General features: G+C 47.3%; 1 protein-coding gene across 5 annotated transcripts; it reads left to right on the top strand.

The window, feature by feature from the left end:
- The first annotated feature begins 127,211 nt into the window (after positions 1-127,211).
- On the top strand, positions 127,212-227,591 carry MVB12B (multivesicular body subunit 12B). Of its 5 annotated transcripts, none has more exons than XM_084650318.1 (10): positions 127,212-127,871; positions 140,918-141,040; positions 151,009-151,116; positions 154,097-154,193; positions 157,859-157,988; positions 158,297-158,419; positions 173,747-173,844; positions 210,305-210,360; positions 212,723-212,782; positions 221,683-227,591. In XM_084650318.1, the coding sequence occupies exons 2-10, from the start codon at positions 140,930-140,932 to the stop codon at positions 221,767-221,769; spliced, it is 870 nt and encodes a 289-aa protein (XP_084506444.1). In that variant the 5' UTR covers positions 127,212-127,871; positions 140,918-140,929; the 3' UTR covers positions 221,770-227,591. The 5 variants fall into 5 exon arrangements, with proteins under 5 accessions (XP_084506444.1, XP_084506445.1, XP_084506442.1 ...); XM_084650319.1 differs by lacking the exon at positions 127,212-127,871 and adding an exon at positions 128,003-128,092; XM_084650316.1 differs by lacking the exon at positions 127,212-127,871 and adding an exon at positions 128,146-128,279.
- The last annotated feature ends 60,767 nt before the right edge of the window (positions 227,592-288,358 follow it).

Genomic DNA, 288,358 nt, shown 5'->3' on the forward strand with positions numbered 1-288,358 from the left:
TAATCTTACCATGGGCAGGAGAGAGGTTCTGCTTTAGAAAAATCACCAGCTTCCCTCAGTCCAAGGCTGTTCACACAACATCCTCCTGGCCAGATTGGATTGTACCTCACTTCCGGCTGCTGGGAGCTTCACAACAGCTCCTGCTGACCTTTCAATGCACTCCAGCCGTTTTCCTTCAGTTTGACGTCACAGTTATTTCCAGCGCTACTCACTGTGATGTCACACGGACAAGAGGATGGGCAGACACACTACAAAGGCGCACACATTCTCTTTTCATGCAGATGTCACTAGTAATAAGGGGAACAAGGGGGAAATTCCTACAATCTCTGTCACAGACAAGGTGTCTTTTGATGTCGCTTCTCTAAAGACCCATGGGCAGTGATAAATGGACACCACACTTCTCAGATGTTTCTCTCTGGTTTAGCCCCTCAGACCTTAGATAGGTCTTAGCAATATTTTAAGGCACAAGCTTCTGCTCCCAAATAAACATACAGTTGCCCCGTTTCCATGTACACAGTGGGTGGCACGTGTCATTATGCAAGGTCCCGCTGGCAGAAAATGTATGGCTCTTAAAAAATTATACGAGGATCAAAAAAATCACCAAATCATTTATCAAGATCGCTGTAGTTTTTGACCACACAGTAAATGATTTATTTAATCTTAATATATTCCATAAAGAGTCCCCATATTTCCATAAATATGTCATATCTATCTAATACATAGTAATGAACCTGCTCCAAGGGTAAATAAATAAGATCTAAGATCAGCAATCCAATGTTTATCAAAGGGAGATACAGAGATATTGAGTCCTTTAAAGTACCATTCTTCACAGCAATCACAACCAAGTTAGGCAATTCATAACATGTTGGGTCAATTAGAATTCCCAGTAGGGGGTGTGTATGTGAGAGAGACACAGAGCACTGAGGATACAGCAGGTAGGCATGAGTGTTCATTGGTGAGGGCTGAATCTGATGTCAGTAGGTACGAGTGTGTGTGCACACATTGTATGAATCAGTGTGCGTTGAAGCGGACGTGGATGCGCACGAGTGTGTGCATGTACGTGTGTGTGAGTGTGTCAGTGTTGTGTTATGCAGCGTTTGTTACACAACTGTGAAGTAACATTCACACCACTGGACAGAGCATTTTACAAGCAGATCAGAACAGCATGGTACTTAGCATCACTGTGCCTGCAACCACAGCTACTGCTGCTGGGAGGGAAAAGCTGGCCGGTAAGGGAGTTGCCTGCAGGAGCCGCCATCCCTGGCGTGAGAATGGAGAATCAAGTGGTGCAGGGAGCAATGGCTGTGGATGGGAGCTGCTGGGTATGTGGGGGAGTGGCAAGAGTGTTTACCTGGGGAATGTCTCACTCATTGCTGATGTGGACACTTTGTGGCTGACCTACAGCTGGCATGTTCCTTGATTTCCTTGCAAGTCTATACAGTTCCATCTAAACTTTTGGGGGGCGGAAAATTGGGTTTCCAACTAAATGAAAGATTTTTCAGAAAGTGTCTGCTTTGCTTGAACATTTTTGAATTTTCATGAGAGAACTGAAACCCAACGGTTTTTGGGGGAGTTGACAAAGTCAAAATTTTCAGCTGAAACTCCCCAGCTATGCCTAGCACCCTCTGCAAATACTGCTTTGTGCATTGTGTATAGAGAGTTCACATTATTCTACTTCCACCTCCCTGTCATTGCTTCACTTGCGCACAATGCAGACGGTGCCTGTGACAGTTTGTAAAACTCCTCTGAAAAGTTAGCGGCGCATGCAGAGTACAGAACAAACTCGTCGGTAAATTAGGATCTATCTAGACAGGAAGATGCATGTGACTAATAGTCTTGCTGACACTGGAATGGCACATGTTTTATTTGTGAGCTCTTTCATCTGGAATGTGCAGCATGTTGTTCTTACTTTATATGCATTTTTGAGGGAATACAATGATAATTTTCACCTCCTGGAGACACACAACAGTTAGGAAAACATTTATAACAAGTCATTAGTGTGCTAAATGCCTAAAAATCGGAGTCCACCCTGCTTTCATCCATATTTTGACACACTGTGGGTCTGAAGTGTAGTAGATTCCATGTGCAAATCATTAAGAAAAATCGACATTTGCTGGCATGTGGGCATGAGTTGTAGCAGTGTGGAGAGTTAAGCAGAAATAAGATCCAGGCACAGGGGAATGCAGATTGTGCTGTATGTTCTGCCCACTTAGGAACCAGCCAGATAACACAGGCTAGAAACTGGATCTATTTTTAATGAAATACTTTTTGCAGCAATCCTCCAGCAGCCCCCAATGGTCACAGATAAGAGGACTGCCAGGTGAGAAATCTCCCCCCACCTTCTTTATTTCACAAACATGGATCATTTTTCAGTTTTTAAAAAGATAAGACTCCAATGAAGGGATTTGAACCCCAGTAGAGAAGCAGGGGCAGGGGGAAGAATGATCAGAAAGCAAGACCAAGGGCTAGGCTAAAAGTTGTGGTGGTTTGAGGAGCTGCTTGCCAATGTCTGCAGTGCAGCCTGGGCATAAACACACCACAGAAATGGAGAGCTTGGCCGCGGGAACAGGAAACTCTCCCCCGTTGCACTTCGTTAACGCCCTTGGGGGGTGCAAAGGAATGAACGTCTTCTCATTCTCCCTGCCGGGCACATGCAGCAACATCGGGGTTTAACATCCAGACATTCAAGTGACACTTTCAAAGACATCGTCCGACATTTTGGTACCTAAATAAGTGGCCTGATTCTCAGAGGGGCAGAGCATCCGCTGTGCTCTTGGAGTCACCAGGACGGCACACAGGAGCAAACCCAGGACCTGAGGAAGAGGGTGGCAAGGAAAGACCGAGGGAGACAGGACGGGGCCGGGGAGACCAAGTGTGGATAGTGAGTGAGGATGGGGAGGGTCAGGAGGCGCCCTGTGACCTGGAAAGGACTTTAGTGGGCAGGGAGGTGGGGGCTGTGCTCAGTCAGCTCTCTGCACATATGCACATGGCTAGCTGAACCCCCCTTGCCACACCTCCGACTGCGCCCCTGCTACTGTTATGTGCCATGGCTGCCCCCCAGGGCAGGAGCCGTGCCTTCCCACCTGTCCATAGAGCTCCCGCTGCATGTGGGGTGCTGCTGTGACAGCATCATCACCCGGGGCGTCTGGTACCATTTCCTGTCTTACCGAGGGAATTCGCCATTCAATGCAGGCGCCGTCCTTTGTGTCCCAGCTCCAGACAGGCCCTTCTCCTGGGGGCTGCCGCGGCTGCTGTGGGCTGTGCCAGGAGCTGTGGCTTGTTCTTCTCACACAGAAGGTGCTGTCAAGAGCATGGGCTCGAGTCCCTTTATCATCCTTTTCTCAAGCTCACTGTCCTGTTTCCCAGACAATTCTTCTCAGACGCCATGGTGCCTGCTTCCCCCCCTTTGGCTGCCTTGTCCTCCCCAGGCTCCCGGAACCTTTCAGCACTCACGCCGGGGAGAGGCTCCCCCGCCCCGCTGGCTTGGACGGCAGTCAATGCTTCAGAAAGTTGGGCTGGCACTGTTTTCTTTCAGCGCTGTTTCTCTTGGGAAGGGGGAAGACGATACTGTAGTTTACCAGCCACATCTGTCACAAGATGGTAAACAGACTTTGCCACCAGGCCAAAAACGTGGTTTTGCTGCTGGGCTGGGCTAGTTTATCCGCGGCGTTAGACTTGTTTGGAGCCTGCCAATCTTATTGTGTGCGCTCTCTTGGCATCGAGCAGGCTGCTGCTTCTCTGCTGCCAGCTGCACTGCACTCTCCAGTCGATCATGCATCTTTGTGACAGCTGAATCCCTGGACCAGCGCCTCGGCGCCCTTCTTGGCAGTCCCCCTCGGCAGGAGGAGGGCTTCTGAATCTCCGCTCACACGGTCGCTTGCTCTCAGAGGAGCCACATAAATATATTCTCCATGGAGTGCTTTTCCAAGGGGCCTACCCTATCCTGATCGCTATGGTGACACCAGCCAAGCACAGCCTGCAGTGCTTTGCCACCTCTGGCCAACAAAATCAACAGAGGAGTCAGCCCCAGACCAGGTTCTCCATGTGACCTCAACTTCCAGCCGGAGCAACTGCCTGGGCCAAGAGCATGATGCCTTCCCTCAATGGTCCTTGATTCCCCAGCTCCTCAGTCAACTTCCCACTCCAAGACCTTGTGCCCGCCCTGGTGTAGGACGCAGAGAGACCTTCCAGTGAAAGAGCTCTTGGGCCTGATTCACATCTTGCCCAGGGCACATTTACACCAGAGCATCACTCCTGATTCCCGGCTGGTGTGATGCCCATTCTAGGCATGTCATGTATGCACTTTTCACTGATGCTTACCTCTGGTTTTGTTACTCAATAGCAACCCAGTGCCATTCGCCACACAATCCTAACTGACTCTGGGGAAACTGGCCCCTGGGCTGAGGGCCAGGATGAAGTCTAGTCCCCACTCATGTCCCATGTCAGCCCTTAGGCCTTATGCTGGCCCTAGGCTCAGGGACCAATTTCACTTTATCTTCCCAGGCCTGCACTTCCCAACTTCCCTCAAGATGGTGCCTTGGCCTCAGTTCCTAACCCTAGATGTTAACAATCCAAACAAGGAAACTAAAAAGGACTCGGAGGTGCAGGTCACCCGCATTTGTTCCACAGAAGGGTGGATGTAATTCAAACTTCCATCGCTTGATCTTCCTTCGCCACCTCCTTGTCTCACCTCCATCCCATGAGGCCAAGCCAGAGGGCGAGTGTATCATCTGGGAAGGCTTCCAGATTTGTCCTTGAGGAAGTGAGAAGGCAGATCACTATGAACGTACTCTGGTGACAGCAAGGTCACAGGGGAGGACAGGAATTTGTCAGTTCATTGGACTCAAGAACTTTTCTTATCCCTGGAAGTTTTCGCTCTCCCTGTTCTGCTGCTGAGTCAGAAGTGCAGTAAGTAACCCTGGATGGTGATGGGTGGACAGGTGGGGGACACAGCTGGTTCTCAGTCAGCTGCTCTGAGCCACATCAGTCCTGGATGGTGCTCTCCATCAGAGCCCCTTGCACTGTGCTCTGCTCTTGAAAACCAGAGGGAATAAATGCACCTTCATCCTAACACTGTGCACCATCCGCAGCTGCTACCAGAGAAGTGCAGAGGGAAGGTGTCTTCGGGGGGTAGCTGTTTGTTCCCCCAGACACTTTCAACAGGCCTGATTTTCCTCTGACTTACATGAGGGTGACATCGAGAGGTCGAGGGGAGGAGAATCTGGCCTTATATATCATAGAATCATAGCAATGTAGGACTGGAAGGGACCTCAACTGGTCATCTAGGCCAGTCCCCTGTGCTGAGTCAGAACTAAGTAATAACTAGACCATCTCTGACAAGTGTTTGTCTAACCTGTTCTTACAAACCTCCAATGACAGAAATTCCACAGCCTCCCGAGATAATTTGTTCCAGTACTTAATGCCCTTAGAGTTAAGTTTTCCTAAAGTCTAAACTAAATTTCCATTGCTGCAATTCAAGGCCATTGCTTTTGGTCCTGTCCTCAGTGGATAAGGAGAACAATTTGTTCTCTTCTTTATAACAACCTTTTATGTGCTTGAAGACTGCTATCATATCCTGCCTCATTTTTTTCAATCTTTTCTCATAGGTCACATTTTCTAGACTTTTGATCATTTTTGTTGCTCTCCTCTGGACTTTCTCAGTTTGTCCACATCTTTCCTGAAACATGGGGCCAAGAACTGGACACAATACTCCAGCTGAGGTCTTACCAGTGCTGGATAGATTGGAAGAATTTCTACTTGTGATTTGCTTACAACACTTTTTCTGCTAATACATCCCAGAATGATGTTTGTCACAATGTTGACTCTCATTGAATATGCGATCCACTAGAACGCCCAGATCCTCTTCTGCAGAACTCTTTCCCAGGCCATCATTTCCAATTTGGTATTATTCCTTCCTAGGTGGAGTGCTTTCTGTGACACCCTGGTACCCCAATATTCACCACTGTCATGTAATGATATGTTTTGTACAAAGTATGCCTTGTGTGATATCATTCTAAAAGTCTTGTTCTGCTAGACATTAGTATTTCGTTGGATTGTACGTGCTGACTTCATATGTGAAGTTCTGAAGTGTGGCTCTGTGTGTGTTACTGGAACATGTGGTGAGGTTGCAAACACCCACACGCACACAAGCACCAGGGTCACCCCAGGAACTGTGTGCAATAGGAACCTCTCAGAGAGAGTGCTGCCCAATGGGAACTGTTTGACCCAGGTCACAGCAAAAGAGCTTTCCAGTAAGTGGGAAGAAGATATGAAAGGGAGAAATGACATCATGATGGTACCTCACTCTCCCTACAACAACACATCTGGAAACACCTGAGGGTCAAGGATTGAACTGTGGAAAGTGATGGTCCCAGGCTAGAGGGATTTTTAGCCTGTGTATGAAAACCTAGGAAATCTAAGGCAACTTGTGCCTTAAGAATCTGCCAGCCCGTTTATCACTCAGGGTGAGAATTTGCTAATTCATATCCTACCTATTCAGTGTGTTAAGCTCAGTTTGCGGTTTTGTTTATTTACTAAGGTAATCTGCTTTCATCTGTTTGCTATCCCTCATCACTTAAAATCTATTTTTGTAGATAATAAACTCATTTTGTTTTGTCTAAAACCAGTGTGTGTGTGAACTATAACTTGGGGAAGCAAGCTGTTGCATATCTCTCTCCGCATTGAGTGAGGGGGTGAATTTTATGAGTTTACGCTCTCCAGTTCCCTGTGCAGTGCAAGACGGTATAACTTTGGGTTTACACTCCAGAGGAGGGTGCATGCTTTAGCAACTGGGTGTGTCCCTATCTGTGTGCATGCTGGTGAAAAAGCAAGCTTGGAGAGCTTGGCAACTTACCACAGCACCACAGTGTGAAAGGGTTTCTGTCTGGAGACAGAGGGTCATGTTGTTGTTCAGTATTTGTTTAGCACTGACAGGACACAAAATAAAATAAAAGCAGCTCCCACCCAGAAGCGCTTGCAGTCTTACCCCCTCAGTCCTCTCTTCCCACAGTCTGTCCCATGTATGGGACGATCTGAAGCATCCTGGGTTTTCTTTCCCCTATTGTGATTTAAGGGATGCTGCCCTCTCTTTGTCAGCAAACAGCTCAGATGCCAGATAAGCTGCCTCCTGCTGGCATTGTCATGCTGAATCCCTCAATGGACAGTCAGAACCAGCAGAAAATGTGTCCATGCTGACAACAAGGTGGCTGCATGAGGATGGCTGCTGCCTTTCTGATCAGACACCTATCAGCATCTGCAGGCACTGGTCGTTGTTCCAGACGCCTCTCATGCCAACTGAGCAGAGAGCTCCAGGGAGTACAGCCATTAGCCACCTGCATCCAGGTTTGGATTCTCCTGGATTGCACAGAATGGCAAAGTGTCATAGACTTTGTCTGCTGTGTGACAATACTTCCAGCGGCACAGGAATTGTCTGGAGCTACAAGCACAGGCCTCAGCAGGTGTGGGGTGGGGTGTCCCAGGCAGGTGAGGTATATTCCTAACTCCCCACTCAGCCCATGGTCCTGCTGACACGCACCCGTCTTTCTGTTATTTACTATCCATGGAATTATTCGCAGCACCTCGATGCCTGAGCCTAGGTCAGGGCCCCGGTGTGCTAGGGCTGCACGGACACACCGGGTGGATTACGTGCAAAGGAGTGCACACACCAGGTGGATTACGTGCAAAGGAGTGCACACACCGGGTGGATTACATGCAAAGGAGTGCACGCACCGGGTGGATTACGTGCAAAGGAGTGCACGCACCGGGTGGATTACGTGCAAAGGAGTGCACGCGCTGACCTGTTTGGGATTCATTAGGAACAAAGTCATTAATGCTGGGGATGGAGGGCACACTTTGAACTCAAGAAATAACACCCATTATTACTGGAGAGAAATAACTGATCCTGCTTGGAGTACTGGGCAGTGGAGTGTGCGAGACAAAACCTTGCCTTCCCCAGCCCCAAATCCTTCACATTCTCTCTCTCCTCCATCCCTTCTTTTGTTTTGCCCCCTGTAATTATTATTTCCCTAATGATAAGCTCTGCCCGACTCTGGGTGTGCTCTCTCTCCCAGCTTTCTGCCAATGAAAAGGTGGTGAATGGCACTGATGCCAAAACAAAGGGGAGTAACAACCAGCAGGAGGACAAACGGGATCTGTGCAGGTGCTTTTTGCAAGGGAATGGTCTGAATGGGGCTGAGGAAAATGAGCAGACTCATTTTAGACAGTTGGCTACACTAGCGTGAACCCCTTATTGCCCCTCCTGGGCCATTGCTAAGGGTCGATATGCAGCATCGGCGGGGGAGAAGAGACCCTAAGAGCTGTTTGGGACACAGGGCTGAGGAGTTGTGCCTGGCCCTGCTTTGTTTCCCTTTTGTTTGCTGGCTAATCCAAGTGACAGCATACCTGTTTGTAGCTGGAGGGATGTTCATTAGTGGGGTGGGAATTATTGATCTGAGTAATTGTTATTTAACAAAATCCTTCAGCCTGGGGAGCTCATTTCCAGAGTGCTAAGAGATCCGATTTGCTCTTCTCCTCCTTCGTTTGATGGGAACGGGACATGATTTGAAGCCTGAGGAAGTTGGACTGGCTGGCACACACAGGTGGCCCTCTTTTAATACAAGACAGTGGTTTAAATTTTGCGACTCTAGTTAGAATCAGCAAGAAACTGTAATGAAGGGAAGAGAAGGCTCAAAGATGGGTTTGGCTTCTGTGTGGTGCCTTGGCTAGTGCCCATCCTGCTCTCACACCCTGTTAGCCCTGCCTGTGCCCCACTCTCTTGGACGTGCCCATGAGTTTAAGTCAGGCTGTCAGACCAGAGGAGGTAAAGTGCCACCCTGTCTCAGCACCTGTCAGTGGGGGTGCTAGCGTGTGGCTCTTTGGAGACCCCAGGGCAGGGGTCTTGCAGTCCCCCAAACTGCAGTTCAACCACCAACCAAAGCAAAGCCCAGCCAGCAGGGAAATACTAATGGACACCCACTTCACAGTTACTGCAGCTGTGAACCGACCCAAGCTCCTTCTCTCTTCCAGTACCAGGGGGTGCTGCTCGTCATAACAAACCCTGGGCCTCCAGGTCCCAAATGAGTCCAGTAGCTACCGACTCTGTGCTGTGGTAGCCTGGTGAGTGTGGGGGTGGGAGGCTGCATCCTCTGCCCCCTGGCAATGGATCACATGGCTCCTGGGGCTGGGCAGAGCTATATGGTGCCAATGCCCACTGCAGGCTGCGCTCCTGCTTCAGGATTGCTAACATGAACTCTGTGTACCATCGCACCAGTTCTGTCGTGCAGCATAAGAGCCCAATCTGGTCCGCGAGTCCCCTCTGCTCTGCAGACACAGCTCGAACTGGCTAACGTAAGCCATAGGAAGGAAGACTGAATGTACCCCACATGAGGAGAGTCTGTGTCTTTGTCTCCCCTCAAATGGCTGCTCAGTAAAAGAGGATAAAAGTCTAGTAGAACTGTAAGTTAATGTAATTGTCCTTCTTGCTCAAATTGTAGCAACTTGTGCCTTTGGCACTAAAGGCTATGGGTTCAATCCTGCTGATGGCTCGATGGCTCAAACAAGGGTAATTCCAAAAGAGGTGCACCATCTCCAGTAGACTTGAGGCACTTGGGATAAGCTTCCCCAGTGGGGAATGACATCACCCACACTAAGAGAATATGAGTCCTTGCTCCCCTCTAGTGGCTGGTCTACATTACAGGATAAGAGTCTACTAGTGCTACCTGCTAGACGAATGATTCCTTTCACACAAACAGTAGTCAAGCATTCTAAGAATCAGGGATAATTGTTCTCAACACCTGGCCCTCTCCTCTGCGCTGACTGCTTCACTGACAGGCACGGTGCCCTACTTTCAGGCCATAGGGAAGTGCAGCCACATAGTGGAAGTTATGTCACGTAACAGGCTCTCATTGGGCCACCACGGCCACATCCATGAAAGCTAATGAAAGGTGGTTGATCCAAATTGCATTTCCTCTTGCAGTGTGGAGGGCGATGGCACATTAAAGCCTATAATATTCCACTGTTGCTCTTTTGCATGATTTTTTAATTAAAAAACTATGGAGTAAACAAACATCCTGCTCGGGAGTAGCCCTGCAGAGACCCATCACCAGCCACATTTTTATCCTTGCACTTTCTCAAGAAAGTTTATTTCTTAACTCAAAAGAAAAAAACCAGTCAGCATTGGATAAAAGTTTGAAGTGAAAGGCAGCTGGCAACCTGCTCCAGCCCATGAAATGATATTAACATTTTATTATTCTAAGGTGAGCTTTTTAAAACGGAATTTTAAATGTTACCCTGCTGTTCCAGAACACAAAAACCTTTAATTTTATGCAAATGAACAGTGAGGAGCTGAGCGCTTAATGTAAACGAACACTTTCTTTGTAGGAGAGGTTGGAAGAGAAAAAAAATTCCCAGGGATTCTTTAATTGCTGTCTGAAATTATGTAAATCCCACCGCTAGGCAGAACGCAATTATCCCGTGCCCCTCTCTGCCAGCATTGCTAATGTCTAACAAAATATCTGTGGGTGACATTTAGTCGAGGTAATGCAAATGAGAATTAATTTTTTTCCAAGACAAAGGGCAGCTAAAAGATCACCTCATTCATACACAGTAAAAGGATGGGGGGGCGGAGGGAGAGACAAAACCAGAAGTCTCTGACAGAGGAGTGGTAGCTGCAGAGAATAAAATGAGAATGGGGAGAAAAGTTGGGGCTGTGGCAGGCCAAAGAAGGCGAGGAGAGGAGCAAGGTGCAGGGGCTTTTCTTTTCTTTTTTTTTTTTTTCAAGGTGTAAAAATCAGCAAATATTTTCTGGTTTTGTTTTCGGGGCTGTATTTTTTGTTTGTTTTGTTGTTGTTGTTTTAATTCACTGTTATTTTGACATGAGGATCAGGGTAGAAAATCAAACTGAAACCCTCTAATGGCTTTGCCCATTATTGTCTGGGGACCATTTATAATTTATCACCTAGTTGTGCTGATAACTATCAATAATTCTATTAAATATTCAGAGTACGTCTTTTGCAAACACAATTAGTGAAAAGGACTCGTTAGTGCAGGAGCATGAAAAGGTGTGCAGGGGGAACCTGGCGCTTTGCTCTGTGACTTTCTTTGCTCCTGTGAGAGAAGGATTTTGACTTGACTTGAGGTTACTTCCACGAGAATTTATGGTCCCCCTGACATTTAAAAGGGAGGGGACTGTTCTATTTTTGAAATGTACATCAAGGTCACATGGGAATTTCTCTGTGTCTTTTGTTTTGGTTCTTAAATCCAAAATCTTAAATTTGTTTATGAACTGCTTCCACCTTTGCATCTCACAGATGTGAAAGGTCCGTACCTTTAAAAGAGAAACCAAAGCCCCAGTGGGAGCTGGGGCAGCGTGGGGGCAGGTGACTGTGAAGAACGATGAAGTCCGTAGGTGCTCAGACGTCTCCAGATGAGGGAAGAGGAGATGAGGAGGAAGCACTGGCAAACTTTCCTTTGAAATGCCCTCTCTGTAGGGAAGCTTTCGGGAGCATCTTTGCTGGAGGAGCTGGACAGAGCTTCATCATCTGCTTGGGATTTCAGCTGAGAAGATCCGAATTAAAGAGTGGTGATCAGGAAATTGTTTCTTTCTCTTCCCAACCTTTCTTAAAAATTACAGCGAAGCAGAACTCTCTCCCCACACTGAGCGAATGGTGTGATCTGTGCTGCATGGACCCCCCACCCCACCTCGGGGAGTGGCTCAGGGATCTGGCTCCCACAGTGCCCTGTGGCTGGGGAATCTCCACGAGGCTGCTCTGGGGAGATGGGGAGGGATTCATCCTTGGGCCAGTTTCAAAGTAACATGCACACTGCTTGTGGAGGCTGCGCGCTCCTCTTCGGCAGGGAGAGTGCAGCAGCCGACTGCTATTTCAGGAGTATGTAATTTATAGATATTCCCAATTCGTTCCCATTGTCATTTCCTACCATGTTGTCACCCCATCAGCCTTCCTTCTTCTAACGAGTTGCAAGAGGGCGGAAGGCCTCTCTGAGAGCTGGGGCTGGGCAGCAGAGGATGAATGGCCTGGGTCAAAGCAAAAGAACTGGTACCTACTGCTCAGTGCTTGCTTTGAGTGATGCATGATGCAAAGGGGTTTTCTTTGGTGACAATGCTATTGGTTTGAAACACAGCCCTTGCAGACATGTGATCCCCTTGAAGCAAGGCGGTCCTTTCCAACCCTCCCTGGACAGCACCAGGGCAGTCAGGTAGCAGAGCCCCATCCCAGATCTTAGGAGGGACCATGATGAGGGAACTCTCTGGCAGGGGACATTTTCAGTCATGTTTGTGCCCTGATGCGTCATAGCATGTTGAAGCTGCAATCCCCTCTTGGCCTCAGCTGCAGCCTCTCCAGGTCCAGCTTGGGCAAGCTGACCAGGGTGGGGGATGAAGCAGTGCTCGGGACAATGGGGGATGCTTACCTGCCGTTAACCTTGCTCTGTGGGCAGACAGAGACCCCATTAGTCTCCAAGGCACCTTTCGTCAGCCCTGAAAAGATTTGCTAAAACTGACATACAGCGAGGGCAACAAATCCAGCTGGTGAGATGGGGAAAAGCTGGGGAAAGCTCCTCTGTGGCCTGGGGGTTGGTTTTATGGTTGGACTCCTCAGCCATTCCTGGCTCAATGAACCCCAACATTGGTTTATTTGCAGTGGAGCGTCTGTTGTGCTTGGAGATAGTCTCCTGGGTGCTAATTCTGCCCAACATTTCTGCAAAACTCTCCCTGAACTATAACTTTAGTGGATGTTTCAGAGTAGTGACTTTTATGGCTCATCTCTCTTCTTTTCCTCTGTACCGTTAGCCCTCCTGGGAAGTGGTTTTACTTGTACGACATCCTGACCACCCGGAATCCATGGGGGTACCGCACCTGCGTTGGGAATTGCTGTGTGAACTCCCAGCAACAAAGTCAAACTTTATTCCTGTGCTCTGACACCAGGAAGTCTGTGAACCAGTTGCTCATCTCTCCACCAATGGGGTAGTGCTAGAAGGAGAGAAAGCAACCAACAGCATCGAAGGAATCCAAAGAGAACCCCTGCAGCTTACAATGCATGCACCTTCTGAGTGGTAGATCTAGACTTAGAACTACTGGATAGTGCCACCTAGCTACCCTGCACAAAGGTTTTACCCAATGTAAAGTGGCTATAGGACTTCTTCCAAGCATGCAGCAGCACTGGGTGCATAGCCATGGAAACCCTGTATCGCCATTCCCCTTCAGAATGCCGTAGAAGAGAGACCCATTCCATAACAGAGTTATCAGATGGAGCTAGCTGCATGGAACGTAGACCAAAGGATTCTGGATAAAACATACCATGTACTGCACAACAAAACCAAGAAAGCCTGGAAGTGGATTTGACTGCTGGCTCCTCACTGAAACGGGATCCCATTCACCAGACATCTTCCCACTGGCGCAGGCTGTGTCCCACTAAAGGAAACATGGTGCTCTCTATTATTAACTACAGTTGCCCTGTGGAGCTACCAGTGACTGGAGCAACATGGGGTCGTCTAGCCAGGGATCCTGTCAACAGGGAGGTAGAATGCAGCCTGCCTGGTGTAACTGGAATAAATTCCCACATCAGCCATCCAGCAGCATGAAGGATTCTCTGGTTTAGATTGCAAGAGGGTTCCCAGTTGCAATCACTCTAAATGAGTTTCCATTTAAAGGCTTGTTTCATTATGTGAAAAAGCAGAGTGCTATTATTGTTGTTATTTATTCACGCTCAATACTAATAAATAATAACAAAACGAATAATGTGTCCCCACAGATGACATTGCTGTTCCGAGGGTGTGTTGCTAAGAAAGCATTGTGGGTGCCACTCTGTAAATTCTGGGAGAATTATCTCGCACTCCATCTCGTACAGTGATTGTCCGTGGTTCCTGTTTTACCCGAGATACAGCGCTGGGCTTTCGGCTCCCTGGCTGTCAGCGTGTGCGGGACAAGCAGCTGGACTGGATGTAAACGTTGTTTAGGCATGTAATAAGTGGGAATAAATGTCTTGTCCGCTATTGTTTATATTAAACCCCCAATTCTCCCAGCTGCATACAGTGTGCTCACCAGCCAGCCCGCCCACCTGGACCCGCAGGATAGCAGACACTTTCCCTAACCTGGAAGGACCAGGTTGGGCTGTTACCACTATTGCTATTACAGCAGCAGGCAGAGGCCTTGTCCAGCACTGGGCCCTGGTCTGCTGGACATGGCACAAATCCTTGGACAGAGACAGGTCTTGTCCCCAAAGAGCTACAATCTACAGGCCAGGCTCTGCAGACCTGTATGCCCTGGCTTAACCTGAAGCACAAGTATAGTCTCAGTGGGACTTCCAATGTGCTTAAAGTGAAGTCTGTGACTAAATCTTTGCAGTAGTGGAGCCTAAGACACTGACCCTGCAAACACTTCCACACATGAGGGTCTTTACACACACACACACAGTGGCAATTCACACGCATAAAATTGATTGCAAGCATCTGTGGGACCGGGGACCGATACAGGATTGTTGCAGTCACTCCAGCCTCCCAAGCATTTCCTCTAGGGTTCTGGGCACCTCTGGGCTTGAGCCTCATCGTCACCTTTAGCAAATTCCATTTTTATTATTATTTTATTGGAAAGAATCAGTAAGAACATCATCAGCCAGTAATTGTACAAGTGGTGAGCATCACCACAGGTCAGCTCGGGAACAGGAAATAGCACAGAAGAACATTTTGGATAGGCCAGATACTGTGCATACCCAGCACAGCTGAGCTGGCGTGGAAAGAGAGGCATGCTGCACACTGGCTACAAAGGGTGTCTTTTCTCAGCCATTCTGTCTCCAGAGATGGGCAGTAGCAAACCAGAGGATCCACAACACCAACAGCTTGTCTACACCGACAAATTGCACAAGACCAGTTGACATCTGTTTAGTTAAGCTGGGGTAAATTCGGTGTGTGGATTCTCTCTAATTGGTTTAAAACTGCTTCTAACTGAGTAGCCTGGAAATGTATGGGCCCAAGCTGAACCTCTGGGAGCCAGGTTTAAGTCGACTGAAGGGGTGACCCACAAAGCTGCTCTGGTTTCATAGAATCATAGAATCATAGAATATCAGGGTTGGAAGGGACCTCAGTAGGTCATCTAGTCCAACCCCCTGCTCAAAAGCAGGACCCATCCCCAATTAAATCATCCCAGCCAGGGCTTTGTCAAGCCTGACCTTAAAAACTTCTAAGGAAGGAGATTCCACCACCTCCCTAGGTAACGCATTCCAGTGTTCCACCACCCTCCTAGTGAAAAAGTTTTTCCTAATATCCAACCTAAACCTCCCCCACTGCAACTTGAGACCATTACTCCTTGTCCTGTCCTCTTCCACCACTGAGAATAGTCTAGAACCATCCTCTCTGGAACCACCTCTCAGGTAGTTGAAAGCAGCTATAAAATCCCCCCTCATTCTTCTCTTCCGCAGACTAAACAATCCCAGTTCCCTCAGCCTCTCCTCATAAGTCATGTGTTCCAGACCCCTAATCATTTTTGTTGCCCTTCGCTGGACTCTTTCCAATTTATCCACATCCTTCTTGTAGTGTGGGGCCCAAAACTGGACACAGTACTCCAGATGAGGCCTCACCAATGTCGAATAGAGGGGGATGATCACGTCCCTCAATCTGCTTGCTATGCCCCTACTTATACATCCCAAAATGCCATTGGCCTTCTTGGCAACAAGGGCACACTGCTGACTCATATCCAGCTTCTCGTCCACTGTCACCCCTAGGTCCTTTTCCGCAGAACTGCTGCCTAGTCATTCGGTCCCTAGTCTGTAGCTGTGCATTGGGTTCTTCCGTCCTAAGCGCAGGACCCTGCATTTAGCCTTATTGAACCTCATCAGATTTCTTTTGGCCCAATCCTCCAATTTGTCTAGGTCCCTCTGTATCCTATCCCTGCCCTCCAGCGTATCTACCACTCCTCCCAGTTTAGTATCATCCGCAAATTTGCTGAGAGTGCAATCCACACCATCCTCCAGATCATTTATGAAGATATTGAACAAAACCGGCCCCAGGACCGACTCCTGGGGCACTCCACTTGACACCGGCTGCCAACTAGACATGGAGCCATTGATCACTACCCGTTGAGCCCGACAATCTAGCCAACTTTCTACCCACCTTATAGTGCATTCATCCAGCCCATACTTCTTTAACTTGCTGACAAGAATACTGTGGGAGACCGTGTCAAAAGCTTTGCTAAAGTCAAGATACAATACATCCACTGCTTTCCCTTCATCCACAGAACAGTAATCTCATCATAGAAGACGATTAGATTAGTCAGGCATGACCTTCCCTTGGTGAATCCATGCTGACTGTTCCTGATCACTTTCCTCTCATGTAAGTGCTTCAGGATTGATTCTTTGAGGACCTGCTCCATGATTTTTCCGGGGACTGAGGTGAGGCTCACTGGCCTGTAGTTCCCAGGATCCTCCTTCTTCCCTTTTTTAAAGATTGGCACTACATTAGCCTTTTTCCAGTCATCCGGGACTTCCCCCGTTTGCCACGAGTTTTCAAAGATAATGGCCAATGGCTCTGCAATCACAGCCGCCAGTTCCTTCAGCACTCTCGGATGCAACTCGTCCGGCCCCATGGACTTGTGCACGTCCAGCTTTTCTAAATAGTCCCTAACCACCTCTTTCTCCACAGAGGCTGGCCATCTACTCCCCATGTTGTGATGCCCAGCGCAGCAGTCTGGGAGCTGACCTTGTTCGTGAAGACAGAGCAGAGCAGGTCTAGGGCGTGTTTCTCTAGTCATTTGTTTCCCCGTCATTTGCTTCATAATATTTACAGTTATCCCATTGCCTAACTGACCAAATGTCTAACCCACCCCGCCCTTTGCTAATTTCCACCTGCTGCCCTGAGGCTCTTCCATGAAATGGTGGGAGAGGGTGAAATAAACTTCACATTACGAACTGGCACTGCAATCCCCTCTGTCTGTCCTGGTCTAACATTTTTAAGTTGGATGATATCGGCTTTCATTAAATCGCTCTTTTCACTTCAGATCTTCCATTGCCAGCGTGAGTGGACAAGGCCTCTTAAATTCAGGATTAGAAAGTCCTGCCAAAGCTGTCCAGTGGAAAGCAGCATTTCAGAAATATTTTTTGCTCTGCAGCGTTCACTTTATTAAGGGCTAAATTATGTTAGTTTCTCTAAAACATCATCTGCACAGGACATGAAGCGACAGCCGGTAGAAATAAGCCCACAGTAAAAAGCCCAACAGGGGAGAGACACAATGGCGTTTGAAGTAGGTAGCTTGCTGCTGGGGCCTTTCCTTTCCTGCTTCCCAGTGCAACTGCATGTGCCTGAAGTTAGTCAGGTCAATTGCTATTTGTCAGAGGGAGCTGTGTCCACGGCCCCAGGCAAAGTGCTGATCACAGCACAGCACCCTCTGAACTGACCCAGGCATTTAGCCTTTTCTGAGAAATATTTACAGAAAGGTCAGCAAATGCTTTGTGACAAGATGCTAGCACGTCCCTAACCTACTCAGTTCCCGCTCTGTCCCTTGCATCGTAGTCTAGGCACAGTGCAAACAAGAACTGGAGGTCCTGCATGCTTGGTTTCTAACCAACTTGTTAACATTGCAAAACCAGCCCATGACTGATGTGCTCATATACAGATATTGGGACGTGTTTCTGTAAGTTAAAAAACTGTGTCGACTTCAGGCATCTGTAGCCATTTTTTAAATAAAAGCAAAGGCGATGAAGGCTTGGATTCACAAGGGGACGTAGCACCCTTCCCAAAAGGGAGGAGGAGGAGGAGGCAGGAGCTGGGACCCAGGTCTCTCCCCCTGCCCCCCCACAGGGGAGTGCCTAATCCCCAGGCTATAGAATCTTTCTCACTGTCTGGCCCAGGGAACAGCTTCAAGAGGAGAGCTGGAGAGCGAGCCACCACAAATAGCCTAGTTCCCAGAGACCTGAGGGTAAGTCCCTGGTGCAGAGCAGGGAATCAGACCTGGTTCCCCACAAACCCAGGGGAGTTTCCAAACCGCTGGCCTATTAGAAGGGGGGCACTGGCATTACCACCATCTCCTGCTCCTAGTTTTGTGAATGGTGCCTAAGTCCCCTTGTGAATCTAGCCCAAAAAACTGAAATGTCCAAATACAACTTTTCAACATTTCCAAATGTTCTTCTTTGACTGAAACAGTTCAACAAAATTGACACAAATTTATTAAATGTTTCAGTCGATCCAAATCTGCATTTTTCTGTGAAAAAGAGTTTTTGCCAAAAAATTTCACCCAGCTCTGGTTATGAGCACTCATTAGTGAATTTGGCTGTGGAATCCTCTGTCCAGGTCTCATTCTGAACTTTAAAAGAGAGGTTAACAAATTAGAAAGGGTTCAGAAAAGAGGAAGAATGATTTGAGGTCTGGAAAACCTGGGGAGCGTGAAAAACTAAAGAAACTCAATCTGTTGAATTCACCCAAGAGAAAGTTAGAGGTAACTTGATTACAGTCATAAGTACCTATAGGGAGAGATGATTTCTGACAGTAAAGGGCTCTGAAAACTAGCAGACAAAGGTATAACAGGCTCCAACAGCTGGAAACTGAAGCTAGACAAATTCAGACCAGAAATAAGATGCACGTTTTTAACAGTTAGGGTAATTAAATATTTTAACAGCTTACCAAGGGTTGTGGGGATTCTTCATCATTGGCAATTTTTAAATCAAAAGTGGATGTTTTCTTACAGGATCTGCTCTAGTCAGTTAACAGGAATTATTTCAGGGTAGTTCTCTGGCCTATGTTATACGGGAGGTCAGATCAGATGATCACAGTAGTTCCTTGTGGCCTTAGAATCTATTAATCTGTTACAGATGCTGCATCAATTAAATTCTCTAAATCAAGATTGGGTGTCGCTAAAAGATACCATCTTGCTCAGGGGTTCTCAGGACAAATTATTTGGTGGCCTCGGAGGGTGGGAGGCAGGGGAGGCAGCGGGGGGCCAGAGCCTGAAGCCCCGCGGCTAGGGCAGAGCCCGAAGCCCTGTGGCCAGAGCCTGCCGGCGTGCCACCCCAGGGTTGAAGCCCAAAGCCAGAGCCCCACCGCCCCTGGGAAGGTGGGGAACTCACCGGCTGCCTGTTCCTCCAGCATGGTGCCCCAGGTGTCTCCAGAGGGGGGCAGAGTCCAACCCCTGATGGCAGCCCCAGCAACCACCACAAAGGCTGTGCCCCCAGGAGCACCAGGGAGGGGGAGGGGCTGCTGTCCCCCCCCCGGCCCTGCCGCAGTCACAACCCAGGTGACTGTGGCCATAAGAAAACCCCCGTTGGCTGCATTTGAGAAACGCTGGGTAGCTCAACCAGACATTATGGGCTTGATGCAGGAATCATTTTGTGAAACTATGGCCTGTGTTATACAGGTCAGACAAACAGATCTTTCTGGTCTTAACATCTCTGACTCTCTTGCCTGACAGCAGCATCCAGTCCTGGGCCTCTCTAGCTATAAGAATGCAACTTAACCTGACACACACAACACACAAAGCCAAACACGCTCAACTGTGCCTCATTCTTGTGAGGTGCGTTTGTGGTGCGGACTCAGAAGTGGCCAGCAAACCTGTCTTTTAGTGACTGAAGTTGGACTGTTGAGCTCAGGTCCCTGTTGAGCTCAGTAGAATGACTAATGTATTAAGCCACTGCATCACCAGCAACCTTCCCCCATGTGCCCCACTCAGCATGTCCTTCCACTGGGGCAACCCTGACCCGTGCTTTACTAATCCTATGACCTATCAATCTATCTATCTAATCGATTGTGCCTATCACCATAGTATGTAGGAACACAGTAGTTAATTCATGGACCAAGGACTAAGCCATGCCCTGGGTTGGTGCAGAGAGGGGTCCAAGGTCAGGAAACTCTCCATGCAAGCAACTGGGTGAGCTCATCTCTCCATGAAAGCACTAAGCAAGAGGTCTAGCTGACTCACCAGCGGGTGCACATTGGCCCATGGACAGCTTTAGCCTCCTACCTGAGCAGCAGCTAGCAGAGGCCTAGACGTGTAAATGTCTAAGAGCAGCAATAGGGGTAAGTCATTTCAAATAGCTTTAGAAGCTAAATTATTTGGAAGAAGTCTTGCGAGGGACAACTGGTCCCCCCCCCGAAGAGGAGACAGACTCTGCTGCTGTCCCTGAGCCCCTCCTGCTTTGCAGTGGCCAGGAGTTCGAAGCGGATCAGAATAAAAACCAGCAGGTAGGAAGGTAATTCCTGCCTCTTCCTGATAAGCCACTAACCCCATTAATAGAGAGTTGGCATGGAGAAAGCTCTGTTGGGAAACTCCGCCCCTCTATACATACAGCAGATTAAAAATGGCTCAATCACTCTGCAGCCACGGAGTGCACTACATGACATTACTCTTCTGAGATCAAAGAGTGCAGGCATTTCATCTGCAAGCAGCACAAATACTTTAAAAATCTCTGATTACTATAGGGTTTTTTTAAAATGTTGTATTGGTAGCTGAGTTCTGCTCCTGCTCCAAAGGATTAGAGGGATAATTCTATTACAATTTAGTAACAAGATTAAAAGAGCCAGTTATCCATTTATGGAGGCCTATGGAAACAAACCATGGCATTCTAAAGGTCTCAGGATCTGGGTAGGTGTATGACTTACATTATATGTCCACCCAAATCAGGTTAAAGCATAGGCAGAACATACAAGGGGTGAAAAGGTCTCAAATGCCACCTGGCCTTAAATCATTCTGGAAAAATGGTTGGGAATAACAGGCAGGAAAGAAGTGAAGAGCGGTCAGCAAAAGCCAGAAGGAACGGAGTGTAGGAGAGGGAAATGAAGTGGTACGAAGAGATACAGAGATAAAATGGTTCAGAGAAACCCCACAGGAAAGAGGCAGTAATACCTCAGAATATCAGCAGTGGAGAAATGTCTGGGGAGAGAACGGGTGCAAAGGCCCGTAGGCCAGATACTGCGTCAGTGACATCAGCCGGAGCTTTGCCACTGGATGAATGACTCAATTGGCTGTCAGGTCAGTGCTTTGCAAGGGAGGGAGAGGAGCTGGCATGCTGCAAAGCACTCTCCCCTATTTCTGCAGCAGCTCAGCATTTCAAGCACACACTGGGTTTAGGGTGGAGATTTACAGGAGCTCTGGGGCTGCCCTGGTGCTTAGCTCACAGTTCTAATCCATGTGGTGGGCTCCTCCACCTGAGCATGCCAGCAATGGAGATCACACCCCGACCCTGCCACTAAACAGGGAGACCCTGTGCACTGGGACTTGGTACCATCACTGGCTGGGAGGTTCCTGGGTTACTTGGTGTCCACTCAGCAGCTTTTTGGACCTCCCAACCCCTGTTTGCACATCTGCACCTACCTGACTGTCTAGCCACTTTTGTACCGGAGCATTCTGGGTAATCTGGGCGGCTATCCCCTCCTGCCTCAGCAGGGCAGAGTGCCTGGAGGGCGCATGCATGGAGTGAGGGTGACCACATAGCAAGTGTGAAAAATTGGGATCGGGGCGGGGGGTAATAGGTGCCTGTACAAGAAAAAGTCTCAAATATCGGGACTGTCCCTATAAAATTGGGACATCTGGTCACCCTACATGGGCAGGGCTCTCTCAGATGTCATACCACACAGGGAGGCTGGCTAGACAAACACATTAAAGCCTTTCCAGTCTGCACTACAAAAACCCCAATGTGTTGCATGGGTGTCAGAAAGACACTCACATGCCTTGCTGGGCCTGACCCGGGGTGCAGCTCCATTAGCTTCTGCCATTACAGCTAAATGTGAATTATGCTGAGAGCTGGCAAAATCAGGCTAGACCCTCGGCTGATGTAAATCAGCGTAGCTTCATAGATCAGAATGCTGCTGCATGGATTTGGCACACCAGCTGAGGGTCCAGTCCATCGTCCTTAGAATCAAGCCTGGCAGTAACTGCTTACAAACACTACAAAAAGTGATCGTATTTCTCACCCAACTGTGCTAGCAGACACTTCCCACCCTCTCTGCTTTGCGAAGAGCTGTCCTGGCAGGGGAAAGCACCAGTTGGATTCAAGGCTGGGGCCCAGGTTAACACCATGATTTTGGTATCAAGAGCTCTTTCTACTGCCTGCAGCTGAAAGAAGAGTTTGTGACAAACAATTTGTTTGATGCATTTTGTCTCTTTCTATCTACAAGCACATTGCAAAGTACATTGTTCCCAGCTATTTGTGAATTTTGGCCCTGAATAATCTTGAGCCTGGAAGCCAAGGAAGCTTGTGGCAAAGACTCAGCCTTCATTACTGGGGTGGTTAGTTACACAGAACTCTTGGTGTGTTCGTGTTTCCTGGTAATTTATGTAACTAGCAAACAACAGCACGGATCTCTAATCGTATATTTGAGTATCATCTTTTCACTGACGATTAGTTATGCGGTTCAGGGAATAGTCAAGCATTTGAGCTTAAAATGTGCCTCTCACGAGTATTCACATTAGTAAATCTCATTGCTAGAACGTAGAGAGGAAGTGAATGTGAAAGGAGGTGCAAACACAAGCAAGGGGTTTATTTAACTATTCTAATGAATATGTGTGGAGAAATATTTGCAGTATCAGCCTAGCTCCGCTCCTCACATTGTCTGAAACCTCCCTGGCAAAAAATAAAATACACTGCAAGTTACAGACACAAAGCCAGGCTGCAGACATTCGGAGTTGGAAACCAGCAATGCCTGGCATTGTTGTGTGCATCCTCTATGCTGATTAACTGATTAATTGATATTTAATTGATTGCCCTGTCAGTGTAGGACTTTAGCATGTGCTGATTGTTTCACTGACTATGACTACAATGTCTGAAGAACAATTAGTATAAATCCATAGAAACCGTAAAACAAAAGACCCGGAAACCTGAATTGGTGGTACCAGTGAATTGAGTGTATGCAGCAATCGAAGGGAAATGCTTGTGTTATGGGTGTAGTGGTGATACAATCATTCACCATCAAGAATAGTCTTTCCTCTTGCTTTTTAAAAATAATTATTTAGAAAAAATGGTGAGTTTAGCAGATTATCGGAGATAAAATCACTCCTTCGGATTGCACCAGCACTTACTGCAGCCCGCTTGCTTCTTTAAAAGATCCAAAATGCTGAGCAACATTTGCATAATTTTTATACTTTTCTGATTGTTACTTAAAAGTGACACTAATTTTTAAACACTGTTGTAATTAGCATAGTTACTGCTAAACCTGGCCCCTACCAGCAATGGAACACTGTAAGCATCAGGCAGTATTAATGGCAATTCAGGTCTTTCTAAAAGTGTGCAGAGCCATTTTCTAAACTCACTGCAAGAAGCTACTTTGGGGGCGGGGGTGATAAAATGTTCAGGACCAAGGTCTGATGCAGGGATCACCACCTGCCTAGGCTACTGGTGTTCCCTTAATCCCTGCCTTGAAAAGGGATACCAGACTCCTAGTCCATGTGTTTACTGGATGTGCTCAGCTTCCCGAGGAATGGGTTTTTATATGTATATTACTTGTTGTGCTGTTTGTCATCAGCTTCTTTAAAGGCTTTAAAGAATCCAGAGTTACAGCCTGTAGCAATCTGCCCTTTTCTCCTCAAACAAACCCTTTATAGGCTTGTTCTTGTTAAACGTATGGGTTAACCTGTTGGGTGAAACGTTAGGAAAAATTATATCAAAAATGTAGAAAGCTTTTCACAGCCTGAACCAAGGTCTGTGGCTAATGTTGGCTGCTGAGATATGACGCTGACAAACCCTTTCTTCACAGAGACCAAAGCTCCTAAATAACAATAACCAGTCCTGGGGGGACCTTTGTGACAAGGACTTTGAGGTTTCAGATCCCGTAGGTTCCATCTCACCTGGTGGTGTCATTTTGAAGGAGCAGGTGATGCTGTTTTGTTAAAAAAAACACAAAGGAGATTCTGAGGATGTCATGGAGAATGTAAATTTTTAATAGATAAATAAATAGTTACCATGGCAAAACCTTGGAGTTCACCATGAGCAACAAAGCTAAAGAAAGGATCTAGATGAAGTATGAAGAATTTTATAAGACCAATAGATTTTCAGAAGAGTCACCAGAGCATTATAACAACGTTGTCTTGGTGCATTAGTTTAATGTCCACTTGAATCACTGACCTTAGGGTCTGAAAAGTACTAAATCTAGAAACGGATGATTTTTCCCATACAATGTGACACGGGGTCTGTGGTTGCTTCTAAATGCAATTTTACGTTCACTTATGGAAATGCATTGTTCCTTGGCTACTTTGAAGAAGAAACCAGTGTGTGGTCCCTTGAAAGGGGTTCGACCCCGATTATTTTAAAGCCACTGCGCACCAAAGCAGTGACATTAGCTGGCAGCACTGCAGAGCTGTACCAGTGTGTGGTCCCTTGAAAGGGGTTCAACCCCGATTATTTTAAAGCCACTGCGCACCAAAGCAGTGACAGTAGCTGGCAGCACTGCAGAGCTGTACCAGTGTGTGGTCCCTTGAAAGGGGTTCGACCTCGATTATTTTAAAGCCACTGCGCACCAAAGCAGTGACAGTAGCTGGCAGCACTGCAGAGCTGTACCAGTGTATGGTCCCTTGAAAGGGGTTCGACCCCGATTATTGTAAAGCCACTGCGCACCAAAGCAGTGACATTAGCTGGCAGCACTGCAGAGCTGTACCAGTGTGTGGTCCCTTGAAAGGGGTTCGACCCCGATTATTGTAAAGCCACTGCGCACCAAAGCAGTGACAGTAGCTGGCAGCACTGCAGAGCTGTACCAATGCTACCCCCTTGTGACCAGACCCTGCTGTGACTCTGCTAAGGCTTCGAAGGTTTTCTCTTTCACAGCGAGGACAGCTGCACCTGTGCAGGGAACCGCTCCCCTTGGGGGTGCAGGGACGTCTGGAAAACCAGAAATATTGGAGAGCGATGCCTGTTAGCATTTCTTAGGCTTTGCAGTGCAGTGACAAATAGGTTCATTCTGAATAACAATCTCAGCTATGTCCCTTTGGAGTGAGCAACGATTTCGATATTTGTGCTTCCTCCTCTAACAGAGCAAAAGGGAAAGCCGAGAGAGGTTCAGTTTCTGCACCTTTAATTCCACAGAACTGTCATTTTTTTAAAGGGAAAGGATGCAGTGCAGATGAAAGCAGGAACGGACATGAGTTCCGGATACCAGAGCCCCCTGCCTGTCTGACTTCCTGGATGCAGGCTTGGTGGCTAAGCCCCCAGGCACAGTGCAAAACCTCCGTGTCCAATCAGGAGTTCCCATGGCAGGAAGCATGGGATGCTGTTGAATCAGGTTGTAATGGCTTCCTTTGCAGAGGGCCCCTGGGCAGCGGGAAGCCTTATAAATCTTTTTGAAAGCATCATGTAGGAGTTCATCTGATTTCACACTGCACATATGGGCCCAGGGTGGAGCCTTGGTAAATGTGAATCCTGGGCTAGCCCTGCCATTTAGCACCAATCTTACATCTCTCTGTGTTGCTCACTCGTTGTGTCTTGTTAATGAAAAGCATGGAGATAATTTCAATTAAAGATAATTACAGATTTAAACTTAACATTAAATTCTCCACTAAAACAAAATTACATGAAATATCAGTGTGCAGCCCTGAGCTGAAGAATTATGGAAAGTGAGCAAATCCTTCCCTCCTATATTTCCCTCTGGCATGACACTTTCTGGCTATGTTACTGATGCCCCACAATCTAAATCCAATCATTTCCCATGCTCTAAATTCCAGAGCCAATTCCTAGTGTACCCAGCTGCTCCTGACGTACGGGGGTGAGGCCCCGCAATCACTGAGATAAACCCGTTGCTGGGCTGAGAAACATAGACAAAACTTAAAGGCCACTCGCTCGATGGTGTTTACCTTCTGTGGCTAGTCCCACTGCACAGGGCTGTGGCAGATTATTACAGCTGGGCCTGCTTGCCCACCACACAGCTTCCGCCAGTCTCTGGCATTCAGGGGAGGGGCAACGGGAGATGCTGTGGCTTAGTGAGTTATGCCACAGGTCTGGCGGTCAGGTCTGCGGGGGAGACCTGACTGGGAATTTGGGGACTAACTGGTTTTCTAGTGGAACATGCTGATTTGCTTAAACCAAAACATTTCATGGGAAAGGGTCAAATTCAATGAAACTTTCCTCGGGAAGATTTCTTGCGTCAGGGTGGAATTGGTGGTCAGAGAGACCCACCTTGAAACTGAGAGAGACCCTGAGCCCAGAATAGCCACCTACCGCAGATGGGGAGATGCAGGGACTTAACCCTGGTCTCCCATATCCGGGTGAATGCCCTAACCACAGGGCTCTTGGCTATTCTGGGCTTCAGGTCTCTCTCTTTCTCTCAGTTTCAACCCAATGTGGAATAAGAAAAATTTTGAACTCTTGAAACTGTTCACAGAATAAGAAACCATTTCACACACCCCTCTACTGCTTGGTTCAGCTGCCAGTTCTGCTACTGACCCATTATGGGAAATGGGCAAGTCACTTTCCCTGTATGTGCCACACTTTCCACATGGAGCCAATATTATGGACCGAACGCCCACCCCCAGTGTTGTATCAGTCAGTATTTGAAAAGTGTTCTGAGATACTTGACTGACAGGGGATAGAGATTTTCACAAGTCAATTCCTCCGTTTCAATGCAAATATCTTGCTTTGAATGGCTTGGGTTTTTTTCTAGCTTTAGAACAATTAAAATAGATGGTGGAGGTGAATTGAATTTGCACTGTCTTAAAGCCAGGGTAATTAGCAGCTGGATTTTAAAGTAACATTTTGAAATTACTTTGGCATTAATGTACATTGGAGCCTTTTGCAATATCCAAAGCAGGAGATGAATTCTGCCAGCCGCTAGAGGAAGGAACATCTCTGCTGAACCATTTGAACACTGACTTCTGTGTGTTTGTACAGATAGTCTCACAAACAGAGAGAGAGAGAGAGAGAGTGTAGGGCACCAAAGAGTGTACACTTAAATTTACCCTGGCATAGTGCATACAGGACAGAACAGGATCCATGCATCTGCCTATAGAGTGCAGAGCTGGTCACCAGTATGCACTGTGTGTGTACAGATACTGTACACATATACATATCAAAATGGCTAGTTCCTCCTACGAAAGCCATCTTTCCTCCTCTCTGAACTGTTGAGAGAAGAACGTAGACTGAGCTTTCTCACTGGTACCACCAGCACACAGAGACGGGAGGCTGTGTGACCCTCTAAAATAGCATTGGGATTACTTCTGCACCTGACGAGGACTGGTAGCAGAGGATCACATGTTCTTCCGATTCTTTGAGCCAAATAAAATAAAACAGTCTGTGCCCAGCCTATGTAGCAGACTGTGTTCAGTGGGAGAGAGGGTGTGTGTAGAGGAAACCACATACAGGTTCCAGAGAAAAACACGTCACACCCAGATCCCGTGTGCTAGGCAGCAAGTCTGGCCCCTATCCTGCAGTGATGTCCCTGGACTCTGCAGCTCCCCACGGTAGCAAACTGGAGACTCTGAGGCAGCAGCAGAGACATTAAAAAATTGAGGTTTTTATTTAAAAAAATATGAAAATAAATCACTATTGATAGTAAACTGTTTATTTGCTGCTGTTCCTATTTATTTATTTATTACAGTGGCTCTGAGTGGCCATAGTCAAGGATCAGAGCCCCATGGCACAAACTGCGTGAAAAGACATTCCCTGCCTTCACAGCTGCGTTTTTCATTCTTCAACAGCTGGCATATTTGTATTGCGGTTCCAGCCCTTTGTCACACTACCTGTATAGGGGAGCTAGTGCCTAGGGCAAAAGGATGGGGGGTTAATGGCTTTCCACACCTGGCAATGTTTTGGAGGCAGTTTGGGAAATGAGGGATACACACGTCAACTGAGCTAAAATGAATCAGCAGTGAAATGGTTAATACTGTCTGCAATTATGCTGTCGTCATTAAGTTTCAGAGCAAACACCTCAGTGAGGTGAGGGGACAGTTTGCTGCTCTCTCAGGGCTAGTTCTGAGGCTGTTTGCAGATTCAGGAAGACATCACTGTGTCTGATTGCACTAGGCTCCCTCTGAGAAGGTTTAGTTTGAAGCCAGAAGGGTTGGAAAGTTTTTTTAAATGAAAGCTGAGACTGCAGATCAGGATTCAGGATCCAAGGGGTGGATTCGGCAGCCGAGGACTAACAGAACGCACGATCTCTGGGTATAACACACAGCACTGGCCTGCAGCACCCAGGCCTACCTGCTCATTCCAACACAGAGAGTTTGTTCTCGTCTGGTAAATGATGGCAGTTATCAAGCCCTGACAAGTGGCATTAAAATTTATTAGCCAGCATAAACTTTTATTTAAGGGATGGCTAGAGATTTAGGAGGCTCTGTGAGTCCTTACCTAGGCTTTCTGTGTCACTTTTAATAACCACCTGAGACAACTACTCTGTGAAACCAGCCTGGCCTGTTAAAACCAGCACTCAGTGCGGATGCGGGAGTGGTGTCCCTAAGGACGCGTTCTCCTGGGAAGCAAGGGACCGTCGCTGATGTGCAGATGGAATTATTGCCCCTATGCACAGACCAGACCACCTGCGACCCACTCAGGGTTCAGTCCTCATGCTGTCCCGCGGCACAGGGGTGAGTAAATGCCACGTGCTGTTCACACAGCAGTCTCTTTTAGGCTTCTTTTCCTTGGGGCCACTTGCCTCCTTGGCCCTTTGCAGAAGGAGGGTCAGGACTCTGCCCAGGAATCCTGCAGTCTATATGTTAAAGGCCCCCGCAACCCCTCAACTAGAAGCCAATGCAATGCAAATCCTTCTGACAATGCACTCCCTGCTTTCGGAGAGGGAGGTGGAGGAAACTCCTTAGGAACACGACCTGCTAATCAGGTTGGCAATCGTGAAATACAGTATATGACATGAATAGTGGAGTTTAAATCCTGGACTCACTAATGGTTACTCCCCACTAAATCCCCCCTTGTGTTGTTTAACTTTTAAACCCAAGGCATATTCCAACTCAAAGAGGCTCTGTGTCACGCTGAGTCCAGCTCAAAGAGCCTGGAATTAACATCTTGTCAGGGCTCAGCAGCGCCTGCCGCACTTCCCTTATTAATATTTATGATGGGGAGAGAAAGTTGCATAAATCTTAGTTGATACTTAATTAAACCCCACTTCTTTTGATTTCTCCTCTTTCAGCTTCACTTAGTAGGGACTGTACAACTATTAGATGCTCATCCCGCAAAGAATAGGGCGGCACATGCAGTCACACACAGAGGACTAAATAGGATTTAATGTCTATGGCCACCTCTGCTTATCTCGTCTGAATGTTCCCCTGTTAAATCCGCTTGCTGTTGTCATTGGGGGCTTGCTTGGATGTAGGCTGGGGCTTAAGATTATAAAGGCCTGAGAGGCTAATACGATCCATGGCTAAAAAGCACCAACGAAACTTCATCCTTTTTCTTTTGTTTTTATCTACGTTTCATGTCTGATCTTTAGAGTGATTCATAAGAAAACAGTTAACACGCTGCTGACATATCTTTGATACAATGATCATATACAGGAAACAGCTTGACCCCTGAAGGTTCTCTCATATGGCAGGATTGACACTTCACATTGACTTTGCTTCAGGCTTATCAACAAATCTAAGCCAATTTTATTAAAGAGATGTGTGTGGGACATGCCAGTTAGAGACAACTTTATTTACAGGCAGCTCCAAAGGAAAGGACATGTTTGTTTGGGTTTCTTTGTGTTCAGGTTTTGGTTTTGTTTGCTGGCTAATTAAAGTTTAACAAACGTTTACTTCCATTACGCCTGGTTAAAACGTTAAACCCAAAACATCCCCCCGCCATTCATTCCGTTAGGGAGCAGAGGGGCCCTGGTAGATCCCCGTTTAAGGATAACGAGGTCTGTCAATGAATAAGTGGTGGTTCATGTGCAATGTAAAATGTAGCAGTTGTGGTTTCTTGCAGCAGTATTAGGGTAGTAAATCACTTTGGAGTTAGTGTAGAGGTAATTACTCCCGCTCACCCGCCCCCATGACGATTCAATCAGCCCTGATTTGCTGGAGTCAAACATTTGGAAAATCTTTCCTGCATGAGAATTATAAAGCAGAGAGCTCATGGTGATTACAAATAACAAACCAGTGGGATTCAGTGCACTGGCCATCGAATGATTCTCTGTCAGAATGCATGGGGGAGAGGAGAGAGAGATATAACATCCTGTGTCCCTGGCTAGCAGAGCCAGACAGACCTGGGAAGGACAGGCATTTTGAGGGGGATGAGAAAACAGAAATACTAATTCCGGGATATTATTCTTTTAGGGCTGGAGTCTGGTCCCCTCCCTCAAGTTGAATGGCCCCTTGCTCCATGAATAGTCCCATGAAGCTGCTTAGGGAGTAGCGTGCAATCCATCCTGACAAAGGCGCTGAGCCTCTGGCCTGATGGAATCTGTGTGCTATTTGAATTGGTCTGTGAGTCTGAGATGGACAGGGCATCTGCAGAGTGGGCTGGGATCTGTATGACAGGCTGGGAAAGTAGAAATTAAAGTTTCTTGCAGCATCAACAATTCGCATGTCAAGAAGTTTTCAGGGGCCTTCGTGTTTCTAGCACGCTTCCCTTTATGCAGGGATCTCTCCTCTCGACATGCTGGCTTTGTGCACAAGGCCCATTTGGAAGAATAGAAAGATACCAGGGTTCCCGCAGGTATATGGAGTGGTAAATATGGAGCTGTTAATGGTCAACAAGATGCAGAGGGCTGCAGGATTGCCTCCGAAGCCGGCTTTACACTATCCCGTCTGCCCCAGACACGTTTACATTGTCTTATGTCTGTAAATCCACAAAGGCCCTGCCCAGTACTAAAGGCCTAATCTTGCTATTTCATGTTCACTTTACTATAGACACAGCTCAGATGTTAGCAGAGCAACTGCACTTAGGGGCTGGCTGCTCTGGGATATTTATTATTATTTATTTGTATCATGTTGGCACCTCCAGTTCCCAATGGGGGCCCCACTGAGTGGGGCACTGAACAAACACCGTGTGAGAGTGTCCCGTCCCAGAGAGCTCACAGGCAGACAAAGGGTGGGCTATGAATCAGGGGAGAGAACTTACCTAAAGCTGCACAGCAAGTCAGTGATAGACCCCAGGCCAGTGTCCCAGCCTCCAGAAGATGCAGATCCTGTTAGATCCGATAACACAAAACATGGTATGAAAAAGGGCTTCTATGAGCCCATTGGTTATCATTCAGAAACGTATAAATAAAACACCCATTTAATGGACACACCAAAATTTCAGGGGAAAAAAATCATTTTGCACACAATGAATTCCCCATGGAAATGGATTCATTTCTTTATCTGCCCTGTATGAGGCTGCCAAGTGTGGACCCGCTTTGCCAACCACATTCTTAACTTGAAGCCAGTGGGACTTAAGCCCATGTTCAGCTACTTTGCTGAAGTGCGGCCTATCTGTGGAAACGCAGCATATGCAAAACAGAGCTCATATTCCAGCCTGCACTTCTTGAGCAAAATAGGGTCTTTATTAAATGTCAATCAAGAGCAGCAGGATTATATCAGCTGTCCCGGCCTCCATTCACTAGAGGGCAGGACAAACTGAGAAATGCTGGAGTTGGACTAACACACTCCATCCAGTGGAGGGCAGTAGTACATTTAACACACAAGCTTGTACTTTGCACAAAGAGCTGACTTCATTCCGTAATTGAGTAGATTAATGTATAATTATATGCTAGTTAGTGTTTGGTATTTATTACACCATATAAAACTCAGCACATAAATGCCACTACAATCAGACCTGGGCAATATTTTAGAAATATAATTGGGGACCAAAGAGATTTTATTTTAAATATATCTTGCATAGGAACACAGCCACCTAAGAATAACCCCGTGCGGCAGCCTCCCTTTTCTCTCAACTTCCAATGGCTTTTGGTGCCAGCAATTCTAGCTGTTATTTCTGGAATTACAGCTAGTCCTGCATGAAAAAAACATATGTTCACACCATTAAGGTGATCTCACCTCCACATTTAAGCTCTTCTCCCCAGAATACAAAAGTGTTTCACAGAAGCGGAAACTAAATGTGCAGTGAAAACCCTTCCTTTCAACAGGAGTTTTGAGTCATCCTGTAGAATGATGTAATTCTAAATTTTCTATTAAATTCTGTAAGATGGCCAAAAAATCCTGTTGAAAGGTTATTATTTTATGGGATATTCTGTAGGACTTTTATGCGAGTGCTATTTGTTCCGAGGATGGAATTGGTCTATCATGGAAATGGGCTTTTATAGGTACCTTGCTAGCCAGATGAAATAAGCACTCCATGTTTTATTGGTAGAAATGGAGAAACTTTTTTCCTGCCACCAAATTTTGAATTCTCCAAAAAAAAATCTCAATTTCAAACCCCCAAAACAGTTGACAGGGAAAAGGGATGGCTTGGCACAACACTAGTTACATCAGCCAGAGAATGTCTCAAGTGGTATTGCAGTGCCTGACACGCTAAATGACAGAAGATGCTTCAGATCAGAGCTGGATACAGTAGCTTGGCATGACATGGCCTTGTCTTGGTCCTGGGAGAGGGTTTCATAGGCATGACAGGGCCCTGTCTTGGTCGTGGGAGAGGGTTTCATAGGCACGAGCAGGGCCCTGTCTTGGTCCTGGGAGAGGGTTTCATAGGCACGAGCAGGGGGGTTTATTTTGGGGTCAAAACATGGACTAGGTTTGGCCAAATACTACAGAAATGCAAGTTCCCTGCTCGTGCCTATGAAACCCTCTCCCAGGACCAAGACAGGGCCATGCCATGCCTATGAAACCCTCTCCCAGGACCAAGACAGGGCCATGCCATGCCAAGCTACTGTATCCAGCACTGATCTGAAGCATGGGGTGTTGCAGGAGCAGCCTGAAGCGGATAGTGCTGTGAGTGTTGCTGGAGCAGGAACCCACCCATCCTGGGTCAGACAAAGAAGGGCGAGTACACGAACAGCTCTATTCCAGTTGTCTGCAGTCACAAAGTTCTAGCACGGAGCTCCATCAGCTCAGGGGTTGGGAAAGGATCATGAGCATGAGCCACACAACCACCTCTTACAGTGAGTTTCTTCTGGCAAGCCACCTCTGTTTCAGTTAGATCTCTGCGAACCTGGCAGACACATCCTACTGTTGGTGCATGCAAGAAGTGGGTCAGATAATCTACCATTTGAAGACCAGGTAGAGTTCAAATGCACACATGTGCACGCACACATAGAAGCAGGGAGAGGGGTTTATACTCCAGCATCTCAGAGAAGTTAAACTCCACTTTAACGATGAGACTGGCATAATTCGTGGTCACTTGCTGTGTCCTGCCTGGAAAGGCCTGTTAGCAGAAGGCTTCAGAAGTGGGGGTGGAAGTTTAAGCTGCCAGCCTTCTAACGCTGCTCCACGGTGGGGCTGGGGGGCTGGACCCCTGCCCCACAGGGCAGACAGTGCATGTGATAATGCGAGAACACACTGGACCCAGGCTGGTTCGTAAAAGCCAGGAACGTGAGGGGAATGGTTTGGAGGAGGAAGGGGACCTGGACACACCCAAGGCAGAAAGGCCCAAAGGCCAAACCAGCCAGCTGAATGTGCCATTGCTTCATGGACCCTTTCCTGTCCTCACCCACGCTCAGAACATCACACCTGCTGAGTAGCTGTCAGCAGCATCGCTCCTCAGGCCGGCCGTTCCCATCGCGCTCTGAGCCGCCAGAGCCAGCTCACCAGTTAGTTGTCAAGTGGGGCAGGGAAAGTTAAAGAGCAAGGACAACATGAGGGTAAAGGAGGAAAGCAGCTAAAAATAACTCCAAGGGGCGAGCGGAGTCTTCACGCCTCACAGCGACTAGCGCTGCTTTGGGGAAAAGGGACAACAGAGACTGAGCTGGATTTTAAACTCAGTGAGCTCCAGCTGAGCTCTCTGTACCCCACCCCCAGCAGCCTGTGGGGTGACCTGACCTCCTCCTTTGTGTCCATCAGAACCTCTTCACCAGCTGCCAGAGCACCAGTGCCCCCTTCTGCTTTCACATCACTGCAGGAGCCTGGCTCCTGGCCCCATCTCATAGAGCACACTGCGCCAGGACTGCCCCCAGCAACTCCAGTGCTGGGAAATTCTGTCTGGGCCTGTAGCAATGCAAGGAGAACGCATCCCCTGTTTGCAGTCTGGAGAAAGGTCCTGCCTGTGGGTGACCGGCTAGGGGATTCCAGGCACCTGTCTGATCACCATAGTGCACTCCCAGTACTGGGGATTGCTTGATCTCAATGGCACTCAGCATCGCACTTTGCAGAATGGGCCTGAACTGTAGCAGTGGGGTGTCCTTGCTGCAGGTTCCTGCCATTGATCTTCAAGTCTCATGTCCGAGAAGACTCTGCATTTGCCTATTATGGATCCATCCTTTCCAAATGAGAAGGAAAATCCTCAATATGTGGTTCTAAAAAACCCAGCCAAACAAGCCCTCCTCAGACGGGCCACGTGGAGACTCCTGCTTTTTCTAAACCAGGTTAGTGGGTTTATAGTTTTGGTTTGGTTTTGATTGTTTTTTTTAAATTGCAATTACTTTGTGTGGACTATCTTCAGCATCAAGAAAGGGCCAGAAGTAGGGTCCCAGAGGATCAGAATCAGGGCAGAAAGCAGCCAGCAGAAAGCAACTGCTCTGAGACATTGGCTGGTAATTATGTCTCTTTTTACTCATGCAAATTTTATCAATATTATTTATATATTCAAAGCCATGTATAAATAATATATACATTTATGCTAAGGTAATTGCCTCAACTAGATTATTTGTCCCAGTTTTTATTGTCTATCCAGATGCTGAATATTAAAAGTATGTTTTCTCATGTGTTTTAGTAGTTTAGAGCTAGCTCTGACTCCCCTGGGAAACAAGCACTTTCGCATCTGTGTTTTCAGATGTGGGGAGGGGACAGACAGACAGACCGAGGGAGAGCACAGACGCAGAGCATGGGACCTGGCTGGGAAGATCTCTGGCCTTTCATCTCCTTGGCGCCCCGTCCCAGCAGGAAAAGAGGAAGGCAGGACAATGCTGGTGGGAGCTGGGTACGAGTTCACTTGAAGGGGGTTGTGTCAGGGTGGCTGCTTGGCAGCACTTCTGCCTCTGAGCAGCAGAAGTTCAATTCACACCACAGGACTGGGGCTCAGACTTAGAGCTGGCCCTGCAATGCACCTGCTGGGTGGGGCAGGCAGGGGAAGGAGCCCATCACTGGGAAGAGCACAAGGTTGTCCTGGCCAAACATTCCCTCAGCCACAGCCGCTGTGCAGTTGGCTGTGTGCCAGCCGGCTGTCTCCTCCCTCCCTCTCGAGGGTGTATTTCTGCCAGGCTGTTGTGTGTAGAGCTTGTGGTGTGCTCCGGTGTGCACCAGAGAACGGTTCTCAACGGGGAAGGAGACAGGCCTGGAGCCTCAACAAGTTCAGTCTCAGGAAAACAGTCCCAGAGGCTGAGGGCTGGGTGGGAGCGGTGCTGTTATATGTGACCAGGTTCACCTACCTGGTCACATGCTGCTGCTGCTGCTGGTCTCAGCCTCCGGGCGTTATTCCCTTGGTTTGTTACATTCCCATTTCATCTGCAATTAAAGCAAAGGCTGCCATGCCAGGGATGTTACAATAAGCAGGAATCACTCCTTTATTACCCAGCTGTGGTGCCTACTGCTCCTCTTCTCTACGTATTTTTGGTAGTTAAAATGCCTCAATTTTTGGAAGAGAAATGGACTGTCAGTGGGGAAGCAGCGTGAATGTGCACAAACAAGGGGACTGCTCACATTGCTTCGTTACTGCTTCACAGGAGCTGTCCGCAACTCGCATCCCCCAGCTGCCCGACCGCTCAGGGCACTCACCTGCCAGAATGATAGGAGAATGGTACCTCTGTGCCACACAGCACACAGACAAGGGGAGTCCCAGCCCAGGCGGCTGTGCGCTCTCCAGCCCCTCCTTGCAGGGGCCACGTGACACAAGGAGCTGTGCGGGACTGTTCCCAGCTTCTGTCCTTTGTTTCCTCCTGGGGCTCTGTCCAAAGGGGGAGTAGCTTTGGTTCTTTCCCCTCTTGATCCAGATGGGTTTTGGAAGGGGGTTTGGAGGGCCGTGACTTTCCCGTCAATCCTAGTCGATGTCATTCTGGACACAGATTTTGAGGGGCAAATTAGAAATGTCTAATATGAGGTACCGTTGTTTTCTACAACAAATGCTGGCTAGGGGCCCAGCCTTTATCCTGCGGGTGACGGCCTTTACCATCCAGCTGAGCTGCTGTGTCTGAGCCTGGTCACCGGGCCAGGGGTCCGTCGCTGCTGTCAACGTGGTGTGGGGCCAGCCAAGGCCTGGGTGTCACATCAGTCCCATGTGAGCCCTGGCAGCAGGCATCACTGGGGGGGCCAGCAGACCCAGAGGGCAGGCCACAGCTCAACAGTCCCCAAAGTCTTGAGGTGGCCTTGCTGACCAATCTGGGGTCCTGGTGGCTGAGTTATAGTCCGTCATCCCTGCTCTTCCCCTGGTCAGGCATACGGGGGGGGAAGGGTACAAGGACCTAGGCCCTCCTTCTCCACCGGGTCCCAGCCCAGGGCCAGAGGGGAAAGGGCGAGATGTGTCTGTCGCCTCTTGCTGATACCCCAGACCAGCCTCCCCAGGCCATTTCCTACCTCCCCTGTTCTTTGTTCAGTTCAGGCCTGGTCCCAGCGCAGGGCTGTTCAGAGAGTCTCAGATTGGCCCCGCTCTCTTCTTAGAGTCCTATTGTTCCCCCTTGTCAGAGGAGGGAAGTGAAAAAATGTGAGGCCCCTGCCTGCCCAGTCGGGCCTTCTTCCCAGGCCAGGGCCTGCCCCTGTGCATGTCCCAGGAGCTACAAACCGGCGTCTTTTCTACAGACAACATCTCCTTCGTGCTCCTTCCACCGGACTGCCAAAATCCCCTTTCAAGCAGCTCCTTCATTTAAAGCGTGCTCTGCGGTTGCTGCTGAGGGGTGCAGCCTTCTTGGCCCACCCTGCTCCATCACTCCCTCAACCTCAGAGTGGGGTCTGTAAACCCCAGCACAGCCCCATGTAGGGGACTTAGGCGCTGCCTAGCCCTGGGCTGGCCCTCTGCACAGGGATGAGTTTTGCCCCCGGTGCTATAGCTACCTGCACTGCTGCTGACCATGACAGCTGCTCAGTGTTGTCTATGCCAGAATGCTACAACCCAGAGCCATCGGTCTGAACGGCCGCTCGAGGATGCCGGTTAGAATTCTTCAGGGTGCAGACAAGAGCCGTGGTCCAAAAAGAACATCCTTTCCTAGGGCACTAAAACCAGCCCCTGCCACTGGCCCTGCATTCCAAGGGACTTTTCAGACTCCCTCCCTGTGATCAGTCACATTCTACCCCCCCACCTCTTTACTTTACCAAAATTTGACATCACAATGAAAACAGATTAGGGGAACTGACAGGCCTGCAAAGGTGACAGCTACAAAGAAATATGGAGCAATCACATTGTCAGAATGCCTATTAGGAACCTAAAAACCCTCAGCTCTCCTGCACAAGCTAACCTGATTTATTGTATAGCACAGTTCACGAACTCATCAGTGGTTTTGCATGGAGAAGAGATGGATTTTCCTTCAGACATTTACATGAAGCAGAAGACTGTCCTGCAAGTGATCGTTTGGTTTTACAAAAGAAGAGGTTCCTGCTAGGATGGGATGAGAATGGACGAGAACCCTGAACCAAAACTGGCTGCTTGCGGTTTGAAAAGGTTCCATGAATTTATAATGTCACCTTTCTCAGCAATTACCAGTTGCAGCTCAGACCAAAGGAGAAGCGCGGTAGAGAAAGGCTCTTCTTGGGGTCCTGGCAACTTGGCTAAAATTAGAAAGTGCTGGATCTCTCCAAAGAAAGCCAAATCTTCTGAGCTTTCTTGACTGATTTCCAGAGCAAAGCATTTTCTTAGCCTGCATTTGTACAGCACAATTTATGCCTGATTGGTTGAGGCCTCAAAGTGCTACAGTAATCTGAATGCAAAAAATATTCATTTGAGAGTCTTTGGCTAAGCATAAGACCTTGTGGATGGTGATCCAAATCTCAGAGCCTTTAAATGTTCTTCCAGCTTTGTTGCCCATGATAGCAAGCAGCGGCTGTTCCTGAAGTCTTGTCTTGTGTGCTGTAAACATGAGGGGTTTAAAAGTGGAAAGTGTGAAGCTGGCCAGGCTTTCTGATGAGCCTGTACTCCTGTTAAACATGTAAATACTTCCATCTCCTGAATGGGATTAAGTGTCAGATGCACTGGGAACAGCTGTGGTTTATGTAGATTTTAAAGGTGAACTTTCATGCTCAGTGAAATTTTAGGAACAGCTGATTTACACATTAATCCATTTCTCTGTATGTGTGCGCGTCTGTGGCAGTTTCTCTTCTTTAATGGCTTGTGACTGAAGATGAACCCTGTAGACAAGAGGTTCCCCGTGCATAACCCACCACCTCTTTCCGCTTCTTCAGATGAGATCAGAATACTCTGTGGCATCACAGCAGAGTCAGCTACGACCTCCTAGCCCCACCCAGCGCAGGAGAGACAATTAGAAGGGATAGACAATGGCACGTAAATATCATAGTGCTGCTGATTCCCCAGAACTCTGAGAATCATTCGGTCTAGCCACACACCCCTGGACACACCCCAGCACCAGCTCTTTTATCTTTGATCCGCAACACTGGGGAGGGGGTACCTGGAAACAGATTCCTACCTGCATCTCCATTCCCCACTTGAGGCAGCAGCCCAGTGCATTGCCAGCTGGGCATTTGGACCAAAGTCTGCTGGTGAATGCAGCATGAGGGGGCAGAAAGGGATAGGACCAGTGACTGAGATCACACAAAGGGAATGTTTTACAGACTGCCCAGCCCCGTGGGCTGTACGCTCGCTATAGACTCTATGGACTGCCCAGCCCCTGGGCTGTACGCTCGCTATAGACTCTCTGGACTGCCTAGCTCCTGGGCTGTACGCTCGCTATAGACTCTATGGACTGCCCAGCCCCTGGGCTGTACGCTCGCTATAGACTCTATGGACTGCCCAGCCCCTGGGCTGTACGCTCACTATAGACTCTATGGACTGCCCAGCCCGTGGGCTGTACGCTCGCTATAGACTCTCTGGACTGTCCTGCCCCTGGGCTGTACGCTCGCTATAGACTCTCTGGACTGCCCAGGCCCCATGCACACTATAGGCTTCACTCATTTGGACATTTACTTGAATTTTGAAGGGCCTGACCCCGTCTCTAATTCTTCCTCCTCAGGGTGCTGGCAGAGTCATGGCCATGGGATTTGGAACCTTTGCCTGCTTGAGTCTATCCAGAACCCCCACAGCCCAGGTGGAGGTGACCTCTCCCCAATCTCCTGCTATCCAGTCATTGTGTGTGATCTGGGGGGGCATTGCAGTGCTCCAGGTTCCCCCATCCTGCAGGATCTCTTTCCATTTCTTCACATGCACTTCCTTATTTCCATTCCCCAGCCTGGTGAGGGGTGCACTGCAGTCCTGCACTGATGAGGCCCTGAGCAGGGGAGACAGAGAGAAGAGAGACCCTCTTGGAGCTCACAAAGCAATAGGAGACTAGCGAAAGCCCAGGTCATTGAGCATGGCTTATTGGGAGCTAGAAGATCCAGATAACCAGAAGGAGCCATAAGGCTGAGGTAGTTGGCTGTTCAGTATGTGTTGTCCACACACATTGGGCTCAACTCTCCACAGCCTGGCCCCTTGGGTCATCATTTACTCCTGGGCAGAGTGGTTGTGAATGCATCCCTGCCCTGATAGTGTTGCAAGCTAGAACCCAAGTGGCCAGGCGGTGGAGAACCCAGTGCAGGGGTGGCTGCTGACCCGTGTTGCTTCCCTAGGAGTTCCGCTGAAGGAGACATGCTCCATCACCGACCTGCCAATTGCCGCAGGGTCTGTACCACTGCCCCTGGCTGGAACAGGGAAATAACCCCACATTTGAAGCCAAGCTAGCTCCTTTCCGGGGCTGGCTCGTGGGCTGATGGGGAGGCAGAGACTCAATGGACCAGATCCTCAGCAGGTGTAAATTGACTCCAAAGAGCAATGCTGATCCACACCAGCTGGAGATGGAGCTACTCAGATTTACACCAGATGTTGACCTAACTCCTTGATTTCAATAGCACTATGACCCATTCACACCAGCAAGGGATCCAGTCTTCAGTGTTTCCATTTAAATCAGAGCATCGAATGGAAGTCCCCAAGCACTTTCCAATGCCAGCTCTTGTGAAGAGGCTCTCTCATCCCTTTAAACACTCAAACTTTACATGGATCTGAACAGAATGAAAAAGAATAACTGAGCTCTGAGGGGTGGTGATTGTATTTCTTTCACTTGAGAGAGAGACCTTTATAACTCTCTTGGGAGGAAAAAAAACAATAATGGGCCTTCATGGATGAAGTACTCTAAATATAATGTATATTTTTAAAATACCAGTTCTACAGTTATTGAAACAAATTATTGTTAAATGCATTTACAGCATAATAACTGCTAATTTGCTGATAAAAAAGCATCCAGCGTTAAAACCCCATCCATTATTTTGTCGTTAGCATTTATTAGCGGCTCGGAGGTATTTTCAGACAGAAGGCATTGTTTTGTATGTAGCACACGGGCCCTGCCACCGGTCCCCATGCTCCCCTCTCCTAGGGGTTAGATGGCTGGCATTGGTTTGGGTGCAGAACTAAAGCCTTTTAAAGCTTCCTGTTTAAAAGTGGAGAATTGATTTTCCTTTCACTAGTGGGCAGTTTTGGGGGGTTGGTTTAGTGACCCAAACCGTGCGTGCAATGAACACGCTCAGTGTGCGTGAGCGGCACAGACCCTCAGCGCAGACTCCGCAACCCAAGCGGGCTGAGCAGCGAGCACGCCCCACGGAGGCAGCAGGGTGTACAGGACGTCTCTTCCTCCAGCCCTGCCAGGCTCCGGGCAGGCTGCGTTGGGCGCTGGGGCACACGGGCATGCTGGAGAAATGGACCCCCGTAGCAGCCCCCAGCTGCAGCGGGGTTCTTGTATGCCCGGCAGGCTGCAGTGCGATGGAGCGCACAGGGGCAGCAGATGCAGTGGCCAAGAGCTCAGTGGTGTGCATGGTACAGAAACACGGACAGCCAGGGGCAGAAACCTAGAGCCCGGGATGGCTCTGGCAGCGAACAGAGACTGCTGCAGGAATGCGCTGCCCTTGCACTGGCCGGGTAGCATGCAGTGTTGTGTCTTTGCATCCTGTGGCAGTGAGCCCAGCTGGGACCAGGGCAGTCTGCTCTGCTGAGCTATTCCACATGGGGGCAGCAATGCATCCCCTCCCCAAAGGAAAAACCTGCCCTCAGCACAGCAGCTCTGGCAAGGGCACTAAGGCAGAGGTGTGCCCGGGCCCCTGGGACTGGCCTCCTCTGCCTGCCCAGAAGCGGGTCGTTCCGATCAGATCCATGTGGGGGTGGGGGGCAGCTTGCGCTGCGTCTGTTCTGTGGAAATACAGGGCAGCTCAGGCGCTGGGGGCTGCCTGTCCAGCATCTTTCACCAGCGATGACGTGACACCTACACAGAATCCAGGGATGAAACAGTTACTATTTATAATGTGCTCTGCAGTAGCAGCTGAGAGCCCCAGGCAGGGCCCAGGCCCTCACTGTGCCAGGTGCTGTACAAACACAGGCCACACAGATAATCCCTGTCCCCTGGAGCTTACAATCCAAGTTATAAAATGAAACATGAAAAATGCCACAAAGGTGCAACTTTTGCACAAAGTGTCTGATGTGCAGAGCTGACGGGAAGGGCTGCTTCTTGCAAGCTACAAGTCTCAACGAGTTTCCTGTAATTCCTTCCACACATTAAAAAGCAGCCTAGCGAGCAGTCTGTGAAGAGAAGCCAGTCTAGGTGTGTGTGGAGGTTAATTCATTCGGACAGTGCATTGAGCCCCGTGGGAGTTAGCATCTACAGCCTGAAGCTAAATATTTGACTTAGAAATGTCCTGAAAGGTCCCTGCAAACCCAAGGAGCTGGTGTTTGCAGAGTATGCATTTCCCTGGCCTGGGCTGGATGTGGCAGAGCCTATTCTTCAGGTCCTGTAACTGTGTAAACGGGGGCAGCCCAGCCCTCCGGGAGGAAATCACCAGACACCAATGGCAGATAGTTGGAGGGTTTTTTTTTACTAGATACACTGTTGTCATAGCAACAATATTCCTATGCTAGCTTAGCCAGACAAAAGGAGTTTATCATCATCATGAATCTTCCTACATTAACCCCTTCCATGGCTAATTAGCCTGGACATTGGTGCTTGGTTTGAAACACGGGCCCACTCCCTAAAGACAGGGTTAGTGACATACTGGCTGGAAACCACTCCTCAGTGAACCATGTCCTCCTGGCCCAAGCATGGCTGCTGCCGGCTTTGAGCCATCCCAGCTGTGGAGCCTGGAAGGGCAGACCTGGGCCCGGAGGTATTCCATGTCCCCCGTCTCCGCAGGCCACAGACCCTGCGGGAGCCCAGGACTCAGAATCAAAGGCCAATAAGAGCTTTGCCACAATCAATTTGGTTCGTTTGCTTGTCCTGAAAGTGACTAGCTTATAGTCAGGCCGAAGGAGCATCTCTGGGCAAATTTTGTTCCCAGTCAAACTACGTAGATTAAACATGCTGCTAACTCTGCCCCCTACATGCCCATCAGTGCTAACACCACAGTGGGGAGCATGGGAGCAGCCAAGGACACCCTACAGACTCGGCAGCCATCCTGCGTAAGGAGGAGGTCCTATCCCAGCCAAGGATCCCCCAGCTGACATTCAGGAAATTACTGGCCCCGCATCTCCTTACGGTACTGGCAGCAGCTGGTAATGAAGAGAATTGTTCTGCATCAGCTGGTGCAATTCTCCTGCAGAGCAGGGTGTGGTCTGTAACCAGTGCACAGGCGGATACCTCTGTACAAAGCCAGGCAGACTAGCAGTCAGGCATGGCCCTGCCCAGCCCATAGAGGCACACGGAAAGAGCAGGCTGGAATGCAGAGCTCTGCTACGCAGCCCCCGGGCCGGCCGTCGCGTAGGAGGAGCACCAAGGAGCAGAGCGTGGAGCTAAGCACCTCTCTGGGATGCTAAAAATCTCAGTCAAGCCCATGCTCCCAGATGTGTACATTCTGTGCCACTGCCCTGCTCCTTTCTCCTGTGCACTCCTGGGAGCACGGGGAGCTTGAGAGTCCCTCCCACTCAGTGCTGAGGGCGAAGGTGAGTTTAACCTTGCATGTGCTTCGGTGGAGCCTCTGCTCCCACTTCACCAGCGTGCAATAGCCTTGCACTCCTGCCTTCACACCACGCGGGGACTGGCAGGGTGGTGGTAGGAGTCTCTAATCCAGTAGAGGGGCAGACAATGCTAGAATCTGGGCAGGGACCCTTGTGACTGGCCCCTGCCCAGAGGCCCAGAGTGTCCGTTATGGCAAGAGATCCACTAATTTGTGTGGAAAAGAAATTTGGCCCCATGACTCCATGCCATGAAAACAGGCCATGGGACTGCTGAAGCAAATCTTATGATTCTTTAACTTCCTGCTAAAAAGCTGGGTAAAGAGAACTGGTTCTGCCTTCCTGGCTGTGGGCGGCATTCGGAGAAGATGCAGATGCATGTTCTTAGGCCGTAGGCAAATGATGCCAAAGAATCAGGAACATGAACGCTCAGCAAGTGGGTGAATGCTGGGCAGAGGCTGTACAGCTTGCTGTGACTTTTCTGGGGCGGCTGGCATCTTCTGATTGCACACAAACACAATGCTACAATGAAGCCCGGAACTGATTTGTAGAACGACAACATGGTGGAAAACCTTTCCGTCAGATTTCAGTTCCATTCGTTTTCAGAAGGACTCAGTAATACACAGCATCAATGAGGGTGAAGTGAACATGTCTCTCACGTCCCGTCTGTCACTGATTCATGATTAAGAGAGGACATTCTCTCCATCTACAATACTGTTCACATGCTGTGCTGTGACAACGGGCTTTCTGAAGGGCTGGAGTTGGCTATTAAATCCATATCCTGTGGAAAAGTGAATAGGATCTTCTTTTGCACCTTCTTAATGAAATATTAATGCTAGCAAATCCCCAAGACCTTATTGGATAGTATCCTATATCCTAATAATCCAACGTATTTGTTCGCGTAAAAGTTAGTGTCAAAACTTCCACTCATCCATTTAATTATAAGGCAAGAAGAACACAGGCAAAGTATGAACTGTGCTTCACTAGGTGAACACAGCTGGAGCTGGACAGGGACTGTTCTCTCTAGCCGCCGGAGAGAAGCAGAGTGATGCCAGGAGGCACAGGCTGATGGAGTGAGCGGGCAGCACACAGCAAACCTTAGTCACTACACTGGGACTCCGAGCAAAGGCTGCGTGTTTCCATGTGCTGCCAATGCCAAAAGGGCAGGGGAAACCCTTTGGGGCGAACAAAGTGTTTTATTTCAATTTCAAACATTTTTAACTGTTTTGAAAATTTTGTAAAATAAACTTGAAGGAACTGTTCACATGAAAAGTCATTTCGAGACACTTTGACCTTGGGGGATTTTTTGTGCGTGTGGGGCACAAACCGGTCAACGCAACAGGGATAGCTGCACTGCCATCGCCGGTGGGCAGGCACTGAGCTATCGGTGCTGGGATAGCTGGGCTGTGAATGCCGGCGGGTAGCGCTGTCCCGCCCTGTGCCTGTGCATCAGGCCAATACAGAACAACTAAAAAGTCACAAGAACAAGTGAGTGGAGGGTCAGGCCTGGGCTCCTGTCACTGCAGCATTTGGCTTTGACCGAATGGGTCCCTCAGTGAAAAGTGCGGCGAGAGCCTCTGCAGGGCCCCAGAGCCAGGCCACATGGTGCCTCTGTGTGTCCCAGTCTCATCCCACGCTGGATGCTATTAGATACAGTTGCTTGAGCTCAGCCCCATGCACAGTTAGAGATCCCTTCTGCTGTGGCTGCAATTCCACTGATGCCATCACAGATAATTGATAACCTCCCAGATTGAAGGCCTTAGACAAATCAATTCCGATAGCTACTGTATATTGATTAATTTCTGTAGCTATAAAAATAGCATTGATTACCTGAAAAAGAGCGGGGGTAATGCGCAGAACAGACAGAAACCCTGCCTGACAATTGATCAATATGGTGCATTGAGGAACCTCCCTCATGAGTGTAATTGGACCAAGCAGAATTTGGGCCAGAGCAAAGCACCAAGAAATAACTTTGCTAAGAACAGCCCATTGGGAAGCCAGCAGGAGCGTCCTCATTTTCCCCAAGCTCAGGTTATAGCTACATTCGTAGTCGGTACATCCTTAATTTTTATTCTTGGTTGTAAGGAAAGTGGCTCCAGGGGACCCATGGCTGTTTGGCCAGGACTGCAGCTTCCTTGTGCATGCTGAGTGTGAGGGGCCAGGGCAGGAGACTGGGGGACAGAGCAGGGGTGAGAGACAGGAGAGGTAGCAAACTGAAGAAAATAAAAATGTTTGTTGTGTCACAGCCAAGGCCTTAGGAGGTATCTTGCCCCCGCACGGGACTGCGTCATGGTTCCAGCATTGACAATACTGGCAGTCTGCACAGGAGTTGCTTAAAGCTGGAATGTCATATTGTGAGTGAGGTGCATGAGCAGAGCTGGGGGGCTCAGGGCTGGGAGAGCAGGGGATGCTCAGGGCAGGACTGAAGTGCATCGGCTGAGCTGGGGGGGCTCAGGGCTGGCAGAGCAGGGGATCAGGGGATGCTCAGGGCAGGACTGAACTCAGTGAGGAAACTTGAACTTCCTGCACTCAGTTTCTTGAGCATCAAACTCCTCCAGGATTTCCGAACCCTGCAAGACAGCTCCTCCTGGTGATCCTGTGATAGGCGGGGGTCATTGCTGTTTCACCCTGACGGCCTCAGAAAGTCTCACAGTCCAAGGGTCCCTCTGAGCAGTTCCAGAGAAGGGCAGAGCCGCCCCGGAGAACTGTCTGGTCACTGATAACAAAGGAGAGGAGCCACGGCCGAGCGGTGCGCAGCCATTGAATGAGAACTGCCTCCTCGGTCAGTGTCTCAGGGCAGAGGCTGCACAAAGCCTGGCCATGCTCTCGACACATGGGGAGCCACAGGATGCAGCAGGTTGGCAGGAACAGGAGTGGATGGATACAAAATGTTTTGCTTTTCTCCCCAGACCATGCAACTGTGCTCCCCTCTCTGCTGGGCAGGTGCACTGGGAGCCAGGGACCCTGCCCTGGCACTTCTCCTCCTTGTCCCTCACCCCCCTTGGCACTGCCAGCAGCGTGCCATGGCAGAGTCAGTCCTGCACAAGCACAGGACTGCCCCGTAGCCAGGGGAGGGGAGCGTGCAGCTGGATGCTTGTTCCTGGGATGCAAACTGCACTTCAGCCTGTCTCTTCAGAGAGGCCCTCTGGGCTCCTGAGGTTGTGGGGTCAGAGCACAAGGCTTGAGACATCAGTGCGGAGGGCGGAGGGCACAGGGTCAGAGCACAAGGCTTGAGACTCAACCCTGTGCTCACAGGCCACATCTGCTCACATTCGTGCTGGAGAACAGCCAGCATGTGCTGCACTGGCTGCTGGGGACCATGCAAGGGTTTGACAGGCTCTGCCCTGGGAGTCCCCTTTTCAGGGAGGCATGAACCCCGTTCCTTCTGAAGGGTCAGCACAGATGCTCACCTGAAAGCAGTCTGACCCTCCATCCTTGCGAGGTTAATAACCAGTATCCATGGGAGACTGCCAATGTTTCTTGCTTAAAACTGGCCAGGTCAGAAATACTCTGAGGTACTTATCTGTGGTATTTGGGTTCTTCTGCTTCCAGTCCCAGATTGCTCTAGGAATTGCCAGCTGAACATCGGCAATGCACTGGGATTTCCCTCTCGGTTCTGAGCCCCCCGAACGGTTCGTTTCTCATCACGGTGTGGAAGAAGGGTCAGCTCTAGTCTCATTTGATCTAAACCAACTTGTGCAGCTGCTCCTCAGAATTTAGGTGGGAAATCATGCCGAAAGCATCTAGCTCCCACCGTGCAACCACATTACAGCTGAAGCGAACAGACCTCTCGCCTGTGGCTTCAGTTTTGCTCTCGCAAAGGGGGCTGCACCTATTTATGTCTGGACAGAAGGGGCCCTCAGCATGCGTGCAGGTTATGGAATATTTATGTCAACTGGTCCAAATCCTCCTCTGGGGTAAAGCAGCCGAGCTCCATGGAGTGCTGCGATGATCCCGCTGCGAATCTGAGCCCAATGTGGACAGCAGCTGCTCTGGGAAAAGCCTGCCTTGGGAACTGTGCCAATCCGCCCATTTTGGACAAATGCGTTATGTGCAGGGTTCTTCTATAAAGCAGGGCCCACAACTCTCCCTGCCTTGTACTAGGGCAGGGTAATTAGTAAGACACACCGTACGATTACAAAATGCATTGAAATACCTAAAATCCCCCCTCCAGACTAAAGTAAATCAGACATGACTTTGACAAGGTGAAACGAAAGAGATGAAACCAATCCATTCTGCATGGAGAATCGATCTCCCCCCGAGGCCATCCAGCCTCAGCAGTCATGGAATGTCAGGCTGCTTGATCTACATTTCTATATGCATCACTCTAGATTAGATGCTGGAGAAGCCCACCATGTGCTGGGCAATCTCCTGTGCTGGCACCTGCTGAAATTGACCGGTTTTAAAAACAACGTAGTCATTATACTTAGGGTAAGGTGACTTCCTGGGAGCCTGACATGCTTCACAGCTTGATCTGCCTTGGGTCCTCATCAGAAAAGGCCACAAGTTAAGTTGGGGACAAGCTCAGGTGCCCCAAGAAATTCCTAGAATTGAATTACAAAATAGAGCCCTCAAAAGTAATAACAGAACTATATCTTTGCCTGGAACAGAGCTCCTTGTCTGCAAGGGGCTGTGTGACTGTTAACTCTCTACCCACCCAACACCCCGGCCAGGTAGGGGATGAATCCTCAGCAGCATTTCACAGACAGGAAACTGAGGAAGAGAACTCATTACAGAAAGCCAGCCACCTTTGATGGTGTGTCAAGCAAATAGCTTTTTTTCAGGTGGAAATGTGGGTGGAGGGTTAGATAACTCCACACTTAAAGCTGCCCAAACCCATCCAGGGGACCTGCTCTGCATCTTCTTCTGCTTCAGTAACCCCAGGTGTTTGGAAAAAGATAGCGGCAAATTATTGTTACTCAGTTTTTAAGAACAGCACAGCCTTGCCAAGACAGCACATACATTACCAGCCAGGTTCCTGGCATCACACTCCACCAGCAAGATGAAGAAACAGGAGACCATTCAAGAAAGACCAAAATAAACCCTGGCCAGGTCTTGTTCCATTGTAGATGAGACCTCGTGAGAGGCGGGGAGGGGGGCCAGTTAAGAGTGCTTATTTCCAAGCCAGTTTGGCTCTAAAGCTGTATGAAGTGCTCAACTCAAGACGCAAAGAAGTCAGAGCCAACCTGGGTGCAAGTATCTGCCAAGCAGCCTGCTTCACTCGAGATTTGTTCCCATCTGCGCACAGCCTGTGGAAGGTCCTTGAGATTTTCCCCTGAATGTTGCAAACTTTTCTGGTGGGTGTCCATGGTGTATTTGCGGAGCAAGCCTGGTTTGGAGGGATCAGTTTCACATGTGACAAGCCACATGGTAGAAGTCACAGGTATTTCTCATGCATCTCTGATTGGGGGAGTCTATCCTATGTGAAGTGGCTGGAGAAGACATTTGCACCTGGTTTCTGAGAGGCTGCTTTGGAGATGAGTTCTCTGTGCCAGCAGGAAAGATTCAAAACAAAACATTTTCCCCTTGCCCATGTGCCTGGCTCTGGGAGCAAGTCGGGCCCTACTGCCCATGATTCCCCAGGTTTTGCACACTGCCTTATTTTTGTTTGGACTGACCATCATATCCCAGATTTAGTAGAAAAATCATCATGTCCCTGACTCCAGAGCGCTTTCAGGCACCATCATCACAGTGCTGCACAGTGTGTGGTGTGTGTTATTCCTGGACGGGGCTCCGCACACAGTATGCTCCTTCCATGGCCACCAAGACAGGCGAAGTGTCATCACCACATCAGCTGAGAGTGCTCGCCAACACATACATACCTGTTTTCTATAGTTTAGCTGAAGAACAGTTGTCTTTGGTTGCTTCTTTATACGTACCGGTCACTTTTTGCGGAGAGGATGCCCACACACTCCATGATTGACACTAGCCTCATCCTCTGAAACATTGCTTCAAAAAGGCCCTCTTAGATGCTGATGCTGCCTAGTTGTTCTGTTACATCAGGGAAACATCTCAGCCTCTCATGGGGCCTTGACTGGGCCCCTCTCGCTAATGGCTCACAGCTGAGTTTAGCACACCTACTACGTGTGGGTACAGAGCTGTGGTGAGCAGATCAGCAGCATAGAGCACCTGGCAGGGGGAATTTCCTCCCCACTCACATTTATACAGTTGGCTTCATGCATTCTAGCCCTGCCCAGAGAGGATGCATTACCCAGCTCTCCTCACTTTCCTCTGGCACCTCTTCTAATATGGAATTTCTCCAACTGCTTTTGACAAGGCACTTTGCATCACCCTAGTTATGGCAGTGCACCCCTCTTCTTTGTCATTTCTGGGGTCAGAGAGAGTCTGCAGTTTAAAAACATTTAGGTTGAAAATTAGGAGAAGAAGGAAAAGCTAAATAGAGACTCACCCTGGAAAAGCCTTAAATACTTTGTAAGTTTTATCCAGTGAAATCACCTGACCCAAAGACCCTGAATGTAAATAATCTGGATTATCATAGAATCATAGAATATCAGGGTTGGAAGGGACCTCAGGAGGTCATCTATTCCAACCCCCTGCTCAAAGCAGGACCAATCCCCAACTAAATCATCCCAGCCTGACCTTAAAAACTTCTAGGGAAGGAGATTCCACCACCTCCCTAGGTAACGCATTCCAGTGTTTCACCACCCTCCTGGTGAAAAAGTTTTTCCTAATATCCAACCTAAATCTCCCCCACTGCAACTTGAGACCATTACTCCTTGTTCTATCATCTGCTACCACTGAGAACAGTCTAGAGCCATCCTCTTTGGAACACTCTTTCAGGTAGTTGAAAGCAGCTATCAAATCCCCCCTCATTCTTCTCTTCCGCAGACTAAACAATCCCAGTTCACTCAGCCTCTCCTCATAACTCATGTGTTCCAGTCCCCAAATCATTTTTGTTGCCCTCTGCTGGACTCTTTCCAATTTTTCCACATCCTTCATGTAGTGTGGGGCCCAAAACTGGACACAGTATCGAATAGAGGGGAACGATCACATCCCTCGATCTGCTGGCAATGCCCCTACTTATACATCCCAAAATGCCATTGGCCTTCTTGGCAACAAGGGCACACTGTTGACTCATATCCAGGTTCTCGTCCACTGTAACCCCTAGGTCCTTTTCTGCAGAACTGCTGCCGAGCCATTCAGTCCCTAGTCTGTAGCGATGCATTGGATTCTTCCGTCCTAAGTGCAGGACTCTGCACTTGTCCTTGTTGAACCTCATCAGATTTCTTTTGGCCCAATCCTCCAATTTGTCTAGGTCCCGCTGTATCCTATCCCTACCCTCCAGTGTATCTACCTCTCCTCCCAGTTTAGTGTCATCTGCAAACTTGCTGAGGGTGCAATCCACACCATCCTCCAGATCATTTATGAAGATATTGAACAAAACCGGCCCCAGGACCGACCCCTGGGGCACTCCACTTGATACCGACTGCCAACTAGACATGGAGCCATTGATCACTACCCGTTGAGCCCGACAATCTAGCCAGTTTTCTATCCACCTTATAGTCCATTCATTCAGCCCGTACTTCTTTAACTTGCTGGCAAGAATACTGTGGGAGACCGATTATAGCCCCTTGGACTGTTCTCAGCCAATCAGAGTCCAGGGACAATGGACATTTATGGACACACAACCCGTATGCTAGATTTCAGTAAAGGTTCAGTATGCAAATCAATGTACAAATCCCTGTACTCTGATTTGTAGACCTCAGGACTCCCCCCTCTAAGGACTAAACAATATTTTTAATCCAATTATATTTCAGAAACTATTTAATTATTAGACATTTCAGTATAATTGTAATTTGAGGATGCTTCCAAGCAGTGTAATAAATAGAGATGATCGTTTAATTCACAACAAATAATTTAAACAGCGACTTTTGCCTCTTTCTCGACTTGTGGATTATCTGCAGTCATAGCAGGATTCACTCCAGTCTGTATGCTAGTCACAAACATTTGACAGATTTTGGTGTGAATTTTTTTTAACCCACACACATTTCTTTTCTCTGCAACAATTTGCTATTCAAGCTGTGTTGCTTATTTTGATTGGTCATAAAAGTCACCTGGCAATGCTGTTCCCTGATTGGGCGAGGGTGCAAACATTCCTGGCACCAGTACACATGCAAGCAAATTTAAAATTCAGTCTTCCCAAATATTCATGCGTGTGACTTGGACATTCACGTTCAGACCAGTGGCATGTCTGTCAGACAAGCGAGCTGAGGGCACGGTGAGCACATTCACCGAGAAGATTGGGCAGAGTCACAGAATCTGTTTTACAATATCCACCCTGCTCTGCAATACTGACCCTGGCCTGGTCTCTCTTAACCTCCCCCACCCTCTGTGCTCCAGCCTCCTGCCCCGTGCACCCCCTCTCACACACAGCCCTGAGCTGACTGCCGTGCTTGGAACTGCTTTCCAGAATGTATTCATTAACCCCCCACCATCTTCCTCATCAAGACGTGATTTCTAATGCAGTGGCTACAAGAAAGGAGTGTCTGCCCTTAAAGCACAGAGAGGGATTTGAACTGCCCGAGGGATGTCTGCATCACATACGGATCTGCCAAATGGAGTCCCTGCAGCCATAGCTGCCTGCACCTTTCTGAGGTATCTCATAGGCTCGCTGGTTGGCCAAGTCCTTATGTAGATTGTAAACTCTTTGGGCAGCCCCCACCTTCTGTGGGCATAAGGGGAGGCACCTGCAGGTCAGTGAATGCTATAAAATAAGAGGAAAACAATAACCTAAGCTCATGTGCCCCTCAGCCTCCCATCTCAGAGTCACTTTAGTTACTAGCAGCATCACAAGACCCAGTCTCGAGTTACCAGCCAGCCAGTCCTTGTCTGGGGAAGGAAAGGCTTGCCAGTACTAAAGGCCAGGCACCGGCTGGGCCTGGCACAGATTGCTCTACAGGTGTCATTGAGGACAGGTTGGGAAGTCACTGCAGTCAACACCTGAACATTGTTTCCTTCATTGTTCAAAATAGCTATTTCTGTGACCTAATTGCTGCATCTGAGGACGGTGCGCCATGTGGGACCCAAATTCTAAAGGCTAGGGAGCAGCAAATTAACTTACTCCCAGACAGCTCTGCCAGTGCCCCTTCAGGCCCCCTGTTCTGCCAGGCCAGGCCAGGCCAGGCCAGGCCACTCGTCCCTGCGTTCTGCGCCGTCTGGAGACGGAGCATTCCAGTGGCTAGAATATAGGCCAGGCTCCACAAATCCTAGAGAGCTAATCCTGGTGCTGGGCGTGACTCACTGTGAAGCTTGGGCACGTCCGTTCCTGTTACCGTGCCTCGGACAACACCTCACAGGGCTGCTCTGTGCAAACGTGAGTGAATGCAGATCCAATGCCCTGGTGAGGAACCGCACGAGCCCGTGCTAACCGTTACTGCTCTGGCATTCCAGGCGTGGGGCCATGCACAGCTCGGCCTTTCTCTGAAACTGGCATCCCCCCAGCTGCCCCAGGGCTGGGCCACTCCTGAGCCCAGTGTGCGCATCACTTAGGATTTTATGATATGAACCAAAACTCACTGGGGCTCTGAGCTAATGCATTGCCATTGCCCCACCACCAGAAACAAACCCGTCTCCCAAAGGGAAAATCTCATGCAACGAACCTCCCTGTGCCAGCACTTGGGAACGAAAGTGATGGTGCCGTGCTGGTCGTGGGGGGCTTAGGCTGAATGCACAGAAGCCGGGTGGCTTCATATTTCCACCAGGGAGACCAAAGTCTACATGCGATTGCATGTTCCAGGGACACTGGATGTTGGTGGGGGTGGCATCAAGGGTTGTAGGTCATTACTCCAGTGCTGGATTTGGCCCACTGTCTGTCTAAGCATCCTGTCCACTTACAGGCTGCCCCAGGCATGATGATCAGGGGACGCTGATGATGCAGATAAAAAGCTGCTGGCTCCAGTTTCTCAGTGACTCCTCAGGCAATGGCCCAAGCAGTGTTCTGCAGATTCCTGCATGCCAGCCCGGGGAGCCTGACTTGCCAAGCCCCAGAACAGGCGGAGAGGGTCACTGCTCCATAGTAGCCATTGTGGTAACAAACGCTGCTTGGGGAGTTAGTGACATGACCCCGCATTGCTAGAGCCTGCTGCCTAGGCCTTATTACAGAGGCTGGACGCTGTCAAAGCCAGCTAGGTGTCATTACAGCTGGTGGCCGTTGTGCAGCTGTACAGCTCTTTGAACGTATCAGGGAAGCAGTTTATTCTCCAGCTCACCAGCCAGTCGGTTTTTCTAAGGTACCTGCTCTACAGTGCCTCCGTGCACAATATAGCAGTAGGGACATATTACCAACCACGTGACCAGGATGGTGATAGTGACTCCTAAGTGCTCGGGGAAATTAGAGAGGCTATTAAAATAAAAAACTCAATAATAATGGGGGATTTCCACTGTTCCCGCATTGACTGGGTCCATGTCACCTCAGGACGGGCTGCAGAGATAAAGTTTCTTGACACTTTAAATGACGGCTTCTTGGAGCAGCTAGTCCTGGAACCCACAAGAGGAGAGGCAATTCTTGGTTTAGTCCTAAGTGGAGCCCAGGATCTGGTCCAACAGGTGAATATAGCTGGACCACTTGGTAATAGTGATCATAATATAACTAAATTTAGCATCCCTGTGGCAGGGAAAACACCACAGCGGCCCAACACGGTAACATTTAATTTCAGAAAGAGGAACCTCACAAAAATGAAGAGCTTAGTTAAACAGAAATCAAAAGGTACAGCGCCAAAAGGAAAATTCCTGCAAGCTTCATGGAAACTTTTTAAAGACACCATAATAGAGGCTCAACTTAAATGTATCTCCCAAATTAAAAAACATAGTAAGAGAACCAAAAAAGTGCCACCATGGCTAAACAACAAAGTAAAAGAAGCAGTGAGAGGCAAAAAGGCATCCTTTAAAAAGTGGAAGTTAAATCCTAGCGAGGAAAATAGAAAGGAGCAAAAACTCTGGCAAATGAAGTATAAAAAATATACTTAGGAAGGCCAAAAAAAATTTGAAGAACAGCTAGCCAAAGACTCAAAAAGTAATAGCAAAAAAATTTTTCAGTACATCAGAAGCAGGAAGCCTGCTAAACATCCAGTGAGGCCACTGGACGATCAAGATGCTAAAGGAGCCCTCAAGGACGATAAGGCCTTTGAGGAGAAACTAAATGAATTCTTTGCATTGGTCTTCATGGCTGAGGATGTGAGGGAGATTCCCAAACCTGAGCCCTTCTTTTTAGGTGACAAATCTGAGGAACTGTCCCATAGTGAGGTGTCATTAGAGGAGTTTCTGGAACAAATTGATAAACGAAACAATAATAAGTCACCAGGCCCAGATGGTATTCACCCAAGGGTTCTGAAGGAACTCAAATGTGAAATTGCAGAACTACTAACTGTAATCTGTAACCTATCATTTAAATCAGCTTCTGTACCAAATGACTGGAGGATAGCTCATGTGATGCCAATTTTTTAAAAGAGTTCCAGAGGTGACCCCAGCAATTACAGGCCAGTAAGCCTGACATCAGTACTGGGCACACTGGTTGAAACAAAAGTAAAGAATAAAATTATCAGACACATAGATGAACATAATTTGTTGGGGAAGAATCAACATGGTTTTTGTAGAGGAAAATCATGCCTCACCAATCTACTAGAATTCTTTGAGGGGGTTGTAGCCAGACAGCCAGCCCCCGCCCCTCAGACCAGCATTGCTGGAAACACAGGAGGAAGCAGGAACAGGGCACTTAACATATATTCCAGCACAGCCTTTGAAGCTGTGAAAGCACAGGTGTGCTGCTACAATGTGCCTCTGGGAACAGATACAACGATTAAACTCACAGCAGGCAGAGGCCCTGTGACAGACATGGCTCTTAGCCCCTACTAAATAGCGTGATGCACACACACCAACATCCTAGTTGGGAAAATATTTACCCTGATAAAAGAAATGTCCAGTCGTCGACACTTATTGTTTCTCTCCTTTGCAAGTGTAAACTACTCTTGCGAAAGCTGGCGTCACCCCGACAGACCAGCCTCAATTTGGCATAAGAAAGGAGAAAGAGAATAAAGGAGTACAGAGGTATAAGTAGGGGACCTACAGCACCATGATTTTTGAGTGCTTTTCACTATCTATCTGCTGGTCAGATAAGTGACAGCCTCCCAAGGCTTCTGCAGCTAAGAGGGTCCCTACGCCTTGTCCCTTATTCGTCTTTCCGTGGAATTGAGTGACCGATCCTGGCTTGGCACCGCTGGAATCGAGAGATGCAAGGAGGGTAAGAAGCACCCACACCTGATCTCCTATCTTTAGTGTACACATATTTTGAAATAGAGCTCTATACTTTGTTTTCTTTCTTTGGGATTGTGGCTTCAGTTTTGTAACTTGTTTGTGTGTGTAACATCTCTACATTTAAATAAGTAGGCACTAGCAATTTTGTAACCACATGATTAGAATCTAGCTTAATAAATTTTTGGTAACCATTTATGCATAAGCCTGACTTGTTTTCTCTGGTTTACTGTAAAGCAGCCAACACAATTAAAGAACCTCAGCCGTTTTGGCTCTAAAGCCTGGCCATTAGGTGAGAGTACTAAGAGCCTAGCGTTGAGTTGTGCCGCCTCCACGGGGCAAACTCTTGGGGCACCTGTCAGTCAATCCTGGCTGCCCGCTGCGAAGGAGCTCTGAGCTCTAGCAGTTAAAGTCACGGGTGTGGAGAGGCTCTTAGTGCTGCCATTGGGGCACCTGTCAGTCAGTATTGACTGCCCGCTGCGAAGGAGCTCTGAGCTCTAGCAGTTAAAGTCACGGGTGGTTAGGACCTTGGGGCATCCGTCAGCCTAGCCCGGGCTGCCCGCCGCGAAGGGACAGTGCGTCCTAGCGGTTAAAGTCACGGATGGTATAAACGGGCATAGCTGGCACCTCACCAAACATCCTTGGCCGTCGGCTAACAGAAATTGGCGTCACGAACAGGATTGTGATATAGGCTGCACTACAGTAACACAATGAAACCAGTCATGATAAACACCACAGAATTCCCTGAGCTAGAGAAAAGTTTGACCCAAGAGGGATGGGGAAACCCTCTGTGGAGCAAAGAACTGCTGGAGAAATATTGGGGAAAACCAGCAGAGATCTGGCAGCATTTCTGTAACTGGAGAACTGCCTGCAAGATGAAGAAAGGGAAAGGAAAAGGTGCTTGTATATGGCTGCTTACTAACGTTTGGCAAGCTGCCTGTAAGGATTATAATGGTCTGGCAATAGAATTTAATAGGCTGCAACAGGAAAGGGACACACTGCGCAAGGAATGCCAGAATTTAGATACCAGAGTAAGAACACTGAATAGGGATATGGAACATCTTCAGAAAAGATTACTTCCCTTAATTGAGAAAGAAGGGATAGAACGAAGGGAAAAGCTGGAGACTAAAACACGCAGTATCAACCGGGCTAAAGTTGAGACTGCTCTCTGGCTAGACCCTGAGGAATGGGATGGAGACATTTGGGATTCAGCAAATGAGTCCCCCTCCTCTGAGGAGGAAGGTCCCTCTGTAAAATTAAGACCAGCTATCACACATCACAAATCAGAAGAACATGAGGAAAATTTGAGTGGGGCAGAGCTGGATGAAGAAGGGGATGACAATTATCCATCCACCTCTTCAAAAACAAAGAAGGGAGGTAAAAAGGGAAAAGGGAGTAAAGCTCCAACACACTTTACCAAAATTACCACCCGCCAATATACTCCCATGGAGTTAAAAACAATCCAGGGAGATTTTGCTAAAAAGCCTGAGGAAGGTATAATAGAGTGGCTGGTCCGCCTCTGGGACACTGGGGGTGGATATATACGCCTGACAGCCCAAGAAACTGAGCGCCTTAACTTAGGTGCAGGAATATTCCTGGAACATTCAGAGGGGAACACCCCTAAAACACTTTGGTCTCTGGCTTGTCGATGGGCAAGAGGTATTTACCCAGCAGACCGAGATGAACCCACAGTAATGCACTGGACCAACATAGATGAGGTAAAAACAGCTCTATTAACTGTGGCTGTCATTAGCATGCTTGGCCAAAACCCTCAAGAGTTAGCCTATGAAAGCCCATGGGAGGGTCAGGTAGATGTAGATGATCTCAGACCCCTGCTTAAGGGAGTTCCGAGTAACCACAGGGCTATGGCACTGTCCCTTAGATCAGAAGCTGCAGCACATAACAGTACCTTTCGGGCACTGCTAAACCTTCTGGTGTCATACTTTAGAGAATTCGGAGACATCAGAGCACTGACAGGCAAAGCTAAGATGCGTTCCCTTCAGGGAAACAAGGGGGCACCATCTAAAGGACATAAAAACAAGCGAGAGCCAACCCAGGAGGAAAAGGAGCTTAGAGCCAAGTTGTGGAGACAATGTCTGGCTTTAGGTTATCCCAGAGATGTGATAAATGGACTGCCCACAGAGCGGCTAAAATTATTCACCACCTTTAGAAGAGCTGACTGGGAGACAACTAATGCTACTCCCAGTGCACCTCTGCAGCTCTCTCCTCTTTCCCCACCTGCAGACACCCGGTATACTCCATTGCTGCAGCAACTGCAAGAGTTACCAGAGCAGGGAAACTAGCTTGCGGGGGCCAATCTCCTCTCCTAATAAACCAGCTTAAATCCAAAGAGGAGAAAACAACAGCAAAAGACCCCCGGATACATGTAACTGTAAATGACAAACACATTATTCCTTTCTTAATGGACACAGGGGCTCAAAGGTCCATGATTAAGCGAGAAAGTTTTCAGGGCTCGCCACCTACTGGCGGAAAGCAGGTACTTGTTACAGGGGTAAATGGCAGTACCATAACTTACCCATTAGTTAAGATAAAACTGGATATCCCCTTGCAACCCCACCATCAGCCCCGAAAATATGAGGTGATTTTGGGCAATGCCAACATACTGGGCATGGACGTTTTAAGAGGAAAGAAGGGAAGGATTAATGGGGAAAGATGGGCTTTTGGAGTCAGTTCTGTTCCTCATGCCACCCACCTGGAAGAGGAAAGCCCTCCCCACTATTCTGTAAACTTACTTAGCAGCGCGCCTGCTCTCCCGCCCTCAACAGTAACAAACATAAAGCAGTATAATGTCCCAGCTGAGGCCATAAGCCCTGTTACTGACCTGATCAAAGATTTGGAACAGCGAGGAATTTTAATTCGTACCCACTCTCGCTTTAATTCTCCTGTGTGGCCCATCAAGAAACCAAATGGCAAATGGAGACTCACTATAGACTATAGGAAGCTAAACAGTAACACTGGACCATTAACTGCAGCAGTCCCTAGCATAACAGATATTGTAAACACCATACAAACCTGGGATAAACCCTGGCTAGCAGTATTGGATGTAAAGGACATGTTCTTCATGGTCCCTTTGCAACCAGCTGACCAGGAAAGATTTGCTTTTACTTGGAAAGGTGTACAATACACTTTTACCCGAATGCCACAAGGGTTTAAACACTCACCCACTATTTGCCATGGGGCACTGGCAAAGGTCCTAGATGACCTTATACTGCCACACAATGTACAAACTGTGCAATACATTGATGACATCTTAATAGGTGGGAAAACCTCAGAAGAGGTACAGGAGGCTATGAATCAAATCAAAGGAGCACTAGAAGCCCTTAATTTAGAGTTACCAGCTGAGAAATGCCAAGGTCCCTCCCAAGAGATAAAATTCTTAGGTACTGTATGGATGGGAGGTAGGAGGTCTGTGCCTAATGACACTGTGCAAGAGCTAAATCAGGCACCCTCCCCTGAAAGTAAAGATCAATTGAGACAGATTTTGGGAACCCTGGGGTTTTGGAGAAAACATGTACCTGGCTTTGCCATTATCGCCAGACCATTGTACAATTTGTTAAAGAAAAGTGCTGCCTGGGAATGGGCTCCTGCCCATGAGGAAGCCCTCAGACAACTGATAGGGGAGATACACACCTATCAGGCTCTGGGTCCCATACATCCTGAAGCCCCATTCCATTTGTACCTAACTGTGGGAGCCACTGGAATGTCTTATGCTCTCTGGCAAGAAAGTGACACTGCTCCCAGACGACCAATTCAGTTTGGTTCCAAGTCATGGCAAGGGTCACAGGCTAACTACACGCCTTATGAGAAGGTGCTTCTGGCAGCTTACACAGCCTTGAGAGAAACTGAGGAATTAACTCAGGATAAGGACATCACAATTCACACTCCTCTTCCAATCATTAAACCTATATTGGAAGGGAAAGAGTTACCACCTGGTGTAGCACAAAAGATGACTATCCAAAGATGGGCACTTTACATACACCACAGGGTAGGGAGTGCAGACACTGCACAAAACCCCACTATGATTCAGGAATCCCTATGGAAAGTAGGAATGCCTGATGAATACCGCCTACCACCACAGCAGTCTCCCATTAAGGATGCTGCCCCATTTGATCCTTCTAAGCCTGAGGGAGTATGGTTCACTGATGGCAGTGCCAGGCTGGTAAAAGGAAAATGGAAGGGAAAAGCTGCAGCAGTGCCTGCAGACACCTCTGCAGCACCCCTAACTGCTGAAATTGATGGGTCAGCACAACTTGCAGAATTAGCTGCAATTAAACTGGCCTGTGAAGCAGGAGCCACCGCAGTATATACGGACTCCTATGCGGTATGGGCAGGTGCCACTCAGTGGATCACTAACTGGAAAAATAACCACTGGGAAATAGGAGGTAAACCAGTCTGGGGACTGGAATACTGGAAGTGGTTATATCAGCATGCCCTGCAACAACCCCTGTCTATAGGACATGTCTCAGCTCATCAGAGGAATAATACCCCAGCTGCACAGTTAAACAATTTAGCCGATGCAGCTGCCCAGCTCTTTACCACACAAGTAGAATGGGAACGCTTATATTCATGGTTACATGATAATTTAGGACACACAGGAAGTGATGAGTTAGTGCGGCAAGCACATATCAGGGGGTGGCCTATCACCCACAGACAGGCTAGAGACCTGGTACAAGCCTGCACTATTTGTGCTGAGACTAGAAAACATATAGCAGAAGGACAAAGGTTTGCCAGGCTAAGAGATGGAAAAACACTATGGGCAACCTGGCAGGTCGACTATGTCGGACCACTGCCCACTACAAGGCAGAGGTGGAAATACATCTTGACTGGAGTAGAAATTGTTTCAGGGATTGGTTTTGCATATCCAACCCGATTGGCAACGGGGTTGTCCACAGTTATGGGACTAAACCGCTTAACAGCAATTGTCCCAATGCCTCAAGAAATCCAATCAGATAATGGTTCGCATTTTAAGAATAAACTTGTAAGGGAATGGACCCTTAACCATGGAGTCCAATGGACCTTCCACCTTCCATATCGACCTCAATCTAATGGCATGGTCGAGCGCTGGAATGGGTTGCTAAAGAATCATTTGAAGCCTACTGATGGCACATGGGGAGACAGACTGGACGAAGTGGTGCAGAGATTAAACAACAGACAGACTCCTACAGGAAGTCCAATCAGCAGGGGATTCTTCCCTACAGGGAAAGCTATCTCCCCTGCCAGAACACCACTGCACAGTTCCAAGTATGCTCCCGGAGATACTGTTGTGATTAAACACCCAGCCCTGGGAACCTTTACCTGCGTTTTGCATGCCTATAAAGAGAAAGGTGTATGGAGTGCCTTAAATGCTGATAAAAGGCTAATAACCATTACAGAGGCTTGGATCGCATCCAAGACCGGCTGACCATGTGATTTATTGCAGGAATGGTCCCATGGTTCCGAGCAACCTGCCAGCTAACCTGTCAGCAAAATGGACCATGCAGCAGACCTGTTTGATCACTAGAGACTACTATGGACTGTTGATATATTTGCCATTACTTATAATAGCAGGTGTAATTTTTGCTTTTGGTTTTAAAATAAGTTTTTTAGCTAGAACACGACCCACCAGAGATATGTTCCTGCAAGCCCTCATGATCCTTCTGTTGGCTCCAGTCACCTTGGCAATACCAGAACATCCTCTTCGGGGAGCAATCCAAACCATCGCCTCAGCTGCTGGTGCTACAAATTGCTGGATGTGCACCTTGCTAGATTCAACCAATGGACTGGGACTTGAATTTGTACCACTCAGCCTAAATGATTGGTGGAACAAAAGCGACATCTTTCAGTGGGGACCAGCATGGTACACCAACAACCCTCGCAATGACTCGGGGGAGGTGGGACAATGGCATCGCACTGTTTGGGGACAGCCTGTGGAATATGTAACGGGATCATCTAAAGAAGTATACCCTATTTGTTTTGAAACTCAGGGTGACATACAAATGGGTAGTCTAAATAAGCAGCAATGTGCCCATACAATTGTATTTGATCAGAAAAGTGGGGGTTGGACTACCTACCCACCCATGAGCGACAAAAGAACTTTAAAATGTTGGAAAGGTCCCATCAATGGCACACTTGAACATAGACCCCTTTTTAGTATATATAATGCCACAATTGTTCCCCTGAATATGAGTAGATACCCTGAAAGCAGAGATTGGTATGACCAATCACTGTTCTTTATTCCCAGTTCCGGACACATTTATAACCCATTGCTAATCAAATCTATTAACTCCTTATTAGATCAGTGTAATGAAAATGGACTTTTTCGCTCAGATCAAATTTTAGAAGATTTGTTAATAGTTTTGCTCTGTACTAACATTAAGATGGGATATTGTGTTCCATATCACCAACCCATACCTAAACCTGAGGGGGGCAGGTGGCACAGAGGACCTTATTCACCTATTCTTAGTAAAGAACCTGGCTTGTTCTTTATTTGTGGGGACAAGGCGTATAAATATCTCCCTGTAGGTTGGACTGGAAGGTGTTCACTGGGACATGCAGTACCCGAGGGACTAACAGTACACCCTCATGTTAATGCCCCCAGAATAACAAATCTGGGAAGTTTTATACACCGGTCCAAACGAAAGTTCACCTACAACCCCCTGATTGAACGGCCCTCTGGTTTTCACCGATTTACACGTGCACTTATACCTTGGTTAGGTATAACTGAGCTCGAGATGGCAATAGCAAATGTTTCTGGACAATTGGAAATTGCTCTGAATCATACTGCTGATGCATTAGGGCTTTTAAATGAACAACTTCAGTCTGTGGCCCGATATGCTCTGCAGAACAGAATAGCACTGGACGCTACACTAGCCCAGCAAGGAGGAGTGTGTGCTGTCATCAACCAATCTTGTTGTTTTTATGTAAATCATTCAGGGCAAATAGAGCAAGATGTGGTTGCTATTAAAGGTGCAGTTAAAATTTTACATGCAGTGGCTGAGAATGGACAAACCTCATGGATGCAATGGTTAGCTCAACACTTGGGATTCTCCCTCTCCCCGTTTTTACATTCGGTTGTGAATACTGTTTTAACCATTTTAATTATTGTAATTGTTTTTTGTGTAACTTTATGTATTATGAAGCGTTTGATTCAAACTGCTCTGTCCTCCACGCAAATCAGATACCTAGAGCTAAAAAGGGATCCTAACCAATTCCGCGAACCCTCATCCTCTAATTTGGTTGTTGGGTATTTCTAGATTTCCCCAAGGAGGGCAAGAGGTGCTGGCATCACCGCCACCTTGCAATCTGGGATGTAGTGTGGTGCATCAGGGGGTGGAATGTAGCCAGACAGCCAGCCCCCGCCCCTCAGACCAGCATTGCTGGAAACACAGGAGGAAGCAGGAACAGGGCACTTAACATATATTCCAGCACAGCCTTTGAAGCTGTGAAAGCACAGGTGTGCTGCTACAATGTGCCTCTGGGAACAGATACAACGATTAAACTCACAGCAGGCAGAGGCCCTGTGACAGACATGGCTCTTAGCCCCTACTAAATAGCGTGATGCACACACACCAACATCCTAGTTGGGAAAATATTTACCCTGATAAAAGAAATGTCCAGTCGTCGACACTTATTGTTTCTCTCCTTTGCAAGTGTAAACTACTCTTGCGAAAGCTGGCGTCACCCCGACAGACCAGCCTCAATTTGGCATAAGAAAGGAGAAAGAGAATAAAGGAGTACAGAGGTATAAGTAGGGGACCTACAGCACCATGATTTTTGAGTGCTTTTCACTATCTATCTGCTGGTCAGATAAGTGACAGCCTCCCAAGGCTTCTGCAGCTAAGAGGGTCCCTACGCCTTGTCCCTTATTCGTCTTTCCGTGGAATTGAGTGACCGATCCTGGCTTGGCACCGCTGGAATCGAGAGATGCAAGGAGGGTAAGAAGCACCCACACCTGATCTCCTATCTTTAGTGTACACATATTTTGAAATAGAGCTCTATACTTTGTTTTCTTTCTTTGGGATTGTGGCTTCAGTTTTGTAACTTGTTTGTGTGTGTAACATCTCTACATTTAAATAAGTAGGCACTAGCAATTTTGTAACCACATGATTAGAATCTAGCTTAATAAATTTTTGGTAACCATTTATGCATAAGCCTGACTTGTTTTCTCTGGTTTACTGTAAAGCAGCCAACACAATTAAAGAACCTCAGCCGTTTTGGCTCTAAAGCCTGGCCATTAGGTGAGAGTACTAAGAGCCTAGCGTTGAGTTGTGCCGCCTCCACGGGGCAAACTCTTGGGGCACCTGTCAGTCAATCCTGGCTGCCCGCTGCGAAGGAGCTCTGAGCTCTAGCAGTTAAAGTCACGGGTGTGGAGAGGCTCTTAGTGCTGCCATTGGGGCACCTGTCAGTCAGTATTGACTGCCCGCTGCGAAGGAGCTCTGAGCTCTAGCAGTTAAAGTCACGGGTGGTTAGGACCTTGGGGCATCCGTCAGCCTAGCCCGGGCTGCCCGCCGCGAAGGGACAGTGCGTCCTAGCGGTTAAAGTCACGGATGGTATAAACGGGCATAGCTGGCACCTCACCAAACATCCTTGGCCGTCGGCTAACAGGGGTCAACAAGCATGTGGACAAGGGGGATGCAGTGGATATAGCATACTTAGATTTTCAGAAAGCCTTTGACAGGATCCCTCACCAAAGGCTCTTAAGCAAAGTAAGCTGTCATGGGATAAGAGGGAAGATCCTCTCACGGATTGGTAACTGGTTAAAAGATAGGAAACAAAGGGTAGGAATAAATGGTCAGTTTTCAGAATGGAGAGAGGTAAATAGTGGTGTCCTCTAGGGGTCTGTACTGGGACGAGTGCTATTTAACATATTCATAAATGATCTGGAAAAAGGGGTAAACAGTGAGGTGGCAAAATTTGCAGATGATACAAAACTACTCAAGATAGTTAAGTCCCAGGCAGACTGCGAAGAGCTACAAAAGGATCTCTCAAAACTGGGTGACTGGGCAACAAAATGGCAGATGAAATTCAATGTTGATAAATGCAAAGTCATGCACATTGGAAAACATCATCCCAACTGTACATATAAAATGATGGGGTCTAAATTAGCTGTTACCACTCAAGAAAGACATCTTGGAGTCATTGTGGATAGTTCTCTGAAAACATCCACTCCATGTGCAGCAGCAGTCAAAAAAGTGAACAGAACGTTGGGAATCGTTTAGAAAAGGATGGATAATAAGACCGAAAATATCCTGTTGCCTCTATATAAATCCATGGTATGCCCACACCTTGAATACTGCATGCAGATGTGGTTACCCCATCTCAAAAAAGATATATTGGAATTGGAAAAGGTTCAGAAAAGGGCAACAAAAATTATTAGGGGGATGGAATGGCTTCCGTATGAGGAGAGATTAAAGAGGCTAGGACTTTTCAGCTTGGAAAAGAGGCAACTAAGGGGGGATATGATAGAGGTCTAAAAAATCATGACTGGTGTGGAGAAAGTAGATAAGGAAGTGTTATTTACTCCTCATAACATAAGAACTAGGGGTCACCAAATGAAATTAACAGACAGCAGGTTTAAAACAAACAAAAGGAAGTATTTCTTCACACAATGCACAGTCAACCTGTGGAACTCTTTGCCAGAGGATGTTGTGAAGGCCAAGACTATAACAGGGCTCCAAAAAGAACTAGGTAAGTTCATGGAGGCTAGGTCCATCAATGGCTGTTAGCCAGGATGGGCAGGGAGGGTGTCCCTAGGCTCTGTTTGCCAGAAGCTGGGAATGGGTGACAGGGGATGGATCACTGGGCGATTCCTGTTCTGTCCATTCCCTCTGGGGCACCTGGCACTGGCCACTGTCAGCAGACAGGACACTGGGCTGGATGGACCTTTGGTCTGACCCAGTCTGGCTGTTCTTATGTTCCCAGTAACTCCTCACACTGAACTGACTGCACTGCAGCCAGATGTACAAGCTACCAGGCCTAGATCTGTGCACGCAAAGACTTGCATAGGCCCAGGGCTGGCACTACCCTTTTTGTGGGGGAAGGGAAAATGAAAACGCCGAGGGAGGAGTGCCGCCCTGAGAACGGCTGCCGGGCCGCCGAGGGAGGCGTGCCGTCCCGAGAATGGCCGCAGTGCCCCCCCTTCTGATCTGCCGACCCAGGCACCAGCTTCTTGATCTGGTGCCTAGAGCCAGCCCTGCACAGGCCACTTTCCCATGAAGTATTGGGTGGGCCAGGCGGTCTCCGTCTGATGCATCTTTCTTACTGCTCATTGGAAAGGGAGCCCAGCAGTGTCACAGCATTATCCACCTCTGGGGTAAAGACTGGAGTGAAATTGCACAACACATTGTGTCTGAGTCTCATCCTGGCTGGATCCTTCTTGGAAGAAAACTTCCTTCCCACATAGCTCTTAGGGAGACAGAGTAGCTGCCCCAATCAGCAAGGGAGTGACTATAAAATGGAATTTGCAGCATGAGGGAGAAAGGCAGATTTAGAGTATTCTGAGACCTAGAAGGCAGGGGGAGTGGACCCATCAAAAGCAGAAGACTCATAACCTCAGGATTACTTAGTTAGAGCAAAACTAAAGTGCTGTTAAATGTTACTGTTGAAGTAACCAGAGATCCAATCCTGACTCTCTGCATTGGTTCTCCCAAAACATTTGCCTCTTGAGGGGTGCCTGGGGGGAAGTGCTGGGCCACCCCCAGGAAGTGACCCTACATTGTGTTTCCCATCGGACAGCTGTTCTGCGCCCTGGTGCAGCGGGGGAAGCTCACACTGCTGCAGGCCACACTGTACCTGCTCTGGAGCGAAACAAAAGATGTCATGCTCCGAGCTGTTGACATGCACCTTTCACCAGCACGGGAAGAATTAGAACAGGAAAAAAACCAGGTGCACTGTGCTTGTCAGCAGAGCACAGAATGCGGCATGTGTTCAGAGCTGTGTCAGGTGGAATCGAAGCAGCCCTGAGACAGAGCGAGCATAAACATATTCACATAACAACTGAGATTTGGACAAGTGGACAAACGCTCAAGTACATGAATGTCACAGCTCACTGGGTCTGGCTCCAAACCCCATCTGCATCAGACGCTGGCAGTGAGTCTGGAACACAAACTGTGCTCTGTATCTCAGGCCTGAAGAAATAGCTGGCAGCAGCCCATGTCAGAGCTGATCTGTGGCTCCCCTCCCAAAGGGCTGGGTGGAGGTGTTCTCGGTGCCAGCAGCTGCTGGGGACCCCCAAGGAGAAGCAGTCCCTGCCACAGCCAGCTGGGTCTGTGTAGGGTCAGTTTTCTCTTACAGAAGGAGCTGCTGGTCTGTGTCTGAGGGGGGATGGTCTAGGGCAAAGGGGCTGCCCACTAAAGGGGAGACTTGGGTGGCCAAGACTTTCCAAACTGACTTGTGAATTTGGAGGCCCAACCTGAGACCCTGAGAAGGGGCCGATTCCCAGACAGTGCTGAGCGCAACCTCAGAGAATCAGGCCCCTGCCAGGGGTCACGAGCTGGACACCAACCTCGCTTTGGGAAATCTTGGCCAGGACCTTTCACTCCCCAGGTCAGCGTGGGCAGGGAGCTGTGAGGGGAGCACACCTGGCCCCTGGGCTGGGGGCCTCTCACCTCAGTCAGCACCAGAGCCTGCGTCCTCCCAGGGGGTCAAAAAGCAGCACGCACAGGCGTAGCCCAAAGCGGGATGAGCAGGGGCAGCGGGAGGGGAATGAGCTGCTGTCAATGCTCAGCATAGGCTGGGGTTGTGTCCCCAGAGGGGCAGCTCCTGCTGGGCCCTTCCCATGGGCTGGCAGGGGAAACACGGCGCAGAGGGGCCTCTGTGTCACTCACCCAGGCCAACGGGCACCAGCGAACATGCTCCTCTCACACCCAACCAGTGAGGGCTGGTGGAAAAACTGCCTCCAATTCTGCAGCCCTAGGAGGAGGCCACACGTGTGGGCAGGGAAAAGCTGGTTTCAGTCAAATGATCCCCCTCACTAGTCTTCTGGAAACCAAAAGATAAGCCGGTGAAGGGGCCAGCTGCTCCTGTGGAGGGGAAGGGGGGTTTCTGTCGCAAATTTGTCAGCGACAGAAGGAATCTCACCTCAGGAGCTCTTCAAGGTGTGGCTCAGTTTACAGAAGAGCTTTCTCAACCCCTACTAGGCACAGTTGGGGACTGGCCTTAAAACCCCCACAAACGCTTATACAAGAGCCTCAGGCTATGTCCTGCCCCACCCAGATGTGGTACGCAGCGTTTGGCAGGGGGTGTGGTAAGGGGCAGGAGTTCCTCCCCAGCTGCAGAAAGGCAGAAGCACCCTCCTCTTGCAGCTCGGAGGCTGCCATTCCCCTTCCCACAGGGAGCCTTCCTCCCCCTTTCCCTCCTGCCAGACCTGGCCTATGTGACTCCCCGCTCTCATGGTGAGTCAGGCTCATATGGGTAGAATGAACCTACCGAAGGCCCAGGACCAGTCTGTAAGCGTCCAGGCGGTGGAGGCAGTTGCTGCTGGCTGGACTATCACACACGCATTGGACGCTTCATGCACGGAACTCCTACACGTGCGAGGCATGAATGTGCTTTCCTCACACACTTTTTAAAATGAGGGCTTCAGCAGCTGAGCTGCAAAGGTGGGAGCAAATCTGGCTTCCAGCCCTGTAGACTATGAACCCTGAGTGAACAGCTGAAAAACTGCAGACACATGGGCATCTTAAATCAAAACTGCTGACATCTACCTCGTTTGCTAACCTATCACAGAACCGTCAGGCTGGAAGTGGACCTCAAGACATCACCAAGTCCAGCTCCCTGTGCTGTGGCAGGACCCGATAAACCTAGATGGTCTCTGACAATCTAGACAGTCCCTAGACGGTCCCAGCCTGTTCTTAAAAACCTCCAACAAGGGGGATTCCACAACTGCCCTTGGAAGCCTGTTCTAAAGCTGAACTACCCCTAGAGTAAGAGAGTTTTACCTAATATCGAACCTAATCTCCCTTGCTGCATATTAAGCCCATTACTTCTTGTCCTACCTTCAGTGGACATGGAAAACAGCTGATCACAGTCCTTTGTAACAGTCTTTAACATAACTGAAGACTGTCATCAAGCCCCCCTCACTTTTCTGAAGACTAAAAAGGCCCAGTTTTTTAACCTTTCCTCACAGGTCAGGTTTTCTCAACCTTTGTTCGTGTTTGTTGCTGTCCTCTGGACTCTCTCCAGTTTGTCCCCAGCTTTCCTACAGTGTGGTGCCCAGAACTGGACACTGTACTCCACGTGAGGCCTCACAAGTGCTATGCCGAGTGGGACAATTTCCTCCTGTGCCTTACATATGATACTCCTGTTAATACACCCCAGAGTAATATCAGCCTTTTTCACATCTGCATCACATGGTTACTCATATTCAGTGTGTGATCCACTCTAACCCCCAGACCATTTTCAGAAGGAATACCTAGTAATGCCCGGTATTGCCCATTTGGTAGCTGTGCATTTGATTTTTCCTTCCTAAGTGAAGTACTTTGCACTTGTCTTTACTGAATTTCATTTTGTTGAATTCAGACCAATTCTCTAATTTATGGGAAGGTCCTCTTGAATTCTGATCCTTTCCTCCAAAGTGCTAGCAACCCCTCTTAGCTTGGTGTCATCCGTAAACTCTTCACTCCACTATCCATGTCATTAATGAAAATATTGCGTAGTAATGGACCCAGAACTGATGCCTGAGGGACCCTACCAGCTATGCCCTCCCAGTCTGACAGCGAGCCATTGATAACTACTCTTTGAGTGTGGTCTGTCAACCAGTTGTGCACCGACCTTATAGTCATTCCATCTAGGCCACATTTCCCTAGTTTGCTTATGAGAATGTGCTATGGGATTGTATCAAAAGCCTTCTTAAAATCAAGATATGTCACATCTAAAGCTCCCCCCATCCACTAGGCCAGTAACCCTCTCCATAAAGGAAATTCGGTTGGTTTGGCATGATTTGTTCTTGACAAATCCATGCTGGCTATTCCTTGTAACCCTATTATCCTCCAGGTGCTTGTGAATTGATTGTTGAATCATTTGTTCCAGTATCTTCCCAGGTATCAAAGTTAAGCTGACTGTCCGATAACTCCCTCTTTGTTTCACTTTATAAAGATAGGTACTATATTTGCCCTTCTCTGGTCTTCTGGGCCCTCACCCAACCTCCAGGAGTTCTCAAAGATAATTTCTAACAATTCTGAGGTAGCTTCAGCTAGTTCCTTAAGTACCCTAGGGTGAATTTCATCAGACTCTGCAGACTTGAATACATCTGATGTATCTAAATATTCTTTAACCTGTTCTTTCCCTGTTTTTGGCTTGTGTTCCTTCTCCCTAGTTAATATTAATTGTGTGGAGTAACTGGTCACCATTAACCTTTTTAATGTAAACTGAAGAAAAGTGGGCATTATACACCTCAGCTTTCTTGATGTCTTTCTTGATGTCATCAGTTATTAGCTCTGTTTCCCTGATAAGTGGTGGACCTATACACTCCTTTGTCTTTCTCTTGCTTCGGATGTATTTAAAGAATCTTTTTATTGTCTTTTTTGTGCTTTGCTATGTGTAACTCATTTTGTGCCTTAGCCATTCTGATTTTGTCCCTACATGCTTGTGCTGTTCTTTTGTTCTCCTCCTTAGCAATGTTTCCATGTTTCCGAGACCATGACCCAAGGTCCCCCTGCACCAGCAGATGGCACCAGGAACAGCCCGCAGCTGTGCTGAGCCCTGGTAGATAAGAGAGCTGCTATTAACAGCCCCAAAGGACAGATGGAATTCTGTGTGCTGGTCCTGACAGGGGAGTATAGGGGAGAATAACGATCAGATATGTTCTTGTGAGATGTGGATATTCACACCTTGATTTATGGCTGGATCTGCTTAGGGATTTCAAAGAATGTTAACATTTTGCTAAAAGCATCACAGGGCAAGAGCTCTGTGAAAGCTCAAAACTGGTCTCTCTCACTAACAGAAGTTGGTCGAATGAAAGATATTACCTCCCCCACCTTGTCACACTTTAAAGAAGACATTGTCAGGTTAGGGTCAAGACATACAGTGTGGGGCTACACATTATCCAGTGGCCATATTAATATTTTACAAAACTCTTAACCATTTTCAAAAACATATCTCTGGGAAAATATTTTTGTTGGCTTTTAAACATTTCTCCTGCTGTGTCTGCAACCCAAATGCTTCAGCATTTTGCTAGTGCCCGAGAAGCAATAAATGAAACTCACTAGAAGCCAACAATGTGACTTGTCTAATGTCTATTGTCATAAAGTGCCAAAATTAAACAAACGGCTTTAATAGTGTTGTAGGTATTAAAAATTATTTTTGCTTGAACAGTTTCAAGAGTTATCAGCAACACACAGCTAAAGACACCCGAGTTTCTAAATGATTTGATTTTTAACCTGATACTGTCCCTTTAAGTTGTCTGTCTTCCTGCCGTTATTCCAAATGAACTGCATGCAGAAGAACAAATTTGAAAATGGGGAGTGTCTGTGAACATGGTCATTGTTTATGCAAAATAAACGGCTGCTGCTAATGTCTGACATTATGATACATCTTAACTCAATCGTCTTTCAGTGACATTCCATTTCCCATATAAATTCTTCTCACCGACATTAAACGATGAGATGCCAGCAGCACCTCGAATGAGTCCAATTTCCTAAACACTGTTTTACTGACAACAAACCAGTTGCAAAATTTCACATATGTAGTCACAGATTAAATAATACTTAACATTATTATGCTTGAAAGCTTTGTTTCCAAGTAGCAAAGAGATGCTCCATATTATTCTTTATTTGTAAATAGTTCTTGTTATATCATATATTCATCTGGAAAATAATTGCAAACAGCCATGGAAATAGCGGATTTCTCTGTTAAAATGATAGCCAGAGCCCCGGCCGCTGACATATAGTAACATGATTCACTTGGACAGTTACTGACTGCACATCCAATTCATTTCTTCTCTAGAGCACCAAGTTATTATCTGAAATGCACAAGGTGTCTGGGGGTAACATATGATCAGCCAGGGACGCTTTTGACGGCTTGAAGAGCAATCAATAAAAATTGTCTTCAGCAGTTTTGTAGAGTATGGAAGTTGGTGGTGAAATGAAGTGATGGAGATTAAGTAGTGGAAGTCAATGCCCTGGTGCTATGAACCCTGTTTTTTAATTAAAGATCCAAAGCGGCCTTTTATTTGAATAGGATATTTTTTCCACCAAATCCTGTAGTAATGGAAAACTTCCCTTTACTCTGTGAGTGTGCGTGTGTGTGTGTGTTGTGTGTGCACGCACGCACCATATGATGTAACTGCTACCTTCTCTGTCTCTCCAGAGCGTTTTGTGCACCCGCAGCCAGTGGGGAATTTACATTATCTGGTGGCACAGACGTTCCTGCAGCTCTGGAGCAGCCTTATCTCCAGTTTACATTTGGCTTTTAGGATGATGCTTTGCTATTGTGGACAGTCTTGGTTGCTCACTCTTCGGAAACGTGATTTGAGAACAATCTTGAAAACAATATCCCCCCAATTAAAGGCTCTGCTACCAAATGCATTAGCTATCTGTGCCCCTTAGTCACTGATATTACTCCTTCCACTACAAAAAAGGCCTTGCAAGCTACTGGTCCTACTTAAGAATCATTTACTTTGGGTCCCTTATTTATGGATCTGGATCTGCTCCCACTCGGATTAATGGGAGTTTTGTACTTAACATCAATGGTGCAGGATTGGGCTCTCTATTCACCTCTCAAAATTGCATTTGTTTTCTGGTGAGGCCCATGGTGCAATGTCTGCTGGCTCCTTGTGTAAACAATTGTTTGTTTACTTGGCATGGCAGCAGGAATCTGCCTCAGTGGAAGGGCTGTGGAGGGGTAAATGGAGACTCCTGCCCCCTGCCATAAAGCCAGAAACAATCCGGATGTGCCTGTTTCCTTTGAAATCCATTTAGTATTTTAACAGGTCTTAGTCAAAGAGAATTGCCTATTTTTAATGCACTCTGTTAATTTTCTTCCATTAAACATAGAACAAAACTACAGGGCTTTCACAGTGACAGACTAATAAACACCTAAGGACTTATTTACAAAGAAATAGCTATCTTTGCTAAATAGGTTCTATGGAAAAACAGCAATGCTCCCTGCTGGGGTTTATACTGGACCTTGTGTATGTGCAGAGCAGCCTCTGCTCCTTGCTACTTGTGTATCAGTTAGGGAAGTACAAAAAAGGCTTTGAGAATGGTCCTGATGCCCCAAGGTCAGATGATTACATGCTTTAAAGCAATAGCTTTCCTCCTGTGGCTGGAGGGTCTGAGCCCAGGTTTAGTATTTGGATGGCTACAGACTGCATCTATCAGGTTAGCATAATGAAGCTGTATTTCTCAAATGGCAATGCCTGGCAGTCTCCACAAGACCTGTTACTGGACAGGATCCCATCACTCCAAGGCGCAAACTGGCATCACCCGAAACAGGCTGACGGGTCCCCAGCCCAGTGTTCAGGGCAATGTAAGCGCCTGCTAGCTCCAGCACTTGCAGTTATCAGGGGTAGGGACCAACCCCAAAACACCATCTGTCTTTGACTCCTTTGGCCGTGGCTGTCAGGGACAAACAGCCAATTCCAGCCTACTGGTGCCTATTGTCCATTTCCAGGGGCACTTAACAATAAATTATCTTGTCACTGTCACTGTGAACGAGAATCCAGGGCGCACGCCTGAGACAGGCCGGCAGGCTCTCTCGTCTCTGCAGTGACTGCGTATACCCAGCATTTGGGCTCTGCCTAGTGGCCAAATCGTTCTGTGCTCTAGAGGCGACCTCAGCCTGGATCGTGCTGCACTGCACCGATGCTGTGTTGTTCTCCCCAGGCTGTTTACCAGGCCCACGTCCACCACATGATTTCAGGGAATTCACGGTCTTATTTGCATCTCTGAGGAACCGTGTCGCTGGGCCCTGACTTTGCCCCAACACAGAGGTTTGTGGATAATGTGAAAAGTAAAAACTAAAGAGGAGAAAAAATAAATTATGTTTTAAGTCCAGATAGCTCAGCAGCTGACTGAGGCAAACACGGGGGTTTGTTGACAGCTTAATTCAGGGCATGCCATGGGAGGGAACAAAGTCTCCCGTCCTCGAAAGGGAGATGTCGGTGCTCAGAGTCAGACTGGCTCGATTTTCAGGTCGGGCAGGGGGAGATGGCTCAGATAAAATGCCGCTGACCTGAGCCTTGGCTAAAACTCATCCTAGAGTTAGTTGGAAATAGGGCTTCACTTTTGTGAAAATTCTTGCGAAAATGTCCGCCTTTTTTTTCACCAAAATTTCAAATTTGGAAAATTTTCAGCCAAATTTTCATCTTCTTTATGTAGAAATTCAAAAATTTGATGAAAATGTCACCAGGAAATAGAATTTAGGAAAATCGCACCCTGAGCAAGCACTCGGAGCTCTTCTGCATCCTGAGCAAGTCAGTGGATTGGTCCCCACCATGTTCCTGCATTTCCCAGTGTGTGCCAGAAGAGAAGTAACCCAATGCACAGAAGCACGCTCCTCTCACCGGGTGGGATTTGCCTCAACGTGGCCAGAACAGGCAGAGCCACATGATTTCCAGCCCCAGTTATAGTCCAAAAAGGCCGGGGTAAACTTGGGATTGGAGCAGCCAATCTGTTGGCTACTTATTGAGTCAATGGAGCCTCTGACTATTTTGAGGCTGTCTCCTCCGTCTCTGCAATAATGTGCCCATAAATTCACTCAGCGGGACAAAGCAGCAAGCCCGCCACAGACCCACCAGCCTCACAGAAACAACCAGACAAAGTGGACAAGGCGGAGCTTTCACCGCCCTAGCCAGGAGCACAAGTGTGAAATATCACCTGGGCCACTTGCCCTAAGCAGCATCACACACCCAGCTCCAGGGCAGTGACTGAAAGTCACCTGGGCCACTGCAGCCAGAATAGGTGACACCACAGAAAGAGACAAGAAAGCAGAAAAGAGGAAGGCCTGGGAAATAACTGGTAGGAATCTTTCACCCAGTAAATGATGCCGCCTTGATTTGATCAGGAGAGGCGGCTGCTTGCAAGCTTTCTGGGTTCACATACACAGCAACAATGCAGGTGAGGCACGGGTCTGGGGTGGTGGAATGAGACCTTGGAGCTGCTCCCTACCGGTCGAAGCATGTGCCTGACTCCTTAGGACTCCTCTTCAGAGTGAATCACAAGGCTCTGGCAAGCAGGCGGCTTTTCAGTGCAACATTAACCTCACATTTCACATGCTTACTGTGATCCACAAGTACAGTTTGACTGCACAGGCTTGAACTCTACCACTTGGTTTAATAAGAAATGTATAAAAATCGTAAAAATGGAAACTCATGGATATTATTTGTCAAGTGTGTGCCTAGCATCTCCCTGTTATTTCACATATCGTTCTAGTGGGAACATAAGTAAAACACATTAGCAGTAATTTAAAGTTGCTATGTGCAGTGATTATTTATATCCTTACATAAAACCGTAGTCTCTCTGTGCAGCACACCAGCCTTGATAAACTGTGTATGTTAAATCACAATCTCCGAATATGTGGACAGAATCTCCAGGCGAATATTGTATGTTTTTTAATATATAGAGAGAGATAGATCCACTCTTTGTAAGTGACTTGTTTGCTTCAAGTGTATCGCTAAATCACACTATACATATAAATAATATATAAGGGAGACTCATATTCTTAATATTATTCTCATGTCTTATTAAACTAATATTTCAAAAAACTTTTATTTTTCCTGTAGTTGCAGGTCAACGCTAAAGTTAAAAAAAGAAATTACAAACCAGCCCTGACACCTCACAGAAGAATGTGAGAGTTCCCTATAAAGCACTGGCATGAATGATTATTCTAATTGCCTGAAGATGCCTTCTGAGAGATGGAATAATTAAGCGGTGAGGTGATTGAGACCTTTGGCACCTTTGTCTGTGTCGCCCCTCCCCCCAATCCACAAGGAGGAAAAGGGCCATTTTCTGAAAGTGTATTTTATTTTTCACTTCATCACCAGGAACAGTTTATTTGATTTCTTGCCAGGAAAATCTTTCACTGCATCCGGGTGATTTCTTACAGCCCTTTGTGCACAGTTTTCCATGGGAGAGGGAGAGCCAGAGTCAGCTCCTCAGCCTCCGCTGAGGCTTAAAGTTGTGGGCAAAGAAAAAGTAACTAATGGAAAGGTGAAGGGCCTGCTAATGTGTTTAGGAAAGCATGCGTGTACTGTCACCAGACTCTGTGTGTGCGTACACGCAACTGTCAGTCAGACTCACCATTTTCAAAATGAAAAATTTTTATTTTGAAATTTAAGCTAATTTATGGTTTAAAAAAGAATTAAAATGGTCAAAATCAAAATGAAATGTTTCAAAATTATTTACACTAAATGTTGCAATTGATCAAAATCAATTTTTTTTCAGATTTTTGGTTTGGAACAAGTTTGAGATTTTGACTTTTTGTTTGGGATGGGAACATTTTTGTCAGCTGGAAAAGCTGTTTCCTGGCCATCTCCAGTCATGACGTCATCAAGGAGACTCTGAAACAGTAATGATCTAGAGCAAAGCTTTCAAATATGGGGCTCGAAAGCCAGGCACCTAACCCCATACTTAGGTAATGAAATAAGTGGCCTGATTTTCCAAGGTGCTGAGCACCTGTAGCTCCCACTGGATTGATATTAGGGGTCTCAATCTGGGGTTAGGTGCGCAACATTAAGTTCCTATGACTAAAAAGGCAAGAAGAGTAAATTGGAAACTGCCTAATGCCACCAGACTAGGACATTTTCCATCATTTTCCAGGGGGAAGTGTCCCAAGCCCTTTCCAGGTGCTGAGGAGACCTCATGGCCATGCAGGGGGGAAACACTGCCCGTAGCATTTGGATTGGCAAAGCTTTGGCCCTCCTGCAGGTGATGCTTGGAGTCAGTAAGCCACAGTGCTCGCCAGCAGGCAAAACCTGAGGCTTGTGCTCACTGCGCTGTCCTAGTCATTCCACTTCCCCAGCTCTAGGGAGTGGGAGCCTTCTCCCTGCAGCTCTCGCAGCCAGGCTGGGATAACATGGGTCATGTAGCAAGACCGAGACAAGAAGAGACAGGACACCGCACTCACGAGTACCATTGCCAGGGGAGCTCAGGGCCTCGTTTTCCTGGACAGCCCCGGGAAGGAATAAGACAGAGCCTCTTGCGTGTGCTCTCCCTCCAGCGTTTTGGTCATGTTTGGACTAAGGTGCAAGCTGTTATTCGCATACCCCAGTGACGGGCGGTCTCTGCTCAGCGGGCAGATTGTTGGAAATACCAGCTCGGAGGCTCATCAGCGAGCTGTGTGGGCAGTGCTATGGATGGAGGGCTCCATTTTGAGACTGGATTAGCAAGGGGTACAGCCAGTCAAGGATGAGCTAAGTGGCCGGGCTAAGAGGGGAGGGGAGGGCAGGGCTAGCAGACGTCCTGCAGACAGTGCAGCGCTGCAGGGACCATGTGGGGAGGGACACGAGCTGTGGAATACCAGGGCGAGCGCCGCACGCAGACCCAAGTGCATATGTAGGGCTCTGGGAGTCAGGACTGGAAGAGCAGGTGCTGTTGTGGCCAGGTGGAGGCGCTGCCTCTGGAGGTATTTCAGCTCTGGATTGATGTGTGCTGGCAGAGCTGTGTGGGAAAAGCATCCCTGCACCTGCTGACACTGCTGGCTCCTCTAGCCAAGGCCAGACATGGTACTATCAGATGCAATACACTTCACAGATACGCAGAGAAATAACAAGTACCAAAGGGGCTGCTGTCATTACTAGAGAGCATTCTGGTCCGGGGGCAATTGGGCATAGCTGTGCCAGCCAAACGGGACCACAAACAAAAACATCTGCAGGATGCAGAAAGTAACTTCTTGGCTAGCACCGTCACCTGGGGACCAGCCTACCGGTGATCAGCTGCATCCTACTCAGAAGAAGCCGCACACTTCACTCAGGAGAGAATGCAAGAGGCATCCAGAGGAACAGGTGTAATTCTGCCAGTCAAACCCGGGGTAAACACAATGCATCAACATTTACTGAGAATTAAAATCCCAAACATCTGCTGGAGCAGTAAGTGGCTCAGTGGCTAATGTAGCCAACAGGGGACCCCACAGCTTCTCAGCTCTGTCTGCCATGCTAAGGTGTGCCCTGGCTGTCAGTGCGTCAGCTCTAGAGGACACTCTTGATCTTCAAGTGATGCTCTCAGGCCCAGTGTTGAAGTTTTGAGTAAAAAAGGTGTCACAAACTTGAGCGTTAACATGTTTCCTTTGTTTTATTTTTACCTGATGTGAAAGCAGGTTTTTTTCTTTCAACTTTTCTCTGCACTTTCTGCAACTCAGAAATTGTGGGCTGGTGCTACTGTACACGATCCAGAAAGTGAAAGTTCCCCCAAAAAGATTATAGGCAAAAGTGACCGGTCTGTTCTCATCCTACAAGATCCTCAATGACTGAACATCACTTAACTCACTTCACTTGTGTATGAGTTTCAGACTCTGATATTATTTGTTAGTAACACAGGTAAGGATGGTATTTTTTTAAAATATCGGATTTTTGATCCAGTAGTGTCCCTGTTATAGAAACTTTGCAGGAGATTTGTTTTTCTGTGTATGTTCCATATAGTGGAGCTACAGCAATCGGGTGAATAAGATGGTGTTTGATGAAACTTCAGTATCATTTCGCTGTTGCATTTTTGCATGTCTTTTTCTAATATTGTATCGGAAAGCAGACGTGGGGGAAGGGGGCACAGTCCGCTTAAATATTGTCTCCTTTGCAGAAACAGGATGGGGTTACGGTTATGGCACTGTCCTAGGATGCAAGAGACATGAGTCCAGTTCCTGGCTTTGCCACAGACTCCCTCTCTGACCCTAAACCAGTCCCGTAATTTCTCCGCTCCTCCTCTTTACACTGGGGCTGATGACCTTTTCTGTGGCCACCTTGTCTGGTTAGATTGTAAGCAGACCTGGTTAGAAATGTGCTGGTGCAACATTTTTCCATCAGAAAATGCCAGTTTATCAAAGCAAAATATTTTGCAGAAATGTGTCACCTTTGACAAAAAATTGCTTAGAAAATTGAAAAAATACATTTCAATAAGGTCCAAGTGTCCTGCTTTGACCTTTTCACAATGCAACATTCCAATTTTCCATTTCAAAATGACAGCTTATTGCAATTATGTTACATTTTATATTATAAAATAAAAAGTTAAAATTGGAATGAAATGTTTTGGTTTTATTGAAACAAAACGTGTTGATTGACCTGAGACGATTTTTTCCCAGAATTTTATTTCATGGGAAATTTGAAATGTGTTGGGTTTGTTTGGTTGGGAACTGCAGAAATTTCAAAATCTCAAAACTCCCCGCAAAAGAAGAAATCCAGGTTCCACACAGCCCTTCAGGGCAGGTCTGCTTTTATTCTGCATTTGCTCAGTGCTGAGCACAATGGGCCCCAATTTCAGCTGGGCCCTATATCTCCCTCTGTAAAACAAGTAATAAAAATCATACTATTGTTGTGGCATTCCCCTGAGTTGTAATTCATTAAGAGAGAATACAAGCTTCACACTGCCCTGTAATAGCAGATGAGGAGGTAGGAGTTTCCAGAAGACTCAGATGCAAATCGAGGGTAGTGCTCGGAGCTGAGCTGTCTGCAGCTTGTCAGACTGATGCTGTCATTTGCATAACCTTTTAAAATGGGGTTTGTTTACTACTGTCCCCCTTGCTATAATTGCAGGGTGTAAGATGCCTTCTCCAGAAATGAACACATTAACTGCTGTGCATTCCTGACACAACAGTGCGGCCCTGGGTAAGTGTCTAGCTCAGGAGTGATCACGCTGCACAGAGAAAGCTGCACAAGAAAAGAAAATATGTGGTATAGATGTATACTGTAGATGTATGTGTAGTTATAGTGATTCAGAGATGTAACATCTTCAATTACTGGCATTGCCATTATCAGATAATACCTGAAATCACTTCATTAGACACTAATATCCTAACTTTTGTGAATTATTCAAGTGATCTGACCCAACAAAGTGGGCATTATTGTGAGATAATTGCCTGCACCTGGCAGTTCAGTTTCTTGCGGCAAAGATAAGGGTGTCTAATGTACCGACAAGGTCAATTATTCGATAATCCTTATTCCTGAGGCTCTTTCTGCTGTTAGTGATTGTTCCAATTAAAAATCTGTAACAATTAGGGGGATCTTCAAGCTTCTCAATTAAATGTAAAAAGTTTTTATACTTAATGGGGCAAACATGAATCTGACTTCCTGGGACTGATGATGGCATTAACCCCTTCAGTGCTGCCCTGCTGTGTATGGTCAGTGGGACAGATTGCATATAGCCCATCTGGGTTAGCGGGCCCACATCCATAGTGCCCTGAACGTGGTGGCACCCCATTAACAAAAAATGACACCCATTTTGCACAGCCCATCAACTTCTAAATTCACAAGGCAAAATCCACTCCTGTGGGTTGATTTTGATAGCTTTGCTCCCAAGGAATCATTCCAGACTGTTAACTCTTTGACTGCAGCGATCGCTACACTCATGCCCTAACACTCTGTAATATCTATATCTGTCTGTCTGTCTGTATTATCTATGTAGTGCAAATCACCCCAGGACCGATGAACCACAAATTCCTGGCTCTGCGGATGTATGGGACAAAAAGCCCATCCTGTATCTACAAAGACCAATACGCATTTGATAATAAACTTTTGTACTCCACTTGGGGTTCCTGGGCCTCGTAATGGAGTGGCCACCTCTCCCAGCAGTGACGCGGTCAGGGACACCAGGTAATAGGAGGGCAGTGGCAGAGCTAAATCATTAGCAAACACAAAAATCTCACCTGTTGGCTTTAGTACTAATTTATTGTTCATAACAAGATCATCAGTGTTTCAAATACAAATGAAAGACTTAACTGGGGACTCACTATTAAAGCAGGAGTGAAACCTGCTAATTGCTAGTATTCATCAGTTGCATTGCAACAGCACCCAGGACCCCAATCATACCCTATTGTGCTGGGTACTGTACAAACAGGTCTGGCTTTCAACTCCTCATGGCTGGTGTCACAGCTGAGGTCACCTTTTAGCAAGGAGACCTTGTGATGCTGTTGGGCTGATAGAGGTTGGGGTGCAAGGAACATGAAATCTCCCACATGGAGAAAAAGAGACTCATGGGAAGCTTCACATGGGAAAAGAGCCACATCCGATGAAGTGAGCTGTAGCTCACGAAAGCTCATGCTCAAATATATTGGTTAGTCTCTAAGGTGCCACAATTCCTCCTTTTCTTTTTAAGGAGGAAGGAAGAAGATCTGGGTCTGTGGGGCACAGAGAGGCAGGAAGTCTGGGAGCCTTTATCCAAGAGGGCTAGGAGCAAAGAGAAGGGTTAATTCCTTGGAGCAGAGAGAGGCCATGTGCGAGTGTGTGTGAGAGAGAGAGATGGGGGTGTCTCCCTGTATCTCTGTGTGGCATTGCAGCAATTCCATTGAGATGTCAGAAATGAGAGCAGTTTCCATACAAATGGCTCTTTTAGATGATGACAGCACGGTCCCTTGGTTGGCATCTGTGTGGACTGAAGGTCTGTTCTCCTGGTGTTCTGTGAGGTGTCCCACCCAGAAATCTCTGTGCGTGGCGAGCTGAGGACACAGCCTGAGGCCTGTGCTTCCTCAAGTCTTCTTTTGCAGAGCAAGGTGCAAACAGTTCATGTAAAGAGAGAGCTCTGGGCCGGATGCTCAGTGGGTGTAAATCAGCATCACTCCACTGGCATCAAGCGAGGGCCTGGCCCTCTGTACCTGTGCTGAGGCGACAAGCTCATCTGCTCGGCATCCCCCATGCAGACACCACAGCGGATGCAGCTCTCTGAGGATCTTGCTTGTTTTCTCCATTCTCTAATACAATAGTCTATTTTTAATGTCTCCCCAGATCTAGCAGAGAGGAACTGCAGCTTTAAAGCTCTTAATACCTTCTCTTTGTGGGGCTTTGGTTGCTGCTGTGATAGCAAGGAGTGCTGGATTCCTAGGGTGCTGGCTCTCTCTCCTGTTAGCACAGGGCTGCTGTCGGAGCAGTGACAGGAGAACAATACTGTATGTAAATAACTTCCAAGTGGAGTTCCTCATTATTAATGCAGACAGTTCTGAAGGCGAAAGCAAACAGCATTTGGCAGCAAGAACTTTTAATGAGAATGCCATTAAGGAATTCAGTCTGCAAGCCACAAAGAGCTTCCTCGCACACTCGCCTGGCTTCTCTGCCTCTCGGTTTCTTTCCTGTCCACTAAACGTAAAAATGTCATTTGTTTTTATAACCTCAGAATCCGGGCTCTCACTCTCTCCTTTTATTAACCAATTTATTAGCAGGACAAGAGCAGCCGGCTGGAGTTGGAGGGCAGTGGCTTATGACCCTTTTTTTGCAATCGCCCTAATTATTTATTGCTATCAGACAGCAGCGTTTCTATAAATTAAACCCTCTCTTAGCAAAGCTGCCCCATGGGTTTAAATCAATCAAGTGAATCTCACATAATACACAATTATTAATAATCAATCGTTTGAGATCATGCTGCATAATATTTCCTCTTAGTCCAGAATGGGCTTAAACAGCAGGGCACAAGTGAGACTGTACATTCTGGCCCCATCACAAGAAAGCCAGGGATCCTGCATTGTTGGTATGTACAGAAATTGAGGGATGTTGCTACTGGGAGCTGAGAAAGCACAAGTTGTTGTGGACTTAGAAATGTTGGTGAGACCCTCAGACTGAGTTAAATTCTTCAGAGGAGAGCCGGGCAGGAAATGGAATTTCAGTTCCATGGAAAATTCTGACATTTCAAAATGCATTCCCCATCATAACAAAATGTCAACATTTGCCCCAGAATGGAAATTCCAACCACAATTCTGATTTGAAAACATTTTCTTTTGATAATTTTGGAACATTACAATATAATAAGAAATCTTAAATATAGATGATATAAAATATAATATGTATAAATACAACATATTAAAATAAATATTTAACATTTTAATATAGCATAAAAGTTTAAACAAAATGGATCAAAATGATAAAGTCAAAACAAAATATTTTTACCTTATTGAAATGAAACATTTTACATTGAAACATAACAAGAGAGTCAAAACAATGTATTTCTACTTTCTCCTGGTGACATTTTCATGGAAATCTTCACCTTTCTGTGAAATGTTTCTATTCTGATGAACTTGTTGTGTCAAAAACCTTCCAGCCAGCTCTATTTAAGGCATTGTGTGTACATTTGTGCAGGCCAACAAACATAGCTCCACCGAAGTCACTGCAGATGTACCGATTTCCATGAGCTGGGACTGGCCTATGATGTTATTTAATCAGAGTTGTTATTTGCCATGTACACAGAGTGATTTTTATCTGCAGTGATTTTCTATTGGAAATGTGACACAGGCAGGCAGGATTCAGTGCAGGGGGAGAGGGGGGAGTTCCTGTAGGTGACATTAGAGGACATAGAGAACTAGGGAAGTCCTATGCAAATTCAAGGAAGGAATCCCTTTTTCACAATCATAAAAGGAAAACCCTGTTCTAAGGTGCTCCCCCCACCCTTCTCTCAGCTGGGAACAGAAATGTGTGTGTGTTCTTCCCTTTCCTCCTTTGCTTCACTCAGATTTTATTCCTTATGTAATAAAACATTAATGGCCTTTCGGAATCGTTATCGGTTGGGGTGCAGCTCAGCCGCTGGTGATACAGAACCGTTCATCTGTGCAGGTATGAGCCACTTAAATCTGCAATCCTGTCTCAGTGTTGCTATTTGCCACTGATTGTGCTGTCCCTGGGTTAGGGCATGGATGGTTTTCGACTCCCAGATATTACACTCTGCAAGGATTGCTTTCTGTCTCTCCATTCAAAGGCCTGCCATGCTTGTTCCTGCTAGCATCCTCTCTTGCACTCACCCAGTTTATTATTTAGAAAGGTTTAAATGCAAAGTACTTTCAATCAATAATGCAAATTAGCTCTGGACCATGAAGAGTTGTTAGTGCAGGTGGAAACGTGCGTGTTCCCACCTTGGCAGGATGGTTCTATGATTCTATGATTTTGCACCACATGCTACTTCTTTACCTTTCCGGTGGTGCCTGTACAGAAAATCTCCATCCCTTCAAAAAACCTACCAGGACATAATGTTTTCACAGGACTAATGAAAGTGAGCTAATGTTTAATTATTATCAATCACCATCATAGCACCAGGGGCCCAAGTCATGGATCAGGATCCCACCAGGCCAGGTGCTGTACAAAGAGCAGTCATCTGTTTTCTTTGCACTTGTCCTGGGGCAGGGGTCTCCCTACAGCTGATCCAAATTGTCTGAATTACAATTTAGTTTGTTCAGAAATGTTCTTTATTTCTCAAGCAAACTTTTCCTTGATTTTTTTCACTTTTTATCTACATCTTTTGAGCTATTTTAATGGAATGTTCTATTGCCCATTTTCACTCCTCATTTTTTGCTTTAAATTTTTCAAATCAGATTTTTTTAAAAAAATATTAAAATGTTTTTTAAATCCTACTCTGGGACTAAGCTGATAAAATGATTCATTACAAGAACATTTTTATTTCGAAAGCAGAAAATGAGAAATAAAAAATGATAAAAACAACCATTTTGATTACAGATGTATTTAAAAATTTTCACACAAAAATGCAGCAAAAATGAGTGTGAAATGTTGGGTGTTTTCCACCATTAGTTTTCCTTTCTGACTGGCTCTGATTCTTCCCCCGGCCCAGCTAGGTCCCCCTTTGCAAAGCCAGGAGCTGGGAGCAGAAAAGCAGCTCTGGGCACTGATAAAAATGTGAAATGACCAAGTCTTTGTGAAAGGCACAAGAGTTTTATGAAAACGCTGGGGCTGACCTGGCCTATTGCTGTGGACCAAGGACACCGCAGTGCTCTGGAAGTGTCTCTGGCTCTAGAAGCCAGGGCAGAATCCAGGCCAGAGTATTCCAGGGCAATTCCATCCCTCAGCCAGTGCCACCGCGCTATGGCGCCCAGAGGCCTTGAGTAAGGGCTAGGACAGCAGCACCCAGTGGATCTGCTCCAGTCCCATTGTGATTGCCGTGTGTCCTGTGGTCAGATTCCCATGCTGAATTACGGGTTTCCTGAAGCAGCTCCCTAGTACCACCCAGCCGTAAGTGCAGGGCCTGCTCCTTGACCATGTCTCTCTCCAGCTTATCTCTGGTGCACGTCATGGATGCAAGCTGAGCTACCCAAACTGCCACTGAGACACTGGCCTGACACCGTGAAATGCAAAGGCCAATAGAAATTAGACCTGATTAGTCACTGGAGCAAAGGAGACGATCCTCCTCCAGGGGGGAGCTCGGTGTCAGGAGCCCTGTCATTGCCAGGCAATTTGCACTGAGCAGTCACCAGGCCACCAGACTTGGGATCAGTGTAGCTGCTCCCAGTTCAACTTCAAAGTAGATCTGGTTCCTTGTTCTTTCCCAAAAGCCTCCGAGTACAGAAACTCCCCTGGAACCTCCTCCCTGGGACTCCTTCTCCAACCCAAATTTTGCATCCTGGGCCTTCGCTCCCCACCTGCCCAGCACAAAGCCCTAAGGAGGGACCCAGCGGATGCAGGCCGTCCGTGGAGAGTGGAAGCTGATGTGGAACCTTTTCTTGAACCGGAGTAAAGTCTTCTGTAACCTCCCTTTCCAGAGTCACCAGTTCTGATGGTCCTCATTCCCAACCATAGCCAGGAGACAACACTCGGGTTTGTGCAGAACAGATAAACTTGGCCCTGAAGTGTGTGATGTATCCTGCAACAAGGGGCAGTGTCCAGGGTGGCCACCCCCTTTAAGTGAAGCTGGTGCAATGCCCTGTGCTAGAACAGGTGCTCGCAGTTTGGCTAGCTAATGGGGGGCACCTGGGGCTACAAAGAGCCAGGCCCTCAGTCAGGACACCTCAGTGAGGAGCTAGAGCTGGGTCTGCTTCCCTGGGAAGGAAGCAGTAGGTACCTGCTGGGAAAGGGGTGAGACGGCCCTCGGTGCTGCTGATGCTCAGTTCAAAGAGCACAGCGAACGCTGCAGGAGGCCCTGAAGCAGGAAGGACCGTGAGGGGCCCCGGGGAGAGTCCTGGGGAGCTGCAGGCCAGGGGGGCTGAGGAACTGTTTGTGTGTTTGCCGACTGGGGGTAAATAAAAACTGCCTTGAAAGAGATTCGGTGTGGCCATGAGTCCTGTGTGGCTGGCCCAGCCAGCCCCCGAGAGGCAGAGGAGGAGTCCAGGCTGTAATGACCGCTGGGCGCTGGCCCCAGACCGTGCCGTGCGAGGCCCACTTGCCATCGGGCACACAGCGTCGTCCCAGCTGAAGCTCACCAACTCCGTCCCCGCTGGCCTCTGAGCTGCGCACCCAGCACGGCCGAGCTGGCCAAGCAGCCGCCTCCCTCCTCAGCCTGGGGCTGATGTCAGACGCGGCTCCCGAGCGCTGCCCTGCGAGCCCAGCGCAGTCCTCTCTGGCCCAGCCGGCAGGAGCCGCGCTGAGCCAGGAGTCTCCCCCACACCGCAGAAGGGGCCGGGTTAAAGTGGCCTCAGCTGGAAATAATGTTTTACAAACGCACAGTCGCAACCTGGGCCTGATCCTGCTGCAGCCAACATCCCCTGCAGTCAGCGTACGAAACAGTGAGCACATGACTTACCAGTATCTTTAGTTTCCCTTCAGAGTATGCACAGGCCTTCCAGAGTCCCTGGGGAAGCTGACACCACTGCTGGGGCCTGAGAACTGGAGAAGAAACCCTCCCTCTGCGGGGCCCTGGGAGGAAGGAACGCTTGCTTTTGACTGTGAGTTCCTCCTGCTCTGATCACCTAAGGCCAGGAAACAGCGTGGCATGCCTCTGGAGGGCCACAAGCCCTGGGGCTAGCCAACCCTGGTCCCTGACAAGGCACGCCTGGCTTGGAACAAGAATGGCTGGGGAGCTTACTTGCTTCTGCAGGAAAGATCCTACTACCAGGGGGTTGGAAGCCAGAGCCAGAAACCTGAGGCTGCCACCGGGCAGGGCCTCTCAAAGCAGGAAAGGGTGAACTGGAGACGGCTGGCAGTGAGCAGGCTCCAGCCGAAAGAGCCGTGATGTCGGATTTCCCTACACTGACTGTGGCGAGGGAAAGCCCGGGGGCATCCCGAGCAAAGGTAAAACCCAGGGACTGGGGTTTGGGACTTTGAGTTCTGTTATGGAGCTTTGTTTAAGTGAATGAACAGGGGTTCCTGAGAAGGGGGGGGGGAATGGACAGGAAAAGCCTGTGTGGAGTTTAAGAAACATCTTGATGGGGAAAGTGAGGCAGGCTGTCTGCAAAGTGACACCAGGCCACAAGGGGGCACCAGGAGGCAGCTGACCTCACTACACCCATCCTGCCGACTACTGTATGAAGTGACAATTAACAGCAATTGTATGATGGGCCTTAACGGAAAGAAGAAACCATCCTCAGTCCATTCATCGCTCTGCAACTCAGCTTCCATTTTGTGAGATGCCACCCCTCTACAAATGGCATCATTTACATTTCAGTCCCTCGCTTTTCTTACTGACTTTGGCAGCTGTTTAACATGTAAATGTGAGATCTTTGTCAGCTGGTTACAGGTGGAAAGTTAGAGACTCTTGCCTAAAAAACACTCCGAACCCAAGTATCCAAAACCAGTGACCGTTGCTGAAGAATCAGCATCTAGTGAAGCAGCTGAGAGAAAGAGCAAAGTACTGGTGACTGGGCTGAGTGAATAATAGGGTTTTTTGGTGCCAGCTGAAAACAAATTGTTTCAGGCTGACCCAACATGGTCTGTTTCAGTTAGTGAAGTTCTGGGGTGTTTTTATACTGTTTGTGTTCGTTTGCTTGTTTAAATAGATCTAGGTAAATTTCAGAATGAAACATCATTTCCAGATGACAAGTCAAAATGTTTCCTTTTGAAAAGTCCAAATAAACCATATTTATTTAAAAACAAACATTTTCAGCTAAAACTATTTGCCAAATGCAACCCAAATCCATAAATAATCTAAGTCAAACTGAAACTGCATTTCTGGTGAACAAACTATTTGTCTAAAAAATTCTGCCCAGCTCTCCGAGTGCCCGGGCCTGCCAGGTTACTTAACACATGTGTCCATTAAGATATTAGGGGTTTCTGGGTTCTGTGGATGATTCCTCTCAGGGTAACTCCCATTACCATGGGTGAGTCAAGAGGAGAATTGCCCCTTGAGAGGGGTGGGGTGTCTGATTTTCTGAGACCTAGACCCTTGTCACTTCCCCAGGCCAGGGTCAGGATCCCCTGGCCCGGTGTTTGGCCTTGTTTGCACATTCGGTAAAAGAGACGGAGTCAGATGATATCACAGGGCCTAGACTGAGAGAGGGCTGGTTTGGAGGAGGGAAGAATCTGCTCCCTCTCTCCGAGCATGGGGGTGACTGGGGTTTTCTGCACGGTGTTGGCCCACGCAGGATTGAGGCTAGAGCTGAGCAAACAGCAAAAGCCAGATTAATTCAATTCTCCACTAGAAAACATCAGCAAAATGTGTCACTTGAATGACCCCCCGTATGCGCTGCCTAGCCCATTACTGCCCAGCTCACCACCTATGGGCAGAGCGGGAGACTCACATTATCACAGATAACCTTTGGGACCCCTTGCTGCCTTGTGGCTCCATGACTGAGCTCAGGGTCCTGTATGTCTCCCCAGTGATGGGGGCGCCCCAGTTCCGCAAGATACTGACGCTCTTTCGGCCTGGGCTTAGTCCCATTGATTTGGGCAGCAGTGCCCCGTGCTGAAGATCCTGGCGCTGGCTCAGGGACGAGTCACTTTCCTGGGCCAGAGTTTGCCCATCAGCCAAATGGGATGGCAGTGCCCGTCTGGGGGCAGCGTGGCTGGGTTTGTAAACCTGTATGTAGCCGCAGGATGGTGACTAGGTGTGTGTGTGAGCCGGGCAGGGGACGCCGGCACACGCCGTGCTGGCCTTGGCCCGGAGCCTCAGGGATGGGTGGGAAGAGAAACAAATTGCAGGGAAATGTGACTGCTGCTGGCAGGGTTTGTTTGCATCGCTACTGAACAGCACTGAACCTGCTAGCCTCTGCATGGGCCTTCGCTGGCTTCGAGAGCACCACCATGTGGTGAACACGCGATCTGATTTCATAAGCTACCCTACAGCCTGTGCAATAGGAAGCCTTGTGCTCAAAAGAGAAAAGGGGCCAGGGTTATTGTGATGTTATCCACCATCTGATTACCGCTTCCTGCTCAAGAGTCTGCAACAGCCCAGCTGGATACAGGGCTGGCTGCAGCTGTGTGACCTCACTGAGGTCCGGGCGAGTTTTGCCGCTGTTAAGAGTTCTGCGTCAGCCCCTCTGTGCTCATCAGCGAAGATGCCCAGAACCAAACCTTGACATTGTGAAGTACCTGGTGGCGCTTTCTGACGGCAGCATCGCTTGTGGCAATCCACCATCATGACCCTCTTTGTCACAACCACAGCAGATCGTCTCCCCTTCCACCGCGGAGAATGGCCAAGGTGTTCCAAAGTGACAAGGCCCTAGCTTCAGACACCTTTACAGGGGCTTGATTCTCAGACATTGCTGCCCTCCCCACTCTGAAACACAGCCCTCCCACGGTGTCTCTCGCTCTGTCGCCAGCCGAGGGGCTCAAAGATCCTGAGTCAGGCCCAAGAACCATGAAATCTAGCTTAGAAATCTCGAGATTCTTAAGAGCGGAGAACTGTTGGGTACTTCCTCTTTGATTTCTGGTCTCTAGGCCGTCAGTGGGCCCTGGATTCACGTGGTCCTGGGGGCCTAGACATGGTTTGCTTTGGGATTTTTTTTTAATCAGTGCTGCGATTCTCTTAACCAATTGACCCAGGAGCCCGGGGTCACTAAACAAAACACTAAATATCCCCAGACTTGGGATAAAATCATGAGCTAAAACCCTGAAAGTTGAGGCCACCCAAAACAGAGGCACTGCAAGCCATTAGTCACTTGCCCGCTGAGAAGTAAGGCCACTGCATTTATTTCCACATGGGCCACATGGACCTCTGGGAACTCTCTGCCTGATGTCCGCCAGGCTCCTGTAGTGACTGAGATGAGTTTTATTTCAGGCAGCTTTTCTCTTTGTTGTTTTGCAGCAGAAGATGGGAGGGCTCTGGGTTTGAACACTTCAAACCATTGAGCTAAGGTAATGGGCCATTTGTCCCTGTGAATACAAAGGTGCCATTCCCCGTGGTCAGTAGGGGCTGGTGCCAGGAGCTCACTGCGGAAATCCCACAGCAGCAGGTTGCTGAAGAATAACAGTTTGAAGCACTGCATGATTTCCGCCCCCCACCGCCCCGACTCCAGAAATGATTTGCAGAGTCTGTTCAAGGATGTCTTCAAAAGTCACAAATATTACCATAAATATTATACAAAACCTAGAAAAGGAGCCTCTAAAGCCGTGTTGCAAGCGTTGTTCTCTTTAGCATGATGGGCTCCCAGATTTCTGCTTGGGAACAGCTCTGTATTCAAAGAGCAGTCATAAAAAAACAACTTTTTCTTGTTAAAAATAATTACATCTTGTCAAGGATGATGGCACCTGCAAAATATCTGTTAATCAAAATGGTATGATACTTAAAGTGCAGAGCGGGAAGCTGTGGTGGGTGGCGTTTTTTGCAAACCCCTTTAGAAGTGGAACAAACCGTTGCACAGCAGTTTGTGTCCCTCCTCTGGAGGGGGTGGATGTTTCACTAACCCATCTTCCCTTTCCCAGCTCTTCTGTCCTCAGCCAACCCTGCCCATAGTAACGGAACCTTCCCGACCGCTCTCTTCGTGCCTCGGGAACCCCTTTGTCTGCGACATTTCATGGCCTTGGCTGTACTGCCACAAAAACTGCCTGTTGCCAAAACTAGATGTCAGCAGTGGGTGCCCTTGGAGCAGCGCTTCGTGCAGATTGGAGGCAAGTGTAAACCAAGACCAAGTGTGTCCAGCACCCTTCCAACAAGGTGGTTAAACACCCGTCTCTGCCTACTGTAGCTAGTGCCCCAGTAACCAAACGGGTGTCTCCTGCAGCCTAGCACAGCATCAGGGCAGGCTCCGGACATGAGAGAACCCCGATGTGGCACTCAGTCCTTCCCCTTCCACCGCCGCTGCGCAGGACCAGCTGCTGGAAGGCCGGCACTTGGGACACAGCTGGGCGCAGCACTCAGGGAGTCTGAGTGGGTGTCGCACCCTGAACCCCAGTGGCATCTCGCAGCCAGGCGCTCGGAGGAGGAGCTGAAGGATTCGGTCTGGGATCTGAGTATGAGCAAATAAAATGCCAAAGGGAAGTGGGCAGCTGCTGGGCTCATGTGCACCCAGTGAGAGCAAATGTCTGATGCCCTGAGTGGGCAGCAGCTGATTATCAGGGATGCAGCCCAGGCTGTCCTTGCAATGGAACAATGAGCCATGGCATGCCCAGGGTGCACCTTGGCACCTCTCCTCTCAGGTCCTATCTACACTTGCACAGCTGTGCCACTCCGCTGCTGGGTGCCAATCTGAGGAGAAGCCAGCAATGCCACTGAACGACTGCCAGAGCCCGGCTGTGCCCCTTTCTCCTGCACACTCAACTCTTGAATAGCTGGGGCTGAGAGAGTCTACTCACTAGAAAATAATAAAGTGGTCTAATGAGGCTGGCAGAGAACTTGCACCACCTGGGCTTTTCCTCAGCTGGGGGTGGGGTCAGCAGGGCTCTGGCTCTGACGCTCTGCTGGTTAGCAAGAACCGCAGGGTACCCGCTCATCTAGTGAGCTCTTCTGGCCACGGAGGTCTCTCTCTGGGAACCCTGAGACCTGCTGGCTAGGGGAAGCACAGGATGCAAGGCTGGTTTTCGGGTGCAGGTGCATGTCACTGCCGCTGAGCTCTCCCTCAGGACAGGCCCCAGGGCCAGGTATTTGACTCCTGGCAGGGCGTGAGGGGGCCTGTGGGAGGGGGCAGAGAGTCCCACATTGGCACCAACACAGTGAGGTCAGTAGCAGCATGGCAGGGCTGGTCGCACATGTACCATGCTGAATCCCTCCCAAAACCAGAGTCAGGCCAGGGTTCCCCACAGCAGGGAGGGCTGCCCTGGGTGCTTGCAGCCTCTGTGTGCTCACAAGGAGGCCAAATCCTGCAGGCCTCCATCCAGCAGGCTCCCCTGACACCATACGGCATGCCTGGGAGCTTTACGTGGCGAAGGTCGCACAGCTTGGCCCTGCCTATGTCGAAGGTGAGCTCTGCAGAGCAGGAGCCGAGCCCACATTTCTTGGACACTGTCAGTAAGAACGGCCACGCTCGGTCAGACCAATGGTCCATCTAGCCCAGTAGCCTGTCTTCCGACAATGCCAGGTGCCCCAGAGGGAATGAATCGAGCAGGGCAATTTATCGAGTGATCAACCCCTGTCATCCAGTCCCAGCTTCTGGCAGTTGGAGGTTTAGGGACACCCGGAGCATGGGGTTGTGTCCCTGGCCATCTTGGCTTGTAGCCATTGAAGGACCTGTCCTCCACGAACGTATCTAGCTCTTTTCTGAACCCCATTATACTTTTGGCCTTCACAACATCCCTGGGCAACGAGTTCCACAGTTTGACTGTATTGTGTGAGGAAGCATTTCCTTATGGTTGCTTTTAAACCTGCTGCCTATTAATTTCATCAGGTGACCTCTAATGGTTTTGTTATTGGAAGGAGTGAACTACACTTCCCTATTCACTTTCTTCACAGCATTCGTGATATTATGGACCTCTATCATGTCCCCCACTTAGTTGTCTTTTCTTAAAATGAACAGCCCCAGCTTTTTAATCTCTCCTCATATGGAAGCTGCTCTATACCCTTAATCATTTTTGTTGCCCATCTCCATACTTTTTCCAATTCTAATATATCTTTTTTGAGATGCATGCAGTATTCAAGGTGTGGGCATACCATGGCTTTATATAGAGGCAGTATGATATTTTCTGTCTTATTATCTATTCCTTTCCTAATGGTTCCTAATATTCCGTTCGCTTTTTTGACGGCTGCTGCACATTTAGTGGATGTTTTCAGAGAACTATCCACAGTGACTCCAAGATCTCTTTCTTGACTGGTAACAGCTAATTTAGACCCCATCATTTTATATCTCTAGTTAGTCTTATTTTTTTCAAGGTGCATTACTTTTCACTTATCAACATGAATTTCCTCTGCCATTTTGTTCCCTAGTCACCCAGTTTTGCAAGATCCCTTTGTAACTCTTTGCAGTCAGCTTTGGACTTAACTATCTTGAGTAATTAATTTTGTATCACCTGCAAATTTTGCTGCCTTACTGTTTACCCCCTTTTCCAGATAATTTATGAATATGTTGAATAGCACAGGTCCCAGTTCAGATCTCTGGGGGACATTGCTATTTAACTTTTTCCATTTTGAAAAACTGACCGTTTATTCCTATCCTTTGTTTCCCATCTTTTAACCAGTTACTGATCCATGAAAGAAACTTGCCTATTATCCCATCATTGTTTACTTTGCTTTAAGAGCCTTTAGTGTGGGACCTCGTCAAAAGCTTTCCGAAAGTCTGAGTACACTGTCAACTGGATCGCCCTTGTCCACCTGCTTGTTGACCCCCTCAAAGAATTCTAATAGATTGGTGAGGTGTGATTTCCTTTACAAAAGCCATGTTGACTCTTTCCCAATATATTGTGTTCATCTATGTGTCTGATAATTCTGTTCTTTACTAGAGTTTCAACCAGCTTGCCTGGTACTGAAATTAGGTTTACCAGCCTAACTACTGCCAGGATCACCTCTGGAGCCTTTTAAAGAATCAGTGTTACGTTAGCTATCCTCCGGTCACCTGATCCAGAGGCTGATTTAAGAGACAGGTTACATAGCACAGTTAGTGGTTCTGCAAGTTCATATCTGAGTTCCTTCAGAATCTTGGGCGAATCCCATCTGGTCCTGCTGACTTTTTATCAATTTGGTCAAAAACCTCCTCTATTGACACCTCAATCTGGGACAGTTCCTCCAATTTGTCACTAAAAAGAACAGCTCAGGTGTGGGGATCTCCTGCACATCCTCTGCCATGAAGACTGATGCAAAGAATTTGTTTAGCTTCTCTGCAATGGCCGTGTCTCCCATGAGTGCTCCTTTAGCACCTCAATAGTCCAGTGGCCCCACCGACTGTTTGGCTGGCTTCCTGCTTGTGATGTCCTTAATTTTTGTTTGCTTTTAGTTTTTCTGTCTTTGCATCTAGTTCCTCTTCAAATTACTTTTTGGCCTCCAAATTGTACTTTTACCCTTGACTTGCCAGAGCGTATGCTCCTTTCTAGGGTTTACATCAAGGTTTCCATGGGGACAAGCTGCTCTCTGAGAGGTGGGGTGGGTTAGGAGAACCCATCAACCCTGCAACATAGCGGTAGCTCCTGTCCGCTTAGTGCCACCACAGAGATCTGAGATCCTTGCTCCTGCTGCGGATGGAGCCATGTCTGGGCTGAGCTCCATGGAGTGAGTGAGCTGACTGTGACTGTTGGGTTTGGATGGTTTGGGCCCATGAGCAGGATGACCTTACTTGACAAAGGAGGTGCTTGTGGGAAGCTCTTGAGTGTAGCGCTGCCCTTGTACCCAGCACAGGTACAGAGCATGGGCCAGGGCACTGCCGTTCCCAGCACAGCCGGCCATTTCTCTCACGCCTCCCCTTCCAGACCTTCACTAACTCGCAGCAGCTGTCTCCCCTGCTCTGCTGCTGGTGCCCAGGGGGACGGGAGGATGCTCTCCATGCACTGGGAGGAGGGCTGGACACTGTGGTGGCTAGGCTCAGGCTGATGGCTCCCCCTGCTCAGGAGGTGCACACTAGCCCAAGGCACCACTAAGCCCTGCTGAGTTGACTTGCATGGCCTGGTGCAGGCCCTTTTCCTGGAAGGCCCAAAGCCAGGCTTGTAGTGTTCCAGCTGCCAGGCATGTCGGGGTCACCACAGCTGGTTTGGTGGCACAGCCCCTGCTGATGTGCAATTGGGCCTTGACACTCACTGCTGGCCTGGGCTCTTTACTTGCAGGGCTCCATTAGCTGCCTGTTCAGATGGCAGACGCTTCCGACCATCAGAGTGGGTTAAATCTCAGTGAAAGTGGTGGGTGTCACAGCGGCCTTTCATTACTGTTATGTGTAAGAAACAATTAAGCTCTTTCATGGAACTAGATATCTGAAATAATAGCAGCCTCCACCAAAACACATGCACCCGTGAGACATGTGAGGCCAGAGTAGTTTGGCTGGGTATTTTTTCTTGAGGGTCTGAATGTTTGTCTTTTTGAGAGAAGCAGGAGAAACAGCAGAGAAGCTGAGAGAGAAGCAACAGAAGGGCACGGTAACAGTCAGAGCAAGTACTGGGAACGTGGCCCTGAGAAAATCCTAGACAGAGAGTTGTTGGGCTAAGTGCTGGTTGGAAAGGGGCTTGGAACTGTGAGCCAGGAAACTGTCTCCTGCTGTTTGATTCCTGGTGTGTGTAGGGAAATGGAACTTTGTTTATTCTTTGTAAATAACTAGGATTGCATCAATGAAATACCTGATGTCATCATGAACTTCTTCTCCTGATGGAAACAACTTCCTAGACCCCAAATGTTGGCTAACCCCACAAGTCCAGCAGAGGTAAGAAACACAACTAACAGTCATGGCTAATAGAGAGTGAAGTGTTCATTGCCTGTTTGTTTTATTTGACCTGTAAGTCCAGAGCTGGAAATACATCACCACCAAGGCAACCTCATTGCTGCCAAGTTAACAGCCAGCCTCAGCATCTCCCAGCTCTTTGGTGTAAGCCACGTAGATCCCGCATTCCCCCCCTTGGTGTTTGTCTCATAAAAAGGCAAATAAGCCCCAACTAGGAGGATGTGGGGCAATAGTCCTTTAGCTCAAGGGACAAGGCCTGTGTTTTGGGAAGTAAAAGTTCCTCATGTTCCTCACAGTTCCTCATGTGAGCGCTTAGCTAACCATCTGGTGCTGGTCCAGGTGTGGCCAGAGAGCCTGGCAGCGTCACTTTGAAATGTACGTTTGCATACGGATCTCTGCACGCCAGTCAAGAAGAACAAGGTGAGTGAGAAATAAGCTACTTGGGTTTGAGCTGTGGGAGCTGGGGAACTTCAAGGTGGATCCAAGAGTTAACACAGAGCACTTGCTACACTCTATGGTAAGCTCTTGATAGAGCTACTATGCAAGGCTGCTCCTGGCTCCTGCTGCAGTCTCTGAGACATACATGAGTGACAGCAAACAACCAGCTCCATAGCAAGAGGCAAAGCGGGCTTTGACAAATACTCACTAGAAAATAATAAAGTGGCAAAATAATTCTGCATTGGACACACTTACCAGAGCATAAAGAGTCTGAAAAGGAGACAACATCTTGTATCATCGATCTTCCTTAAATACCCAAGCTGTGACAAAGTGGAAAGCAAAATTATGATGAATGATCGGACATATTTACTCTGTACCTGTGCTCTTTAACTAGGCCTGGTGAAATGGGTGCTAATGAAAAGCAGAACACCTACCAAAAAGAGGCGATTTCATTGAAAACAAGTCTTTATTACAAATTGGCACTTCGTTTTCATAAAGTGCATAATGAAGGTGCATATTGTGACATAAATTAAAACAGGCAACTGATGGGTCAGCACTGAAAAACATTCCAAAAGACAAATCACCAGTGAGCCCTCGACAATGGCTGTATCTCATTTACAATCTTTCGAGTACATTTTCAGAGTGTGAGGGAACGCGGCTAGGTTTTGTTCATAAACGGCATGCCATCATTTATTTTACTGCCTCATTTGAATATGATGAATACTGTAGTCCTTTATTTGTTCACAACAACCAAATAATTGTAGATCCGTGGGTTTCTGGGCAATTAATCACATTTTTTCCCTCCAACATCCACTATAAACATGACATTGAACAATAAAGTACATTAACCTTTGCTTTGCTCAAAAACTTTGCTTATTTAAACACTGCCAGGTTATTGGTTCCCATTTGGCTTCAAGTTCCTTCCACACATGGCAACCAGCCATTCCTGTCACTGGACAACCTGGGTTAGTCTCTCGTCAGCCCCTTCTGCCCAGCTGGGACGTTTCCTGCACTTGGAAGTTCTGAGTGGCCTTTGTCTGTTTCTAGAACCCTGCTACAGTGAGCTGCAGGTCACCTCTTAAAAGAGCCTGCCAAGCAGATGCTGCACGGGAACAAAGGGTCAAAGCAGTGTAGAACAGTGCTACTCAAAGTGGTGGTCCACAGACCGGTGCCAGTTTGCGAGCCATCGGCTGCCGGTCTGTGCGCACGTTGGGGGAAAAAATGGCCAGTCCCCCACATCAAATGGCTTGAGAAGCACTGGTGTAGAAAGTAGCTGCTTTCCCGAAAGAGCTTCTTGTGTCTGAGTCTTTCCCACCCTGCCCCTCGTGGGGGCCCAAGTCCAGCAATCCTATTAATGCCAACTCCTCAGGGTTCAAAGTGGGGATCAGCTGACGGGGGTCTCCCCTTTTCCACCCAAACTGCTACCCCCTTTTCAGGTACCTCCAGCCCCTGCTGCTCCAGAGACGGCATCCCCAATGCCACTGCTCCCACCCTGGGGCCCGCAGCAGGGTGAGAGTTCTGCCTTGCCTTGGATCCTCAGGAGATGAATACTCTTCAGACGCCATGTCCTCTTGCCTGTGTCCCTGAAGGGCCTGCCCCAGCAGCCCCTTGGGCTTGAGTGAGCAAAGCCTTTGTCTCTGGCAGGAAGTCAGGTCTCTGCAGCAGACAGCGCTGCACTAAATGCAGTCACATTCTCGGAGGTCTTTAGGGCAGGGATTGCCTCTTTCTGATGTGTTTGCCGCAGCGCCTAGCGCAGTGGGGCTGAGGCCTCTCTGTGCTACTACAATGCAAACAGTAAACAATAATGATCATTCTGGTGCCGAGATTTTATCTCTGACCTATTCCACAGAAAGACATTGGGGGGGGGGGGGTTCAGGATGTTGGAAAGGCAGCAGGAAAGGTGATTTAGCAAATCTTTATCCTCCCAGGCTGTAAGGGAGAGCTCAAGTGACCAGCACAGATGCCCTGTCCCGCAGGCGCCTGCTGTGTGGCCCTTCCCTGGGATGTAATGTTGTTGCCTATTTTGACTCAAGTGGTTAGCCAATATTCAGTCTTGCAAGTTGGTTCTGTTAGGAGGAGAAATTGAAGATGGGGGCAGATACTTCTTTGATGCAATGCTGATTATTTACAAAGTATGTGCAAAGTCTTGTTTCCCTGAACACAGGAGGAATCAAACATCACAAGGAAGTTTCTTTGCTCACAGTTCCAAGGCTCTTTCCCGCCAGCACTTTGTCCAAAGCTCCCTCTTAGCTTCCTCTCAAGGCCACTTTGCCAGTCCTTCCCTTGCTGTCCACTTGGCTCTTTTGGCTGCTTCTGACTAGTCTCTCGGTGCTCCTGGATGCTTTCACTCACAGACATGCAACCTCCACCAAACAATACCCAGGGTAAACCCTTTGCCCACATAGTTCAGGTCCTGACCAGCCTTGCACCCAGCCTGGATATTAGGAAAAACTTTTTCACTAGGAGGGTGGTGAAACACTGGAATGCGTTACCTAGGGAGGTGGTGGAATCTCCTTCCTTAGATATTTTTAAGGTCTGGTTTGACAAAGCCCCGGCTGGGATGATTTAGTTGGGGATTGGTCCTGCTTTGAGCAGGGGGTTGGACTAGATGACCTCCTGAGGTCCCTTCCAACCCTGATAGTCTATGATTCTATGATTCGGGCGGAGGCTCCTATTGTTTCAGCTACCTTCCTCCAAAAACTAGCTTAATTGCTTCTTACTTTTATCCTGAATGAATGGCGGCTGTCACACCAACTGGCCTCAGGCAGGTTTCACCCAGCCACCATCATAACAATATGATCCCGTTACTTGTATGGCTCACACAGTAGCTGTCTTAGACCATGGCCATGCCCTCCAGGCAAAGATCGCATGCAGGAACTGAGGCCTGGGGAGGGCAGGTTGGGTTTGATGTTGGTTGGTGAAGAGATACAGATAGAAAAGGTCCCCATGGGCCCTGTGACAGGTTGCCTCCCTTTAAGATGCCACCTGATGTGCTGGGATATCGCTGAGCCCGCCTGTTCTGCCAGCCAGGGCCCCCTTTTTACCTATCTTGCTGAGCCAGGCTATTAAGCCTCCTCCAGCATACACACAGGCAGGGCCACACCCAACTGCCGAACGACACAGACACTGAGATCAGCTCTGGGAAGCCTCAGAGGTATCCCAGCACATCAGGTGGCATCTCGAAGGGGGGCAACCCGTCACAGGCCCCACCCGTTTCAGAAGTGTTTCTTTGCTGCAGGGGGAAGGAGCAGTGCTTACCTCCAGCCCCCTCTCCGCTTGTGCAAAGCTCTGCGTGCCGAACGAGGAACGGGGCCAGCTTCACTTCTCCTGGCTCACATCTTGTGGGAGGATCCTTATCCCACTCAGCTCGGAGAGCCAGTAACCCGGTGGCGGGCATGCCACCCTCCTCATTCCGGCCTTGTCCCTGGCGTTGGACTGCCCCCCGGAGCTAGGCTCCTGGGGGAGCTGTGGTGATCTGCTCAGGCTGTGCCTGGCCGGGAACGGGCACGAACGGAGAGTCTGGCACGCCGGGGAGGTGAGCTTGGGGGCGAGCAGCCCTGCTGCACTGCCCCAGCAGGGTGCGGTCAGGGCGGTGATATCCGTGAGGAGCGTGCGACCCACGGGTGTGGTGCTGCGACTTGACCCCAGTCGCCTGGCCTGGTCAGGGTTACACAGACCAGTGCCCTTCTCACTGACGCCTGTGGTCGTAGGTCCAATATTAGTAAGTGGCGCTCTACAATAGCAGCTTACAGTTAGAGACTCAAAGGAGCAGACCCTTCCCATCCCCACAGGCTGTCTCGGCACGGCTGGACTCCTCGGCGACTTCCCCGAAATGGCAACAGGGTGCTCAGGCTCCGGAGGGCGAGGGCCAGGCTGGGGGCTGCACTGATTGAATGAAGTCTAGTTCTAAGCTGGTTTTTCCCCCCCAGTCTGGGTGCAGAGCAGGTCTCAGTCTTTTTCAGACAAAGGCCTTTGGCCCAGGGTCTGGCTCCTAGGGGTCACTGGAAGTTTGCCTGAGGGAGGCTGGATGAAATACATGGATTTGTCCTATAGCCAATAGCTCTGAGAGCTCATCTGGGCCCACAGGACTGATTTCTACACAGCATAGGCTGCAGCTTTGTCCTGTCTAGTTTTAACAGCCCAAGCAACGGAGCTGCCCCAGGCCCTGGCAGTGCCCCAGCCTGACCGAATGTCTCGCTGTCATGGAGCTTGTCAGCCTCCCTTTACCACTCTCAGTTTCATCCCTTTGTTCCCGGTGGTCCCCTTTGCACCACCCTCTCCCTCTGCCGCCAGGACCCCTGCAGCATTTGCCCCCTTCCTGCTCATGTGGCTGAGACCGACATGGCTCTTCCAGGCTCTCCTCAGAACTCGCTCTCCATCCCACTCCGTCTGTTGCTGGTCTCTGAGTCCCCCAGTCTGGGGAGTGTGGAACCCAGCACGGGATGCAGGATGCCCGAGTTTGCCTCCCCAGGTCGAGTTGTGAGGGTCTATTACTTCCCCACTTTGTAACGTCCATTCCAGTACAAAAATCACCTCAGCCTCTTTTGCAGCGATCGCATTGCAAACTCGGGTCTAGTGTGCTGTTGCCAGGCCCCCCAGCGGTGTCAGCACGGCTGCTCTCCGGGTCTGTTTCCTACTGACTAGCTGCACCTGAGTGTTCTCCGGCCCATGCGCGACCTGCGTGGACCCAGGAGCCTCACCTTGAGCCAGGATCCTCAGCAGCTTCGGTGGAGGGAGGTTGGCAGGCAGCAGGACTGGTGGCCCCTAGCCTGCAGGATGGAGCCCAGCAGCAGGAATGCTACAGCTCCCCACCTGCCCCAGGGCAAGTCCTGCAGAATGCAGCAGGAAATGAGAATGTTTCTGCAGGGTTTCCTGGCCCACTCTATAGAGACTGTACCCTCTCTCTCTGCAATATTATGGGTGAGATCCTCAGCAGCCCCCATTGTGACTGGTGAGGGGCAGGAAGGAACTGATTGCAGTTCCCTATCTCAGGGCCCGTGCTCGGCCAGTCCCAGCCCTGCTGTACTTCACAGCACTCTGACGTCACAGCCTCTCCCCCGCTTTGGGCACCGGTTGTCACGATCTCCCCTTGGATTTCGCCATGCGTGTTTCATGCTATACCACACTGGCAGAAAGCCACGCTAGCATGAACACACACACATGGAGAGAGAGCCAACTCCCTGGAGAGATTTACCTGCCACCTGATGTTTTCTGAATGGCACCCAATAAATTATCTACACTCGCAGCTTATACGTCCTGCAATAACTGACAATGAGCTGATTCCACTGAATTCCAAAATGACAGAGCTTCTGCCTCCTTCTGGTGGTGGGGACGTGGCTGGCCTGAGGAAAGTCAACCTTCCATGCCCCCTGGAGCAGGCATTCCGAGATCGAAGGGAATCCCCCTGCACTGCCGCAGCCAGGGCGCTGACTCCATGGGCCAGATGTCACCATGCTGGCAGGCTGAGACAGGGGCTTAGAGCCCAGGCTGGCTCTCTGGCACCTCAGCTCGCTGCAGCATGCCTTGTGCTAAGGCTGGCGTGTGTTCGTATAAGGCCAAGTGTAGGGAGACCGTGTTTTCAATCTCACCTAAGAAACTCACTTCCCAGAGTGGCGGTGGGGTGGTGAGGAGTGGTCAAGTGGAACCCGTGCTCAGCCCCCAGCCGCTAGGGAGCTAACTGTGACCTCTCTATCGTTTATAAACCGATGCGTGGATGTCAATTAGGGCCTAATTACCAACTTGCCATTGCTGCAAATGGCTGCAAGTAGCGGAGCATCTCTCTGGGCTTTGGGTGGTCCCTGGCAGCTGCCCCCCCGACAGCGAAGAGAACATGCCAGTTCCCAAGCGTGAGGCAGGTGGAATGTAGGCTGCCTGGGAACCTGGCAGAGCTGCGATCAAAGGCACCAAACTGGGAACATGTTTTTCTTCTGTGTTGCTGGTTTTTTAACATTTTGAAAAATCCTGTTTGTGTTTTTTTATCCCCCACAGGGGATACAGACTGTCTGGAAGAAAATGCGAGTGCAGTCACCGTTAAGCCATGAAAAGCCGGGGCTGGACTGCTCTCTAACACTGCTGTGAGGTTACTATTTATCTAGCCCAACTGAAGTTGGCACTCACATCTGGCGCCTGGTACTTAGTGCAATTATTTATGATTTCCACGAAGATTTAAAAGCTCATCGCCGGCCTTGTAATGCAGTAACTGATTGCACTGCTAATGTAATTAAGAAAAGATTATGATGTCCACGTGGCACACCAGATGGTGGCATCCATAGCAATCGGCACACACAACTGGCAGACAACTGCACAAGGGCAGCAAGGCACAGGCAGCTGGAGTGCTTCATTTTCTACCATTCACTTGGAAAGGAGCAAAGGCTTCACACCACCCATCATATGGGGGAAGAACAAGTCCTCACCAGAGAGTTTTGGCTTCCTCCTTACATTCTCTTACTAGCCCACACCCCCATGCTCACACAAAACACACCTACATTCCATAACACAACCAGTCAGACATACAAACAAGTACACAACCCCATTCACATGTACCACTAACGACACCCCCTAAATACAAACACACCCTATTTGCTGCACACTCCCCAAACACAAGCACATACACACCCTAAATAACACCCTGTCCGTTTACGCATATACGCATGCATATAACCCTAAACACGCCTACATTTGCACACACACACTCCCTCCAAACACCGGAGTTGAGCGTGCCGTCCGTTAGGAATCATTTCCAATTTGCATGTAGCCCCACGTTTGGTCAGTGCCCCATTTGCAACCCACTCAGGGTTTCTGATTGGTAAGTTGGGTGACTAATGCCCAGATGGGGGCTGTTTGCAAACTGCTCAGGGTTGTTGCTTGCTATTCATGATTTATTGTGTGTCGTTGGCCACCTACGTCCCATGGTTCTGTATCTGCTCCCTGTTCGGACAAAGGAAGCTGTTTGGACAGGAGAATGATGAGTAGCGAATAGTGAATTGTCCCTGAGGAACGCAGTGAGGCGCTGGACTTCTTCACGTTCATGCTTCTTGTCTCCAGTCCCACTCTCCTCCTCTGAACAGCACGGCCTGGCTGCTACTGTTCGTGTGCTGGATTCCCCACAGCCTCCTGCAGCACTACCCATGGCTTCCCCTGAGGCATTCCTCTCCCTGTACACGTGCACTCAGGCTTCTGCTTTGTCGAGCAATATGAATAAGAGCGGGCGTGCGGGAGGTTCCACGTATAACTCCAGAGATGTCCTGGGGCCACGTTCTCCCCTGCAGCAGACCATCAGTTCCCTTTGCTATCAGCTTGTAGCCTGCATGGGGAGAACGGGTCCTGGGGGCTTTGCAAAGGCCAGGGTGCCAGCTCCCTTTGGCAAAAGAGTCACGTTGCACTTGCTAGCCTCTGGGCACGCAGGGGTCGTGGCCTTCTGACTCCATCTCTTTCCTTCACCATGGGGACAACAGAACGCTGCCCTCCCATCCCTTCACGCCCACTTTGCTGTGGCAAGATGGCCATGATGAAGCAGGGGGAAGCAGCTGCAGCAGCTTCTGGCAAAGTTCATTCAAGCTTGTGGGCTGCTTCAACGAGCACCCGGCCGCAGCAGCCTCCTGCGGGCAGAAGTCAGGGTCCTCCAGCGGGCCTCTTGGGCACAACACCCCTGTGTGCTGAGCAGGGCTCCAAGGCAAGGACACTAGCCTGCATCTTCAGGGCTCTTGGCCCGTCATTTTGGCCATTGTGACCCTGGGACATTGGATGCTTTGGTGGCCACAGTGGCACAGGAGTGACGCTTGGAGCCCCTGTTTGAGATATCGCCCCTTAGCAGTCTGGAGCTGGAACAGCCCACATGCTGCGGCTCTGGGGACCTGCCAGACGGGGCCCTGGGAAGGGCTGACTGGATAGATGGCCCAGCCCCGTAGTGATGGGCCATATCAACTTCCAGTCATTTCTGTGGGAGCGGGACTGCTTGGCAAGGGGCTCTCCAGCCTCGCTCCACTGTCTACTGCAGTCGGTTGGGACTCGGCCAGAACCCCCCCCCCCCCCCCGGCCCTGTCCCCTGGGCGGGGGTGGGGGACACGACTTCTCAGCACCTGCAGTGTTCGCATGTCAGGAACACCACGCCCGGGACTGTGTCTGCCGCTCGCATTCCTGTGCAAAGCTAGCAACCACCAGCCTGAAACTGTGAGTCTTCATAATCCAGACCCCACCCCTAGTGCAGATGCAATCACTCCTGCTCTCTTTAGCTCCCGGGACTAGCTAACTATCTCCTCTTCTGCACTAGTCTGCATATACTCTACATACGTGCTAAACCAGGACCTCAAGACACTGTTCTATAACTGTTGATCTGCCATCCCTTAATTGCCAGGAGTTGATAGGTGACTGCTACCGAATTCTCCCTTCGGACGATTGCGGGAGTCTGTTTCGTTTTGCAGTTTCTGCTGCCTTCTTTTGTAAGTGTTCTTGCCAGAGGCACCATGGTGTAGGAGACGCTAACATTTCCCTTCAGAAGCTTTGGGCAGATTTCTGAAGTGGAACGAACCCTCGAGCGAGGGGTTGGGGGTGGGGGTGCGCGCAGCACTGGACCATGGGAGGAGTGCGTTGAGTCACTACTGCGGATCGCCTCTCCCAGGAGGCCTGGAACACACCGGCTCTTTTCCCATGGAGAAAGTGGTCTTTCCCTTTCAGTATTAACGAGTCTGTTTGTGGGTCTGAGCCTGATCTCAGCATTACTAACAAACAGCAGATGGCCCCTACAGAGCCTCCTATCGCCAGCCTCAAAGTGCTTGCCACACAATAGATCAGGCAGCCCCACAGGACCCCAGGCAATGGCTCCACTTCACAGGTGAGGAAACTGAGGCACGAGGAGGTTAACTGACTTGCTGGCAGTTACACCGAGTCCCGTGGCAGAGCCAGGAACAGAACCCAGATCTCCTGACTCATAGCCCTCCCAGATTTCAGAGCCAGCCTTTTGATTTAGGCCCATCTCTGATTTATACCTGCCCATCATCATGGTCTCTGGGCACAACAGCTGTCACAGACCATACCTCCCCCTCCCCCACCGGTTGATGATAAGTAACTCAGGCTCTGTCTCTGGCCCAGTCAGTGTCTCTTGCATACCCAGTGGGGACTGGATTCCTAAGCAGGTGCCCTCCCCCGGTACCTTTCCTCGCTCTCCCTTCCCTGGGTTCCTCTTATGATGGTGCTGTCTGCTGCTGGTATCAAGGGGCCAGCTCCAAACGGGTCTCCTGGGTTGCCCTGACAGTATAGCTCCCTAGACACATTGAGGTGGCTTTAATCTTCTATTACTCATTATTAGTTTTGTTTTCATGTTCCAGCAACAAACCCTACAGAGCCAAAATTGCCACAGTGCTTCCAAGTAGCAATTCATGAATTGGGCATTGCACTGGCAGATGACTAAGTGCAGACAGGCCTTTATCAGCACCAGCCAGGATTCGAGTATGGGGTCTCATGTTTCTTGAGACGAGCTCTTACCCTATAAAGGGCTTGCCGGCACGAATCGTGGCACAGGAAGGGACACTAAAACAGGTCCGATGAAGTGAGCTGTAGCTCACGAAAGCTCATGCTCAAATAAATTGGTTAGTCTCTAAGGTGCCACAAGTCCTCCTTTTCTTTTTGTAAAACAGGTGCAGTGCTCATAGACCACTGGAGTTCCTGCTTCAAGCTGGAAGGGCATTCCACTAAGTCTTTTTCTCCTGCTCTATGAAGGCTGCAATGAAAAGAGGTTAGAGCATTAAGCTGGTGTCACAGTATGGAAGCCGCAGATTTTCGTGGCTGTCACAGGGCGAGGATCGTTGGAGTTGTTTCTCTTGGTGCCTGATGTGCAGAATGTTGGTGGGAACTGCAGCAAGCAGTCAGATATCACCAAACCTGTGACAGACCAAATTACAATTCCAGCACCACCCGTGTCGATCCAGAGTAAACCCATTGTTCTCAATGGAATTGCTTCAGATTTATACTGCTGCAAAAGACCTGACTTTAGTTACGTGTTTCCAGGGGATGAGGCTTTCATCATAAGGACTCTGTGAACATCAAAGGGGAATCAGAAGGTGGTAGCTAGATCAGACAGATTGAGAGTTGTTCATACAATTAGCTGGCAGGCATCAGATTATGGGATTCAGTGAAAGCCATGGTCACATCAGAGTTGGTGATTCTTGGGGAAGGATGGGAATCATGTTCCTGACGTAATTGCTTCTCCTTATATCTTTTAGGGTGAAGGATGTGCCCGAGGATTGCATGGAAATAGACAGTTCTTTTAGTGCTTTCGGTAACCAGGGGCTGACTTGTCTCACTCCATGATCTTTTTGGCAGCTTAGATATTCTGGAGAGCAGATCCTGCTGTCCCTGCATGAGGTAGCCCCTGACTGATGAGTTCCCCACATATGTATCTTCTCCTCAGTGCTCCTAAACGGATCTGGGGTTTTATTGCTATAGGAAGAAAGTTCTGCCTTGTCCTTTAGAAACCTTGCATTTGCCAGGGACCTTTCCAAAGGTGAATGCAACCAGGCACCGTTCCAGGCACATACGGTCAGGTCACCCAGGAACCCCTCCCCTGGGACTTTGCTCCAGGATACTGATGTCTGTGTGACGGTTATGTGCACTATTCAGGATTAATGCTTATTTACTTGTACAGCCTTCTGTTATGTAACGCTGCAGCCTGGGCAGTTTATGGATTAGTATGAATCTGATCTCTATTACCATAGCGCCTAGGAGCCGTAGGCCTGGTCTACACTACAAAGTTATGCTGGCATAGCTCTGTCGGGTAGGAGTGTGACAAAATCGCACTCAGCCGACAGTGCTAGGCCAGTAACCCTGCAGTGCAGACACAGCTGTGGCCAGTGTAGCTCACGTCATTCGGGGTGGTGGTGGTACTGTGTGGGCTGAAACACTCCCTCTGTCGGCATACGCTGTGTCGACACTGGGGGGCCATGCTCACATTGGCTCTGAAGTGTAGAAACAACTGCAGCATGGCCCAAGACGCCATTGTGCTAGGCACTGTACAAACACAGAGATGAGTCCTTGTCAAGTGGATGGGAGCTGAGCTCAGATTAGGCCCATGTTGAGGTTCAGTCTGTTGCGACAGATACAAGTTTGTAAGCGGTCAGGATGAACTCCACACTGACATCTGGTGGTGAGGTGTGGCAAGTTGTGGAAAAGAACTTCAGAGGCTGATCTCATTTGCATAGGCACACCCACCCCGCCTAGCATGAGGCTATAGCTGCCCAAATAGTCACTTTGGCTGCTGTGGGATCCCCAGTTTCTCTGTTATTGGGGCAGGAAGAATAAATTGTTATTTATCCTGATTATGTGAATCAAGGACAGTGGAACTGTACTTGGCCTTTTGTTATGCTGGGGGGACTCACCATCAACTATATAAGATATATTGTGGAGCAGTTCGTGGGACAGTTGGAGTGGCTATTGGAGCAGAGCAGTTTGCGGGGATGACTGGAGCAGCTCATGGGGGAGGCTGGCAGAGCGGAGCAATTTGTGGGATGGCTGGTGGAGCAGAGCGGGGCCCCATGGAGAGGTGGGGCAATCGCTTTGGACCATGCAAGGTGCCCCTTAAACCCCCCCCCCCATCTCCACCCAGTTTGGGAGGTAAAACTCTGCAGATAAACTTTCAAACTCTGGTGCTACACTGACCAGGGACAGAGACTTTTGGGTTTTTGGGACTTTTGGGTTGCTGGATTCAAGAACCAAAGGAAAAGAACATGCCCCAATTTGCTTGGGGTGGGTTTTTTGCTCATGGGTTGTGTTATGAATCCTGTTGGTGATGTTTCCCCAACATAATGCCACGTTGTTTCTCTCTGTTATTAAAAGGCTTTTGCTACACTCAGACTCTGTGTTTGCGAGAGGGGAAGTATTGCCTCTTAGAGGCGCCCAGCGGGGGTGGTATATATTTGTCCCAGGTCACTGGGTGGGGGCTCGAGCCGGTTTTGCATTGTGTTAGTGGAATGGAACCCCTAGATACTGAACCCGGCCCTGGTTGCTGCCAACTCTGACAGGCAGAAGGGCGACACAAGTATTTGCCCTTCATAGCAGTAACGTGTGCAAGCTGCCTGGGTAACCTGAAGACAGTTCAGCCCTGTGTGTCCTTCTCCTGCTATTGTCTGTGGATTGAATAAAGTGGCTGTGACTAATACCTGCTCAGTGGTGGATCTGACACCGGTAAATACGTAGGGCTGTGACCTCGCTGACGATTCCATGCTGCCTGTATTTACGAGATGAATATTTCAGCAAATTTGACATTTCGGAGGCTCCTGTCTTTCAGGTTTAGTGACGCTGAGTATCTAGGTCAGAAGGGCTGCAGGTTCACCAGCAGCATCCTGTCAATAATTTAATGCTCTAAGTGCAGAACAGCATTAGACGCATGCACTCAGTCACTGCAGGGTTGGGTGGCTCATTGAGCTGACACAGTTCTGAGGCAACAGAAAACCAGTTTTTGATCTCTTGCTGGCAGCCTCTAACTGAAAAGCACAAAGCAGGCGGCATCCCTGCAGCAGTGATTCTGCTAACGTCACCGTAGCATGAATGCTGTTGGGCTGTCACTCTGAAAATGAAGAAAAGAAATACATAGGAACAGGGTAAGGCATTTCTCTCTTATTTGCTGCCCCAATGCCTTTTGCATCCTAAAGTGGATCTCACAGCTTGGCAAGCAAGGCCAGGGCATCTAGTCAAGTTGTGCTATTTATTGTTTAAAAGGGCCACTGCTTATGTTTCTTATCAACTCCTCTGGAAAATGTGTATTCATGCACTAGACCATAACAGTGCAAGGGGCACCATTAATGCTCACAATGGCCCAAACTTCAGTCTCCCACCCACTACCTAAGTACACGCTTGCCACCGCAGGAGCGGTCAGCGTGATGAAGTAAATAACGTGCAGATAAATCATTGTCTCAGCATCCATCAAGCTGGTGTCAGGAGTAGGATTTAGATTGCCTGAACCTACCCAGAATCTGAATAATCCTGAGCACAGGGAAAATGTGAATCTGGCTTTGAACTTTGTGGCTAATGACTATGCCTATTCTCAGATAAAAACTACATTAAGATGAAGCTCAGGGGAGTGCACAGAGCAGCAGCATGAGGCTGGAGACATCACAGGGATGTTACTGTTAGCCCCAAAAGAAGTGTTCCAAACAAACATGAGCAAGTCTGGAAACGCCTGGCTCATGCACCCAGCTCCGCCCCACAATCACACCAGGCAATAACTGTACAGTTATGATTAATGTATACCGCAGGTTGTAGACCCAGATTAGATTTAACTGATTTTTAAAGACACATTTAGATTTTTTTCATCCCTCCCCTGCCTCATCATGACATGACCGGGTAAAGTTAACGTTTTCTTAACATAGTTTTTATCTGGAAATGTCCTTTTTTTAAAATACAAAAAAAGCCCCCGTGGCTTCAGTCCCATGGAGAACAAGCGTGAGAGATGGCAGCCATTTTGAAAGAGGTCAGTTCTTCATGGAATTCTCAGTTTGATAACATTATTTGTCAGCCCTGACGAAGGAGAAATGTTCAGTTATGAAAAATAACTACAAAAATTGCCTTTGATCCTAGAAGAATTCTTCAGATGTACCCAGTGCATGAGATGTCAGAGAGTTGGAACTACATTATCCTGGTACTAAGATTACTTGGGACAAAAAGGTCGCCAGAGAGCCAGTGCTACATTTCTTAAATGACCCTCTGTAAAATGACTTTTAACTCATAAACTAATTAATCAATTCGCTTATAAAGTCTCAGAAATTCTGTATTCAGAGTAAGTGCTGTGAATCTGGGGGGCACATTTCACATAAAATGAAGCTGTTGAATCTCTGCTTTGAGTGCAAATCTCAACTCCGCTTTAACCGTGACACCACACTGCTGCTTCCACAATAACTTCCAACTGGAATCCAGATTTTCCAGGCCCTCCCGGCCCCAGCTTTCCCTTGAGCAATTTCCTCTGGAGTCTCTCGCGTGCTCACTCTGAAGTTTGCCCTTCTCTGAGATCTCAGAGTGCTTAGCACCATGACTGGCAATTTGCCCAAGGCCGCAGAAGGATCAGAACACAGGCTGTCCTGGCACCAGCCTTGTTACAATGACAATTTAGCATCAGCTTTGGGACCCTTTTCATTTCTGAGGTTTGCTCCACAAGCCAAACTGTTTGAAAGAAGAAGCTGAACAGAAGGCTGTTCCACTTCGGGAAGCCTGTTCCCACCTCAGCCCCAGGCTCTAGGTACAGAACTGCTCAGAAAACTAAACATTTCGTCAACATTTTTCTTCTGCTGCTTTGTTGTTGATGTTTCACCAAACACTTCCCCTGAAATTTTGAACTGTGGAGGTTTTTGGCTAACTCGAGTTTAACCCCAGGGCCCTGAGGCCATGGCATGTGTGCGAAGAAAGGAATCTCTTCTTTCAGACCTGCGCAGCACCCTCCCTTCAAGGCCTGTAACCCTAGCGCCCCAGTTTTATGCTTTTTCTCCACAAAAGAAAAACCCTTAGAGTGACAGTTCTTCCTCTGTCACCAGTGAGGACACTTGCAAGTTGTTTCAGAGGAACAGCAGTGTCAGCATGGCAGCAAGACCATCTGAACAAAATCAATCACCCCTCCCCCTAGCTCCGCTCACCCTCCGCTATCACTGCCTTTGCCTCCATTGACTAGAGAGGGTGAAATTCACCCCTGTGAAGAGGGAGCCTGATCCAAAGCCAACTTTGATTTACTGCAAAGGACTTTGGATCAGGCCCAGGGCTAGCAACAGACCTATGTGCTCGTTCAGTCGCATTTCAGTCCTACGGGGAATGGCACATAGACCGTCCACAGGCCCCTACCCAGGGGTGAATTTCACCCAGAGAGAGAGAGAGCAACACACAAACAGCTGCTGTTATCATGCCTAATTATAATAATAAATCCAGTGATTAACGGGGTGGGTGGGCGGGGAGACATTCTGCTGTTGGCTTTGTAAAAGAAAAAAAAGAGGGATTCAATGAGCAGGCCCCTTCTTGCTAAAATATGGGTGAGCTTCTTAGTCCTCTTGTGAAACGCTTGTGCTCTTATAAAATATTTACATAAAAAATACACCACTTTCCATACAAACGCTGCAGTTGGGCTAAGCACCCTCACAGCCAGAAAGGGGCTATGAGGGCTATTTCCTCTTGAATGTCAGCTCATTACTGCGTTGTCAAGGCGCACTCCAAACACCGAAAGGAACATGTGCTTTTGCAATGCGTCAAAACTCTGTTTGGTCATCAGAGAAGGTGATTTCAGCAGCAAGAGAATGGTCCTGCCTCAGCTGTGTCTGCTCTGCCAGGGTATCTTTGAGGGATGCTCATGATTGCATTTATGGAACAAAAAAGTTAAAACACGGAGCAATTAACTCAAAGCCAGAAAGCAAGTGAAATGGAATGGTTTCTCTTTAGTGTGGCTGGATGATCTGTAAATTCTCCCATCACAAGAAACCCACTTTCTTATACTTCCCATGAATGCAGAAATCATTCCAAGGGAACTGGCTTCTACATTTCATTTTGGTTTTATCTTCTTTCTTGTAAGAATTGGTGAGTGTGTTTTCCTGAAAGAACTGTGTGTCGGTAGGGTTCTAAGTGCTGGTAAAGTTGGAAGGGCATGAAAGCATGTTCTGAGTATGCAGCTGCTCTCTCTTGTGAGCCGTTGCAATCTAGATGTTCATAGTATCCGTTATAATTATATTACAGTAAAGGCCAGAAGCCCAGCTCAGAATCAGGTCCCTATTATTCTAAGCACTCATAAAACAGGAGCATGTCTCTCCCAGTGCTGGCCCATCATCAAAGACATTCGGATTCCAATTTTCTGGTCTCCCAGAGCTATTTTAGATTGTCCAGTTATTACCGACTCTGACATCCTTATCTGCACTGAGTCCTGTCCGAAGACTGACAAGCTCGCTGGGGTGCTAATGGGCACAAGCTGCAGCAGCCATGGCACAAGCTGCAGCTTCTAATACTGCCAGCTGGCCTGGGAATTAGAGCCGTGTGGGCGATGGATTTCTCCAAGGAGGGGCTGGGACTGTCTGTGTGACCTAGCACTGCTGTGCGTGGGCACGTTGCAGCCGGGAGGTGGAGGCATTGGTTTGGAGCTGGAACTTGGGCATAAAGTCTCTGGCACTGTTTTAAACAAGCTGTTGAGGATTTTATTAGCACGAAGGTGCATGCAAGGTGCTGACTGGGGGCCTGGTGTGGGCAGGGAAGGGTGTGCTCCAAGATCGTCCAGTCCCAGCATCACAGGATTAACTGAATCAATCGGGGATTTTACAGCAGGTTTATGCTTGGATACCTTGGCAAATCTGTTCCCCTGGATCCTTCTTCCCACTGGGCCCCTTGGCCATTTCTTTACATAGGAACACATCTGAGCTCATTCCCTTTAAAATTATTTGTCTTGGTCCCTTTCCTACTGTCCACCTTACCTCTCCCATAGCTGTTCCTAGTTACTGGCTTCCTGTCAGGGTGCTCCTCGGGTTGGTATCCCTGGATGTGAACTCCCTGGTGTTTCGCTTTGCTAAACAGCATTTACTGCAGAGACTCCTGTGCCAGGCAAAGGTATTTGTGTTTATAGCTCTGTTCATGATGCTGATGTGGCTATTGCCTGCGTGGATTTTCACAGACACAAAGGGAGAGCCAGTAAAACCCTCCAAGCAGTCAGAAATGTGCAGGGTTAGTCCAGCTGATGCATTCACGACTGAATATCAAACAAACACAGGTCTCCCTGGAGCGGGGAGAGACACGGGCCTGGCAGTCTCCAGCAGAGAGCAGTGTGCGGCAGGAAGGTGGTCGTGTGTGCTTTAGGGTCTGGCCCAGCCCTGTTCTCAGAGCGGTGAAACTGCCTTGGGGACTTGCTCTCCTAGGTGGAGATAAAGCAGAGCAGCACAAATCCCACTGGCTCTGGGTGTGAGAAGGCCTCACACACGGGACTGTATGAGTACAGCCTGCAGGGTCTAGCAGGCACATGCAGATGACGACACGTGTATTTCTCGGGTGCTGGAGCCTGGGTGAATGGAATTGGTGAGTTACTAGTTGCAGACGAGGCTGCATGTTGCACCTCACTGCAGTGCTGCTGCCAGAGGGAGACGGCCAGTCCAGCCTCTAATCGATTACTAATGGGGCCATTAGCCATGAGTAACTGCTGCAACAAGTTTCTAATATTTAAAAGGAGAAACCAATTTATGCTCAGATAAATTTATTATGGCCTTTCTCTAAACGAGAGAATTTGTGCAGACATTTATTTGTACACAGATACAGCTTGTTATAATTCCAGCTCATTTATAAATCAAGCTCTAGTGGGGAGATAATAGTGACTATTCCGTGAAGTGTCAGTCTCCCCTAACACAGGATCAGACCAGATGACTCTGCAGAGAGTGTGATGGAGTGAGAGGGGTGCAGCCAGCTAGTGGGTGGCGAGGACTTGTCTATCATGAACCAGGTGGGGGAACCAGGAACCCCAAGTGCTTGGTAGTGACTATGGGAGCCTGGAGGACATGCCTCGTTTCTGCTGCAGGGATCAGTTTCAGCATGTTAGCACCAGTTCATCTGTGCCAGGCCACCATCCTCCCTGTCTACAGTGGAAACTATGGGGCCAGGTTAGAATCCCTCAGTGTCTTGCATGGGGCCAGATTTATCAGGGCAGCCAAGGGGAAGAGTCCCTGATTTGTGAACTCTAATTCCTATCTGTTGACATCCCAAAGCAAACTCAGGCAGTGTGGGACTTGCTGTAGGGCTGTGAATCTTAGCAGTCAGCAGATGCTCTGGGGAGGAAACTGTGGTCCTGCTCACTTGACCTGAGTTGCATGGAACCTAGAACAAAGCAGCTCATGCATTCTCCCTGGTGCAGTGAGCACTATCGGCTAGACTGAAGGCCCAGGTTACTACTGGTCACTTTCTAGGGAGCACCAAAGAGAAAGAAACCAGCATGGAGATTTCCCAGTGGATTTCCCTGGAAAGTCTAGTCTGGCTCAGAGAATTTTTCCTTATTTCAAGAAAATGACTGACAAGATCCACTATGGCAGCAGAGCCAGGCAAAGAGCTTATAACAAATTCCAGAGCTGAGGAATTTCATCCAAGAATGTCCCTGAGCAGAACACGGTTCTCCCCAGTGTAGTCTTCAGTCACAAGCAAAGGTTTCCGTCATACTGTGGTTTGAAATCTGAAAAGCTGTCTGCGTTGCTGTGATTGGTCATCTAAATCACATGGCATTGTTTCTGTTCCCTGACTGGATGAGCATAACGCTGATAATTTATTTCTAATGTGGATGCTTGCAGAAAGAGGAAGGATGGTCTGATGCTTAAGGCCCTGAGCTAGGACGCAAGAGCTCTGAGTCCACTTCCATGCTGGTAAAACTACTGCGGACTCCATGTGTGACCCTGGGCAAGTCCCCTCTCTCTCTGGGCCCCCCTGCCCAGCCGTACAATGGGAATGATAAAACTCCTTTGTTTGGCCGGTCTATTTGGGCTGTAAATTCTCGGGGGCAGGAATTGCCTCTTACTCTGTAAGGGCAGCACCAGACACAATGGTGCCTAATCATGGTTCGGGCCACAAGGAACTACCACAGATTAGAATGAATAAATAGAGAGACCAGGTGGGGGAGGTGATATCTTTTATTGGACCAGCTTCTGCTGGTGAGCGAGAGCATCTTTCGAGGTACACAGAGCTCTTCTGCAGGTCTGGGAAAGGTACTCTGAGTGTCACCACGAAATACGAGGTGGGACAGATTGTTTAATATAAGCATACTGTAAGACACCATTCAAGGTGGCGTGGCCTGTGTGATGGGGTGTGCCAGTCCTACACTGGACCAGGAGGGGTTAACCCCATACTCTGGTCTGAGGAAGCCACGCCCCCTGGCCCTGATGGGCATTCTCCAACTGGAGCACCAGTATAAAAGGGAGCAGGACAGCTCAGTCTGAGCTGATTGCCGAGGAGGGAGGCTGCAGGTTGCAGGTTGCAGGCTGCATCCTGGGAGCTGCTAAAGCCGCTGACTGTGGAAGCCTGAGGCGCCAAGACCCAGGTGGATACCCAGGCTCCTGCGGATGCCCGAGGGAGGTAGAAGTCACCGGGAGCCACCCACACCGAGGAGCCTGGAGACCCAAAGATGCCCAGAGCACAGCTTCGAGAGATCTGGTAGGAAGTAGCCTATGGGGGACTAGTTTCAGAGTAGTGGCCGTGTTAGTCTGTATCTGCAAAAAGAACAGGAGGACCTGTGGCACCTTAGACACTAACAAATTTATTAGAGCATAAGCTTTTGTGGGCTACAGCCCACTTCATCGGATGCATAGAATGGAATATATAGTAAGATATATATTTTAAGGTCAGGCTTGACAAAGCCTGGCTGGGATGATTTAGTTGGGGACTGGTCCTGCTTTGAGCAGGGGGTTGGACTAGATGACCTCCTGAGGTCCCTTCCAACCCTGATAGTCTATGATTCCCCAGATGGGTTCCAGTGTGGTGTAATAGGAACAGCTAGGGGTGTGCACTCAGAGGAGGGTTTATTTCTGTATTAAAGCAGGTTCTCTCAGGATATTTGGGTGGCCTGTTCAATGATGTGATCTACTTCTCTGGGAGAGTGTCCTTGTTTGATTAAGGCAGTTTTTAGTGTGCTAAGGTGTGTATCCCTTTCTCCTCGGAGCATATTCTATGGTGTGTGAGTGTCTGACTGTAGATAACAGAGATCTCTGTGTGTGTTTGGGGTGGTTCCTGGATCTATGAAGATAGGTGCGGTAAACCGTGGGTTTCTTGTCTATAGTTGTCTGTAGGATTTCATTGCTGAAGCTGATCATGGGGTCCAGGAAGTTGATGCTGGTACAGAAGTATTCTAGAGGGAGTTTGATGGACAGGTGGTGATGGTTGAAGTTGTGGTGGAAATCCATGAGGGAATTTAGGTAGAAGATGAAAATAACACTGATGTATCTCAAGCATATCATTGGTTTTGTCCCATGTCTTGTACAAAGTGTTGTTGAATGTAAAACTGTTATGGGTGAGGATGAAATGGATGAACTTGGCGATGTGTTTGGGGTGGATATCAGAGTGTTGTCCATTGTCTTGAGGCAGGCAGCTTTTCTTTTTACAAAGAGAAGCTAGTCCAATAAAAGAGATTACCTCACCCACCTTGTCTGTCTGATATCCTGGGACCAACAGGGCTACAACAACACTTCAAATAATTAATAAATAATACTGCAATAGCAAGTATCAAACTCACTGCACAATAACAAAGAAAATGTAGGAACTTGGCTACACTTGAAAACTTACCAGAATAGCTATAGAGCAGAAGCCTGCATCAAAAATAAATTTACTGGACTAGACCAGGGAGTCATTAGAAGACAAGTTTCAGAGTAGCAGCTGTGTTAGTCTGTATTCGCAAAAAGAAAAGGAGGACTTGTGGCACCTTAGAGACTAACACATTTATTTGAGCATAAGCTTTCGTGAGCTACAGCTCACTTCATCGGATGCAAGCGAGCTGTAGCTCACGAAAGATTAGAAGACAAGTAAAGCTCTCTGTCTCCCTACCGTGAGAATGTGCATGCTCTCAGGAGTGATGGTGAGAGAGAAGAGGGCCCTAAACTCCTGGTCGGAGGCTGCTGCCAGAGCAGGGACAGTTCCAGGGATCACTTGCTTTTGTACCCAGACTGTTTCACTGCAGTAAGAAGGGATGGGACATGGTCCCAGCCCTGCTCCCACTGGAGTCATTGGGAGGTTTGCCATTGATTTCAATGGAAGAGGCCCAGACCCTGAGGCTTGACACCTGAGTCACCAAAGCACTTAGGCACATGCTTAGAGTTAAGCATGTTCTTTTCTGACTCATGGGATAATGGAGAATCATTTTCCAGTAAGCATCATAAACTGTTTTGTTCTCACGGCTTCTGTGGCAGCTGCTGTAGGTGTCCCCAGGTTTACCCAGCACTGTGGGCAGGAGCCACACACTGATCACAGGAGGCAGAGAGGCATGACAACTACTCTGGGTGATGCACCTAGTTCATGGGGCATCTTCTCTACCTGACAGGGCGGGAAACTGAACAGAAAATAAATCCAAGAAAGAGGCAAGTTATTTCCACGAACGGCACTATTCATTCTCTGCGCTCATCCCTCGAGCCATCTCCCCACACTGTCCCACACTAGCAAGCTGGACAAAATGTTCTTTCTGCTTTTCTCTGTCCGGATTAGGTTCCGAGGCCAAAACATTTCTCTGCACACAATGCTGCATCTTGCCGTGATCCCCTAACTGTGACGGCCCTTCGATTAGGCCATATGTCTCACAGACCCGCGTTTAACATGTCCCAGTCCTTGAGAAGGGACACCATGCTGAAAGATGCAGCCCCAGGCATAGCATTTGCAACTGTCAGGAGATATATGAACAGTTCGTAAATGTGTTTTACAGACAGCTGTTAGGATGTGCTGAGCAGTATCTGTCAGGGAAAACTAGTTACCGCCAGGCCACTGCGGAATTGTGATCCGTAATACGTAATGATTATGATCTAACGCTTCCATTTTTCTCCTTGTGTTTTCCCCGGACCTAGTCTTCCGTTTGTTCACAGTTCAGTATATTCTGCTCTAAAAAAAAGTTCACATATTGCTCATGGTTGAAAGCAATTATCAGCTAGAATAAGTGGCATATTTACACACCTCTCACCTTATTTACTCCCACCCTCTGCTGCCTGACGAAGGCCCCGCTGCGGCCTGACATGACCTCTAACACTCTTCCACACTGCTAAAGGAAGTTCCATATTTTTAAGGTGAAATACGACAGGCCCAGTCTACTCCACTTATAGAGTCTCCAGTAAATGGATAGGGTGAAAACTGTGTCAACCCAGATCACTATCATGACACTTAATCCTGATTGAATGTACCTCTTGCAGTAATCTTGCAAGTATCTGGATCTCTTTAGAGCCAGCCTGACTTCACTCCCTCAGGGAGCCTCGTTAGCATCGCCTCCTGTAACAAGGGAGAATGCTTCCCTGAAATCTTCATACTCCTTGGAACCTCTTTTGGAGGCTATCACTGGGGCCCTGAGTGCACTGTTTGCAACTGTCAGGAAATTTATGAACAATTCATAAATGTGTTTTACAGACAGCTGTTAGGATGTGCTGAGCAGTATCTGTCAGGGAAAACTAGTTACAGGTTATAGCCAGACCACTTAAATATTATGATCCATAATATATAAATAGTGGGCCGTGTGCTGCCCCGCTGTCTTCGTGTTTTAAATGAAGGCCTGTGCCTTGCAAACCTCCAAGTAGTGCAATAGCAGGGACGCTGCTCTGCACATCGCTCGTCCCAGCCCAGGATCTCGCCGCACGCTGGCCACGGCCATGGCGACACTCGCCAGGGTACAGAGGTGCAGCTGCACCATTGTGAGCTCCCTAGTGGAGCCGCTCTACACCCGTGGGAGAGAGCTCTCCTGTCGATTTAACGAATCCACCTTCAATGAGCCATGGCAACTATGCCAGGGGAGAAGCTCTCCCACCCACATAGCGCTGTCCACCCCGGCCCTTAGGGCAGTGCAACTCACGTCACTCAGGGAGTGGCTTGTTCCCAGCCCTGCGCGACATAAGATATACTGCCGTATAGCTGTAGTGTAGACATAGTCGAAGTAACACACTAATTAAACTTCCTGGCCTCCCGCTGAGTAGATGTTAGACCTATGTTACAAATGGGGAAACTGAGGTTTGGGGTGTGGAAGAGATTTGCAATTACAGTACTTGATGGCTGTGCTGAGAATGAAACACAGGAGCCCAAGCTATCAGCCATGTATTCTAACCACTAGACCACACAGTAAGAAACAACGTTAAATTGACTGAAACCCAGGGTGCCAAGATGCCACTTCACTCACTGCTTACCAGCAGAGGGCTCTTGGAAAAGTGTGGTGAGAATTGCGCTGTGCACGGTAACTAGGCGCGAGCTAGGCGCGAGAGGTGAGGTGAGAATGCAGAGGCAGACTTCACTTCGTTTCTTTTAACAGGTTTCTTTAAATCTGGTTTAAGTCCAACTCTTGATTCCTGTTATTAGAGGAAAATGCCAAGGCAACCCCCACACTCACTGTTGCTCTGACACCCATCCATTAGCTAGGAGTTTTCGCAGAAAGAGCTCAGGGCCAGATTCTCAGCTGGTTTAAATCATCATAGCTCCTTGGACTTCAGTGTAGCTATGCCGCTTTAACCTAGCTGAGGGCTGGCCTAGCTGTGAAGCACAAAAAGTTATAGCAAGCCAAAAACTAACCATCAGTGCTGTTTTTCAACAATAAGCCATTGTCTTAGCTGAAAGTTACAAATGGCTTCTGAAACAAGAACAAAAAACTAAGCTCAAAATAAAACTGAGCAGACAGCAAAATCAGTTTGCATCCAGAATGCAGAGGAATCTGGTCCGTGGTTGGATGACTGTCAACCAGAAGTAAATTCCAATACATCTCTCAACAGAGGGAACCCTTGAAATGTAGCTGCTCCCCTGCTGTGTATTGCTCTAATCAGGAGCATTGTAATGCTCCCTCTTCCCTCTGACTCCCTTAGTCACCCACCTCCCAAAGTAATTGCTGTGGGAATCCCAGGGGAGAGCAGGTGTCTGCTGGAGACGTGGAGTTTCTTGGGCTGTGGTGCAACGTCTATGAATATTCTTTTAAAATTAAATCTCTCTGACTCTATCATCTGCTTTTTACAGGAAAAAACCCCATTAGTTTACATATGATGGGGAATACGTTATTAGATTCAACCTTCTAAGAGGGCAATGTAGTGTCCTAGGTTACTGGAAGCTCTGAACATCGATGCAGTAAGATTCAGTATTAAAGTAATTGTCAGGTTTGCTAGACACATAACGGTAAACACTGAATGGACATCTACAAGCACCCGCTAAACTTCCCAAGGCCCCTCTCACTGTGCAACAGGCACTCGTTACATTTGGAGATAGATTCAGTGGGTGAGATCTCGTCCTTGGTTGTCCCAGAGTGCTGGTCAGGAATCTAGAGGAGATCTTTCCTGGATGTTACAAGTAACACATCTAATTCAACAGCATTTCTAAAATGGTTTCCATCACAATAGCATCTAGGCGCTGATACATGATAGCGAACCACAGTGAAATTCCAATAACTTCTGCACTTCCCTTGTTCTACCCATTGGCTTCTGTCTTCCCGTAAGGAATAATTGAGGGAAATGTGTGTATATGTCATTAACAAACACCATTTTCACTGTTAGCAGTGCCCAGTCAGAGTTTCTGCAGTGGATGCAAAGGGACCATTTCATCTGTCTTTCAGAAGCACAGTTTAAAGTAGAAACATACAAGGAAAATGGTAGTTTGAAAGGAGACACTTTGCTATGCAAAGCTACATAAGAGTAGGCTAAGCAGGTGCTGAAGTCAGTTGAAACAGAGGACAGCACCTGAAGCTCACCCTGCAGCAGTTCCTGCCTGAAACCAAACACTAAGTGCTTCTTTTTTGTTTTGTTTTGGTGCCAAACACAAAGGCAGACTTGGAAACCTGAGAAATGCTGCAGCGTCTCACCACACGAATGAAATTGGCTTGGGAGGCAAATGAGTTCCTGCACACCAAAAAAGAGTAACGCAAACAGTGTCCTGGCATTACATCTCTGAGCGAATGCATGACTCTGTCTTCTGTCACAGCTTGCTTTTTACAGTATTTCCCCCTGTCATAAATATAAAGGGAAGGGTAAACCCCTTTGAAATCCCTCCTGGCCAGGGGAAAGCTCCTCTCACCTGTAAAGGGTTAAGAAGCTAAAGGTAACCTCGCTGGCACCTGACCAAAATGACCAATGAGGAGACAAGATACTTTCAAAAGCTGGGAGGAGGGAGAGAAACAAAGGGTCTGTGTCTGTCTGTAAAAAGAAAAGGAGGACTTGTGGCACCTTAGAGACTAACCAATTTATTAGAGCATAAGCTTTCGTGAGCTACAGCTCACTTCCTCAGATGCATATCGTGGAAACTGTAGTCGTCTTGGCCAGGGACAGAACAGGAATGGAGTCTTAGAACTTTTAGTAAGTAATCTAGCTAGGTATGTGTTAGATTATGATTTCTTTAAATGGCTGAGAAAAGAATTGTGCTGAATAGAATAACTATTTCTGTCTGTGTATCTTTTTTGTAACTTAAGGTTTTGCCTAGAGGGGTTCTCTATGTTTTTGAATCTAATTATCCTGTAAGATATCTACCATCCTGATTTTACAGGGGGGATTTCTTTATTTCTATTTACTTCTATTTTTTATTAAAAGTCTTCTTGTAAAACACTGAATGCTTTTTCATTGTTCTCAGATCCAAGGGTTTGGGTCTGTGGTCACCTATGCAAATTGGTGAGGCTTTTTATCCAACATTTCCCAGGAAAGGGGGGGTGCAAGTGTTGGGAGGATTGTTCATTGTTCTTAAGATCCAAGGGTCTGGGTCTGTAGTCACCTAGGCAAATTGGTGAGGCTTTTTACCAAACCTTGTCCAGGAAGTGGGGTGCAAGGTTTTGGGAAGTATTTTGGGGGGAAGGACGCGTCCAAACAGCTCTTCCCCAGTAACCAGTATTAGTTTGGTGGTGGTAGCGGCCAGTCCAAGGATAACGGGGGTAATATTTTGTACCTTGGGGAAGTTTTGACCTAAGCTGGTAAAGATAAGCTTAGGAGGTTTTTCATGCAGGTCCCCACATCTGTACCCTAGAGTTCAGAGTGGGGGAGGAACCGTGACACCCCCACAAACTGGGATCATTTGTGAAGCTGAATCTCAGCATTTTCACCTGCTGTGGCCAGATGAGTGCTGCGTCCCACTAGGAGTCACAAAGACTCCATGTACCTGGAGCAGCTGCCAGCAAACTGCCCCTCCCCCTGGCCGGTACAGCATCTACCTACTCTGGTATTTATCAAATGGGCCAGAGGTACCAATGACCTCATCCCGAGCAGCGTAGTGAGTCCCGCGCTGAGGTTCAGCCCAGCTCTGTTTATAATAAATAGACTAATCGTATTTCATCCATTCTCTGCTGAAACTATAGGAACCCACAATGTTCGCAGGTCTTGCTCTGGGGGCTCTCCCAGGGGTTTCCTGAGAACAGACAGACCAACGTTTTATTTTTAGAAGCTGCCTGAAATGTAAACGTGGCGGCTCATTGTCACCGGGGGAGCGTTTCCTGTCTTGGATGTTACTCCACCCTGCCAGCTATTTCGCCTCTTTGTGGAGCTGCTCCCTGGGCGGTGGCCCACGCGGCATGTGCTGTCAAAACCATGCTACTGTGAACTCCTGTTCTGCATGCCAGGGCACTGGCCCATCCACTCTTCCTGCGAGGAACAGGGGTAACCTGCCAAGGAGAGCCAGGGGCTGGTGCACGGAGCTGCCATGGCAAGATCAGGGGAAGGACCTGTATACAGTTTACAGCCCTCGCCCTGCCCTGGGAGGACTGGGAGAGCCTCTCTGGGGATCTATGCCATGCACTCCACCTTCCTGTGGATTCTCAAGCATGTGTGTTTGTGAACAGGGAAGCCATGTGTCCAACACACAGTGCCTGCCCCACAGCATAGGGCCCATGTCATCTGTACCCATAGCTGTGTGGATTCTCCAAGCTCCCCACCGCACGTTTCCTACCCAGCAATGGCTACAAGACTCGTCTCCAGAGACTGACCTTCCTTCCTCCCTTTTCAGAGGGGTCTCACTAGCAGCACTGACGCCAGCTGTAAGGGCCCAGGTATAACCTGTTCTTTCCTGTATTTCTCCTGGGGCGAACCCCAGTACCATGATTTTAACATAAAACCCTCCCTTTGCCCAGGAGGCTGCAGGCTGGATAGCCCCTGCAGAGACAGGATCATTCTCCTCTTTGAGCGCAATCAAAGAGGGGATTCTGCTGGATTCATTGGCTTGTAAAAATGTGGTGACAGGTTGAGACTATTTATATATTTTAGAATGTTTCACTCTTTGTCAGTAACCAAACCCTATTGTATTTGCACAGCATGTCTGTGGGTGGCCTGCCCTGGCTGCAGACTCCGGTTGGCACAGCCCACTCTCCCCAAAGGGCCAACCCACGGGTCATTTTATTTATCACCTCCCTTGTTCTGCCGTGCCCTGAGAGTGCTCACCTCATCCTGAAGCACGGCTGCTGCCTTTTCATGTCTGGGTGTGTTTTACGAGTTCAAATGATGAAAATAGCACACGCGCCACTGCAGAATGTGCTGTGCAGTCCAAGGAGCGGGAGCTGTAGGGCCAGTGACTGACTTGCCCCTTTCTCAGAAACAGCAGCCTGGACACCCAAGTAGTACATTCATTGCTTTGGAGAATTCTTCTGGAAGTTTAAAATCTCGGTGCCCTTCAAATCAGGTGGAGAGGAAACCAGTCTCACTCAGCCACAAATCAAGGCCAACAAGGAACAGAAATTCTCTAAGCCAACGTGTTTTTGTGAAAAACTTCCAGAAGATAAGACACTGGTAATCTGCACACAAGTTTGATAAAATCCAGTTGATTGCAGCATTGGTGTGTTGCACAAATGTGGTTTGAGTAAAAGGAAATAAGTAAACGTACTTAGAAAAGGGATTATGTAAAAGTACAATGGCAACATAATATATATACCTGCATACACTTACACACATGAGTAACTTTAAGCTCAAGCAGTCTCACTGAACTCCATGGGACTGCTCATTTGACTAAAATTACTAAAATGTGCAAGTGTTTGCAGATTAAGGGCCTGGGATTATGCAGTATGAAAGGGCACTATAGCTCCTTCTCCATAACCCTAATAATCTGCAACAGATTAAAGGTCTCCAGCCCTGCAAGTGTTCTTGGGTCATCATTGAAACCACCCGGAGCAGCTCAGGGCTCCAAATGCCGCAGCAGGAACAGTTGCTCTTCTTGGACTTGCAATATTCTCTTTAGGCAATGGCTACACGACAGAGTTTACCGTTTCCGTGAGTATAATGCCAGAGAGGAAGTAACTAAGCTGTTCTTGTGTAGCACTACAGGCTCATGACCACCACCTACTCCCCATGGAAAACTGTTATTGCAGGTCATGTAGAAACATGCACCCGAGTACATCTTGGAAGATTTTCTGGATACTAAGCAGCAATTAGACTCCTCCTCTGGAATCAATTGATTTCACACTGCTAGGGTGGGCAGGGAGGGTCTTATTGAAACGCTGCGTTTTTTAATATTATTACACTAAAGACTCTCTCAGTATCAGCATTTCCTTAGGGAAGCATTAACACACTGTAATGTGTACCAACTTCTCCAGTTCAGGAAATCTTTCTGTATTTGTAATAGGGCATTTGGGGCATATATTATGTATGGAGCATATATTCCTCATTTCCACCAGGCATCATCTCTCTCTCTCTAAATTACTCTCCAAACCAAAAAACGCATTCTACTCCTCGCCACTCAAAATAATCATCTTTAATCTTTAGATACAGCAGCCAGTACCAGCCATTAGTGATGCACTCAGAGGAAACAAAAAAGGCATTGGTTGGACAAAGAGAATATAAGAACATAAGAATGGCCATATTGGGTCAGACCAAAGGTCCATTTAGCCCAGTATCCTGTCTTCTGACAGTGGATTTACTTAATGGCTGTTCTCATTTAAGTCATGTTTCAGGAACTTGTACAAAAATACATAGTGAGCCTATTGTAGTAACAAAGTTGTTTGAGTCCTAGACACTGGAAGAAAAGGTCCTACTAACATACTGAGTAAATATAAAGCCTCTGCCTTCACAACATCAAATAACAATAACAATTAGAAATTTATCTAGCCAGTAAGATTTAAGAGTCTTGTTGAGAGGGTAGTGTGCCGTGGCTGGAATGCATACAAGGAAGATTGTTGCTGTATCTGTTTGGAATAATGATATCAGAGAAGAGAAGATGCAGTACTTGAAGAGAGAGAGAACTAGAGAAAGAACACAAGAATGGCCACACTGGGTCAGACCAAAGGTCCATCTAGCCCAGTATCCTGTCTACCGACAGTGGCCAATGCCAGATGCCCCAGAGGGAATAACCAGAACAGGTAATCATCAAGTGATCCATCCCGTTGCCCATTCCCAGCTTCTGGCAAACAGGCTAGGGACACCATCCCTCCCCATCCTGGTTAATAGCCATTGATGGACCTATCCTCCATGAATTTATCTAGTTCTTTTTGGAACCCTGTTATAATCTTGGCCTTCACAACATCCTCTGGCAAAGAGTTCCACAGGTCGACTGTGCTTTCTGTGGAAAAATACTTCCTTTTGTTTGTTTTAAACCTGCTGCCTATTAATTTCATTTGATGACCCCTAGTTCTTATGTTATGAGAAGGAGTAAACTACACTTCCTTATTTACTTTCTCCACACCAGTCATGATTGTATAGACCTCCATCATATATCCCCTTAGTCGTCTCTTTTCCAAGATGAAAAGTCCGTCTTATTTATCTCTCATCATATGGCAGCTGTTCCATACCCCTAATAATTTTTTTGCAATTTTCTGTACCTTTTTCCAATTCCAATATATCTTTTTTGAGATGGGGCGACCAGATCTGCACGCAGTATTCAAGATGTGGGCTTACCATGGATTTATATAGAGGTAATATGATACTTTGTCTTATTTTCTATCCCTTTCTTAATGATTCCCAACATTCTGGTCACTTTTTTTGATGGCCGCTGCACATTGAGTGGATGTTTTCAGAGATCTATCCACAGTGACTCCAAGATCTCTTTCTTGAGTGGGAACAGCTTATTTAGACCCCATCGTTTTATATGTATAGTTGGTATTATGTTTTCCAGTGTGCATTACTTTGCATTTATCAACATTGAATTCATCTGTCATTTTGTTCTCCAGTTTTGTGAGATCCCTTTGTAGCTCTTTGCAGTCTGCCTGGGACTTAACTATCTTGAGTAGTTTTGTATCATCTGCCAATTTTGCAACCTCACTGTTTACCTATTTTTCCAGATAATTTATGAATATGCTGAGTAGAACTGATTGCAGTACAGCCCCTTGGGGCATACTATTTACCTCTCTTCATTCTGAAAACTGACCATTTATTCCTACCCTTTGTTTCCTATCTTTTAACCAGTTACTGGTCCTTGAAAAGACCTTCCCCCTAATCTCATGACAGCTTACGTTGCTTAAGAGCCTTTGGTGAGGGACCTTATCAAAGGCTTTCTGAAAATCTAAGTACTCTGTATCCACTGGATTACTCTTGTCCACATGTTTGTTGACCCCCCTGAAAAATTCTAGGAGATTGGTGAGGCATGATCTCCCTTTACAAAAACCATGTTGACTCTTCCCCAACAAATCATGTTCATATATGTGTCTGATAATTCTGTTCTTTACTATAGTTTCAACCAGTTTGCCTGGTACTGAAGTCAGGCTTACAGGCCTGTAATTGCAGGGATCACCTCTAGAGTCCTTTTTTAAAAATTGGCGTCACATTAGCTCTTCTCCAGTCATCTAGTACAGAAGCTGATTTAAATGATAGGTTGCATACCACAGTTAGTAATTCTGCAATTTCACATTTGAGTTCCTTCAGAACTCTTGGGTGAATACCATCTGGTCTTGGTGACTTATTACAGTTTAGTTTATCAATTTGTTCCAAAACCTCCTCTAGTGACACCTCAATCTGGGACAGTTCCTCAGATTTGTCACTTAAAAAGAATGGCTCAGCCGTGGGAATCTTCCTCACATCCTCAGCCGTGAAGAATGTTACAAAGAATTCATTTAGCTTCTCCGCAATGGCCTTCTCGTCCTTGAGTGCTCCGTTAGCATCTCAATCGTCCAGTAACCCCACAGGTTGTTTAGCGGGCTTCCTGCTTCTGATGTACTTAAAACAATTTTTGCTATTACTTTTTGAATCTTTTGCTAACTGTTCTTCAAATTCTTTTTTGGTCTTCCTAAGTATATTTTTTACACTTCATTTGCCAGAGTTTGTGCTCCTTTCTATTTTCCTCACTAGGATTTAACTTCCACTTTTTAAAGGATGCCTTTTTGCCTCTCCCTGCTTCTTTTACTTTGTTTTGCCATGGTGGCACTTTTTTGGTTCTCGTACTATGTTTTTTAATTTGGGGTATATATTTGAGTCTCTATTTTGGTATCTTTAAAAAGTTTCCATGCAGCTTGCAAGAATTTCACTTTTGGCACTGTACTTTTTAATTTCTGTTTAACTAACTTCCTCATTTTTGTGTAGTTCCCCTTTCTAAAATTAAATGCTACATGGTGGGCTGCTGTGGTGTTTCTGCCCCTTCCCCCCACAGGGCTATTAAATTTAATTATATTATGGTCACTATTACCAAGTGGTTCCACTATAATCACCTCTTGGACCAGATCCCGTGACCCATACAAACGTTTTCAAAAATACCTTGGCATTATCATTGTTCAGACACTGCCATCTGTTGAGCTTTGTCTCTGGTGAACAACCACAAAGGTAATAACACTGGTAGCACAAAGGACTGGTCCCAACGCAACAGAGCGGTGGCCCGTGGTAATAAGAAGACCATGAACATTAGTTGCTCTTGCAGTATATTGTGTTTATACTGTTCACAGGAACATAATCATAATTGTCATTTCTATAGCAGCTTTCATCCAAGGATCTCAAATACTTTACACAGACTAATGAATTAAACCTCACAGGACCTCTGCAAGGTGATCTTATCTTCGCTATGTTAAAGACAGAGAACTGACCTAGACATGATCAGACACAGAAGCGGGAACAGAACCCACGAACTCTCCTGACTCCCAGCACAGCTGGAGCAGGTCAGTTATCAACCTCAGCAACCCTAAACTACATTTTGGGCTATAAAGAGCTGTTGATTGGCTGAGCTGTATGCCTGTCTGTAACAGAAACCAATCCGTTGCAAAAGTGAGGGCAGAGAAACCTATCAGCGAAAAGGAGAGGGTTATTTAGCTATTCACAAGGCAGGTTAGATATACAGAGAGGTTACAGAACTGTAATGAAAAAGAGTAATTCAAAAAGGATTTTAGAAAAGGGAACTAGCTTTCTAGGTGAGAAAAGATCAGACTATAAAGGGCCACCTGGCAGGGTGAGTTAGAGCAGACACATTATGAGCAAAATAAATCAGACGGGGGAAATCAGGATTATTTGATCATTAGCCATGTAATTAAGACTAGACTGATCAGATACAGGGGCCCAGCCGGTCACAACAGGGAAGCAGCACAATGTAATGAGCTACCTGCTCAGCCAGCCAGCGTTTCTTGGCCTTGTAAGGGGAGAGAGTATGGACAGACCTGGATGGTGGCTTCCCACTGAGGGCATCTTGCTCTTAAAATTGAGGGGGGCCAAGCCTGCCTGGATGGGCCTGTAGCTTTCTGTAGCCCCCGTACCAAGTACGGTAGTGGAACAGAAGTATCTTGTGGGCAGATTTCCATTAAGGTGGGGTCAACCGGACTGCTCCCTTCCGCACAGTTAGGCAGGAGACCTTCGCAGCATGTTGGCCTTAGAAGATGCTGCGCTTTGGATTTGCTGCACAGCTTCCTTCCAGTCTACTCTCCTGCTTCTACCAGCAGTAAACAAGCCACGCTTCAGAGAAGGGCACTTTAGCTTTCTTGCACTGAGGCGCTGTTTGAAGGATATGGGTTGTTTAGGGTCATTCAGAAAATACGTCTCTGGTAATAGCTAGCGCTATTAAAGCAGGGCTGATTGCCAGACCGATTCCCGGCTCCCCATTCAGGGGGCCGCGCCAGCAGGCTAGCCTCGGGTAAGTCGCCGTGTGGCCGGGGCCGGGGGGCCGGGCCGGGCCGGGCACAGGCCGAGCGCCGCGCCTGGAGCGGGGGCCGGGGCGCCGAGACCCGGCGGGGCGGGCGCGGGGCGGGCTCCGGCGGGCGGGGGCTCTGCGCAGCGCGGCGGCTCCGAGCCGGTGTCCGCCGGCCGCAGCTCCCGCCGGGGGGGTCCGGGCGCCGGGGGCCGCGCTCCCGCCGGGTAAGGCACCGCCGCCGCGCTGCGCTCCGGCCCGCCGCTCTCCGCCGCCCCGCTGGGCCCCGCAGGCCGCCGCCTCCCGCCGGGCCGGGCCGGGCCGGGCCGCGCCGCGCCGCGCCGGGCGATGAGCAGCTGCTTCTGCCTGCGACGGGGCAGACGCGACCGGCCGCCGCCCGCCGCCCGGGCTACAGTTAAGTGTCCCCGGCCCGCGGCCCCCGCCCCGCTCTCCGCCGGCCTCGCCCGGCCGGGGTCGCGCCGAGCTGCCCGGGGAGGGTGCGGGCGTGTCGGGGCGTCTGCTGGGCAGGGCGCGGGGCCGCTTTGTCTCGGGGGCGGCGCCCCAGGGCGGGTTTCCTGGGGGCTGGCCGCCCCCGGCCTTCCCCGGCCCGGGCAGCCTCCGCCCGGGGGCGCCGGGGCCGGGAGCCGCTCGTGTCCTCTCCCCGGCGGCGAGCTGCTGGGCTAGGGTGGGTCTGAGTCCCGGGGAGGCTGGCGGTAGCAGCCGGGCTTTGTCCTCTCCCTTCAGCCAGAACACACCCCCTGCCCCCGAAAGCGGCAACACACATTCGTCTGCTCTGGCAAACAATGGAGTGAGGAAAAGCTCCCAGGCAAGGCACGGAAGCCTCACAGGGGGCTAATCAACAACAAATGCTTCCCAGGGCGCCTTCCAGCTTTGATGTGCACCCCTGCCTTTGTGTGCACTCAGTTACAGCCACAATTGGCTGCCTAGCCTGCCTGTGCCTCTCTGACCATGATTTCCCAGTTTGCCCCTGTCCTGGCCACCATTTTTCTGGCTGCGGATTGAGAAGAAGCCCATCCACCCCCTCATTGCTCCCCTGCAAGCTGTTGGTGACCGAAGTCAGGAACTTGCAGTCCCTGGAGCCTCGCGGCACAATCCTGGATTCTGCCAACGCTTATGCATGTGCTTAATTAGATATGTGAGTTGTCCCAGGGTCTTATTTCTGGCCTTCCGAGGGACCACGCGCGCCAAGGGAGACCAACAGCGAGTTCACTGGGCTCGCCAAAGTCATGGTGAATTTCTCAGTTTGGACTGGGTGCTCTTCGGTGCTGGCGACCGGGTTCGTCGTCGCTGGGTGTGTGTTAGCATTGTGTTCTGGAGGAGACCCTCTCCGTGCAGCACCCACCGCCTGTGTAGATAAACTAAGTGATTTGATCTGCTGGGTCAGTTGCAATAGTAGCTCCAATAATCTGCAAGATGATCTAGAGCCCTGGCGACCTTGGCCTGCTGATTTGTCCGTGGGAAGTTAGTGGACTTTGTGGTGAAAGAGCAGCATGTGAGGTGAAGTGTTTTGCTACAGGTGCTCACACCTTAGTATTTCTTGATTTCCCCCTCCCCAGTTCTCAGGGGTCTCTCCCCAGCCGAGCTGATAACGTGCATTTCCTTGTCCTGGAACATGGGCTGGGCAATGGCGACCGACCGGCAGCTTTCTTTATTCACCTCCAACTTACACAAGTCCCAGTGATGTATTTCTGCTCTGGTGTTTGGGAAGGTTCACCCAGCTTCACTCAACCTTATCATGTGTTAGGCTCTGTCTAGACTGGGATTTAAAGATGTGGGATTAGGTCAGGCCAGCGAACATGATCTAATTTACACTTTCTGAAAGGCTAAGTCTGTCCTTCCGTTGAACCTGTAAAGCTCTGTCGATCAGGGGTGCGATTTCTTTTTATTAATACAGCTATGCTTGTATAAGCCTTAGCATGGATGTAGTTACGCCAGTATAACTGTTCTTACACTCCTATAGCTAATGCCAATTCCCTGACCCCCTATAAGCACCGTTATACCAGTATAACCATGTCCACACTTGGGGCAGCTTTGCGTGTTCAGCTATACTGGCCTAACAATACCCGCAAAACCCTCTAAATGTAGACAAGGCAAATTGTACTTCAGCAGGTACCAAGGTAGTCAAGGTAAAGCTTAGATTCCCCAGTAGGTTTCAACTCAACCAAGTTAGCATGTGCTAAGCAGTGGCTCTCAACCAGAGGCATGCATACCTGGTGCAGGGGTCTTCCAGGGGGTACATCCACTCATCTAGATATTTGCCTAGTTTTACAAAAGACTACATAAAAAGCACTAGCGAAGTCAGTACAAGCTAAAATTCCATACAATGATTTGTTCATATTGCTCTATATACTGTACACTGACATATAAGTACAATATTTATATTCAAATTGATTTATAATTATATGGTAAAAACGTGTAACAGTGCGGCAGTGACACTTTTGTATTTTAATATCTGATTTTGTAAGCAAGTAGTTTTTAAGTGAGGTGAAACTTGCGGGGTACACAGGACAAATCAGAGCCCTGAAAAGGGTACGGTAGTCTGGAGAGGTTGAGAGCCACTGTGCTAAAGTTTGGCCTTGTCTTGACTGGAGTGATAGTGTGTGTTAGATTGAGAGAGCTAACATCATCTAACAATGCATCTTTAAATCCTAGCCAAGACTGGGCCTTACCCGTCAACTTTCCTCTGGGTACAGTAGGATGTTTAAAGCTTAAAATCTGATGTAGTTCATGGGGTCATGGCACTGAACATAATGTGTCAGTTCTGGTCTCATTATGCATAGCTGTCTCCAACACCAAATCTAAGGCTTTAGCCCAGTTCCCGTGACGCAAAGGCGCTTGTCTACACACACCCTGGAACCAAAATGACTCAGAAGGAACTAGCTCGGATGGAATCCAAACCTTAGGTTACTTCAGTGCAAGTCGTCCCTGTGTGGACACTTTATTTGGATTGAGTGTCCTATTTCAATTTCCTTTGGCAATTTTTTTTTTTAATGATTTAAGAGAAATTGAAATAGGGCACTGGTAATCCACAAGTGTCCACAAATGGACTTGCACTGACATAACTGCAGTGTAAGTTACAACCAATTTAATTATTTCAGTTCCTGTTCCTGGTTAGACCAGCCCAGGTTCCCATCTGTGCTGCAGACGGTAACTGCTCTGTGCAGGTAGCAGCTGTACTGAAAGCGGGGCCCTCCCTTAGCTTCAGTGTAGAGAGGACCTAACGCAAAACGATAGGTCGCTTCATGGATGACGTTTGAAACTGAAGTTGTGACTACCTGTGACCATCAAAGCTTCCACGGCATTGGAACCCAGTATCCTGGCCAAAATCTGACTGTCTGCCTAAAATTCTCCCCTGTCGTAAAACTGGCTGTGAGCTATTGAGCAGCTGCTACATCACGCCCCAAGTGTGGCTGCGTTCTGGAGGTGGGTGAAGGGATCGTGACTGTGTGTCAGTTTGTAGTGCTTTGCAATCCGCTTTGTGCTGAGAGTTGCTGTGTAAATGTAAGAGTGCTATTAATAGCTACAGCTTTTTAGAATGAACTTGCAAACAATCTTCCAATGGTATTTGAGTTAAGGCTACAGTAATGTCTCTCTCCATAGACTTTGTAGCTTTATTTCTCCTTTGGTACAGGAAGTCAGTAAGAGGTTTTAATTTTTCAGTTTAATCTTTGCTGAATGTCATTCTGCCTTTGTGGTAACAAGTTAGCATCAGAAGTGCAGCGCATGTGGTTGAAGGAGGAAACGATAAAATTGTCCTCCCTGCCATTCAGCTTTAGAGCTGTGCTGGTTTCTCATGACGTGTTGTGTATCTACCAAGTAGATGATCAGATCTGCTCCATTCTCACACAATTTGTTCTTTAAGTTGTTTGTTTTTGAATTTGTAAAACTTTGTTTTCTAGTTTACCTTAGTGTTCCATATTTTAAACTAACAGAAATTCACCATTAGAGTATGCAAGTCTGTTTGTCCTGTGCTCTAGTGTCCCTGTGCCTGTGGTCAGGGCGTATTAATGAAATAGCTTTATTGTCCATTTCAAGTATTATACGTTTAGCGTAAACCAATACAAATGAAGATGACGTACGATGAAAATAAGGTGGGAGAGAAAGGTAGGGAAGGAGAAAGGGAAAGAGTGTGTTTATAAAGATATAAACACAAGGGATTAAGATACCAGTCAGAAAGGGAGCTCTGTATATCTGTTGATCTGTGACCTAAGGGAAGTTAGGAAAGGCTGTGAAATGAAGTCTTACGGGAGAAGCTAGGATAAAAAGAACTAGACTCGGCTTTGACCTGGTTGGACAATGTAACTTGTTTCAATAATGAGCACTGTTAGCAACCCCCTCAAGGATCTTGGTTTTTTCAAGAAACTCAGAAAACTCTTTTGAAGGAATCTAAGGTACTGGAACATGTTACCTGAGAGCACGCTGCTTCTTCCAGTTGAGAGGAATATTTTTGTAGGCAGATAAAGGCTCTCAGTTAAAGTCCACAGGTCCCATGAATAGAGTTAGTGTCTCCTGGATTGTGTGCTCCTCAGCCCAGGTGATCAGCAGTGTTCTCTCCAAAGATGGACCCAGAGCTAAAAACCCCTAAATATTGTGTGTGCGTTTGTAGAAAGGGGTCAAAAGATCCTCTGACTCGGGATCCTATTTCAGTTTGGGTGACCTTTGCCACTGAATGCTTGTTTGATATTCATCCTTTTGAAATATTCTGTCCTGATACATCTTCTGCTATTGGCCCCCAGCCTCCCTCTCTTCACTGTTATGTTGACCACTTTTAAGGCTGAAGATATCTCTAGAATGGGACATACCAGGATCAAGCTGTGGGCTACTTTGTCCATTTTCTTTTAAAAGGCCAGCAGTCTATTGGCTCAGAGCCCAGTGCCGCAGGAAGTCCGGCCCAGCTGATTAATGTCGTGTCCACAGGTAAAACCTCTGACATCTTGACCCTTTCCTGGTTTGCAGTTGGGAAGTCCCAAGGTTGATCTCTGCTGCGTGGCCCATAGAGCACTGCCAGGTCAGCTATCTGCAGCAGGATGGAGTTGAAATGCTGGTTAGAGTCCTCTAGCCGTGACAAAGGGTAGCATGGGGGGAATGATGAGGTTTTCAGAGGTTATTGCGAGTCTCTCCTAAAGGATCAGGCTCTTCCTCTTCCACCCCCCTGCAGCTTTGGGGAGCTCTCAGAATGTGGGGCACTGTTTGGGTCACTGCTGCCCCTTAGGGTTACTGGAGAACTCACCACAAGGCAGTGGTAGGAGCATGTTTCCAGTGAAGGGATGGTCAGGCTGACTCTGAGTTGAACCCTGTGGGGAGAGAGCTCCCACTAACCAACCAGCAAGAAGCAGTTGGGCTCCTTAGTATAGTGATGGATCAGGATGGCAGTGCTTGCATTTCCTGGGTGAATGTAGGTGTTTGCCCGTGCTGCATCTGCTCCGCAGTGTGGGAGCCTGACTCCTCTGTGCCATGATGACCACAAGGAAAATTAAGAGTTGGCTTATTTATAACAATGCGTGACCCTGCTCAGGGTGAGCTGCTGATGCAAATAGAGAAACCCTCCCTCCCTAGCGTGTGATGTGGAGATCTCAGGGAAGAACTTGTCTACTTCTCCCCAACCATCTGTGTGCCTCCCTCCACGCTCTCCTTTGTATGTGGAATATCTTCTCCTCCTCCAAATCCTTCCTCAAGACCTATCTCTGCTGTGATGCCGACAAGAGACTGGCCAGCAAATAATAGCCAGCTTGAAGGCCAGTCGGGGATGGTCATTCTGGACTTATTTAATCATAAAATCAGCACTATGAACAATGTCTGTCGAAAGCATATTCTCCCAGCCTTGGCCCGTTGCTTGTCGACCTAGATTTTGAGCTTTCCAAGCAGGGACGAGTCCTCCTGTGCAGTGGGTCGTGCCTAGAGTGCTGGTGCTACCGGACTGCGAGGGATGGCAAGTGAGCTCTTTGGCCGGCAAATTCCCTCTCCCCTCCTTCCCTAGTGAGCAGTGCCCACAGCAGCGATTTGAATCTGCCCTCCTAGAGCTCGGCATCTTCGGTCTCCCAGCCAACGTGGACTGGGTGTGCACAGGGCGTTTGGACTGACCTAAAGGAAGAATGTTTTCCCATTAGCTGGAAGCAATCTCTGAATTGATTTGATCTCTTCCCAAAGCGACTCTGCTCAGGATGGAGTTGGGGGGGTGGGGGCTATCCATACGGAATTATACAAACACTGAGGGTATCAAATGGGATTATAAAATGCAGCCTCCCGATCAGCTGGTTTGAGTTCTCAGCTGCAGTGTGTCTAGCCAGGACTACAGGTCAGCCTTGCACTGTTTAAAGAGAAACTCACTGTAATAACAAGCTGTCTAATAGAAATGTTTGCGTAATCCTCCATCTTTATTCAATCCACTCTTTTATTGTTAAGGAAAAAATCACGAGTTCAGACACATGAAGGTAAAGCAAGCAAACTTCATTAATGCCCCCCAGGGAGGAATGAAGTGTAACCAATCGTGTTTGCCCAGCCAGGGTCTCCTCTGTGACCTGTTTAAAGTTCACAAAAATATTTATCTGCATTCCCAGTGGACATCCTCCCCATCCATACCCATTCCAGGCACATCCCAGGACCATCCCCAAGATGAGAAATTGCCCTAAATAGGCAACCCACAGCCCAACAGAGCTGTCTGAATAATCCTAGTTCTTCTGTGACATGGCGCTGTAGCTATGCGCCCCTGGTAGCAGAGTACAGGACTGCAGCTAAGTCTGACCGCAGCACACGTGCTGGGAAGGGAAAGGCTCCTGCTCCATGCTCGTAGGATGTGAGCCGTGGTTTGGCAGCAGAGCTGTAGGAGCTGAGCTAGGCGCAGTGTGTGACAGCTGAACCCCGCCCCGGGGCACTAGCCGTCTGAGGGCGCAGCCCAAGGCCTCGGTGGGGTGAGGTCTGCAGAGCTGGAATGCTTCCCAGAGCAGCTGGATCTTCAGGAGGCTTGGGATGGAGGGAAGGCTGGAAGTGTAGTGCATACTGATTGGCAGCCCGTGGTGGGTCTGTGGGTGCTGTGAAAGACATCACAAAGGCAAGGGAGCTTCTAAGATCACTCCCTTCCCTGAGGTGATCCCCTCAGCCTCATGTGAAGCCAACACATCCCTCTGGTTGTACAGCACCTTGCACAATGGAGCCCTGTTTGCGGCCAAATGCACATCTAGTCCCAGTTGGCTCAAGGAGCCAGGGCCCGAGTCTATGCAGTCCTGCTCCCAGGGGAGCAGGATTGGGCCCTTATCGTTATGCACAGGTCTAGCCCAGTCTGGCTATGCTTCCCCTGGATAATTGTTGGAGCCTGTTTGTCAGGTTACAGTGCCGTGTCCGCATTGGCTGCGTCACGGGGGAACCTGGCTAGAAGGGAATGTGTCGAGCTGGCCACACTGTGCTGCTCCACCAGGAATAGGAGTCAAGCTCTGGCCTTCCTTTGACTGTGTGCGTACATCTCCCACGCCCCCTAAGACAGTGTCACATCTGTGACTCAGCCCTGCAGCCTCCATCTCCTGCCATCTCAAAGGAGAAAGGCTTGTTTCTTTAGCTCTTAACCTCTGCTGTTACCCGTACAAAAAGGCTTTGTGTGAGCAGTGACAAAGTAAGGATTGATGCTGTTTCCTGCCCCCTGCCCACCATGCTGTGAGTCAGACACCCACAAAACAGCTTTGTGCTTTTGCTACACGGCACCTCGTTGACAAAGGCACCTTTCCCCCTTAAATTGAGGGCAGATTCGTGTCAGCCTTAATGGAATGAGAAGTGCATTTGTATTGAGCTACACCCCAGGGTACATACAGAAGCTCTTGCCTGTGTCTGTAGCTCCCTCCAGACACTGAGCACGGATCTGTGACTTGTTCTAAGGGTTGCAGACACCCACTGGGCTGGCACTTACAAGTCAGACAACGGGCTGCTAAATTCTAGGGTGACCGGTCTTGAAGGAAAACCCAGTTCACGGATGCTCTGGCAAGTGTCTGTTCAGTGCAGCATGGTCCGTACCAGTGTGGCCGCAGCACTTCCCAGTGGAGAGAAGGCCAGAGAAATACTGGTATTTAGAATCCCTGGGCATCTTTCCCACTGTGCAAAGTTCCCCAGGCATCTGGATGATTCCCCAGAATTATTTCCCCTGCAGAGTCCTCTGAGCTGCGCACCGTTCCACAGTGGTAGAGGAGGGGCAGGGACCTTTGCTGCTGCTGTTGTTTCTCTTGGGAGACACTTGGATTCTCTGACAGGGCCAGTCCGAGCAGTCAGGCAGCAGCCTCGCCGTTGAGCCAGCGTGCTCCCAGGCAGAGGGTGCTGGACGGGACTTTCATGAAGCCCATTCCTGGGGCTATCAAGGGGGCTCCTAACTGATGGTGAGCACCCAGCCTGTGCTGTCCAAGAGTGGGTGAGTTCAAAGCCCTGTTCTCTGCTCCTCAGTCGCTGCAATGCTTTCCCCTCTGCCGGGGACCCGGCTCCTGTGGCCAGCCAGCAGAGGCAGATGCCTAGAACTGCCCCTTCCCAGCGAGGGGTGGAGCTGCAGGCCAGGTTCTTAGCAGAATGACATTGGGAGAGTTGGTGCCCGGATCCCATGACGTCCAATCCCATTTGGGTGAGTTGAGCTTTCATTGGATTCCGAGACCAGCTACACAGCGCAGGGGCTTACTAGCTTTGACTAGTCAGGTTTGGGCTGTGGGACTGCAGCCATTCGCCTTTATGCTGAGCTCTCTGTACCCTCCTTTACCCTGCTCCCACTGCTGAGCTTTGTGCCTGGCAAGCATCCTGCAATACCAAAACCACACAGCAGCATTACCTGTGCCTTTGAGGAAATGGTCCCTCCTTTACATGTGTCGGAAGCTGGAACTTCATGTTTTCTCTTAAACCGTGATCTCCTCAGGGTCCGGCAGCTGCTGGCAGTGTCCATAGCAAAATAACTCTATGTGGGGAGACTTGAGGGCTACTAATAAGCAGAAGTGTATTTTTGATCCTGGGTGCAATAAAGCAACAAGTATTTTCAGCCAGTGACTGAGAGTGAAAACTAGGGAGACTACACAAATTGTTCATGAGGCACACCAGAAAAAGTTCAGCTCCACCAGAAACCATGGTTACAAGGAGCCCTGGTAATTCTGGAATTGCATGGGAAATTTGCTTCTCCTTAGATGCTCGCAGCTCACGAGGGGCTTATTTTCAATTTAAAAAAAAAAAAATTCTGTTCATGGTTTTCACTAACTCTCATAGACTACAGCAGTCTTCCGTCTGCGCAGCTGCTTCTCACTAAACCTTTAGTTCCATGGGAACCCAAAACTGCGGTTCAGGGATAAACAGTGTCCGGGGCCAGCATCACCCTGTAATTCTTGAGATTAAAGAGCTACAGGCAGCTTGAGCTACATTTCTGTGTGAGCCAGTTAGTCAATGCTGAGGAACTTTGCTAGACACAGAAAGAAAGAAAGAAAGCCGTCTGGGATGGGGGGAAGTGGTGACCCTTCCGTGCCCTGCTCTAAAAGGGGCACTGAGACGGGCTGAGTGAAACGAGCCAGTGTAACTCAGAAGTGTGGAGAGTTCTGATGACAAACTGCATTCTGCATCTCCTGACTTCTGTGCATTTAAAATCTCAAGCTAAACGTTGTGCAAGCTTGGGGGGAGGCGAGGGGATGCAGTGGTGATGTGGCTGAACTCTTTAGTTCAGGGGTAGAGCTGGCTGGAGACTGGCGAACGTTTTCAGAAAGGTTCACAGAAATTTTCTGGGTTTTTAACACCCCTCCCCCCACCCAATTTGTCAGGTTTTGGTTTTTCGTTGAAAAGCGAGAAAGTTTCAAAAGAAATGACGTTTTTATGCAAAACTGTCCATTTTGGGAAAGGTTTCAGAGTAACAGCCGTGTTAGTCTGTATTCGCAAAAAGAAAAGGAGGACTTGTGGCACCTTAGAGACTAACCAATTTATTTGAGCATGAGCTTTCGTGAGCTACAGCTCACTTCATCGGATGCATGCCGTGGAAACTGCAGAAGACATGATATACACAGAGACCATGAAACAATACCTCCTCCCACCCCACTCTCCTGCTGGTAATAGCTTATCTAAAGTGATCATCAACCAGCAGGAGAGTGAGTTTGTGGGGGAGGGGGGGTGGAGGGTGAGAAAACCTGGATTTGTGCTGGAAATGGCCCACCTGATGATCACTTTAGATAAGCTATTACCAGCAGGAGAGTGGGGTGGGAGGAGGTATTGGTTCATGGTCTCTGTGTATATAAAGTCTGCTGCAGTTTCCACGGCATGCATCCGATGAAGCGAGCTGTAGCTCACGAAAGCTCATGCTCAAATCAATGGGTTAGTCTCTAAGGTGCCACAAGTCCTCCTGTTCTTTTTGGGAACGTCCATCTGTGGTTAAATCGCGCATGCTGCCCCTGTGCAGTGTGACCGGGCAGGCTTTCCCCAGCTCTGTAGTGCAGTGTTCCATAACACACCAGCTCCCCTCCTTGGGGCCAGCTGTCCCTCGGAGGCGGGATGGGACTGTGGCATGGTTTGCAGCCCCGTGACTCCTGGGTTGGTGTGTGAGAGAGGCTGGGAGGTTCTGAGGAGGAGAAGCTGCTTCAGGCAAATCACATGCACGGACAGGTAGCTGGTTTGTTAGCTGCCTAGAGGAAATGGCTTGGGCCAAGATTTTCAAAAGCTGTGATTTTTTTGGACACCCATTGTGAGTCGCCACAAAGGGATGGGCGTCCATTTTCAAAGGGCGATTGCTCAGCGCTTTCTGGAAATGAGGCCTCCCCAAATCACCAGTCACTTATGAAAATCGTGGCCTTGCTGGTTTGTGGGTTTCAGAGAAAAGGTATTGTACGCTCCGTTCTTGTGAGTCTTCCAGCGGAGGACCGCCTGTCGTGATGTCCGATCCCTTATGGGGCAGCTGCTTAGGGGGCAGATGGGATAGTGTTTTCCACAAATGGAAGGAAGGAAAGACTTTTTCATCCCAGCATTCTAGCATGTCGAGTCCTGGCACTAGTCCTGAAGGCTAAGCCTGGGTTCGCCTACTGCCAGTCAGTGCTGCCACTGTGGTACCTGCCTCTGTTGTCGCATTTGGATGCAGCAATAGCTGGTGAAACGGAAACACTTAAGCAGAATAGACACCCTTCCCCTTTGCTTAGATCGTAGTCGCCATTCCGAAATCTGCTGAGGCTCTCTTTTCCTGTCGTGAACTAGGGAATATCTTTATTTCTTTGAAGGACAGTGTGGATTCACCTAAGGGACGTTAACATCAATATTTGTTACATAGCAAAAGAAATTGATGGGCATCAGTAGGTCACAAAGCTATTGCGAGCAACCTGGAGGTGTGTTTATCAGTAAACGTATCTACACATCTCTATGAAGATTTACGTATTCTGTATTTTAATTCACATTATGCTGCGTCAGCACTGCACAGCATAATGCCTTCAGTTATGAATTGTCAATTGCAAAGCATTTTGGGAGGTTGCAGTGTTTTGAACCCCAAGCAACAGCATTGGGTTTGGGTTGGTTGTTGTATATAACTAAACATGAGAACATCTTTGCTGGAAGGTGCCGGTTGTGGGTGGGCTGCAGTCTCTCCATTCTCAGGGCTGCCTTCATTCTCCTACGCTGACTGTGTGAAGCTGAGGAGTCTGTATGCGAAATAGAAGGGGAAAACGCCAGGGTTCAAAATGCAAATTCCTGTCTCCAGATTGCTAGAAGCTTGAGTTGTCTAGAGAATGAAGGGAGCTGCATCTCCGTTTCTTTGCATTTTCAAGAAACTAGAAGCAGAACTCTTCCTGACACCAATTTGGAGGCAGTTGCTTCATTGACATCGTAGACAGATGCTGACCATTGGGGTTTTGGCGGCTGGGGGTGCTACAGATATGCTGACTCGCCATGTAGCACGGTTCTGTCAGACACCAGAGTCACCTTTTATTGCCTGCACCATGACCCGGCAGTAGGAAGCGTGCACACCAGCACTCACCTCTGCCTGTTTGAGAAGCAATATGTAACCAGCCCTGAAGAGGCTGGGGTTTAATTGCTGCGAAAAAGCAACTGAATGAGGTAGCTTTTTGCACGGCTTGTCTGGCCAGCTTCCCAGCAGCAACGCTCGTTTACACAGTGCTGCCTTTTCATCGCTTGGCATCGGGGTGGCTTCCTGGCGCATTCCTACCTGGAAGCAAGAGAGGACTTGCCTCAACCGGCTTTCTTGGCAGGATGCCACAGGCAATGGCACCGTTCCCCCAGCCTTGCCTGGACTCCGCCCCGGCTAGAATTCTGTCCCAGCCCTCTCACCTACTCCTGGGACCCGCGCGCTCCGGGTGACCTGTCCGCTGACTGCTCCCTCGGCCCCGCTCCCCTGCTATGCTTGGCACACCCCGCCCCTCGAAGTCACTCCAAACCCAGCTACGCTGTGTGCGTGCGAAAGTCTCCAGGCCATGGGCCTGTTTGCGCCTCCCTGGTGTCTCAGCTGTGTGGGACAGGCATGTCGTTCTGTGTCCCAGCTGCTGTACAGTGCCAGGTACGTAGTGAACCAGGTGCCATGTAAACCAGGTCTCTAACCTGCTCTCGCTAAGCCCTGAAGGGAGGCAGGCTCACAGTGCAATCCTCTGCTTGTCTGCTACTGAGCTGCAAGGGGGAACCTTGGAACAGAGTCATTCAAAGTAGCTTCCTTCCCTCCAGGAATGGCAGAGCCACCTGAGCCCGGTTGAATCACAGGGGTCAGTTTGCCTTTCATTGGGTGATGGGCTAAGGTTTACTTACGGGCACTCGATGGGGACCAGCCCAGGCTAAACGTCCTGGAAACAATCAAGTTAATCTCAGAAGAGGCTGTTGGCCTGAATTCCTGACTTATCAGAGAGGGCACAAATGTAAGTTCTTATCAAAAGCAAATGCCTCTTTAAAAATCCTTGAAAGCTTGAGCACTTTAAAATGCTGAAGGTGCATGTGGCCATAGCAGGAGCTGCTCCAGCACGCAGAGAGCCCCTGCGGGCGGGCTATGCATGTGCTAGGTTTTCTGTCTAAGGGGCTGTGCTGCTGCGTAGCCCTCTGACTCTGCCTCCCTGTTTCAGGCACAGTCCATAATGCCTGAAGTCCGAGACCTTTCCGATGCCTTGCCAGACGTGCCAATGGATCCTATCACAGGAGTTGGAGTGGTTGCATCTCGGAACCGGGCACCGACAGGTTACGACGTAGTAAGTAGAGCTGATGATGCCTTGGGAATATTGTTAGTTTGTCCTTTGCTTTGCAGAGAGCAGTATCTCCTCCAGAGAATGGGCCGGCTGTTTGTGTGCTCACCTTGAAGAACGTGTTCGGGGGTTCTTTTTTTTTTTACCAGCCGCCCTCCTCCAGGTCTTGGCTTTGGAAGTATTTTAGCAATACTTTCCATGTGCAGTCATGTTAGTGCATCTCCTCCCCGCCACTGGCATGTCATGCGAAGCGCAAGACTTCTGTAATTATCTGGAGGAAGGCTTTCCAGAAACAGCTGGCCAATGTGGCATGCAAATTTAATAATCCTAGTAACACCCATCTTGAAGGGTTCCAAAGCACGGTACAGATTAAATCTATGTATAAATGAATCCCGTATCAGCTGTTTAACGTCACACCTCAACACAGTGCAACACTTCAGGCTGGAAAGCAAAGAATTCTACATCCAGCTGAAATTGCAGGGAGAACTTAGCCAGCAGAATGGAACCCTGCAAAGTGGACTTTGGTAGGAAGCTGGGCAGCTGGGAGAGGTACTTGGGTACTGCAGTGTTGAGGCCATAGAAGTATCTGCATGGCTAGACAGATGTGGGTACTTAGCAGCTGCTTAGCCCTTAGGTCGATTGGTCAAATTGCTCTGGAACCAGAACAAGAATTTTTCCTAAGGCTAATGACCCAAACCAGTGAAAGATTCAAATGTATTAAACTTCTGTATAGCTATAAATTGCAAACATAGCTACCCCATCAGGGCAGACCAATCCATCTGTTCCCCTCCTCCTGCTCTTTCCACAGTACAGCACAATGACCAATTAGCAGGGGCCAGTTACCTGCCTGGCACCACTTGCTCCTTTTAAAGCACTGGGTTGGGGGTGAATAAAATGTAAAAGGGAAGGGAAAGGCTCAGGCAAAGTTGTTTTCCCAGAGCCAAGTGAATCCTCCTCTGAGGCAGCCCTGTGAGCGTTCTCCTCCTGTTCCAGTGTTATTTACACCAGAGTACAATAACTGGGTACCAACGAGCATCACAGCACACTGGCTGCATCTGACAGGTTACCTGGCTTGGAACAGTGGATGTAACTGATGAGCCAAAGAAATGGTAAAACGCAAGGAGACAGAGTGCGTCTGCAGTAGAGGCGTCCAGGAGGTCGTGGGGAATATTTGGTCTGTATTTGTTTGCGTGCAGCCCCTCACCATGGCTTTGAGTGGCATCTCCCTCAGTGTCTGGCTGAGCTGATGGATGGTCTAGGCAGGGCCTCGCAACTTCTGCTGCTTGGTGCATAATGTATCTTGCTCCCGCTCTGTGGCAGCATCCCCTCTCTGAACCAGAGGCAAATACCCTTTCAGCCCACCCAGCAGGAGCCCTTGTGTGCCCATCCCGATAGGAGGTGAGTGAGTTATCTGCACCACCTCCCTGAGCTCTCAGGATATCCGAATTAAATATCACCTGGAGCAAGGCTAGCTGTGGGGAGGTGGAGGGGCTGGAGTGGGGCAGTTGTGGGTTCTTGGAGGTATTTGAGCCTGAGGGATTGTCACCTGCATGAGGAGTGTAATGTGCTGTGTGATTAGCCATGTGCTGCATGATTAGCCGTGTGCTGCATTCCCTGTGACTTACTGCTCAGGTTGGGCACTTATCCAGATAGTGTCTCAGTGGCTTAACGGGCCTGTCGGACACTAATGCAGAGTAGAGTAAAGGAGCTAAAAACTCCTTCCTGTGGGTTCTCCAGGTGCTGTGGGGTTGTGATTGTGTTTATGGCTGTGGGTTGCTCTCCTTTGGGGCATAGGCATGAAGCTGTCGCTCCTCGAGTTTTGTCCCTTCTCTTATGTTTAGCTGTTCTCTGACCCCAGCCCCAGACAGTGGGGAAGCAGGGCGGGCCTCCTGTCTCTGTCCCTCCTGTGTTCCCTTCCAGCCTGAGGTGTGGCAGATGAGCAATCAGACTCTGTCCACAGCTCCCAGTGAGCCCAGAGACCATGGGAAAGGGGATCCTAGGAGCTGCTGTGTCTGCATCCTCCCAGGTGGGGATCAGGCCGCCCTGCCTCTCCCTGTCTGCGCACCGTCACTTTCACAGCCGTGCTGCTCATGGCCAACGTGGAGCAGCAGAAAGTCCGGAGAAACCCCCTCAAGCCAAAGCCACGGGGCAGCGCTCCAACAAGTTTGGTGGGATGCCATCTGTGGCAAGAAGCCCCCTTGTCTGGCAAAGTGCCATTAACCCCGAAAGATGCTTGGCCCCTACAGCGATGGGGAATGATGGCGTTAAGTCTACAGGCCAAAATCTACCCCTGGCTGCCTGCGCTCGCCTCCCCCAGGCATCTGTGTGTGATGCTCCTGCCCGCTGTGTCTCACGCACGTTTTTGAAGCATTGACCAATGCCGAGACATGTCTTTGCATGCCTGGAATGAGAATCCCTGGTGGATTTTCAGTGGTGCTGAGCGCTGCAGCTCCTGAGGGCAGCTTTGGGTCCACTCTAGGGTTGCCAACCCTCCTGGTTTCGCCAGGAGTCTCCCGGAATCGGGCTCTATCTCCTGGAGGCTACTGATGCCAAACCAGGAGATTTTAGGCCGCTAAAAGTCAGGCGGCAGAGCAGGGCTCAGGCAGCTCCCTACCTGCCCTGGCCCTGCATTGCTCCCAGAAGCAGCCAGCACGTCCCTGCAGCCCCTGGGGGGTAGAAGGGGCAGGAGGTCTCCATGCGCTGCCCCCGCCCCGACTCCGCAGCTCCCATTGGGCAGGAACTGCAGCCAATGGGAGTTGCCAGGGCGGTGCTTGCGGGCATGGGCAGCACATGGAGCCCACTGCCCTCCCACAGGGGTCGCAGGGACGTGCCTGCTGCTTCCAGGAGTGGCGTGGGGGCAGAGAGCCTGCCTTAGCCCTGCTGCACCGTCGCTTGGGAGCTGCCCAAGGTAAGCGCCTCCCAGCCGGAGCCTCCAACCTGCACCCAACCCTCTGCCCCAGCCCTGAGCCCCCTCCAAGAGCCTGCACCCCCTCCAGCACCCAAACTCCCTCCGAGCCCATACCGCTCACCCCATCTGCACCCTAACCCCCTGCGCCAGGCTTAGCCCAGAGCCCACTCCCACACTCCGAACCCCTCGGCCCCAGCCTAGAGCCCGCACCCCAACCTCCTGCCCCAGCCCGGTGAGAGTGAGTGAGTGTGGGGGAGAGCTAGTGACGGAGGGAGGGGGGATGGAGTGAGCGGGGCGGGGCCTCGGAGAAGGGGTGGGGCGGGGGGGGTTGTGTGATTAGACAGCCTAGTCCACACTGTTCTTTTGATGTGTGTGATCTGCTAGGCAACCCTGAGAGCCTGGCTGGATCAGGCCTGCCGAAGTCAAGCAGAGGTCAGGCAAGTTGTGACTGGCACCCAGATGTCAAAATGCAGACCTGGGAGCACAGTCCCCACTCCCCATCTCTGGGCCGATCTAGTGGTAGAAGTTTGGTACAGTGCCAGTCACCACTGTGTTTGGTGCCAAATAGTCTCTTCCATTGTACGCTTTTCCTTGTGACGTGTTTGAGTTTGTGCTTGGAGACTACGGCTCTGTGTCCTGCCTGCAGGGAGCCAGCTCCTCCCTCTGCCCTGTGTTGGGGCGAACACCCTTTGGTGCTCCCCTGGCGAGAGGCAGTTCCCATGGCAAAGCAGCATTGGCTCGGGCTCTCTCTGATCTCACTGCAGTGCTGGAAGGTCCATGAGGAGGGAGCCCTGCACATGATGTATGAAGTTTCCTGTTTACATTAGTCTATTTCTTCCTGCCACGGGTTTCCTGACAAGCGAATGCATGCTCACGTTCTTTCGGGCTTGAAAGAGGCTGTGAAAGGCTAATCTGGTGCTCCAGCATTAGAGATTAATTGCTGGCAGCAGTGCCTGGGCGTTTCCGTTCAGCATTTCAGTCAGTGGCATGTTAACCCCAGCTGCCTCACTCTGCACAGCACCTTATCTGGGGATCTGCATATCGCATTAACTAAGGGCTTGTCCACACGCACGTTGATGTAGACGCTGCCTACGCCAACGGGAAGGGCTCTCTGCTGGAAATCCACCTCCCCGAGCGGCGGTACTAGGTGGATGGAAGAGTTCTCCTGTCGCCGGCCCTAGCACTGTCTACATGGGGACTTAGGTCAGCTTAACTACCTGCTCAGGGGGGTGGATTTCTCACTGACCTAATTGTCTAGGATAGCCCAGCCCTAATTAAGCTTCCCACATGCCCTGTGACTGTGTGAGCATGAGACCGATCGTGGCCCAGACCGGTGAAGTCTCTGTTCCAGGCCACACAACGCTCCAGAAAACCCAGGAGAGCTTTTTCGTTGACTTCAGTGGGCCTTGGATCGGACTCCTGGTAAGTGGCTGAGCCAGGAATAGATCCCACAGGAGTCCTGCCCCCTCCGCTCGCCAGGAGACGACACGGCCACCCACTAGCGAACACGTGCACTGGGGGAGGCGGTTGCTAGGAAGGGGCCTGCCCCTGCTCTGCTTTGGAATGAGCTTCCCAGTGTTGGTGAGTGGGTTTGTGGGTGCGAAGGGCTGCGCTGGGAGAGTGGAGAGAGGGGGGAAGGCGAGGGTGGCAGCGTGACCAGGCCTGGCTTGTGCAAGGGAGCTGAGGCGATGATCTGAGAGCTCAGGCGCTCCCCTGGGACAGGAATGAACGAGACTCTCCTGGCACATACCCTGGGTCTTGGCCTGCAGCTGGTTTCAAGCACTAACACCCTGTCAGAGGTGAGCTGCTCCCAAATGCACAAAATCTCCATCTGTCGCCTACAGCCAATCACTCTCCTTGCCCTGCTGCGGGCATCATGCTGGGCGCTAGGAGGCCCTGCGTTTCTCACATGCGTGCTGGGCATTGCCATACACGGTAGCGAAGTGTTCAGGTAGGTCTACAGTGCCATTAAACACCCCGACTGGCCCAGCCCAGCTAACTCGGCTTGAGAGGATCGGGCCGTGGGGCTAGAAACGAGCATATGCATCAGGGCTTGGGCAGAAGCCCCGGCTCTGGGAGCCCCCAAGAGGGAGCATCTGTCATGTGAGTGTGACTCAAGGCAGGATGTGGGGCACATTGACCAGAAAAAACAGCGCTGGGGTCCTCTCCTTTTAGTGCTTCCCCCCGCCCCTTTTTCACCAGACATGTGGGATGCTCCTTCATGGCTCAGCTTGGGCTGGGACACGCAGAGAGGGGTGCTCTCTGCGTGGCCAGTGAGTGACTGCAGGGGGGAAGAGCTTTTGCTTGATTTTGGCAAGAAAATGAAAGAAATGGGATTTCCTGGGAAGCTGCTGGGAGGTTTAATGTGTGTGTTTTGAGAACTGCTCCTGCTCAGCTGATGGGGGTGGAGGGGTGGTCTCAGAGAGGTATGGGCAGACCAGGCAACTTCTTAAACTTCATCCCCCAAGTTTGTTCCTGAATGCAGAACCGCAACAGGCCGTTTTCCATCTCCGCTATCGCATGTCTCTCAAGCTGAGTATTGCACAGTCAGCGACTGCAGTACATTCCTCTGTACCATTGACTCTGACAGATTATTTTCCTTGGAATTTAGTTTCCTGACCCCTTTTGATTACACTCTTTATCTGCATAAGACATAAACGTGTTACAGACATTCCTTCATGGGATAGACTTACAGCAGTGTTAACCCTCTAAACTCCTTTAGACATCTGAGAGGAAGAAACAAACTAATTTTCCCTCTTCAGATCTACTCTCGAGGGATACTTAAAAGCTGTTAAAATCGGCCTACACCGAAGCTCCTTGGTGTATTTGTTGCCCCCAGGGACCCAGGTGTTTACAGATTTTAGCATTATCTATGCAGCTCATAGATATTTTTAAAGGCCTGGGAATGAACGCCCCAAAGCAAGCTAAATGTTATGCCTAAAAATTCAATTAAAATCAAACACAACAAATTCCTCTTCCTCCTCCAAAATGAGAACTAGTGAAAAATAGAGGTGTTGTCTAGGCTTGTGCTAGCAGCAAATGTTTCCTGTGTCTGTCCTTCGCACTGAAATCGCTCCATGGTGGTTGCACCTGCGATGGCCCCTGCCCAGCTGTCCTCACTGGGGACTTCTCCTGCCTGGACAGAGAAATGTGCAGCTGTTGATTCTGGCTCTGTCGTTCAGATTTCCCTCAGGCACGCTCTCTGTTTCAATCTCATGCATTTTAAAAGAACATGATTCCCCCAGAGGTTCCCTTTTCCCTGTGGGTCTGTGGAAGGAAACTCTAGCCACCTGCTTGTCTTGAATCCTCCTACAATTGCAGAGCCTGAGAGCCCAGGAAAATGACTTGGCTTTAATTCTAGTGAATTCAAAATAGCAAAAGAGACTAAAAATTCTTTCTCAAAGTGCAGAGTTTAACCTCAGGGATGGTTGTTGGATGAAGCAAATCTAAAGAGAAGGCTTTGGGGTTTGATCCTGGAGGGCATTTTCCATGGGGGAATGGGAGGACGTCTTACATTTTCTTTGTCTTTGCATTCATTCCTTTGTCTTTTCTTTTTGTTCTGTCCTGCTCATTGCGTCCCAAGAGCGCAGGAGGGAAATCCTGCCTTCTCTCCTGCTCCCTTTCAAACCTTCCACACCTCCTGTCTCTACAGCTTCTGCAGAATAAGGCCCCCTAATGTCGTCTGCCTCTCCCTTTCTGCTCCACTTCTTTTCTGGTCTCCTCTCTCCCTTTTCCTGTCCCAAGTGGTGGGCAGTTTGGGAGCTGCCTAGCTGTGAGACCCAGCATGACCGCTGGCCAAGATCTCCTGAAATCTATGGCATGACGGGCTCTGGCAGCTGCAGCCGAGTTCAGTTAGGGGATGTCTGCACCTTGGAGACTATACCGGCGTAGCAACGTCAGCATAGCCCCATAGTGTAGATGCAGTCTACACTGCCAAAGCTTGTCGGCTGGTGAAGCGATACCCGCTCACTGAACAGAGCTGTGTCAGGGGAAGCCTTCTTCCATGGACGTAGCTGTGTCTGCGCTGGTGGTTATGTGAGCTTGGGACAGCGGTTAGGAGTGCGGATTTAACTTTCCAGGGTAGATCAGGCCTTAGCGCCGCTGTGATCCTGGGGTGCTGCTGCTCGCACAGAGAGAGCCACCGTGAACGGGCACTGGTGCCTCCAGGAAAGCGCTTGTGCACAGGAGCTAAGCAAGTTCTGCAGCTGATAGCCTGGTCTTAAAGAAAGACACAAGATACGCCGGTTGTCTGGAGAGAGGCATGAGGCAGTAGGTCAGAAGGCACAAACTTAGTTTGTCAGGAGCCCACTCGACCATGATGCTAGGAATTGACCCCTTCTCCGTGTGAGCTTGTGCTACCAAACCGGAGCGCACGCCTCCCGTGGCCTCTCAGGGCTGCTGCGTAGGCCCTGCAGCGTTCTTCACAGAGACCTGTTCCTTACGCAGGGAGCAGACCGGGAGTGCAACAGGCCACACCCGGCAGCCTCAGAGTCACGGCCAGGTGACCCTTGGGAGGTACTCTCTTTCTGTGGGATACTCCAGGAGGCAACCACATACCTGTCATCTGGAATAAATAACAATATGCCAGTGATTTTATTCCTTCACATAGAGAGGAGGCAGGAGAAAGTTGGCCCTGAATTCTTAGCACAGTTCACGCTGAGCCAGTAAGCAGTGCTTAGGTTTCAATGTCATATCAGTTGTGTGGTAACCTTCACTAACGGTTCTATGAAATACAACTTCCAGAATTATTCTGCAATAGCTGCTTATTTGGCTGCTGTCCTGACACTGCTGCTTTATCCAGGCGCGAGTGAATCTTAACTCTGACCAGCCACATCACAGCGAAATGACCTGCAGATGGCAGGGTTGGTGTGCTGCACTGTGTGGATTTTTTAAGAACAAGAAAAAAACGATGCGATGCTCAGTGGCTTAGAAAGTGTTGATCTGAAGCATGGAATGAATGGGAAAGCGTCAGTCAGACGCTGCCTGCAGCAGAGCCTCACGGGAATCCTGCCTTCTGGGAAGTGGCAACTTTTTCACGTGTCCTGAAGCCCCTGGGTGCATTCAGCCTGTGTGGTGCTCACCTGCGCCGATATCCCCAAGCTCTGTCGTTATGCTTCGCAAACGCCTTGCACATCAGAGTGAGCTATTTATGTGGACTGATCACGGTTCTGCTTGCAGGACGCAACTGGCCGTATCCATCTGATGATCCTAAGGACATGAGAGTGGCCAGACTGGGTCAGACCAATGGTCCATCGAGCCCAGTGTCCTGTCTGCCAACAGGGGCCAGGGCCAGGTGCCCCAGAGGGAATGAACAGAACAGGGCAGTTTGTCAAATGATCCATCCCCTGTTGTCCAGTCCCAGCTTGTGGCAATCAGGTGATTAGGGACACCCAAGTTCAAGAGAGTGCCTTTGACACAGTGCTCCCCAGTAAATACCTGGGCTGCTCCCATAGCGCTTCGTTCTGTTACCAGGCCTGTTGCTGATCGTCCTATCAGGATCTGATTATTGCTTCTGTCTTTTCTCCTGAACCGCTCCTCAGGGTGGTCCATACACGTGTTCTCTGAAGAGCAGGGGTGAAAGTAACATTTAACACTTACTGGTACGGGGGCCGGGCTGGGGGTCAGCGTCCCCCAGCCAGCCCATCCGCACTGCCTGGCCTGTGCCGCCCAGGGCTCGGCTGTAATTTAAAGGGACTGGGGTTCTGGCCACTGCTGCGGTAGCCGGAGCCCTGGGCCCTTTTAAATCACAGCCCTGGGGCAGCTGCTCCTTTTGCCCCCAACCTCCCCCACCATCATTGGCCCAGGGAGGGCAAAGGACAAGGACGTGAAAGTGCTGCCATGGCTGCGCTTTTAGCAGGGTCCTTTGCTACGGCAGTGTTTTAACGTCAGCTGAGTAAGGGCTGGGACCGGACCAGCCCAGCCCACTTTCACCCGCGCTGAAATGGTGGCTCTCCGTGCCTGGTTGCAGAGAGAGCCTGGACTCTTCTCTTATGTAGTAAGAGGTTGGGCTTCTGCTGTGAACAGAAATTAAATTGTGAAGATGTTTGTGTCTTTCACTATTAGAAACTTTAATTCTTTCAGAGATTCTGTGTTCAGATGCATTGAGATGGGATAGGATAGGATGGGTCGAATCCTGTGCTGATTTACACCCTGCGTTCTGTATTGTGTTGGGGGGGAGTGAGCCAGTGAAGTCTGGCCTGCTGCGTTACAACAGTTCTTGCCCTAACAGGCCTGGGACCATGGAGTAGACGCTGGATTAGAGGGGGTTGAGAGCAACTCTGAGCTGCTGGTCACCGTGGAGACAGGAGACCTATTCCATGCATGAGCTTCAGAGACACTGGTGCCACCTCTGCGTACACAGCCTTCCCTGCAGCTAAAGTGAAGGCCCTTTGAAGGGAAAGGGGGAATTTCACTCTCAGACAGGCCCAGCTAAGTCTGTGGTTAACTCTTCTGAGCGTGTGAACCAAGTGCAGCGATTCTGGTACAATTGCAGTGAGTCTTTCTGTTGGAGAAAGGTGACTGTGACCCTTGTGAACTATCACAGCTTGCAGTGCTCCTTGGAACTGATGTTCAGGGCACAAGGTGCTTTCTGAACTTGATAAAAAACATTCCACAACGGTTCACTGCTTCCACCCAGCCCCACTTGCTGGGCGTGTGAGCGTACCATTCAGGCAGGCTCCGGCCCAACTACTGGAGCTGGGGCACCTTTTGGAGGGCAATTTCCTGCATCCCTGAAATGTAGCATTCTTTCCATGTTTGCAGATGCTGTGCCCCTTGTGATGGAATGGTACTGAGTGCTGTAATGTGCTGACTTTCCAAAGCTGCCGTTTCCTTATTAGAATAGTTTTTGTCAGGGATTCTTTAATCAGCTGACTTGCTCGAGACACTATTCTTAGAAGTTGGGGCTTTTTTATCCCTCCACTTTACTTTGTGAAATGAACTAATGAGATGCTGAGAGAATTCGGGCCAGCATTAATGAGAATAGGTACGAGGAAGATGTACTGCACATACATTAACTGTATCTTGGCTCACATGTCCTGTCTCTCCCTCTGTCTCATCTTTCCAGGTTGCACAAACAGCAGATGGCTTGGATGCTGACCTCTGGAAAGATGGCTTATTTAAATCCAAGGTCACAAGATACCTGTGCTTCACAAGATCGTTTTCGAAAGAAAATGTAAGTCCATTTGCCGAGTGACTGAACAATTTGCGACTCTGCTTGGTGCGTTCTTGTTCCTAAACTGATTCAGTTTGGGGAGCCAGGATAATTCAAGCAGGTTTTTCAGCAAGTCCAGGTGCGTCTGTAGCCAAGCTACACTGATGGGATCTTTGCTGTGCGCTCGTTCTCTTAATCAGCTGTTTGTTCATGGGGAAAGCAGCTCTCTGAAAGATTAGCACTCACCCAGGGTTTTCAGTAGCTGTGTGTGTCTGCTCTAGAATCACATTTTCCAGCGTGGATAGTCAGACTTTGTTCACTGTGTGCAGGCAGCAGCTGTCTGGTGTGCCTCTCCACCGGGCAACTAAATCCAGCCAGTCTTTGTGGTTTGTGGTCTAGACTGTCACTTGGGTAAGGAGTGGTTAGTCTGGGAAAGCCCAGGATCTGATGCCTTTACTGGCTGTTTATATTTGTCAGTTGAATATAATCCTAAAAACTTTATATTTTCTGGAGGAAAAATATTAGATTTTGCTTTCCAAGTGCAGTGAGAGCACTCTATATAGGGGGTACTTCTGCTGCTCTCTGTGTTTTGAATGTCAATATTGATTCAGTTTTCAGTGTTTTTGCTGATAACAGAGAGAGAGAAAGGCAGCCCCCAGTAGCACAGTGGGATCCTGGTCCGTAACTTAGACTCTGAGGTGCTATCAAATAAATAATAATAATAATAATTAATAATAGGAGGCTGATCATGGATCTTGACTTGAAAGTCAAAGGATCCACCAATCTCCAGCCCCCGGCCTCGCTGTCAGCTCTCCAGTGTAACCGTAACCACACTGTTTTGACATGAATGACACTGGTTTCGTTGGGTGCAGTGTTGTAGCCATGTCGGTCCCAGGATATTAGAGGCACAAGGTGAGGGAGGTAGTATCTTTTGTTGGACCAACTTCTGTTGGGGAGAGGAAACAAACTTTCAAGCTCAAAATCTTGCCTCTTTCACCAACCTAAGTTGGTCTAATAGAAGATATAACCTCACCCACCTTGTCCCTGGTTTAGTTAACAGAACTAACCTAGTTAAGTCTCTGAGTTTCACTGTAGGGCTAATTTGTGATGATGTTTATTGGGAGCATCATTCTCAACTGTGTAACGAAATCTTTGAGAGAATTTCTCATTTCCCAACATGGTGACGTTTTCCATGTCTTGGTGTTTAAATGTTGGGGACAGTCGGTTCTTTAACTCTTCTACCTGAGTAAATTGTTTGCTGCACTCTTATATACACTCCATTGGATCAGCACTGACTCCAGCCATTTCAATAGCTGATAAACTTAGGCAGAAGGAAAAAACCACACTATCTGGTGTTGATGTGGCAGAAGAATCATCAGTTTTACAGACGTTGAATGTTAGTGTAAAACAGACAGACAGTAGGAATAATACAACATGAAAGATGCATTAACAAAGACCGTTTTATCCACCAGTCACTGTGCCTAGACAAAATATTAACTGACACATTCGGATTATAGAAAATCAGCACTGCTCACTTTCAGCATCACCACTGTGTAGTATTTAGATTGCAGGGTATTGCTATGGACCTGTTAAGTTTAAAACAACCTGTTCAGAAGGTATGAAGCCCCTAAACAACCTGCTCTTATTTCAAAGCCTCCCAGTTCATACACACACAGTGATCAGAAAGCAGTGGTTTGTCTGAAATATTTTGCTTGCCCAGATAAAAACTGTGTGTGGCAGTTTTCAGGAAGTAATGGTAAAATACACTGATGGGGTCTCATAGCTTAGAATGACATTTTAATTGCTTTTTGCATTTCTGTTCATAAAAGCCATGTGGCAACGAAAGAGTGTTTGTTTTCCTTCCACGTGTGAATCCAGAATATTGGCAGAACATTGGCTTTAATGGGAACTGCAAAGGAAATGAAGTCTCTAAACAATTGTGGAGGCTGTCATGCTAAATTGTTTTTTAGCTCTTCAGTCCTTGATTAATAGGACAAGGCACTGGTTCAGAATTCATATGGATTCCAAATGAAATTTATCATTCCAAATGGCGCGATCTTTTGGAGTTAGCACCATATGTGTTCAATATTAATTAGCAGAAGCATGTAATAACTTTGGCTGTGTCTACATTAGATGTCTTTCCTTAGCATTTCCCACCGTTGCGACCATATAAACATCCTGTGACTTTTGCAGCTGGACCGTGCATAGGGTTTGTAGGCTTACAGTTCACTGGGCGATGGTGATTCTCCTTTAGCTCACTGGGTAGGGACCAGGGATTTTTCAGGAGAATAGTGTGGTCTCTGTTTCCAGGGTACTAAGGGATTACAGTGATGGGTGTGACAGAAGATCCTGAATAAACAAAGGTGCCTGTAACCTCCTAGCTGATGACCCTGCTGTGTTCATACTGTGGGCTGTGTTCATACTGTGCTGTAGGCCATCAGGAGTAAAGCTACAATTTTGGCACAGGCTTTTTTCGTAAATTTAATGACCGAGAGGTTCGGGAAAACGTTGATAAGTCCCAGAAATGGAGGGCGGGGTTGGAGAGCAAGCCCACGCTGCACTCACCGCGCAGTGGGTGGCTCCTGTCCTGCAGGGCTGAGCCCGGCTCCCCACTCTAGGCCCTGTGACGTGGTGCCTGGAGTTACAGCACCACTCAGCTTTGGCCCAGCCTCACCTCCGCCAATCGAGACAGGTGAACGGGCCAAACCTGAGTGGTGCTGTGACCCCGTGTGTTAGGTGGCAACACGACCCAGTTTGGGGACTTAATCGCATGTGTTTGGCAGCCATTTTTCCAAGATTCAGATTCACGGTTTCTATCACCTCTCTGACAAAACCACAGCCTTAGGTCTGAGTTGTTAGCCTGGTACCTGCTACTCGTTCGTCAGTCGCCCTGTCTGCTAAAACACTCTGCTTAACAGGGAGCTTCCAGTCAAATCGGTAAGACAAGAAGAACCTGAATTATTAAGAGTGACAGTCACCTGTTTTTCTCCTCTCTCTAAAGAGCCATTTAGGCAATGTCCTGGTCGATATGAAACTGATTGATATCAAGGACACGCTTCCTGTGGGCTTCATCCCCATCCAGGAGACAGTCGATACACGTAAGTGTGTGTGCTCACAATGCCAGGATTTGTGAGCAGTGGGCTCCATGTTCACGCGTGCCCCATGCACCGCCCCAGCAAGGGCAGGCAGCATTGCTGTGTCCGCATTTTTCTGGATGGTGCCAGATGAGGAATAAATGGTGTTTTGTTGCCGTGTGAGATTGAGCTTGGGCCCGAGCTGTGCTGTGCAGAAATGTGCTGGGGGCTTTTCAGTGCAGCTGCCTTGACTGCCCACAGGAGCGTTGCACCTTCCAGCGGGGGTGGATCTTGCACGGGCAGGTGAGGCCCAAAAGGCATCTTGTGTCTGGCCAAAGGCGGTGTGGTAATGTTGATCATGAGCTGGGTGCTCAGCAGGCTCCCAGCCTTTCTGCCCCACATCTTCATCTGTTGACCCCAGCGAAGCTGGGATAGAGGATTTCACCTGGGGCAGAGCACCAGGACCCTGCTGCAAACTGTCCTGGTGGCAGGTCAATGCGATGGGGTCAGGTGACCTATCTGGCAAGATAGAGCTGCTTTTAAAGACCTGGCAGAACCTCTCTTTTGGTTACCTGTTAAACAAGCTCAGCTGCTGGGAAAAGGTGAGTCTCTTCTCACACCTTCTTGTTGACTGTCTGTAATGGGCCACACTCTTACCACTTCAAAAGTTATTTCTCCTCCCTTGGTATCCTGCTGTTAATGGATTTATCTCATTAGACTGACATAACACTTGGTAAAGCAACCCACATCCCTTCATGTATTTATACCTGCTCCTGTATCTTTTACTTCATGCATCTGATGAAGTGGGTTCTAGCCCACGAAAGCTTATGCCCCTGTACATTTGTTAGTCTCTAAGGTGCCACAAAGACTCCTCCCCCCCCCACTTCTGAGCAGTGCTGTAAAGGAACCTTTTGTGATGAGTCAAACTTAAACAGCAAAAGCTGGATTAGTCACTTAAAAAGAGCTCCTTGAATTATTCCCTGGCATGTGTCCTGGTGCATGCAGCTGTGTAATAGTCCTTATCTTGCTCGCTTTCATTAACTATTCCTAATGTGTTAGATCTCCTAGATACACAAGGGATGACACCAGGTATCTAAATGGCTGAAGGGCCACTGCCCCACCTCTCTTATCAGCCCCTCATTCCCCCTGGGGTTTTGAAGGGGAGGGTTCTCTGGGAGCAGTTGCTAAGTGTGGTATTGAGCTTTGTGTGTGGTGCTTATACTGTACACATATGACTTGATAGCACTCAGATATGAGCAAATTAGTGCCCATGCACTGGGTAGCTGGGATCCACATAAGCCTCTCTCATCAGTGCCAAGATGTATTGGAAGGAGAATACCCAGAAAATCCTCCCTTCATTCCTGCAAGGGAAAAACAGCTTTCCAGATAAACTACGTAATCTGGGGGAGAAAAATCCACTCAGCCCCAAGCCCTCTGCACCAATTAAGCCCGACTCTTGCACCCCCTGCGTGCTACAAAAGGGGTCTGAGCCCCAGCTCTGCAAACCACTCTCAGGCCAGTGGCTGGAGCTTGTGGGAAGGGGCTGCAGTCACTCTGCCAGTGCACATACTTGCAGGTCCTTTTTGCAGAGCCCGTAATGAAATCCAGACCAGTTTGTAAATTGAAAGGGAGGGGCTCAATGTGAGGGGCTTCACAGTGAATAATTAACCTGGATCTCCAGCACATGGGGATGGTTGTTCAGTCACTGCCAGCCTGTGGTTGACTTATAGGTGTGACCAAGAAAGAAAAGATTCTGTAACCCATTACTGACTTCCCAGTGCCACTGCCCCCGAGAGCTCCGGAGCACATGTGGAGCAAGAGTAGAGCCAATCGCTTACCAAGGAAACACCATGGGGTTGTGGCTGGAGAATAACTTTAAACCAAATCACACTCATGTAATGGGTGGCTGAGGAGAGCGGGAGAGGCCTGCGTGATTCATTTACCATGTCCTGTGCAGCAGTCCATGCACTGTTTGTATAAACAAAGTGGGGCATTTCCCCGGCCTCCATGAGCACGTGTAATTAGCGGTTCTAGCTCTGACGCTGAGTTTGCTACAGATGGAGGAATTTAGCAAAGTGTGAAGAGCCTGGCAGACAAGCCAATAAAACCAGCTTTGTGATATTCTGAAGGGAAAATAACAAGTGCCTCTCATTTTGTTCAAAGTAAAATTTGTGGCTACGTGTTTCCATTTGTCGTCTCCTGGGCTAATGATACAACACACTAAATGTATTGCTCCCTGGCCATCTCAGCAAAGTTTAGAAATGTGGGAGTCAAAAGCCAGGCTTCTAAAATCCATGTTTAGACACCAAAATGAAAGTGGTCTGATTTTCAGAGTAGCGGAGCACCCACAAATACATCTGACTTGACTGGGAGCTGTGGCTAAGCTCCTTTAAAGATGTTAGCTGTGGTGTTTTGAATGGTGTGCCTTATACCCTATAGGGTCACAATCTGCACTGTCTGTACAGCGCTGGGATGCAGATTAGTATGGTGCTTCCAATGGCCAGACACTAGGAAGGAAGTGGCTTGAGATGGGTTTGGCTAGGAGTGCAGGAGGCTTGTGAAAATCCTATTTTATTAAATATTTTGCTAGGCTAGAATAGAGCTAAAGCAACTAATGAGATTCAGAGGTTATACTAAAGCGGAAGGAGTTATAAACAACAGCAAGGGCAAAGAAATGTACACCGACTTCCAGAGATTAGAAGGGCCAGCATATGGTAGCAAAATGAACCACAGCTGGGAGAGTGAGCATGCATTTCCATTAACTCAGTTCTTTAAGACTGAAGCTTCTGGTACAATTAGAGATTAGAGCTTGGCTAAACTAGGGAAATATACCCTAGTGTAGCCATACTAGGCAAATTTCCATTGCAGATACACTGCATGAACACAGAACGGGGTTATGCCAGGTCAGTTTACCCTGGTAACTTCCTGGGGTAAATTGCACCATTGCAGCGTATCTGCAGTGGGGGGTTGCACCATTACAAGAGCTACACCGGTGCAAAGAGCCCAGTGTAGATAGGGTCTTGGATGCATTTGGTTGAGGTGTTCCTGAGGAGGTCTGAGTCTGAGTGCATGAACCTCTCCTGTGCCATCCTCTGGGGTCCAGTCTCTCCTCCATCTCCACCGCTCTAGTCTCACCAGGTGACCGCGCTTTGCTGAATGCTCCCAATTTGAGCCTGGCTGTAGGGGGCACTTACAAGAATTTAATATGCACGAATGGCCATGTGAAGAAAATCTTGATCCTGGATTGACCAATGATGCGGGTGACTTTCATATGTGCTACCAAACCGTGTTCGTCACAGCAATCCCAAGAGATTGCTCTGCCGGCTGGTGTGGTGAATGCTACCATGAGACAAGTGAAGTAAATCATATGAGAGATATAGGACGTGGAAACAACAGCCTGACAAATTCTATTACAGAGGCTATAATTCTTTGTGGTATGTAGTATCTAATCTTCTCTGTAGATGATAGTGTGGAGAGAAGTACTGCTGAATAACAAATCTTGCATGCCACGCGAAAGGACTAGGGTTAGAAAATTTCCTCTCAGTCAGTGCATGGCTTTGTACACTTATTTGCTGTCCACCTCCTATTCCTGCCATAACTATCTGCATAAGATCTGAAGATGCAATAAATAACTTTTATACCCTGGTCATGCATAAAAACTAGCCTCTAATCCTGGTTTCCTTTCACAGAAGAAATAGCTTTCAGAAAGAAGAGGCTCTGCATCAAATTCATCCCTCGAGATTCTACGGAGGCTGCTATTTGTGATATCCGAATCCTGGGCAGATCTAAGCAGGCCCCTCCACAGTACACATTCATTGGGTAAGTAGCACTTCATCAAGAGTACGTTCCCATACCGCAGCATGTACCAAACCCATGCACTGTAATTTCCTACAGGAATTAAGCGGGGGTTTGCAAGTGTTAATGTTTGTGAAAAAGCTCTGAGATCATTGACGGGAATGTGCTATATAAGTTTAAGGTATTATTCTGCTTGGTGTGAGAATTAATTGATCCTATGTGGCAATTAGCCTGGTTCTTATTACACAAGATATTTCTTGGTGAAACTTTGATATCATGTGTGCATGCTGCATTTGCTAATAACATTAATGACTTCTCTGTTACTTACAAAGGGAACTTAACAATATGGGTATTTGGTACCGAATGGGCAGGGTTCCACGAAACCATGACTCCTCGCAACCCGTGACACCTTCTTCCCAAGTACCAGCTTCAACACCAGCTCCTAACCTTCCTAGGTAGGTTCTGCCACTTGTCAGTGTTTTCTATGGTTCTCTCCTGCTTGGGCATGCCATGTTGTGTATTTTAGCAGAACACTCAAACCAGTGGGACTGTGACCAGTGGGTACTGTCACTGTATAAATTATGACATGGTCCACCCTCATATGATGGGGGAATAGATGCTAGTCCCCAGAAAGCTATGCGGATATCATGCATCGATGGCATCTGGATGGAATGGGGGTGAGAAGGTAGCAAAGTTGACAGAACAACAACAAAAATGCATTCACTGTGGGCTGCCCGGTGGTCCTGTGTAGCCTGCCGGCCTGGGTCAGAGGGTAAACAGTTCCAAGCATGAAACTGCCTGTCTTTTGTGTCCTGTATACCAAAGAGCACACTGTCAATACCCAGCAAACAATAACAGTGTTGTGGAGCTTTACACAGGTGCCCCGTATCTTTGTTTTTAACTGAATATAAAGCATCTTTGGTCTCACCTGAGTGCCTAGGAGTCTCCTTTCTGGGGCAGGCCAGTGGTGTAGCTAGACTGCTACTCTCACCATCTCCCCTCCCCCCCTCCCCCGGAAAGTGGGGCAAGGGTAGTCAGGAGCATTCATGCCCTTGGTGGATACTGCAGGCTTATTATATAAGAGTGGGGAACAATTTTTTTTCCAGTCCCCAGAATTGAAGCCTGTGGTTTGCTTTTCTTTGTCATGGCCGAACCTGTGATTTTAGGCCCCGCTGCTGCCATTCGTTGTGCACAGACCCAGCCACCCACCCTCACACAAGGAACTGCAGCAGCAGGGCCGTAGAGCCGCTGCGAAGGTCATGGGTTTGCTCTTGCAGTATATGTGAGTGTGTATTTTATATGTCATAGTAACAGGAGTATAATTATAGCTTACAATTATTTACCACATTTTCCTGCACAAAGCCCAGTGGTGAGGGTGGTGTTAAACAACCCCACATGCAGAGAATGAATTGAATTATTTATATTATTGGCATTTGGTATGAAAATGCAGCATTGCACGCAATGGTGCAAGAGTTGCTCTGAACTCATAGTCCGGGCAAGCCCGATTGGGAAACGTGTTCTCTGTGGGTTTTTACATATTTGGAGTGTCAGTGTTTTGTTAGCACATTCAGTGTATTGCAAATACATCTAGCAGATTAAAGGAAATTCTTGGGATTTATATTTCTGAGGAGATTGGTAGGTGGGAATTCCATGGAGACTGTAAATTGTCCAAAGTTCCGTGTATTGTTTGGCTAGAAGATGCTAGCCATATCCTTGGTTATTTTGCTTTTCTGTGCATTTTAAAGAGTGGCAGTCTTAAAATTGCCTGAAAAAGGCTTCTAATGGGGCTACGTGGTAACTTTATCCTGGTTAAGGCCGGTATCTGGGTACAGGCATGCCCATGACCCTAAGTGTGCTTATAACCTAGTGTATTGTGGGGACTTCTCAACCATCTTCTGTGGCTTATTTTTGACAAGTCACTTCACTGAAAAGTTGTGCTAGATCTCTTCTCCTGTGCTGTCTGGGAGGAGTCCTTGCTGCAGATCCCAACTTGCACCCATGCACCATTCAGAGCCGTCAGGTCACGCCTCAGAGCAGGGATATCAGAAATAAGATAAGAAACAGGAGTCCTGCTGGAGTTCTCAGATTGTTTTATCTGGAACCATTGTATTGTTTCAAAATTGCACTAGGCACAAGCTGCATAAATAACAAAGACCCTGCGAGATCAAAGCAAGACATCTTGTCTTTACAGTAGATGTCTTCATTTTCTGTCTGTGAGAAACATGCAGACAAATTTCCATGGTTAAGAGAAAAATTATCTTAGCAAGAGAATGTCAGTGGCTGTCCTTAATCACGAAGTGTGGAAGGGTCACTTTATTGCTGAGCAGGGAGGGCTGCAGAATAGCTCCAGAGCTGTTGGGAACAGGGCCAGAATTGGAGCTCAGAGCATCAGCGACAGTCTGAAAAGAAGTGTTTACAAGGCTTATAGATTTTATAACCTCTTGTTGTACAGTTTATGGGTTACAATGGCTGCAAGGAAATTGGATCAGTTTTGTTTTACTCACCAAATAAAACAAATGTCAAAATAGTCAATATAAAATGTATTCTAATTTGGCTGAGTTAAAACAGCCAGTATGCGGTGGAATAATTGAATGTTACATTAATGCCTCCTAGTAAAAACCACCTGTCTGTAGCTGGCCCTACTCTCATGCACCATGTATGATTTACAGGTAACTTTTACACCAGAATAAAAACAGCCCAATCATTCAAGGCATCTATTCATGTCTGAGTTTTTTTTACATTGATTATTTATTATCCAATATATTTTTTAGAAATAGAAATGTATATAAAGATGGTCCTTGCAAACATTTCTTATTAGAGGAAACATATGTTACTTGAATGGCTGTTTTAACACTTTATCAACAGGGTAGTAATTTATTCAAGCTTAATGTCCATGGAAGATTGTAGTCATGAGTAACTTTTTATTTTAACATGACCGCAGAGATAAGAGAACACACTTGCAGCCAGTTTGCCATTTTATTCCATCTGGGCATATTCCAACTGTAGCTGCAAAAGTCTGTTCTGAATGACCGTGAATGCCGAGATAGAATCACTGAACAGCACAGTACACAACTAGTACTATTGAGCTGTTAGGTTGGTCAGATATTTGAAAGGATTCTCTTCAGTTTCTGGCTCGTTTTTATAAAATACCTTTTAAATCAGGGCAATATGCAGCGAGTCCTCAGTGCTTCGGAATGCTTGCTAACACTGTAGGTATGTACAGATAGACAACAGAACACTCCAGTAATTTACTGCAGAGCTGAGTCTTTCCATATGGGAGGGCTTCTTAATATGTCAGTTTTCATTTCTGTGCCGGGCAGGTTCAGCAGACTGGCTAATTATTGATTCTAGTGATGCTGGCGTGTCATAATTCCATCACACATACTTTGTGGCTCTGGGAGAGGTTCCACTCGGCATCTTACTGTGGATCAGCATTGCTACTTCGTCCATCTGAGGTTCTGTTCAGGCCGTTCACACTCAGTCCCGCATCAGGACTTCCCTCTCCTCTCCTGTTAAAGTGGGAGGGGGTTAAGGAGTCACTGGACTCTGTTGCACTAGGGTTTGCTAGTTTGTTGGGAACTTGGAACTCCATCTCCAGTTCTGTCCCGATATCGAATGAACAAAAGCTTTTTCTAAATCGTCTGCTCTTGAATGTCCTCAGATAGAGGTGGCCAGTGACTTGAGAATGTGGGCTTCACACTATGCTTGTGCGTGCCCTTTTGAGAGAGAGAGAGAAGAAATCTGTACCAAAATACATTAGTCTCTGTCTTCTCATGCGCTTGTATTTAGTGCCTGGCTGACAGCATCCTGGGTTTCTCAAAAAGTGACGCCTGCAGTGGAAGCAAACCTATGCGCTCTTCTTTAAGGACCTCCCTGTTCGCTAGCATGCTTGAAGCATCCAGGATACACCCCTCTTCCTACTATGGGGTAATACACCATTGATTCCAATGGAGCATCTATTCAGAACTGCAGAGCAGAAAGAGGCAAAGGGTTGAGCACAATTCCTCGTGCCAGCACGGAGGGGGAAGGATTGCATGTTTCCTCTTGCGGGGATGTTCGTGTCGCTTTGGCTCTCTCTTGTCCTTGGTATTCCCCATTACAAGTGTCTGGGCTTCTGGTCTCTTAGACCAAGGCCCACGTATGCCAGTGAGGCTGAGACGTTGCGCTGTGGAGTGCGACCTGATGAGCTGTCCTTGTGCATTGTAGGATGATGCGGTATTAAGTCACCCCAGGGTTTTTCTCCCTGTATTCTGTGCTGTGGGCAGTGTGGAGAAATCCACCTGCAGTTTCTCATCCAAGAGGCGAGTGTTAAAAATCCATTCCATTGACTCTGAGTCGCCTATAACAGGAATGTTGCACATGGAGCTTTAAACTGCTTTCCTAGGTGTGTTTGCTGTGCAGTTTCCTAGCACTCAGCAAATAAAAGCAGCTTTGTCGAGAGGGTTGTTGTGAGTAACTTCACTTGTATAAGTTAGTGCTAACACAGCACAGTGATCGCTGCACCTTAGGGCACTTGGAGTGGGGGTTCCTGAAAGCAGGTGCTAATGATAAATATTTCAGCCTTGCCTTCTGAGGACGTCCACTTAGTTGCTGTGTGTGAATGGCATGGGGATCACTGGGCACTGCCGTGTGTGCCAGAGACTGGCAGAGTCACAAGTTTGGTGTTTAGGGAATGAGCACTGGCAAAAGTTTTTAATTACAAGTTCGCCCCAGCCTGTAGTTCCGCATAGCAACTGTGTATGAGTTCAGCTTTCTGCCCTGCTCTCGTGCTCTCATTAAATCTAACCTCCGCTTTTCTGGGGGGAGCTCTGACTTCCTGCCAGCACAGGCAGAGCTCCCCCAAAGCCATCTCGCTTGCTGAGGCCTGTGTATCGGCGGCTGTCACAGCCGTTATGTTCCCTCAGCGTGTGTGGCTTCTTGGTTAGCAAATGCCTTCCAAGTTCCTTCCCAAGATGCTGCTGGAGCCTCCACCACAGTCATTCAAACAGTCTTCTAACAATTTGTCAGCTTCCAGCAAGATGTCACTCAGTGCTGCTGAAGTGTGTTTTACAATGACAGACATAATTGCACTTAACTTTTTGCATGGATGTTATCAATCTGTGGCAGATACTTTGGGAAATGGAACACTTTGATTGCAGAAGATGTGTCACACGCGTTTAATCTTACTCTCAGCGAGACCGCGATTCAGTCACAACTTTTGCATGTTGCTGTCAGGTTTTGAGAATGTAGATCTGCGCTGACCCCGAGAATTGTTCAGTCATTCCGATTGCAGGGCTGTCATCTGAAAGGTTAATGGCTTACTAGGGGAAAGGAGAATTGTGCTGCAATCATCTTGTATTCAGATCATGCTTCACCACTGCTGGGCTCACAGAGCATTCAGGCCAAAAGGGCTCTAAGCCCTCCATCCACCTTCAGAGCTTACCCTCTCCACCTCCTAGGCAGTTTGGCCTGGGGTATCTGGAACACTTGTTTCGTCTCCTCTTGAATTAAAAACGAGCGAGGGACTGGTGTGGAGAGATGGAGCCTTTCGCTTCTAGGTCCCTGGTGCAAATTTAGCCCAGTCACTCCTTGGCAGAAGCTTGTTAGCAGGGGGCCTGTCTGGTCCTGGTGGACAGATTACAGAAACCACCAGCAGAGGTCCCCTGCGTAGGCCGCTTCAGCTGAGAGGCCATGGATCAACTGGGTCGTGAAGGCTAAATTTTCTTCTTGGGGTGGGGTGTACAGCACAATGAAGGGTAATGAAGATGGGGCGGGGCGTGCACTGCTGCTAACCTGCAGTTTCTGTTCTGCCAATAAAGGACTTCAGTCCATGGGGCTGCTCTCACCAGTGAATGGTGAGTGTGCAAGTTCCCTGGGAAAATCCTGGAGGTTTTATACCTAGTGCTGTTGTAGGGGGCGAGTGGGCTGGAATGCCAGAACACAAGCTATTGTTACAGCTAATTAATCAGAGACCTGTAGTAATGCCGATGAAATGAACGTTATAACTTCCTAGCAATGGGTTTGCAGCCTCCTCCAGCCTGCATGCCTTTTCCTCTTTGCTTGGACTACAGACTCAGTCTGTGCCCTTGAGTGCTTCATGCTGTAATGACATACAGAGCTGGTGTGGATGTTCTACCCGGAGAGCTCTGTCTGGTTTTGGTAAGAGAGTGGCAAGTATTTGATGTCAATTCTTGGAACAGGAGCAGCATGTGTGAATTTTCTGCCCTTGCTACTTTTATATTTTGAATAGTTGAGTTTTGCTCATATTCCCCTGAACATACCTGAGTTTGTGACCAGGATTGCAAAGATTTCCGGCATTGGGGTCTGTTGATTTTTAATTGTTTTGTTTTATTGATGGCATTTTAACTGTGTGGCATGTAGCTTGAAAGGTGATTAACATTTGGCTTTCTGTAGGGACATTATAGTATACAGGGCGGGAGTCAATAACACGCTTCCAGCGGATGTGGTGCATCGGGTAATACTGAGCCAGTCTCTCTGGCGCGAAGACTAATTGAGTGGAAGAGGAAAGCCTTTCACTGTTCCTAGTCTTTTTTTAAAAGTATCAACACAAATTATTTACAGGTAGCAATATCTGAATCTCTTTCATGCACTTCAAACCCATTCTCTGAGCTTATATAGCTTATCAGACATGAGCTCGTATATCCTTTGAGCCAAAGGTTCAGATCACATTTATTGTGACAATACGGGGGAACATACTTAGTCTTTTATTAACTGACTTATTCTAAAAATATGTCAAGTTGAGAATGGGTCCAAAAGCCATCGAGCAGGTGAGCTCAGTTTGGATTTGTTGGAAGACCAAGACCTGCAGGGTTGGTGAGATGAGAACGCGAGAGACTGTACACTTCCAGGAGGAAGCATTTTCCACAGCCCCACTTGGTGGCACAGTAGGAAGTGCATTGTAAAGAAGCACATCCATGATAGGTGTGCCCCCCATTGCGTAAGAAATGTGTTGAGAACAGTTTGCATGAGCAGAGGATGGGAAGGCAGGTTGGCATACGGTCATTTTAGGGATTGTTTCCTGTTAAAGGTTTGTTATGAAACTTGAATTAACCCTGCATGACTTGCCTCCGGCTCTGCCACATGAAGAGCAAAAATGGGTTAAAGTCCAGTATGTTTCAGTGGTAGATGGTGATTAGGAAGAAATGTTGAAACAGTCTGAGCAGTTCCTAGCCCCAAGAATCCCCCAAAGCAGCTGAGAAAGAAAGACATTAACTGCAGTTAAGAGAAGTTTGATTTAGTCAGCTCGTTTTGAGGGTGGCAGGAGAAATATTCGGGACTATGCAGACTGAAGAAGCTTCAGTCTTCTCAGTATTGTTTTTCTTTAGAGAACGCTCTTCCTAAAGGCACTCTCCCACTGTGGTGTCATTTGGGATCATTGAATACGACTTGTAGTATTCATGCAAAGGAGCTGTGTGCTTAGTTGTTAAATAAGCCCTTTTGGGGAATTGGGAGTTTGTTTCTAAAACTGCAGCGGTGTCCGCTGGTTAATGTAATCTCTGCCACTGTGGATCTAATTGTTCTTTCACCCTGAAGTACGTGAGGGTATGTTCAGGGAGGAGCTGTTTCCATCAATCACTTTCACCATTTTTACTTTTCTCCAAAACATTTCTAGAGTTTATTGGTTTTAGACTCTCATTAGTGACTGTTTAAAGGCCTGGCAGTGCTCTTCCTGGAGGTGCCTGTGTGTGATTTCTTGGGGAAATGGCCTTGTAAATGTTGGGTATTTGTTTAAAAGGCTTTGTGGGAATGAGGCTGCTGTTTCTAGTGATTTGGGGCCTGATCCTACAATGCCCATTGAAGTCAGTGGAAATCTTTGCATTGACATCAATGGCTTTGGATCAGGCCCATATTCTCCTCTTCAAACAGACTCATGGTGTATTTTGCAAACAGAAGCGTTTAGTTCTGAGAGAGGCTTGTGAATTTGGGCTTTGTTATTTTATGACTGATTTGATAGTATTTAAATCTTCACTATGGAAGCTTATGGTGCATAATTTGATCTTTTGAGTATTTCTGCGGTTTGCTCCTTTCTGCCCCCATCCCTGAACCCAATTTCATTTTCCATAGAGTTGAAAACTACTAATTCTAGAGACGAAGGCTGTGGAAAGCTGTGCACACTTCCCATTGCAGCCTCCAGAGACACCAGACTGTACATCTAACTAACACAACAACTTCCTGAGCCCTTCGTATTTACAGTCTGAGGTCTAAGCGCTTTCATGCAGTCCTCAACTTACAGTACTTGAATGGGCTCCAGCTCAGACTTTCAAGTTGGGTAAATTAAATGCAGAGGGTTGGTGGGATTTGTTTTTTCTTCTCCCTGTTTGGCAGCTGTTATATTCTGCTTTTTTAAATGTTTCTGATCATAAACAAATCCTCCAAATAGAGCAAGCTGTAAGAGCTACACTCTGCAGTGAGCCCAAATCTTTGGATTGTGGTTTTCGTACACTACCTGTTATGACTGTCTATTTGTGTTCCATTTATTCCTGTTACAAGTGATTATTTTAGCTTGAGGAAAATAATCGTGACTCTAGTGTCCCATGTACGCAGCGTACGAGTGTGAGCAGAAGCGAAGTCATGCTGAATAAAGGTGCATTGTGCCGACACTCTGGGCATGTGCCTCTCCCCCTTGCCCAGCTCTGAGAGAGTGGTAGGTAAATCTACAATTCAGTGGGAAGAATCACTCACTCCCTTTTTTGCACACTCATGCAGAGGGGCGGCTCTAAATCTGAGTCTGGCATCCCCAACGCTCAGTGATTTTTTGAGAAATAGGATATTTTGGCAGTTTGGAATGAGATGAAATACTTACAGGGCCCATATGTTGCTTGTTTTAGGCAAAGGGTCAGTGAGGTTTTAGAAAGTATTTAAATATTTGGGTTTATGTGATTGTCTGGAATGAAAGCCGTTCCCTAGATAATTCTCCACCTTCCAGTCTTTGTTTCTCACTGCAGCTCTTTCACCTGTGAGGTAGGTGTTGTAGCATTGCAATGCTCATGTGCAAGAAGAGTGAAGGGCTGTGAATAAATATCGTAGATGTGGGTTTTGGATACGGTGGAAATCTGCTTTCATGTTTTCTTCAAACTGTAACCTGAGATGCCTATCCTGAGAAGCGAGCACTTGCTTAAGGAATCCTTTGACTTCTAGCCACGTGGCATCGACACGTAACTCTTTCCCAGTCCATACGCTGGGCTTGAAACTATTATCTTGTGGATGTGTTTTTAGCTTTGCTGGCCAAGTGCACAATGACAGTGTCCTGCATTGCGAATGAGGTGAGAACTTCTGGTAACAGTCATTGAATGTGGAAGATGATGCAGTTTTATTTGGCAGTATTTCTGTGTGGCTCTACAAATTTTGCATCACAGGTCCTTATGTGCATATAAAATAAATGATGGAAGTGCAAACGGCACCCCAAAGCACAGCACTGCTCCTCGTTAGTGTTACACAACATGGGTTTGGTTTACTAAACGGCATGAGTCAGAGCTCTGTGTCTTGACTGACTTCTATACCACGTTGCACCTGAGCTGATTGGAAGTTAAAGTCACCACTGTTTATACTGGTGTCCATTGTGATACTTTGGAGTGAATTCTGAAGCTTCCTTGGCTCTCTGGCATTTCCCCTCACAATCCTTTGTTACTTTTTATAAGTATTTGCTCCCTAACTTCAGGAGCAATTTATCACCTTTCTGCAGACAGTCATTAATAACTGTTGTTTGGAACTGTTGGGCATCCCTTGGCCTGTTTGTTGGAGTGCCTCTAAAATACGCATCCGAAAACTGGCCATAATATGTGCATTACATATACCTCTCTCTTGACGGGCTCTGGCGACTTCGCCTGTCACGTGCCATTTTTGTTGCTGCCGTTTGTTGAATTGTTCCATGAGTTTAATGAGTAAAAGAGCATCTGAAGTAGAGATTGGTTAAAGCAAACCAGCACTGAATTGTTGTTGTTGTTTGATACCACCATGGATTGTTCTGGAATTGTCAATATTTAATTTTTTGAGAAAATGTTTTTCCAGAATATGTGTATTTTAGTGCCCATGTTAAATCAATCTGCTTTCATTTGCCAGTGTTCAAGAGAATTGTTTTGAAAGCCTGATTTCCAGTCTCAATGGAGTAGGCGTTCCTTACTCTCCAAAGTCCATTTTGTCACTTTATAATATGGAGGGGGACGACTTTTGGGAGTGTGTGGGGGGGTGTGGAGATGCTGAAGAAAAATAATTGGCATTCGTGTATGTTAATGTGAGTTGTTGTTCCTTAATAGGAGAGATTCCACTAACGTACTAATAATTACTGTTAATATCTTTCAGTGGAAACTTTCAGAGTAAACGAGCAATGGCTGAAACAGTATTTAATGGCATGCTGCTGGCACGATAAGAATGCAAATAAGCGTTATTAGCCTAATGATTTTGCTGTCGCCATGGCTGTGCAGCAACACTGTTGTGAATATGTCATGCAGCACTCGTGAATTGGGAAAGTGTGTCAAAACACAAGTTCAATTAGTTTGCTCTAATTGTGGCTCTAGAGAGTTAGTAACTAATCCATAGAAGAAAATCTCTTTTAATGAGGAGTGATATAATGTAACATACAAAGGAAAGTTTCAGAATTCCAGAGAGGAGCTGGCTTCTGCAAAGAGGGAGGACGTAGGCTGTACAGGCTCTGTAGCCCTGACTGCGCCCTGCACTGCGACCTGAGCCTGGGTGGGAGTGAGGAGCCCTGAGACGCTGGTGCAAAGAGCAGGTTTGAAAGCCTCTGAGATCTCTCTCCCCACACAGGGGGGAGAGAGACAGAACAAGGGCAATGAAGGGTCAGGAATCCCAGGCCCTTCCCTCGGGACACTGGTTCTGCTGGCTAAGCATGATTTGCACCCTGCTGAGCCCCTGGGTGTGTCTGCTCCCGGCACAGACTCCCGCCAGCTCCGTTCGGGCCAGCGTGCTAACCATACCAGGCTATGGCCAGGCCAGTGGCGTGGGCTAGCCACACAGGTCCAAGGCCACCTGACTCCCTAGCTCCAAGCTCAGGTGGCTAGCCCAAGCTGCTGCCGCCCCGCGTGGGGAGTCATGCCTCCCAGCTGCAGTGTAGGTGTCTCTTACGGGCCCTGCCAGGAAGGGTGAGCCGAGAGCAGGCATAGTCCGACGCTTGCTACACAGCAGCCGCTGGTGCTGAGAGTGGCTGTCCCCGCACCTGTGTCCGAGAGCAGTGGTCCGAGCTCCTGTCGCGTTCGATAGGCCGGCCTGAGAGTGTCCAGCTGGCTCTGCGTCCTTGCCCTGAGCGAGAGTCGCAGCGCTGGCTCCATTGGCAAGCCTGTGGCTGTGTTCTCCAGACCGGGCACCGCTGCTGAGCACCAGCATTACCACAATCTGTCTCCCACCCACCGGTCCCCTGCCGGGACATCTCTGCTCCCGGCCTCAAGGGAGTGTGAAGCCAGGGTGGGGTCTCTCTGACTCATCCCTGGTGGCAACTGCTGCAAGAAACTCCTTCTCTTGCCCCCAGTGTTTATCCATTTATCTCCTGCTAGCACCTACTTGCCATGGCCTGGGCATCTGCCAAGAGTGGGCTCCCTACTCCCTTTGCCGAAGGGCATTTAACAATCATAGCAGCACAAACCCAATTGTGCATTACAAGGGAGCCCATGTCCTTAGTCAGGCTGTGCACAAAAGAAACTCTCAATATCTAAATAAAAGTCCAAGCCCTCTAGATTAACATGAATGGAGTTCAAGAAACCGCCTTCTGTCTGGCGTCTCCGAATAGGACCCACAGTATGTTAAGTGCCCACAGAGCTTTCCTCCTGTATTTCTGATAAAGGGATTATGCCCAATTCCTGTTCTGCTGTCTGAACGTGCTCTTCCTTCACAGGAGTGGGGTGCAAGTTCTTCAGCTCACAGGTGAGCAGATGCTAATGGGTTAAAGTCTAATTGTTTAAATCTTCTAGGCTTTCCTCCCAGTTATGTGATAATTTGATGAAGAACTTCACCCTAATTAAATATTCAAATGAGGAATAAGTGTCAATATGGCTTCCCATTGCCTGGAATGATGATTAATTGTATTCAAAACTCTAGTGGCCACTGTAATCTAAACCAAACCGTTGTTCTTGATTATTTCTGCAACACATTTGCCATGTTTTTGTTTTAAAATTTAAACTAGTAATTGATTTGCCATATGCCACAGAGCTGCACATGCTTTCGCGATACGTGTTTAGGAACTTGGGGAGTTTGTAATTGGGATTTTCTTGCTTTTTTCGATGGCAGTCTATTTTTTTTCCTTCTACAATGCAAAACGATTTGGCTTTCACAACCCATAAGGAAAATTCATTATGCAATCAAGTTAGTAGGTATGAGTTATATTGATCCTGGCCAAATGTTTGCATTAATTTAAAATAAATTAGACTGTGTTTCCCTTCTCCCCCCCCGGCCCCTCCCGCCACCCCATGTCACATTTTTTTAAATTAGAATTTAAAGTTCTGATCTTGCACTAGAAATGGCACCAGCTCCTGTCCTGTGGTCTGGAAACTCAATTTCCTCCTTGGAGAGGCCCTTAAATCCAATCCCTGCACCATGTTTTATTCTAAATGACGAAATCCCATTTGGCTATCAGAAAGAATGGATGTTCACAAAAGAGCTGAGTGAAGAAGGGAGAGAGAATCCAAAAACATTTGTATTTATTTGAAAACCTCCTCCTATTTGACAGTGCCCATTATTCAGTATTATTAAATGAATACTCCACTAACATTTGAGGTGCCATCACTGCACATGGACATGTGAAAAGAAAGTTATGGGCTTGAATGCTCACCAAAAGCAAGTTTCAAATTGTAGGTTCAGTTTTAATATTCATAATTTATTCATCATAGGTGTGGCTGAGTGCTCTAGGTTCAGAGTTTAACTTTGATGTGTTTAAGATTAAGAATAAACTGGAGATGGTGCTGAGATACGAGCCAAGAGCTGGATATGTGCTTCTCTACTGCCATGCTCAAGTGTATGTGGGCTGAGTCTGTTTGAGTCAGAGCAATTCATTTTAATTACGCTGGTGGAATGTATACACCATCTTAGCATATGGCACTTATGAACCTGGTGCTTGGTGTGAATTGCCAGGAAATGGTGGTGATAGTCAGGTACTTTGTTCATTGGGTACGTCCCAACCCAAGGATTGAATTAAATTCTTATCTGAAGGTTCTTAGGTATGTAGAAGGTTACGGTCTCAACAACTTCATAATTTGCTTTCACAATGGGTACTATGAATTATTCTGATAAACCCATCATTTTTAGCCCGGTTGGTTGCTAAGATATGCATGTCCTGACTCTGGAGCGTGGGCTGGCTCTGTCTTCTTTTGAGGTCTTTTTGCTGAAGAGTAATCTCCCCATGGAAAAGATCCAGCATCTCTGTCGACAGACGTTGTTAATCTCTGGTGACGTCCATGCGCTCTGTACTCTGGATTTCATCAGGCTACAGTAAGCCTTTAAATTGTGTTGCTCAGAGATGTGCCCTTTGGAGTTCTGACTTATTTTCTCCCTGTGAATCTCCCATTGGGGTTACTGTGTATGCATGCGGAAGAAGAGAACAGACCCCCAACATAAGCAAGAGACATTCAGTTGTCCCTCACTGTTAATTGTCTGGGTGGCTCATCAGTAAATTCCTGGACAATTTCATTCAAAACTCAAGGGAAAGTGCATAACGCATAGAAGTGGTGTAACTGGGCTGGGGCTGCTACTGGCAAAAAGCCCCACATGGTCAGAGTTTTCAATAGAAAACTGTTGGCTAAATTTGAAAATGTTTTCACATGGCCTTTTTGGTTATTTGTTTTAATGTTTACTTGGAAATAGGTTTGGAAGTACACATTAATTCAAAGCAATGTTATCCCAGAGGGTCACAACCATTATCGTTGTTTTTAAAGCTGTTTCTCTGGTTTGTAGGAGTGTGTCCTGTTTTTAAAGGTAGCTTTTTTCCAACAAATATCTAATAAATAAAAATTCCTTGGCCTGAAAAACAGGCCAGACATTCTCTGCTGGAGAGTACATGATGCATTCCCTCCCCCCCCCCCCCCCAAAATATGGTATTTGTGTGGGGAAAGCACTACCTTGTTTTCTGGCAAATGGGCACTGCAAAGTATCTTCCCTTGTTTATGTAGCTTTTAAATGTATGAAATGGACAGCTGCTGCCTCTTCCCTTCATGCTAGACTAAGTCTTTGCTGTGAAGAGAGAAGCATCTTCATTACATGTGGCAACTGGGTCCAGAAGATTAATGATAACATTTAATAAAAATTCACACAGACCTAGAATCAGCAGTAGAAAATATAGATTTAAATTAAAAAGGAAAAGCTTGAATCTCCCATCAAAGCGTATAAATCTATAGCTAGCAAATATCATCTCCTAATAAAATGTATTCTGTAACTGAAGGGCTTTGGATGAAGCTGTCTCTCTAGTTTAGTTTAGTGACCACATTAATTGAATCAAGTATGAAGACTGGTTTAGGGGACAAAATAAAATTTTCTTCTGCGTTCACTTAGACATATCAGGTGGCAGGAGAAATTGTGACCTTCTCTTCCTATCCACCTGAAGTATAGTAAATTGGAGAGTTGGTCAGTTCGCCATTAATAGAGGCGGCCTGGATGGTAAATAGGATCCAGCACAGGATTATGAAGCAGATGTCATGGGGCCATGATTCCCTGCCTGGTTTCTTGAACAGGGAGTGCAAGGAGCATGGAACCTAAAAACTTACCCTCACTGGTTAGTGGCTGTCAGGTTGGAGGTTTAGGTTTTTTTCTCTGTTGCCAAACAGCTTGTGTGAATAATCACACCCCCAGACTCCAGATTTTGAAAATCAACTGCTTGCAAATGACCACAAGACAGAACTTGCATTTCTGGCCCTGGTACCTACTAGTACTGGGATTCCCTGAGCATCACTTCCAGCTCCTAGCCTGTGGCTGACGGGGATTCTGGGAAGCTTGCCTGCATTCTCTAGCCCACTCTCTACACCATTCCCTACAGCATGTGCAATTTTCTTTTAATAGTTCATAAATGCTGAGCTATTGAAATGGCCCTGACTTCATTTCTGCAGGCTTGTTTTATTTACAGCATGTGCTGAAGTTAAGGCTTAATTAAAGTTTTTTAACTAAGTGGGCGGGAGGGAGCCTTGTGTTGCTGCCCCTACCAGCCGCGGACTGTGTTGCTGGCGACCACGTGCAGCTCTGTGGAGCGTTTTCCTGGGGCAGGGTTTAGTTGGTTTCTCAAGGGCAGTATGGAAAGGGTGAGATGGAAAATGCTGGGCCTCTCCGAGTGTGGGGCAGGAGGAAACCACCTCGTACATTTGGGTTCTGTTTGGAGCAATCGAGCCTGAGTTGCTGAGGGGAGGATGCAGTGGGCTGTCAAGTTTAAAAAACATCTGCCCAGGGATTGTATTTGTGGATGTAGCAAGGTCACAGGGCTTTATCTTACAGAGAAATCCAGACCCACAGTTGTAATAGACATCCACTGACTGCTTGAAAGATACACATTTAGCTCCTTCAGTGCCTGCCTGCAGACTGTTAGTACTGCATCATGGGGACACTTCTATAAGTCAAGGGAATGCTCATGAAAAACTGACACCTGCCCCATACTGCTCCATGCTGCTCTCAGGGGCGGGTGGGTGGGTGGGTCACCAACTCTGTCACTTTCCTGTGATTTGGGCCCACTCTGCCTTTTGCTCGCAGTTTACCACTTGAGCTCACAGGAATTATCATCAGGTTAAGGAATGGGGTGATAACAGCATCTTCTCCTGCTCTGTAATAATGTCATCTCCATTCCCCCCTCTCTCCACCAGGCACATATCTCTGACGCTTCCCGCGAGCTTTCGAGGCAAAAGTAACAACTCCCGACTCGACTTTGAACACCAGCACTCAAATTTATACGCCATATCAGGTAAGCTAGTGTATGCAGTGATGACTCTCTCTTATACTATGCTCTGTCAGCTTAATCAGAAAGTATAACCAAATAGAGCAGTCCTGGCTGCATAAAAAGGAAAGAGGTGTGGGATCCATGCACTGGACTTCCAAGATTTCTGTCACTCAAGCATCAAAAACATGTGGGATGCGAATTAGTTCCAGAGGATGTTCAGGCACAACTGTTAGGAACAGTGAGTGCCATTGTTCACTGGAAACAGTGGAGCCCGGTGGGAGTATGGGTGCTAGGAGTGGGATTTCTAGGTAGTTTTTGTCAGTCTAACACCTCTACGTATCTTTCTTCCTCTCCCCTTTGCCCTGATCCTTAGCTTGCCTCCCCTTATTTACCTCATAAAACCCACAGCTTCTTTCCATGCTTACAGGACACTTCTTTCAGTGTGATAAGCCCGGTTTCCGCATAGACACTGCTCCGGTTTCTTCCCACCCCCACCCAAAAAACAAACAAACCCACCACATACATAGTGAAAATAAATAACCGAACTCCTGCACACTCAGTGTGTCGTGTGCAGGCACAGCATAAATTACCTCACCTCCTCTGGGATAAATCAAAAACTAGACACTCTTTGGTTTTAAGGGGGTTGTTACTTTTAGAACCTCTCTAGCTTTTTTTCCGGGTGGGGGGCATACTCCTATTTCCCTCCATTATCTGCAAATTCCAGAGTGGCCTTAATCTCACTCTCTTCAGGAGCACTGGGGCCTTTCATGCTCTTTCCCCAGACGTCTTGGATACTGGAAGAGAGAGACACCAGAATCCCGTGCACGAACCACATATGTGATATGAGCACACGTTGACTCTTTATTCAGAAAATGGCACTATGTGCCATCTGGGGCAGGCCTACGCATACTAGAGCTGGTCAAAAGTCTCCAAATTTCAATGTGGAAAAAATGTCAATGAATATTTTTCCTGATTTTTTTTTTCCCCTCATACTAGCTCTAGTATGCATGTAAATGAAAGAACAACTAAATACATATGTAAATACCATGAGCAGGAACGAGACCATGCATGTGTATAAATGAAAATAACCAGCCAGCGCAGAATATTTCGGTCCCTGCACATGATCCCGTGTCGGTACTGGACCTAAAGCTCGGCCCATGCTGACACCTATGCAAACCCATTTCAGGAGGACTTTTGTCTACAGATTCTTTATTTCTGTGGTGATGGTTGGGCCAGAAAGAACACAAAAACAGCCATACTGGGTCAGACCATTGGTCCATCCAGCCCGGCATCCTGTCTTCTGACAGTGGCCAGTGCCAGATGGTTCAGAGGGAACAAACAGAGCAGGCAATCATTGAGTGATCCAGCCCCTGTCATCCAGTCCCAGCTTCTGGCAGTTGGAGGTTTAGGGACACCTAGAGCATGGGGTTGCATCTCTGACCATCTTGGCTAATAGCCATTGATGGACCTATCCTCCATGAACTTCTCTAATTCATTTTTGAGCCCCTTTATACCTTTGCCCTGGCAACCCATCTTGACACTCAGATACAAGGCTGGAATTGCCTGGCTGCAGCTAGGAGGTTGTGAGGGGAGTTTTTATAAATATAAAATCTCACAGAGCCAGTCACTGTGGAGCCAAGAGCAGTGTAGTCTGGAAGCCATTTGTAGTCCACAGCAATAATAAATGTAGTGGTCCTACAAACTTCTGAATAATGTTACGTATTATGTGCCAAGATGGCATTCTTTATGTTAACTACCTACATACAGGGTGTGTGTGTGTGGGGGGGGGGGTGTGCACACGCGCGCACACACACAAAAAAATCATATCCTGCACTAACCGCTACGGTTCAGAATAATATCAGACTTAAATGATTTTCTCAAGTGCTTTTCCCTAGACTAATTTCAGGCCTTTAAAACTGTTGTGGTAGCCTTGGTGAAAAGCGAATTAGCCTTAGTGTTCCCTTAGTTGTGTCACTTTCACAAAAGGAAGAAAATATCTGGCTTTAAAATTTATTGTGCCAAAATCTGGCCAGGAAATTGGTTGCCTCACTAGATTATGGTGGATTTACAGGTCTGATTGGGACCCCAGGAAAACCAGCCATGAATTCAGTGGGTGTAAGATAGAGTATATTGTGCTTGCGCATCGTAAGGGAGGAAAAGGTGGCAAACCTGTGCCATCCACAGGATCTTTCTGTTAATGGTGAGTGACACTTCTAACACAGGAACATGGCATTAATTCATGTACCATCATCAAACGGTTATTTAAAAGATAATCTCCTGCTAAAACTGCAGCTTCAGATTCCTGAATGTATGGAATATAACAATGGCATAATTCATGTCAGGACTGGTTTTTCTCATTACTCTTTTGCCCTAATAGATTTGGCTCTGTAAGGGAAAGCATGTTCTTGTGCTCACATCACACCGGTCTAGAGGGAGGAAGGGAAGGTCATGAGTTCTCACTTACTGACACCTCATGAGCCCAACAGGCGCCCGCAGGCAGAGAAGCAATATTTCTGCCTGAAAGCTGCTGGAGAGACCCCTTGGTCGTAGGAATTCCTGGGGACTGCTGCTTCCGGCAGCAGAACGAGCATGGAAAGATGACCTATTTTATACAGACCCTGAATATTTCACCAGATGTTTACAGGCAAAGTGCAAAACAAGCCTATAAAACCAGGCAAAGCAATAGGCTTCAGTGTTTGCACAAATTTCAATCAAAGTATGTAACTTTTTTTTCTGCCTGCCAGTCCTCCTCCAGGCCTATTGTAATACAAGCTGCGGTGCTTCTGTTTGTTGTAATGGCTATTGCAGCTGTGAACGTTTCCACAGAAAAGGTCTAGTGATGTGAAACCTCCTGTGCGTTGACAGGCATCTTGGTGTGCCGTCTGACCATCGCTGCCTGTTCGGCAGCCTTGATTAGGTGCTGTCTGTGACCATTCCCTCTGAGTGCTTCACATTACAAAGGCACATTTAGCATCCGGACACAGTGGTAGCCATTCAAAAATGTCCTGTTCTGTCTATGTAATTTTCAGTCAGTCAGTTTTATCTACAGTACAGCGTTAGTCTCTTGCTACAGGGCTATGGTAACAGGAAACTTACGAATGTACACACCTGATTACTCTGCTGGGGTCTAGATTTGCACAGATAGGATACTGATTGTGACATGCTGCGGGTCTTGTACTTGCTTCTTGCAGTTTAAGAGCTTGTGTCTAAGGAGAGACCGCAGTAGATACTGGCAGTGAAGCAGAATCCTTCAAAGGAGAATGGCTAGAACTGTTGGGTGGGAATCAAAATAGACTGAAAGTCAAGGCTGGCTGCTACTCTAGAAAGTGTCGGGGAGGGTGTTACGGAGCCTGGATGTTTTATTGGGCCAGGTCAGCGTTGGATTAGAAGGAAATACTGTGTCCCCGGCTGCTTATTGGGGGTTCTGCAAATGTAGCCCCCCGCTTCGGTGCTGTTTCCACATGCTGGTAGCTGCTGTATGCCAGGCTCTCCCTGGATCTCAGTTCTATTGAGGAGCAGAGCATTATGCTGCGGTATTTGAGAAGATCATACACCTTTCACTGGGAGTCTGAGTCCTCACCAGTCGCTAACTTCGTAGCATTCCCGACCTGCACACATGTGAGCCTGACTCCCTGTTTCTTTTCAGTTGGTTAAAGGTAATTCTGTTTACAGGTAGCTGCATTGTTCTTTCAAGCCTCTTAGGACTAGCAGAAATGTAGCTATCTGAACAATTTAGTGGGTCTAAATATTGCTTTGCTAAGCAGTCAGTGGGACAGTGGCAGATAGGCATCTGTGAAATCTGCTCCCTCTCTAACTACCTATTAGCTCCAAAATGCCCTTTGAAAGGGACAATAACCAGGCTTTTCCCTGAACCACAGAGCCAAGGAAATTCTGAATTAGCCACATTCTGTATTCTCCCAGTGCAGGGTTCTGTCATTAGCTTGTGATATTCCCAGACCTAAAACTTCATTCAGGATGATTATCAGTAAATGAAGGATTTAAAAAAGAAAAAAAACCACTTGCAAGAAAGTTGTAATGAGCAAAGACACCACCACTAAAAGCCAGGAAAGTCTGATTGCTTTCTGTCATAGTGTCATGGTTTTCCTTTAGCATAATCCCAGACTGATTTTACCTTTCTGTCCCTTGCAGCCCTGAGCGACACATTTGTGTTGATGATTTGTCATTTCCAGGCAGTCAGTTATTTAAAAATGCCTAGTTTATAAAGGGTTAGGGATTTACTAAGAACCTCCCAAGTGTGGCTTTGCCTGCTGCATCATGATTGTTACCTAAAATATATAACGATGGCTAGCAGAGTGGTGGAAGGGAGATGCAATGTCCTTCTTTAACAGGTTAAGCCAGTCTCTAACCACTAAAGCTTCCTTTGCAGAGTCTAGTGCTGGCCGCTGTGGGAGACCATGTACTGGGCCAGATGGTCCTTGGGACTAATCCAGTCTGCAGTCTCTGTATTGCTATCCAATAATTGGACATTTGCACCTCTGAAAGCTTGCTTACTGCATCTTTCTTAATGAGCAGTTACTCAGGTGAAAGCCTGGAGCCGCAGTGTGGTACAGTGAGCCTTTGCTGCCTTGGCAGTTCCAGTTCGTGTGGCATTAGCAGTGACTCCGGAAAGTTGACTAGGAACTGCTGTGGGAAAGTCAGATTGCCTAGAGAGAAATCCTTCAGGAGGATGGAGCCAGGGTGGAGGCTCCCTGATTGGTTGGGCTGTACTTTTGTTTTCCAGCCCCCTGTAGAGGCCAGCTTACATGGGACACTGCTGATTTCTGTAAGCTCCCATTAGCAGTGGTACAGAAGTGATAGGTGGCTAATGCTGCGGATGGAGAGGCGCTGGCTCTGTCTGGCGCTCACTGAAATGGCTGTTGTTCTTATTGCACAATTCTGACATCCTAGGAAAGCAAAAGCAATTCCAAATAATTAATGATTTTTGAATATCTGCTTCCCTGCCATTGCAATTTTAATTTAGTCCTCATTTAAATAGCAGATGGGCAGTTAATCAATTTCATAATATGTATAATTATCTCCATCACCCATATTAAAAATTTCAGACAATTGGTATAGATTTTTTTTTAAAGGAGGGTGGAAGGGAATCTGTGTATGTTACACCAAGGAGGGTAAAAAAGAGCACACGTAGTGCGTATTCTGAACGTACAGAGCTAGGCCCTGCCCTCAGATGGTGTAAGTTGGCATGACAACATTGGACCTGGCCATTATCTCTGTAATAGTTAAATGACTCCAGATCTGTAATTAAGGTGAAAATAGAGCTGAAAGTTGGTTGGTTGGTTGATCTTTGGACATTTTCACTCTCAGCAATTAAATGCTGGGTGACAGAAAAAAAAAAAGATTCTTGATTGCAAGTTAGAGCAATAAATTAATCTTCAAGATTTGCTGTATATAGAAAAATACAATCCCAAATCTGTAATGCTGCTCGGGGTTTCCCTGCACAGAGCTCTGGTGCAGGATCAGGGCCTCTGTCTGGAATCACTTTATTCTTTTTCACACACAAGATGTTTTCTCCCCACCTTGTCACACCCCAGGACTGGAGCACCCATCTTTAGAGCCAGGATTATATATGACTGGATCTGCAAAGGGTCTCCTGTGCTGTTGGGAGCATGGCACCAAACAGTGGATTGAGTTTTATTATACGTTTTCAAATGACCACGCATTAGGACAGGGAATGCCTCATTCCAGACAGATCCATCGACAATGCTGCTCAGTATTTTACAACATAGTCCTTTTTCATAGCCTTCAATTTAATTAAGATGTTGTTGTGACTACATATTGCCTTCATTTCAGACCTCAGCATCCCTGAGCATATTGCTTTGGCTTATCAAAGCTACAAGGACAGAGAGAGAGAGCCCTCTCATGCAGCCACAGATAATAGCTTACAGGGAAAATTCCTGAATGAGGTGAAAAATTATTTATAATAATGGTGCTCAAATAAGTCACTTTAAGGGTATATAAATTTTTATGATAGTGTACAAACAGCCATAGCTCGCCTTGTCTCACCATCTATCCCTGCGAAGAATGAGAACAACATCTAGCATAAAGAAAAATATAATAAGAAAACTAAGAAATGAATGGGCAGGGCTGAAGGATTGATCGCCCTGCATATTTGTATATCCTGATGTAAAAGGTGCTGCTGACAGGTGGCCAGGTTTTCTCTGTATAAAACCATGTGTGTGCTGTCAGGGCCGTGCAAGCAGCCTTGTTTCGATTGATGAATTGCCTGCTTTCTTGATTAAACCTTCCGTCACTTAAGAAACAAAGAGCCTGTGTTTGGATGGCAGAGTGGGACATGTCACAAAAATCTGTCTGCTTTACCTTTGTGCAGATGTTGGGCACAGACTGTAACATGTATTATTAAAATGAATGTGGCATTTACTGTGCATTATTTCTTTCCTGGGAGAAAGGACCTGTAAATTATATGCTAATAATAAGCTTTAACCCTTTCAGAAAGTAAGAGATTTAAGAGTGCAAATATTCCTGCAGTCCTCGCTAATTGGATGTGCTTTAATACCACTGTAGCTATCTCACTGAAGTTAATAAACAGGGTGTTTCAGGCCAATATGCTGATGCCCCTTGGGGTTCTTGCCTCCAATAAGTTTTCTGCTGTGTAAGTGCCACTGAAACATAAACCTTTTGAATTACAAGATACTCCATCGAAAGCCCTCTTCAAGTTCTGCTTAGAGATGGAAGACATCTGCCTGCTCAAAGAGAGGCCTGCGGTGGGGCAGGTTAGAGTCAGCCATGCATAGGACACACAGCGCTATCTGTTTTAGGAGCTTGGCACCCCGCTGCACAAATTGCACCAGCTTTTTAAAAACTCCTACCATTTCAGCCCCTCAGGAGCAGAGGTGGGCATGGGAGTGTGGCAGTGTTTTGTGCCACTAGCCAATGGCTGACCTGGCAAAGCCATAGTCTGTCAGTTATTTGTGATTTCTGAAAAATAATTTGTGGTATATTTGGGCAGTTCAACAGGACACGTGTAATCATAGCTAGAGATCTCTCTGCTAATCCAGCCATGGCAAAGTCACCTCTGGTGAAAGTGACTGTGTAGGATTATCATTTATATTTTATGTGAAATTCCTCTGTAGGCAACTTCTGAATCACATTTCACACAAGCTCAGTTTGTACAAAATCCTGTGTCATGCACCCAGATGGAAATATATTTATATATGTTTATACATCATCCTGTGCCACACACCAGATGGATCTTTATTAAGCAGTGCTTGTAGCTTTTGGGGTTTGAACACCTGCTGTCATGGTGTCCATATAAAGACAGTATTATGCAAAATGTGGTGGACTCTCGTAGACTTTAAGGTCAGAAGGGACTATTATGATCTTCTAGTCTGACCTGCACAACGCAGGCCACGGAATCTCACCCACCAGCTCCTGTAACAAACCGCTAACTTATGTCTGAGCTATTGAAGTCCTCAAATCATGGTTTACAGACTTCAAGGTGCAGAGAATCCTCCAGCAAGTGACCCGTGCCCCACACTCCAGAGGAAGGTGAAAAATCCCCAGGGCCTCTGCCAATCTGCCCTGGGGGAAAATTCCTTCCTGACTCTAAATATGGCGATCAGCTAAACCCTGCACAGGAGCCATCAGAATGTGCATACCATGTAGCCAAAGTCCCTTTGAGTGAATTTGTGAAGGCCATAAACTTATAGATATCACTGCAACTGATTTTATCTCAGCCAAAACTCTAGTTTCAGTGAGTGAAATCCTGCTCTTGTGCATTTTTTTATTTAGAAGAAATCTTCAGGTACCATGCTGCTGATGCATCCGATGAAGTGAGCTGTAGCTCACGAAAGCTTATGCTCAAATAAATGGGTTAGTCTCTAAGGTGCCACAAGTCCTCCATCTCTTTTTGCTGATACAGACTAACACGGCTGCTACTCTGAAACATGCTGATGATGATTCGCCTTGGCCACAGCTGAGTTTGTTGCTCTTGAAGGATAAAATATGAGAACTGCTGGTTGTGGAAAGGCAGCAGAAGACAGGTAAAGAGCACTTTGATACATTGTTGGTCAGATAACTTCTAAAGAGCACTTGCCAGCTGTCCGCCCTAAAGAAATAAAATATTTTGGTGCGTGTCCTTTAAAACTGATTAGGTGGATGTCATTGTGGCAGCCATGCGGACGGAGTCTGTGGTGGTGTTAGTCCATCACACAGGATCCAGAAGTGCATTGCCTGCTGTCAGTAGCAGTAAGGGAAGAAATTACTAAATAAACCTTTTTAAGAAAAAATAGGGTTAAGAAATTGACATCATTGCTAAATTCTACATTTGCAGAAGGGTTTGATTTAGTTACAGATCGTCTAGAAATCCACATCCCTGGAGCCAGCATTAAAAGTATTTGGTAAGAGTGCTATTTTTAGTAATTTGATTTATCACTATATCCTTCCGAGTTCTGAAGTGCTGGGAGTTCATAACGAATCTTGATACCACTTCTTTGTTGCCTAGACCAAAACTTACACTTCAGAATGTTTTATGCAGTTAGAGCATAATACCTGCATGTGAAGTGGGTTGCAACTAAGTACCGGTCAAATATATTTCCTTATTTTATTCTGAACCCCACTTTTATTTCATTCCGGCTGTAATCCTGGATTTAGTTGCAGTATTCTGAAAATGCCCATTTCTGTTCTTGAATACTTACAGGTTTTTTGTTTTCTTTGTTTGGGGATTTTTTGGGGTGCCGGGAGGGTGTGGGGAGGGGAGTTAACTGAAGATGAAGGTCTCAACCAGCTTAATGTAAAGGACAGGTGGTTTGTAGGTCAGAGTTGAGATGGAATAGATCTGTCACATCCCTGAAAAGAGGCTAATTATTCTACAGATTTGTTTTACAGTTGTCTATAAGAAAACGAATGACACAAGCTCTAGCAGAGCTGAAATCCTTTGTTAGGCAGAGAACTGTTTTCTGCATGCCTGACTTGTTTTATAGCATCCAAGACCTAGTGAGCTCCCGGTAAAGTAACATTCACTATTGGAAGGAAGCAGCTGCACTTGCCATTTTTTGCCCTGTGCATCACCTGTAGGTGACCCATTTGGAAGGAGCCAAGAAATGGAGCAGTGCCAGGGGGGAGGGGGGGGAGGGTTTTCCAGTCTATGCTACACCTGGTTTCTGTAGTGCTCACACACAATCACTTGTGGGATGTCTGGTTTCTCTGACTAAAATACAACATCTGAGAGGATAGTAAACACTCGCTAGCACCAGATTCAACTGGCAAGACCGAGTGATGGTCACTAAAAGCCTGACAAATCCAAAAGGGAGCTTGTCCCGGCAGCTCTGGGAGATGAGATATTGGCACTCCCCTCGTGGCTAGCTTTGGTGCTATGACACCTTTGGTTACGGCATCATCTGAATTCTTGAGACATCATACATGGTTGAGAAGGAGAGCAGAGCAAATTCTGCAAAAAAATGTCCATAAATCTTAGTTCCGAAAAGGGCCTGGAGTTCCGTGACAGTCGTGAGTGACATTTTTGTTTGCAAAAATATCCTCATAATTCCACATGGGCCCTCTCTGGGATTGATTATGGACCGATAAGCCGTCCAATCACGTAGCAGAAACAACTCTGACTGTGTCACTTAGGTAACTGCTCACCTTGCACAATTAGCAACTTACTGATAGCAAATTGTCAAAACAACCATCTAAGCAGACCGCAGGCCAGCAGCCCATGGGGTGACACATGTTCACACAAAGCATTCGCCAAGTCACTTCACGTGCCAAATGCATTGAAATTTGTAGGGCTGGAGTCTCCAATCTACTAAGACCTGTTTGCACAGCACATGGTGGCCTTAAAGCAGCCAGAGATACCACAGGGGAAAGGTCCTCATTATAACGGAAATCTGTGCTGGAGGAGAACTGGTAGAGTTAGCATAGACCTTTGTCCCTGGGGTCAGGGCAGAAAGGGGCACGGCAGGGGCAGGGAGGAGCTGAGCTCTGCTATGCCTGATCATCTGCAGGAATAAGGGACTTTGCACCAGCACTGTGAGTTAGAGGAGGCACCTGCTGCCCTAGTGTACGCCAAGACTGAGCAGGCCTGAATCTGGGAGCTGCAGCTTGCTCCCTTCAGCTGCCCCTTGTTCTGCACTCAGATGTAGAGGAGAACCAGGTCCTTAGTCTGCTCATAGCTAATTTAGAAACAGACCAAGGGGCTAACTTTGCCCAGTTTGCTGTGAATTGCACCCCCAGCTCTGCTGAGGATAGAGGGGAGCCAGTGAAGAGCTAACCCAGGTCTTCCAGCCTCCATCTCTCTCTGACTGTCCTTAGCCAGGGCAGGCTGGTGGTCTCACTTTGGCATCATGAGGAAGCCCACACCCCACTCACTAACCAGAGTCAGATTCTGGAGCAAGAGCTACAGTTATCTGAGCGTTGTCTTCCGGGTGTTTGCAGTAGGAAAAGTTTGGAAGCTTCAATTCAGTGCTGTGGAGGGAAGAACATAAAATAAGACGTAGGTATAAGTGATAATCCCAACACAGCTCTATAACTGCGAGTGCCGGAGACAGCAAAGACATCGGAAACTCATCGTATTTATGATCTGGGGAACCATCAAAGCAAATGGATTCCTGAGATAAATGCCAACTTCCTTTCCTGGCTAGATAATGGAGATCCTGGCAATGGGTAACTATGAATTCCCTCTGCCAGGTGTGCTGCAGTTTATCGGGTTCTGGGAACACTTCAGGCATCAGTGGAACGTATGCTCCGAAGGAAAGAACAACCTTGGCATTGGCACAGGAATCAGTCGGGCTCTAAGTGTTCAAAACTTCTTTTAAATCCAGTGATCTTTGAGAGAAAGTGCTCAGATACTCCCGTGATGGGTAGCCTCTTAAAAACTTGGTGGATAGATGGATGAATAGCTGCCCCCCTTTCTCTTCAGGAGGCATTTGGAATGGAAATAAAGCATACAGGTCTAGAGGCATACAGGTCTGGAGTCCCTGCACAATAAAGTCACTGCCAGAGGCTGGGTTTTATTCTGCTCCTCACACTAGTCTGCTCCCACATGCCTTCATCTATTGCAAACAATTTGACTTCCCACAGCCCATCTCTGTACCACTGCTCTGGGTCTGGCATGTGCCTTTTCCTCCTGAAACACCTCTGAAAGGGTTTGCCATCCCATTGCCACAGACCCTGATCTGAATTTCATAGCCCGGTCCGTTTGTAGAATCAAATTCCCTATAAACAGTTCAGCGTGTGATGGCTTTGCTCTCTGTCAGTGCCTACTTTGGAATTGTGATTGGCTCAGAGGATTCAGAAGCTCGCTGTCTACGCCACATAAAAAAACCCTTCTTTTTAATTGGTTTTCCAGATTTAGAAAGAGAGGAAAATTAAATATTTCCTTACATTTCAGCACGCCATGCTTTTTTCCTTTTATAAAACGTCAGGTTATCCATGCCACAGTACGGCCATGTCTCCTCGATATACATTTGCTTAAGGTATAGTATCTTTTGTCTGCATGTAATGAGGACAGACGTTTTAATCAGAGGTTAGTCATTTATTTTTGCAAACTATTGTTTTGATTCATCATTTTTGCAGATAATTAAATGGTTCACTTGGCACAGTGTGTCCGCTGTATTAAAACAGGTAATTTTGAAAAAAGAAAGATGCTGGGGTTTTGGATCACTGCACAAGAATTGCTTTTATCTTCATCGTTGAACATAGTTTCTGGTTGTTTTGCATTACCCTCTTATGTTCAAGTGTTTTAGTGGACTCCACTCTCTAGAGGCGAGGCCCTGTGCTGCATTTTGACATCCCAGCTTTTGAACTCAATGCATCTCTCCAAGAAGAGAAGCAGAACCAAATTTAAATTTGTGACACTGAATTTTAATCAGCGAGGTCCATAATAACAGACCAGTTGTGACATTAGCTGAATGGCTTGGGCTCTGCATTGAAACCCCACTGGGCCAAGATTCAAGTCAGCCTCTGCTTTTGCCCTATTGCAATTTCCACCCTTTTGGCTAGAGAGAGTCCTGGACAATCTTCAGGAGTGTAAAAGGTTCCATTTATTGCCAACAATTGGTGGAGGGAGGCTGAGGTCTTGTGTAAAAGGCAGCACATGCATATTTCAAAAAGTAAAATCTTATTTATTTAGACAAAGTATAGACATGTATTTACTAGAAAATATGAGAGAGAGAGTGTGTGTACTTCTAAAATCAGTTCTCCTATTGTGTATGGTTTTCTGTCTGCTTGCTGATGTGCAGTAATGTTTTGTGTCCTCCTTTCACAAAAAGTAAGCAACACTCTAATCAGGTCATTGACCAGCTGGTGAATGGTGGAGCTCCAAGGTCTGCTATTAACAATATTATTTTTCAAACATGTAGATTTTCTGGTTAATTCAGTGATAAAGCTGTTTTTTATGTCAAACAGGTAAACTTTGGAGGTTCATTTTTCCTAAGTTATGCAAAACTGTAAAAGCCTTCACTACAGCCCTGCTCCCTGTATGCCTCTCTCCAGAGCTAAGTCTCGGCTAATGCACCAAGTCACAGCTTTGGTGAGAGTGCACAGCTACACTCCCAATGTCTCTATCCATTTTTCCAGTGCTTATAATGTCTTCAAGGGATTGCCTGCTTCTCTCTCTCTGTCCAGGGATTTATCTTGATCCAGTCCTAGGCAGTGTCTGAGCCTGTGGGCTCATAAACACTGACACACAGAAATAATGATAAGCTCCCTGTTCCTCCCAAGGTTGCGGGTTTATAAGGTTTGGTTTGCAGGAAAGCTAACTTGGAAAGGTGGGATTTTCATTAAGTTCTGAAGGTGATGAGGTCCTTGGTCATTCTTGTATCTGGAGTCGAACGCCAGTTCCTGCACTCGCATAAGCCTACCTCCGTTGACCAACAGTGCAGTTTTTCCAGTGCATCATAGTTATAATGAGACAAGTAATGACCATGGAGGCAACTCGGACCCAGCCCATGGAGGGCTCTGGTTGTTAGGACAGAGACCTTGAACTGGACTCTGCAGTCAGTGGGGAGCCAGCGTACCAGCGTGATGTGCTCACTGCTACTCATATCGCTATGCAGACAGGCTGCTGCATCTTGTACTGGTTGCTGGAGGAGTGAAGCCTTCAAGAGGAGCTGCAGTGTATTTGTTTTGCTTGTATGAGTACCATAGTTTAATTTTTTTTAATCAAAAGCTGTTGTGTAGTTTGGATATTTAAACAGTTATTAACCGAATGACAATTAACAGATTGCATAGACAGATTTTCTTTTGAAAACCTCTGAAATTGAGTACGGTTTGCAAAACTATCACAGCATAGTAATGACAATGAATTTTGATTTCCCGGAACTGATATTAGACTCCTTATTAAACTATGTGCATCTGCTTTTAATTTACTCCAAATAATTGGAAAATGCAATGAAGCTTTCCAATTAAAGCACGGCTTTATGCTGTTTAATAATACCCCCATAATATTATAGCTTATGAAGTGACAGGTGAGTTGGTGTATGAATAAAACATAAAGGCAGCAATAAGGGACAGAAAACTGGAGACAGTTGTTGGGGATTTTAAATGCTGGATGTAATTTGCATATATTAATCTCTTCTTTTCAGCCTTATCAGGCGTTCTTCAGTATTTGAAGTTAAAATAGCGTTGACAGGCGGGAGTACGCTTAGTTTTTTCAAGGATTTATTACTTGTATAATTTCTGATCTTTAATAAGCAGATATGACTGATCCTCATAGTTCTATAGAAATCAGTTAATTGTTCCAGATGGCGTGTACTGATTATGCAAAATTACTTTTCACACCATTTTTTTTTTTTGGTGATAGTTTGGAGTAAAATTAAATTTTTTATAGCCTTCTTATCATGCTGTTTTACAGTGGTTTTTGCACAGAAGTTGAATTTAATCTACTATATTACATTGACCAGCACAGTTACTCTAATGGAGCATTTTGTGATTTGAAGAAGAATAATAGAACACATTGCTCATTGTTCGTTACTGTGCTGCTAATAAAAAGGAGTTCCAGTGTAGAGAACCAGGCTGTTGTTTATGAAGAATGCATAATTCACACAGTTAAAAATGCAAACTTATTACATGGAGATGTTCTCTCTCCTTTGGATAAAAGATCTGGGCAGAACAAATGAAAATAGCCTTGTTGCTACAGATTTCACCTAAATAAATGAGGATTTTTTTTTTAATGACTGGTGCAGTTAAATTGGGGGGGGGGGGGGTTGTTAGGAGAAGCAGTCATCCGAGTGGCATGCACTGAGCCCTACTGAGAGGTGTCAATGGTGGCGTTTTCGCTGAGTAACGTAATCTGGATCACTCAATGGCATAATTTCATAATTGAAAAGCATTTATAAAGGTTGTTGGGTTTCATTTATCTAATTGAAAGCTGTTTATACAGAATAAACCACACACACAAACCCCCCTTGCTAAGAAGGTTATTGTGATTCATTTTGAATGTTGACTAAACTGTCAGATTATCATGAAGAGCACGGCACTGGTTTCCCGTCAGCATTTGAGATACCAGCATACGCAGCAGGATTGCTGCCAGGCACCCCGGTCTGCCTTTCCCTTTGGCCAGCTCTTCCAGGAGCGGCGTGGATGGGAGCAGGGCAGCAGCCTTCCCCCACACAGCCTGCTGGTAATGCAGGTGGCTGTCACCTCCCTGTGGAAGTTGGACAGTGCCTAGGGAGGTGCTGTTTACCTTTACAGCCCTGTCATCTGTCTAAAGTATCAAGTAGCGCAGTAGTTGTTCCAAAGCACACGGTTCTCATTCATACTCCGTCATCTGCTGTAGTAGGTTTGTCAGAGAATAATGCCAGAGTCTGTGTAACTTTCTTGTTATTTTTCATTATTTGTCCTACGCCCACAGGCAGGACATGAGCCTTTTCTTTTGGTGGCTCTGATCACTGTGTTTTATACGAATCCCATTGACATCGGTGGGCGGTAGCTGGTTTTTCTCTCCATTTGACAAGTTTTAGGGTGGTTGGTTGGTTGTTTTTATTTTGTTTTAATTCTCATGCCTTCTGCCGAAACAAACAGCCAATGTTCTCTCCGCTCTGAGCCAGTCTGCTTGTTCACTTCCGGTGTGGGCCAGCAGTGGGCGCAAACAGCACTGGTTTTTTGTGTGGCCTGAAAATAACTCTGCTTTTTATTACACAGGCCAAATTTGGGCATAAAATCCTTCATGGTCACCTTTTCAAAATTTATAAAGAGGCTGAAGGTATATTCTGGTTGGATTTAATTAATCTTACTAATCTTTGAAAAGTAAAACAGCAAACGTTTTTAAAATGTAGATTATAGAATTTAATTTCCCAATTAAATTAGAAAATCAGGGGTACAGGAAATGGTCTTTAAAAGAGTGCTTATTTTTAACTCACTAAAGACAAGTAATTAACTCAGCCATTAAAAGGCTTAAAATTTCACTTGTCTCCCCTGCAACTGGAAAATTGTTTTGTATATAGCTATTATATATCGGATTAATGGTATAAATCAGAAATGATTAGAAAATATTTGTTCTAATGAAGTAATAATTTGATAGTAATGCTTTTCATCAGCATAGCTTAAGGCTACATTGAGTGGACAGACTTTATGTGAATTCTCTAATTTTAATCTTTAAAATGCTATCTAATGTCTCATTAAGACTTGCATATAATGTATCTTAAGTACAGTCATTAAATATAGTTTAGGGAGATTTATGTGCAGATATTGCTTAAAGATGTTTTAATAGGCCCATTTACTCTGATGATATTAATGATCTCTTAACACATATTAAGCTTCGAAAACTAGAGGTATGACTCTCAGAGTGAACAAAACAACTTAGAATCTGTAAATGGATTGGATATCCAAGAACATTGTTTTTGTTGGTTATTTGTAATCAATTCCTGAAATACTCTCTTGAATCTGTTAACTCTTTCAGGATCTGGCAGTGGTCTCACTTTTTTTAAAGGTGCTTCTGTAAATTTCCACGTATTCCTATGGTGTACGTTACACAGGCCTCGGCAAGGTCATTCAGATCCTCTTATCAGATGTTGTATTTCCCGGACATGTTAGGAGTTAGCAGAGATGATTCTTTCTCATATAATTACATATGACATAGGGGACCACACTTTCTCACCTCCCTCTATGAATGTCTTGCACCTGCTGTAAACGAACTGTAAAACATTACACACATTTGTTCAGCTCATAGCAACAAGAGTATATTTATAGAACTAAATTAGTTACTTTAAAAAACAGACCAACACAAGACCATTTTCTAAAAAATTCTAAGCCTTTGATCATTTAAAGTTTGGATGCAAAAATTATGTATAAGTAACAAAATCTGTTCATTTCAATAATGTCACTTTATTTCCAACCCTCAGAGTTATTGCAAACAAAATTCTCTTGTTTCAGTTGCTAAACTCTCCTATTTTAAAAAAAAACCCTTCCGAGTTCAGAGACTTTTATAATTACTAAATTGGTTTGTTAGAAGAAGATAATAGCAAATTTCTTCTTTTCATAATTGGACATTTCTTCCCTGTGGGCTAATGTATGCACAGCCCTTGCATACACAATAAGCTATGCATTTGAAAAGCCATAACTAGCTAATAAGTGCTCTAGTGTCATCAGAGAGTAATGGTTTGCTGATTAGCATAATTAATGACAAATGGTGGTGTGGAATTGGTGGATTGGTTTAGCGGATGATGAATGTATCGCAGCCCAGGTTGGATCCTGCCAAGTAGGCTTTGCTAGCTGTCAGCCCTTCTGTTCTTACGCAGGTAGACCTCATTAGTCACCGTGCGAGGGTGCCGGCTTATTTTCATTGCTGTTTTGAGCACAGAAAACTTAATAATACATGCAACTGCGGTGTCCCTGTTTTCTTTAAGCATTTTCTCAAAATCTGTTCTTCCTACCTAGACAAAAGCTCATTCTTTAATTCTTTGACAATGAAACAGGCAGAATCCTATTCAGACTCCCCATTGGTGCCAGGGGGTTCTGGGAGGTGTTCTAGCAAAGCACCACTAGGTATCAGTGTTGCTTTTGCAACAGAGAGATGAATTGCTGCATCTGTCTGAAATATTTTTGTGGGCTGTGGGCTGTAAATGTTCCTTTTCCTTTGAGGGTAGGAAAGATGCAATAGGCAGCCATCCATGCTATGAGATGGGCGCGTTTATCTCTGACTTGATTAATCAAGGTTGATTTGCATTCACAAATGAGACTGATAAAAATGAAGTTACCTTTTCACCTTTAGTGGGGTGGGGAGGATTTCTGAGGTGTCTTTCCTTTAAGTAATAAGCAACTCCTTTACCAATAAGGATGAAAATCCTTAATTTGCATTAGCAAAAAGGGTTAATTATTATATAGATAATTAGCATCTGGAAATGAGGATTATCTTAATTACAAAGCACAATTTCCCTAATAGATACAAAACTGTAAGTTTGATCTGTGTGAAGACCGGTGACTATTATTATGTAATTAGTAATCATATTAATGGTGCGTAGTATTTAGATATAATTTGCATATGCAAATGAGATTTACCTGATAGAAATATGTGGCCTTTCTAATGACTCAGACACTTAAAAATTAAAATACTTTCAGAACTCCAACGTCTGATTTGCAGTTTGCTTTTACTTTAGGTGACTCTCCCTCCGTGAGGAAATGTTAGCACTGGATAGCATGGGTGCTTGTGTGGGGCCAGAGGGCCCAAGATGAAGGAGGATGACATCACCCCCAGGGAGCCAATGTGTTCACATCCCAACTCTGGGTATCTCCCAGCATTGATTTTTATTTGATCTTTGAAAATCCACCCACCTACCTCCAAAGTCATGTGTCCCCTCAGCCCCCTCTGCCGCCGCTCTGCCTCGGGAGCCCCTTGTACATCAGAGATGTGGCACGGCCTTGCTGACTTCTTCTCTCTCCTGAGGTGCAGACGGTGTTCTTCGGGGCACTTGTCAAGGGGTTTCCTCCAGTGGGTACTTTCTACCCTCAGGACTGATGCACATGCTCCTGGACCAGGTGTCCGGTGCTCATGGCCATGCCTGCTCTGTCAGTGTGAAAGGTGCTGCTTGCATTTCCTGTGCAGTGCTGTTTATTCACACAACTGTAACTTTGGCTCTAATGGGACAGGACTTACACGCAGACTTTTGGGGGGAATATTATTATAGTCATTCTTTCCAAATGCTGAGAGTGGAGACATTCACAGAGACACTTCGTAACAGTAAACTGTTTTTAATGGTTATAGAAATTTGAATATGAATGAAGCTGCTTGGTGGGTGGGGTCGGTATTCTGAAGTCTATTATCCAGAGTGCTTTGTCAGTTCACAGCTGCTTCATGGGCATGTGGATCTCCAGGTTCTGGAAAAAACTGTCTGAGGTAAGCCTGCTTGTCCGAGTCTGACCTGTCTCCACTTTTAGCCTCTAGGCCTTTTATGACATTTTGGTTGCATTCAGATTATACAGGCTCTAACCCCATCATATGGGTTAGGCCCAGCACCTCGATTGGTGCTTCCTTCCTTGGCTTGCAGGAACCCAGAACCTGCAGGATAGGTGCTCTGTTCTCCCAGGCCTTTCCTTTCCTGGCGTAAGGGAGGGGTTGGAATGGCACCATTCTGGCCACCACAACAGGCTTTTACTTTAGCATCTCGCTTTGTGAGCCTCATTGGATGTCTCTTGCTCCCTGGTAAAGCCTGGGTGTTTAATAGACGAAGTGTGCCTATTCTTGTTGTGACTTGTTGTTTTTACTGCACCCATAAGTGTGTTGGGCGCTTTACAGAGCAATTAGAAAGACTAAGTCTCTGCCATGACTGGCTCCCCAGGGGATTTTTAGATAGGATGCTATGGGTGAGTTGCCCACAGGAGGCCAGGGGAGAAGTGAGGAAGGCCAAAGGGCATAGCAACACAGCCCACATGCTGTTTGGCTTGTGCACACAGGGACAGTCAGGAGAGCGAAGGCAAATCAGCTGACGGTAAAAAGTCAATGTGCGTAAGTGAAAGCTCATTAGCCCCGGTGTGGATGCTCTTGTTCAGGAGTGAAGTGTCCTTAGTTTGCTGTAATTTTAATCCTTCTTGGGAGGATAAAGTTAAAGCAATCTGAGGGCTCTCTACTCCTGAATGAGAGTATCCACAGGGAGGGGGTTGATGTGCTTTGAGTTTTGGCTTCACGCTTTTTAATTGATTTGCCTTAACTTTTCTGTCTGTCTCCACGCAGAGGCAACCTTAGTGCTGAAGATGGGCAGATGACAACATGTAAATAAATAAAACTCCTGCTCTCCTGGGAAGGGGGTCTGGGTCTCCCTGCTGCATGGCAGTCCAGGCCTGTGCTAGTCCAGGAATGTGTCTGGACAGGTGCAATCAGCACAGAGATATGGGAAGCACCCCGGTCTTGCTCTGATAACGTCACAGACCAGCTTGCTTTTTAGCAGGATGCTTCCCACCAAGGGATCATTTAATCCTCAGTGCTGCTCTGGGAGAAACAGGTTTGGCTTTTCCTCCCGTTCACGTTTGCGGAAGGCCTGCCTCTATTTTGTCTGGCTCACTGTAGCATGATACTTCCAGGCGGCAGCCACTCAGTCTTCTTCCACAAGTTTGCGATACCATAAACACCAAACAGCACATACACTTCAGAAGATGAAATCCTCCAAAATAAAGCCCTACCGAAACAAAACGCTATGCTACACTGCACGCACAGCTCTCCCCTGGGGAGAGGATCTGAGAATGAACCACATGTAATGGCCGTAAGTCACTTCACTGAATGCCTGGCTAGAAGGGGCTGTTCTACTGTGTGAAGAGAGTGGTATAAGACCCTCTATAAAACAGAACAGTGGCCACTGTTAATACTTTGCCTTGTTTCATCTCATCGTACAAATTCATCCCTTGTTTAATGAGACACTTCAAAGGCAAGTTCCAAGCACTTCATTATGAGCTTTGGATCATGCAGCATCTCCCTGGAAGAAGTACATTGAGCAAGGCACTCCATGATCCTGTGTCTGTCGGAGCAAAGGAAAAGCCAAGCCCACGCAGCAGGATACTATCACACAATGCAGCATGTTCCCTAAATGTGCCTAAGTTCTAACCTAGGGGCTGAAAACAATTCAAATGCAAAAGCCAGGAGCTCTGTAAGAAAGCAGCTGTTACTGATCAAGGTAAAGGCTCATCAGAAAGAGAGGTGTTTGTCACCTCAAATCGTGAAACGCTACTGCTATTCTGGGCACTGCTTGATATTGTTTTTTCAGGTGTCAGACCAAGTTGTACGTGCCTGCAGCTCTATGTGCCTATGATACAGACAGATATTTACATGTTTAATGAGTTCCAAGGAGTCTCTGTCTCATTACATTTAGAGCTAATGGTAATTGAAAAATGCCTATTCTCTCCTTCAGCTCAAAGCCCAATGTATCAGAAGTGGAGGAAAATGCACAGCTTCATACCGCTTTGGGAGAGGCTCACTTAGCCCTCAAAGACACCATTTCTCTCTCCATCTCTCAGACTCTGCAAGCGTCCAGTACCGCTAGCCTCTTTTGTACCTGCTCTGGTGTCATTAATTAACGGTTGTTGCCAGGAAGTGGCACTTCCCCAGGTGAGATCATTGAAGTTCAGTATTTGAGGAAGACTTCTAAAGAAGGTTTTATTAAAAAATAATAAAATCAATATCTTAGTTTGTAAACACTTGCAATTTGAAGGGCACATTTGAAGTGTCTCTGCTTCCTGCAGATGCTGGTGCAGCCACAGCTGGGAGGGGTTGCTTAGCTGTCCCCATTCTGCACTTGACATTTTTATTTTTTAACAAAATCAAAGCCAGGTGTATTTTTAAAAAAAGTTTTGTTTGCTGGATCTCTCAGCACGGAAGTTCCCATGTTGCAGCAAGTTAGTGGCAAAACCCAGCAAAGATGTAGAGAAATTCTAAGGATTGAGTTCAAATTAACAAAAGGAATTTTAATAATTTTAATAATGTAGTCCAGTAGGGACAAAACACCCGTCTTCTGCTTTTAATTAACGTTGTTCCAAGTAAAACAGAGACCTTCCAATGCTATCTCTATACTGAGCCTTCTTTCCAAAACCGTGAACACATCCATTCATCACAGTTACTAGTGTGGGCATGGGGTGAGCTAGCAACGTCCACTAGTCTGAAGCGTCTCCAGTTTACTGTTTCTGACTGGACAAGAGCTTGCCAAGTAGGCCTCAGCCCTTGTGTGGCTGTCGCTTGTTAGTCACAGCGTGAGTTGTCTGCTCATATTCTCTGTTGTTCCTAATGTGAAGGACACACACACCAATAGGTTTCTGGCTTCCGGAATTAGAAATTACAGAAAGTATGCTTTATATCTCATGTGAAGATAAGGATTCTCTTTCCTCCTCCTGAGGTTATAGTCTAAGGGGATTCCTTTAAAAGTGCCACTAATCTTGGCCCAAGATAGTTCCTCTTCTGGGGCGCAGCAAGTGCCTTGTTAGAATGGTCTCAGAGAGGGAAGAGTCCGATTGGGGCTCATTTTAATTTGGGGAACTGTTACAAACCAGAAAACCCACTGCAGGCTTGCCGCGCTCCTGACTCAAAACCCATTTTAGATCACACTCTGCCACAGTGGCAGAGCAGGCAGTTCTCCGGTGAACTGGAAAGAGGAAATGCCATGCCTGGGGCTTGCAAAAGGTTCAGCGCTTTAATTTGTATGTGCATTAGGCAGGTTTTGAAATGGTGTAGGCAAAAGCGATGCCAGGGACATCAAATAGCTGAGTGTGGGAGTAAGAGAATGAACAGGCTGAGCTCAGTAGCACGGCGCTAAACTTTCAGATCTCGCTGCCTGGTGCACAAGGGCAGCCTACCCAGCAGTGCCCTGGGGCAGATGGTCTGTGAGTGTATTCAGTATTAAGATTAAAGGAGAGAATAACAAGCAAGTGCATGTGTTTATCCTATGGCTGGGGTGACTGGAGTCTTTCGCATCCTTGTACCGAGCCCACGTTGCTCTAACAAGAGAGGCCTGGCCACCTTCTTTAGTGAGGGGGGATCCAAGCATGCAACACTCACTGTCTGAGAACACTCCTCTTCCTCCCCAGGACCTGCAAACTGCTTCATTTCATGCCTTCTCCCCCATCTCAGATTGCCAGCTTGCCCCCAGCTGAGCAGGCTGGTGCTCTGATGCAGAGATTCTTAACCTGTAGTGATCCAACCCTTTCTGAATGCTCGCCTGTCTCGGTGGGTTAGAACAGAAGGTCTGGATTTGACCGTCTTCTTTCTATCGCTCACGTTCTGGGGCCAGGCTGTCTGGTCTACTGAGGCCACATTGTGCCATGCACAACTACTTGAAATAGCCAGTGGGGAATTCCCCTTGCATGGGCAAGCTCTCTGCCCATGGAGGGCTGTGCCACCCCAGCGTAAAGGGAGGGAGGCCAGGTCAGGGGAGCTCCAGAGGCAGGACATAAGCAGGACAGGAGAGGGATTTGTGGAGCTCACTTCACCCCCCCCCCGATCCTTCCCTGTCCATTGTGAACCTTGTGCCAGGGTATTGCCCCTGCTGCTCTAACCTCCACTGGGGCCAGAGGACCAGCAAGCTCTGGGGCCAGGACATCAGTAACTCAGCCTTGCCTTGCATATCTCCAGAACAAAAAGGAACCCAGGTGTCCCGGGAGAAAACCTCACATTCCCTTTCACAGCTCACCAGAACCCCCTGTTCTCCTCACCATGCGAAGCACAGTGCTGTCCTTGTTCTCTTAGTACAGGTCATGGGCTCCTCCCCTCCCAAAATGCTCCTGGTGGTCGGGGGCTGCTTTCACTTGCTCTCATTAGGCCATTTGACTAATGACTGGAGGAGTCTACTGAGCTGTTCGGGGACTGATGGACTCTCGCTAGTCCTCTTCCAGCAGCCTGTGAAGGCAGCCTCTGTTGAAATGGCACAGATGGCCGGCCCGAACGGCAAAGTAAACTACAATATGTCTTGGAGACATTGTCAGGCTGCAGCTTATTTGTCATGTCATGGAAGCCTATTGGGTTAGGGAGTAACTTTGTCTTTCCCCCGTCTCCTGGTCTGAGAAATTATTTACAGTATGTCTGCTCTGTTGGCTGGGAGAGAAGCTGGAGACAGGCCACAATAAACAGGGGTCAGTTTCTTAACATGTAGGGACTTTTCTTTGTTTTAAAAAAAAAAAAAGCTGAAGGTGGGGGGTGGGGAGGTGTTTCAGCCCATCCATCAACGAACACAGCCTCTGGCAATGACAGGCGAATTTATTGGGAGAGGGTTGGGCCAGATTTTTGGTGGAGGTTGCTGCTCTTTTGCTCTAGTTAGCGATGTGCAAATGTGCAATTGGAATGAGCCACATTCTCCATCCTGTGCACACATGTGTTACTTTTCAGGCTTGATGTTCGAACCACTATGGACAGAAATTCAAAGGTAGGGGGCTTCTCTGTACAGGATGGAAAATGTGGCTCATTCCAAAATACTCCTGTGATCTTCGCAACCCATTGCAGGCTAGTGTAAAGTGTTTTTCCACATTTATGAATAATTTCCTTCTGTATTGAGATCACATGACATTTTGCCCATTGTTTACCTTGGTGTGCAGCATGTGTTTAGTAAAGCATTGTTCATAAAAAGGATAACATTCTGCTAAAAATGAGATTCTGAGCAGGAGGTAGAAATGCACTGATGAGAACCAAAGCTTTGGGTATGTTGGAAGTCAAATAAAGTGTCAGACTTAGCAATAAAACACTTTATTCCAAAAGACAAGGATTATAGAGAAGTTTTATAGAAATCAATGGAAATTTTAACCTCTTCCTCAATTCTTGAGTAATTCTTTGGGATTTAATAGATTATCATGTCTCTGCTATTGAATCCTCTAGGATGGCTTGAAAAGAAAGCTCTTAGTATTTGTGTTACCATAGGGCATAAGAGCCAGGTCATGGACCAGGACCTGTTTGTCACAGGTGCTGTACAGACACAAAACAAAGAGATGGTCCCTGCCCCAAGGTGCTTATCATCCAGAGAAGATTCTTTTCCATTAAATTCTAATGGTTTTCCAAAGTAGTTTCTGTAGAACCCTATTGGCTTTGTCCCTGTTGCATTCTCCAGGAATGCTGCAGAAGGAAAGCGTTCCCATCAGTCTTGTCATACACCTTTCTCGACAGACAATACTCACTTGGCAAAGTGGAGCAATATTGCTGAGTCCTGCAGCCTTTTAAATGACGAAAAGCTACAGGGCAGTGGGTAAGAATGAGCCAAAGCATAAAGTACAAGTGTGCCCCAATCCATGCTGTGAGGGGCTTCCGCCCACCAACTGCAAAACCTCATGCGCTCATAGAAAAAAACAAAACATTTTCTAAAATTGTGAGTGATGGCCAGATCTACGGGGTGGCCCCTGCTCCTTTTCCCCTGCCCTGCACAGCCTGTTGTTCTTACTGCTGCTAAAATATTGCTTTGGCAGGGGGCCTGATCCTACCTGTTACTGAATGACCCCAGCTCCCTGGAGTCCAGTTGCAATTGAGAGGACTCGTGGCCCTGCAGGATTCAGAGGGCACTGGAGAGGAAGGACAGGACATTTCTGTTTCTTAGAGAAACATAATGCTGTGCAAGGATAATTATCAAGCAGCAGAAATGCAGAGAATGAAAGACACACTGAATACAGTGAAGCTTCCTTAGCAAGATGAGCATGGGCGGTGTTGTGACACCCTGTTACCCCGAGCCTGCTCATAAGGGTCACTAGCGCTCCAGGCACATTACTTCCAGACAGTGGGTCTGTGCCATTCACCTGAGAGCAGAACTTGGCCCTTTAGAGCTCCTGCCTTCTCCAACTCCCCTTTGGCATTCACACTGCTAACTTCACTTTCAACTCCAGCTAGTAACACAGGCTACTTGGTCTCCTTCCAGTAGCAGTGCCAATAACCGCCACTGCTGGAATGGTGTGCGTGAAAATTAACAGGGCACAACTGGCATCAGGTGGAGGGATTACTCCGGGCACGGCTTTGGCGTATCCTTGCTTGTCAGACTCTTCTGCCTCTAGCAGAAGCGAGGTTTCACACACACAGTTCTATCCTAGCATGTTTCTGTAGGCAGCCGACCTGTTCTACACTGGAAACATCACTTCTCCTCCTCCTCTGAGTCCCCAGCAGGTCTGTCCCATAGACTGTGAGCTCCTTGTAAAGCACTGAGCCCATTGTCATTACCCCATAATTAATAATCATAATTACAGAGAGTATATATCTTCTAAAGGGAAAACCATCTGCATGTTCACAGCAGATTTATCAGGAGGTGGCACTTGTCCCTGAATCCTGCACACGCCCCACATACGCCGTTGCTGTTGGTTGCCCATAGAATAGACACCAAGGTTGAGATTTGCAAAGGACCCTCAGGGAGTTAGGTGTTTGGCTCACATTTGAATTGCAGTGGGATTTGAGTACATAGTGCCCTTCGCTCCCATTGAAAATCCAAGCCTCAGACAACTCATGGCCAAGTTTCCATATTAATAGGATTGATTATTTATATGACAGTAGCACCAAGAGATGCCAGCCAAAATCTGGACCACATTGTGCTGGGCACTGCACAAACATATTAAGTCCTTACCCCAAAGTCCTTGGGCAATACGTTGAGTTTACAGTCTTTTACCGTATCGGATACAGTATCCTTTAGCATTTGTCCAAGGTATCTGCAAATGCAGCATCGTGTCTTTTTGTAATATATTCATTTAATTTCACGCTGGATAGTGATCCCTTTGTGTGGGGAGCTGCCAGATTTGAACTCCTGAGTTGCCTGCGTCCTGTGCCAATCATTAACTTGTTCCCACGTAGTCCCAAATTCTCAGGGGAACCAGTGAAGACATTATTTCCCTCTGTTAGCTGTTCAGCTGAAAATGATGTGGTCTTTAGCCAGGTGAGCTTTGCCATTTTTATGAGACTGTTTGAAGCTATTTTCTGAGATCCTCATCTTCGTGAAACACAAACCCTGCACAGTGCTTTCGGAGCTGGAGAGAGGCTTGCGGACTGTTATGCTGTTGCAGGAAGCTGGTTGTAGAAGCTAAGGTAACTTAAGTGTTAAAAGTGGCAGCAATATATTCAGTGTTGTTGGTTTTTTAAATTGAATTTAATGGTTAATTTTCACACAATCAGGAGGGACGTTTTTGTAGGTTTTTAATATCGGCTGTTGAAAATTCCTGTATAAAAGTTTGTGAAAAGAAAGCAATAAAAGAAATTCAAAGCTATCAAATCCTGGGGTGAGAATTTCAGTGCAGAAGTGGCTGTTGTTTCCTTGGGACTCTAGGGACGTAAACTCCTCCGTGGCTGCATCTCCCTCCACAGTGGTGTGAAGGATTAGTGCTCACTGCAGTGTGCACACTGAACCCTCCAAGCACTAAAGCAGCTATTCATCTATACCCAGGAGCTAAATATGACAATGTTAGCATTTTTCATTTCCCTGACGTTACCATTAATAAAGCAATGATCCAAAAGAAGCTTTGCTGAGTCTGTTCTTTATGCTTCCATCACTCACGACTAGATAATTTCACACAGGATCGTTTTTAAATTAAACGACGATAAAAGCGCTCTGCTGCTCTGTGTTCACTAGTTCATAGAAGTCTATCAAGTCATTAACGTGTCATGACAAACTGCTAGATGGCTACAAGAGTAATTAATTATTTGCATAAATAACAGGTTGAACTTGGTGCTGTGAACCACAGTGACATATGTATCATATTGAGGGTATCTCAGTACCTTTCACAGAGGGGGCATAAAAAGAGTTAAAACTTAAAATATTTGAAATCATATGTTCATCATTTTTTAAATGGTCAAAAGCTTGGCTTGAGTTTTGATGCTCTTTGTTATAAAGTTCGTTATTAATGGACATTTTAAGAATGCATCTGATCATTGGAGGTTTCAGTGAACAATTATACAGATTTCTATCATCACTATTAATCGCCACATATTTTTCAAGATAATAAGAGCAATTATTATTTAGATTCCTCTTGTATGTGCACATTGTAGAAAAGAACAAGTGCTTATTATAGTGAGTAGTGTAGTGAACTCCAGTCTTAAATTCTTTGTCATCTAGAAACTCATTATGTTAGCTGATGCTGCCTATGAAAGTTCGTCAGCCTGGTTAAATTAGGGTAGCATTGGCAGATCTGATTATTTAAATCTGGTAGCTTTGCTAAAAATATTATTCTAGGAAGATGAATTACTAATTTGACAACTGAGATTTAGTTGGAATCTACAACATTAGGAAGAAGGCAGCATCTACCGTACAGCAAGCAAAGAAGGGTGACAGTGGGGGGTGAGGTTTTTCATATTAGAGAGAATTTCTAAGTGAACTAACAAGTTGTATTTATAGGATATAGTTTTGTGACATGCCCTTTAAAGGTTAATATTAAATCTTAGTAATTTACAACAAATTGCACTTGAGGACGTATCAGATCCGTTAAAAATGAATTCACTATTCTGCAGTTCTACATCAAATGAGATTGTCATTTTGCCCTAGCTTCTGTCATCTGCTACTTCCTTCTGGGGGAATTCTCTGGGAAATTCGGTCCATCACATTTTGTGTTTTGTAGGAGTGGGATTCTCACTTCCAGCTCCCTGTTCCTCCTGTATCCAATTCCAGTGAATGAGCTAATTGAATGTGACTCTTGGGGAGGAGCTACACCTGGGAGATAATAAACAGTTGAAAACATTTTTCTTTCTGAAATTCCTGTTTGCTTTTTCAGTTTTAATCTGAGAAGGGTGCAGGCACCTCACTGGTCTGATACAGATGCCATAGACATAGTTACACAGAAGGAAGAAAACAACTATCCTTTGTTTCCCTCCCTGCATTTCAAATTCTCTGTTTTCCAATACCGTGATACTGTTTCTTTTCTCAAGCTGGTTTCGCACATGGAGTGGCTCCTGATTTGCACTGTTATGCAAAGGATAAAATTGGGTTTCTTGGATTTAGAGTTTCTAGTGACTTTTGTTTCAGAAGGAAAACCCTTAGCCTTAGATTATTCCCATCCATTTCTCATAGGAAGAGATACTGTACTGATGCCTGTCAGATCTACCTAGGCAAAGACTAGGCAACGCAGGGAAATGGTGTCTCGATACAGAATATGTGTCACTGCTAGGTCATAGAATCATAGAAGTGTAGGCCTGGAAGAGACCTTGAGAAGTCATCGAGTCCAGCGCCTCGACTGAGACAAGACCAAGTAAACCTAGACCATTCCTGACAGGCATTTGTCCAGCCTGTTCTTTAAAACCTCTAGTGACAGGGTCACTGGTTCCAATCCATGTCTGGTCAGTAATAACCAAAAGTCATTGCTCTTACACAACTGTTTGGAAGCCTGCCATATATGAAAAGCGTTGGTCTCTCTCCAGTGCAGGGGAGCCACATGCCATCGGTGAACTAGCCATGGCATGGTGACGATTTCAGCTTAAATAGGAAGGCATGAATTGTCCAGGGACAGTGAGTGAACTTTTTGCTGGCACACTCAGAGGTGGGGTGTGTCGGGGTCGGGGATTGTACTAACTGCTGGGATCTTTTGAGGACGAAGAGACTATTCCAGTCACTTTATATGTGGGTTTGGGCAGGGTTATTGTTTAGATACAATCTCAAAATACATTTCAAATCTACATGATTACTATGAACTTCACACAGTTATGGAAAAGCCCTACAGAATTTAATACAGAATGATAATCTTTCTGTAGGACTTCTGCATCACCCTGAGGAATTTAATGGGAAAAGGTATCCGTACTGTAGCTTTCTATAGGATAGTTTTAAAAACCCATAGAAAGAACGCCATTCTCTGTTAAATATTGCAGATCTTTAGAATTGATTTTTGGCAGATCCCTATTGATTTCTTGCCTGTTTAAATTCTGTAGCACTCTCCCAAAAGAGACAGGTATATAACTAAGCCATGATTCCTCAACAAGTGTTGGCTGAGAATCGCTTGAACCCGGAAGGTTTGCAAAGTCAGTCACTGCCTTAGTATGAGTTTACTAGATCCTTGGACAACTCTGGGAGCTTTCCTTGGGAGCTTTCTACATGTACATAGCACCCAGTGATGGGAGGAGGAACAGAGTAGTGTACGGGTGAGAGGGTGACGCCAACAGGCATCATCTGTAGGAATAAAAGTTTCTGGTTTTGGTTTCTGGGAACTGTGGCTTAGTTGTTTCTCCTATTCAGTCTGCCCATAGATTGGTCACTGATTATTTAGTCTTTCAAGACAGAGCACGCTGGGTGAGTGTTTGTCTTGGTTTCTCAAAGATGTCACCTCGGATATGGGAGCAGTCTTTCTTGGTGGCCGTGTCAAACACCAGATGTGTTCCATGCCCCGAGGGAACAGTTCAGGCCACTCTGTTTCTCCTGCAACCAGCCCAAGGGAAAGAAAATGTGATGGAATTAACTGGCTGCACAGGCCCTGGAACTGCAGTTGTTAGAGAGCTTCTGGCACCTCCTGAAAAATGTGGGAAATGTTTTATTCTGCCAAGGGAGACCCTGTTTTCTCTAGTTCTTTCCCTTGGGGGCTATTCCTAGGGACACTCTCATACAAACCAGGGTTCTCCTTTGTGTAGAGGTTATCTGATTTGCTGGTTCCCTCTACCAAGTAGTCACACTCCTCACGGCTATTTACAATACGTGTGATGCTATGCTATAGATCAGGTGACAGATCTCAAAGGCCCTAATTTTGCAGCTATGCAGCTGGACCCTGGTGGGTCCCAGCCACACAGATACAGGATTTGTGTCTTAATATTTAATCTCTCAGCTAATAACTTTAATTGATATTTTGGAATGTTTTAGTGCAGAGACTTTATTGATGAGTCTTTTACATTATTATTATTTATTATTATTATTTCTGCTTACTTACCATATAAAATAGATGGTCTCTCTCTCCCTTTGTCATCAGTTGTGGATGACACTAAGCTGGTGGGAGAGGTAGATACGCTGGAGGGTAGGGATAGAGTCCAGAGTGACCTAGACAAATGGGAGGAGTGGGCTAAAAGAAATATGATGAGGTTCAACAAGGACAAGTGCAGAGTCCTGCACTTAGGACGGAAGAATCCCATGCACCGCTACAGGCTGGGGACTGACTGGCTAAGCGGCAGTTCTGCAGAAAAGGACCTAGGGGTGACAGTGGACAAGAAGCTGGATATGAGTCAACAGTGTGCCCTTGTTGCCAAGAAAGCTAATGGCATATTGGGCTGCATTAGTAGGAGCAGTGCCAGCTGATCGAGGGAAGTGATTCATAGAATCATAGACTATCAGGGTTGGAAGGGACCTCAGGAAGTCATCTAGTCCAACCCCCTGCTCAAAGCAGGACCAATCCCCAATTTTTGCCCCAGATCCCTAAATGACCCCCTCAAGGATTGAACTCGCAACCCTGGGTTTAGCAGGCCAATGCGCAAACCACTGAGCTATCCGTCCCCCCACTATTCCCCTCTGGTGAGGCCACTGGAGTACTGCGTTCAGTTTTGTGCCCCCCACTACGGAAAGGATGTGAACAAATTGGAGAGAGTCCAGCAGAGGGCAACAAAAATGATTAGGGAGCTTGGGGACACGACTTATGAGGCGAGGCTGCGGGAACTGGGCTTATATAGTCTGCAGAAGAGAAGAGTGAGGGGGGATTTGATAGCAGCCTTCAACGACCTGAAGGGGGGTTCCAAAGAGGATGGTGCTAGGGTGTTCTCAGTGGTGGCTGATGACAGAACAAGGAGCAATGGTCTCAAGTTGCAGTGTGGGAGGTCTAGGTTGGATATTAGGAAACACTATTTCATTAGGAGGGTGGTGAAGCACTGGAATGCGTTACCTAGGGAGGTGGTGGAATCACTGTCCTTAGAAGTTTTTAAGGCCCAGTTTGACAAAGCCCTGGCTGGGATGATTTGGTTGGGGTTGGACTAGATGACCTCCTGAGGTCTCTTCCAACCCTGATCTTCTATGATTCTTTATATACTTGCCATTTATTTGTCCCCAGAATGGCTGCATTCCGATGGCCACTTTCAAAAGTTGTTAGCAACTCCCAGGCCAAGCCCTGCAACGTTGGCTTTCGTTCTGCCAGAGCTTGCTCAAATGTTCCTTATAGACAAACTGTGCTACAGTCGACTGTATCCAGCAACACCGTGAAGGGACAAAACAGAGGGATGCTGGAGGATGGACAAGGAAACTCTTTCCAAAGCTAAAAGCTGGTGATTCACCATAAGAAGGCGACCCTAGGCTGGATGGTGTAAGCATTATTCACAATGGGAGGGTTCCATGATCTAACTTCCAAGTATTTATAGCCTTTATAAGGGATTCAGTTTAAAAACAAAGGAAACACCATGACCCTGCACATTGGCTAACGGCATTTAAATCACTCTAACAGGCAAAGCTTTTCAGATACGTAGATGCTCCTACATATTTTTCAGGGCTGCGTTAAGCTGGGAATGGAACAGCTAAAAAGTCAAGTAATTAGAAAAATGAAGGTTCCCAACAGCAACATAATCTCAGCCCCATTGCACCCGGTTTGACAAAGGCCCGGTTTGACAAAGCCCTGGCTGGGATGATTTAGTTGGGGTTGGTCCTGCTTTGAGCAAGGGGTTGGACTAGATGACCTCCTGAGGTCTCTTCCAACCCTGATCTTCTATGATTCTTTGTATACTTGCCATTTATTTGTCCCCAGAATGGCTGCATTCCGATGGCCACTTTCAAAAGTTGTTAGCAACTCCCAGGCCAAGCCCTGCAACGTTTGCTTTCGTTCTGCCAGAGCTTGCTCAAATGTTCCTTAGGAGAGCCATACCTTCTTTGTACAATGCCATCTCCAAGGTGGTGGTGATTTTCCTTGGTAGTCTTGGGGTGTGAAGAAGTAGAAGTAGAAATGCACAAAAATAAGCTCTATTTTAGGTCTGTCTTGTATGGGAAATATTACAATTATCCAAGAGACTTAGATGTTAATTCATTCTTAAGGTTTTGCTGCCACTTATAATTTGTTAGCTCTTCCCTTCTATTGTCTGAGTTAAAATGAACCCTTCAGCAGATGGCTGGCTGGTAACTGACTCTCTGGAGTTGATATCTAACGTTCTTTTAGGGGAACATCGACAACAGCCAGCCGAGGAGGAATGGAAGACGTGGGTCAATCCTGTCAGAATAGACAGTGCCCTCTCAGACTACAAATGTAACAAAGGAAAATATTAATCTTTAACAAGAATTGTGAAGAACTTTGCTATAGGGAGGACCATCCGCAGCACTGCCTGTGCACATTTTAAAAACCTGCACCCGGGCAACACAAAACAGGACTGAAATTCCAAAGGTCAAGTTCCCACGACGACTGTTAACTTGGATACCTTGAGGGAGATTCAGACTCTCCCAAGGCCTATGCCTCACAGAAGCCCCATCTTTTGCGCTAGGAGAGAATTTTACTCATGTGCATGTACTGTATATTAAGCAACCCTTTAACAGAAGAAGCAATACACAAAACTTCTGTACGTCCTGTGTGCAATGGGGCTGAGATTATGTTGCTGTTGGGAACCTTCATTTTTCTAATTACTTGACTTTTTAGCTGTTCCATTCCCAGCTTAACGCAGCCCTGAAAAATATGTAGGAGCATCTACGTATCTGAAAAGCTTTGCCTGTTAGAGTGATTTAAATGCCGTTAGCCAATGTGCAGGGTCATGGTGTTTCCTTTGTTTTTAAACTGAATCCCTTATAAAGGCTATAAATACTTGGAAGTTAGATCATGGAACCCTCCCATTGTGAATAATGCTTACACCATCCAGCCTAGGGTCGCCTTCTTATGGTGAATCACCAGCTTTTAGCTTTGGAAAGAGTTTCCTTGTCCATCCTCCAGCATCCCTCTGTTTTGTCCCTTCACGGTGTTGCTGGATACAGTCGACTGTAGCACAGTTTGTCTATAAGGAACATTTGAGCAAGCTCTGGCAGAACGAAAGCCAACGTTGCAGGGCTTGGCCTGGCAGTTGCTAACAACTTTTGAAAGTGGCCATCGGAATGCAGACCCTTCGCTCTGCTCTGTTCTAATCACAGACTGCCAAGAGCTCTAGAAAAGCACCAGGAAAAGAGAGTCAAAGGTTGTAGATTATGATTATTTTCAGCGCAGTGTTGGAGCAGGGGACATCGAATTAAAAGCCTCCTTCTGATTTCATTTTACTTCATTTTGAAATGAACGGACTGCTAGTAAATCACAGTTCAGTATCGTCTCCCGCTGCACTTTGAGTGAATCGCACCCGTGGCCAAGTACCGATACGCTGCACCTCTCAAGCCGATAGTCGCTGCAGCACTGGTCATGAAACTGTTTCCTTGTCTTTGTTCTGCTCAGTCATCGTGTTGCAACGACATCCTCATATGGAATTAACATCCACATTGATTAAACCTGCCCCCTCCCTTGTGAGTTACCAGAAACTTCACTTTAGTGCTAATGGTGATTTGGAAAAAAAACACTTGAGGGCTGGATTCTGCCACCCACACTTGCACTAACATCGAATTGGGCAAAGGAGCACCACTGACGTCCTTGTAGCTACTCACAGAGTGTGGCCTTATTCAGCCGGAGCAATTGGGGTAGAGTCTGGCCCTACGTGGCAATGGGTCCCAGCGTGATGGTGCGCCATGTCTCCTGATTGCCTGTTCCATGGAAACAAGACTGAAACCACCAAACCTCCAGCTGCCAAGTTCTAGGAGACTGGCTGGCATGCTGGGCTAGCTGAGGGTTACTAGGGGACAGTGTGCTGTAGAAAAGGGAGGGAGGCTTCGGTAAGTGGGGGTGACTCTTGCATTCAGTGACTCCATTCTGCCCCACACCCAGATTCTGGCTGCCTCCCCATCTCCCTGCAGTCCCTTGTGCTTTGTTGTTAATGATTATTTCGGTTGCAGTATTGCCCAGGATGTGCCGGGGGAAATGCTTGGGGGAAATCCTTGCCCACAGAATGTAAATGTGAGCATTCATTGAACATGACTCGATATTGTGGTGGGATCAAATATCCCCATATCAAACATGCTTTAGCCATCTGGATTCAGATTCCTGCAAGGAAATTTGGGCTTTTGTCCCCAAAATTGCTACAAACGCTCACAAAACTGGGCTTGGAAAAAGTGCTTCTAAAAACCCCATCATTTTAAATCTCTCTCACATGGTGTCTCATGTTGGAACAGTTGTGGTCCCACTGCGCTTTGTGTACTGATGTTCAACCTACAGAAATCAACAGGTGGGGGCAGGGTGCAGGACTCTTCAGATCAGTGGTGACGCCCATTGGAGCATTTTCTTTGGCAGGCAACAGAATAGTTCAGGTGTGAAGTCAGGGTAAAAGATACCAGCTGAAACCCCTTCGTTTTGTTAGGAGAGATTCCCACACAGACACTGGTTGGAGAGCAGCCTACTTCCAGCTGGGCCCCAGTCCTGTTCCAAACAATGTGCATTCTGTGGACTGGCCCCACACTCTCCAAACCACTGACCCTTGTGTCAAACACAGGTATGGGGCTGGTAGGAAAAAAACACTTTACTTTCTCCCCCTTCCCTTCCCCTAGTCTAGGACTGGTGGAGGGACAGGCAATGACAGCTTAGTGCATTATTTGTTTAAACTCTCCTGAATCAGTAAGTATTTCAAATCCTCAACTTCTAGTGCCTGCCTATAAAAAGAACAGCTGAATGAGCTCATTGTTTTCTGATTTTTCCCTTTAATGTATTTTACAAACAGCCTAGTGATGGGCCTGACACGCTGATTCCTATGTATGCTGCTTTCACTTTGGGATTACAGCATTAATAACATACTTCCATGCATCATGCCATTTTTAAGCATGATCGTTATGATAAAGGGCATATACTTAATTACAGGCCTGCTTAATTACAGCTCTGTTGAAGCTCGTTTGTTTAGGAGAATGCTAATTGCGCTACTGAGCCTTTGGCACATCCTTCCTTTCATCTGCTGGGTTTCTCTGTACTGTGTATCAGCATTTTTTTAACGACAGTCTCAAAGACTAAGGGAGCCTACTGATGCTTTTCTGTGGCTGTTTTGCTGTGTTAGAGGAACAAACAGACGAGTGTTGGGTTATTTCTTTAACTTATTTAACAAAATCCATTGTCTGGCTGACCAAGGCATCTCTCTGCCCCTGTAAGAAGAGCTGCCAGTCTCCCAGGTTTGAGAACTTGCTTGGCTCTGTGGCACCGTTTCTCCTCTGTATGTTTTGGTGGTTATAACACCGCGGCTGTGTGTTGCTGCCACACAGCACCCTGCCTCCATCTGAGTTGGTTTGTCAAAGAACAATTATATAAAGTGCATGTAAAATTTTAAATGTATGAAAATCTTCCTACAGCCAACACCTGAACTCGCCCATGTTGGCTGATGTTAGGCACGCAAACCAAAGAGTTGCGAGAATCCTGGGCATTTCAAATGAGAGCCCAAGAAACACTGCCCTGGGTCTGATGCTTTTCGGACTGTTTGGAGTTAGGGTAGAGGCCACTGCAAGCATTAGACTTGTTTTGGGGACATGGTCATGTCTTCTTTTTCTCAGAGCTGAAATGGAAAGGGGCTGGAAGGATTGAAGCAAATAAGCAGCGTGGATAAATTATAAAGCCTATTCAAGACTCAGTGTGCTGGCTTGGAAATGTGCCTCTTTCAGAATTTTATGGGAATTGCTGAGAGATGCAGGTTCCAAAAATAAACTAGCTCACCTGGGCTACGGTGCCTTTCAGAGCTCTCTTTGAGGGTTGCAAAGGCAGTGACAGTACAATGAAGATTCTTATCCTGGTTTAAAAGAGAAGACAACCCAAAGCATATTCAAAACCCGCTGCCTATTCCTAAGGTTGTCCTGCAACCAAGAGAGCCAGGGCAGTGTGACTCAAGGCTGCCCACTGCACAGCTACCCCACTCCCGGTGTCTTGGATACTCTGATTTCATGGGCACCTGCTTCCAGTGGATTGTGTGTTTAGTGTATTATATTTGCATTTGGTTATTTGCTGTCTAGTGTTTTCATCAGTAGTAGATTGGCAAGGGAAGGTCATTTATCCTGATGGTCTGGGAGACTCCATTTCATCTCTAGGGTCAGGATTTTTTTTTAAAGGATTGCAAACACGTTTCTCCAAACCTCCCCCGTAAGTCTGCCTGAGGGGTGTTTAGTGCCTGGTGTTCTAGGGGGCAAAAAACATCTTGTCCTCTGAACCAAACATTTGATTTTTCTCTCACTAGGAAAACGTACTACATCATGAGGGTTCTTTTTTTATGTAGCAGTTTATATGCAAACTATTATTACACAGTAAGTGGCAAGTGGAAGTCTGTCCTTTTAAGCCAGCTGCATTTGTTTTGGGCTCCAGACGCTGTCCTGCTTGAGAGGCTGGTTCTGTATTCAGTCCACTGAAGTTGGGAGCAGATTCATAGAACACAGTCTATGAAATTGTGCCAATGGCCAGAATGATATTGGATGTTATCATGAATATACCTGACTGCCCCCCTGTGCTTTGAACTGGCAGTACAATTGGGAGAGCTAGCAGAGAGGTCTGCCCTGAGTGATTTGCACCCTGTTACGTTATTGCCAAATGTCGATGCGATTCATACGTGGTGTCTTTCTGGAAACGCAGTAAGTTATTGGACATCAGAATATTGATGCAAGATTTCAACTCTCTGTTCATCTGTATTTTTCAGCCATGGATGGAGTGCCTTTTATGATCTCAGATAAGTTTGCCTGCGCTCCTGAAGGGGTAAGTTACTGCCGTCGTTCTCTAGGGTAAAGCTCGCCCGCATGTGGAGGGCACTCACAAGGCACAGGCACCAGTTAAGTTTGTGGAACATAACTGGTGCATAGTCCTGGCGCTGCCCCTGCACAAGGGTGAATTTCACCAGAGCGACTGTAGATGCACCTGAGGATACTTTCCTTTGACGTGTGGGTGGCTGTTCAGATTGTTTCACCAAATCATTTCTAAAAGTAAATTCCTCTATTAGCTGAACCCTCGATCGCTGCCAGATAGAGGAGATCATGAGTAAATTCCTGGCTGCGTTGAGACTGTCTGTATATGTTTAAAAAAAAAAAAAAAGAGCAAATACCTGATTTTCCAAGTCTATCTTTTGTCCCTTCCCTGCATAGAGGTGGCCCTGTTCCTTCAGATCCCAGAAATTGAGTGCAATGCTAATGACACTGTGGCTACTGCAGACGCTCCCTGGGAGTTAGAGATATTGCAGGGTTCTTTTCATCCCTGTTCTTCATAACTCCGCAGAGAGCCATGCCAAGTTGCGGTGAGACCTTGCACAAGTGTGGTATGAGGCTGGTAAGGCACCTTCAAGCCCTCCCCAGGAGCAAAGGTGGCAGGGCTGCCATCGCCCATGAATACTTGATCGAACCAGCACGTTACTGTAATTTGTGTTTAAAAATGAGGGGTTTTCAGTTCTTTGGTGGGAGCCCTGGACGTTCCATTGTGGGTCTGGCCTGTTGCTGCTGAGCCAAAGTAAAATTGTTCCCAGCCTGCATCCACATCTTTGTTAGAACCAGCAGCTCAGCTTTCCCAGGACCTGACATGCTGGTCGCGGGGTCATAGAAATATTGCTCTGGGACTGCACTTACAGCTGAGAGTCCTGGGCGGTGCCTCCATTCCAATGAAACACAATATGCATCACTTACATCTTTCTGGAAGCTGCTTAATCTTGAAAAATGCTTGTGATTTTGCACGTGGAGTGCAAGTAACTTTAGCTGACCCAAGGTAGCTTGGTTGCCATGGCTACGCTGGCAGGATTCCAGTTTCTGTGGAGAGAGGCTGTGCTGTCCTGTTTACCAATTCCAGCCTAGAAAGTTGAGCGAGGTTGTTATGTCCTAATGATACAACAGCTGGACCTCCGCTGGGGTCCAGGCAATAGAAACGTGGCTAGAAAAACGTTTTTAGTATTCATGTTTCCCTCTGGTTTGAGAGATTATATATGCCAAAGTGTGGCAAGTGCAGCAGCAAGGCGAGGTTGCATTTCCATGTGCAGGATGCTGTCAGCTGAATTCTGAAGTGAACGTCGTGCTGGTGGTGAATTCAGGGTCTGCACTGACAGCCCTGTTGATTCGGCACCGGCAGTGACCGTGTTAACTTCTCACGCTGCCCTGCACTGCGGTTTCTAAACTCTGACCTGTGTCTGTTTCTGAAGGGAGAGGGCTCATGTCCTGTTCAGTCCAGAGTGTATCTGCTGCGATGGTCAGCAGGTGCTGGTTAGTTCCTAATGTGCTGGTGTGTTTTGTGAACACCTGTCCATAGGAATGGATTTCCTGGAGAGTCCCAAATAAGTGCCATTTAAGGACTTTGGAGTACTGCTTGCCTGGTACTAATTTAAGACTGTAATCTAGAGCTGAAAAGCTCCACGTTCCATTACAGTTCCCCTAATCCAGCCAGTACCTCAAACAATATCTCTTTAAAAATCAATGAACACGAAATTATAACTGAAAACACGGAACTGTCTTCTGTGTCTTGTTCTTCATGTCCTGCATCTGGTGTTGCATCTTTTTTGTTTTGTTTTGTGATTATAGAAACTCCAGGTAAAATGTGATGGTTTTGCAGCCACTGCTGTCTGGAAAGGATTGTGTGTACGTTGTTCATCCCTTCCACTCACGCTCCCAGAGAACTGGGATCCCCCTGCTGCTAGGAGAAATGCAGAGAGCGATTAGGCCATGCTAATCCTTCCTTAAGATTCCCGTGACACCATTGCCACCAGATGGTCAGCGTGGTCAGGCTTTTCCACAACTAATGCCTCTCCTGCTTATGTCCCCACTGCCATCTAAAATCCAGGGTGTGTTACACACAGTGGTGCAATAGCCGTTGTCAGGAAGACAGCGAAGGATTTACCAGTTTAAAATGACCCTGTCCAGAATGGCAAATAATCCTGGTTAGTTATAAGCAAGCATTGCAATCACTGCCCATAGTCCACCTGCCTCTGTGTTGGTGCGGTGTACTGGGGGAAAGGGTTTCACACACATTTATAGCTGGTGCCTCTGACTCTCCAGTGACAGAATGTATCTGCTGAATTATTCTGAAAACTAAATAGCATGTTTCCCGGGTCTTTGGGGTGTTTTGTTTTGTTTTTTTGTTTTTTTAGATGCAGCAAGTTGATCTCTTGGGCATCACAATCAAATCCCTGGCAGAAATTGAAAAGGAGGTAAGTGGCTCTGTGGGACTCTGAGCACAGGCACAGCCAAATCTGTGCTCGCGTAGCTGTAAGGTTCCCTCCCTTATGGAAAGAGTTTAGCTCGCTTTGCCAGGTCACTGCTGGTGGGTAAAATCAACATTAAGTTAAGCCAAACAGTAAACTCAAAATTACAAATGCCTTTTGTGATTTGTGCCAGAAGAAGCTTTAAGTGTTGAATCTAACAGCAAAATCTGCACCCTCCATTTAATTCCAGATGTCTCTTTTGTTTAACCTTTCTTTCTCGCTTATTAACAAACTACGTGTTTCCCCAAACAGGGCACTGTTTGTGTGAGATTGCCTCTTCCATTTCAGGAAGCAATTGAACTCAGTTAAGCAGTGTCAGGTAAACTGCTTCATAATTTTTCAGTTTGATGGTGAACGTAACTTGTCACCAGGAACAAATAGGCTGAGATTTTAGAGACTGTGAACCCTCCAAAAGAGAGAGAGGATCAAACCAGAGTAGTGTCCACCTCTGGTTTTGTGTAATTGCTGTTTTCCTAAGGCAGTGTTTGTGTGCACATGCGCTGTACCGCAGGATGGTAAGCCGTCAGCTGTTCAGAGGCAGCTTCCCTTTGAGAGGAATATTTGTCTTAAAAATGGAGCTGGTCGAACCATGTTCCTTTGGGATTCCCTTTTTGTGTTATCAGCTAACAGGTTCCTGTGCTGAAGGATGGCCGGAATGAGGGCAAAGTGAATCAATGTGGCACAGCAAAATTTCTGAACCTATCGTAGCCAACGCAGAAACACAGCTGACTAATCCTTTTGTCTTTGATTTGTAATATGTCATAAAAATGAAAGGAGTGTCACATGCAGATTATAGGTGACTTTACAACAAAACACAGTGGTTTATTACTCAAGTATTTTTATGGGAAGTTAGGAATTCTCATATTTATTTCCATAATAAGGAAGACTCTATTTATAAGCTAACAAATCTTCAGGAACAAGTTATTCAGATTTAAGGTGAATCCAGATTGTGAATAATTCCTTGCCCTGACACATAATAGGGTTTATCAGCCAGGCGAGCTGGCTGTGGAATATCTCAGAGTATCCCACGCGTCATTTCCCCCATGGAAATGTGTATCAGTGACAAGCCAGCTCAAATCCTAGAGCCTTGCTGTTCTGTACCATCAGTCACCTGCTCCTCCGGGGCACTTGCATACAGATAGCATATAAGATAATAGGTTAATGCATTTATTTTCCCTTTCTTACTGAGAAATGGCAGAGTGAGGGTATAGAGTAGTTTCCTGTCTGAGGGCATACATGGGGTATCTCTGGTGCACCGGGTCTGGTGCACAGGGTTTCACTGCATACCCTGAGTGAAAAGCAGAACAGCATCTAATTGTGTATCACAAAGACCACAGAAGGAAGGCCAGCTTGGTCCATGCAAAGCCTGACTAGTGTCGGGTGCTGCTGCTCCACCCGACGTGAACCTGACCTGTTAGCATCTGTTGCTAGGATCAGCACTGAGCACCAATGTTTTAGTTGGTAGGTTTTGTCTATCTTGCTAGAGTGGCAGATTAAGAAGATGTTAGATTTCAAAGTCAAGGTTTGAAGCCCAGCACCATGTGCAAGATCTTGGATGCGGGAGAGCCCTCCAGACATGGAAGCACTGCTCCAAAGAGTCATGGATTAAGAAGCCTTTTCAGTGTGCCACCCCCCAACCAGCTTATATGAGGGAACATGAGTGTCACTCTCATTTTGTGCTGCAGTGAAAGGGAGCCTTCCATCCCAAGATCCCCTTCTCCCATCACAGGCCACATGTGTTTCAGAGTAATGAAAAGTTTAATTATGCAGCCCATATTCCTTGATGAAGCATCTTGTCTGCATACAAAGAGATGTGCATATAAATATTGTGAATTTCTGTGTAGCTTTATTTCCCTTGCAAGCAATAGCTCCATTACAGCAAACCTGCTGGATTTCCAACCGCAGTAAGAGCATTTTCCCTGGAGCTGCATGCCACACAGAAATATTCCCAAAGAATTCCAGGAATGATTATTCATTTTATATAGTGGAATATGTCAACTGTACCAGCCGTTCTCCAGGCTGTGATAACAGCCTTCTCCTTTACATGAACAAACCAAACTTTCAGCTTTTTGGGGGCTAGAGACTCCCACCTGGATGAAGATGCCGTTGTGCTGGGCGTTGTAGAGACAGTCCCTGCCACAAGGAGTTTACACTCTAAACAGAGAAGACAAACCAAAGGGTGGGAGGGTCGCCTGCCAAAGAGAGGAGGAGCAACTTGTCCAAGGTCAGCCAGCAGGTCAGTGGCAAAGCCAGGGGTGGATCCAAATCTCCTGACACCCAGGAGAGTGTCCTAGTCACCAGAGCACAGTTTACTTCTTTTGTGGGGGCATTTATACATTCGGAAAAGACCCTGCTGTTCCCGCCTTCAGGTCCAGGAAGGGATTTTGTGCTTGTTTGTCATGCACCGCATGTGCCCCTGCATAGCGAGACCTGTGTAATGCATTGGTAACGAAATCCCCAGAAGGCGATGGTCTCAAGAAGTTAAACCATCTTCTGTACAGGTCAGAGTGACACCTACGGCCAGTGAAGAGGGCCCTCAACCCCGTTCACACCCAGAACACCACAGACCGTAGAGAGCAATTTATCAGACGGCTCAATATTGCCTTAAACCTCCATGCTGTAACATCGTTAACAATAAAGTGTGACCATTGGGCTCCCAGCTCTTTTCAGCGCAAACATTCGACAGAATGCACCACTCAGTTTTAACTTGGCATTTAGCTAAAAGTCTAGTGAGAGTCTAATTAGTAAAGTGAACATCTAATATTAATCATTCTCTTAAAATTGACAAGGAAGGCAGTTTATTTAACCACTTAATTGCTACAGTTTTTCATAGGCTGCTCTTTGCAAACATTTTAATGAAGAAGTTGTAAATCTACAAGAGTTTAAAATCTTAATTTTATACAGAAATATTTTTCCTTGTTCTCCTGTTTGTAGTCAATTCTCCAGAGTGTAGTCACATGAAATGTTCTTTAAATGAACATATTTGCTAACTGGCATGATTTCAGTTTTTAAAACATTGGTTCCAGCAATTAGGCATTTTTTTCTGTTCCCAAATGACTAGAGAAATTCGTCTTGATTATAATTGCTCTTAGCCACGCATATCTAATTTGTGTCTTTTTAAGTGTTAATTAGTAAACAGTTTGAGCTGACATCTTTATGTGTTTGTGTATTGAAAAATGAGGCTTATTGCTTATTTAGCTTGGGGCTGATAGTGCTGGCTGTGACATCACGACATTGAGGTAAAATTAATGAAGACATGTTTGCCGATTAAAAAGCTTTCGTGGAGAAGACAACTTCTTGACACATCCTCCCTTGCACAGATTCCATATGCACCTGGGAGCTGCGTGCCATAGATCACTTTCTTTATAAGGTGAATAAGGCAGGAGTTCCTTATGGTTTTGGCACCTAAATACCCATTTCTCAGTTGCCAAGGCAGCAAATTTCCTTAGCCCCGTATTGTCTGTGTTCACTTTTCTTTTTTTCAACTGCCTTTTGTAAAGGTTAACTTTAAAGAATCGCAGGTTTTGTCACAAAGTAATTTGTGGTCATGTAGCTCCATCTAGTGATGTAACATTTTATTGCAGCTAGAAAATAACTTAGCTTGCCACTTCTGTGATCAGCAGTAAATATTTATAAGATGGTGGCACCCAAAAATTCCTGTTGGAACTGGAGCCCAATAGTGCTGGATATGATACAAGCATAGAAAAGAGACCATCCCTACCTGAAGCCTACATGATTATTTCTTTATCTAAAGGACACCAGATGCTACCCAGAAGAAGAGTCCCTGCCTAGAAGAGCTTACAGTCCAGATGAAAATAAGTTACTGTACAGAATCAGTCATCTAGATGTGATGGCAAAAATGTGTTTTCATTTGTGTGGCTTTAGGTGTCAGAGAAACAGGGTGATCTAGTGGGCAGAACACTGGACTGGGAGTCCGGGGACCTGGGTTCTAGTCCTGACTTTGTTCCTGGCCTGATGAGTGGCCGTGGGCCAGTCATGTCCCCTCTCTGTGCCCGGTTTCCTGTCTGTAAAATGGGGATAATGACACCGCCCTCTTACATTCAGTGCTACGAGATCCCCTGATAGAAGCGCCTTTGTCAGAGGTAGGGCGGTGTGATATTCAAGGTCTAGAAAACATGACCTATGAGGAAAGATTAAAAAGGGGAAGGCTGAGAGGGGACATAAGTTTTTAGGTACACAAAAGGTTGTTACAAGGAGGAGAGAGAAAAATTGTTCTGAATAACCTCTGTGAACAGGACAAGAAGCAATGGGCTTAAATTGCAACAAGGGAGGTTTAGGTTGGACATTAGGAAAAGCTTCCTAACTGCCAGGGTGGTTAAGCACTGGAATAAATTGCCTAGGGAGGTTGTGGAATCTCCGGCATTGGAGATTTTTAAGCACAGGTTAGAGAAACACCTGTCAGGGATGGTCTAGATAATACTTAGTCCTGCCAAGAGTGCAGGGGACTGGACTAGATGACCTCTTGAGGTCCCTCCCCATCCTATGATTCTGTTCTGCCCTCAGAGGTGGCTTTAGCATGGCGAAGGCTGTTCACACTCAGACCCTTCCAGCACCGGCCCTAGGCCAGTGGAGCCACGGGGTGCTCCTGAGCTCTGCTGCACGCTGCATGATTTAACAGAAATCACTGATTTGCCGGGGAGTCCATGCCCAGCGTGTGGGCCCATTCGTCCCAGGCTCCAGCCAGCTGAGCCCCTGGGCTTCAGAGCTCCTGCACACAGGCATTGTCCTCCCATGTCGGTCCTCGGCTGGCTCGGCTCCCTGTGCCTGGAGGCGCTGACCCTGGGCAGTGCAGCTGCTAGCTCGTTGGCAAGGCCGGTGATGGCATCGTTGCCAAGGGGATGTTAACTGCCCCCCTCTCCAGCAGCACGGGCCCATACTGGTGTACAAGAGACCTCTCTAGATTGGGCAGGCCATGGACAAGCAGGGGAGGAGATTTGAGTATCCCTTGCCTTTTGACCCATGACCAGTGTCCTTTTAGCACCAGGCCCTGAGCTGGTAGCTCTAGATAGAAAGAGCCATCTCCATCCCTTCCCCCATGCTAGGAACACCTGCCTCTCCAACAAGTACAACTAGAAATGAGTCTAGGTACCTATGGATCCTCCCTGTCCCTTCGCCCCCTTAGCAGGCCCCCAGTGTCTCCAGGTTGGGTCCTCCCCCCAGTGGCTTGGAGAGGGGGGTACTTGTGGCCGGTTGCCCCAGTTCTGAGCACTCCTTGTCAGTGGGGTCTCTGCCAAGAGGGCAGGCCGTATATCTGCCTTTATGACCCATGAGTGAGGGCCAAGAGGAAGGGGCATGGAGTCATCCCGTGGGATTGATGCAGTGGGTTCAGTAGAGCTGGGCCAGTCCCCAGCTCTGTGCATGCCCAGCTGTACAAACCCGGGAACGCCCCCACCCACACAGCGATAAGCAGCACGACTGAGCTCTGAGACCGTGGACTAGACAAACCAAGCCCTTCACGCAGCATGAGCATAGGTCGAGAGCGAACCCTGTGCTTAGGTGCTTTCCCGAATGGGCCCGTCCTGCTGTCCGCATGTTCACGAACGACCTGTTGTGTGTGTAAAGGCGAGTGGCTCCCCTGCACAGACACCACAGGGATGTCGATGCAGGGCTGCAGTTAGAACTGGGCAGCTGTCCCCACCCAGCGTCCAGGCAGAGCTGCTTCCACGCACATTTTAATTTGCTTCATATGAGTTTGGCCCTTTCGTGCTGGCTTCCTCCAGATATCCCAGTGAAGGAGTCGATTGGCTCGAGTGCCTGTGGAAACAGCCCTACGCTGAATGGTTGGGTTTTATCCTGACAGGGCCTGTGTGCTCGGCACTGTACAGACGCAGGGCAAGAGACGGTTCCTTTGGTGGGTTCAGACTGGAAAGCTGGTTTTTAGATGGATGCTAATCCCACTGGGGGACAGAAGCCCAGTGTGAGCTCTGTCCTGTCACGGGGAGGAGCCATGCACACGAGATACAAAGAACTAGCTGCAGACAGTACCTGGCAAATACTTGGACTGAGGGGAAATTCCCATGTGAGCATAAACTGGCTGACGGTGTGTGACCAAAGAGGGTCTAACTCATTCGGCTTGCACCATGCGCTGTGGGTTACTGACTGAGTACTGCTGGCAGCCGGACACCGGGGAGAAGTAGTGTTGTGGGTATGAAGGTTTAGGGCCTTTCCCAAGTTTAGCCCCTCTGCTGGATCATGCTGTGAGTCTCCTGCCCTCAGATACGCATCCTGCCCGTCATGAGGCACGTGCACAGGGCTGGTTCATTACCAGAGGCTGGGCCCATCACGTTTTCCAGGCCCCATCACCACGGCACCGTGTCCCACACTGGTTCCACGTCTGCGTTTGCCAGAGGCAAGGCCAGCAGCCCATGGACCCAGTGCATTGTCTTCCCGGGGGGGTGCTGCCGGCACAGCCCTCCCAGAGTCACTCAGAGGGGCTGTCTCAGGGAAGGGGGAGCCGCTGTCCATGCAGGCTCCCTGCTGTCGTTCTGAGCTGGGGGCCTGAAAGGCATAATCCGACCGGAAACGTGCCCAGAACCAGGCGTGAGGAACTGAGCTGCAGTTTTGTGGTTTCAGTGACCGTTATCCCTGCGTGTCCTGAGGGGCTGTGGTGCTTCCTGAGCTGAGCTCACCCTCCAGTGTCGCAGCAGGAAGAAGACCTTTAAAGAGTGGGGTAAAAGCCACTTTTAACTGCCAGACCTCAATCGACCATGTCAGTGCCCTCCGCTCTGCTACAAGGCTGTTACTAGCCAGGCCGAAGGGCTTTCGCTGGCATGCTGGTGAACTAGCTGTGTGCTTCGCATGTGACCGTCACATGTACTAGCCAGGGCCGAGGTTATTTTACTGAGCAGTGATAGTGAGGGTTCAGTTTAAATGATTCAGTATTTCCTCCTTCAATATGTTTCTTGGCCGCAGTAGAGGGACTGCTTAAGCTGTGTAACTAGGTGCCTGGGGCAAAGGGGGGTGTTTGCTCTGGACTAGGAGGTCTGGAATGGCTTCTTCATCATCCGCCTGTTCGGTTACTTTGGAGACGAGGGTATGAACGACCCTAGTGACCAGAGCTAGGGCCAGGGGAACGGAGTTGGGACTCCCGGGTTCTAGTCCTAACTGCCAGTAGGGTAAGTCATTTAATCACTGTGTGCTGTGTTTTTCCTGTGTGTCCAGCTGGCATGATCGTTCTTAAGCCACTTAACTAATTGTAATTGCCTGGGGATCCTGGGCTGAAAGATGCCACAGAACAGCAAAATATTTCAGTGTTGATGAGAGAGCACGTGCTCAGTGGATTGGATTGGAAGTGTCTGAGCCACGATTTGCCACAAGATGGCTCTGCTACCATGCACTTACAGCTCTTCTCAGTGAAAACCTCCAAGCACTAATGGTCAGGCCTAGGGCATTTCCTGGGGATTAATGCTGGCTGGGAGGAGCTGATGGCCAGAGGTTCACTGGAGGATCCCAGTCAGCCATAAATCCTCAGGAAAAGCCCTGGGCTGTGGCTGTTATTGCTGTTCGAAGATGGATTTCTGGCAGGGAAGCGCAGTGTCCTTTGGTCTGTGCAGGCAGGGCATCTCTGGAGTCAAGTGCCCTGGAGACAAGCCAGCCGGCCAGGCCGAATCCTGCTGACAGTCACACTGGGTGTCGGAGCGAATCACTGCCCCGGAAAGGCCTCTGGAGCTGACGTTGGAAAGCGGCTCTTTGCTGGATAGCCTGAGTTCTGCCGCGCCCAGCTGAGGTCGGTCCTGTTCTCAGGGAAATCGATGGCAAAGCTCTCCAGGGCCCCCCTGCCCAGAAGTGTGCTGGCTTCATGTGAGGTTTGATTTTCCACATGGACACTCTTTTGTTCCGGCTTAAATCCGGTTTATTTCTGTTTATTGTAAATCGATTAGGAACAAGTTTAAACTAAACTGAAATAATGAAACAAGAGCATCTACTTGCATCATGGTGAAACAAGAGCATCTACTTGCAGGGTTGCACCATCTAACTAAACCAGTTTAATTAAACTGATGCAAGTTTGTGTACCCACTCCCTGAGAGGAGAAATATTTCTCCCAGCTGCTTCATGTGATAGATAATATGTTCCAATTTATCTCAGCACAAGGAGCTACTTAATCTGGAGGAAGGAATTCCCTGCATTCCCACTTACAGTGTTCCTGCTGGTTCCACTGGCCACACCAGCATCACTCTGGGAGCTTGGCTATGGACCAGTGCTTGGAAATGCTAAAGAGCATTTGTTCCCACTAACTGAGAGTTGCTTTTCCATTTATTCCTTAGCACAGATCTGGATTATAATTCAACACTTTAAACAAAAATGAGTTTTTGGAGGAAAAGCGAAAGAATCAGCAGGGCTTGGGGGACACCCCTGCTTTCTCTCCATGAATGTTGTGCAACGTATTGAGCTGGCAGCAGATAGCATTGCCACAGACTTAAAGGGCTGGTTTGTGGTGGAAGGGGCAGCAAGTGTGACCCTTTGCAGCATCCTATAGTGGCCTCCTCTGGCCAGTGCACTGGGCAGCACTGGTGGGAGCAGGGCTGTCGGCAGGCTGGGGAGAGCTCTGTGCAAGAACGCAGAGGGGCTTGTGGGCGTGCATGGAGACAAGGGGCACGTTGCTCACCCAGGTACAATGTGTTGCCCTGCCTTAACAGCTCTGAGTGCTGCGCCAGGGAGCAGGGCGTGCCCCATTTTGCCCTCCACCAGGTGGCGAGAAGGCTGGGTCTGAGACCAGAGCTTGCATGCTGCTCTCTGCATCTAGTGCTAGTGATGCAGCTTTAGCCTGCTCCCTCGCATCGTCGTCACTCCTGTGTTGGTCTCTCTCTCTTTGTTTTGCTCTCTAGTATGACTACAGCTTCAGGACAGAGCAAAGCGCTGCTGCCCGGCTGCCCCCCAGCCCCACTAGATGTCAGCAGATGCCACAGTCCTGAGGAGCGAGGGAGGCCGGCTCCCCGGAGATGCGGCGCATGCGCCCAGATACTACTGATGGGAGGCGAGCCCTGATGAGCAGTGTCACTGGAACCCTTCTCGGCAGACAGGACACTTTTCTAATGACTTGCCTTCCTTCCTGCGCTCTCCCTGATCATTTTGTACATGTTGTTTCTGAGGTTTGGACTGTGTTAACCCTTTCTGCCAGGCACCCTCACCCCTTAGCCCTGCTGGGACAATTCCTGGTCAGGAGTCCCTTAGTTAGAGCCTGGCAGATGGCTTCCGCAGTTCTCCCTGCTTTATAGCACCTGCTGCAGCATGCTCACTTCCATACAGATCTGAAGTGAAATGTTGCACGCCATGAACCCAGCTCATGGGAATCTGGAGAGATTCCTAGCAATGAGCCCTGCTAGGGATAGAGCATTTGGGGAAATGAGACTAAAGATACAGCCAGTTAGTCAACAAATCACAAAATGCACCAGCTTAAATTGGGAACTGAGGTGCAGCGGGATAAACTGCCCCAGCTGCCCTGCTCAGTACAGCAGCGTTCTCTGGTTTGTGCAAGGTCACAAAACCATCAGGTCAGCAGTCCAGGGGTGTCCTTTGATTAGCAAGCTAACCCTGAGTTATGGTAAACCCTTCATCTGCTTCTCCAAGTCAAGACTGCCCTCAGCTCACTTGTGGCCAGGATACACCTGAGACCTTAATGGTTTTTGTTACTTTCAGCTCATGTAGCCAGGGTCGCTCGCTCAGTTCCACTTAGGGCTCTCTCCCAAGTTGCTGGCAAAGTGCAGTAGCTCAAAGAGCACAGGGATCTCAGTGGCACCTCTCCCTGGCACAAAGAGGCTGCATGTCCATTGCCTGGAAGTAGAGGATCGTGGCAAATGTTGCATAGCTCTCTCTGGCCTATGGAGAGCCAGCGAGACCTCTGCAAGGCCATCCTGACTTCTCCCAGCCACCTGAAAGCTTTGCCATGGCTTTGGCATAAAGCGGCACTGGAACCTGCCAGTTACTTTGGCAGTTGTCAAACATTTGCCCCTGCTGGCTGCTAAAAGGAAAGAGATTTGTGCACCCCGTCCCTGCACACTGCTGCACTCAGGGAGGGAAATGCTAAAACCTGACCATGTCGGACAAGGCTGAGATAGTTCCACTGGGCAAGTGCATGATGCATTAAACCCTGACCTCAGCATGCTTATAAGTGGTGTCCCTGACTCACTCCTGAGTCAAACGCATGTCTTGGTGAAGTCTGTTGCTGTAATAAGTTCTTTAGAAGCATTCATCTTAGCTCTGTGCTGCTTTTCAAGTCTGCTGTGGAACAAAACTACGTTACAGCAGCGAAATGGCATTTTTTAAAAGTAAGTGTTAGTGTGCATCTTCTTGTATTGTAGAAGACAGGTTGTCTAACCCTATTAAAATGCAATTGCCATAGTAACAAATACTGGTATTGTAGCTCTGGGTTTGGGTTATTCGGACCCGCTTTGCACTGCTTTTGACTTTCCTGAGTTCTCTAGTCTAACAGAGTGTTGACTAATAGTAGGTTTTGTACTGTTGGTTTGTGTATTTTGTATTTGTACATATGTAAAATATTTCTTGTCCAATGATCCATTTCTGGTTTCAAAGCACTGTACTGTGTTGCTGGGGGGAAATAGGTGCAAAACACCATAGCATTCTGGGTAGAACCTGATTCCAGGTCTCTGCTTTGACTCTCCAGACCAGTCGCTCTTTTACTAACTGCCTCTTAGAGACCAGCTCTATTGCTGGAAGAATGGGAGTATATGGTTATAAAAGGGTCAGGTCTGAGCACAAGAATTGAGGCCTGTAATATTTGGCATCAGCTGGTATAGGCCTGGGTGACTCCCAGAAGGTGCTCCTTTCTTTTAGGGTTCCAAAGTGGCTTTTAGTTCTTATTTTCTGCTGCAGGAAAGCAAAGCCAGCCTTTACTGCCAAGCTTTACAGAGGCTAGATTGATGGTGCTGACATCAACCAATGAACATATCACGGAAGCTAGCGCAGTCAGCCTGGTCATTCTGCTCAGGTTCACTTGAAGTTCAAATTCACTCCACGCTGTAGTCATTTGTCCATCCCATCCATCTCTCTTGTGTTTTCTGCCTTTCAGCTGTCTGTAATTTGTCCTGTAGTTCATTGTAGATCAATTTGTAGCTCCCTCCTTGGCTGAGGGCAGCTTTGTGGACATAGTAACAGGTAGATCAAGGTTTTCTGCAACATTGGTCCTAGCGTAAGGATGAAAGTTAGTGTCACAGAGCTGCCCCTCCCCACACACTGAAGCTGGAGAATTGGGAGCTTGTGATTTAACACCAGGGTAGCTAGTGCGTGGTCCAGAGTTATGCCATGTAGATCTACCAGATGAAGGTGGAGTGTCTCCCGTGGGAGCTGACATCTCAATGGACAGCTTCTCCTCATTCCAGGAGAGGCCAGACCCAGCTGCTCCGTTGTAGACACATTTCAGTGGGCAGCACAGGCTGCTGAGAACAGGCCAGTGCCCCGTTGGTTGGATAGAGCTTGGGTACTCCTGCTCTAAATCAGAGCTAAGCCAATATCTGTGGTTCTCAAACACCGATCCATCCTGGGGGCCACCGATCATATTCTTGGCACCCTGAGGAATGTCTGTCAGAGGCTGCCGCATTCGGCTCAGCAGACTGAGCTGTGGAAACCATCCAGCTCTGGTGCAGCTCAAATGTTGGGACAGCTTTTTAAAACCGATCTGGAGCTTTGCCGCCTTATTTGTGGGAGTAGCTTAAAGTGCATCAGTAGCTCTTCGCTCTCGGAAACTAGAGTCGATGCTATAAGCTCCTTCGCAACAGTGACAGTGCATTTTCCCTCAGCACCTTCTGAGAGACCATACACCCAGCTTTACCTGCACGACACATGCCAAACACTGGATCGCTCCAGGTGTTGACAGGCTGTCTACCTGGGACAAGGATTTGTTCAGTGTAGGCTTCCTCCTCCCCGCCCTCTCCCAGTCCTTGCAGAGCTGTTTCAGGGATGCCTCTGCAAAGGAAAGCTGAAAATGAACACTTGACCTTCACATTTGTGCTTTTGCAGTTTGCCAGTGACACATCAGAGATTTTCTGTGCCATAGGCTGGGCCAGCGCAGCTGCAGACCTGCACAAGTGTGTAGGGCAAGTGGGGTTTGTTGGGTCAGGATCCATGGACGGTTGGTCAGAACCTCTTGTGCATTCTCAGGCCTGCTCGAATGGCTGTGAGTATTTCCTTAGACAAGAGGACTGAGAGTGCAATGCAGGGAACAGTCTAAGCAGATTGACAGTAGTGCAAGTGATTTCCTTTGGAACTCATGAGCTATGGGGCACTTTGCCCCCTCTGTCTCTGCAGGCATCACATCAGTATTTCAATAGGCAGGTTTAATTACTGAACAGTAATTTTCTTATTCAAAATAACTCCATGCAGGGCTGGCCCTGGTTCCTAGTGGTTGCTGCTCTCCACTGGCAAGTGGATTTCCCATTACGTGTTTTACTCCCCACACAAGGTGTGAGTTCTCCAGCATTGGCCCGCACAGTCCCAGAGGAGGGAGTGTGTCTGCTGCTCTGCACTGAGCCCTGAGATTGAGGTAGGAGTGGCTGCAGAGGGGTCATGATCAGGCCTCCTTGACAGAGGGTATGGGGGTGAGTGGATGTAAAACAGAAGGGCTGGTTCCTCCTACCTGTAATGAGTGTGTCTTGGTCAGCCCACATCTGTCCCCAGAGCAAGCTGAGGAGTGTGCAGCATCCACTTGGAAGAAGAAGAAATTACTTTGCCAAATAATCATGAAATCTCCTGACACTGCTCATGAGATGGTGTTGGGAAAGTCAGGGCTTGCTTACAGTCAGATGAATTATTAACAGTGATGCACTGCCCTGGGATTTCCCAGGGTGATGATCCCCTAGCAAAGGCCAGAACTGCAGTAATGTGTGCCGGTAGCTCCTGGGCCAGTCAGGTAACTAGATTGTGAAATCCCATGTAGTAGTAATAGAGAGGGAAGGATTTATTCCCCGTGATGTAGCCTGTGAACATTGTGATAAATGCCAGTGTGGTTAATTAGCTGATACGTTCCCTCATCACATAGCCATATTCATGTGGGATGAGACCGTTCCTAACCCTCCTTCCATTGCTGCGTCACTTGCCCGGAGTTCACTCTGACCAGGTGCTTTGTAGGGACAGTCCGTTGTGACCCCGCTGTGCTAGTTAGAGATCAGTATTCTGTGGTGCTGAGTTTATTTGGGTTTTTCACCAGTCTTCTAATTTCTCAAAACCAAAACTGTCAAAGACAGAAGAGGCCGAGCTGGTCTCAGTGGACTCGGGCACAGCACTTCACAGTTTTTAGGCTTGTTAGCGGAGCCTCGGAGATCCCATGACCCGCCACCACCCCTGTATCTCCAAAGGGGTGTGTAGCGTGAGAGAGGTAGGGTTGGGGGTGGCTGGCAAAAGCCATTTCTCAGCCGCTTTCCCCCAAGCAACCTTTGTCTCCCTCTGCCTTTCCTCCCTTCTGCCCCACGCTCCCCTCACCTTTCCTTCTTCCCAGGCCTCACCTGGCCTGCACCTTCACACTCCACTTTTTGTGAATTAAATTTCCATACAAATTGCTTAAGGAACTGGATATTCTGCTGATCCCAAGTGGCAGCACCCCATGGAAGGGGAGCTGTGGCCTGTTTTGTCCATCCCACATATCTGCTCGCCTCAGTCATGGGGCGTGCTTTTCACCAGCATTCAGCAGCAAGATCCTGTCTGCCGGGCTCAGCGTGGGCCAGGGGCAGCCATCTTGCTAGGAAGCAACATAATGGATGGGAGCCAGGGATAGAGACGGCTTAGAACTGAGCTCCAAGCTTTTCTATGATGGGGTTAAACCATCTGAAGAACAGCAGTGAGGTTTGGTATTTAAAATGATTTTTTTTTATAACTTCAAAGCCATTGTTGAATCTAATAGAACTAGATTTGTGGCCCCTTTCCCTGAGCTCCCAAGAGCTGAGAGCAAACAGCTCCATAAGATGGCTGCCTCCTGCACTCGGCTTTACCCTTTTTTTAAAAAGTGCAACGGCCTTGGAGTGAGAGGAGCTTTGCTGGTGGATTCTCACCTCCTGGAGCTGAGCAGAATAACTCCAGCTTTCCACAGGATGAGACAGGCCTTGTCCCTGACACTGACTCCTACAGGATTTATGGTCCCCATTATGAGTTTCACATTATGCATTTAGGGCAGAATCGACCCTTTGCTGAGGGCCAGCAGTAGGCCTACATGTCCTCCAAATAGCTTAAGTGGGACATAAGTGGTGCCTAAGTCTTCTCTGGATCTTCTGCATAGGGCTGAATTCCGCCCATCACAAAGGGTTTGTTCATATCATTGCATTAACTATTACCTCAGCCTTTGAGCCTTAAAGAACTACTTTAAGGTAAAGCTCTCTCTGCGGCAATGAAGAGAGAGGATAACAAGACACACTTCAGCACTGGTAATTCTGAGCCATAAAAGTCAGACATGGTTGTCAATAGAGGAAGTGCAGTGCTGCTCAGTTTTGTCTGTTCATTTGGTACAGGGAAACCAAACTGGTTGAAGCTTTCCGGGTTGTTTGTTGTGAAACGAATTCCTAACAGCAACAATTTTAACTGTCGTGTCATAGAAATGGAAAAGAAAAACCTTTTATGCAGTTGTGAAATGTTTTTAAGATGCTGCATTTTTGTTGGGCTATTGGAAGTGAATTTACTGTGCATTAATCCGAAGAATGTTCTGACTTTTTATATTTATTTTAGATCACCCTCCTGTATTTTACGAAGGGAAGTTTCATTGTGTGATAACGTAGTCTGTATTCTTAATATAATTTGCTAAATAAAAGTTTGTTTTAACTGGTTCGCTCTCCCTGATGTTTTGGTTTTTTTTTAAATATGAAGTTTAAGAAACTTAACACACCCTTAGAATCAGAGGTGCGTGTGGCACGACTCTGGCCTGGAAGAACCAACCTGAAGCGTGAGAAGGCGTCATCAAGCTCCATGAAGATCCAGTGACCGTCAGCCTGCTGCAGAGGTAGGACACAGAACCATCTGTGGTATGTTGATTTCAGTGATGAGGACATCTTAGGCCATCTGAACTGAACGTAGCTCCTCTTTCCCACTCCAAAAAGCTGTCAGATAATAAAGACTTTAGGTCACAAATGATTTGAGTGCATTTGGGCCAGTGCCCTAAAAGTGAGAGGCTCCTAGTGCTGCAGCTGCTGGCAGTTGGCCTCTTCTAACTATCAAGGTGGACAGGTTGAGCCAAACCACTTCTCTGCCTCCACTCCATCGGTCTCATCGCTCTTCACATCAGAGTCCAGATCTGAATGCTCTGAAAATAGTTGAGAGAAACCAAGGAGAGCAGTGAAGTGAATTTACACTTACTCTGAACTGAACCACTGTGTAAATTCCTTGGCACTGCTCCATGGAGTTGCCTTTATCATTTCTTGATGAGATTCAAGGTGGGTTGATAAAGGCAGTAGTGTTGATGTAAAATACTTCTGTAAGGCATTGACACCACACAACATTTTGATAAACCAGAATTATACCAAATCAACATGGCACCTTATAAGTAGGGCCCTACCAAATTCATGGCTGTGAAAAACGCGTCACAGACCGTGAAATCTGGTCTTCCCCGGTGAAATCTGGTCTTTTGTGTGCTTTTACCCTAGACGATACAGATATCACGGGAGAGACCAGTGTTTCTCAAACTGGGGGTCCCAACTCAAAAGGGCACTGCGGGGGGGGGGGGGGGGGGGTTGCAAGGTTATTGTAGGGGGGTCAGGGTATTGCCATTCTTTCTTCTGTGCTGCTGCTGGGGCATCACCGGCAGAGCTGGGCCCTCGGCCAGCAGCCGCCGCTCTCCGGCTGCTGAGCTCTACACTGATAGCAGCCGACAACTACTGCTACCAGTTACTCCTTGAGCTCGATGGCAGAGGCTTGTGCTGTGGATCTAAAGGTCCCCACCCCGCTGACGACCCATGTGGGGTCAGTATGGTTCTGCAGGATGGAATTTCTCGGTTTTTTTCAATTTGCTTTTTTTTTTTAAACCTTAGAAATTGCACCCCAAAAAACTGTCAAAGTTGAAAAATCAAACACTCAAAAGTTGGGAAAAGTCAGAGTTTAGGGATTCTGTGGAAAAACAGTGAATCACATGAATCTTCTACATATTTCCTGTCACTGGGCATGTCCCAGATGTATTTAGCTGTGACTGTGTTGGGTGAGTATTTCCAGTGCATAGTCTCTTCATTAATTACAAAGTTTAGCGACCTCAAAGTCCTTGTAATTAAAAACTGTATTATAAAGAAAAGGAGTACTTGTGGCACCTTAGAGACTAACCAATTTATTTGAGCATGAGCTTTCGTGAGCTACTGCTCACTTCATCGGATGACGAAATGAAGTGAGCTGTAGCTCACGAAAGCTCATGCTCAAATAAATTGGTTAGTCTCTAAGGTGCCACAAGTACTCCTTTTCTTTTTGCGAATACAGACTAACACGGCTGTTACTCTGAAACCTGTATTATAAAGCATACCCAAAAGGGGGCCAAATTAAGGTTGCACAGGCAAGCTTAAAAGTTTTCCAAACTTTTCCAAACTTTTCAGGGCTTGGCTTTGCAATCGAAACAATCTTCTAACGCAGCGGCTCTGTCACTGTGGGTGTGGGTATGTTATCCATCCCTCGCTCCTGTACTGAAACCCTTCGTTGTATCCAGAGCTCCAGGATTATCATAGAATCATAGAATATCAGGGTTGGAAGGGACCTCAGGAGGTCATCTAGTCTAACCCCCTGCTCAAAAGCAGGACCCATCCCCAATTAAATCATCCCAGCCAGGGCTTTGTCAAGCCTGACCTTAAAAACTTCTAAGGAAGGAAATTCCACCACCTCCCTAGGCAACGCATTCCAGTGTTTCACCACCCTCCTAGTGAAAAAGTTTTTCCTAATATCCAACCTAAATCTCCCCCACTGCAACTTGAGACCATTACTCCTTGTCCTGTCCTCTTCCACCACTGAGAATAGTCTTGAACCATCCTCTTTGGAACCACCTCTCAAGTAGTTGAAAGCAGCTATCAAATCCCCCCTCATTCTTCTCTTCTGCAGACTAAACAATCCCAGTTCCCTCAGCCTCTCCTCATAAGTCGTGTTCCAGACCCCTAATCATTTTTGTTGCCCTTCGCTGGACTCTTTCCGATTTATCCACATCCTTCTTGTAGTGTGGGGCCCAAAACTGGACACAGTACTCCAGATGAGGCCTCACCAATGTCGAATAGAGGGCGTCCCTCGATCTGCTGGCTATGCCCCTACTTATACATCCCAAAATGCCATTGGCCTTCTTGGCAACAAGGGCACACTGCTGACTCATATCCAGCTTCTCGTCCACTGTCACTCCTAGGTCCTTTTCCGCAGAACTGCTGCCTAGTCATTCGGTCCCTAGTCTGTAGCTGTGCATTGGGTTCTTCTGTCCTAAGTGCAGGACCCTGCACTTATCCTTATTGAACCTCATCAGATTTCTTTTGGCCCAATCCTCCAATTTGTCTAGGTCCCTCTGTATCCTATCCCTGCCCTCCAGCGTATCTACCACTCCTCCCAGTTTAGTATCATCCGCAAATTTGCTGAGAGTGCAATCCACACCATCCTCCAGATCATTTATCGATTAGCGCTAATGCAGTTCACAGTGATGTGTCCCCTTGGGGAAGCCTCGCAGTGCCAAAGATTTCTACTGGCTGAAGTGGCATGATGCATCATGCTCAGTATGGAGCGTGTTCGATAGGAACATAAATTAAAGGACTAGGGAGCACTCTGTGCATCTTGGGGTGGGCTGGCTTGTCACCGTTCCAGAAAGCTCAGTCAACAAGAATTTGTTAAGTCCAAACTTTAAACCTCCCTCCAGTTCCCTGGTCACTGCTTCCTCTCCGCACACAGTGACTTGGCAGCATTGCGGCTTTTCCTCACCCAAATGGCCACCCACAGAGCCACTCTCTGTTCCCGCGTTTCCTGTTTGAAACTGGACAGACACGGTGAATCCAGGCTGCATGTGGCTCCAGGTTGGTCCCTGCCAAAATGTGAGAGCTCTCTCAGGCCAAGAGCTGCTCTAATCAGCTCACAGTTCCAAAGCCTTTTTACAAATGTTATAAACTGGAATTCTGCAGAGTCTTATAATTAACTCTGAACTACAGCCCCGCTCTGAGTTATGGGGCAGTACCCGGCTCCTACAGTTCACTGCTTCCGCTTCACAGAGCTGGGCTGCACTTTGCTTGTTGACTACCCCGGTGAAAAATGTTTTAATTGCACCAGAGGGATATTGCTGGGACTGGCACTGAGCGAAGAGAGGCGGGGACATTTCCTAATGTGAGATCTGTTTGACGGTTGGCTCCTAAAGGGTGTGGGGAGAAGCCCCATTGCTGAGCCAGGGTTGGAACAAAGCCTTGAAAGAAATCCATGGTATGGAACAGCCCTGCCTTGCTTGGGGAAGGAGAGAGGGGTGCTAACATCTTTTATCTCGAATTGGGATTATCAGATTTCATCCTATGTTTTCCCAAGGAAGCGTAATGGAATAAGCTGCTCCAGAGCTTCCACGGCACTGGTAGATCAGCTGGGCTGCCTGGCAAGTGTAACTTTACAGCTTGACGTGTCTCCGTGGCTGGAGAAGGAACTTCAGGTCCCGGCTGACCTCCCTCTGGAAGGCAATGGCGGGGTCACGCAATGTTTGGCCTGAACACAGTGCCTGAGCTGGGACCAATGCGGGGATGTGGCTGGCACGTCACAGCCAAGGGCCACTGGAGCCTGTCCCCAAAGGGGTCCCAGGCAGTGACACCCGTCAATAGCTATGGTAACGCCTGCCCAGAACTTGGTGCTTACGCCCGGTCCCTTGCCCTGAGGAACTGGGAGCTCTACGGAGACGATGTGCCCAGGTCACAGAGGGAGGGAGAGCCCCGTGTCACTCCAGCAACTCCAGAAGGTCTCTCCCCAGGTGCCAGCAGCTTGGCAGTGCGAATTGCAGGTGGCAGTCTCCCAGAGCGGGGGGGCCCAGCTGCGTGGGGTGGAGGCTTTATGCGCGGGGCACTGCGTGTGCATCGTCTTCGTGAACTACAAGGAGTAACAGCCACACGCTGGCTACGCTCTCCCCTGCCTGGGAGGAGATCTCCCTCACCAGTGGCATATCGCTCTCCACGGAGTCCTTTCACCCAGTGCTGGGACGGCACAGGGGAGTTGTCTGGATTGGGACCAGTGTTGTGGGGGGATAATGAACGTCCGCAGGGCTCTCAGAACAAGTGGAACCTTCCCCGTGGCACGTGCGGGTGGTGAGCTCCAGAACCCAGCCTGGGAAATGTGCCAGGGCTGCTTCAGCAGGCTCAGGGTGACCTGCCGGTGTCGAGCTTTGGCCGGCCGTTTCCATCTGGGCTCTGAGCTGGAGTAAATGTTTACAGTTTGCACTGGCGCTGCAGAGCAAGTGAACAGCCGGGAGGCTGACAGTAGAGAGTCCCTGAGATGCATCACAGGCTTAATCCCTCCCCTTTCACAGCTACAGCCCACCTGATGGGTATCAGTTATATTGGCCATAACAGGAACATGTCTGTGCATGGGCAGCAGCAAACCTCCAACCTCGGGGGACTGGAGAGACAGGCTGCCCCAGAATCAGAGCAAGAATATTTTCAAGACACGCCAAATAAAGAGGTTTGCCTTTCATGCTAGAGATTGACTTCTAAATTGTACCCAACCTGACACAGTAAATTGTGACCTTTGGCTTCTTCTTTCACCCCACTCCTCTTGCTAACTCAAATATTTAGTCATCTTTGAATTCAATCAGATGAATACCTGACTCTCTGAGATTCTCTGCAGGCATATGTTTTATAACCTCCCTTTTCAAATCAGCACCATTTCCCCAACCAAAAAATAAGAAACTTCATCTTAGAATTGCCGTGGCACCTGCTGAATGGGAGGAGGTGGTGGGTTGGATGTAAAGCAGAATTAGCCCATCCCACGCTTCCATGATTGAGCTCTTCCCCTATTGTCCGTATGATGCTTTTAAACCTGAGACCTTTTTTAGGAAGAGTGCTGTGCTCAGGTAATGACTGAGAATATCAAAGCACCTCTGGGTAATTTGCTCTTGCTACTTTAAGTGGCCAGGCTCTATAGCCCTTCAAAGTGTGAGGTTCTGCATTTCTGGGCAATACAAATACAATGTTCTTATCAGAACGACAGTGTCAGAGAATCATGCAGTAATGTCTCCAAAGGCCAGGGGGCAAGTTACTTCCATTCAAAGTCTTATTTGTATTTGCACGCACGTACAGGATGCAATACCCCAGACTTTACCAAAATCTCTGTTCTCCTGGCTTCTCCTAGTCTCCTGCTGCTCTTCTCATTTCCCAATAGAGTTCATCAAAAATGTTGCCATTTTTGTTGAAACGTCCAAAAAAGGGAAGTTTTTTTCAACCCAAAACTCTCTGCCTTTCCCAAGTAACTGATTCCCAGTACTTCCCCCCCGAAACAATTTCAGCCCCGAGGCTCTGTTCTGAAATTACTGTTGTCATTGGGTTCATTTCTGGGAGGCAGGTACCTACAGTGGGAACCAACCCCACATGGTTAGGAACTGCACGTCTGTTCCATGGGAGCAGGAGACACCTTGGAAGGATGGTGCTGCCTTCGTCCTTCGCTTGGCAGAGTGAGATGGTAGAAAAGCTTTGAGTGGCTGTGTTCTGATGTGAGGTCACACACTTCCCATAGTGATGGGGGTTTGTGCAACACTCATCAGGCTGTAACTGTTGAAAGGAAGGTGCTTTCCTGTCTGCTGCAAACATAACCTGCCGGGGATGATAAACCCCAGGGCAAGGGCTGCAGAGCCCTGCCTGCCATGCTGCTCTCTGCCGGCAGCAAACATACAGAGTTCTGAATGAAGTTGTCTTTTGTTATAAAAACATAAGCCATTTTGCTCCATAAATCTCTGCGCATTGAATCATCTTCTCCCCTTCAGCTGCTATTCTCTGTTTGATGTTTCAATTACTCCTCCTCAATTCCTTCCTTCGTAGACAAACTACAGACTTTAAAACTCCACCCTGCGGGATTTATTGAAGCAGAATGCAGAGCTCAGTTGCTGGGTGAGAGGCGTGATTTCCCCTGGAGCTATCAGGGAAGATTCAGTCTGTGGCTGCCTAAGGGGGTTGGACAGGAGGGAAATGGCTGAACTCAGTTCACATTCCACTCCTGGTGGATCTGGAACTTGGCAATCCTCATACTAGCTGCCAGGGAAAAAAAACACAGGCATGCATGCAAAATACCACAACTTGCTATGCACTTAATGACACAAAACCGAAATGCTCTGAGTTTCCATCATCAATAGATATAATGAATTGAAGATTGCATTCAAATGAACTAGTTATCTTCCACATTGCCACCAGTATTTAAAAATACTTGTTTGCATTCTCCTTGCACAGACCTGTACCTGGAGCAAGTGTTACAAAGTAAGACTTGAGCTGGCTTCTTTTGAGTTGTCTATGGTTCTACAGTTTGTTTTCTAAGGAAATGTAATAAATGAATTTGAACATTGAAGGCAGACTTCTGCTCTGTTTAATACTCAAACTACCGAGAGCTGCAATTTGTCTTCAAAAATGTCACTGCCTGGCAAATTTTAACCCCAAAACAGTCTTTGTTTTGTAAAAAAAAAAAAAAGAAAGCAAGGAACTACATGCATGAAAGTTAGAGAGAAAGCCAGCCAAAGGACTCTAGAAGCCTGGACACACACTTTGGGGATTTGATTGCTTGGTTGGTTTTGTTTTTCACTATTGTTTGTTTTTTCCTATAGTATTAAAAATTAACTTGCATTGGGAATTTTTTCAGATATTTTCCTTTTTAACACGTATCTCTGAAATGATTGATAAGCCACCTAACTGATTGTCATGGCCCTGGAGAGGGAAACATCTTATGCAGTTTAATATAAAACCCTCTCACTTCTCAGTTAATAAGTGTTGAAAGAAGCATAAATAGAAATAACACAGGATTTCCATGACTAACAAGATGACCACATCAGTGAATGTTGTTTGGGGTTACAAATGACTCAGCTTTTGCCTCCCTAGGGTAAGATGTTTTATTCCATTGCAAGAGAGGCTGCCAACAGTACTTTGAAGGTCTGACAAACTCAATATAACTTGTGTTCAAAACTAGGAAATGTTTGAATGCACAGTTAAAAAAAATAAAATAAAAAACTTTTAAACTCTACTCCATGTGTGCAGATTTCTTAAAGATAAAGGAGCCCACAGCTTTACCCGACTATTGCTGACTCTCTTCTTTTCAAAAGCCTTTTCAGATGTTTTCACTTTTGTGCTTGCTTTGTTGAAAGATGTAAAAATTTAAGACAACCACAAAGTAAACATTTCAAAACTTTCTATTTTGAAAATTAGTGACATTTTCAAAATCCCTTGAATTCCATTTTCAGAAATGAAGATAATTTTTTAAATTTAGTTGACAAATCATGCAGGTAGATTTTTTTGTTTGTTAATAGCCTTTCTTTTATTTTCAAAGAAAATAGATTTATTATTGAATAGAAACACTAGATAAGTAGATGTCTTTTTCAAAATAAAGCAGGTTTTCTTTATTAGAGTGAAATAGTAATGAACTCATCTGCTTCCAATATTTATAAAGAGTAGAGAAGGCCATTAATTCTACTGGTTGTGAATAAAACCATCTGTGATTTCTTTCCATTTGATGTGTTTTGGTTTTAATATACATTTTTCACAAATAAGTGCAGGGTTTTTTTGTGAAAATGTCACATTCAGAATCTCATAAAGAAAGAACGCAAAGAGGGGGAAACGAAATGTTTTGTTAGCTAAGTAATTTCTCACCTTGCATACAGAATAAAATCCATGCCAACTTTAACACATTAGGCGACAGAATTACACGTTCAACTCTAATGCAATCCATGACATGTTACAAGGCAAATAGAGTATGTTTTGAAGTTTGTTTTCCTTTGGGAATTATACAGTACGTTTAACCTAATCTGTCCTGACACTTGAATTATAACATTATGAGCTTCTTCAGAGAAGCATAACAGTAGATGCCTCCTTTAAAAGCAAAGCAGAAGTTAATAAAATGGGCTAGATGTCAGGGAAAAAAGTCTAATCAAATCATGGTGTAATTCTCTAGAGAACACAGGTTCAAGTTATTTTTTTTTCCACCAGAAATCTTGGAAGTCTAGTGACATACTTCTTCCCAAGGTGAAATTTGACCTCTAGAATTTTGCTTGATTAAACCAAAAACTGTGAGAATACCCCAAATGGGACCACTTTGTAGTTTGACTTATGAGTGTTGGATCTAAATTAAAATGAGTATTCATCCAGCTGCTCTGCCAGACGTCATTTTACACACTTCCCACCAACCTGCACTGTGGAGCCTGTACTGTATTGTAGTTGTCCTTGTTGTCATGCTGAATAACTGGTCATGGTGCAGGTTTCTCACTCTCTCACACACACACACACAATAATGCGCAGGTAATGGAATGTCCCTCAGGAAACTTTGCTGAGATGTGGTGATGGTTAAAAAACAAAGCCAAGGTAATTTTCTTAGCACAACTTTAATGACTCTTTTGGCATGCCCACTTTAAATGCTGGATGTTCTGCAACGAGTGAAGCAAAGATCCTTGAACTATAGGATTATACTATAGGGGCCTGATCCAATGTCCATTGATTTTAATGGGATTCTGGATCAGGCCCTCATATTTTAATCCAAACCCATCATGACCATTTGGAGAGACTTAAAACAAATATGTTGCACAAAAGGGTAAAATGTCTCAGCTGATGCGCTCTGCAGCAAAGCAAATGATGGAACTGTGCCAGATTAATTAGTCCCAATGATACATCAAGCAGAAATTCTGCGAAAGGCTATTGCAGCCTGGTCGGGGGAGCAGAGGGTGCTCAAGCCATTAGTGGGAAGGTCTGAGTCCGTGCTCAGCGCCATAAGCCCAGGGAACTCTCACTAAAACAAAGCTGCCCCTTAATAGGCCATTTCACAAACAAGCTCACTGTTTCCAGCACACTCTACATGCGTTTTATGTAGACCACCTGTTTGTTAATGTGACCTCCTTTGGTTCTAAACAGTGATAGATCAGACAGGATTTGTTGAGACCCATGACATGATCTATAGGCTTCAGCTTTACTACAGCTGAAGCTAAAGTTATTTATGCCTATTAGCAGTCCGGTTATCATGGGAAAGCAAAGAGGGCTCTCAGGGCAACTTGCATGTACATTAAGTAGGACCAGATAACTTTTGTGCATGTGGTATTAGGCCTAAGAGATTGTACTGATGATGATACTATAGTGATGATACTATACCTCACTTAGAAATTACCATTGTCATTAAGTGACTAACACGATGCACATAACCCCATATGCAAAACCCTTCTTATTTAGTTTTTCTCTCCCTCTCTGTTATAACTAGGACTTCAACTTCCACAAGTCCAGAGGTCCTGCTCAGAATGGTGTTACCCAAGACAGATCTGCAGGTCTCCTTCCCAATGGATGCCCAGAGTCTTCCATTTCATACTCCCTTATTCCCATCTCCCCAGCCCCTCTCAGAAATCCCTCCGACCTGGGCAAATCATGAGCTGGAAGCTCAGAGGGGTCAGCCCTGTGGAATTTCCCTCATCCCCGTGACCCTTTCTGCCATGCCCAAAGGGATCTTACAGCCCATTAAAGGGTTCACTGACACATGTTTCTGACAGACAATGGCTTTTGGATTAACTGGAAATTCTCAGGGAAACATTTCCATTGTCCTCAGTTATTTTGGGAATTCTTATTGAAAAAAAGGAAGAAAACAAAAAGAAAGGGGCAACCTTTCTCTGTGTCTGTTACTGTCCTGTACTGGGGGTTCTGGCTGAGTCACTGCTTGTGCACTATGCTGTTTCCTGGAGCTTTGGTTACACATATTATTACACAGCTTTTATGTTTTCAGCTTTGTTTACTCTTGAGTCATCTTCTCTTTACCTTTGCCAAAGCTCACAGTGTAAGCAAGAACTACTGTGTGGCTTAGGTAAGAGGAAATGCCTTTAGATGGTATTTTGAATATTATAACATTATTTTGCTAGACTTATTTGTCTCCTGCTATTGTGGGCTGTAAGAGCAACTGTTAAAAGCAAGTGTCTGTGATGAAGTTTAAACCTAACCCATCCCAGTGTCTCTGGTCCCAGAGGTAGGGCTTTCAGAATGCTGTCTCTAGCAAGTACTGGTGAGCCCACTAACAACATAGGATTTAAGAAAAAAGAAAGAAAACTTGAATTGTAAAAAAATGGCATATTTTTAGTTAGTTCCCAACATGTTCTATTTATTGCACATAAAACAATGTACATGGCTCGTGCAGAACCTTATGTGAAGGACAGGCTGTTGCTGTCTATGACACATTAGACATCTAGAGTGTCCTATCAGACAAGCTAAAGAAAGCAAGCAGTTCGCTATATGGGCGTAGAAGTATCTCCAACTGAAGTCTTTAATTGCAATAGGATGTAGCAGTTTGTGGAGCTGGCAACTTTCCTGCTGTGGACTGGAGGAACATCAAGCCGCTGCCAATGGATTTTCTTCTGGTTTCTGCAGCAGGAGGCCTGCACTTTTCTGTGGCTGCCTGAGTTCTGGACTTTTCATGAGAAAATTACATCAACACACATGCACAAAGGAAAGAAAGAAAACAGGCCTTACTCGTTCAGTATTGAATAGCAGACTGATAAAAAAGGCCTCACTCAATTTGCTCATATTTTATTTTTTAACTTAGTTGTGGTCCAGAATTGAAGGGGAGATGCCTGTCCAGGCAATGGGGCTCAGTCTGGCTGTCCGGTAGCCAGTTGATACATTTGTTAGGGGTAGCTAGTTGTATGTGCCTAGGCATATGCCCAGGGTGAATGAAATGATATTAGTGAGGGAGGCTACATTACGTGTTTGTTAAAATTCAGAACAATGGTAGCCAAATAGCAGCAGCATAATTCTACTGCTTAGTACCAACTGCGTCTAGAAACGCAGTCCTGTACCCTTTGGAAATGGGCACTTCATAAATACACCTGGTTTACTCACATACCTAAGCGGCTGGCTCACGCCCAAAGGGAAAACACTGAGTGGAAGGACAGGCAATGAAATTTGATGGCTGCTGTGGGAGAGTTTGTGTCTCCTCCCTAGAAAACCTCTGCTGCATGCATCACACATCTGCTACTTCTCATGCCGAGTCTCTGACATATTATATTTGCACATTCTGGCCCTGTTATTGTAATAGGTGCCAATGAAAAAACATTCAGCAATTCACTGTCCATGAGAGAGAGCTGGAAATGACACTGGGAAAATGTGTGTGTGCGCATTTCAAGCAGTGAGGGCAGAGTCAGATACACATAGGGTGCGGGCAATAAACCCAAAGATCCAACATGACTAATTAATTCCCCCTTTCAAATTTTATGTCTCAGGTTGAAGAGTAAAATATGGGTGTCACAGTGGGGCTGGCCTTTTAAGGGAGTTGAGCCCAGCCTCACCTGTGATGGATCAGCTGCCTCGCAGCTGAGACAGATCAGCTAGTGATCTGGTGCTATCAAAGCCAGCAAGTAGGGCTGTGGGCTGCATGGAGCTGGAAGGGTTCTGTTGGAGAACAGTGCTTGAGGGAAAGGGGGTTGGTGTCTGGGGCAGGCCTTGGAGCAGAGTGACTCCCAGGCAAAAGGTCTCTAGGAGGATTGGAAAAGAGCTTCCAGGATGCTTCTGGGTCAGGGCTTGGGGAAGAGCACAGTCTGTGGCTGACCCGCAGGCAGGGAGTCTGGAGTGTGGAAATCTGTAGGGCATCAATAGGCCCCTGTTGAAGACCCTGGATTAGGGGGAAGGGGTGATCGATGTAGGATTTGTGTTACCAGGTTTATGCAGAAGAAATAAAGCTGAAGCCCTGAGAAAAAAGGCCTCGCCCAGTCTCTGGGTGTGGTGGCAGGGCTTTCTGGGCTGGGGGAGCAGGCCTGTAGCTGACAACAGATAGTGGGAAAATTGACTTGTGTGTGTGGAGCTTAGTTGAGGTCAATGAGCACAAACACAGCTGCTCCCTGGAACAATCAAGGACATTCTGATAGGTACACAACACCCTGCTCATGCACACGAGCAGTTTCCCTGCTAACTAATGCCTCGCACACGAGGTACTGTGTGCTCCTTGGAAGCTGCCAGTTAGAGCCTTTTGTTTCGAAAGTATAATCTGGGTCCATGTTACACAGGACACGAACTCTCCCAGATTGTGGAACTGAACAAATTTAAATTGTATCATCGGGGGTGGGACTAACTATGCCCATGTTAGTTTCATTTTCACCTTCAAATGTAAAACCTTCGGTGCAGGCTGCTGCGTTAGGTAGGTGTCAAAGTCCATGTCTGAGAGCAGAGCACTCGATGCTTGTTGACCATCCAAGGTTGCGGGAACACTGTGCTTGGATTGTGCAAGCAACTGTACTAGAGTCACTGAAGCTGATGGCATGTCAGGCTGTCACGGGCCACGCACGAGGTACCTGCGAAGGCCAGAATGTCTACCATGAAGGAGCTGATCCTGGTATACAGAGTGCGTCCCTGACAAATGACGTGTTGCATGACATTTGCTTTATTCCCAAGTTGGATGCATCTTATAAACATTTCCCATGATCATTGTGTATGTCTTCTGTTTGGGGGTAAGCTGCTGCATCCCTGACGGCAGCAGGACATGAAGCTATCGAAGCTAATGAGCTATTCAATCTTTGCAGGCCATCCCTCTGCCAAAACACGACTGTCCCACTTGGCTAGAGTCAGCCAAGAATTACTCTTTATAAAGTACAAGCAGCCTATAATTACTAATTGCTATTTATCGCGGTAGCACCCGAAGGCCTCGGCCAGGATCCATTTGGCAGGCTGCATGCTACAGAAAGGCATGACAAGCGAGTGCAAGCAACAACAGGGGACAGGGAGGGACGTCAAGGGAGGAAATGGGATGCTCATACAGACGTATGGTCACCAGTTCACCAACCTGGGCTGGTCTGAATTATTCCCTATTTTATTAGAATAGCCACTGCCTGTTTCTACTTTTATTTTGAACCGCTGTCTGTATTTGCGTGTCATCCCCGGACACCTTCCATCACCAGAATCTAAACTCCTAGCACTGGGAACAACCTATGAAGAGATACAAGAGAATGGAATTGGCTGCTGGCGGGAATTTTCTTAGAGTAAAACTTTCTGTGATTTTGGCTTGTCTTACCAATAGGGAGCATCATATTCAAAAGCTCCCTTAATCATAGAATCATAGAATATCAGGGTTGGAAGGGACCTCAGGAGGTCATCTAGTCTAACCCCCTGCTCAAAAGCAGGACCCATCCCCAATTAAATCATCCCAGCCAGGGCTTTGTCAAGCCTGACCTTAAAAACTTCTAAGGAAGGAGATTCCACCACCTCCCTAGGTAACGCATTCCAGTGTTTCACCACCCTCCTAGTGAAAAAGTTTTTCCTAATATCCAACCTAAACCTCCCCCACTGCAACTTGAGACCATTACTCCTTGTCCTGTCCTCTTCCACCACTCAGAATAGTCTAGAACCATCCTCTCTGGAACCACCTCTCAGGTAGTTGAAAGCAGCTATCAAATCCCCCCTCATTCTTCTCTTCCGCAGACTAAACAATCCCAGTTCCCTCAGCCTCTCCTCATAAATCATGTGTTCCAGACCCCTAATCATTTTTGTTGCCCTTCGCTGGACTCTTTCCAATTTATCCACATCCTTCTTGTAGTGTGGGGCCCAAAACTGGACACAGTACTCCAGATGAGGCCTCACCAATGTCGAATAGAGGGGGATGATCACGTCCCTCGATCTGTTGGCTATGCCCCTACTTATACATCCCAAAATCCCATTGGCCTTCTTGGCAACAAGGGCACACTGCTGACTCATATCCAGCTTCTCGTCCACTGTCACCCCTAGGTCCTTTTCCGCAGAACTGCTGCCTAGCCATTCGGTCCCTAGTCTGTAGCTGTGCATTGGGTTCTTCCGTCCTAAGTGCAGGACCCTGCACTTATCCTTATTGAACCCATCAGATTTCTTTTGGCCCAATCCCCCAATTTGTCTAGGTCCCTCTGTATCCTATCCCTGCCCTCCAGCGTATCTACCACTCCTCCCAGTTTAGTATCATCCGCAAATTTGCTGAGGGTGCAATCCACACCTTCCTCCAGATCATTTATGAAGACATTGAACAAAACCGGCCCTAGGACCGACCCTTGGGGCACTCCACTTGACACCGGCTGCCAACTAGACATGGAGCCATTGATCACTACCTGTTGAGCCCGACAATCTAGCCAACTTTCTACCCACCTTATAGTGCATTCATCCAGCCCGTACTTCTTTAACTTGCTGACAAGAATACTGTGGGAGACAGTGTCAAAAGCTTTGCTAAAGTCAAGATACAATACATCCACTGCTTTCCCTTCATCCACAGAACCAGTAATCTCATCACAGAAGGCGATTAGATTAGTCAGGCATGACCTTCCCTTGGTGAATCCATGCTGACTGTTCCTGATCACTTTCCTCTCATGTAAGTGCTTCAGGATTGATTCTTTGAGGACCTGCTCCATGATTTTTCCAGGGACTGAGGTGAGGCTGACTGGCCTGTAGTTCCCAGGATCCTCCTTCTTCCCTTTTTTAAAGATTGGCACTACATTAGCCTTTTTCCAGTCATCCGGGACTTCCCCCGTTCGCCACGAGTTTTCAAAGATAATGGTCAATGGCTCTGCAATCACAGCCGCCAGTTCCTTTAACACTCTCGGATGCAACTCGTCCGGCCCCATGGACTTGTGCACGTCCAGCTTTTCTAAATAGTCCCTAACCACCTCTTTCTCCACAGAGGGCTGGCCATCTATTCCCCATGTTGTGATGCCCAGCGCAGCAGTCTGGGAGCTGACCTTGTTCATGAAGACAGAGGCAAAAAAAGCATTGAGTACATTAGCTTTTTCTACATCCTCTGTCACTAGGTTGCCTCCCTCATTCATTAAGGGGCCCACACTTTCCTTGGCTTTCTTCTTGTTGCCAACATACCTGAAGAAACCCTTCTTGTTACTCTTAACATCTCTCGCTAGCTGCAGCTCCAGGTGCGATTTGGCCCTCCTAATTTCATTCCTACATGCCCGAGCAATATTTTTATACTCCTCCCTGGTCATATGTCCAACCTTCCACTTCTTGTAAGCTTCTTTTTTATGCTTAAGATCCGCTAGGATTTCACCATTAAGCCAAGCTGGTCGCCTGCCATATTTACTATTCTTTCAACACATCGGGATGGTTTGTCCCTGTAACCTCAACAGGGATTCCTTGAAATACAGCCAGCTCTCCTGGACTCCTTTCCCCTTCATGTTAGTCCCCCAGGGGATCCTACCCATCTGTTCCCTGAGGGAGTCGAAGTCTGCTTTCCTGAAGTCCAGGGTCCGTATCCTGCTGCTTACCTTTCTTCCCTGTGTCAGGATCCTGAACTCAACCAACTCATGGTCACTGCCTCCCAGATTCCCATCCACTTTTGCTTCCCCTACTAATTCTTCCCGGTTTGTGAGCAGCAGGTCAAGAAAAGCTCCCCCCCTAGTTGGCTCCTCTAGCACTTGCACCAGGAAATTGTCCCCTATGCTTTCCAAAAACTTCCTGGGTTGTCTATGCACCGCTGCATTGCTCTCCCAGCAGATACCAGGATGATTAAAGTCACCCATGAGAATCAGGGCATGCGATCTAGTAGCTTCCATGAGCTGCCGGAAGAAAGCCTCATCCACCTCCTCCCCCTGGTCCGGGGGTCTATAGCAGACTCCCACCACTACATCACTCTTGGTGCTCACACTTCTAAACTTAATCCAGAGACACTCAGGTTTTTCTGCAGTTTCGTACCGGAGCCCTGAGCAGTCATACTGCTCCCTTACATACAGTGCTACTCCCCCACCTTTTCTGCCCTGCCTGTCCTTCCTGAACAGTTTATAACCATCCATGACAGTACTCCAGTCATGTGAGTTATCCCACCAAGTCTCTGTTATTCCAATCACATCATAGTTCCTTGACATCACCAGGACCTCCAGTTCTCCCTGCTTGTTTCCAAGGCTTTGTGCATTTGTATATAAGCACTTGAGATAACCTGCTGATCGCCCCTCATTCCCAGTATGAGGCAGGAGCCCTCCCCTCACAGACATTCCTGCCTGTGCTTCCTCCCGGTATCCCGCTTTCCCACTTACCTCAGGGCTTTCGTCTCCTTCCCCCGGTGAACCTAGTTTAAAGCCCTCCCTTCCCCGTAGCCAGGAAGTGGATTATTGAGCAGCAGCTGTAGGCCACCAAAAGTGCCCCCCCCTTCAAAGTCAACACTGGCCTTCCCCAGAAAGAGCTACAAAGCCAAAAAGGAACTCGTCTGCTGATTACAGGAGACAGAAAAAGTGCAGGGGTGGGAGTGGGATGCCAGGTATCACAAAGCGGACAGCGCTCCCAAAGCCCCAGACAGGATGGGCAGGGTAGTCAGAGACTCTTAGTGAGGATTCTGCTGAACTGCAGAGAACAAAGCATTGGTTGTTTTGCCTCATATGTTTTTTGCTTTGACAAAAGACAAATTTCTGTAGGTTAGAACTGGTTGATCATGCCCACAGAACACCGTCAGACCCTCAGCCACAACCCAAACTCCCAAAGCCAAAAAGTAAATGGTAGAAAAACTTCACAGCATCGGGCCTGGCTCTGCTGGATCTTTCTGTGATCCCCAGATCACTGGTAGGCCACATCCAAAACATTGTTTCCAGTACAGTACGAAGGCTCCGTTTTGGGATGGGAATGGTGATTGCAGGTTCGTTTCCCTCCCCAGGGGAGGCAGGTATTAGAATGAAATCTGCCTCCTCTTGCCAGGGCTTCTCCTGGGAGACAACTGTGGAGCTTGGCAAAAATAGCTCTGCAGCCCCTATGCATTTCCCAGCAGGGTGCAGATTCATGACATCCCTGATTTCCTTGGCATACAAACCTGTACCTAATTTCTTCTAAAAAGGCCCGAAGGAAGTAAGCAGATGTTATTATTAAAAGCATTGAGTATCAGCAGCTCCTGAGATATTGTCAGTTCCTTAATTAGCGGATCAAACTGCGGAAAGCAAGGTGTTTCCCAACTTCTTAGTAATGAAAATAAGACCTCCAAGGTTAAAAGACTTCTTTTAAACTGCACCAAGTTTATAGGTTGCAAAATGTTCTTTAATCAGTATGTCCTTCGAAGGCCTGACCATCCAGTCACAGGACTAGGTGGGTTATGAAGTGGTACTGCTGGGAAACATTAGCAGCTCTAATTCTGAAGCATTTGCTGCCATTTCTAACTGCTAAATACTTGGTTTCTCTTCACAGTAAACTCATTCAAAATGCTCTCTTTATTCCTTGGGTCCAGATCTTCCATGATGATTCGCATTAGCTCCACTCCTAGGAATCTACACACTTCCCAACCTTATTTTAGCCTTTTGTTGTTCGTTTGAAAATGAACCCAATTTCCCACGCTACCCCCCCCCCCATCGTTTTTCATTCTCCATTTGGCATACTTTCATCCTCAGGTGTTTTCCGAGTCTGGCAGGAGCCAAAATATGCAAAGGTGGGCATCCTAAAGGGGCCTTGATAGTTAGAAAGTATCCCTGGTTGCTTTTCTGTCTTTGCTCCAGCCTCATTGGCAAGGCTGACGTCGGGACCCATCCATACCTAGAGATTGGCTGGCAACCTGCTCCTACTATAAAGAGAGGGGAGGGGAAGGAATGGCAGCCACAACATCTGGGAGTGTGCATGGAGTTTGGTTAGTTCTTTTAGTTGAAGGGATATTTAGAAACTGGAAAACATTGTCAGTTCGATTAGAGTAAACTGATGACAGGTCAGATTTTGAGACGAGGTAGCGTTCGTTATTGGTGAATCTCTAGAGGACAGTGGGGCATTTCTTTAGGTGCTTTACAGGTCATATTAAAAGAGTTTTAGATCCAAGACCCGACCAGTGTAAGCTGAGAAAAACTTGCCTGGTAAAGTTTGGTTCTTTATGCTCAAAATGTGACCAGATAAAGTTTAAGGGGAATATTCAAGGGGAAAAGGGTGCGCAGAGGGCAAGTTTTACTACCCAGCTCTCCCTGCCTGCTCACTTATGCAACTTTCAAATAGGAAAAGCCTAAGCCCCATCCCACTGAACTGAGCTTGGCCCAGGCGCTGGGGAGGGGAGAGAGGCCCCCATTCGAAAGCTCCCACCCATCCCTGAGGAACGTGGGCCCACACAAAGGATTTAGCTGTGGATTCCGTGGTCCAGCATCTCTGCGACACTTCCCCTCCTGCCATGCATCACTTGGTTGTATAATCATGTGTGGATTTATTTTAGCATGGCTATATTTACAACAGCTGATAAGTAGGTCTGTGTGTGCGCCAGTGAGGAGGGGGCATGTTGTGATAAATTGACGCTCAGCTAAATTGTTTGTCTCTGATTTTAAAGATTAAAACAGTTGGGTCTTGGGGCAGTGGTGCAATGCTGTTTGTATGTCACCAAAACGGGGGAAGAGGAGGGTGTTTCATATTTTAGGGCAGCAGTTTATTTACTTCACTGCAGCTTCTCAGAGGGCTTTCTGACATTCCATTCTTTTTAATCCTAATCTGTGTCATTGACTAAGTGTACCTAGTGACTCAGAACCAAACAGAACCTGAAATATTTGTCAGAGTTCTAAGAAGTGTCATTGTTTTTCTCGGTTTCCCCATCCTCTGCCCCTTCTGGCTTCAGCCAGGTCTGGAAGCAGAAAAAGTGAAATATAGCTAGTGAAGCTCTCATGAAATCTGATTTCATGGAGAACAAGGCAGACTGCAAACCCCCTGCGGCAGTCTGACCTTAAGAGCTATTGATCTACCCCCCCCCACCATGGCTTTCCGAAGATGCTTACCACTTGGTCCCTTAGATCCAGCCTGGTTTATCTAATAGATGCAGGATGCTTTACGCCAGGCAAACCTTTAAATCACCTGAAGTTCTCCATCCCTAGGGAAGTACAGTGCTGCTGAAGGCTGATGGGCATAGGTCTCCCAGGGATCATTCATGGTGCCAGGAGAGCCATTGTCAGCTCAGTGGCCGCTTATCAGGAGAAAGGAGAAAGAACAGAGGCTGAGCAGAGATTCACCTTCTCTCTGAGTGCGTCTGATGTTCAGTGCTCAGAGCAATATGGCTCCTGGCACCACATGCAGTGCCACAAACGTCACCGAAGCCCTGGGCTTGCTTTGTTAAATCCCTTGGCACTGAGAACTGACGCACAGTGTTCCCTGAGCCAGCATGGCTCCTCGGGATCTGGGTGACCAACACTCCGTCTAGAACCCAACCTGATGAGCTACAGGTCAGCCATCACTTCACATGTCCTTCCTTTTACAGGTTAACCCAGACAGTGGCCAGTCCTGGGGCTGCGATTTGTGAGGGGAGGAGAGGATTTTAATTTCTTTCTTTTCATGGCAACTTACAAAGAAAACTAATAGAAACCCATCCTTCCTGAAAGCAAGAAAACAATCCTGCGATGGATGAAAGCATTTGGGGCTTCTTATGTCAGTAGAGATCAGGACGGGGATGATTCTATTCTATTCTGTGGAGATTCTTATACCTACAGCCCTGCAAATCTGCTTTATCTCCACAGACCTTGGATGCGGATACAAAGTTTGTATCCACGCAGGGCTCTGCTTATACCAGGCTCATCACTGTAGTAGCTGAGCACTCTGTAGCCATGCTTTAAGTGATGGGACCAGCACGTGTGTCGTGTTTGGTCTCTCATCATCTCCCTGGGGGAGGAGTGTGTGCAGAGTTTTGTTCAGGAATTATTTTATAATAAATTATACACACATGTTGCTATGTGTTTGTGTTTGAGAAGGCAGGGCAAAGAACTGTGCCTTGAACTTGGTGTGAAAGGAGGGGAGGTTTGTGATGCTCCTTAGTTCTTAGAGAGTTTGTTCCACAGTCTGGGACCAGCACTGGTCTCTGGCACAGATGAGCTTTACCCTTATTGTCAGCAGTCCATTGTGCCACATTTGCAGTGCAGCTTCTATGTTAACAAATTCTGCTTCTCTTGCTGTCCTAATCCCACTCCATTGCAACCGCAAAGAGGCTAGTTCAGTGATTCTCAAACTTTTGTACTGGTGGCCCCTTTCACAGAGCAAGCCTCTGAGTGCAACCCCCCTTATCAATTAAAAACACTGCTTATATAGTTAACACCATTATAAATGCTGGAGGCGAAGCGGGGCTTGGGTGGAGGCTGACAGCTCTCAACCCCCCGTGTAATAACCTCGCGACCCCCTGAGGGGTCCCAATGCCCAGTTTGAGACCCCCTGCCCTAGAAAGAGTCAGGAAAGAACAGCAAAAAGGATCAGATGCTGGGACTGATTGTGGAGAAGGACTAAGAGGGCTGAGGCCCAGGGCCTGCCAACACCTACCCACGTGCCCAACCTGAAGCATGAGACCAGTCCCTTGGAGGCAATGTGAAGACACTTGCCTACAGCTAAGCATGTGCATGTTTGCACAATCACAGCCCATTTGATTACTGCCAGCAGTGTGAGGGACATAACCATAGACACCAGATATCTGAACTGGGTAAACACCACAGAGAGAGAGGAATTGTGCTGGGTCCCCGGGGGAATAACGAGGAGTCACAGAGTGAAACTAAGCCAGGCCAACTAAACAGATACACAGGCCTAGAATCATAGGACTGGAGGGACCCTCGAGATGTCATTTTGTCCAGTGCCCGCACTCAAGGCAGGACTAAGTATTATCTAGACCATCCCTGACAGGAGTTTGTCCAGCCTGCTCTTAAAAATCCCCAATGATGGAGATTCCACAACCATGGTTTTTGTAAAGGGAAATCATGGCTCACCAATCTACTAGAATTCTTTGAGGGGGTCAACAAGCATGTGGACAAGAGTGATCCAGTGGATAGAGTGTACTTAGATTTTCAGAAAGCCTTTGACAAGGTCCCTCACCAAAGGCTCTTAAGCAAAGTAAGCTGCCATGGGATAAGAGGGAAGGGGCTCTGATGGATTGGGAACTGGTTAAAAGACAGGAAACAAAGGGTAGGAATAAATGGTCAGTTTTCAGAATGGAGAGCGGTAAATAATGGTGTCCCCCAGGGGTCTGTACTGGGACCAGTCCTATTCAACATATTCCTAAATGATCTGGAAAAAGGGGTAAGCAGTGAGGTGGCAAAATTTGCAGATGATACAAAACTACTCAAGATAGTTCAGACCTAGGCAGACTGCAAAGAGCTACAAAAGGATCTCTCAAAACTGGGTGACTGGGCAACAAAAAGGCAGATTAAATTCAATGTTGATAAATGCAAATTAATGCACATTGGAAAACATAATACCAACTATACATATAAAATGATGGGGTCTAAATTAGCTGTTCCCACTCAAGAAAGAGATCTTGGAGTCATTGTGAATAGTTCTCTGAAAACATCCACTCAATGTGCAGAAGCCGTCAAAAATGTAAACAGAATGTTGTGAATCATTAAGAAAGGGACAGATAATAAGACACAAAATATCATATTGCCTCTATATAAATCCATGGTATGCCCACATCTTGAATACTGCGTGCAAAAGTGGTTACCCCATCTCAAAAACAGATATATTGGCATTGGAAAAGGTTCAGAAAGGGGCAAAAAAATGATGAGGGGGTTGGAATGGCTTCAGTAGGAGGAGAGATTAATAAGACTGGGACTTTTCTGCTAGGAAAAGAGATGACTAAGGAGGGATATGATAGAGGTCTAAACAGTCATGACCGGTGTGGAGACAGTAAATAAGGAAGTGTTATTTACTCCTCATAAAACAAGAACTAGGGGTCACTAAATGAAATTAATAAGCAGCAGGTTTAAAACAAACAAAATGAAGTATTTTTTCATACAACGCACAGTCAACCTGTGGAACTCCTTGCCAGAGGATGTTGTGAAGGCCAAGACTATAACAGGGTTCCAAAAAGAACTAGGTAAGTTCATGGAGGATAGGTCCATCAATGGCTATTAGCCAGGATGGGCAGAGATAGTGTCCCAAGGCTCTGTTTGCCAGAAGCTGGGAATGGGCGACAGGGGATGGATCACTTGATGATTGCCTGTTCTATTCATTCCCTCTGGGGCACCTGGCATTGGCCACTGTTGGAAGACAGGATACCAGGCTAGATAGACCTTTGGTCTGACCCAGTAGGGCTGTTTTTATATTCTTATCTTCTGTTCCTCAAACCAGTATGTATTTCTGAACTACGCCGACGTCTTCCCCTTTTCTGAGTGCCCAGGAGCGTGTTCTCAGAGGTGGGAAGATCAGGAAACCCTGCCTGCCACTTTCCCTCAGGCTGGGGAAATGGTCTCCTGAGAACAGAGGTGGAAGTCCCATGGTTTGGGACATTAACATTGGGCTAAGTTAGAGAACAGTGTGTGCTGGCTGCTGGGTGGAATGGCTGAAGTAGGAGGACTTTCCCATCTCTAATGACTCGAACTCTGTGAATTTTCAAACATGAGCTCACTTGCTATTTACATTGAATATTTAAAGCTTCTCTTTCCATCCTAAAACTATAACAATAAATGGCCCAATATATTCTGTGTTACAAAACCCAAACTGAACTGATCTGTGAGCAGGGCATCTTTTGCCTGGAGCCTGGTTTTCTTAGGGCCCTTGGAAACACCAGCATTTGGAGTACACAAGGCCAGAACAGTAGTAGCCGAGGGGGCTCTTGTAAGATGAGCACTAGGAGCAAAAGGCTGGTTTCCAAGAGAGGCTTGAACTAGTATACTTCCCCTCATCTAGTGCAGAGTGAATGCCTCACTAGGTGTGTTAATTACCTCAGCGTGAGCCTTGTTACTTAATTACTTTTAAGTTAGTAGCATATTTCCCTTTACTCTAGTTTATCTGGTTTTATACCTGAATTGCAGTCAGGTAGTCAGAGTTGGGAACTGGGACTCAAGAATTCTGGGTTCTATTCTGGCTGCAGACTTTCTGGGTGATCAGGGCCAAATCACGTAATGCCTCTGGGCTTGCATTTTGCTCTCGCTTAGTTGTCCCCTGTTAATTTCAGAAAAGGTAGGCCTGATTTTCACCTGGGTAAATGAGATCCAAATGTGGCCCTTTATGCAATAATAATGCTGACCAACTGCACCTCACAGAGGTTTTGTGATGCGTGAGCAGTCTCTGTTAGCAAATCACTTTGAGATCTTTGAGTGAAAGATGCTGTTGTTCTGCAAATGTGCCATGAAACGTACAAAATTTAAAAATCGGAAATGCTGTATTTCCACCACTTACTGCTGACACGTATTGGGGAAACTCCATGTCTTCTCATTGCAGACGTTCTCTCTATGCTAGACCAGGGAACTGACCTGGAAATGCCTTGGGCCTCCTCATTCTCTCCGTTGTGCATGTGCAGCCCCCTCAGACATCCCTGGGAGTTACACACACAACTGAGAGGCTGATTGGGCAGCTTGTGGGAACTGGTGATGCTTAGCATTAGAGAGGAGCCTGGCAATGTCACAACTAAGGATGGAGGCAAATTCATTCTCTCTAAAAATAGTGTGTGTGGGGGGGGGCATAGCTAAATATTTTAGTTTCATTTTAAAAAGAATATAAAAACATCTTTATCTCTAAATGTCCTTGGCACAAAAAAGAAAACATTCATTCTTATCAGCTTCTATCATTTAGCATTTTCTTTCATAGTTATATAACGTTCAGGAAAAAACAGTTTTCTGGACACTGAATAAATGAAACTTGCGCACATAATTTTGTGGCGGGAAGGAGAGGGGGCATGCATGCAAATGCAGGAACTCTACCAAAATTTTATTCGTACAATTAATGCATTATACAAAATGAAATTGTTATTTTTAATCTGGGGCTACCAGCCAGCTAAGAGGCAAAAGACACCTTTGTGCCAGATCCTTGGCTAGAGCATAGAAGTGTGTAGTGTGCATTGGGGTAGAAAGGTGGCTTGTAGCTCCCCTGTGCCCTCTCCCAGTCCTGAATATGTTGTGTACAGGGCCAGCCCCTGGCCAGGGTAGAGCAGTCCCCAGGCTGGTCTAACTGAGACCAGTGGCTAACAGCCCTAAGGGGCTAGAGAGCAGCCAGGGCTTGGTGCCATATCGGCGCATCCTGCACCCAAGCCCGCTATATTGGCACCAGGGTGGGGGATGCCATAGGAGCCAGGGGCTGGTTCTTTGCCACTGGATGATCCCCCTTATACTGAAGTGATCATCTCAGAACTGGATACAACCGCTGAAGGCCAGAATCTGCTAATATGGCACAAAGCCACTGTGGCCATATCGCAGCATCTATCTGCAGAGAAACACTCATCTGAAGCTCACAGACAAGGAAAACAAGATACTTTATACATTCCCACTTGTCTCTCAGGTTCCAAAGCTCAGAATATACTGAAAACACATGGCAAAATATGGCTGTACATCCCCCGGGACTGTTCTGAGCGATACAAGGGGTATACTGTGACTAGCCTTCTCTAATGCAAACACAGACTTCGAAAGACTCCCTAATACAAAACATTAAAATACGGCAGATTTGGGAAGCTGTGGGTTGGTCTCTTCAATCCCAGAAGACAAGCCTGTTTGTAAGCCAAGTCTGAGTGACGTCCCTTTGCAGACAGAAACAGAACCAATTTCCCATACGATGACTCTTTCCCTCTTTCAGTAGCGTATTGATAAACTGCAGCACAATCAGCATACTTTCATACTGGCACGTGCCTTAGAACTGTGAATTGCTGCAAAACTCAAATGATGGAGTCATTAAGAAGCTACCACCCAGAATAAATCCAGAAGGATTAAAGTGGCAATTCTGCACTATTCTGTTAGAAAGTACCATGCCACATATTGCGTTTGGCTGTGTGCATGCTGGGTAGGTCACGGAAACCTTATAGTGCAGGAAAGCATTTCAACTAACTGAAAACAACACTAGATAGAGGCATATTTTTATATTCAAAGAACTATTTTGGAAAGTGGAATTTTGTGATTTAAAAAAAATTCAGGAGTCCATATATAGTTTTTGTCATAACACCAGAAGGGAACTAGTGCCATCTGTCAAATTAGAAACAGGCTTGAGTATTAGTCTTTACGCTGATGGTACTCAGGTATTAATCCATTAAAGTAATCAAACGAGCTTAAATAAGAATGTGAAGGCTGCAATATATATGTCACTGAACAAGCTGTAAAACTTCCTGAAAAGGTGATTTCAAAGCCATATTGCCCAAGGTTGGCAAATTGCATATTTAATTATTTTGTCAGTCCCTCTTTCTACTCTAATCTTTTGGTAAAATACCTTTAGACATATGAAATCAGTTAAGATAATTAGGGTATGATGGAATTAGGTGTTACTTGATTTTTAAGAAAGATACCATCCTCTGCCTTGGTATAAAATGTGTACAGAGCCCAAAAGCTAGCCTGTATTGTAATGTTTTCTTTTCTATAAAGATCAAAGGTCTTTAGCCCCTTTCAAGATGTCTGAAGAATTTGTTTCCTAATTATACCACATTTACTTATTTGTGTGCTGGGACATCACAGTTAACTCTTTGATTGTAAAGATGAGATTGGACCTTCGTCCAGATGACTGCTGGCCAGCAAAACCCTTGCATCTCTAAATTGTTTTTTAGATTACCCTGGCAACTCTAATTCTACTATTTTGACACAGTGTTTGCTTTATTTTTAATACCCAAATCCTCTCCAGCAAAGATTTGTTTTTCCTCAGTACGAGTTTATACTTTCATTACTACCTTTTACAAGTTTACATACTCTTCATGAACAAGAGTAAACTAAGTCAGGTTTTGATTTGCCCGGGAGTTGGAATTGTTCTGACCCAATTGTTATGATCTTTCCATGAGGTGGTGCCTGAGTTTCTTCAGTAGAAGTTTCTATAAAAGATTTGGAATTAGAATTTTTTGGCTCACTTCACTGACTTTATTTTTCCCCAGCAAGAGAAATATAAAAGCGTGACAGGCCACCCCAGCAATGTGAAAACAGGCTGGACGGTTTGCAGTTTCAGTTGTGAAGTTACAAAAATCAATTTGATTAGAATAGCATGAAATCTATAAAATAAAAAGCTAAAACATTTATAGGAACAGTCTAATATGAAACATTTTTAAACAATGTGTTTTATTTACTTTTTATCCATTTCCTTTCTCATATTCTTTTGAACTTTTTTGAATCTTCTCATATGTTTCCTAATTACATTTGCCTTTATGATTCCTGTTTCAATATTTTTCCCCTTCTACTAAGAGTCTTTTAACATGAAACATAAAAACACCATACCCGGCCTTTTTGGGAGAATATTTGGAAAAACAGTCAATATGATTCAGAAATCACAAGTGCCCACAAAACAGTGGAAAATGAAGCTAATGCGTAGATAAAATAAGTGAGTTTATTTAAGATTTTCTCCTTTCTGTGACTGGCAGCTCCAGAAACCTGAAAGAGGCTGTTAATACCTTCTCTTTATTTGAAGATTCTCATTCCTACTATTTAATCTCTTTAAAAAGCTACTGACTCAAACTGACAGGAAATACAAATTACTCTGTTTGGACCTGATCCTCCAGGCCCCAGAATTATTAACTGGGGTTAGCAGTCATTGGGCACATAAAGGACTGGCAGGACTGGTCCCTCCATGGAAAACAAAAATTGAATAAATGTTTCTTTTTCCTCCCTGTTTCCCCTGGAGGGTGAGTATGCTTTAGCATAACAAACATTTCTCTTGGTAACAGATAGAATGTGTTCCAGTCTGAATATTTTTCAGAAATCTTGAGAAAAATTACTAGCTGGCGAGGATGAGCTGACCCCTTCTTGCGTCTAGTGACCCGGAGCTCCTAGGAGTTTCTGCCATAAGATGTGACAGAAAACTGCTAATAATGGTAGCCCATTATTACTACTAGCCAAGATTTCCAAAAGTGACTGGTGATTTTGGTGCCTACCCTGAAAACCCTTCGAGGGGGCAGATTCTCAGGGAGCTGGCACTCCGTGTTTTCTGAGAGTCAGGCCCTTCTAAGGGCTCTGAAGCAGAACACTGAAAATCACCAGTCACTTATATCTTGGCTTTTATTTAGCCCACCTGCCTCTCTTGCTAGGGTAGAATTCAGCTCTGATGGCATGCCCGTGCAGGAATGGATATCTCGGGGACTGGGGTTTGTCCATTTGGGATCTTGAAGGATCCCAAAGCACTGACAGACTGTGCATTTGTACATGCAGCCATTCCTTCCCCCACCACTAACACATAGCACGCTGCACCATGGGGCAGAAGAGAAATTTTGTCTGCCTGTGGCACCTTGTCATTACCAAGACCATAAGCTCTTTGGGGCAGGAACTGTCTCTTTACGTCAGGTCTGTACAGTGTCTGGTGCAAAGGGGCCCTGACTGGGATCTGGGGACATGGCTGTTTTACACAGTAATGATCCTGTGGCTATTATCTATTTTCCAAGAAAAATGCAATCTGCTCCTGTTTACTGACAAGTTTAAAATAATCCCCACCTCTTCTTGTAGCCAGTTCTAATGGTGTATTCATGATTTCACAGTGCTTCTCATGAACAAGATCTCATCCAATTTAGAGACAAACTAAAAATTGAACGGGTTTTATTGAAATATCTGGGAAAGGCAGAAGGGGCAAGAATATCTCCTGTCACTGTTTATATTCTCCCGCTTCCCTCTGAGAGGGGGCCGGGATGGACAAAAATCAAGGATTTTTTTTAATTAAAAACATTAGATTTTATATTTTAAATTGTTTTTCTATTTAAATGATGTTTTCCTTGTTAAAAAATAAAACTGTTTAATATTAAATTTGAAAGAATGACAATAAATATAAGGCCTAAACTTACAATAATCTATTAAAATAATATAAATTATTTTTTAAAAACAATATCCAAGCAGTACATGTTTGCTGCCCAAGTTTGAGAGAAACTCAGACCACTGAACTGCTGGAAATCCTTGAGCAGGCATCTGGAACCAGAGTTTATTCAAGAGTTAACCCAGCTTTCGACAGCAGTAGCTCAGAGATAATATTTTCATTTCAGTTTATTCAAGTAGTTCAGTTCAATGACTAGTTCATTCAGAGTTGAGAAAACAACAGGAATTTGAAAAAGCAGGAAAGTGTGTTTTCCTCTTCAATCTATGAATAAAAATGAGGTGTGAGGATGAGATCTATTGTTTCTAAAAATGTGAAGGACACAGTGACCAGAAACAATCACTATAAATTCTCTAACTATATTTACATAGTTTACATTTACTTCCTTTGTTAATAAGCTGGTTAATTTTAAATGCAAAATATATTTTGATAAAATTTCTTTTTTCCCTTATGTATCCAGCACATAAGGAAGTTTTAAATTTAATTAAAAAGCACAAAACCAGCACTCTAAAATTGTTTATTGGTTAAATAAATTTCCATCTAAATATAGCTTGACACAAACAATGAGTCAATTTAATCATCTTCTAGTAAATAAGAAAAGCATTATTCACCATTTTCCAACATACTAAAAATGTAAAAATTAAGAATCTGAATAAATGTAAGTTATGGTACATAACTGCTTAAATAAATATGCACTGGTATACAGTGGAAAGGCTGTATCTAGTTGCTAAATAACCTGTTTTAATGGTTACCAAGCAATGAGAATCCACCTTTCTTTAGGAAAATAACTAAAATGTACAAATGCAAAAGAATATTAAAATCTATCATTTAAATCAAGGTTTCCTGTTGCTGATTTAAATCACGATTAAAATTGGTGATTTAAATCACCTTCAGTCCACCCTGGAGGGATTCAGTGCATTGCTACACATGTTGCAGCTTCTCTTGGTCTGACATTCCTAACTGACTGCCCATTCGGTCTCTATGAGGACATGGTACACAGTGACAGGAGTGATCATTTACTCTTCTGTCACATCTTTCATCCCACAGAACATCGAAGTCCTTTTTGCCCTGAAGTGATGTTTTCTCTCTACAGTTTGTAGCTGCCTCTGACATTGACTCACATGCAAATAAATAAATCCATGGGATTTCTAATGTCCTCCTCACACAACAGACTGATTATGAGGTTTCACCTGAAAGACCTCCACATAGCAGCCGACATGGAGCTCTGGGTGAGAACCAGGGCTGAGCTGACGCCGCTGATATTGGAACCAATGATTCCCGGAGTTATCACATTACTGATGCTTAGAGCATCACATGACCACAGCAATAGTGTCATTCCCTGCTGCTCACAGGGGCAGATGATTGCGCTTTGATATCCTCTAAGAATGTTGTGTTGTTCTCTGTCCTGTGATGCCTTGTAGCTAACTTGCCATGCAATGCTGTCCAGCCTTCAGCTCCCGTTTTTTGTTTGTTTTTTGGTAGGGGCCAAGTGTTAAAGTTAGAGGGAACAAGGGGAAGTGCATCTCACCTGCCTCTACTCAGAGTACAGGGAGATTTCCCCAGGCCCACCCCAGACCCCCAACAGGAAGGAGCAGCTCCCCCTCCTCATTAGCTGGTGCAGTGACAGTTCCCCTTCTTGTTTCAGTCTACCTCAGCCCCTGGTAAAAGCCGAAGATTCATGTCCTGATTGGCCTGTGAGCGCTGGCCTGGGGCTGTATCCATGGAGTCCTCTTCGAGAAGTGAGGACGTTTGCTATTTGTAATACTTTCTTTAGTCCAAGGCCCTCAGAGTAGCTTCATGCTATGTTCTCTTCCTTCTACTTCTCTAGTTTGAATGGTCCATGAAGACACAACTTCTAATTCCTTCCCACCCGCTGTCATCATTTCGTCTTTCCCCATACCGCTTCCAACTCCTCTTCGCCCCAAGCCCTTTATCAGCAGTGCTCAACTGCTGTCAAGGAGTTTCAGGGCCCCCAGAAATAATTCTGGTGTGAGTGTATACAATTGGATTGCCATGGCTGCATCCTGGGGTCACATCAACATGGTGGCATAATAATGTCACCATATTCAGTGCATTCGCTGTCGTAAAGCAGCGAGAGGAGCGCTCGCTCTCTCTCTGGTTATTTTGGGTTCTGCCGCTCCACATGAATCCAGAGGGGGGCGGGACTGGTGGCTACTTTTTTGTTCCTCTGGATGTCGGGTGCTGGCAGTTTCCGTACCACTAGTACATATACTTAGTACTCACATGTACCAGGCAGTGGATCTAGCCCTCCTGTGATTGGTGCTCATATCACTCTGAGCCCTGATGGCACCAAATAGCTACACAAAGCCAGTTGCCCCTGCTTTACATTGTCCAACACACGGCTATCCCAAGCAGCCTTCTCCAGTACCTGATTCATTGTGTGTCAGTGACCCTTGATTTAGGAATTGCTTCCTGCCTGTTCTGAACTTCAACTAACCCTAAGAAGTCCCTATTGTCTGATCTCAAGCTATTGTAAAGCACAGACAGCAGGCTTGCTGTCCTCCACGTTTCCCTTTAGACGTGTGAATACCAGTGTCCCAACTGCCTGGTGTCCTGCTGTTCATTATAGTCACATCTCAGCAGTTTGTTTCCAGGTCTGGTATTCTTCATCATCTCATGTAACTAGCATAGCACCTACTCCTACTCAAAGCCTCTTCCTGCTCCTGGTGGCCTGTGCAACTTTTTCTGCTGGTCCTTCAGAGATGCCTTGCACATGACAATGCACTCTCATTCCAGGAGCGCGGAATGCCACCAGTGAGTAAAATTACCACAATCTCCCAGTCTCTTAGGCCCCGATTCAGCAAAGCACTTTAGCATGTGCCTAATTCCTTTTGCCTTCAACAGGATTAATCATGAGCTCAAGTAAAGCATGTGCTTAGGTATATTGCTGGAATAGGGACTTAATTATCTTTACCCTAACAATTATTTTTCCATTCTTTGCCCAGCATTGAAGTTAACTATTGTTTCCCTTTCATTTTCTCTTTTATACATTTCAATTGGTGTTTGCTTTAAGAATCCAGCATTCTTCTCCCTATTTTCCATCTTACCCTTGGCCTCAGTTCTTTGCAGACACATAGTGGCTGGTGTTCAATCTTTTCTCTAACATTTGTTATTTATTCAGGCAAGACTTCAAATTTGTCTCATTTCATTATTCTCAGTTTCGGAGTGGTTTTCTCCATAGCACTGAATATATTTTTCCACTTAATTAGTGATTAATTATTCAGCTTCTGTTCTTCAGAAGCTCTGCGTCATAGTATGTCCGTTTGCTATTCTTCTTTTCTTTGCAAAGCTTTCAGTTTCAGGAATGTTGGATTTTTAACGTCATGTTGCACTATCCCACATATTGGCCCAATTCAGTAGAGCATCAAAAAAACTCAAGCGCATCCTTAAAGTTTTCTGAATCGAGGCCTTCGTCTATCCAGCCAAGACATGTCCGTAGGGATTTAAAGTGAAATTTTGATTAAGAAGCCTATGTCACTTTTCATAAAACAAACAATCAGAACATTCTACTGTCCTCGTTTTAAATATGGGTAAAATTTTCCACAATGCTCTGCACACATTCCGAAGAGACTGAGGTATGCAGGAGCCCAAGTCCCACTGAAGTCAAGGGGGTTTCCTAAGTGCCTAAGTCTCTTTTGAAAATGGGACTTAGGCGTCTAAGATTCAAGTGCTTTTGAAAACATTTATCCTGTCTTATTGAAGGACATGCCCAGCTGCTTCATTTGCCTGCTTTTCATAAACAGTATTTCAGGCCGGATACTAAATGGGCTGTTGATGGATTTTTGATCAAGGATTTTTCATGTGGTCTCTTCTTGAAAAATTTCTGTGTGAGCTATTTGAATTCCATCCGTAACTCTCCCCTTTTGTCCATAGTTCATGTAGCCTGGTAAAAAAATATTCATGGGGAAAAGAATGGGTCTCAACTATAGAACTGTCATTACAACTGTCCGTCCCCAAACAGCTGGGCTTTCACACTCAGGTAAAATATATAGAATAGTTAATTTTGCAGACTAACTTGTCTGCACTCAGGATTTCCTGGACAGCAATGGTTAATATTAACTAGCTAATCTTTAGAAACATTTTCCCCTGGAAACATCTCCCACTTTCCCATACCTAGTGGGTATAATTCTCTGCTTCTTGACATTGTTAACATTCCAGTAGCAGTAGATTAAGGAGACACCAATAAAGGGATTGTGGAGTAACAATGAGAGAGTTTTAATATCTGCACATATAATTAATTCTGATGCTAGGTTGGAATGCTACTGACATGCCGTGTTCTTATTCCTCCAATTACCATGATGAGCCAAAGAGCACCTCCTTTTAAAACAAACTTTTGAAAGAAAACCATACAGAATCGTTCTTCTTTGTATAAATAATTACAAAATTATATAGCAAAAACTTTTTCAAAATGAGGAAGTTTAAATAATTATCAGCCTAGTAGTAGTACAAATGACCATTTTAAAGGCAGTAGATTTCTTTTTAAAGTAAACTTTAACATTTATGTCTATTAAATTTAACTTAATTGAATAAATGAATTAGGAAACATTTAAGGTTAGGAAAAATAATGGTTGATAAATATGCATTAATTCCATGAACATTCTTATAAATTCACACTTACTTTTTATTTTGTAATAAGGAGGAAAGAGTCATGCATTTTCCCCCATGCTTTAAGGAGTTTTATAATTGGAATTTATGCCATAACTTAGCTTGTATGGTTATAAGTATATTTAAAGATATGTTAAATTCATCAAGCATTCACTTGTTAAATATTATTATAAATATCCAAGCATTTACCTTGTTGTGACTAGGTGCAGCAGACACCCTTTAAGGTGAGACTCAATGATGTTCGTATGCTGAGCTGAGAAGAAGCCCATGGAGGATTAGGGTGTGTTAAGTCTCTCTTCAGACAGGTGCACAAACACTTCCCCCTTGTAGGTGCTACCTGCTCTTTACTGGACATTTATTACAAGTCAATGCAATTTCACAAAGCACCTGCATGCAATAAAAACCTATTACATGTGTGAGGCCTTAAGGAAATTAACAGTTCCTCCCTAGGGATGCATATTTTGTTAAGATGTTTATTACAGATGAAGTGGTCCTGGGGTAAAACATTAACAAGTTGTAGAGTGATAAAAGGAATTTTATCATTTCTCAGTGACATAAATAGGAAGAAACATTTAACTAAATCTATAAAATTCCTGTTTCCTAATTAATTTGCTTTAACTATTTATTAACTGGGTCAACTGGCTGAGGCCACATTTGTTTGTTTGTTTTTCAAAAAGCAAAATAAATCTAGGACCATATGTGCTCATCAAAATGATTAGCTCTGCTACCAGAAATAAATAACAGCCTGCACAGAGTAAGAAACATCAGCTGTCTGTTGTGAGATGAAGGAAGCACAGTTCTAAACCTCAGTTTGCTGTTGTCATATTGACGTAACCATTAGATGTAAATTTCACCTTCTGTATAAAATTATAATAATCACATAATAATGTACTGAGCTCTTACAGGTCCTCATATTTATGACATAGTCCAGCAATTTATCTTTGGTTTGGGTTACAAAAGTGTATTCTTTTTTTAACACCAGATTAACCAAGTTTGTCTGTGCTCCATTATTAGAGATGAAAGCATAGAGTGCTGCCTTTGGACTAAGAATGCTGAATCTAATTGAATTATATGAATGTAGTTAAATGTCTACTTCAGAAAGGCTATATTCACTTTCAAGATTAGTTACTTCAAGAGTTAATGGGCTATTTAAACAACATAGTCCAAGAGCCAAACACAGGTGGGCTGCGTTAATAACTTTATTTAAACCGCTTTTCCCCCTTTGAGAGGCACAAGCCATCCATTAATGCATTCATTAGAGTTTATGGCATAGTTCTGCTTTTTTCCTAATGACACTATCCAGACTCTAACTTGCTCAGCTAATTTAGCCCAGCTGCCCTTTGCCTCTCAGCAACAGGTCTCTTGTTCTTCAGTCATACATGCTAAAGTGTCACAATGATTAGTTTTTGTTGCATTGCTACTCTTTGCAATATTGTTTTGTGTATTCTTTGCATCGGAGCCCACTTTTCCTTTGGGTATTTTCCATGTAGCCAATAGGGCATTTGGGAAATGCCCCACAGGGCAGCCATTGGAAAAGGCAGCACAGAGTAAGAGCTAAAACCAAATTCCCGACAGTGCTTGCATTCCGATTTGATTGAACATAACAGTTTATTACTTTCCTCTAACCAAAGAAGCTAACAAGTTTTAATACCCAGTTCTGCTGCAAGTATTTGTAACAGCTCCTTGCTATTGCCACGCCCTGACCCAGTCCCTGACTTTTCAAAGTGTGTTCAACTGAATCCAAAGATGTTTGTCCCTGATGCCGTTAGAGTTGTAAAATACGTAATTGGGGACTGAAGTGCTCACTGCCACCAGCAGCTAAAACACAGGTAACCTATGTCTGTTTAGTAACTAATTCCCCAGATACTAATGAACATCACAATGAATAAGAATGACCAATGTGTCACTCTCAGATTAACAGCCAGGAATTGCATATACAGAGGATAGACTCAGCCCCGTCAGCTGCTGAAATTTGTTTTGTTTTTTTATCAGATTACGGTTTGCAGGTCTAATATGCCTGGGATTTCCCTTTCAGGCAACTTGTATCCAATCTGAAAGAGCCTTAGCCTGCTCAGACCTCAAGCAATTCTGCAACCTCCATTCTGTTTACTGCAGCTGCTGCTCCAGTAAGAGCATATGCCCACTAATGTGTATTAAAACTGCATCTACTCAGACCTGGCAGAGGTAACTGTCCCAGTGAACAGCATTGGGTGAATTCTGGTTGGTGCTTGATAAAATATGTACAATGTTCCCCAAGTTAGCTCTCGTGTTGTTTTGCACCTGAATTTAGAAAGAGAAATCTAACAGCTGATAGAAGTATGCAATACACGGTAGGTATAAAACATGGACTCATTTCTGTGGAGGTGAATGACATAAATAACCACCACTGCTCTACTCTGCCAACGTCTCTCTATTGAGGAACTTCCGTTTCTACTCTTAGGCTGTAAACTCAGTGGGGGGGCAGATGTCATTTTATTAATCTGTAAAGCACCATGCGCCCGCTGTCTAAGCAATGACGGTAATGGGTGCTGCCTATTGCATTGCTTTGGGAGAGAGAGAAGTATCCCCTCCGGCAGATGGCACCCACTATCGCGCGCTCTCTGTCACCTTGGAGGGAAACGGGCAGCGTGGCTTGTTAGTAGCATGGCAGTCCAGGCTGGGAGGTGACGGGGGTTCAACCAGCAAGACAAAAATTGTGCTGACTGGCTATGGGGAAATGGGAGTGGTGCAGTGTTTTCTTAGGGTCCAGCTGGCATCTTTAGGCTGCTGCTCCTCTGGCCCAAGCAGGGAGCCAATATTTGGAACCTGGCAGGGCTGTTTCCACTGGGATGGGAAATCAACAATATGAGTCAGGTCCGTTCATGGTGTCACCTTGTTTCTTTACCAGAAATGTACACCCAGTCCTGCTTCCCTGAATACACTGAAACAAACAGATAGTAGTCAATCTCCTTGCTCAGAAATCCCCTAAGCTGCCACACCAATGCGCCCTGTGCCCAGGATGCATTCTCCCTCTGCTTCCTGTCAGGGTCCTGCTCACGCCCCTCACGGCTTCTTGCCTCCAGCACACGCAGTGGCTTCTCAGTCCTCACAGCTGAGCTCTGATCTGCCATGAACGGTGTAGAGCCTTGGGCGTGGCCTCCGTTGCCTGCAGTGGCCTTTGCTACGTACAGGGGCTGCACTGCTCCTTCCACTGGGCCTGAAAGAGTGCCTGGCTCCAGGGGCTGTGGCGAGGTCTGTATCTTTGGACTCCCCTGGGGGCAGTCATCATCACCTTTCCACGTAACAATATGGTCTGCATATGCAGGACCGGCCCTGAAGATTGACAGCTGATGGCAAATGCTCTGTGCATTGAAGAACTCACTGGACTGCCTACACCAGCTGCCCGCAATCTGCAGTGGAAGGGCTCATGCCAGGCATTCAGGGACAGTCTGTGGGTGTAAAGAAGGCCTGATGGAGCCAAGCTCTGATATACCTGGTCCTCCACGGGCATGAAGTTCATCCTTTATACCCATCGCCTAGACAAGAGCAGGGCCCTGCTGGGCCAGGCAGCTGAGGATCAGGGAGTCACAAACAGTTCCCTGTAGCCGCCACTCCCTGCTATGTCTCCATGCAGCTCAGGGCCAAAGAGATCTGTTAAAGTGTGAGTCCGTGATGACTGGTGACTATGGAACCATGGGAGTTTAATCCACCCTGCTCTCTGTATGTATCAGAGCCAGGGCTATTGACATCACTGATAAAGTAACTGGTTTGTTGGGGGTGGAGGTCTGCTTTTTATTGTTGTTGGCCAAAACCACAACGGGGATCCAGGTTCCATTCTCAGTCCTGCAGCCCTTGCTGCTTTGGCAGAGGGGACTGAATTCTCTTCTGTCTTGTGCATAGGTAACAGAATTGTTTATAGAAAAGGAGGTTTGTGGCACCTTAGAGACTAACCAATTTATTTGAACATAAGCTTTCGTGAGCTACATCACGATGTACTTCATTGATGAAGTGAGCTGTAGCTCACGAAAGCTTATGCTCAAATAAATTGGTTAGTCTCTAAGGTGCCACAAGTCCTCCTTTTCTTTTTGCGGATACCGACTAACACGGCTGCTACTCTGAGAATTGTTAATGAGGCTCTGACTGTAGTCTTGATTGCTGGTGCTGCCGGAGCCCAGGAGCACCCACCTTGACTCTCAGATCAGATCCCAGGGTGAACTTGTAGGGACTGCAGGTAGAAAATCCTGTGTTACTTGTCAATGGAGCAGATTTGATCTGGACAATAAACACAGAACCACTTTTCAGATTAGAACTGCCCTCTTGCTGTGGAATAGTCTCCCAAGGGAAATGGGGGAATTTCACCACACAAAACACTGAAAAACAGACTGGCCAAAGCCCTGGACCTTTTGTGGGCAGAGGGACAGAGTGGGTGAGGTAGGTACAAATGGCTTAACGCTCATTCCCTTCCATCTCTAACTTCCAGGAGGTTCCTTGCATGTGCTGCTGATGATTTGTACTGCAGTAGTACGTGGGGCCAGCCCCGTTACGCTCGATGCTGTACGATGCTTACGATGACTGACTGAACTGCGCTGGGGCTCGAGCAGCAGAGTCCCTGCCTTGAGGAGCTCACAGTCTTACGCAAAACAAGACACAAGTGACAAAGGAGTGCATGGAAGGGGGAGCGTAACACTCAACCTCTCAGGGCTGCATGGGCCAGCCCTGTGCACAATGGGGTGGTTCTAACGCACACTAACGAGAGTTTCAAGACAGCTGGCGGGTTCCTGCACGAGGCACTGGGGAGCTCAGGACAGGGCAGTGTAGGTGAGCAGTGCTGCTCCCTTGTCTCAAATGCAGGGATGTGAGGACAGGGCCTGTTTAGTTCTTGCATGTTCTGGTGGTGAGCACAGCCCCCTAGTGTCAGCACCGTGCTCAGAATCTGGCTGTGCTCTCGCAGCCTGGTCTGTGACCTCCCCTCCATTCCCCCATCCTCCCCTCTCTGCCAGTCCATTTTGCATGGGCCTGTGCTCACACGCATGCACCACAAGCCGTCAGAGCCAGAATAATGGCTACGAAGCTGGGTGTGAACACTGCCGTGTGGCTTCAACTCCTTCTCCTGGAGCAAAAAACATTCCTTGGCAGCACTGAGCAGCATTTTTGGCAGATTTTCTTTAAGCTTCTGCTTTGTGCCCCTCCCAGCTGCATGGTGGGCTCCAGGCCTGTCTGTTTGGTTGAACAGAAGAGCCCGAGGCACTGAGGTGAGCTGGCCGGGAGCTTCCCCTTGTCTAGCTGAAGCTGGCTGCAGAGCTCCGCTCTGGGATGATCGGAGCTGTCGCAGAGCCGGCAGCATGTGCCCTGCAGATCTGTTGTCCCGGTGTGTCCAGCTCAGACAGGGTCATAAGGTTGTATCCACAGAATGGGCCTGTGAGAGGGTGTCCACTCCACACAAGACTTGAAGGGGTTTAGAGGGCCAGGTGGGCCAATTAACTCCCAAGGCTGCACCTGGAGGCGGAGCCAGGGAACACGTTATTAATTAAATGAGGCTCAGCAGGACTGGAACAGGAGGGGCCTGAATAAAGCCCAGGAGCTGAGAGCAGGTGTGGGCTGCAGGGAAGCAGTCTGCAATCGCTCCCTGGGTGGAGGGAGTCTGGGCCAGCAAAGCCAGAGAAGGGGGAGACAGCAAGGTAGGAGAGGCTCAGGGAAAACGCAGCCAGGTATGAAGTGGTGCAGCCCTTGGCTGCTGCGTAGAGGGCCCCTGGCTGGCACCTGGACTAGAGGGGGGCCAGGGCCCCTTGCCAGTCAGCCACTGGGGAAGTGGCACAGACCAGGCAGTGGAGAGCTGACTGCCTAGGACAGTTCGCCTTGGAAGATTTTGGTACCCTGGAAGGGAAGGACCACAGTGACCTGGCCGGAGGGCTGAGTCACGAACGGGCAGCTGCAGCTCCTGGAGCAAGAGGGGCCGCAGGGTGAGAGAGGAAGATGGGTGGAGAGACCCCCAGAGGGGGGTGCAGCGCCTGGAGAGAGCTAATCCCAGAGCACCCAGGAGGAAGCCCTCTGGCGGTGAGTGGATCCTGTGACGGGCCACAGAATGGAAGAAAGGAAACTGATGAGGATGGATTCCTCCAAGCGGAGCAGCGTGCAGGAGCCAGAGCTGCGGTACGTCTGGCCATGGGGCAGGGGTGCGAATGCCTGTGTCTCCGGGGGAGGAGGCAGCATAGGCCAGCCATTCACATCTGGCATTATGTACTGCCACTAATTTTAAAGGCCAGTGTGGAAAACAAGGCCCGAGGAGAGCAGCCTCCTCCTCGACCCACACTGACCCCAACCCCTCACAGAGTGAGGCTTCTGCACGGCAGATAGGGACACCTGAGTGCCACGCAGTTGATGGCAGGGAGGTCTTTGCAGTGCCAGGGAAAGCAGGAAATGTGAAATGCGTTCAGAACAGGGTTGCCAGGTGTCCGGTTTTCGACCGGAACACTTGGTCGAAAAGGGACCCTAGTGTTCATCAGCACCGCTGACCGGGCCGTTAAAAGTCTGGTTGGCGCGGGGCTGGTTGTCTCCCTACCTGGCTCTGCGAGGCTCCCTGGAAGCGGTGACGTGTCCAGCTCCTAGGCACAGGGGTGGCCAGGGGGCTCCGTGCACTGCCCCCATCCCAAGCGCCAGCTCCCATTGGTCGGGAACCACAGCCAATGGAGCTGCTGGGGCAGTGCCTGCGGGCGGGGACAGCACACAGAGCCCCCCACGCCTCAGTCCAGGAGCCGAGGAACATGTCACTGCTTCAGGGAGCCTCAGGTAAACGGTGCCAGGAGCCCGCTCCCCGCACCTCCTCCTGTACCCCAACTCCTGCCCCAGTCCTGAGCCCCATCCCAGAGGCCACACCCCCTCCCACATCCCAACCCCCTACCCCAGCCCTGAGCCCCTCCCGCACCCAAATTCCCTCCTGAAGCCTGTACCCCACACTCCCTCCCATACCCCAACCCCCTCCCCTCCTGCACCCTGAACCCCTCAGCCCAAGCCTGGAGTCCCCTCCTGTACCCCAAACCTCAACCCTTGCCCCACCCCAGAGCCCGCACCCCCAGCTGGAGCCCTCACCCCCTCCCGCACCCAAATCCCCTTCCCCAGCCCGGAGCCCCCTCCTGCACTCTGAACCCCTCATTTCTGGCCCCAACCCAGAGCCCACACCCCCAGCCAGAGCCCTCACCCCCTCCCACACCCCACACCCCTGCTTCAGCCCAGTGAAAATGAGTGAGTGATGGGGAGAGTGAGTAACAGAGGGAGGGGGGATGGAGTGAGCAGGGGCATGGTCTCAGAGAAGGGGCGGGGCCTCAGGGCAGGGGCGGAGCAAGGGTGTTTGGTTTTGTGTGATTAGAAAGTTGACAACCCTAGTTCAGAATTTCCATCGGGGTGCGCTCCTTTCCGGAAGATGGCAGGCACGAGGTTCCAGGCAGCCAAGGCGCTGACTGTTGTATTAAATGCAAAGTACATGACTCAGTGCCTTCCTTGCTCCTTGTCCCTCTCAAGAGATGCAGAAATGTTTTTACTGGGAAGTGGAGATGCTCCAGGACTGAAATACCACAATGAGCCTGGCAAGCTCCAGGTTCTTCTGGTACCCCCTCAAATCCAGTTCTTCTGATACCCCCGAAACACACTAGTCAGATGCAGCCCAGAAAACATTGTGTGTGTGTGTGTGATGGAGAGAGAGAGAGCCTTACCAACTTCTAATGATGCTCCCAGTCCATTCATAAACGCCTTCCTTGCACACCTCACTTATCCGTGATCAGCAACATTACCCCACTGCTGCTGTTATTCCTCCTCGCTGCTGCTGAGGGGGGAGAGGTTCCTCTCTGAAATGGCTTTAAACGGCAAGTAAATAGTCCCTGCTTGTTTGCAGCAGATGTGACTGTGAATCTCTTCGGGCCAGGCATGGGGCTGGAGCTCTGCTACCGTTTACTACAATGTTTCCCGTTTAAGCAGTGAAACATGCCAAGAAGTAGGGGCCAGATTCTCACAGGTGTTTGGGTGCCAGTGAGATCTGCCTAGGCGCCTGGCTCCCACTGACCAGGGGACCCCTCAGCCAGGCTGGCCCCCTCCTGCTCATGCTGTGGGCAGTGTGCTCTCACTGCACCATGCAGGCGGGAGGTGGGAACGGACTGAGGCATTGTTAGGTCCTGGATTCTGCAGCAATGCTCATGCGAAGTGATTCTCGAGGACTGTCGGGTCCAGGGTGCAGGGGCCTGGCCTCACAGGCTGGGGGGGTTGAGAAGAGCTCCAGTGAACGTACCCCCTAGAGTTTCTTCTTCTTTTGTTTGTCTTTGACCCTCCATTTTATCCCCCTGCTGAGCTGAAGTTATTTCACCATTTCCATTTCCTGGAAGACATAATCACTAAGGGACCCCAAGAAACAAGGGGGTCTCCAAACCTGGGAGTCGGCCACCAGAGATGCTCACAGCAAAAGCTGGTGACAATGAGCCTGTAACCAAAGCGACCCCACATCTGCCCTTCAGTCAGGGCCGGATTGCCAGGTAGGCACAATGGGCACCTGTCTGGGGCACCGGCGTTCTAGGAGTGCCTTACCTCTCTCAAACGGTGTGCAACACGAAGGTCAGCTGTAGGCAGGAGGGCGCTGAAGATGCTGGGCCTAAGGGCTGGATTTGCACCTTATGTGCCCCGACTCTTATCCACATAGGGCTTTTCCCTGGCCCCTCAGCCCCAAGGCCACACACTGCAAGAACTGGCCCAGGTGGCAAGCCCAAAGGAGGCTGTACGGCAGGTGCAGCATGGGAACGATGGACAAGCCCATGCGTGTCCTCCCTGCCCCCCTCAACAAGTATTACCTTTGGCAAGTAATCTAAATGACCTAATGGTAACACAGTATCTGCCTTTGAGTCCCTCACAGGTGCTGGCTCCCCAGCTAGTCCGTCCCATGTCTTCTCCAAGGCATCCTGCAGCCGCTGGTCAGAGCTGTCATCTGTAGGCTCTTCAGCCCGCGTGGAGTGTGTCTGCCAGGGCTCTGCCCAGGTCACAAAGCCACTTCTACGACTGGCTGCCTGGGTGGCAGTCTTGGCCAGAAGACTACTGGGTGAATGTGCCCTGGAGAACGGGCAGCCCACCAGGAGTGCACCTGTCTTGTGGAGAGAAGGTCCCAGGGCTGTTGTCTGTCTGGCACCTTTCCCCACCATTAACTCTCATACAAGAGAAGAGCGAAATTGGCTCTCCATTTGTCACTCTAGGGTGCTTTCTAAAGTATCCATTGAGCTGTGGCACCCGGACACTGGTGTAAAATAAAGCTCTGGATACATGCAGAATTGCATCGGAATGACTGAGGAGCAGAAGTCTCCTTGTGTCTCACTGGGAGGTGTGCCCCTGAATCACACAGGTTCATCTGAGAAACCCTCCCAGACACATCCTTGTTCACAGCTCCTAGACACCTCTCGCTTCCCACCAGTTAGCCTGCACTGGTGGGAATGGGGCCGTCATGGAACCCTGCAAAAACCTAAAGCCATCCCCCATAAATTGTGTACTGATTCCTAACATGATATACTGTGACACTGTGGGCTGATAACACAGATCTTCCAGTTCATTAGAGGATTTCTTCTGAGGCCATAAAAGCAATGGAGGGAGAAAGAGAGAGGCAGGGCTCAAACATGCATAAATCTCCCTAACCACTGCTCGTATATCACAACCTGTAAACCTGCTGGAGAAGGAGATTGTACCTTAAACCTCAACAGAATAAACCATTTTCCATACATCTTCATTTTTGGGTGGTCTTAATTTTGTCTTTGATTTATCATGATTTTGCTTCTAGTTTGGAAAATAATTCTGTGCTGCATACATCTCACTTATAATTACATCCCATGTGCTGTCCTGGGGACCCATATGTGTGTTAGTGTCCTTATGTCCTTACAGATTTTGAATTTTAAAAGGAAAAAAACTTGCATAAACAGCTAACAGTATTTCACTGCTCCCTTTAAATTCCTACAGTAAGGCTGGAGCTGCTGTTTTCTGCTCTAGTTTTTATTGGTTTGCACTAGCCACATTACATAAACTAAGATGCACAGTACTACAGTCATGTAATACAGTCTGGTACTAAAGGGTTTCAGGCATAAATAAATGTATGTCCACCAGCAAAAACAAAAGGAATTCCACACATAATTAACTCCTCCATATTCTCCATCATAACTTCAGAAAAAAGGTAATTGGCAGCCTTGATGATGAAAATCTTACTACAGGTGAATGGATTCCTTTGTCTTCTACTCCGTAATGCTCTGCTTGTATTGTGAGAGCCGTGTGGGGATGTGCTAATGAAACGAAACGACTGTGCTCCCATTTCCATGGTCCTGGCTTCTCAGCATGGACTGGGACACAGCTGTGCATATTCAGGATCTCATTTTAAAGCAACCACTAGATGTCACAGAAGGCATGTGGCCGAACACTACTCCGCAAAGGACAAACACACGTCACATTCACAGGCAACATTCCACAGGCTAGGGAATAGCCGGTTCATGAGACTTTCTTTCTACCCTTGCAGGGAAGGGGCTTCTTGTGTGGACTTTTCCTTACCTATCACGACTCCTGAACCTGGCTCATGTGTGTGCAAAGGCATTTGACACTTCCCCAAGCCAGTGACTGCACTACGGATGGGTTTGGTCAGAGAAGGCAGCATGCTCCAGAGTGGTTAGAGATGGGAAGCGTGTTCTCTCCCTGGCTCCAATGCACTGTGTGACCTTGTACAGAGAGGTAAAAAGATTTGTCCCCTATTCTCTCCAATAGGGTAGGTGGAGATAATAGAGGGGCTTGGAAAAGTGTCGTCAGTTTTTTTTCCCATGACTGACTGGCTTTAATATTTACTCCCCTTTGTTGGGACTCAGAGCGCTACACAGCACTTTCACCCCAGGATCTCTGAGGATCATGTATTAACAACATTATAATCACAAATAATCTGAGTAAGTTTTCACCAACTGCTTCAGTCCAGGTGCTCTCCTCCTCTTCAGCTCCCCAGGAAATTCCATCCTTTCCTGCCACTCCCCAGCCTCTGCTGGTGTGATCAGTGACCGCTCTGACACACATGCTCCTGGGGTGATGGACATTCTCTAGTGACGGCCCGATAAGCCCTGTGCAGAGGTGCAGTACCCCTGAAGCCTGCCCCAAGGTCCTGGGAGGTGCAAAGTGAGAGCAGCAATTCTGCACAGAGAGCCTGTGCACAACCACCACCAGGGTTACTTGTGGCCCTATTCTCTAGCGATCCCTGTGGCCCCATGCTACTGGCTCTGGGGACCCCAGTCATGTATACAAGATGAAGAAAATGCACCATCTGAGCCTGGTCCGTCCTTCAGTGTTGGAACCACAGGGAGGTACAATATCACCTGTGTGATTCCAGCTTTCATCCAGACCACACCACATGATCCATTGTCTACAGCCAAGCTCTACGATACAACCGCATTTGCTCCAACCCCTCAGACAGAGACAAACACCTACAAGATCTCTATCAAGCATTGTTACAACTACTATACCCAGCTGCTGAAGTGAAGAAACAGATTGACAGAGCCAGAAGAGTTCCTAGAAGTCACCTACTACAGAACAGGCCCAACAAAGAAAATAACAGAACGCCACTAGCTGTCACCTTCAGCCCCCAACTAAAACCTCTCCAACGCATCATCAAGGATCTACAACCTATCCTGAAGGACGACCCATCACTCTCACAAATCTTGGGAGACAGGCCAGTCCTTGCTTACAGACAGCCCCCCAACCTGAAGCGAATGCTCACCAGCAACCACACACCGCACAACAGAACCACTAACCCAGGAATCTATCCTTGCAACAAAGCCCCTTGCCAACTGTGCCCACGTATCTATTCAGGGGACACCATCATAGGGCCTAATCACATCAGCCACACTATCAGAGGCTCGTTCACCTGCACATCTACCAATGTGATATATGCCATCATGTGCCAGCAATGCCCCTCTGCCATGTACATTGGCCAAACTGGACAGTCTCTACGTAAAAGAGTAAATGGACACAAATCAGACGTCAAGAATTATAACATTCAAAAACTAGTTGGAGAACACTTCAATCTCTTTGGTCACTCAATTACAGACCTAAAAGTTGTAATTCTTCAACAAAAAAACTTCAAAAACAGACTCCAATGAGAGACTGCTGAATTGGAATTAATTTGCAAACTGGATACAATTAACTTAGGCTTGAATAGAGACTGGGAGTGGATGGGTCATTACACAAAGTAAAACTATTTCCCCATGTTTATTCCCCCCCTCCACCCCCCACTGTTCCTCAGACATTCTTGTCAACTGCTGGAAATGGCCCACCTTGATTATGACTACAAAAGGTCCCCGCCCCTGCTCTCCTGCTGGTAATAGCTCACCTGAAGTGATCACTCTGGTTACAGTGTGTATGGTAACACCCATTGTTTCATGTTCTCTATGTATATCAATCTCCCCACTGTGTGCATCCGATGAAGTGAGCTGTAGCTCATGAAAGCTCATGCTTCAATAAATTTGTTCGTCTCTAAGGTGCCATAAGTACTCCTTTTCTTTTTGTGTGATTCCTGGGACTTCTCTGGCTCTGCCTCCAGCCTGGCTTCCCATTCAGCCAAGCTTTGGGCTCCTGCATAACGTACAAAGTCTGCCAGGCCCAAGAAAAGCCTCCTGAAAGAACAGCATGGCCAGGTTCCTGCGAGTGGAACATGCCCTCGAAAGAGCCTCCACTTCAAGAGTGACCTCAGTGGTTTTCCAACAGCTGCAGCCGCATCCTGAACACCTCTGGGCGATGCTTGAGCAACAGGAACCAGGAACTGGTGCTGTGGTTGTTATCTCAGCAAAAGACAATAATGAATAAGGCCAGTCCAAGCCCAGGCCAAGATGAGAGCCAATCCCCAGTGCTTTAGTATCCAGGGCTTCCTGTCCACAGTGCTATGAATAACTTCATTTAGTGCAAGGGCTTGGAAACATTTTCCCCCTTTTTAAATCGCTGGTGTGAATTGCTTTATTACTTCAAGGGAGCTGGGAACTGAGAATCCTGCTGCTGATACTGGCTCTGATGCAATTCATCTGAAAGCAATTGTACTACAAATCAGCTTTTGTCACACTGCCCAGTTAATGAGCTTATCCATGGTCTGGAGAGAGACAGGGCGAGAGGCAGCCCTGTTTCTAGGGATGGGAGACAATTTATAACTTTCCCTGCTAGCTAAGTCCTGGGTCTCTTTCTGAGAAAAGACACGGGCTGTGCCAAGATTGACGACGTGCCTTGAACGCCGGATACAAGCACCAGGTATGATCCAGCCTCCGCCGTTCACAGCATCCCAAACAGCTGCTGCTGATGCTGGGTTACAAGGGCAGCAACAACAAAGACAAAAATATTGTTCAAAAAGTATCCAATTGTTTTAGAGCTAGCCGCAGTGACAGAGCTTCTCCACTCGGTAGCTACCACACCACCAGGTAGCTCGCAGGAGAGCCTGGCTCTGGCAGGGTGGCCCCGTCGGGACTGCACAGCCTGGGGCATGGCACAACGTCCGTGTCCCCCCGACACACACACACTTCCTCTGTCTTCCATTGCTCAAGACCACGGGCGCCTCCCACCTCCTCCTGACAAGTCTGCCCTGCGGCATGGAAGTGTAGCCCAGTTTCCATCCTGTGCTATTTACAAACTGGCCTGGGAGACCTCAAAAGATGGGAATTTCAAACAAACAAATATTGGTTTTATAATAGGGAGCTGGGCGTCAGGACTCCTGAGTCCTGTTCCTGATGTAACCAGCTTTGTGCGTGTCTTGGGAGCCCCAGATGAAAGGGAATTGACAAGGTCAAACCACTGTTATTTCTTTATTGATATTGTATCTGTTAGCATGTTATTGTTTGCTGTATCTATTAGCGGCTCTGGGGACGTGTACTGAAGAAGCAACCGCACTGGAATCGATATTGGTCCAAATGAGGTTAGTGCTAGTGAATAGAACTAAAATACCAGAGGTGGAGGCTTGGAACCTGGGTCTGGAAATAGTCTGACTTTTCCATCACGCACACATCTTGTCTAGTGTTCGGTACCTATTAGACGAGCACACTTCTTATCAGTGAGTGGGCAGCATGTGACAGATGGAGTCTGGGGTGAGACCTGGAAGATTATCAGGTGGGTTTGTGTCTTTTTAGCTACATTCTTGCAGAATAAAATTTTAGTGCAACACGTCTTGAGGCAAGTAGTTCATTATTCTGTCGACCAGTCTTCCCGAAATCATGTGCAATATTATCAGTGGTATTGGGGGAGGATGCTCTGCCTGCATGGACATGTACACGCACCAGCCATCCTCTACCCACACAGCCATGGTTTCATAAGCACGGCTACTCTAAGTTAGTGCTGGCATCCCTTCGGGACTGGCTTGTTCTCAAGCAGATCACACTTGTGGGCTGGAGGGTCCATGGAGATTGGGGAGGGTTTCCAGCAGCGAGGGGATAGGGTTGGGGCAAGAGTCATTCCATCAAGACTTGGCTTCTGTTTCCTTGCTGCTGGAAACCATCCTTGACCCTAGCATACGCTTCTCATGCTGCCTGCCTGCCTGCCTGCTGCAAGGCCTTACCCTCTCCACGGCTGAGAGCAGGGGCTGCTAGGGCTACAGCTCCACTGGGGTGGGGCATGCCCAACACCCAGCAGGGAGGTGGGAGGGGCAAGGAAGAGAGAGCCCCAGGGGAAGGCAGGGTGAACAGAAACTTGGAAGGAGGCTGACAGACGGTGAAGGACCTTGTTTTATGTAAAATCACCTGCTGTGCTGAGCTTTCCCCATTATTAAGCCTACAGCTTAATGCCACTGCATTCCCAGCCTGGCCGGCTAGCTGCTTAGGGCAGCCAGCCCAAATCTTTCTTTGCCCCTGACACCTCTGCTTCATTGCAAAGTAGTTTAAAGCTTAGCAGAGATTGCAGGGTACTCAGGGGTGGAGGTAAAATTAATGCTAGTGGGAGCCTCAATGAAATTAGCCCAAGCAAAGAAACAAAATGAATACAATAAATAAAGTGCACTTTGTCCCCTTTCCCTTCAGTGGGATTGCAGCTTTTGGGTGGCACAGGGCCTGTCACTCTGCTCTCATCTCTGCCTAGCAAACTGAGAGAACCCCTGTGCTGCACACACCATTGTATCTGGAGTTTGCATTTTATACTGGTGTGTTTGAATTGCAACTGACACTGTGTCCTGCAGAAGGCAGCAGGGAAAGGCTGCTCCTTTCCTTTCTTAGGTTGTGTATTTATTTCATCACTAGCTGTTCAGACTGTTTTAACAGGATATTGCAGGAGGGCAGTGAGCGCTGTGCTAGCATCCAGCCGTTCAGAAAACACAGACTTGAAAGCCCCAAAAATAAAAGTTAAAACTAACACAAATATCCAGATCAAACGTAAGTTCAGAAAAAAATGGAAATCCCTCGAGCACGTCAGTCACAAAATGCATAAAGCCCCACCGCACAAACAGCAAAACCCTCACCTCAGATTCTGCAGCACCTCTCACTGGATCGTGTGTTTCCAAACTTGCAATGTATGCAACCTAAGACTTAGACGAGGGGCGGCCTGAGGGCCACATAGGGTTTCCAAAATTGTATGGAGGGCCGGTTACGGAAGGCTGTGTCTCCCCAAACGCCCGGTCCCATCTCCTATTCAACACCCCCCACACACACTTCTTGCCCCCTGACGGCCCCCCTGGGACTCCTACCCCATCCATCATCCCCTGCTCCCTGCCCCCTGACCACCCCTGGCCCCCCTACCCCTGACTGCCCCCCCGGAACCCTTGCCCCATCCAACGCCCCTGTTACCTGCCCTCTGACCACCCCAACCCCTAGCCACACCCCTGCCCCCTGACCACCACTCCCAACTCCCCTGCCCTCTATCCAACCCCCCTTGCTCCCTGCCCCCTTACCACGCTGCCTGGAGCACTGGTGGCTGGCAATGCAGCAGCCGCGCTGCCCAGAGCACCAGGTCAGGCTGCAGCTCTGCAACTGCGCTGCTCGGCCTCCCAGGGCATTGCACCAGTGGTGTGGCGTGCTGAAGCTGTGGGGGAGGGGGAACAGCAGGGGAGGGGCTGGGGGCTAGCCTCCCGGGCCAGGGGCTCAGGGGCCGGGCAGGAGGCTCCCGCGGGCCGGATGTGGCATCCTTTTACATTCCTAAAGCGTCAAACTGCTTGGGGCCCGTTTCTGCTCCATCATCACTGGTTTCTGTCCAATCATTTTACAGAACCACCTGCTTCTGAGATGTGATTGGAGGTCGAACAGCTACAAACTGGTTTTTAGAAGTCTGTACAAATATTTGTAAAACCACCATCTGACACATTTCAAACTGATCCTGCCCTGTACATGCTCTGTATTAATTTTGGGAACACTTATTAAAATAAAAATTATGCAACGTTAAAGGGCTAGTCATTGCTATAGGGCAGTCCTGTAGGGTCTGATTAGAGGTTTTCCTATTTCCATACCAGACTAGGCAAGTTTTAGGCCTAAACTGTCTTATCTCTGGATTGAATTCAAGTAATTTCTCTCCCTATTTCTGTTGCGTCTTCATCTGCAGATGCTTGGCAGGGTTTATGCAGATGAATGGGTGCCACACCCTAATCATTAATGCTCTTGATGCTAGTGTGGTGATTGGGCCTACAAATGTATCCCAATTGTGAGCTCAACTGTGAAAAGTAAGTGAAAGTTCATAAAGTGTCTAGAACAACACATGGCGATGGGGAAACGTGCAAAAGCAAGAGAGAGACTGAATTAATCCAGCCAAAAAGGCTTCTTGAGCTATCTCAAGAACAGTGTTAGGATCATGCCTGGTAAACACGAACAGTGTGGGACTGGAAATCAGTGAACCAAAACTGGGGTGTCAGAATGAGGGTGGACAAAATAATGTGGGGATGGGCTCTCTTCCACCCCTCACTGCCTTTTAGAGGTAATAAAAAAAGAGACTTTGGAAGGAAACTCAGCAAAGGGGGAAAGCTGGTTTCCGGAATGCTGGCTAAGTGAAAGATGGGAGAAGGGGAAGGCATGAGCTTCACCAGCATGGCTGCCATCCCCACTCTCTCCTGGGACCTGAGAGACGTCCTGACCAGACTGAGCCAGAGAAAGGGACCCACTGGCTCCCGTTACATCCCAAACACCAACTGGGATTTGAGACTTTGTCACCCTACCCTCCTACTGTCTCCTTTTCCTTCCCTGCTTTAATTTTTTGCTTTCCTATTCTCTACTGTTGCCTTCTCTCTAAGAAGAATCTGGCGGAGCCAGCCAAGACTCTGTATTTTGCAACACTGCTGTCAGCCTTGACCAGAAAGAGGCAGCTATATGCAATGCCCACCTCAGCCCCACACTGGTACAAGTTTCCCAGGTCTCTGGGTGGCTGATAAGACTGTGTGCTGAGCCTGTGTTTCTCCAGCACTGAGGTTGCAGATGAAAGTTAACATGAGAAACAGAAGCTGCATTTTTTATCTTTGCTCTTCTTTTCTTCCCCTTTTGTGTCTGTTTTGTCTCCGTAGGAAATGGGATTGAACTTCAACAACAGCTCCAGCCCATCTCAGCTCACTTCTTTGCTCTTCCCCAGGACAGATGTTACCATGTAAGAGACTGTCTGATGGGGGTGTTTCTTTCTGAAAGCTTTCTCCAACTGCAGGGAACCGGAACATGGGTTATGGTTCAAATGAAAGCCTTGGTTAATATTTTACATTTCAAATGCTTTGACCTTTTTCTTTCCTGCCTTTTCTGTATCTTTAAGAAAAGGTTAAAAGGATTTTTAATGGTGTGTTTGCCATGGCACTAAGCAGACTGAGGTCTTTAGCTGCCACACCCTAGACGTGTTAACACCTTGGCCTGGTTGGGCCCCCGGATTCCATCAAAATTAATACAAGAGAACCCAGTCATGTGCAGAGCCCATCTGCTGAAGGGGCACTCCTTGGGCCTACAGCCATCTTCAATGTCCCCTGATGAACCAGGGCAGGATGTTGAAATTATAACAGCATGTGACCCGGGAGCCTTCAGCTGCACTAACAATGAAAGAGTTAACGCAGTAGTGAAAAAGATTTTTAGCATGGGCCTGAACTGGGGATGACAATCCATTACTCATAACTCTCCAGAAACCTGTTGCCTAATTCTTTGCTCTCCCTCATGATTTACAGAACACTACAAAAAGTAGAAGCACTTTGCAGTTGGGTTTTTATTGCACTCTCCAAAGTGAAGAGTTATTATTCAGTGTTCACGCTGGACAAATGTGGGCCAGTGTTTTATGCGTCCTTTTCATCTGATCTGGCCCCATGTCTAGCCTGCCCTCCAACTCCAAGCAAAGAACTTAATGAGTTTCTAAAACTGAATGCAGCTCAAGCAGCCCGACTGTTGCAACCTTAAGGGGTTAAACACTATGAACCTATACAAGTAGAAAGAGCTCCTCTCCATCACGCTAGAGCAAATTATGAGAGGATCTGGGGGGGCAGCCCCTTGCTGTTCCCAGCCGGTTGATGGGCAGCTTTAGCAGCTTTCGGAGGAGCAGGAGGCAACTGGAACGTGTCCAGCATGGTAGCCCTCATCTGTGTCACCATGTTCTTGTTGCAATCAAAAATGCAGCAGAAGCTTGGCTTGTGCTGTTGTATTAAAGAAGGCTCCACACACGTGAGAGCTGCCCTGCTGGGGCATGCCCACCACTCTATTTGATTTTCCCACAAGAGCTCCCGGCTCACCTCAGTGCAGCCTACATGGGTCACAGCAGAATGTGACAACTGGCAAGGGCGGTTCCTTTTGAGCTGGAGCCAGATAAAGCCCGGCTCACACCCCTCAGTGCTGTGGGGCTGACAAATCATCTCAGATTCCCACTTGGTTTTCTCTTTCAGTAAGTAGCTGAGGGTTTTTTTATTATTCTTGCCTTGTGTCTAGTTCCCTAATGAAGACTATTGCAGAGAAAATTACTGCACCTGCAGTATCTCTCCCGCCATCCTGCCAGCTCCCCTCTCTGTGCCCCCCACCACCGAGGTACTTTCAGGAGGAGGTATTTTCATGGCAAAGGGCTCATTTATGCAAATAAACAAAATCTGTGCAGTAAGTAATATCCTGCCAGGCCCATGGACTTCAGTGGTGTCACACTAGGGTCAGACTGGAGCAGGCCAGTGACGTATCAGGTCCAAGTTATATATTCAGGTGCTAAAGCGTTGTCCAGCAAGCCCCAAACTGCGCCATGGCACACCAGTGGTCTGTGAGCTTCTTGCGGGTGTTTCCTGGAGAGCTGGTTTCTCCTCTGTAGCTGCTTTTATACAGCTAAAAATACTTAAACATATTTCCTCCCCTTGTTCTGCACATAAGCAATGGTTGTTGCTGCCACAGGGAATTGAGGCAATCAGACAATTAAGACAGGCTCCGTAATTTGAAAAGCATTTGGGAGCCTCTGCTGTAGCTCTGTGGCACTGCAGGCAGAACCCCAACAAGAGCTAATTTTTCATTCTGGACAAGAGAGTTATGAGGTACAAACGAGTGCCCGAAAGAAGGTTAGTAAATTACCCAGGCTTAGCAGGAGTGATGGGTGTATCTGCTGGGTGCAGCATTAGCCGGTAGGGCAGGCTGATCCTGCTCAGTGTTTGTCACAGATCAGAAACACTAGCCCTTTGACAGATGCCACGTAGATCTTCATTTCCAAATTCACCCATCTGAGAAACATCTGTGAACTTAGGCTGGCAAATCTCAAGGAATGCTCTGCCAAGTATTCTGCTTCCTTTTTTATAGCTTTGTAATCCTTGCTTTGGATTTCTCATTTAAAAAGAATAGAAGCGTGTTCAACATTTCAGGAAAGCTGTGTAGATGCAGGAGGAGTTTTTGAAGAAAAGATTCATGGCATGAACAAAAAGCAGCCGTGCCTTTTACAGACAGGGCTCAATACTTTAAACAGTTATCAGCATGAGCAAAGAGGGGAAAGCAGATTAAAGAGTTTTTAGTTTAAAGGTCTACATCTTACTAGAAAAGACATAGGCTTCATATTTTCTCTCTGCTCTTATAAAACGGGTTATCCACTTACATCTCAACAAGGATCACTCAGATGCAGACAAGTCACAGGGAAAGAAGCATTTCTCTTAAAGCTGTTTGTGTAACAGTCACTGTTGTTTGTCATGGATGAACCACAAAAGGTTGCTCAGGGCTCAGTTCAGAGAAGCATTTGACAGTTTGGAGACTTAACTCTTCCATGCTTCTCCCTTGAAATCCTACAGGAAACAGGCTTTCTTGTAGGATTTTCAGAACCTCCCCATTTTCAGTGGTGACATAAATACCATGAAAATAGCTCTGGGGTGCTTTGCTGTTTCTGCTTCTGGCCCCAAACGCAGAGGATCATGGAAATTTAAAAAGTTACCTAAAGTAGTGAAACCCAGGTCAGCCTGGCTTCTCCTTTTGTTCCTCACATCAGCTGACTCAATTTGCCCCTCCCTAATTGTAATACCCAAAAGAAGAACTTCTCGAAGTCCAGCCCACCGTCCAGTGCTCAGAGACAGTTCTTTATTAGCTCCACACACGTACAGTAGGGAGATCACCAAGCTGTCACCGCTTCATTTGCACCGTCAGTAGATCCTGCAATTGTTATTTGGGGGCAAATCAGAATGTAAAATATGTGCAAATTATTTCTGCTTTTGCTTGCTGTCAGGGTGATGGAGCAAGATAGAAGGAAAGGGCTGGTAGGGGTGGCTGTATCCAATATGCTGCTTTAGTCCTGTTCTGGGTATTGTTCCCATCATTTGACTCTGGCTCAGATGCTCCTCTCACCAGCGTCACACCACTTCAATCCCATTTCTTTCAGTGGCATTTACACCAGTATGAGGTTGGAATCGGATCTGTAGGATAAATGTATAGAGGTGCACTCACTAATTCACCGGTGGGGGTATAACACGCTTTTCACTAGTTACACTCCTTTTCCTTTTTTTGTTGTCTCCTTTGGTTTCCTCTCATGATTAGAGTTTTGGTGCAATCTATCTTTAGGTTCCTAGCTTCCCCACTTATAGTTTTCCAGCCTACAAGAAAGGCCTCATAGTGGAAAATTGTTTTTCCCTGTGGCTTGGCAGAGAGAGACCAATGTTCTCCACAGTGAACATGGCGTCTCAGTAGTTGCTGTTGAAAGTGCCAGCCAGTTCCCAAGTTGCGTATCTCATCTGGCAGAACAAGAAGACGGTACACACTGCTGGCACGAAACTGCATTGCTGAGCCAGTGGCTGGCTCCAGGGCTGGGAATGGGGACACAGGAATCCCCTCTGCAGTGACCGTGTAGTGTTCCATATTCATAAGTGATGCGTGTTCCTTTCCCCTCCAGCAGGGAGCCAAACATGTCTGAATCCCATTTTGGGGCTCCTGGGAGCATTCAGAGTAAGAGAGCATTGGCATATACTTTGGGTCTGATATGAATCTTTCAAGGTGGCACCCAGGCCATCGGAGAGGGAAGAGAAGACAGCAGGGAGCATGCTTGTCCCTCCATCCTTGAAACCCTGAGGAGGGACGTGGGCAGGAAACCCAGCACAAGGGAAACATAAAGCAGGGCAATGAGACAGAAAAACAACATCCGATAATCAGCAAATAACCAAATAGGGTTATCCCCTTCCCCTGCCCCCTCTTCATTTTAACAAACTTCCCTCCTTCAGAAAGGAATTATAACTCAGGGCGGGAATTCCAGCAACAGGAGAAGCAGCAATCCAGGGAAATGTCAAAGTCTTTACTAATCCAATGACCTTTTTCAGACAGCGCCTGGATATTGCATAAAGCAACACATCAGCTGGGGAATGCCTGTGTCCATGGCTCGTGGAGTCAGAGGTTTCTAGGCATGAAGGCTCTCAAGTTCTGACAAATCCTGTTATAAACTCCCCCTTGTCTCCAGGTTGCTGGGATCATTCCGGTTAGGATGGCAAGGCCCTTGGAAGGCATGCAGACTCAGTGAGTCGCCAAGTGTACAAACTGCAGAGAGAGATTCTGAGGGAACAGAATAATCCCAAACACCAGGCTGGCCTAACAGGGGTGGCCACAAGGTGGCCAATATGTGTGTGGAGCTTCCCACAATAGCAAGTTGTTAATAAGGATCACAGGGTAATGTTCACATGCAAAAGCAACCTGCATTTCTTGGGCGTTTGGCAGGAGCATTCTAGCTGTGATCCTCACATTGAGCTGTTTTGCCATGAGACGCACACCGACTGGAACCTGGATCGAGGCCACTAGCTCAGAGCCAGAAACTCGATTGCTTTTCCAAAACTGAGTGAAGATGTGCATCCACAGGCATATTTAAAACTCCCCAAATAAACCAGCACCTCTTCAGGCAGAAGCACAAAAGAGTAAGGAGAACTTCACTTAGTTCACAATTAACTCAAGGAGTATAGCTCCATCTCCTTCTCAGAATCATGGCAGTGGTCTGTCTGCTTCCGCTCTGCTCATCCTAGTCTCACTGCATTTCAACGTCAGAACATCAAACTATAGCCCCATGTCATGACTAAAATGGCCAAGGACATGAGACACCTACAGTTACTAACGACAGTGCGCACCTCTCTGTGTCTGACCTGCTTTGCACCAGGGATGTAGCAGTGTCACTCCTTCCCAGCCAAATCAATACTTGGCTACAGAATGACAGACCTTTTATGAAACAGACCAGAGAGTAAAGACTAGAAAAGGCTGTCATACAAAATATTTCTGCTCAATAGACCTGAAGAGTAATACTAATTTTTATGACAATACAAGTCAATAGATCATTATTAAGATATAGTGACCTGAGGGATAGATATTGACTAAGACTTTTTACTGAGTGCAATGAATCTTGACGTTCACCAACACAAGACCTCCAATATTTCATGCATTCTGAATGTCTTCATCAGAGATCTCTGGAGATCTCTTAATTATAGCCATTAATTTCATGTGTGTCACAATTTTTTCCTTTTGAAAAAAATGTTAAAGGGGAAGTGAAGTTGGGGATCCAGAAAGTTACAGCTTGTACGTAAATTCTAGTTTCCATGGAATTCTGTTTGGCCAAAGCTGCCCATACTTTCACATGCAATGTGCTTGGGAAACTCTGGTTCAGAAATCAGTGGACTTGATCCCTGAAAACTGAACCCTCGGCTCATCACCTGACAGTTTTCAGGCAGTCTGAAATCAGTATGATTCTCATGAGTGTAACATTCAGAGCTCAGTCCTGCTAACCCTTAGTCATAGGAGTAATACTATTTTATGGGGAAGGAGCCCCATTACTGAACTAGGATTACTCCCAAGAGTAAAGGGTTCGTGGGATCAGGCCCATAACACAAACTGGGAGGAGAATATTCCCCAGAAACAATTAACAGCATTTTGTTTCAAGAGATGGGTTCTTCCCTCTGCCTCAGCACTACCCAGCCCTATGGAAAAGTCCAACAGAATTGAATACAGTTAGTGCTTCTCTGTAATTTCTTTGGCCAACCCTAATGAATACCATAACAAGGGTAGAGCTTCCTATCATATCCAATAGGATGGTCTAAAACACCAGTAGAAAATGTCTTTTCTATTAAATTCCATGTGCTTTTCCAGGCTCTCAAGCCCTGATAAATTCCTGTTCTCCCTATTACTTCTACAGGATTGGTCCACAAAGGAGCTTTTCATGAAAAGAAACTGCTCCCTGATAGTGTCTGTTGCTATTCATTCACAAATCCCCAGCTCTCCCACCATCCAGACCCTCCCCACCCAAATCACTGCCCTGGGCTGGGGCAGCCTCACCCCAGAGCAGGCACCCACCATCTCAGTCACTGCCTGCACCCCGTTTCACACCATTGTCACTTGCCCTCCTGAGCACAGGCCCCAGTCCCACCATCTCCCTCATGTCACTCCCCAGCCTCGCCTCCACCTTCCTTCTACTTCAACAAATCATGTATGCCCTGGAGATGGAAAGTTGAAAACAGTCCAGCACATACACAGGAGCTGGTATGTGCATGGAAAGTCACTGCTCAGCTACAACTGAAGTGAAAACTAACATAGAAGCAAAAACCCCACCCTTGGGCCTAGCCTACTCTATAGAGTTAGGCACAGTTGTATGTAAGGCAACACACGTTGACCTAATTATGTCAGCCTACGCACTTGTCATAAATATCAAGGGAAGGGTCAACCCCTTTGAAATCCCTCCTGGCCAGAGGAAAAACTCTTTCACCTGTAAAGGGTTCAGAAGCTAGGAGAACCTCGCTGGCCCCTGAACACAATGACCAATGAGGAGACAAGATATTTTCAAAGCTGGAGGGGGGGAGAAACAAAGCCTCTCTCTGTCTGTGGGATGCTTTTGCTGGGGACAGAACAGGAATGGAGTCTTAGAACTTAGTAAGTAATCTAGCTAGAGATGCGGTAGATTCTGTTTTCTTTAAATGGCTGAGAAAATAAGCTGTGCTGAATGGAATGTAGATTCCTGTTTTTGTGTCTTTTTGTAACTTAAGGTTTTGCCTAGAGGGATTCTCTATGTTTTGAATCTAATTTCCCTGTAAGGTATTTACCATCCTGATTTTACAGAGGTGATTCTTTTACTTTTTCTTCTATTAAAATTCTTCTTTTAAGAACCTGATTGCTTTTTCATTGTTCTTAAGATCCAAGGGTCTGGGTCTGTGTTCACCTCTGAAATTGGTGAGGATTTTTATCAAACCTTCCCCAGGATTTGGGGTTTGGGGAGGAGTTTGGGGGGAAAGACGTTTCCAAACGGGCTCTTTCCCGGTTATATATCTGTTAGACACTCGGTGGTGGCAGCGATAAAGTCCAAGGGCAAAGTTTTAACTTGAGTGGGTAAGAACAAGCTTAGGGGGTTTCCATGCAGGTCCCCACGTCTGTACCCAAGAGTTCAGAGTGGGGAAGGAACCTGGACAGCACTACAGCCTTCTCTCGCCAATGTATGTGCCCTACTACACCAACATAATAACTCCACCTTCACGAGAGGTCTAGGGCTTATGTGGGTGTAGTTAGGGCGACACAGTGTCTGTGTAGACACAGTGTTACTAAATCGGCTGTAGGCTGTCTTGTCAATTTTTGGGGTCTGTGCTGGGCTGTGAAATAGACAAGAAACCCAGGCAGCTAGCACCAGGCTGCCCCCGGGTTCCCCACTCCCAGCAGGGCTGCGCCTACCCGGCTCCCCCCTCAGGCAGCCGAGAGCCAGGGGGGCAGCTAGGCTCCCAGAGGAGAGCTGTGCGGAGCTGAGAGCCTGGACTCTCAACCCTCCCCTCCCCTCACTGCCCCTCTTCAGTCGGTGGAAGTGCTCCTGGTGAGGACGTGCACCACCAGCAGAAGGAGGGTAGTGGAGTGGGAATATCGGCCACCGCGGTAATTACCTAACATAGGTCGACTTAAATCTGTGGTGTAGACATGCCCTTAGATAACAGAGAGCAGCACCTTCAAAGTCCTTGGGGGGCAGCAGCAGCAGCAATCCTGTGCCCTCTCACTGGTGCCAGGAGCAGCGCCGGGGCAATGGGTGCAGAGCAGATCAGGGCTGTCAGCTAACTGAATTTACGGGCACTGGTGTGGCTGAGACAGAGTAAAGGAGCCTTTGGGCCTTCAGGGCAGCCTGGAAGGCAGGGTGCAGCGCTCAGGTGGCAGAGCCCAGTGCGAATGCCTGGGGAGCCCAGCTATGAGGGGCCTGCACCCCTCCTTCTTCTGCAGGCTGCCTTGCCCAGCTTGTAGGCTTTAGTCCCCATGGAATGGCGTGGCGTCCTTCCAGCTGGGACAGTGCTGGGTAACGAAATGCACTGCAGATCCCAGCAGTCAGCCCTGCGGCAGCCACCATAGGGTTAGTCACCTGTGCAACTGCAAAGCACAGATGCACACACAGCCTGAGGCTGCAGGAGAGGGTCCCGTGGGAGTTAGGGGGCAGTGAGAGCACAAAGCCAGAGAGCCATTTGGAAGGACATGGGACAACTGGCCATCTCACCCAGGGTTTAGGAGTTTATAAAATGGGTGCATCAGAGCTGAGGGGTGGAACATCTCCCCTAGGGGCCCAAGCACCCTAGCGAAATCAGGGATAATGGTTTAGAGTTGCTGTTTCGCACTCTTCTAGGGTTATTCTCATTGGGATTCCTCTGTGTGTTCGAGATCTGAGATCCAGTTGCGGCAAGCGAGGCTGAAGCAGAAGGGGCAGAGAAAGGAGCAGCCTCAAGACTTGAGAATCACCCTGACGTGATAAACAATTCCTTCTCACCCCTACCTGATCTACGTGGGAGCCGAGCGCTGCCCATTATTGCAGATTAAAAGGGGTTGAAGTCACTTTGGGGCCATCTGCTGGACTGCAGCGCTAACTGCACCGACAGCCTGACACGGCACCAGGGAGCAGGAGGGCTGCACAGCTGACATCAACGGTAACGTCTCCGGAGCACAGGGACTGTGTAATATACAATCATACGTCAGAAACCAGGGAGAGTAAATGGGTGGGAAGCCGGTGGGAAGGTTATTTAATCCCCCCAAAAGTGAGACACAGAGCCTGATTCTCCACTTTCTTTCCCAGTGTCAATCCACAGCCAGGCCGTTGAAGTGTGAAACTGGCGTAGGTGAGGGGCTAAGGAGGCCACAGGGCAGGCATCAGGCTCCCGGCAGCCTCTGCTGGCGTGTGGTGCGTCACAAAGCCGGCTGTGGCTGCGGAGCGGAGCGCAGCAGAAACAGCAGCGCCATGGTAGGACCCCCGATGCTGGGCTGGGGTGGAGGTCCATGGCCAGAGTGTGCGTGGATCTGGGTGAGAAACGCACTTTGAAAAGTGGCCCTTAATAGTGGGTGCTGCAGATTTGGGGAGCCCAACTTGAGACACATTGGGCCTGATTTTCAGAAATGCTGAGGCCTGCAGCTTTCCCATCGGTACCAAGAGGTCTGGGTGCTTGGCCCTTCTGAAACTAAAGCCCACCTACCCCAAGTCAGTAGGTGCTTCTGGGACTGTTTGTCCCTCGCTATTAGGAGAATAAGAGGGAGAAATCTGGGCTCACCTAGGCCCCAATCCTTCAAGCTGATCTGTGCACCCTGGCTGAGCCCACTGCAGCCCCAGGGTCCTCACCACTGAACCAAGACTTTTCTAACGTGATTTTTATACTTTGTGTGGTTTGAGTGTCTTGGAGCGTGTGTGTACGAGAGCGAGAGAACACGAGAGAGAGCCCTCATGTCACATGGCTGTCCCACTGCGCTAGCAATGTTCATGCTGGCATGTCTCCTTCATACTCATGTCCCTGTTCTCCTTTCCTTTCCTTTGTTCAGGTGATGGGTGTATTCCCCTATTCCAGCAGCACTTGGTTCTTTTGTGCTGTCTCCACCCCGTTGGCGTTGCGAGTTTCTATCCTACTTAGACCACAGGGCCCCTTCTCACTTGGGAGATCTGAGTTTGGCTTGACCATAGGGACAAGGCAGAGTCTATGGATTTTCCACATATAATCTACAGCAGTAACTCGGGAGGGGGGCAGGGGGTTGGTTGGTTTTTAGAGGAGGGATAATTTTATTTTTTATTCTAAAACAAGCTTTTAAAGGCATATTAATAGCCTACAGGCTACCACAATTTTCTCATTTGTGCAGGCAAAAGAATATTGATGGAGATGTGCACAGACACCCCCAGGCCCCTAGAGTTAGAAATCTTTCACAGGAAATTGTTGTTTTCAGACAGATGAAAGCAAATCCCTTCTATTTTTAAGCAAGTGCAGGGGGGAAAATAGGAGCTGCTCAGGTGTGTTAATATAATTACCTCGGGCTCAGGCTCTGTCTTGGTGGAGCTTTCCATACACTAGTCAGAAAGGAAGACTTTATAAAAGACTCAGGCAAGCTGTTTTTAACAAAAATCTCCCTTGAAAATAAACCCCAGTAGGTTAATCACACAGTGAGGTTTTCAATTATTTTCGGCAGCCAAAGGTGAGGACATAAAAGAATTCAACAGTGACACAATTGAAGGTTATGGTGGGGTCCAAAAAGTCCTCCTTTTCAGAGACAGCAGCTGCACCTCAGTAATGAGCCCCAGAATGGAGCAACACATGTCTGTGGTTTGGACTTTGGCGTGTTTTGGTGCTGCTAAACTGTAGTCAGCCATAGACCCAGCCTGGTGCAATCTGCCTGCTAACAGCTCTAGACAGAGTTCCCTTCCTCACTCTCCAGGCTGGGGAGCCTTTCCCCTTGGCTACTTTGCCAGAACACTGAGGGAAACCTCACCTAATCTCCTTGACCACATCTGTGTGTCTACTGTATGTTCGTTTTTGCTGCCTGCCAACAAGGAAGGCAGTGTGTTTTCTTAACAT

The sequence above is a fragment of the Lepidochelys olivacea genome (assembly GCF_965140295.1).
Source record: "Lepidochelys olivacea isolate rLepOli2 genome assembly, chromosome: 16".
NCBI lineage: Eukaryota > Metazoa > Chordata > Testudines > Cheloniidae > Lepidochelys > Lepidochelys olivacea.

Bases quoted from the DNA above. Each gene is read 5' to 3' on its own strand.
- MVB12B (XM_084650316.1), top strand. From the start codon at position 128,214: ATGAGCAGCTGCTTCTGCCTGCGACGGGGCAGACGCGACCGGCCGCCG. The intron at 173,845-210,304 runs GTAAGCTAGTGT...TGTATTTTTCAG, and splicing joins AAATTTATACGCCATATCAG to CCATGGATGGAGTGCCTTTT. The intron at 210,361-212,722 runs GTAAGTTACTGC...TTGTTTTTTTAG, and splicing joins TTGCCTGCGCTCCTGAAGGG to ATGCAGCAAGTTGATCTCTT.